The sequence below is a fragment of the Haemaphysalis longicornis genome, unplaced genomic scaffold (assembly GCF_048455015.1).
Source record: "Haemaphysalis longicornis isolate Haplotype H1 unplaced genomic scaffold, Haemaphysalis longicornis Haplotype H1 scaffold_9, whole genome shotgun sequence".
NCBI lineage: Eukaryota > Metazoa > Arthropoda > Arachnida > Ixodida > Ixodidae > Haemaphysalis > Haemaphysalis longicornis.
The window spans coordinates 45516278-45780450 of record NW_027526460.1 but is presented as its reverse complement, the minus strand read 5'-3'; the positions used below and the strand labels follow the sequence as shown (position 1 = coordinate 45780450).

At 50.3% G+C, this 264173-nt stretch overlaps 4 protein-coding genes across 9 annotated transcripts in view; all 4 read right to left on the bottom strand.

The window, feature by feature from the left end:
- The window catches only part of LOC144153646 (monocarboxylate transporter 10-like), a 307668-nt gene extending 301252 nt beyond the window's left edge, over positions 1 to 6416 (bottom strand). Inside the window, exon 1 of the mRNA XM_077685300.1 lies at positions 6280 to 6416. The gene's annotated coding sequence lies outside the window, so the exon portion shown is untranslated. The remainder of the gene's footprint in view (positions 1 to 6279) is intronic.
- Positions 6417 to 35976: 29560 nt separating this feature from the next.
- On the bottom strand, positions 35977 to 213913 carry LOC144153683 (trithorax group protein osa-like). Of its 6 annotated transcripts, none has more exons than XM_077685349.1 (18): positions 212479 to 213913; positions 154510 to 154815; positions 152086 to 152514; positions 77804 to 78014; positions 68568 to 68666; positions 68029 to 68124; positions 63393 to 63854; positions 60910 to 61256; positions 58721 to 58759; positions 58398 to 58586; positions 58066 to 58309; positions 49470 to 49950; positions 48745 to 49156; positions 48016 to 48099; positions 43400 to 43679; positions 41157 to 41225; positions 39982 to 40289; positions 35977 to 39857 (listed from the first exon to the last, which is right to left on the bottom strand). In XM_077685349.1, exons 1-18 carry the CDS (start codon positions 213328 to 213330, stop codon positions 37536 to 37538), a joined length of 7230 nt encoding a protein of 2409 aa, XP_077541475.1. In that variant the 5' UTR covers positions 213331 to 213913; the 3' UTR covers positions 35977 to 37535. The 6 variants fall into 6 exon arrangements, with proteins under 6 accessions (XP_077541475.1, XP_077541474.1, XP_077541476.1 ...); XM_077685348.1 differs by having other exon boundaries at positions 35977 to 39860; positions 212479 to 213909; XM_077685350.1 differs by having other exon boundaries at positions 35977 to 39860; positions 58096 to 58309; positions 212479 to 213905.
- A 1444-nt stretch (positions 213914 to 215357) lies between these two features.
- Hd (humpty dumpty) lies at positions 215358 to 248185 on the bottom strand. The gene is made up of 11 exons (XM_077684696.1): positions 247942 to 248185; positions 247751 to 247844; positions 247258 to 247447; positions 245573 to 245660; positions 242853 to 242951; positions 237874 to 238047; positions 232566 to 232941; positions 228813 to 228909; positions 224748 to 224852; positions 222217 to 222406; positions 215358 to 218019 (listed from the first exon to the last, which is right to left on the bottom strand). The coding sequence occupies exons 2-11, from the start codon at positions 247758 to 247760 to the stop codon at positions 217675 to 217677; spliced, it is 1674 nt and encodes a 557-aa protein (XP_077540822.1). The 5' UTR covers positions 247761 to 247844; positions 247942 to 248185; the 3' UTR covers positions 215358 to 217674.
- A 5603-nt stretch (positions 248186 to 253788) lies between these two features.
- On the bottom strand, positions 253789 to 254872 carry LOC144153163 (TNF receptor-associated factor 1-like). Its single transcript, XM_077684814.1, has one exon. The coding sequence runs from the start codon at positions 254870 to 254872 to the stop codon at positions 254018 to 254020; it is 855 nt and encodes a 284-aa protein (XP_077540940.1). The 3' UTR covers positions 253789 to 254017.
- Positions 254873 to 264173: the final 9301 nt, after the last annotated feature.

Here is a 264173-nt window from a genome sequence, read left to right as displayed (position 1 = left end):
TGTCACACTCCCATACTCAGTCCCTCAGCAACATCAGACCGGCTCACTCCTTTATTCCGCTCAAGCTGGCCGAAGCCACCATCACTCCTCACTCTTTTCTGTCTTACTTCCATATCCGTGATGTTGGTGGTGTCTAGAGTTCCTCTATATGGCTCCCTTAGGGAGCATATATGTAGAGAAACTGTAGAGGTGTAGGCCACGTAGCGCCCTCTCTCGGCACCGACCGCCTGTGTTGTCGCCGCCACCACGCCACCCTCACAACCAAAAAACAGTGCGACACCATCTTGCACCTCAGAAAAGAACGAAAACGTTAATCGGCGAAATCTTGGCAAGAATTTGTCCCGCCGCTTGCTTATGTTCACCCTGTTTTACAATTACCAAATTCGCAACACATTATCTGTAGACGCCTGCAGGCAGAATTCTGCCTTTGTTAAATATTGAAAAAATGTTGGTCTTTTTTACATACAGATCAGTGCCTGGATCAAGGAGCTACCAGTAAGTATAACTCCTTATAAAAAATAGGGTTTGTATTTCAATACACTTCCGCCGATGGAAATACATTGACGATTGTACATACCTATTTTGGCATAAAATAGTATATGCAGTTGAACCTGGATGTGAGGAACCTCTATGTAACGAATTCCTGGATTTAACGAAGCTTTTCAATTCTCTGTTTCCACCCCCATAGAAGCCCTTGCATTTACGACCTCTATTGTAACGAAGTCGTTGCGACGGTTAACCTCAATGTAACGAATTCGCTACGCTGATGAGCCATTGTCTTTTATAACTTTTTCTGAAAAATCGGCTAGAGGAATGCAATAATTTAGCGATCTTCGCCCGCAACGCTAAGCACCGTGCGTTTCACGTGAGAGTGCGGTGTCGGTTAGCTTCTATCTGTCGGCGGGTAGACGCGCGTCTCCAGTGCCATACGAGGTGTCAGTTCGTCGGTGATGAGATCTGGTGCCAGAAAACGAAAAGTCTTGTCTCTTGAAGACAAGCTCGTAGTTTTAAATGCCGTTTCCGCCTGCGAGAAAGAAGAACGTCACCGCATAGTACAGTATCCCAGCTAACACCTTCTAAACAATTTTGAATGCTCGCGAAAAAGGCGCCATTTCAGCATAAGTTTAGTCCTTGAAACGGATTAAGGCACCGGGAAAAGTTTCAAAAGGCAAAAGAGATACTTAAGTTACGTTTGTGAATACGGGGGTAAGCGGCCTTGCTTTATTGGAGTGCCGTGTAGTTCGTGGGAAAGCAGCACGCGCAAATCACGCAGTTTTTTTACTCTGAAATAAATCGTTTAAAGGGTGATTTCACCCTCGCTGATGTCTAGAATTTTGCTTTCGTTTCTGCTTCATTCACGCGAGCCTTAGCCCAAAACCTGCATGTAACGAAAAATGGCGAATTTTTGTTAACTTCGTTAGATCCAGGTTTAACTGTAGCCCAATAGCGGCGTTCCATCCCGAGATAGGTTCAAGCCGGCACTTAGCTGAATAAATAAACTTCATTGAATGAAAGACGAGGGAAAGGGGAGGGGGAGAGAAAGATGAGAGGATCACAGGCCAAATTCCCTTTGTCCAAGGCTTTGGTGACTTCTGTTCCCGTCTTCACCGGGCTGATTATGTCGTTTGTTTTGTATCTGCAAGCCTTCACGAGAATTATGAGAGACCGCCCTCGACAGCCCTGGACTTACAGCCCGGCGCTTCCTGTGCACGCCCAGCGCCACCTACTGGTTCGCTTGGAACAATCCCATCCTTTTGGATCAACTGCCGAAAGAACCATTGTTGTACTTCAGTTGGCAAGGGGTTGAATCGCGGGTTTGGAGCGAACAGCCTGTGTTCCAGCCCCAGTAGATCCAATTTTTTAACACGAAAGTGCTTTATTCCGGGATTCACGAAGATTTCACTTAAGTCACATCCGTCACGGAAATGACGCCAGTACAACGAGGAAAGCGACCTGTAAAGGGTGCACCCCTGCACACAGGGTCTTCTTGCGGAGAAGCAACCTTTAGTACTAAAGAGTACGTTATACTTCGGGTTGTTCGTTTCCGGGTTTTATAGTTTGACACGAGCGTGTTTTATGCCGTGACACCCCAAGATCTCACTGACGTCATATCCGTCACGGAAATGACGCCAGTGCACCTTTGCCGAAGCGACCCGCGAGCAGGACGTCGCTCGCCAAACACACCCAGGAGACAGCCGCCGACCCGCAAATCATGCTCAGCTGCAGATTTCACTGCACATTTCGCTTTCGTGTTTTACCGATTCCTATGACAAAGAAATCGACCATAATTTTTTTTACAAGACCTATGATCTTATTTACTGGGAGATGTTCTCTTAGCTCAATTCTATTCATTCTTTACGTAAATAAGGGTGGCTTAGTATCTTCGAGATCCGTTCATTGGCGGGGTGCATATCAACACGTTTAATTAATGTTCTCTAACGCACCGGAAGTGCCTGGCTTGTTCCTATTTTGGAACGGCACGTAACGGCCCGATACACACACTATCTACCCCCTAACGGCGTTTATAAAAAACTTCGTTAAAACCAGTTTCTACCTAAAAAAAAAAATCAGGGGAAACTTGCACTCATGCGCAAGACTTGAAAGGAGCCATGAAGAGAAAATACAACTTCGTTTAGTTTGAAAGAACTAGGATTCAGTATCTCACTCAGCTCCATTAGAGCCACAAAAGATATTTTTTAACGAAAAAAAAGCAAGAAGTATTTTAAAACTTTCAAATTTTGCGCCAGTGACGTGTTATGAGCAAGAATGACGTCATGCGGGCCAACAATAAAACATAATTTTCAGTGCGTTAACTGCACGTTAGCATTCAAGTGATGCAGTCAAATGGAACTAGAGGCCCCATTACATACGTACATACAAAGAGCCGACTTTCAAGCTTACACTTCCTTGATTGCATTTAACCTCACCCTCCCTTTCGTTATCATAAGTTCCCCCAACACTGACCACCGCTCTCCATTTTCCGCATTAAGAGTATTATTGCTGTTACGACGCCCCCTCACAACCATCCGTTCTTCTTCACTTTATTTGGTAACACCGCGCACTGCTCTGCGCCCAACATCATAGTGTCACAACTGTACCACAAACATCGATTTTCTTCCCCAAACTATATAGGTAGACATATGTGTCGAATGTTATAAGAAGTGTGATAAGTTTAGTTCTACCGATCTAATCTGTGCTTGTACGTGCCTCTTCTGTTTCCAGGAAGAACGTCAGCAAGATGCTTACGACAGCGCGTGGCACTGCTTCAGCAACCTGAAGGAGATCTTCATCAGCTGAAAAGAGAACTGCTTCTCAATCGACCGAATCTTGCGTGTGTTTCATTTTTGAGCTCAGAGTGTCTTTACGCCCGGTTTCGTAGATCTCGCAAAACGTGCAGTGCCGGAAAATATCCATGAAAAAGTCACCAGGAACCTGCGCCGAAGCGCCAGCGTCTTGTGACAAGATCTGTAGGTTAAAAGCAAAAACGTCCCTGTGTACGAGATTTCGGCGCACGTTAAAGATTCCCTGCAGGTGGTCAAAATTAACCCGGAGCCCTCCACTACGGCGCGCCTCATCGCCTGCTTTGCGTCGGCGCGTTAAACCGTTTACAATCAAACACTCTTGTGACAAGATATCTGAATGCGACTATAAAATGCAGAGAAGTGAATGCATTACTGCGCAGCGTTGTTGTTGTCGAGCAGCCGAGTGGCGACACGTACTCAAAAAGAAAGCAACTGAAATGTGATCTCAGCATCTTTACTCCCTTTCCTACCACCTAACGCCGACATCTGTTTTTAAGAGTTAAGAGCGTGATAACAAGACTCAAATGGGCTCAGCTATTGCGTAAATTTACATAACGTTCCTTGCATGATTCAGCCGTACTGTCGTAATGGCAGAGCCGTGATTTGAGCCGCAAGCTTGTGAGGGTGAGAAACGAATCCCGAAAGCTTGCTGGCACAGAGCCCTGAAAAGAAGAAAAAATCGTGCCACCTAAGTCAGCTTTATAAGGAGTTGGCAAGAACGCAGAGTACGATGACAGGCAACGGTGTATTTTATACGCATGCAAATGTGAATCCATTCCCTGCAGAGTAGCATAAAGGCGACAATTTGCCGGCAGAACTTTCTGAGATTACTCCACTGCACGCATTTATAACTGTCCTTCGCGTGCGAATAAAGGTGATCCAGTATAAAAGAGTTTACCCCCCTTACCCCCCACCTACACACACACACCTTTTCAGAACGCGTGTATCAAAATCCGACCCGGATATGCCCCTGGTTCTGGGACGTCTAGAGTTCCTCTGTACGCTTCGCCAGTTGCGCGTCTTTTCCACGAGCCACAGCGCCGCCGGTTCCACCGTGACAGGAAAGCCCGCTTTCAGTGCTGCGCACCGAACTGACCGAACTCCTTTTCCAGTTGTGGGCAGGTGGTCAGCGGCTGCGGCTGTACCGCGCAGCGGCCGACGAAGCCGGCAGCACACGCACGCGCCTGCTTCGCCTCGCCGCTGAAACTGACGCGGCGGCTCCGACATGCGTGACGCGTGGCTTCCCCGCACGACTTCGGAACCCAAGATGGGGGATGGACGCGCACAGGAAACCTGGGGACGTCTGCACTCGCCTGCCACCTGCCGCCAAGAAACTTAACAAGGCAAAAAACATCACCCCCTGCCCTGGATCCGCCACTGTTACACTCGTAATTTTTCTCCTGACCATGACGGTGATCGTGATCCTGATTCTGACCATGCTCCTGACCATGACGGACACCGCAAAGTACGACCGCACGTATAAGCACGTGCGCATCAACGGACGAATTTTCACTTGGAGCCAGCCACCATATCACGGCAAGACTCGATCGACGCCACTCACTCGCATTTACTAAGAATATATGTTTCCTTAAACCCAAAAAATTTTATTCATGGAAATGCACATCATCTGGACCCCCGGACACGAGTCCTTCGAGGGGAACGAGGCGGCACACGCCGCTGCCCGCGTTCATACACACCGGGCCGTTTCTCAAAAAGGCGAAGTCACGCAGCTCCTTCGCTCTCCCAAGCCCGCTACTCTTAATTCATACGCGGACATCCTCGCCCATTACCGCCACGAACGACGACGCTTCCCGCCACCACATCCCCATTTAACCAGAGCAGAGGCGACTGCCTTTCGCCGACTTCAGACAAATGCGTATCCTCACCCCACTATCCTTCATGCCATGTACCCCACCCTCTACTACTCTACGTGTAATTTCTGTCCCCAACCCGGCACCCTGTACCACATGGTATGGGAGTGTCAGAAAACGCCATCCCTTACCCCCAATCCTCACCCAACATACGAGCCGAGGGCGGGCCAGCTGGCCAGCTGGCCAGCTCCGACCTCTCAGTCCAGCGTAGCCTGGTAGAGAGGGCTAAAGCAGCCAGCGCGGACCAAGGCTTCCGGGACGGACGGACGGACGGACGGACGGACAGACAGACAGACAGACAGACAGACAGACAGACAGACAGACAGACAGACAGACAGACAGACAGACAGAGCAAAATTTTCCTGTCTAATACCTGTGCTACGCGGTCGTTTCAAAGGCCTTCCGGAGGCCGTTGAACCAATTGTCTATTGAGTGTCCCATTGCAAATGTAGGGCGCACTTGTAGGCGAGCGTTCAATGTCAAGTGAAACTCGCCGTGTAGCACAGGCATAAATCGTCCAAGAACGACTATCGTATCTAAAAGCCCTCGTGCAGGGGTGCTCGCGTTCGCGAAGCAGCGCTGCGTTGAAGGAAGCGGCCCCCGAACCAAGGCACGCAAGGCCACCGCGGGTGTCTGGAAATCAGTGAGGAAGCGTCCGCGCGCCGCTCACAAAGCAGTTCACCTGGCGCAATGACTTTGCACACACAGCCCAACTTCGCCATGTCCCGGCGTCACCGGCGTTATCGCTAGCAGTTCAAGTATCATTTATGTGCATAAGTTTCGTTGAGAGTTTGCGAGAACCATTTTCTACCGTAGTAACCGGTTTCCGAATAGCAAAGAATACAGGTCGCTTTACTGCCGCTACAAAAAAAAAAAAAAAAAAAAGGACTCGGGAATAGCTGACGCTGCTACTCGCTGATATATGTTAGGGTAACTCACAAACGCAGTCACGTAATACGAAGCGCAACAAGGTGCACATAGTGAAGCAAGAAAAATTTTGGTATCCTAACCGTTTCCCGCTGCTATTACTGCGATTATTAATTTCCCATGAGCGAATTATACACTGTTTTCGTTCAGGGGAAAATGAAGGTTTACAGTAAGCTTACCGGCAATCTTGGTTCCATGCTGATCCGTCCTTCGAAGCCAGCCGGTGGCAAACTCCCGCCGGAAACTTCGTGTATCATATCGTCAGCCACCGCCCAAGAACTTGTCCTGTAAGTTGCCCCTCACCTGCAGTCTCGTCCATCCCCACTGTGACACAAAGAAAGACCTTACGTGCACTGCAGCCCCTGACGAGGAAAATTTTCGTTGTAACCGGCTTGCCCACCAACGTCAGGTTTGGAAATGGTAAGCATAACCAGCTGCAACCTTTGGAAGGCTCCACACAGCAGGAAAGTTCTTTTCACCGCAGTTCAGACTGCGCAACGCCACCGACGAATATCAGTCGTCGTTTAGTTCACAGGGAACGGTCTGAACCACGTCTCTGTCACAGCTACGCATATCTGCATAACTCGCACACCCATCTAGGAATGTGTGTCCAACAATTCGCACAACGTTTGCACGCAGACAACTACGTAAAACGGTCCGAAATCCAAGCACGGAAATGAGCATTCCGAGCGTCCCAGATGCGCTGCGGCTGAAGCATCTTCTGCGAGCGAACAGACCTGGATGTCTAGACAGACGTGACGCAGCGTCTTTGCGCGGCGGGCGGTGCACTATAGCAGTGGCGTCGGGCAGAAAACGCAACGTCACCACGTCACGGTATCGCCGGCGTTGTCGCAGGCAGCTCGCGAGCGCTTGCATCTATAAAACATTGCAAGCATTGCAAGTCATTACGATTGCCGACCACGGCAACCATTTTCTCGTCGGGACGCCTTTTTCTTGCTCCCTCCGTGGTCGAAACGAACTGCAAATAGACGGATTGGCCCGTGTTCGGAAAAACCCTGAATGCTGTGATGAAAGGATACGAATCGAGAGGGAGAGAGAGAGGAGAGAGAGAGGAGAGAGAGAGAGAGAGAGAGAGAGAGAGAGAGAGAGAGAGAGAGAGAGAGAGAGAGAGAGAGAGAGAGAGAGAGAGAGAGAGAGAGAGAGAGAGAGAGAGAGAGAGAGAGAGAGAGAGAGAGACGTTTGTTAAAAAAGAGGTGTCGCGATTGTTCTAGGGGTGATGCCCTCTATCCAGGGCCCCTGTGGCTCCTAGATTCACGCGAGTCCGCCGTGCAGGGTGGACCCGATGGAGACACGTATACGTTGGCCCCGCCATTTTGGATCACTCGCTCACCGCCGCAGCAAGTCACTGTAGCAAGACAGCGCTATAATCATCGCTGGAACGCGGTTTACTCGCGAAGTTTAATCCTCTTATCTATTTCCCGTGGCTGGGTCTTGTGGTAAACTAAAACTGCGCGTTGAGCACCCAACAGCGGCGGCACGGGACCGTTCAAAGGGTGTGTCCACCCTGTACGGCGGCGCTGGCATCGAGGCACCCTAGGGGCTCCAGGCTCTCCTGCTCCTCTCCGGGCTCGGAGAATCAAGTCCTTCTGTATTCCAAAATTGGAGCTGGCAAGCGCTGGCGCCCAAAGTGCGATCGTATTTGTGGTGGTGTTTACTGAGGGCCAGATGATAGGGCAGGCCCAGGTTGCATGAAATATGTTGAAAGTGTTTCCGCCTTTATTGCATACGTTTGTGTGCGTTTGATGGAACATTTTGGATAGGCGGGGTTTGTTTGGGTAAGTGTTTGTCTGTATTTGTGTCAGTGTTTGAGCTTCCGCACCAGAGAGGCTGTTGTCCGGGTTGGGGAAAAGGGCTCGTGCACCTCTTTGGACCGTGAGGCATTCTCCAAAGCCGCTCGGGAGGGGCTGCAGAAGTCTAGGACTGTTTGCCACGCGCGTTGTAAGATCCCGTGCAGCCATGGTCGGCCCTCTCGTTTCCCTCCAGCTCTGTGTGTCCTGGAGTCCAGATAATGCGGTGGAACTGATTTGGTGTTTTTGGCTCTAGCTTTTTGAGACGTTTGTGAATTCTTCCATTTATGATATCCTACATAGCCTTTTCGGAATCAGTGAATATTCGGAGGCATTCGTTTTTGTGCTGCCCATACCTTATTGCCAGGAGCAGAGCACCCGTTTCGGCTTCGTCGGCAGTGGTATGTGCTAGCGTGAGGCAGCCTTAGATGGCTCCTTCGTGATCGAGTATTAGGCTTAGTGGTACTGAGCTAAAAACGGAGAAAGAAAAGGGCATCGCTGCATGTCGATGAAAGCCGTCGTGCAAGATGGTTACCAATTGAGAAACAGCTTCTGTGGCTGACCAATAATTTCAAGTGAATCATGATAATTAGGTTTAGTGGTACTGAGCTACCCGCAGGAGTAGCTCAGTGGTTATGGCATTGTGCTGCTGATGCCAAGAACGCTGATTTGGTTCCGGTCACTGCGGCCGTTTTCTGATGGTGGCAAAAAACGAGAACGCCCGCGAGTCGAGATTCGGCGAAATTTAGCTTTGCCGCAAAGCGTATTCTGCTGAACAATCCTGTTGATGGACAGCGACAGGAAGAAATGCCCACGAACAAGCGATATACAGCTTCGCTATAAAAAAATGACTTCACTTACAACAATTTTTCAAGAAAAAAATGTGATAACGAAGCGTTGAATAAAGCAAACAATCAATTATAACGCAATGCCAAATCCGCGGAACGTAAGGAATAGAATAACACGTTTTTATTGGGTTACTTTTACACGGGCTTTCGGTGCGCGGTCATGTCAATTAAGCACCCGGACTTTTCACCGCAAGGCAATTTGAATACAAAGAGATTCTGGCATGCAGTGATTGACAAAAAAACAATGAAGAGAACAGTGTAAATCAATTACAACTTTGTCGATTTTTCTTCTATTGTTTTGATCGTGCATAATCATAGATGGACTCAATTGTTAGGAAACGATTTCTCCTGTAATTATGTTTTAAGGATGGCTCGTAATTTCCGTTTTATTGGTTTATTTTTCTTCAAGATCTCTAAGAACAATTTTTCTAAAGAGTGTGTCTGTGTTCTTATTGGGGATATTTTACGCATAAATATTATTGCGCATATTTTTAAGCGATTTCTCCAGTAAATAATTGTTATTAAGGATCGTTCCTCGATCTTTCCTAATTTATTTAGTTATCTCCCAGATCTGTACTGACCATTCTTTCAAATATTTTGCTAAGTAGCAACGCTCATTTTCGCAAAATTATAGAATGCGAGCGTGATCCGTATCCGCCGGTACCACTTACGAGTGGCCAGTACCACTCACGAGCGCCACTCGTTCATACTCGCGAGCGGTGAGTGGCGCTCACACTCGTGAGTGAGGCTCACACTTACTCGCACTCGGCAGCCCGAAACGATGGTTTCACCACTCACGAGTGAGTGGCGAAAGGGGGGGGGGGGGGTGTGAGTGAACTCGTGAGCGAGCCTGCGTATACCTAAGCCAGCCACACACGTATTCTATGACCGCCACTCAGTTTATGACCAGTAGTCCCACTTGCGTAGGCGACAACGAGCACGTAGCGACGGTGAACAACGCGCGGCTCGCAGCAAGGGTGAAAGCTTTTAGGGCGCCGCCCTTTGGCGGCCGTCTCTGGGCTGAGCCGCGTCGCCGTCGTCGTTACCGAGAGAACGATGACAAGATCGACGAGTGAAAGAAAAAGCGAACGATGAAAGAGAGCAAAGGAGGAGAGTGTCGCGTAATTGGGAGGGGAGGGCGGTTCGCCGTGGCGGCGCGACGCTCTCCGAAAGTGTGCGGTGGGGGAGGGGAGGGGGAAGTATGCTGCGCCCGCAGGAGGCGCTTGACGGCGCGACGCTTGGCGAAAACGTGAGGGGGCCGTGCGCGTGACTATGATGTGCGTTCGCTTAAGGCGCAGTTCGCGGTCACTTCCTGAGAGCGCACTTCGCGCCGCCGACACAGAGGCTCATCATCGCTGCCGTCGAGAGAACCCACGAGTGAGTGTTGCCTCAGCGCCCCGCTGCTGCGCCCAAATATCGCATTAGCCTAGTATCATAATCGCCAGCCAACCTTTTCCTACGGTTTTATGGTTTTCTTCCTCTGTGTGCGAGAAGAGAAATAAAAGCAAGTTCAATTTCCACTTCACAAGAACGGCTTAAATTAGAATTACAATTAACAATTAACAATTTACAAGTAAGGCCTAAATTAGAATACTCCAGCACAGCATGGGACCCTTACACTAAGCTTAACATTGATAAATTTGAGCGTGTTCAAAGGAAAGCGGTTCGCTTTATCTACTCCAAATGCTTTTACCACCTGATTCACCCGCTGCACTAATTACTGCAACCGAAAATCAGCCCCTTGCGTCACGTAGACTCAAACAACGACTTGATTTCCTTCTCTTGCTACATAACAATAAACTGGCAATTGGTTTACCACTGTATCTTTCTTATAAAATAGGGGCACCCGATATTTCCATCCCAATTTGCTTACCCCATATTTCGCGAGGACCAATGCCTTTATGTACTCTTTGTTTCCACGAACAGTGCATGATTGGAACAAATTACGTGAACCCCATTCATTGTGAATTACATAGAACGATATATATTATGTATAGTGAATGTTATTCCTGTTGCTTTTTATGAGATGTGGGCCACCTATGGCTGCAGTATGTACTAGAATAAATAAATACAAGGATGACGATGATGATGCTGAGGAGGAAAGTGAGGGTGGAGTAGCAGCAATACATCAGGAAAAAAAGGTAAAAAAAAATATCTTCAGTGCCATAAGGGGCAACTAGAATGTGTTCGGCGGCCAGATGTACATATGCGCCGAGCAGAGCGCCGCCGTCAACGTATTCAACGTCATTACACAAATCTCCTTGTAGGGCAGTGCAGGGCAAGCGAAACGAAATATATGGTGAGCATTCGCCCGGTTGTTGCAACAAATAGTATTTCCGGTCTTGTTGTAAACAGCAGGGCCCACACAGTCATGGCTCATCTAAATTGTTCATAAATTCTCTGGCCTTGGTTTCACTTGTTTGTGTGCCTACAAAAGATCACGAACGGAGTTTTATTCCTGATGCGCACATAGATGTGCTTGCAAATTGTGAGTATTTGCTGCGGTGCCTACGCAAACGCGGTAAAAACTTCGGGTCAGAGCGAACTATTAGTGCCTAAATCTCGCTGCTCTCCTTGTGCGTGAAGGGACGCTGTTTAATGTGGGTGGCCGTAAAAACTGTCTCGCGCTTTTCGACAGCTCCCGGTTTTAGTATGCCTCTTTAGGTTATATAAGGCCGAAACAAGTGTAGCGCCTGTTGGATTTACAGAGTTGACTTTTAGTTCAAGCGAAAACTAAAAAGAAATGTTTTCGCTGACCCCGCACTATGCTCAGGCTTCAGCATTCGGTGCAAGCTTCACGGTATATATAGGCGGAGACTACGGGGAAGGGCGGGGGGGTGGGGAGGGCTTGGCGGCTTTAGCCCCCTCCGGTGTTTGCCCTCTGCCCCCCCCCCTCCCCCAAGTGCCATTCCCAATTGGCATTTCTTTAGAGGTTTAGAGGTGCCTCTACCTTTTCACATCAAATTTTATTGGGGCTAGAAGCTTAGTGTATCATTGAATTGACGCAGGCGTGGGTACGTTCCATTTATTCCTTCGAATCTTACCACAGGAGTACAAGCGCACTATAAGCATGTATGTATGTATGTATGTATGTATGTATGTATGTATGTATGTATGTATGTATGTATGTATGTATGTATGTATGTATGTATGTATGTATGTATGTATGTATGTATGTATGTATGTATGTATGTATGTATGTATGTATGTATGTATGTATGTATGTATGTATGTATGTATGTATGTATGTATGTATGTATGTATGATAGGAACATTTATCATCATCATCACTGGCTGCAAGTCAAGGGGGGCCGAGCCCCCCGACCCCCAGGAAAATGGGAACTTTCCGCCTATGCTTCACGGGGTGAAAGCAACACAAAAACAAATAAAGAAACAGATATGACGCCTAATTAGAGGCATTTTCCTGTTCCTTTGTACGTATACTGGTCATTAAGGGTAACAGAGTGGATCCCTAGAGAAGGCAAGCGCTGCAGGGGGCGGCAGAAAGTTAGATGGGCAGATGAGATCAAGAAGTTTGCGGGGATAAATTGGTCACGGTTGGCACAGGACCGAGGTAATTGGAGAAGACTGGGAGAGGCCTTTGCCCTGCAGTGGGCGTAGATAGGCTGGTGATGATGATTATGATGATGATGATGATACTGGTAAAACAGACAAAAATAAGCAAACAAATTGAACACCCAATGCGAGGCACTCTTCGCACTTTTTGTTTCCCGCTGACAACTTGACCCTATATATCTTCGATCTATTGCCACTTAATGGGCTTCTCGCATGTCTGCTTCATTGCATACGCTATAATGAGACGGCCAGGCGCAGCGTGCTGCTGTAGTTCATCCAAGAAAATCAATCCAGCCAACGCTTCTTATCCGAAGCGGTCGTCAGAGAGTTTCGCAAGCCGCAGTCACGTCGAACCCCATCAAGCTTCCGCACACGCAAAGCGGTGACTCGAGTGTCCTCCGGCTGCCAGGGGGGGTCCTTTGTTCCTCGCGCGAAGTGGAAACAGGGTAGGAAAGAAAAAAAAAAAGCGAAGTAGGCGAAGATCCGGGACAAGAATTTGCTCCCGCTTATCCGGACCTGTCACGCCTCTTCTGAGCGTTGAGCGCAAGGAGGTTGTACAACCTCCTTGGTTGAGCGTAACAACTCTGCGGCCCGCCGGCGCGTCGCAATTGAGTCTCTCTCTCTCTCTCTCTCTCTCTCTCTCTCTCTATATATATATATATATATATATATATATATATATATATATATATATATATATATATATATATATATATATATATATATGGGTGTGAAAAAGCGCTGGAGAAGAATGAACCCGTCGACACGAACAGGCGTGTCGCCCTATCTTTCGCCCGGTGAAGTCCCGCCACAAACACGCACGTCAGTTCTGCCATCCCCGACACGCTTTCAAATGTACGAGCACAAATCAAGAACAGTACGCAGGGAACTTTTTCAGTGCGGAAGAAAAAAAATAATAGTCGAAGCTAAGGGGAAAAGCTAAGATTTGGCCTGAGCGCCGTGCGGTAAACGCAGAGTTGGAGTAAGAGATGCGTTTTTCCTTCTTCACATGTCGCCGACCTGTGGATTTTTAGTTTCTGCTCCTGGGAAATAGATGTCCTGTTGTTACCGGAGACACATGACTGGCTTTGGAATAATTTGGATGTACTTTCTTTTAAAGCGTGGAATGGCGGGTTCTGCTCAAACCGCTAGACTGGAACAAATGGCCAACATCAGCTGGCGCAGCAATCGATGAACCCCTTTTTTATGTCAAAAAGGTGACACGAGGGAAAAAGAACTCAGGGTTACTTCTCTTTCGAAGCGATTGGTGGCGACCATCTGGCAAATGTTAATCATGGTTATAGCGATTGTGACTATTATAAGAATGTGCTGACTATGACAAAATACTGATCCTCATAACATGGCTATACTACCGGAAGCCGTGCGATTTATAAGACATTTGCGCCGCAAGCTTTAGCATATCGTTACCGTGTTTACGTTACCGTTTACCGTGCCTTCGGGAGTCGACTGCGCATGCACGAGCACTTCCCGCGAACGGTAACTTACCGGCACAGGCTTTGCGTTGCCAGCGAGCTTCCTGAGCAGACTGTGTACCCTCTCGTATCGATACAGTAAATGCAGTGCGCTCGGCGCTTGATGCTGATGATGTTTATTACGTTTTTCTCGGTATGTGATGCTCAGGAGCACGACAAACGACTAGTTTTCTCAGATGGGCGAGCAAAATGTCCGTCCGTACTCGTGCTAAGCCTCGCCCGCCTCAAATGGTACAGATAAGCTCCTGAGCTCGCAAAGCGCTTTTACGCCTCCAAGATCGTGCTGGGCAAGGTAGTGTAGGCCATTGAGTAAGTACTATATACGACGAATTTTACCCATTGCTTGCCAAAATATTTAGCGCTGGCGTAAATTCCGGTTTCCCTTGATTACAACTGTACTCAGTAAATGTCGCCACTAAAATGTTCTTGTGATCCCGCTGAGTTTGAGAATTAAGCCTGGCTGGGCCACCATCCGGCACCGGCAACAAGTCTTGCATGCAGAAGAACAAGCCTCCACAAGGATAATGGCTCCCCAGTCTCAATGCGCACAGCCCAACAAGGCCGTCGGCGCCCTCCGAGAGAGAGACTAAACTTTCTTTATTGAGAAAAAATAAAATAAAATGAAGTATTCGGGGTGGCTTCCCTAGTCTGCAGTACGTCTTGAGCTCGGGCCGCGTCCACAGCCCTCTCGACTAGCTGACGCTGATCGTCGAGGGTGGAGCTGGCCAAGGCTCTCTCTCTCCCAAAGCTCATGGGTGGGTTGGGATTGGGGAGGGGAAGCGGGGCTTGGTCGCAGCCTCCTACATATGAAGCGCCAGCCACCTGCTTCCCCACTGCCAGCCTCCGACGTCAAAATTATCCTACGCCCACGCGGCGGACAAGCAACGATAGCTGACGTCATCCAGGCTCAAGCTGTATTAGCCCCTAACCGAGACGACCAGATAAGAATTAACCAGGTCGCCAACTACGTCATCATCAGCACCCCATCAGAGGACCAAGCGAAAATGTACGCCACCATACCCAAGCAACCATCAGACGTCCGACGGCCGTCCGCCGTACGTCCATTCCGGCTCTAGCGGACGTCCTAATGACGTCCGTTTCAGGGCCGATGTACGTACCATGTACGTCCATTGGACGTCCGGTTTTAACACTTCCGTACATCCAATCGGACGTCCGAAATTGGCTGTATTTTGGATGTTCAGTAAAAATTTCCAGAATCACATAACGAGAAGCTAATGCTCTTACGACGAATAGTACAGTAAACCGCGCAAGGCTTCACGCTCCGTGGACAGCAGTATGAAATTGCAGCTTACGTCTCGGCACCAGTCAACCCCGTTGTCGGTGTAATCTTCAACATTCTCGAGGACGATACTCCAGAGCAGATCATAAACAGCATTTGCAACTACAACCCGGATCCTAAAACACTGGACGCCAAAAGGTTGAACTCATCCAATATGGTTCAAGTTCTATTCGACGGCATGCAAGTCCCCTATTGGATCCGATACAGGGCCACTACCTTTCGCTGCAAGCCGTTTCGGAGGAAGACAGAGGCCTGCACAACATGTTGGCAGGCCGGACACAGACCAGATGTGTGCCCAAATTCGAACGCGCAAGCTCGTCCCCGCTGCTCCAGCTGCGGCACAGTGAACCCCGCTGAAGCCCACCCCTGTTCTTCCAGGTGCATCGTCTGTGAGGGCCCTCATCTCACTGGGACTGTGGATTGCCCTAAACGATTCCAACCGCGCAGACGGCAACCCACATTTGCCCAGATCGTGGCTGAAGGGCACAACATCAACAGGACCCCTGAAAAGGACGCCGAATTCCCGCGATCACAAGACAAACCTCAGGATCATCCCACCCGCCAGGCCAAGGACGCGGGACCCAAAACAACAACTGGTGGCAACTATCCTCTCACCGCCGCCGGGTCACCTCGCTAGAACCCGAGCTGAACTTCGGAAAACAGGTGAGGTACCCCAGCGCCTCCCACCCTGGCTCGTCGCACCCACTCCCGCCCCTCCCTCCCTCCTTCCCTCCCTCCCATGACATCCTTAAAGAGCTTAACGCCCTTACCGCGGAAATGGCTCTCCTTCGCCAGAAGAACGCAGCACTCAGGCAGGAAAACCAATCTCTGAAACAGAGAATTACTCAAGTGGAAGAAGCAGCCTCTCCCAATCCCCCACCACCCAAGCGCAAGGCAGTTTCAGACGACTCCCAGTGCGCTCCCGCCCTGTCGGACGGAGAGGAACTGGTGGGCAAGCACCTTACCGCTACAGAAGACTCGTGTAAGTAGGCGCTCCTGGAGCAAAAGGCAGAATACTCGAACTTTAATCAAGCTCTGCAAGGCAATCTCTCTGTTGTTCAGGCCAACATTGAGAAACTACGAACGTAACTGCACAATTTCATGAGGGAAATTTTTGTCCACATTAATGCTTCCACGGCCCCTCCCGCCGAAAACCAGCCCCTTATGACACCATGTATGAGCAACAATAAGGAGCTACTCCGAGTCTGGCAGTGGAATTGCAGAGGGTACCGCAGGAAACGCCCCAATCTGCAGATGCTCATTCAGTCTATGGAGTTACCCCTGTAGTTATTGTCTTACAGTAATCAGGTACTGCAGTTAATTTAAAGGAGCCATGAAGACAAAACACAAGTTTGTGCTATTCGAAAGATTTCATGTTTTATAGTGCCCCAACGCTTGTCCCAATACAAATGATGCTTTATTCCCCGAGAAATTAATTAATTTAAGTTAACATTTTGATTTTCCGGCTAAATTGTGCGTTTTCGTGGTCTGCAATGACATCACAGGGGTGTGTTTACCGTTAGTGAACCTAGATGGCGCCCCCACACCGTGGCAAGCCGTTTTTTGCCTTTGCTTTGTTTGTGTATATGTTCCTGGCTTGTTTTGTTCATGGAGACAATCGTTTCATGAAACCAGGTGCTCGATCGACAAATACGGTCACGTACGATATCGTCGCTTGCGTCAATCGGCCAGTGTCGTCTGAAACAACCCCAAAGCCCCGCAGTCCTGTGCAGCTAAACCAAGCATAGTGCGCGCAGTACCAACAGCAGTACGCATCAGTACCTCTGTTTACATGTGCTGCTTTCGTAACTTCCACTGTTTGTCCCACCATTCTTAGGGCTTTAAAAAGAATGTGCCCTAAATTTAAGCGCGAATAGCTCGTTCGGCCAGCTTATAAGCTCTGCCTAAGCTGGTATGACATCATAGGTTCTGTTGTGGGAAATGAGCGAGTGGGGTCGCATGGCCATTCCCTTTTTTCCTAATTATGTAGCTTATTTGAGCGAAGTTTACGTTAAAAGCGGTGTCAGTATGATTCTAACGAGGCAATCTTTTGAATGAACCAAACTTATGTTATCTCTTCATGGCTCCTTTAAGCTCCCGGGTTACACGGCGTTCCGATGTATTAACAATCCAAAAACGGCGGTTTTGGTTCAACGGAATGTGCCAGCTCAAAGATCTCAATTCGATAGCGTTGATATCTCACATCCCCTAAACAAGATGCACTTAGGATACACATACTTAGCGTATATAGCAGCCCCAAAGATACTGGGCCCAAATTTGGTCATTTATTTTCTCTCGCGAAGCAGGCAGCCCAGAATCACATGCCGATTGATCAGTGCAGGGTACTTCAATGCCCCTCATACTGCTTGGGGATACTCTCATTGTACAAAGAAGGGTCACCTGCTATGGGAACAAATACAAGCACACATGCTTGTCACTGAGTCAGATTCGTCGATCCCCACCAGAATTGGCAATAGCATCCAAAAAGACACCTCACTCTCACTCACAAAATCAAGCGCTGCCGTTGGACCTGCACCGATTCATCACAGGGCAGTGATCACTTAATTATTCAAATGGATATCTTCCTCGACGACACCATTCCGCCGCGAGCCAGACAAACCTATTTTACTTATTTGGATGAATTCCGAAACGTCCGTGTAATAAGCCCTCGCAAGAAGTTAGCACCGACAACTTCCAGGTCTGGGTAGAAAGTATCATCTCCGATGCCCGACTTGCATGCACTCGCTTAGACCCGGAAATTCCTTCGGATGTAGTAGATTCCCGGCTACAGCACATGTGGGAAGCACTCTAAAGCGTACAACGCCGCCGGCGCAACAACAAGCACAACCGCAAACTCCACCTGAAGCTAGCTGAGTTAACAGAGTCCATAGAAAACTACGCTGCGGAATTAGCGCGAGACCAATGGGGCCAGATCTGTGATCAGATGAAGGGAAATTTAAGCGTGAAACGCCCATGGTCACTTCTCAGACGTCTTTTAGACACCGAACGATCCAAGACAACTCAGTTGAATCGACTATCTGCCATGGTTCATAATTTCCCGGGCCCAAATCAGCAACTTCTCAATAAGGTACGCTCTCTTTACATCCCGATAGGAGAAGGACAGGCTCTTCCGTCCTATTCAGGGGAAGCTATAGCTAATGCTGAACTAGATTCTGAAATAACGGAAGCGGAGGTACGAGCCGCCCTCCTCCACATTCGCCCAGGGTCGGCCCCAGGACCAGATGTCATCGCAAATAAGATGATCCGTAATCTAGATGACCAAATCTATCTCAAAACTCACAAAATACTGTAACGATTTTTGGAGACTCGGCGTTCCCCAGTCCTGGAAGCACACAAAAATTGCCTTGATACCTAAACCGGGGAAGCCGCTCAATATTGAACATCTTCGGCCCACCTCCCTCACTTCATGCGTTGAAAAAGTACTAGGGCACATCATCCATGTTCGCCTTACGAATTGTCTCAACTCTACTAATTTTCTTCCCCACTCCATGATTGACTTTAGATCAGGATTGACCACTCAGGATATTCTTCTTCAACTATCCAGAGAAGTAACTACCCCTCCGTCAAAATGGACACGGCCGCTGTACTTGCCCCACACCTCCCGAAGGCATTTGACCAGGTATCACACGTGGCAATCTTGCAAGGGCTGGCAACAGCCTCCCCTGGAGAATGTACTTACAACTACGTCAGGGGCTTCCTCACTTCTCGCACTGCAATTATTCAGGTTGGAGATGTCACATCAGACGTTGTTGAACTCCCCTCAGTTGGCACTCCGCAGGGCGCCGTCCTGTCTCTGCTGCTGTTTAATATCACCCTTCTCAACATCCCCAAGAGGCTGGAAAGAATCCCTCACCTTCACTTTCCTCTACGCGGATGACATTACACTCTGGGTACCGAGTGATAGTGATACCCTCATAGAAGAAGCCCTACAAGCTGGTGCACAAAAGGTTGTCGATGATGCGGGTGCGGCAGGAAGGCGTTGCGCTGCTGAGCACGAGGTCGCGGCTTCGATTCCCGGCCGCGGCGGCCGCTTTTCTGATGGAGGCGAAAAGCAAAAACGCCCGTGTGTACGAGATTTCGGCGCACGATAAAGATCCCCAGGTGGTCAAAATTAATCCGGAGCCCTCCACTACGGCGCGCCTCATCGCCTGCGTTGCGTCGACGCGTTAAACCCCACAATCAATCAAATCAAAACTGTTCACCTGAGAAATCTGAGCTCCTTCTTCTACATACCCGCGAAGAGTAGATCAAGCCCCACCGGTCATAAAAATTCAGATTGGGACCAGCAACGTCCCAACAGCTGGAAATATCAAAATTCTTGGTCTTTTCATACAGCATATAACAGGTCAAACACACAATTTATGTCGCAAATTACATCGCATGTAAATCAAACTATCGGCCTAATTCGACGAATAACCACTCGTCATAAAGGACTCAAGGAGAAAGAAAGGCTCCAGCTGGTACAAGCTTTGGTGATGAGCCGCATCACCTACTCCCTCCCTTATCTGCATGTAGCAAAAACCGAACTCAAGAAAATTTATTGTCTCATTAGAAAAGCTTATAAGACCGCATTACAAGTCCCCATGCACGCATCCACTACTTGAATCGAACGTCTGGGGGTCTATAATACCGCGGAGGAACTCGTGGAAGCCCATCATATTAATCAACTGCGGAGGCTTTCGGCCACTCCCACCGGAAGGCACATACTAGATAGTCTGGAGCTGCGCGCCCCTTCAATTACTGATAGGAGACCCCCCATTTCCCGCAATATGCATGCGTGTCATATATACGTCCGCCCCATACTGCGCAATATTCCCCCCATTCATCACAAGGGTCGCAGGGAGCATAGAGCACGGAAGCTGTGCCGGCGCTTCAATAAATTATGTCGACGCGGCGGACTATCGACACTCCGCCGTGTGCGCAGTGGCAGTAGTCAACCGACCAAATGCCCCCCTGTCACCTTGCTCTAGCCTTAATTAACTCAACCAGGGTTCGTACGGGCTTCAAAAGCAAAAATTCAAGGGTTTTCAAGGACTTTCAAGGACCAGAAAACACATTTTCAAGGTCCCCATCTTATGTTTTACCTGGGAATATTTATAACTTTTTCAACAAAATGCAAAATTTTGATATTGCCCAATACCTAAGAATATTAATGCACATTTAGATAGGCGCTATGGGTTCATGAATGCTCCCCCAGCTTTATTTTTTTTATAGTTTATATTTAGAGGTTTTTCTTTTTTCTCGGTGTTTCGCTGAGGCTGCTCGATTTCAAAACTTAGTTAATGTTGCCTGCATCTCCTGCTTTGTCAGCAAGAGTATCAGCTGAAGTTAACTCAGCAAGTGTTGCTGCAAGGCAGGATGAACTATGTACATGTCCACCATTTGCACGTAAAAGCAAACGCAGATGGAGCTTTGAGGCACAGCAAACATGCAATGAAAGGCCGTCCACAGACTAGATGGAACATGCAAGATATAGAACAGAAGCCGGCTTTCATGGGATTGTATCGTGACATGAATTCTATTGAGGAGTGCTGCTCCCAATGTTGCCTCGTAATAATGAGAATCCACAACTCGCAATTTCACGCAATACACTGAAACTTGATTGTTACAATGTTTCTTTACAATTTTAACACCTAAAATTCACGACGAACACTTTAAATTCTTGTGAAAAGATAGGGCCATTGCTTATCTCCAGAAAAATCAAGGGTTTTCAAGGACCCTTTAAAAATTCCATGACTTTCCAGGCCTTGAAAGGCACACTTCTAAATTCAAGGGTTTTCAAGGACCTGTGCGAACCTTGTCAACGGCCAGCCTCCGCAATCGTAATCTCTGATTCGAAGACGGCCGTTCAAAATTTCGCCCTGGGTCTAATAATCCCGCAGGCCCTCCAAATTCTCTCCAAAACTCCACCCACCACCCCCACAGAACTGATCTGGACCCCAGCCCACACCGCGGTGGGGGGTAACGAGGTGGCCCAAGCTACTGCTCGATAACTCCCAATACGAGCGGGCCCCAGCTGTCCCCTCACACGGTCCCAGATCTGCTCGAGATGGCCTCCTCAGCTATCACGACTTGGTCCTACACTACCGTCTCTGCACCATAGTGCTGCACCATATATTTACCCCACACTATTTCCCTCCGCCAACTGCCCTTCGTGCGGTGCTCTAGCCACCGTGTCACACTCCATGTGGACATGTCCTAATGATTTCTTCCCCTCCATATCGTGTGATGAGCAGTGGGAGGGGGCGCTGGGTAGCTCGGATCCGGGGATCCAAATCTCCCTGGTGAACCAAGCCACCGCTGTCGCCGTCAGGCTCATGCCACCGGCACGTGCACCCCGCCCTCTTAACTGCGTCGTACAATAAAGTTTCTCTCGCTCTCTCTCTGCGAGTGTCCCCACAAGCAACCCATTTCCCCTTTTAGATGCAAAGCATCTTAGTCGACCCTCCGTCGTCCGTCGGCGTCCGGCGTCCGCACCTCTCTCCCCGTCCCCCCCTCCACGCCAGCTGTGATAACGCCGCTCTCCTCCTCGCCGCTCGGCTCGTCTCGTGCCGGCTCAGGATGACACTGGCAACACTGTCGCTCCATGCGCCCTAACGAGCTGTGATAACGCCGCTCGTCTCGTCTCGTGCCGGCTCAGGAAGACACCGGCAACCTGTCGCTCCAGGAGCCCTTAAAGGGGAAGTGTGCTCGTCTCGTGCCGGCCCAGGAAGACACCGGCGACACTGTCGCTCCAGGAGCCATCTCATGGTCGGGGCTATGTCCCTCCCTTGTAGTTGGGGCACGTGCTGTTCCAACCAGACCGCATGGCTCTAGATCGGCTGCGTAATAATTGCTTCGGAAAGTGAGTTAACTACTGCGTAACCCCTTGTTTTTGGTGTCAACGGACTCGTAAAGTGTTCGGCTCTCGCCTGGTCAACACAGTCATAGGGCCGCATCTGCCTCGACGAAGCGGGCAGTAGTAGCCCAGCCGGGTGCTAAGACTAAGCAGGGCAACGGCGACGCTGACCCCACCGCTGCTTCGGCCGCCGCTGCTGCACGTGCAGCTGCAGCCATCGGCACCGCCCAGGGAATGCGCTACTACGCCAACACCGCCTCGTTGTGAAGAGCGACCGTCAGCAATGCCTACCGTGTGCGGCACCGCCGCTCCTTCAAGTCGGTCATCTACGCCTCTGTGCAACACGTCGCCTACAAATCCATCGGCGCTTCAATCGCCACAAGACGAAACAGTGTCCCCCATGGAAGAAGACACTTCCACGCAACCATCGGCCTCTCATCCGGAGGTACAGACCCCCCAAATGAACCCTCAACTTGCCTCAATGAACTTCCAGTGGAACCGCCCTGCAGTGCGTGATCAAGAACAAGTGACCCGTTCTGACAGAGTAAGTCGCTCTCGATACCAACTTGTGCTCAGGCCACTCATTAAGTACAACGTGAATGACATTCCTAAGCACACGTTTACGCACATAATTGGTGCAAGTGCCCCACAGTCGTATTTAGCTGAACTAGCCTCACACAAATACGACACGACTGGCAACTGCATATACATTAACGTCTACGACGAAACGCACGCCTCTCGGCTCGTTCAAGTTGGATCAGTTTTCTTTGTCCGCCAAGGGGTCCAGCAAAGCATACCAGTAGAGATCAAGCTTTCTCCGTACAAGCCAAACACGACGAGGGGAGTCATCACAATTGAACCCAATGAATCGAACGAGGAGACCCTTCGCTTATTAAGATGTGAGCAGGCTAAAATACTGGCATGTCATCGCTTGGGACGCACTAACCGTGCAGTGGTCACATTTGACACACCTACCCTTCCCAAGGCTGTTAAATACTACATGGCCATAATCAAAGTTTCGCCTTACCAGCCAAAACGACTTGTTTGCTACAATTGCCATTACGTTGGTCATATGGCCCGCTCCTGTCCGGCGCAAGCTGTGTGCAAAGCTTGCGGCAAACCACACAGCGAGAGTGAAGAATGCGGCCCTCAGATATACTGCGTGGCCTGCAAAGAATACGGACACACTGCGCTGAATCCCACCTGTCCCAGCAGGATCCCAACGCCCCCGGCTAGCCCGCAAAAGGATGCCACCAAAGGTGTGACTTGGGCAGATAGGGCCCGTGGCACTCACACGGATCAGTCGACATCAATGATTCATAAGTCACCCAACAAATTCCAACTTTGAAAAAGAACCGACTGTGGCAGCCATTCTGTCCCAACTTGCTGCCCTCCGGGCGGATGTACAGCAGCTTCGGAAGGAGAACCAACAACTCCGAAATGAAAACCAAGAGCTTAAACGACAGCTGGAAAGCAAAACAGTGCCAACAGCAACGTCCAAAAGACTGCCTAACTCCCAAACTCGACCCAGCCGATCCCAGAGCACAAAATGTACCCCTACATCTCGACCAACTAGCGAATCCCCTCTCCAGTTAGCGCTCCAAACCATCCGCACAGACATTCACCGCGAACGGCTTGCGCGTCAAGCGGAGCGCAAAAAGGACCAAGAAAACTTCGACAGCCAGATGAATGAGATCCGTAGTCTCGTTCAGTCCATTCTGCAAAAGCTCCCTTCGAGAGAAAACGACCCAGACGCAATCACTCGCATCGGCCTTCACGCTGCTCAACGCGACACTTCGCCCGACCTCACTTGGGCGACTGCCGGACTTGTTCAAGCGTGGACTCCATATGCGACTACGTGGGGCAGCGACCACCTACCCATCCTCATAAGGCTAAGGAGCAAGACCGTGAGATCAGCCAAAGCAGTGACCAGGGCCGACTGGAACAAATTTCGACATATGTATTATACTAACCTCCAACCCACCGGCATCGCTGGACGAATTTTGCAACTTGATTGCTACTTTATCTGCGCAAGCGCAAGAGACCATCCAATGCCGTGACGACACTTGGCACATGGACAATCATCTGGTAAACCTTTGGCGGAGAGTGCACGAGCTTACTCACACTTACCGAGTTAGAGGAAAAAGACACAGAGATTTACAACAAATCCGCCGGCAATATCGCCTGATTTCAGACTATCAGCGACAACTAAATCAGGATTCCTGGGCGACAATGTGTAGTGTTCACGAGCGTGGGCTCTCGGGCCTATGGAAACTGCATCGCAAGTTGAGCGGCAAAAGCAAGGGCCGCAAGCCACTGTTCGAGACCCTCACACTGACGGCACCAGCAAGTGATGTGGAGAAACGGCTTATTACCACATTTTTCCCTACGGCTTCTACGCTACCTCCACCGCCGTTGCCCATTATCCCCATCGACAATCCCGATTTCGAATTAGATTCTCCGTTTACTATGGCGGAACTCCGTACGGCTATAAGGTTGGGTCGACAACAATCTGCCCCCGGACACGACAACGTGACCTGGAAGCACCTCTGTAATCTGCCTCCCGAGGCGCTGCCCCACCTACTCACTCAAATTAATTCTTTATGGGAGCAAGGTCTCGTTCCGGACCATTTAAAGCTTACACTCATTTTCCCCATACCAAAGCCAAAGAAGACGGCCGATAACCTCCAAAATCTGCGCCCCATCTCACTAACACCTGTATTGTGCAAACTAATCGAAAGGCTCATCAATATCCGCATCATCCACCACCTTGAATACGTAAGACCCTACTTTCATCCTGCCCAGACTGGTTTTCGACCCAACTTAGGGACGCATGACAGCCTGTGGCTATTACGGCGGGTCATGAACTGGCCCCATTACAACAGAGGAGATCCAGACCTCGTCATGGCCATCGATCTTCGAAAGGCATTTGATAATGTTAGCCAGGCGGTGATACTTGAGGAACTAGCCAAAGCCTATCCTAGCAGCAGAGCCCAAACCTGGATTCGCAATTTCTTGCAAAGCTGCCCCATACGACTGCAGGGGTCTCACCCGGGATGGGATCCTCTCACTTACTACCTGGATAGAGGAGTGCCTCAAGGATCAATCTTGGGACCCCCATTGTTCAACTTGGCAATGTCCCGGGTAGCACGCCGGCTCAACACTGAAACTGCGGCCCGCTTCACCATTTATGCGGACGATATTACTATATGGACAGAGGCAGCTGACTTTCCTTCTCTGGAAGATCAAATAATCGAACTTCAAGCGGCTGCCCACAGTCTAGAGTCATCATTGTGCGAGTTGGGGCTTACGCTCGCTCCAGAGAAGACAGAGCTCTTGGCAGTGTACGGCTGCAAACCACCTCCATCGATCCCCACGATTCCAGTGACAATTTCGAACCAGACGATAATCGCCTCAACAGACCCCATAATGTTGCTAGGACTGCCCATTGGAACGAAGAACAGAGCTAACACGTGGCTACAGCGCCTAAAGAAAAAGTGGAAAGGCATCCTTCAAAACATTCGGCGTCTCTCTAACAAATATGGAGGAGCAACTCAAGCCGCCACACAGGCGTTAGCCAGGGCCGTCACACTGAGCACCCTTACTTACGGGGCACTGGCTTACGACCTCAATAAAACTCACACGAAGACCATACAGGTACTACATAGGGCCACTCTTCGCGTGATCAGCAGACTGCCTCGGCACACCCCCATCCACAGTTTGGAGCAATCGGTCCCCCTTCCACCTGTGTCAGCAATCATCGAAGAGGCAAAAGCACAGGCCTCCTTCAAGCGGCCGCTAACCCACCAAGGGCTGTCACTGATTGCATGGGACAAACGCAAAATCAAAATCCCCGCAACATGCACATTTCCAGTACCTATCGCACCTTGGGCACGACCGGACTGCGTTACAGCGCCGCATTCGCGCCCCATCGGATGCAGAAACCCTCAGTTGCGTAGACAACGCATTCTGCAGATGCATTCGGCGCAGCAGGACGGCGCAATCGATATATACACTGATGCCAGTGTGACCCCTCAATGTGTTGGCCTTGCATGGACGTGCCCCGAACTTCCTGCTCTGTAGGGATATTGCACCATGATGGACCCCACCTTAACAAGTTTTGAAGCAGAACTGCACGCTGTGAACGCCGCTGTATCATCCCTCCTGTATGACACTACGACGGCTCTCCCACCTTCGCTTCGGCTCATCACGGACTCTTACGAGGCCATACAGGCACTTCGATCCCATACCACCACTAACCCCATTGTGCATGAAATTCTATACCAAGTGCAAATTCTTCAACGGAACCACATCACTGTCCGCTTTGACTGGGTACCTGGCCACGAGCCGAACTCGACTGGTACTAACCAGGCGGCTCATGCGGCCGCACAGGAGTGTGCATTAACTCAAACTCCGCTGGTCTCTGCCGAGGAACCGTCTCGTTCATCTACACTATCTCCGTCGTTGCGGATTCATCGCTACAAATTGGATAGACGTCAACGACTAAAAAACCTTACTCCTAGCGGCTACCTAAGTAAACTTCCGCCCTTACCACGTAGTGGCCAGATCTTCATCAACAAGTTTATCACAAACACTGCCTTCACACCGGAAACAGTTCGTAAATGGTACACGCCTCACCTTCCTCCCCGATGTCCTCATTGCCAGTCGAGCCTCCCAGCCGACCTCCGGCACTTGGTCTGGACATGTCCAGCCTTCAGTCGCCACCGTACCTTCACCGCCCCGAACCCTCAACCAGACCCAACTCTACTGGACACGTCCTTACTCGCACAAATAGCAACGTATTCTCTAAAGAGTGGCCTAGCACGACTGGTATAAGAGCGCCATCGGTGACTGTCGTGCTTGGACTACTTAGCAGTGGACACAATTAAGACTCCGGCCTATATATGTATACGACTGCCTCAACTATTGGACTTCATCGAGACATCAATGTGGACAAGTGCTTAAGTTATTGGCTTCCATTTCCCTCCTTTCTTCCCTTACCACGCTCGGACCTCTGGTCTTCCTGTCTTAATAAAGGTTTTTCAATCAATCAACCCTTGTAGTTGCGCCGTCCACACCCCCACTGCGCATGCCCATCTCTCCTCCATTCTCCTCTCCTCCAGCTGTATAAAAGCAGGTGCGCGCGCTGCGCGGCGTTCAGTCTGCTCCGGTGTGGAACCTACACGGAATTCCCATGCTTTGCATCACCACATAGTTCCCTTCGGGGAGATGGTGCAATTTTTTCTTTCCCCCTTACACTGGGGGCAAGCCCGGAAGAGCCCCTACAAAAAAAAAAAAATGCAGCTGGCACTAACCAGCTGGGCCGCCCAGGTCGCGGAGAACATCTCATCTTCTGCCGCCCTCTCCCCTAGACCCAGTTTTTAAATAAAGTGTTTCTCCACCTCCTCTGCCCAGTAGTGCGTTGGTGTTGTTTGGTGTAGCATGTTCGTTGCAGGAACATATGCTTCTCGTTAATACATTTGTGATACTGTAAATTTTTACTGAATGTCCGAAATACATCCAGTTTCGGACGCCAAATGGACGTATGGAAGTGTTGAATCGGGACGTCCCACGGATGTACACGGTATGTCCATCGGCTCTAAAACGAACGTCCAGCAGATGTCCGCTAGAGCTGGAATGGAAGCACGTTGGATGGCCGAGAAATGTCGGGTGGTTGCTTGGGACATGAACAACATTCTGTGTTTAGGCCGACCCTCCTGGGCCAAAAGTCGGATAAAAACCTACTTCGCCCCTTGCGCGGTCGCGACGGTTGCTCCTTGGACGGGCAGAAAGGACACCACTTTGCCAGCTCATTGTAGCACTACAGCTTCACCGATAAAGCCGAATCCAAACTACGGGAAAACAACAATGTAAGCCTGGAGGAGAGAGAAATAGAGAGAGAAAAAACTTGATGGAGTCAAGTGGTCGGCCATCTCAGTTCAGGACGCCGTCGGAGCCCTGTGCGTCAGCCTAGAGCCACCAAACAAGCTATGCTCTACGTCAGTCGAAGCTGTTATTCGACGTTCTCCAGTCAACTGCTCAACCAAGTTCGAGGACTGCACTGCGTCACGCGGCGGCATTTGGTGCACGACTGGAGGCTACGGCCGTGCAAATGTTGGGTTGCGTAGCTATAGCTACAAGCAATTTCAGATAGACAAACCCAAAGCCTGTACCCGAGCACGACATTCCTGTTTAATTAACGCTACCTCGCATTTACCGCTTCGATATGCTTTGACAGTTGTGGAAACACATTGCATGGGCAGGTGTCTCGTTTGCGATCAAAAAGCCAGTGAGTGCGCATCATTGCATATTGGCAGAACGAGGAGTGGACCCTCACCCACAACAAAAAAAGGTAGGTGGGGGAATGAAAGGAGTAGAAACCAGCATCAAATGTAAGGATTCCAAATAAAAATTTGGGGGCTGGGATCACACTTTTCATCACCTGCCGATTGCGCTGTTCACTATTGGGCTTTTTTGGAGGCACTAAAAATTTAGCAGAGTGGCCAGTGCAGGCATCGAAGCTGCACGAGCTTAGTGCATAGCTTGTGATCATAAAATATTTCCATCAGAACTCTTTTATTTGGACCGACCATGGCTTTGGCCATTGTACCCCTTGCGTACATTAAAGTCACGTAAGCCTTGTACGTAGCTTGCAACTGTAACATAATTACTTAGCTCTTAACCAAGTCACTGGCCTTGTCCATCCCCCTCCTTGAATACGCCAGTAGCAAGAGCTCACTGCCACCTATACTGTTTGCCAGCACGTTCTCTCTGGTTTTGGAGTTCCAGTTACCAAAACAGTAGCAGTAGCCAAACACTTGTCACTGGCAGAAACTAACTGCCAAAGAGCGAGTTCAGCTATGTCGAAGAGTACCGGAGAATTGCCAGCCCATCCAGCCCCTGCTTTTCGACTGACACCAATGGTGAAGTGACTTATGCCTTAGGGGTTGTTCCTAGAACCCATGATGGTTGGTTGCAACAATGTTTGATGCAAGGAAAAAAAGTTTATTTGGCTTACTTGCTGCCTTCAACATTTTTTGCCATCGGCTAACTGCCGGCAAAAAAGGTCAACATAGTGCTTTAGCTGCAGGGTGTATTCAGATAAGGACAGCCAAAGTGGTGCCATGACCATTTTTTGTTTGAGATGAAACTTTAATATTGTGTAGAGCGCTGGATCCTCACCACGGAACTGGCATTATTTTAGTGAGAAGCCCCTTAGTTGCTAAATAGTCAAAAAATATTTAGGACTTGATCAAGCAGGGCTACTTCCCACATTACATGGTGCGGCAATTTCGGGGACCTGTAAAAGAAAGTGGAAATTTTTCTAAATTTTCGTAATCTTATGGCTAAATATTTGCAAAATTTGCTGCTGGTTTGCGAAAAATTGAATTCATCATACCTATAGCATTTTAGAAAATATTTCTCGAAGTTAGTAGCCAGGGCAATGTTGTCCAAAAGTGGCACTTTAAAAAAACATTTGTACAGATCGGCCTAAAGGCTATTTACCTTTATCTATTTACCTGTCCTTGGGAGCTTGAAAGGCAGACAGTTCAAAAGAACAAGTTTTTGCAGTTAGAACTTCGCATGTACCAGGTAGAACAGAAATACAGTCTTGACCGCAACAATCGCATATCACACCTCCCCAGTACCGGCAGCGTGGTTACTTGCTTGTCAATGTGGTGAATTGCTAATAATGTGCGATTAAGCAGTGTCAAGAGACATAAAATATGTGTTTCTGACACAGCTAAGTAGAGGCGATAACAAAATATTGTTAAAATGGCAACCTTACTCTGGCGGAATACACAAGCTGAAAAAAAACAGACTATTTCAATGCCTTCGCAAATAACAAGTTGAACAATAGGTAAATTTGACTACTCTGATCAGTTCTCTTTAGATCAGCCGTTTTATTTGTTTTAAACTTGTAAGAACAGCAACAATTATTTCTTTGTTCACTGCGAGCTGCTATTCAACTGTTTAGCAGGCACAGAAATGTTGAATTTGACCTAAGTTTCAGAAGTTAAAACAAAAATAATGCAATACATTTCTGGCTGCCTAGAATACTTATTTATTGAGTGCCGTTTTGTGTAAATATCGCAAAAATTGATAAACAGCTCCTTTTAAATGACGTCAAAAGGTTGCCCTTTTTTACGGATTATCATTTTTTGGCGAATTTCAAGAAGCAGTATCTTGAAAGGTTTGCCTTTTAGAGCAATTATGATGGGTTTGAACTGCTCAGCACTCCCTGGTAAACAAGTAAAAAGACGTAGACAGCCTTGCTTTTAGGCCGATCTGTAAAGAACATTTTTTTGAAAAAGCCACTTTTGAACGACATTGCTCTCTCTACTAACTTCGAGAAATACTTCCTAAAAAAAACATGTATGACGAATTCAATTTTTCACAAAACAGCACCAAAGTTTGCAAACATTCGGCAAAAAAATTACAAAGATTTAGAAAAATTTCCACTTTCTTACGCGTCACCAAAAGTGCCGCACCATGCAATGTAGAAAGTAGCCCTGCTGGAACAAGTCCTAAATATTTTTTTACTAAACCAACTATGGTGTTTCTCACTAAAATAATGCCAGTTCCATGGTGGGGATAGTTTTCTCTACACAATACCAAAGCTTACACACCCTACAACCGTATTTTCGATGTGAACCATTAACAGATGGGAAGTGGCCGTGGGCCACGCTGCCGTTCCATTTTCACGCATGATTGCGATTCGAGTTTCCCACTGCACACATATGCAATACAGTGGAATCTCGTTCACAAGTTTTTCACCGGACCAGGAAAACGCAGCAGTGAGGAAACCTTCAAAAATGAACGAAAACAGTGTAGCTTTGACTTGAAACCATGCATTTCTGAAACTTTGGCTTTTGAACCTTAAAAAACTCAAGAATGCGGGATGGCCACTTTTTGTGATCGCTGGAAAACACCACGCAGGGCAACAGCAAGGCCCCTAGCGATGTTGACTCTCTTCCGCGCTGGCTGCTTGCCTACTGCGTTTAGTGCGTCAAGCTTCTCCTAGTGCCTCCCCTTTTCGCGACGCCATCAAGGCACGACAAACTTCGTGATTGCAAGTTTAACGCTGTTCTCAAAGCTTGAAGCGCCCGATGAGGACGAGAACGCGTGCTATTCTTGCGGTGGTGCTTTTATGGCGAACACGCACTTCCGGCATTTCGAAGCGAAACTTGTAAGCGCAGTGTTGATGGCGATAGCATAGAGTAACAGGGCCATCTAGTGGTTACGAATCGCACCCTCATGCGGCTTCATGCAGTCAGTTCCGTAGCCAAGCCTGGACAAGGCTCGTCAAACATCACAATGGCTGTCTACGCATGTTGCCCGGGTGGGTTGAGTGTGTCAGATTGTGACGAATGATCCGGGAACGTACTCTGAGCCACGACGTAACAGTGCGGATTTTAATACATGGGAATCTATGTGAGCTGCGCCAGGAACTAGACAAAAACGTATCAGCCAGGAAAACGCAGCACTGAGGAATGCAAGACCGGTGGTTCTACTGTATTTGGGTCGGAGTGAAGGCGAACAGGGCGTCAACCCTCTAAAATCGCATCCGTCGGTGTGAAGCCTGCCAATCAAGGTCACGCCATGGGAAAAATGTTTAGAGACTGAAGCTGTTGCCAATGTGCAGAGGGGCTCAACAAGTAGGGTTGCTGGCAGAGTATGCCAAATGCACCACTGCTCATCTTCCCAGCACTGCGACTACCTTGCAACTACCTGAACTGGCTCAACCAGTGACCGTGCTAGGCACAGCTGGTGCTGCATGTGGAAATGGAAAGCTTGGTGGCTGCACAGGGTGCACAAACAGTATGGAGAGGAGGTTACAGCATGCGTAGCTGCTTTCCACTTTATGTGGCCTTACCTTTCTGTGTCTGTGCAGCGTGTCGTATTTTCGCGCATATAACCCGCCCCTGCATGTAATCTGCACCCCCACTTTTGGCCCACCGAAAAAGAAAGAAAAAAAAAAAAACCTCACGTATTGCCCGCACATTTGATACAGGACAGGTTGCACCAATGTTACTGCTCAAGTAGTACATCACATACAATATAGACAGAAAAACCGCATATTTATCAAGTAGAATACACCGACTACAATAAAATTCAGTTGTTGAGTGCTCTCGTCCTTGTATGTTTTGCGCAACCGCTGCTATGGAAGGCTTAGTCAAGTGTTACTGCGTAGCAGCTTCATGGCCCAACGCATTGCCGTGAAGCTGCACTAAAGAAAAAACCCCGCGTATACCTGCACCTCTACTTTGCCACTGCAATTTTCACATTTTTGGTGCGGGTTACACGCGTGAATATGCGGTATCACCAGTGTCGTCTTGCAATTGCTTCAGGAAATAAACGGGCCAAGTACTTTGACCAAAATCCATGCTCAGAATCACACTTAATTGAGCTTAAAGGCCCAACCACATGCCCGCGTAAAATCGACGTACACGCGCAACGACGTACGCCTGCGGCGACATACGCCGCTGCCTTTACGCTGACCGACGACACCGGAGAGGGCGAGTAACCACATATCGCCGCAACGAGCGCGTAAAAATGTGTAAAACAAGCGCCGCGCATTGTGGCTTGACTACCCCGGACTCAGCTTTGTGGCGACCAATTCAACTACATTTTAACTCAAACTAAACAAATAATGCCTATTCTCACAAAAGTACGTATATTTAATACAGAAACAACTAAAACAGTTCTTGGGGCATTAAAAAACGCAAAAGATAACCATGCATACTCGGCAGGCACAAAACCGTCCGCTGCATTTGGTGTAAAATGCCTTGCTCCCATAGTTGCTCGTTGCTTCGTGTGCTTTATCCGGTTGTTTGCTCTCCGCATTTTACAGATTACTTCGTTTTATCGCATAATGAATAGTAAAGTTTGCTTATTTATCTATTTGCTGTCTTGTTATGCGACCTGAACGCCAGACAACATCACCGCCAAAGGTCTACGTCAACACCGTGCGCCTGAAAGTTTGCGTCGATGTCTGGCGGGCTCCAACTTGGGCGTAACAAGCACGTACCAATGCATTCCGCGTACGCGGGTTCCTTACGCACTTACGCCGGTTTACGTCGTTGTGCGAGTACCTCGGTTTTACGCGTGCATGTGGTTGGGCCTTAACTCTGCAAACAATGCCAACCAATGCATGTCCGTTGACCCTGGAGCGATAGCCGAACGAACTAAGCCGAACGAACTAAACAGTTTTACCACTAACACACACCGCACAAGGTATTCACACGATAGTGATGATGATGATTGTGTTTAATGGCGCAAGGTCTTCTAGGCCAGAGAGCGCCAAAACAAGGGTGTGTTAATGCCGCAGGAGAGTTAAATGCTGCATGCTTTCGTCAAAAGATGGTTATGTAAAATTGGTGTATAGGGTCAATGATTGTCAGTAAAAAGTGAACAAAACTAGTTGAGAGAGTAGAAAAAGATTTGGGCTAAAAATCGGGGTGCCTCGGGGAGAGTTTTTGCCCAGCACAAAAAGGATGAGGCCACCAAGTCATAGAAAAGCACTTCAGCAGTGCCCTCATTACTGACGGACAAGCTGGGGTCATGTGCGATAAGAAATTTTCACACGGAGGTGAAAATCTATCCTTTCACTCACTGCGAATCGTCACTGCCTGTTAAGCCTTCCTGCATAAACATAACGGGCAGGTGGTTGGACTGTGGTGGCTGCATTCATGAGCAAAGGTTCCTTGTTGGGGACGTTTCTCGTGTATTTTACGTTTCCCGCTGCCAACGATTGGCCGTGCAATGACTTGGCACTTTGATTGCACCCACCAAATGCCAGCCAGAAAGTCGAGCCCTGCGTGCTTACCACATCCCGTCATCAGTGGCCAGAGAACGAATTGCAAAGTTTCCAATGAGAGAGGAATGTATCGCCAGTAGCGAAGAAATCTGTGCAGAGTGGAGATAGTTTGTGCAGCCGGGCCAAATCATTCCCAACCACTGCGTCAGCACCAGTAGGCAGTTTATGCTTATGCCACCTGCCCCTCATTTAAAAGGGGGTCTTTGAAACTTTTTTTTTTTGCTACCAACTTCTATGAAACTTCATGGGCTTGTGCAGACTTGTTAGCCGATTTCAAATATCCTATTAGTTTTGATGTGAGGTAATTAGTTTTCGAGTTAACCAAAAATCTTCTCTGGCTGTTCCCGAGAACAATAGGGAAAAATCTATTCAACAAAAGATTTGATTACCTGCAAGGAATGAATAGATACCAGAAGTTGGAGAGAATGAAATGTGGGAAGCAGTTTTTTTTTGCTTTGCAGTCCCCTACAAGTTAATATCCATTCTAACTTCCAGGTTTGAAGTACTTCCTGATTAAAATTAAGGCTAATTAAACAACTACTGAAACACAAAATGCAAAATCTGCTTTCCTTATTGGCTGGTTTAAACATTCAGTTTCACAGTGCAAAAGAAATGATGTTCCTAGCTACACTACAAGCTGGGATGTACCCCTCAAGAATTTCCTATCTGCGATACTACTCGTGATGAAGAAGTGGGGAATTTTGAAAAAATTGTCAACTTTTGAAGAAATCTGCCCTCTATGGCTTTAAAAGTACCTGGTACTGTTCCAAGTAGGGAATTTTTGGAGGAAAAGTCGGGCAAATCAACAGAAAAGTGATACCTAAAAAAATGTTTTTTTGGGCAATTTTTCATTTTTCGGTCCCAAAGACCCATGTACCACCTTAAAGTGCAGAGCCGCGACTTCAGGTAGCTTGCTTTGTTGCCAATGGCAAATGCAGCGAGCCCACCGGGCCCAACTTTACTGCTGGCACTCGGTGGCTGCTGCCAAAGCGCCAAGTCATCACACGGCCAATCACTGGCATTAGGAAACGGAACAAAATTCATCAACACCACACCCAAACAGGTCACCTTTGCGTATGAAGGGAACCGCCACACTTCTGTTGCCTGCTGATCATGTTTGCGCATGAATGGGTGATGGACAGTCACGTAATATACAGTCAAACCTGGCTATAACGAACCCGGATAGAGCAAATTATGCTATATATCGAACAAAAATATTTCAGTTTCGGAAATACATGGGAAACATATTCCTTATAACGAAGTTCACATCGGATATATCGAACTCTGTGTGCCTAGAATGGCCGCCGTAACGCATGGTCTTGAAGCGGCGATTGAGATGTGGATTGGCCGCGACCACGGAACAAGAGCCGGGAATGAGACATTGCGCGTCGCACGGATCGACGTGACGCCCGACACTTTCCATAACTGTTTCCGACGCGCGGGACTCACGACGGAACCCACCCTGTCAGCGAGTCCGGGCCAAGACAGCAGCATTGGTGAACTGTGGGAAGAGCTCGCCAATGTTCCCGATGATGTTGCGAGGGACAGCAGTCCGCCGCTTATAATGAAGCGCTTTCGGCAGTCGATGTGCTCTGCCAATGCTTCTTCGATTTTGGAGGACGCGGACTTGAACTGGTGCAAACAATGTTTCGTGTAGAGAATGCTATGCTAGTTGAAGCCGCCAAAACGAAAGAGTGAAAACAAAAATCATCGCTTTTTTTACAAAGTAGGCAATTGGGGCAGAACGTAGCTTTATTACTTGCAATAGATGGATTACTTTGGGTGTGGTAATGGCTACTTTACTGTGTTCGTTTCTGCATGCGGGGATGGTGGAGTTGGGGAGGGGGGAGGGCTCCCGCGGATTGCGTGCGAACTCGTAACAATCAGCTCGTTATAGGCGGGTTCGGCTATATCGAACTAATCGAAGTGCATACTGCAGTTCGCTATAAACGGGTTTGACTGTATTGGTGCGGTGAGATAGGAGATGGATTTTTACCTCCCTTTAGTGTAACAACTTAAGTTTTTACTCAACAACCCGCCGCTGTAGACTGGTGAAATGGGGCACTCTAGAAGAAGGGCAAGGAGGGGAAAAAACAAAAACAAAAAAGTGATGCTTAAGTCATGACTTCTGCCCCCTTCACTCCTCCAAGAAAAAGACTAGGTGTAGCGAGCACATTTTCGAAGTCATTTTTATTTTACAAGTTTTCCATACATTTTGTACAACTTCATCCCCACAATAAAGAAAAACTTGACCAAGCCCTGGAATACTCTGGACACAGAAGTACAAAATTCTGCATGGCAGACAAAGCTGTCCTTTCGGCCGTCCCAGTTCTCGCGTCTCGCAAAAAAAAAAAAAAAAAAAAAAAAAAAAAAAAAGTCCTGTGGCCATCCTCACTTCGGATTTTTGGCGTAAGTACCATTGTGCTTTTGTTCTTGCCACCGTGCGCGGCACTCTAGGAATGAATGGAGACGAGACTGAGCAAACATGAGGGGGGGGGGAATACTACAGAGGGGGCAACGATGGCTGCCTCGCGGCAGGATGAGGAATTAAAAAAAAAAAAAAAAAAAAGAGAGCAATAAATGTCCCCGTCACAATTGGCCATTCCTGCACCCTCCAGATGCAAAAATCTATGGCAGACTCTCCTAGAGAGCATAATTTAAGCACAGGAGGAGCCTCAAACACGTTGACGAGTACCCTCCCTCCCACTTCACTCGAAAAGCAGAAAAAAAAAAAACCTTTACATTACTAGCTTCGTGGCAATGATTGGTTTGACTAGTAAATACAACACGTTCCAAGTGAACAGTAGGAATTTATTTACCGGGGGACAAAAGAGTTACCTAAAATGGAGTTTAAAAAAAAATACACCTAAGGACTTCTCAAATGCCAAGCACCAACCTCTACCGCAAAGAAAAAAAAATCCTTAAAATGAAATCACGCAGCCGCCATTTTCTTTCTCTTCCAGAACACGTGCCATGAACCCCGAGGGATCAGTTTTCTTCAAAGGGGGAAAAGAGAGAATTCTCACCTGTACATTTATTTGCAGCAGCTCACTCTGTTTGTCAGACATGTACATCGTATAAAGCTCGAGCACGCACACACACACAAATGCACTCACCGACACACATCGCACCATTTCAAATGACGAGGGAAAAAAAAAAAAAACCAACAGAAAAAAAAAGGATGATGGTTCGCTTGCTGCACTCGCAAAAGAGAGAGATACCCTACACACACACGCACGCGCACACACAGAATTCATCAGATCGACACGAGCCAGTCCGTTTGTACGTCTGTCCGTCCCGGGCCAAGGGGACCCCACATCCTACCCACCACCACCACCCCCTTTTTTTTTTTCCTCAACTGAGCGGCACCACCCGTTTCCGACCCTCCCCTCCCGGCCCGCCACGGGGAAAGAAGAAAGACGGGTGTGCGCACCCTGGGCGGGCGGGAGGGCAGGCGGGGGGTGGTGGCAGGGCGGGGTGGTGGGAGAGCGCGAGAGAGCAGCAGCACGACTGTACAAGTTTATCACCACGACGGCGGGGGGGGGGGGGGGGGGAGACCAAAGAGGGCGAGTGTCCGCTTCCTCCCCCGCGCACACAGTCCACAGGCGAGGGAGGAAGGGGGAGTCCACCACCCGGTCGACGAGGTTCTGGGGGGAGGGGGCTATCTACAGCGTCCGGGGAGGAACGGTAGTAATAAATAGCGGGGGGTGAGGTGTCCTCCTCCTCTCCCCTAGGAGGGGGCCCGTGGGGGGGGCGTGGGGGGCGGGGGCAGGGAGCACTCGAAGAGCACGTCGGCCAGGATGGCGGCCACGCCCTGGTCCAGGATCTGGGACATGACCAGGGCCAGCAGGCGGGGCTGCAGCTGCAGGAAGAGCGGCCGGTTGTCGGGCACACGGGCCAGGCAGCGCAGGGTGGCGGCCGCCCGGCGCACCATGTCCAGCGTGGTGCCCATGAGCTCGGGGTTGTCGCGCAGGGCGGCCACCCCCTGGGCGTTGGCCACCTGCAGGGCGCTCTGCTCCGCCTGCTCCACGAAGGCTAGCAGGTGGCCCAGGCAGGGCCCCTGCAGGGCCAGGGCCCGGGCTGCCCCGCTGCCCGCGGGCGCCACGTTGGACAGCAGCACAAGCGCCAGCTCGCGCAGCACCTGGTCCTGGCCGCGGCCCAGCCAGCGGGCCAGCTGGCCCAGCAGGGCCTGGGTGCGCGCCCAGGGGGGCGTGGCCAGCAGCAGGTCCACGTTGGACTCCTGCACGGACAGCTTGCACAGGGCCTCCAGGGCCAGCCGCTGGGGGCTCAGCGTGCTCTGGGGCAGCGGGTCGCGGGCGCACGCCGAGCCGCACGTGGCCCAGTGCAGCAGCCCGTCGAGCAGGGGCCGCGAGATCTCCTCGGGGAAGGGCGCCAGGCTCAGCTGGCCCGCCATGTTGGCCAGGCAGACGAGCGTGTTCTCACGCAGCGCCTGCAGCGCCTCCCACCACCACTCGCGCTCGGCCAGCAGCGAGCTGCAGTGGCCCTCGGCCGAGCCCTCCTCCTGGTCGTAGTGGCGGGGGGCCCCCCGGCGCGGGGCGTGCCAGTGCCGCAGCAGCAGCAGCCGCCCCAGCAGCACCAGCAGGCCCGAGTGCTTGGACATCTCGGCGTCGTTGCCCGGCACGAAGGACAGGTTGCGCAGCAGCGTGGAGATGCACACGCACCGCCGGCCCAGGGCCTCGCGGGCCTCCGACACGACGCACAGCGAGGGCTCATCACGGCAGTACGCCTCCTCCTCCAGGGCCTCCGCGGAAGGCCGCTTGCGAGGTCGCTCTTCCCTCAGACGCGGGAACACCTTCTCTTCGGTCCGACACTCACTACTATCACCGGGGGCAACCTCGGCGGGCCCCGCCGCACCGCCGTCCTCCTTGTCCGTCGTCTCACCGTCGTCGGCCTTGTCCCGTTCTTCCAGCTTGACAGCGTCGGCCTCCTGTGTCGTCGTCACCACCGTGTCCGCGCTGCTCTCCTCTTCCCTCTTCGAGGGCTCCTCCTCCTCTGCCTCCTCCCGCTTCCGGTCGTTGGACTGCCGCTCCTCCTTGACTTCCTGCTTGATATGGTCCACCCGTAGCTCTTGGACAGCCTCCAGCTTGATTTTGGACCGGATGTCCTCGATCAGCACCACGGGCTCTCGCTTGCAGTTGGCCGCCTTTTGCTTGGCCAGCACTTCCGACAGCTGCGACGAGGGGCCCTCTCTCCGGCTCGTTATCACCTTTTCCGCTTGCGGTGCCACCTCTTCCTCTGCCTCCCCCATCTCCTCTTCCTCTGTCTTGGGCTCGGTCTTCTCTGCCGGGGACGAGGGTGGAGCTGCGGAAGAGGGCGCCATGAGCCGGACGAAGCGCACGTTGTTGGCCTCGGTCTCAAAGCAGGTCTCGATGTGGGCCGTGATCTCGCCGCCCCCGAGCTGCCAGTGCTCGGGCGAGGCCGTGAAGCCCTCGTGGACGTCCCAGCGCTTCTCGCCGTCGAGCACGTGCAGCGAACCGTCGTCGTCGGGCCGGGCGCGCACCGCCTTGCCGCACCGCGTCCGCCAGGTGAAGCCAGTCCCGGGCAGTACCGCGACGCGGTCGCTGGGGTCTATCTGGGCGGGCACCACCAGCCCCTCCAGGGGGTCCCTGGCGGGGCAGTCCCGCTCCAGCAGGTACCAGGGCCTCTCCGGTGCGGGCGTGGTGTCAGTGGCAGGCGCCCGGGACTCGTAGCCCATCTCGAGGTCGTCTGGGGTGTCGAAGACCAGGGCGAGGCAGCGGCGGAAGTGCTCCATGAGCGTCTCCAGCAGGCCCGGCAGGTGCGAGAGGCCGAAGTAGAGCACGGTAGAGTCGTCGTACAGCAGCACTGACAGGACGTCCAGGGCCCAGGTGCTCTCGGCCAGCAGGCCGGACTTGAGGCACATCATGAGGCGCCACGCCTCCAGGGGGCTCACGTCCTTGGCGTAGAGCCGCCGACGCTTGGTGCCCACGGGCAGCACCGCCTCCACACTGTCCGGGGGGAACACCACCTCCTTGCGCAGGGAGGACGACGCTGACCCGTACGGACCGCTCGGCTGCTGCAAGCACCAACCACATCATGAGCATCTCTGCTCTACAGCATCCCCACCACTTGCAAGTATCCCCCCCATTACTGCAGCAACAAATTTTTCCCCGGCAATGCAAGGGAAGAGCACCCACCGGCATCTTTCCTCCGGCGGCAGGCGGATATGGCCCCCGGTCCCTAGCGTAGGTGGCGACCAGCTTGTGGTGGGCCATGGCATTCACCGGGGGTGCCCCCGCGCCCAGCAGGGGTGGGCCCTGGGGCGGCGGGGGCGGGTAGGGTTCCCCCTGTGCGGGTGGCACTCCCCTTGACGAGCCCCACGTGGGGGGCGCTCCATCTCCGATTCGGGGCCCCTCCCATCGCTCAGGGGGGGCCCCCGAGTGGGGGGGGTAGGCGGTGCTGGGGTAACCGCGGTACTGGCTCTCCGCTCCACCACGGCCCCAGCCTGGGAGGAGAACACACGGCAACACAGTCAGCCCCTTTGCTCTGGCCGGGGGGGGAAGTAATTCAAACCAAAAGGGCTGTGAGTATTCATCATCATTGATCAGCACACAACATACGAGAAAAAAAATGAAGCAACAGATAAGACAGTACTCATTTTGTCGTTGGGTCCTCTAGCACCTCGGTTTACAAAAAACAGACGAATGCCACTTGCTTCTGTGGCTGGTCTGTTGTACACTGAGCATAGATGATGACACTACAAAACGCCAGCACTAGCTCATCTGTGCCACCTAAATTGTGCTGCTAGAAGAGCTGATGATGAAACAAGCGGCATTACACCGTGGAGGCCAGCTCAACATGCCTCATCTGCCACTTTACGAGTGCCTGGTCAAGATGGGCAGCATGGCCAGTAATTTGGCACCTGAATCCCCCCACTCTCACACCGTCACTTGAGTCCATCCCTCCTCATTGGCCCCTCGAAGGACAAGCCTCACAACCCCCAAAACAATTTCAGACTCACATCCCAAGACTTGTCACGGATGTTCCTCCTCACCATGTTAACAACCGTGTCAACAGAACTGCACATACTGTATTTACTCATTCTAAGATGCAGCTTCTTTCTCTGAAAATACACGTTAGAATCGAGTACCATCTAAAACACCACTAGTGGCTGCTTATCATTGTCGACATAGGGAAGGGCAACCATAATTGCACATTTGCGCGATCAAAAAGTCAATACGACTCCCAGCACCGTACGTTGCAGAAGTACAGAGCAGACATCAGCAACCCAACTTGGATTTCTCTGCCCAGACTGTTGCCCAAGCGCACGCGGCACCCCGCACTGCTTGACGCAAAGCGGCGCCCTCCTCACCTTGCTGGGGCATGGAGGAAGGCGGTGGCGTCATCATGTGGGGTGGCCGGTAGGGGTACTGGCTCCGGTCTGTGTGCAAAGTCAAACACAACCACAGTGAGGTCTCTCTACGCTGGAAAAGAAAAGGGGGGGGGGAGGAGGAGGAGGAGGGGGCAGCACCCGCTCAGCACCACCCCTCGCGGTGTCATGTAGTCTGCTGCAGAACTGAACAAAGATCCCGCGCCAGATTACGCAAAGCTGCAAGGCCTGAAGGACGGAGTCTATCGAAAGCAGCTCGGTGCCCACGACTTTGCCATGGTTCGTCCCCGTGCCTGAAACAGTGCCTGCGTCTATAATCGGGGCTCATTTCAACTCGGCCATCTTACAAAATGCCAAGTGCTTGAAAGGACGCTTGCAAGTCTCGGGGACATGATGGGTCCATTGGCAAGAGAAAAGCTGCGGCATGCGTGTAATCACCGCAACAAGTCGGGGAGCCACCCGATATTGGAACCGGTCATGATTGAACGAGAGTAACACCAACTTTGTTCTATCTAAAGTGAAACTTCTCGTTAAAAGTGAATTTACAATCGTGGCAAATCTGGTGCACTTCAGGAATCGAAAGGGGGCTAGTGGGGGCATTCAAGCTGTCACCTTGCTCCACACAACTTCTGCCGCGGCTCTGCAATTGATTGTACAATGCAGTTTAAGATTAAAAAAAGAAATCTACTCTGATTGCAGCGTTTCCAAAGTTCAGTTGCATGCAGCCACGATTCGATTTGGCAATTCCGCAAGAAAAATTGTTTTGCCCAAAGGAATAGAGTAGCATGTGCCGACGTAACTTAGTGCTGGAACTGTGCACACGAAGTTAAATCCCGCTTCCTAGTAGCTCAACTGTTGCTTGCTATGCGATTGTTATAACCTTTTGAGTAAGTTGTTGCTTCAGCACAGCTACAGCACCCAAAACCAGGTGGAAGCCAATTGGCAAGTAAACATCAAAGAAAGCTCTCGCAGTCCTCTTCACTGAGAGGACGACTATGCATTAGGCATTTGTAAAGCAAAATACAGGTAACCCAGAAATTCTGCGGTACACTGGGCACAAAACTGCCATTTCTGCCGCCTCTAAGCCTGCACGAAAGGAACCCTAAGAAGCCACAAGGGCATCCTATCAGAATTAAATCAAAAGCGTAAACAACTGTTGTGCAGGTGCATTTTGAAACCCACAATGTCTCTTCAAAGAGCAGTTTTCTCGAAAGTTCCTAGGGTTTTCCGAGTTAGTCCTTACACTAGCCTGGTAGCTCGCCTGGTAACTCGCCACTCAAATGATCCCCGACATGAAATGGTTTCTCTTGATAAAACACTTCCGTCTACACACAAGTGCCTGGGCCACAAGCCCGTTAGAAAAGGAAGTCTTCTATGGTCATCCCTACTGTGTTAGGCCCACTTTGTTTGCATAGTTTCCAACTACTGTATAATAGAGGGAAATCTGTCGCTATTGGCGTGTTTCAATGAGCGCGCCGCTGTGTTCCGCTGAGATGCGTACCACATCTACTTAGAATGGCTTGGCAAAGGGCCCTAAAGTTCCAAGTGGCTGACAAACCCATAATTATGGTTCTTAAGGAGACAATTTAAAGTTACTAATATTTTCACAGGACACATCTTCACAGTGCCATGACCAGCCTCCAATGACGACGTAGGTGTGGCTGGCGTGCAACCTGTCCAGGCTCTCTCATGCCCATGTTGTAAATATTGCAAATAGATCGCTCGCCATTCTTAACCACGGCTTGTCTGATTTGTTCTGCCACCACTCAACAGCTAAAAAAAAAAATTGTCAGAAATTTTTAAAAGCTTCATGCAATTTTCAATGAAAAATAAATAAATAAATAAATAAATAAATATTGCCCCTATTGCTGTCTCGGTCATCAAGGGCCAAAAGAAGGCATGTAACACACAAGCAATGCCAAGGAACAAGGAACACATCTAGCTGAAACGGCGACACACAACTGCAGCAGAACATTTCCCTCTAGTAAGTGGACGCCCATTTTCAATGACCTCCCAGAAACCGGGAACTGTACTCACAATTATTTTGCAACAGACTTGGTCACGTATTGGGGTAGTGCTTGGTCATGGCTACAGAGCTGGTAGTTTAAGCGGGACGTATTGAAGTAATGCTATTTTTTTTTTTTTTTTCAGACACCTCCCAGAAACCGGGAACCGCACTCACAAACCCTCAGCTACAGAGCCGGTTGTTGTGCAGCGGGACCTACCGGGATACTGCTGCGCGGCGGGTGGTGGCGCCTGCTGCGGCTGGGGCTGCTGCTGCGGCGGCGGGTACGGTGACCCCGCCGCGGCACCCATGTGCGGGGGTGGTGGGTACGGCTCCTGGGGCTTCATGAAGTCCGGGTGGCGCTTGGGGTAGGGCGCTTCCCGCTGGGTGGGCTGTGGCGGGTACGGGCCGGGCTTGCTCGCCGGGGGAGGCTGGCCACCCTGAGGGGGTGTGCCACCCCCACCCGGGTAGCCCACCTGCTGCCCACTCCCAGGGTACACCTGGCGGGGAGGAGAACGGCAGCCCACATCAGCTCACCCCTACACCACTCCCCAATCGGGCTCACTCAGGGAACCCCAACCACGGCCACGATGCAACTGTGTGGCTTTGGCAAATCATGCAGAGCCACAAACTTTGGCAAACTGTGATTCATTTCAAATGTGGATTAATGTTTGCGAGGTTTTACACGCCAAAGCTACACCTGGTTTGTGAGCCTCGCACTGTAGTGGAGGGCCCCCCCCGGAGGGCTTCGACCACCTAGGGCTCTTTACCGTGCACTCCAATCTCAACATGTGGGCGTTCTTGCTTTTCGCCTCTATCTGAAAAGCAGCTACAGTAGCTGGGATCAAAGACACATGCTTCAGCTCAGCAGCACAGCCACCGCGGCAGGTACCCCACACTCCTCCCCGCTGCGGCACATGTAGAGTGGTTTTGATTAACATGGAAGCCTGGGCGAGTTGGCCAAGAAGGATGGAAAATTAAACAGTGCAAAAGATGAGAGAGGAAAACATCAGAGTGCTGACTTCAACTCTGCTGTCAGCAGTGTAGTGTCTCCATCTCATGTCCTCTCCTTATGCACTGCTCTATTTCCCATCATGGGGTTCTGGCCAAACATGTAGGGTCACGTATCAGGAAAGGGGTGGTGGAAGCCACACACTATAGCAAAGTGTGAACTGTTTCCTCCGTCTCATGTCCTCTCCTTATGCACTGCTCTATTTCCCATCATGGGGTTCTGGCCAAACATGTAGGGTCACGTATCAGGAAAGGGGTGGTGGAAGCCACGCACTATAGCAAAGTGTGAACCGTTTCACATCCCTGTCAAACGTGCCTATGTAAGTGCACTTATGCTGAGTCCAATCAGGCTCCACGAATGACACTTTGGCTACACGCTACTAAACGGCGAGATAAAGTTCCTCTGGCTGTGATGTCAGCGGCGAGAGCTGGCGTAAATATTGCGCAAAATTGCTTGAAATTCCCCTTCTATGTCATGTGAGAAACAATGTAAACGCTTCATCGTGTTTACATTGTTAAACACTAATCGGCGCCTCTCACAAGCCCACAAAAAAACCCACCGAACACCGGGGGGGGGGGGTCATAGCTTCAATGTTATTTGCTGCACAGCGAATCGTTATCAGCGACGAAAAATTATCAGACAGTGCGGATTATAACAGAAAAGGCTAAAATAGGAACAAAACCAGAAAGCCCCAACAAACCACATATGCAAACACCGCACAGAATGGCTGCCATGGAGCAACATCCCATCCGGCGGCACTGGCACATAGTTGGGCGAGGTATTTTTTCTTGTTTTTTGTCACTGCTACTCTTGTCGTAAAAATTAATCAATATATTAGTAATGAACGTTTACCTGCTCCCGAATGGCATTTTAGCTGATAGTGCACTTCGTGGAAGTGCACTTAAAAAGGCACGTCTGAGAGGGGTATTATATTAAATATGGCACCATGCACAATCAGGAAATGCAGTTACCATACACATGTAGCAGGCGGCCACATTTTCTCAGAACTGCATCGAAGCTTACTAAAAATTAAAACTTCCAGCCCGGCAAGACGCAAAATGGTTATGTGTGCTGTAAAAATGCCAATGATGACAGAAACTTTGGAGAATCAATTCGTCCTTCAACAAGCATAAGCATGAGTCGCACAATATAATGTAACTGCCACCCACGCACTAATCCCGCTTCTTCTTGGGGTAAAACACTTTTTACAAGCCGCCCTGCTCAATGGCACCTGCTATCCCTTAGAAATCTTGGGCCCATAAAATGCAGGCAAGTGGGCCAAGTCACCTCTCTCTCAGTGCTCGGTGCATGTTCCCTCAAAATGACACTGACGCAATGTGCCACTGTCCAATGGACGAATAGTCGATGTGACATCGTAAAGACCCATCACACAATCTCCAAAGGGTTTTGTGCGTATTTGTTTTTTGGCAGACTTCCCTTTGTAGTACTGCCTTCACCTATACGCCTCGAGCGCTGCCTGTAGGGGCGCCACTGAAATCCCCCTAGCGGCCCGTTTCGAAAGCAGTCGCGGGAATCTCCAGCCCGCTCACCACTGTCGCCGTTGCTTTTGCACGACGTTCGAGACTTATATTTTCTGTTTGTATGCGTTGTGAATCCATGTTTATGTGGCGCAGTCACTGTTCGCAACTGTGGTGTATTTACAAGAGTGTAAATGCTTCTGACGCAATCTTAGTGTGGTACATTCGGTCCGCATGAGCGTCAGGTGTGTGGCACAGGCCGGTGTCGCGAAACCAGCATATGCATGGAGCTGATTGTTATTTCACTGCCCTGAAATTTATTAACAGTCCCTCCGTAAGCAGCGTTCGTTCAGATGCTCATGCTATGGCTATGCACTATAGCTGCAAGTAAATTTCTGTGCTTACATAATCTAGCAGAACACTCATACCTGACAGCACGCCAGTTACGCTTCACATCTTAGATATTGATCATTACCCAGAACAAGCCAATGTGGCATAAATTTCACGGACATTCTACGCAACAAGTACAATGGATAATGCAAAATTATATGTGGTAGTCAGCACACGACAAATAATTTACTGCTGGGTCGTCTTGTCACGAGGTGAGCCCTCGCTAATCTTCATCAATTGCTAATATTCATATCTCCGCCTATATCAGCGTCCGCGACTCTGCTTCCTCAAAACATCATCATATGACACAGGCAGCCTGCAGAATCTAGCATAGAAGTGAAATCAGAAGGCCTTATCAAATACCCCACACTTCCAACGACACCTTTTATCCGTTGTGAACTTACTGTATACTTCAAAAAATCTGTCCGCCGAGTGATCAGCTGTTCGTTAAAGTCGAAAAATAAAATACAAGTGAACGCACAGCTTGTGTGTGTGGTTACTAAAACGGTCATTCCTTGATTTCGCTCCGTATTTGTACGCAGCGATAGTTAGCGCCCCTCCCCCCTCCTCTCCCGTCTTAGAAAATACCAGTGCATTTTGCATCTGGTTGGGCGAGTGAGTCCTACCTTGCTGAAGTTGAAACGAACGTCTCTAGCATTTCTGAAGCTTCACTGCGTTTCTTTCATTCCCGTACGAGCTGTTCCGTCTCTTTCGGACTTAGCAGGCCGTTTATTTTTCCACGGTGTCATCAACTATCCTTGGTCCATGCTATCAGGCGGGAGTGGGCACATATTTAACGACCCGCAGAGTTGGAATATACTTAACATGTTCGCATGGCCTCTATTCCTATAAAAGGCACAAGTTATTGCCAGGTATTGGGGAATCACATCCCCGAATCATATTTTTCTAAGACGTATATATTCGAAATAAAGCCGCATTCGTTGTCCGCACTGCAAAACGAAACCAACCTCTAACTGTGCCGGTATCAGGTCTAAACGAGGGGACAGTAGAATTCCTTTGTGCCCGACGTATTCGCAGGTGACAGTGGTGATATGCTGCTTCCGTCGCCGATGCCCGTAAGAGCGGCGAAGAAGCGCGCAGTACCGCTTCCCCCAGATAGCTTATGTTGGCATTCGAGCACTCTACCAAGCTGCAGCTGTTTTTTTTAGTGCCCTAAACATACTATTTGCTTGAAGACATCACCATAACAAGTTGTTTAGGGCGCGGAAAGGCAAAAGAAGCAAAACAGAACGAAAATAATGCATGAGCCACTATCAGCTACGCAGCGGTCATCCCGTACGCGCCGCGGAGAAGCGGCGGCAGGCGGCACAATGATCGCGAAGCTCGAGGCGTATAGGACAAGGGGGGGGGGGGGGGGCACATAAGACTGAAATGTCGCACCGAATGATTACGATGGCCATACTTCCACACCATGCATGTGCAGCGCAATGACGATGCAGCAGTTATCCACGTCTCCCACACTCACACGCACTCTCCTTTCTTCCCCCTTCCCCAACACGCACAACAAAAGCAGTAAAAAATGAAAACTGTTCAGAGGCTGCATTCAGAGTCGGACTCCCTTTCAAGGACACATTTCATCTGCCCACAACAGATAAAAAAAACTCCTGGTACACCCTCCTAGGTATACTATCAGCCTCCTGCCGAGTACAAGGTAGAGATCAGCAATTTTTCACAACTGAACTCTTGTTCAAAAAATACATTCAGATGGGACGTTTGCCCCTTTTGCTTCAGACATTCCCGATGGAACACACACATGACTGTTTGGTTGCTATGGCTGCCCTCACGCACCCCCTCACATCCCAACAGTGAAGAACTGCCACCAAGACCACAACACAGAAGCTTTACTTATTTCAAAAATTCAGAAGAGCGACTCTGAATGCGGCCAGAGGCACAAATGGCGGGGAATGATGTGCAGAGCAGTCAACGACAACATACTTGTGGTGCAGGATGAGGATGAGGGGGAGCAGGAGGAACCTTGGGAATTGGTCTCGGGGGTAAAGGGGTCGGGCCACGGACCATCTACACACCAGAGACAGCAGAACAATGTTCAGGGGCAGCCGAGGACGACGATGGGCGACACACACACACACACACACACTACGAGGTGCCAGGTTTCGAGATGACAGGCAAGGTGCGCGAAGCTCTTTTACAGAGAGGCAAGCAGGCACGAGGTAAGGACACACGCTGCTTTCCTAAAGATCCATTCAGACCCACAGAGCAATGCAAACAAATAGCAAGCTAGGCTTTTGTTTGTGTTTGAGCATGCATTATGGCCACGCTAAACAGTAGGTAAGGGCGCGCAAAAAGAAACAGAGGCAGCGCAAGATTTCCAAAACTGGGCAGATGCCAAAACTGCCATAATGCAAACAACTGAGAATATTTTTTTCCCCCCTCATCTGATTGGCTTAGCCGAGCGCGCTGTCTTCATGAACACGCCTAGCAACACACAGTTGGCCAGACACAGTGGGGCTCTTCAATCGTCAGTCTCAGACTCACCACAGGTAGACTGCAGGCAGACCAAGAATTCCCCAACCCTTGGGAATTTACGTGAAAAACGAATGCCAGACTGCTTTTTCCGGGAGCCCATGGCGACCTTGAGACAGATAACTGAAGAGCACCAGTTGTTCCGCCTCGGCAAGGCACGAAGGAGAAGGTGTTCCCCACCTGGTAGGCCTGGTCGGGGGGAACCCGGGCAGCCGGTGGGTAGGGCTCGGGGGTGGCCCCCTGGGGCGGAGGTGGTGCGGTGGCCGCCCCCTGTTGCGGGGGCGGAGCCGCTGCGTAGGGCGGTGCCTGGCCCGCGCTGGGCGGCGGGTAGGGCCTGCTCTGGTAGCTGCCTGCTGCTGCTGCCGCCGACTGCGACTGGGGCGGGGGGCCTCCGCCCGTGGCCGCGGGGGACGAGCCGTACGGGTAGAGCGGCTCTGCAGCCGCGTTTGGCGGAGGAGGCCCCGCCCCCATCTGGGAGGACGGGGGAGGCTGGGCCCGCGAGGGGGCCGCTGCCGCCCCGGGCTGGGACGATGGCGGCGCCCCCACGGACGCCCCCTGCTGCTGCTGCGCCTGCTGGGCCTGCTGCTCGTACCTGGTGTGAGGGAGCAAAGGGAGGCCCTTCTCAGGCCTGTGCCCAAGCACCAGTGGTCGCCCATGATCGCTGGCCTCCAATTGTGAAGGCCGGTGACGATGCAATCCGGGCGAAATTAGTGTATTACCCACTCCTCAACTTTACTCTTTTGGTTCTTCAAAATCAGTGGTGCTGATAAGTTCGAAAATACGGCAAGCAGAGTCGAGTTCTCATTGCAGAGTTCATGGCAGCAGCTCGTTACTTTCAGCATCGACTTGATTTGATCCAAAACCATTCGAAGCAAATCAGTGCAGGTGTAAAGAAGGCCCCGCACCTTTCCCGGTCATAGTGGCTCCCCTGGTACTGCGGTGGGTAGGGCGGTGCCCCCGACTGCGGCCGCATGGGGTAGCCGCTGTAGGGGTCCCGGCCGTTGTAGCCACCCTCGTGGTGGTAGCCCTCGGCCGGCCCATACTGCTCCCCGCCGGGTCCCGCGTAGCCGCACGAGCCCCCACTCAGGCTCGACTGGGTGGCCGCTGCGTATGGGGGTGCCTGGTGGTGGGGGTAGCCGCCGTGCGGGGGAGGGGGGTACCCCTCGCCAGGGTAGGGCCCCTCATCCGCCGGGGGGTAGCCGTCTGGCTCGCAGCCCGCACCCACATGATTAGAGGGCGGGTAGCCAGGGGGACACGGGTACTCCGAGGCACCCATCATGCCAGGCGGACCGCCAGGCGGGTAGGGGGCGCCTGGGTGGTGGTAGCCTCCACTGCTCGGGTAGCTTTCCATGGACTGGGCGGGGGGCCCGTAATCCTGACTCGCACCTGCAGCCCCATCATTCTCTTTTAGTGGGCATCTGTATTTGTGTGGCTTGCACAAGGGTGTGCAAAAATAAAACAAAAACAAGGCAAACTTGAAAGGAGTGTGATCACGCATCAGTAATTAGATCACGTCAACCACCTGCGTTAAGAGGGAACGTGGCAAGTAAAACGACATTTTCATTTGTAGACCAAATCTAGTCCGCAGCATTTGTGTAACTAACCATCCTGACAACAAAACTGAAATAGGTTTGAGAATATCTTCTCTGCTTTTTGAACTACAGGAATAATTACTGGAAAGCTGCTTTAACTCTTTCGTTACAGCGGGAAAACAGCCGATTTTGAGTGCGTCCACAAAACGTTTTTTTTTTCTCTTCAGCTACTGGACACACTTAGCCTTGCTATGCATGAAATTGTACTCATAGACTACTCTTCCAAACACAAAGCAGCAGTTTTGTTAAAGATACAATTACTTACAGTTTATCCGGCAAGTAACCAGAAAAAAGCCCCGAAGAAAAGTATACGAAAAACACAAATCTGGAATTTTACTAAGACTAAAAATTATTTCAGGAATTTTAAGATATACAAATTGTTCCTGCGTTCCTTGGCTATGATTTAATATATAAATCAATAGTGTACACCAAGTTTAGGAGTTATGAGGGCCCATCAACCTAGCGGAACTGACGGCTGTGCCACGCCGCGAAGGCACTGAAGGGTGAGTGAGTCTCTGTAAAATGTGCATTGTCCTCGCACAATATCCTTATTAGTTCGGTGGTAAAAAACAAGAAAAAAAAAAGAAGAAGCATCGCGCATCGCCCTGCAGTGCTAATCTGACACGAGCACCAGGTTATCTTGAAGGTGATAGCGCGATACGGCGCCGTGCATTTGGCAAAATATCCTGGCCGTACGTTGTCGAGACCCTAAACACAGAAGTAAAACTGCAGTCAGATAAGAAGCATGTTTTGTTTATAAATACAGCGGGGAGTCACAACGAAATTACCTGCCAGCGCTTGTTGAAGTGCGAGGCACCTGATCCGGAGCTTTGTTGTCCAAACTGAAATCTGAATATCCCACATCGTTGCTTGACCCATCACTGCTGCTGGAATCGCCGAAGTGCTTGCTACAGCAGTCTGACTCTGCGGAGCGCGGCGCATACCCGACGCCATTTTCCTCCTAATCCCCTCTACCTTCGGTTCAAATTTCTCTTGCTACATCGCCACCACATACGCGCGACACATAAACAAACGAAACCAAAACTGAAAGAGAAGTTCCCAATGAACACACCAGATGGCGATAGTTGTCTGTGGAGCGCGGGTTTTAGATTTTGCGGGAGATTTGAAATCATCGGACGCCGGCTCCCAATTACCTATGGAACCGGAGTGAAAGCGTTAAGCATAATTAACTAATTAGGTAAGAACTCAACCGGATTTTTATATTAGTACGATCTGGAAGGTCTATTTTGTGCTGAGAAGCTATTAGATTATTGTGTTATATCCTTTAGGTATTAAAAAATAACAGGAAAAGTTTCACCTTTGTTTCAAAACCAGAGAAAGTATCATCTAAAGGAAACAAAGCAAAAATCTAGTAGCTTCTTGGCACAAAGTAGAACTTTCTGATCCCAGTGGCATAAGAAGCTTGTTGAGTTCTGGCCTAATTAGTTAATCATCAGGTAACCTAGCGAAAGTAATTAGTCTTGTAACTCAAAAAGTATAGAAGATATTTTTAAGCTGATTTCAGTTTTGTTACTAGGATATTTAACTAATAAATGCTCCAAATCTGATTAGATTTGGTTTATAAATAACGAGAATAGTTTTACTTGCCACATCCTCCCTTACGGGGTCATGAAGATGGTCTGGTTCATCCAGAAGATTGCCTCATCAGAGGGCCCGAGACCGACAAAATCGTGTGCAAATTAAGCCGGGATTTATAAGCTTGCACGAAAAGCTATAACCACTTGAAATTTAGTGTGCATTCCTTTATTGGCAGTACGAGTAGCAGGCAAGCGAGAGAAGCTTTAAACAAACATGAAAACATACCGTATTTACACGATTGTAGGTCGACCCTTTTTTTAAAAATTTGACAATCCAATGTTGGGGGGTCGACTAGGAATCAAAATCGAACCGTGTACCGCTAGTAACAGCAAGAGAAACGCGAAATCAGGGGTGCTACGAGGTGGGGAAAGCTTTCATTGCACCCTCGTTTCCATGGTTATGGTCGAAGCGGAGCGTATTAATTTACCATTGCAACATTGTGGCGCCAATAAAGGTGATGCAGACTTTGAAAGTTGGGGTTCCCGGTCTCTGCCCTTTATCCACCGTACTCAGAGCGACTAACCTCCTACCATGGCGTTCGTAAGTGTACTGAACAATGTGATGTGATTGTGGCTACGTTAGCGCCAAGCATTGAATCAAGGGATTCGCTAATACCGTATTTACACGATTGTAAGTCGACTCGAATGTAGGTCGACCCCCAAAAATTGCACCTCAAAAAAAGGCAAGCGCCGCCTAGAAAATTGGATCACAAACAGAAGCTTTTCCGTCGACCCACATGGCAGCTCTCCACAAGAGCGGTGCGCTCGCGGTATTTGTTAAAAAAGAAAAGCTTTTGTATAGGCACCCGGAATAACCTAACCATGCGCCGTGGGTTGAGCGGGAAAAAACATTCGCTGCGAGATGACAACCATTGAAGCAACCGGCAGCGGCCACTGCCGCGCGCGATTTCTTTTGAGCGACTAACCTCCCACCATTGCGTTCAGAAGTGTACTGAACAATCTGATATGATTTGGGCTACGTTAGCGCCGCGCATTGAATCAAGGGATTTGCTAATACAGTTAAACCTCGTTATAACGAAATTGAAGGGGCGCCGCGATTTGCTCGTTATAGCCAATATTTCGTTATAGCCGTAGCCGACATTTACTGCAAATATTGTGCATTGTAGTTACCTAAAACAAAAAGCGGGCGAAATAGCATCTTGCTGCACGGCGATAGTCAGTAAAATAAACACATTCCGGAGGTAAAAAGGAAAAGTCACGAACCTACTTTATTGCAGTTCAAAACTCGTATTTCAAACAGACTTGGCTACGAAGAAGTCCGTAATTCGTAATGCGAGCGATGGCTCCCTCAGCTGCGGCCGCTACGTTCACGCCATCTTCGCCGCCCTCGTGCGCGCCGAAGTAGCGACGCAGCGCCAGCAACGCGTCCACCGCATCTAGTGCCTCCGACGCCGTCCTTAGCGCTTCTTTTCAAGCCATGTGCAACAGCGCTGACGATGGACTCTCGGTTGCTCACGATGGTAGACAGCGTACTCGTCCACACGTCAAAGTCTCTTGCCACCTTACCACGGAGTGCACCTAATTACCTTCCTTCGCGCCCGATGCGACGGCTTTTGCCGTCTTCTGTTCAAGCGTGATAGTCTTTCGCTTTCGCTCCCCGCCTGTCGCACTCGCGTTGTTGGAATCACGCCGGCAGTACGATAAAAGATAAGGCTGAAGACTGCCAAAACCCACGCACACACAACTACGCAGCGACGTCGGCGATACGAACAGGGGAGGAGGAGGGGGGTGGGGGGGAGAGGAAGGAGTCTAGGTGGTGTTGCGCAATCGCGCGCGCCGTGTGCGATGCGATGCGATGAGGCTTTGGGGTTCTCGGGCTCACCGCGGATAGTCCGCGGATTCCCCGAAGCCCTAGGGATACGTGGGAAAATGGAACGTCGGACTGCTTCTCGGGGAGCCCGCGGTGAGCCCGACACTGTAAATCGAAGGGCCCCATTGTCTGCATGCCGTGCGCAGCGAGAGGAGGGTGGGGGCTTCGCGGGCGCAGCGTCCGCATGGCGCGCCAGCCAGCTTCGCGCGCGTGGCGGGAGTTTTGAACTGCTAATACAGTTGCCGCGTCACGCACTGTCTCAAATCCGCGTTGCGCACTGTTGTAAAATTAACTCAAAATTTGATTTCTCAACGAAATTTGTTCGTTATATCCCGTAACGGGGAAATTTTACCTCGTTAAAACGAGGTTTTAAATACATTGGTTTCTATGGGGACTTTCAAGGGGAATTACGATTTGCTCGTTATATCCATTATTTCGTTATAGCCCGTCTCGTTATAACGAGGTTTAACTGTACTCATTTTGTTTATTAGAGACGAATAAAACGCTTCTTGACGCGTTTTTGCACGCGATTCGTGTGGATTGGCGTTGCGCGGGCGACTTTTTGACGCCCGCGTCAACGATTCCGCGCGCGCGGCAGCTTCTACTGCTTCTAAGTTCTACTGGTTTTACCTCGGTACTACGTGTGACGAGCGCGGCAGTGGGTGAAGCCTGACGACTTGCCCAAATGGGGAGGCGCGCTCTTCATGCCGGCAGTTTGAAAGCGCTCGGGAGTCGGGACAGCCGGCTGGCACCGCCGGAGATGTTTAGGCTTACCACGGTGGCGGATATTTGATTGGCGCTTTCCCTAGCGGCGCGGATGATGCTTTATAGTGTTGTTTTTGACCACCTTTCTCCTTTCCTGCTCAAACGCCTTCGCTTGTGCCTTCAGTGATATCTTAAGGGGGGACGCGGGGATCAGATGGCGAAAAGTGACCAAAAAATCGTTTTTTCGGAAGTCACATTTTCGGATTGCACGTTTTATATTCTATGCGTCTGCAAAGTTTCCCCGTCGAAAACGATCGCGAAGTGCCAAAGAAAAATATTTACGTCAGCTGAGGTGACAAATTATTTCCGCAAAATGACGAAAAAACGGCAATTTTCGCAGCGCTGTATCTCCGGAACGACGGCACCGGGCGCCGCCATCTTGGTCGCGTTAGATTGGCAGAGTCTTCAACTTCCGATTTCCTGTCGCTGCTTTCATTGTCGCTCATTCACAAACGCACAAACGGCGGAAAATGAGAGACGGTGAAACGAAGCAACCGATAGAATCTAACACGCGATTGGCTCTCCGGCCGCGTTAGCTAAGACGGCTCTCCGGATTGGGTGCCGCCATGGCCACAACAAGATGGCCGCCGGGCGTTTTGGCTGACGCGCAGTTCGCACGCACTCCGTGTCGCTCGGTTTCGCGGTCGGCTCGGTTCCCGTTCAGTGGTTTCATGCTTTGCGATTCCGTACAGTGACGCTATCGTTATCGCGGCGATAATGCTTGAGATCGTGCGCCAGATAGGGAAGTGCGCGGCTCGAAAGACGCATCGAAAACGTGCCCGCGACATCGCCGTGGTGCGTCCTTGAGTGGGAAACTCGGTGCGTCCGTGTACAATTGGTGTTCGTGAAGTGAACTTTTGGACGCATTGCCGTGTTATAAAACGCTTAGTTATTGCTGTGTTTTACAGCGAGCTCGCGAGCTTCAGGAATGGAATGACCGGCTCGCCAGAAGTTGCGGCGCGCGCTGCATTGGCGCGACGTGTTCGGGCAGCGGCCGATAGCGGGATCGGTTGCTATTGCGCGCGAGTACTAATAATTGATGTACGCAAAGTGTAATTTAATGGCAAAAGTAAAGTTGCTAAACATAGTAAGGTTACCTAAATTACGATCGTGGTGAACGTGCGCGTCGGGGATTGTAGGGAAGGGGGGGGGGGGGGTGCAATGAACCACGTAACCCGGCTTATTTGAGAAACTTTTTCCGTGGCTCTAAACTAGTTCGTACAACCAAGTCTGGGATTACACAATTATATTTTCAGTATTAAATTAATTAGAGAAGATGCCGTAATGTTACTGCGTTTAAAAAAAATTTAGTGTCACTATTTTTTTTCTATTTTTGCAATGTTTGCAATTATAATGTCCATTTTGCAATGCTTTTTTCGCCTGAAGAAGAGCATGGCATTCTTATAATATTAATGTTGTAATTATGTAAAACAAATGTATATTCTGCCTTCAAATAGCTCATCTTATGCGTGTGATGCCCTGATATAATTTTTGACACTGAACAGCCTCATGTACTAAGCTGTAGCTTCATCAAGGTTATGACACCCAGAAATAAGCTGAAAGTCTGCTGGCACATTAATAAAAAAAAACCATGCCTTACTCTTCATTTTGGAGACAGCTATGCATTAGGCATACATGAAGTAAAATATAGGTACCCTAGTAGCCCATAGTAAACTTTTTGGTACACTCTGCGTAAAACTGGTGCTTCTGCCATCTAAAGGCCTACACATAGAAACCTCCAATGAGCCAGGAAGGCATCCCAGATGCACCAAATCAAAGGGCAAAGGTATGCGAGGTTGTCCCCAAGCAACGACAGCAAGGACTATGCTGCTGGTGCAGTTTGAAAATTGTGACATCATCGTAAACTTTAAGAGCCGTTTTCTCAAAAGTGCATTTTACAAGTTCTTCGTTGCTCGTGGAAAGGATAGCGTGGCAATCACTGGGCAGATTTTGACCCTGTCTGTTTTATTTCGATCCTTGAAGAGTTCTGCAGGGCGAGACAGTCTTGGATTTTCATTTTAGGGCCTCGTTATTTTTTAATGTGGAATTTATGGCTAGGTCAATTATGTCCTATAGGTTACAAGTGAAATTATTCTTTTCTGTAAAAAAAATGAAGGGTGTAAAAAAAATTTGAAGACTGTCTTGCCCTGTAGTGTTCTTTTGACTATAATTGAGAAGTATTCAGAACTTCCTAGCATGTGTCAATACCTTGCTAGGCTTTCCACGAGCGGGCAACATGTAAACCTCTGTAACACAAGAACTACTGAAGGTATCATCATGAAATTTTAAATTTCACCATTTGGAGTGCTTTCCAATGTGCTTGCCGAATTTCATCACTCTACGCCAAAAAACAAAAAAGTTCACTCCGATCCCCACGTCCCCCCTTAAAGAGCGGTTAGAAGCGGTCGCTGAAGCTACACGCACCTCTTCGCGGCTGGCGACGCCACCATGTTGCCGCCACCGATCGCGTAATGCGCGCGGGTGGCATTCGCGGCAGTGTCAGAACGGCCGTTTTCGCGAGCAGAAAATGCCCCATGCGGTTCACACTTTAGACCATAACCATGGTAAAGAGGGTGCAAAGCTGTCCCCAACTCGTAGCACCCCGATTTCTTGTTTCTCTTGCAGTTACTAGCGGTAGACGGTTCGATTTCGATTCTAAGTCGACCCCCCAACATTAGATTGTCAAATTTGAAAAAAAGGGTCGACCTACAATCGTGTAAATACGGTACTCATTTTGTTTATTAAAGACATACAAAACACTTCTTGAATGTGAGTAACGTACTCACAAATAAAAGGAAATCGCGTGCGGCCGTTTCCATCAGCCGTCACGTTGTTTGTTTTGGTATCGCACGGCAGTGTCCGCTGCTAGTTGCTTCGATGGTTATCTCGCAGCAAATTTGTTCCCATAACAAAGTTTCCCGCTCAACCCGCAGCGCTTGGTTATTCCGCGTGCTTATACAAAAGCTTTTCTTTTTTAACATCTACTGCATGCACCATGACCGCACGGCTCTTGAGGGAGCATCGATCATTGATGGAAGAGCCACCGTAGAGGGGGTATTGGTAGTTAACGGAAGAGCTTCTCTTTGTGATAATTTTCTAAGCGGCGCACTTTTTTTTTTTTTTTTCTTGAGATGCAATTTTGGGGGGTCGACCTACATTCGAGTCGACTTGCAATCGTGTAAACACGGTATGTACGGCTGAGTTGCACAGCAATGGAACCACCACTGGCTGATGCTGCAAAGCACACCATTGTGCAGACGATTTTTGGGTGGATGGGTCTTCGTGGCCAGCCTGCAACTTTTCAGACACCAAAACGAAGGCACCGCCCAGCAAGGGCGGTGCCTTCAAGTTACGTGCTACTCCGATTTCAAGTTATGTGCTACTCACCCCCCAGCCTGCAGTTCGCCTAAGCAACCATGGCGCCCACAGCAACACTACTTCATCGCTACTTCGGTGCACACAGAAAACATCCTGCTACTGTTACAGTGCAGACAATGTGCTCCCTTGGCAATCCACAATTTGAAAATTGCCAGGGGAGCAAGCTTCTCCTCTGTTTCTCGGTTGGCGAGGAAGGATTAAAAAGCCACGAGCGACCTCGGAGCGTCTTTCCCCCACGGCATGCATGCCCCCCGCACAAGCACCGACCAAGGAGGAGGAGGAGGAGGAGGAAGAGGAGAACCGGGAGGGGACCTGTGCCGCCGCCGCCACCACCCACCCTGCGGAGGAGGAGGAGGGGCCGACCCACCCGAAGGCGACATGGTTCCTCCCTTGGCCTTCTTGCGGGAGGCCGACTCCAGCTGGCTGATGATGGGCTGAGGGTCGATGCCCCCTCGGTCGAACTTGCACTCGAACGGCAGCAGGTGCTTGATGTACTGCTTGCGCAGGGTGTACGCAGCACTAGAGGAGGCCCCGATGCCCAGCACACCAGCCACATCCTTCCAATGCTTTGCCTTCGTTACCTGCACGGGGGAGGGGGAGGAGGACAGGGAGGCCCGCGTTGCTGCCGCTGCTCATCACCACCCGAGCCACAGCGGCACTCATACTCACTTCCACGAAGCCACCTCGATCCTTGACGATGAGGTAGAGGCGAAACAAGTCCAGGGGCTGTTTGCTGATGGTTGGGCACTGGGTGATGGGAGTACCACGCTCGTCATTGTACACGATCAGCTTGTCCAGAAAGGCCCGCCGCTCGGGGTCTTCCGACATGTCGTACAGTTTCAGCAGGCCGTCCGGCCGCTAGACGGGAACAGAGGCAGGAGGGAAAGCCGTTACTCAATGACGCCTCCCAATTCAAAGGCACTTCAAACCTGGCCTACTGCATGCTACACTGTGTTGTTAGAAAGCTTGCGTGGGAAGTAATCGCAACGTACCTTTATCATATGATGTTCGTATACTTGGCTATTCACAACCTGCAACAGAGAGAGAAAAGCTGTGAGCGAGGAAAACTGGAAACAGTAGAAGAACTCAGAAAGGAACACTTCTAGCAGCACCAAATGTTCAGTTTTGCCCGAACTGCAGCATTCCAAAACATTTACTGCGTTCTCCTCGTGAAGAGGGCAAGGAGGCCGCTACCCCACACATATTAACTGCAGTGCTTTTTAAGCTTGAGCTTGGTCCAATGACATTAGCAAAAAACACTTCTTTCGGCGCGAGGCACACGGCACAACCTTCACGCAGCTGCATAGGCAGAGCCTAGCCTCGCCTAGCTATGACGTCACTGCGCTGACACGAACCCAGACGCTGCTCGGCACAGTCGCCAGTCTAGGCTCAAACGTGCAGTGCACTTGGATGCAGTCAGTGGCTTCTTGTATCACTTTCGGATGGCATGCGCCCTTACTCTCCCCCCTATATCCGTCTTCGCACACCTCCGCTTGAAAAGAACAAGCGATCAGCGCCTCGTGATAGCGCCAAGCACATAGTTTACACCCCCACAAAACATGGGTCGGCCGGAAAAGAATGTAACTCCCGAAGAAGAAGAAGCGCAGCGCGAACTCTGTTGTGTCACTGCTCGACAACATACAAGACGGCTACAATCCAACCCAAGTATCGCACTGAAGCTCAGCGAAACGTATCAAAAAACAAGAAGCTAAGTCCACCCCCAGATCTGCTGTTTCTCCAGCCTTGCACCACTAGTGCAAACTGCGCTAATTTTTTTTAATTAAATGCGGAGCACTTAGGGGCCCGGCTTGTTCGATAGTTCATACGGGCTCACCCTAACGGGCTTCATACCCTCGTCGGGATCGAACCAGGGTCCCTCGTGTTACGATGTCTATCCCATTGCGCGCCACAGAGGCACACATTACTCGCATGCAAAGTGTTTCGGGTGACCTTTGCGCTCTGCCACGGCGACAGATGCTGCCATTGATGGACCGCAAATAAGTACACAGTAGTATAAAATAAGGAAAACACCATGAATTATTGCATTAATTACCCAAAACTCATGAAAACTCCATCCAGTGCCTCTTTATGGGCCTTTTCAGGGGCTACACTACCTTCTCTAGCCTACTTAAGGTATCAACGCCAGGCTGATACTGAAACTAGTCAAGGGAGGGCGCCACAGCCCCTCTGACGAATTACTGCTCCACAGTTCGACAGCTTTCAAGTAGGGTGAAACTGCTTTATGTTTTATAAACATCTTTTTAAGCACTCTGCATGAAATATCTCGCCTGGACAAATACGCGTTTCACCCCGCAGCAACACAGGGCAGAAGGGCTACATCCGTACGTAGCAAACGTTTGGTCACAAACAAATAATGCAAATAATGGAAGACTCGTATATCATTTGTAACCTGCAAGCTCCTCTAGCTACAGCGACCCAACACAGCACAGCGTTTCCATCTCACCCTTTGTGACTGGTCAAACTCTACAAAAAAATACCACTGTGTTATCTTGGCCCCCGGATACCACCTACCAAGTGAAAGGAAATAAACCTCATTGGGGTACGGGAGAGATCAATTAACGTCTACTGGCTCCACAGCAAAAACCCCCCACAGCTGTTAAAAAAAAAAAATCAGTAACAGGGGATGACCTAACGCAGCTTTGTTCCAAGGAGTGGAGGTATGCCTCTCATTTGGCTTATTTGTGTCAACGAGAGGCCCAAATGGACCTTGCTTGTCCACTTCAATGTGTACGCATCACTGTTCTCCTTCTGCACTTCGTCACCCTTCCCCGCTCAAGCGTATTTTCCTTCTCTTGCGCCATTGCCGATGGCGGAGATCCTGCACGTACACAGATGAAAACAGCTACGCAACAAACTCCCACATTGCCTCCTTTCTTCTCCACTGCACTTTGTTCAACCCTCTGCCCTCACGACCTGTGCTGGGTATGGTTTGTTCTCCCGCATAACCGGTGCACCTACAAACCGTAAATTACATTTACCAAGAAAATTCCCGTTCCATTCTTGGGCTTTTCGATTAGGTGTTGGAAGAAGGCAAAGCTGAAGAGCTGGACTATTTCGGGCATTGGGGAAGGACGTCCAGCCGCAGTAATTACGCACAGCAGGCGCCTGTGCGGCCGTCGCCCACCGGCAACCGGGCCCGCCCCTCGGTTCCCCCACTCACGGGGCTGGCGGGCGTCCGCGGCCAGCTGGGGCTGGAGACGCTCTCAAACTCGTCGTGGAAGGAGGACATGGAGGCGCCGCCGGGCGAGGGCAGGGTGTTGGGGGTGGGCGGGTGCGACGACATGGGGGGCTGCTTGCTGCCCCCCTTGTCGGGACCCCCCAGGTGCTCCTCGGGCAGCGAGGAGGAGGCCGATGCATTGGACGCCTGGCTCCCTTCGTCCAGCACGGTTGGGGGCACCAGCGACGGCGGCCGGCCACCCCCTTCGGGACCCCCCACGGGCGGGCTGCCCCCGACGCCCGACGCCTGCTGCTGCTGCTGCTGCGAAAGCAGCGCCGCCGAAGGGCCGCCTGCAAAGCAGCGGGGAAAGAAGCACAGCATTTTCGGGATTTGGCCAGAGTAACAAAATAGGATCAAACACCTGCACCATGGTCAGCAGTACAAAACCACTGAGACACCGTGGCACGTGGCCGGCTTTAAAGCACACAACAGTGCACATGGAACCCCTGGAGTGCTTCCCAAGGACTTCTCAAACTATGGTTCTATGCAACACAAGTATGCCCGGTGGGTGGGGGCCTACATATTAAAGGGACACTGATGGCAACTAGCAAGTTTGGTTCAGATGAAAGTTGAACTGCCCCCTAGCCTTCTCAGAGTTTATTCGGCAGCAAAAGACGCTTTAATTGCAGAGAAATTACCAATCGAACAGTGCGTTTCCTCCTCTGCGCCGTTTCTTCATGACATTTCGTGTGATGCAAACAGCGACCGGAAGTGAGTGAGACAGTGGTGTGGTCTAGCAGGAAAACAAAAACCTACCAAGCGAACCATCACGGCTGCAGGAGCCACTGGTGGGGCTCTCAGCGCATACGACAAAACAACTTGATCGCAGTACACATCCATAGCTCCTGCTCTGTGCATGCTAATCTAAATGTGTTGCACGAGATGTGCGATGGTGGTTAAACAATGTGAATGTGCCGCACAGCCTTTTACTTTACCTACAAAACATCTAGCGGGCAGCGGTCGAGGCCTTCACATTGTGGGTTAGCCTGCTGTCTATGCACTCGGCTTGACTACATGGTTCAATCTGTTAGTTCCACTTGCAACAGTGCCCAATGCCTAGAGCAAAACTGCACGTAGGTACTCCGGTGTACAAGCACCTGAAAGGCAGCACACATGCATTTAGCGCTATTACTATACAGGCGTGAGTGTGCACGTTCATCCGAAAGCTTGAAAAAGATTCAAATTTATGGCTTGACAGATGGCCTAGTTCACTAGTGCAGCCTTGGTATAAGTAGTGTCGGAGGTAACTGGCATGCGACTACGTTGAACATGCAACAACCATCGCAACCAGCGGCGCGTCACTTCGCAGCCTGCGAATGCCTGCACGGCTTGAATTATACCTGTACATTTATAATTGCGTATGACTTATGAAAGTTTATGTGTAAAGAAAGCTTTTGTGTGTTTCTTAAAAAGCTTGTGTGCGCGCTCATCATTGTTGGCACATCCGGCCATTGCTGTTTATGTCATCTATACTACGCGACTGACAGGTTCATTTTTTTATTATTTACGAGATTATTTTAAAGGTACTGGGCCAAAGACTGGTACATTCGTTATTTGGGGATGCCAATCTATCTATTTAGACTAACTTCGGTTTTGCCTTCAGTGTCCTTTTAATTTACACTATTTGGTTTAACTGCAGTCAAACACGAATGCGGGTGGTGGGGTTTTTATCGACAACTGCCTTTTGGACACATTCAAACATCTTAACTTTTAGTCATGCCAGTCCTCCAGCCTTCAGGTCTCAGAACGCAACATCACACCACACCACAATCAGGTTTTTTAACGGATGATGATGGTTGCTTACTTAAGACCACCTCAGTGACCTCCTGTCTAGAAACAAATTTCCCTCCCATGTTTTATTGAAATGAAATTTGAACACAGTTTCAAATGAGTCTTAAAATATAGCAGAGCCACCCGTAACGCTAGAAAAGGCCAACGCATACTCTGCCAAGCAAACGAGAGCAAACAACCAAGCTATGGCGATTTGGCCCCACAGTTTCGAACCCACACATACCATAAGGAAATTAGACAGTGGTGTCTCTTTGGGCTGGGTGCGTACTACAGATCTATCCCCTTTGGAGGAGTTGCAGTTAAATGCAGGTAGAAAGGTGTTGGCAAAAATTTTTCTTGCCCTGGCATGCACTAGAGTAAAACTACTTATGGCCAATCCCCCTGGCACCTGCCAGGTCAGCAGGGATGAAGGGTGAGAGGGTGCGCTGCCCCTTGGTGAAGGAAATCTAGCCAAAGCAGCCTCTGCAGGCAGCAAGTGGTACTGCTTGTGACAGAGTAGCAACCATGGAGACTGAGGGTGTGCAGTAGGCCTGCTTACGTACACAGTAGCAGTCTAGTGACGAGACAGACAGCTCCGCATTTTTCCCCCACATGCACAATCTGTGCAGCAGGTGAGAGAAGAACAAGGGGCTCACCCATGGGCGTGGGTGGACACTGCGAGTAGCAGGCGCCCGGTGGCATGGGGCCGCCCCCCGGTGGTGGAGGAGGGGGCCCCTCCGAGGGGGAGGCCCCGTCGGGCGGGGTCATGGGGCTGCTGTAGCCGTACATCTTCTGCTGCAGGTGCTGCCGCAGGTACATGGGGCGCGTGGGGCCCCCCGGGGGACCCCCCTGCGGGGGCATGGCCCCCAGGGCAGCAGAGGCCGCCCCTCCCGCTCCTCCCCCACCTCCGGCCCCCTTGGGGTACTGGGGCCCCGGCGGGGGAGGCATCAGGCTGTTGGCGCCCCCGTAGCCGCCGTACTGGGAGGAAGAGGCCGCGTTGCCATACGGGTAGCCTGCCTGCGCAGCTGCCATGCGGCCGGCCCCCGGGTAGCCGCCGCCCTGGGGGGGCCCGTAGCCCGGCATGGCCCCCAGGCCACCCTGCTGCCGGGGGTAGTTGCCTGCAAGGGAGCACTCGTGGTCAAGAAAGAGCCAGCACTGACGGCACAGCAGAACCCCATCAACGAGCATCAAGCTGGGCCATTACACGGCATAAAGTGCGACCATACTGAGCCCTAAATGAGGCAACGCTGACCCTTGTTTTCACCAGTCAAACCCGTGCCACTTCTAGCACAGTACTCTTTCCCGCAAAGCACATTTAAGCAAGATTCATCTGATGAGGTTACAGCCTGACAGCCCTGACTTCACAGGGTTTCAGTGATACTAGGGGCAGGAGCCTTCAAGGTAGTCTCGAGTGGCGAATCGGTCCATCCACCCGGAACCAAGATGACAGCACTGCCAAGCCCTCTAAAAAGGTTCACAGAACAAAACTTTCGGGGGTACAAGTTGGAATCCGGCACGGCCCAGCCATTATGATGGACAACGGCTACCTGGGCATGGCAGAAGACTGCCAGTGTTTTTAGCGTGTTTTCACCACCAACAAAACTTCCAACACATTTGCACTGAAGAACAAGACACTGAGACAATGCCGTAATCTCGTGGCAACTGATGAAAACCATCCAAAAATGCAATTCCACCATAAATAAGGCTGCAACGCACGAACTTAGCTAGCTCTAGTTAATACTGGAAGCATTATTGGGCCACTAATCAAGGATTAGTGGTCTCCATGTGAGTGTATATCAGACTCAGTATAACTCACTAAGAAAACCGAACTATTAGTGGGAATAAAACATTGCGATTCCACCCCTGACGCCTTTGCGGCATAGAATACATCAATGTATTCGAGAAAAAACTTGTTACGCAAGTCTGTAATCACGAGCCGTATTCGGAATTATTAATGGAATGTGCAAGCTGTATTTGCCACTTCGCTTTAATTTCCTATTGCAAGCTTGTTACGAGTTCATTGACGAATAAAAGGTGCCATGCAGACAAAAAACAAGTGTTTTATTCGGAAGATTTAGTGTTTAAGGGGGGACGCAGCTTTCAACTTCGGAAAAATGACCAAAACATCGTTTTTTTGAAACCCACATATTCGGCTTCTATGTTTCCTATTCTGTGCGTCTGCAAAGTTTTTACGCTGAAAAGCGTCGCAAAGTGGCATAAAAAAATACTTTTGTCAGGCGCGGTGACAAACTATCAGTGCAAAAGGGCGAAAAAACGGCAATTTTCGGAGCGCTCTATCTCCGCAACGGTGCCACCGGGCGCGGCCATTTTGATATGGTTAGATCGGCCGAGCGATCGTCTTTCCGGTTCCGCTCGTCTCTTGTATCTTCGTTCATTCACAAACGCACAAACGGCAGAAAAGAAACGACGCACAAACGAAGCTAGAAATAGATGCTGAAGCGCTATTGGTCCTCCGGTCGGGGCGCAGAACAGCGACTCTCCTGATTGGATGTCGAGGGTGCAACGCAAGATGGCGGCCGCCTGAGCTGCGTAGCGAGCGGATTGAGTTCATTTTCGCCGCTTCGCTCGGCCGAGTTTCTGTTCAATCTGTGGTATTCAACACGCACGCTATCGCGATGGGAATGCCAGAGATAACGAGCCAGATTACGGAAAGTTGTGTGGCTCGAAAGGCGGAGGTCATCGAACGCTTCGTGGTGCGCGTGACACTGCCGTCGCCAGACCTTGGAGGGTGACGCGATGTGCGCGCTTGCGAAAGCGGTTCGTGAAGTGAACTTTTAGCCGGATTTGCGATGTTTACACGCTTAGTTATTGCTGTGTTTTGGCTGTGGGCTCGCTAGCCTTGATAAAGAAACGGTCCACGCGTCAAACGCTGCGGCGCGCACGGCATAGCCGACGCGCATTGGAGCATCACATGACTGGGCAACCGGTTACGATTGAACGCCAGTAGTTGTAATTAATGCCTGCGACGTTAGATTTAATCTTAAAAGCGACCTGACCAGCCATATCAGGTATAATCAAAGTTAGATATGTCGCGGTAAGCGTGCGCTGCGATGCGCGCGAGCCATATCGCCTTTCTTGCGCTACGTTTCCCGTGCACTTGTAATTTTCATGCAAACAGGTTTGAGTTAATAATATAGGAATAAAAATATGCTCTCTGCGTTAAAAATGTACGTTCGCGTGGCAGCATTTAACAGTGATTTTTTTTTAGGGAAATTATTGATACCATTGCATAGGGCATACTGGCTGTGCTGCGAGAAATATTGGATGCCTTGAATGTCAAAAGTAGTAAAAAAATATGCTCTTGCATTGAAGTTGGGAGTTATGCAGAATACTCTACCAAGCTTCAAAGTAGCTCATTTTCATCCTTGTGGTATGCAAACTTTTGGCAATGAACACCTGCACTATGAGTACTAAGTTGCTGTGCCAGGCAAGATAAAACATGAAAAAAAAAGCCAAAAATGTTCAAATTTAAGTTAAAAAAATGCTTAACTTGTTGCCATGGTGACAACACTGCAAAAGGAGGTTGTCCAGTGCGATACAGCCAACCAACTAACCTACTTTGCATTGAAAGCCCATTGAAACCCATCTCCCATCCGTTTGGTTTGCAAAGGGGGTATGTACTCTTCACGGAGGAGCTGAAAATGATGTTTTCTGGAAAGAGAAAGGCTGTAAAAGGCACTCCGATTTCAATGCAAGGCCTTCCAGAAGCCCCATGTTCAAAAGGACATGAAAGGCTGCAACCGTGGCGACTTTTGATAAGTGAAACCTATGTTGCAACTTCGGAAGCCGTTTTCTCAAAACAGTTTTTTTTGCCACCTATGTCGCTTGTACCAGGGATTTCTTCGTGACCACTGGGTCTATTTTGATTCCGTTTCTTGCATTACATTCCTTGGTGAACAGTTCAGGTCGTGACACTTTTGGTTTTCCAGATTTGTTTTTTGTGATTTTTTTATTCAAATAATCGTTCACAGTTGACATGCCTGTTGCACATTAACCTCTAAAAAAATGAAAACTAAAAAACATTGTGTTGTAAAAAAAAATTCTAAAACTGTCACGACCTCGCCCATTCATTTGGGAATGCAAAGCACTTCGAACAAGTTTTCTATCGTGTTTTATAAGTCGCTCAAGCTCGGTACAAGCGGAACAGAAAGAAAATTTAATAAATAAAAAAGTTATCAAAATATTATCTTGAAATTTTGATGGTGTTATCACAGAAGCATTTCCAGTTGCTGTGCCAATTTTCATCAAAATCCACTCAGAAATAAAAAAGTTGATTTTGAAAGCCACGTCCCCCCTTAATAGGGCCCTAAGCACTTGTTTGGCAGCAAACGATGCTTTATTCACTGAGGAATTAAATATTTTAAATCCAAATTTCAATTCTCCCGCTAAATTGTGTGTTTTCGTGACGCCGACAATGACGTATAAAGAGCAGGGCCTTAAAACAAAATATAGCCTGCTAACCAGAGCAGCTACCACCTCACAGGCGCTTGTTTGATTATCTTGTTTATCACCCACTTTCATAGATGGCGCTGCAATACTGCTGAAGCGTCAGTGTTCGCACTTTACTTCTGGCTGGACACCTACACCTGCCGTATTTTTGTCACGGTACATACTAACCGCTTTCTTAAACTTAAGCAATGACTCAACAAACATGGCCACATAAGCGACTGTCCCGCTTGTGTTGGTTGGTCAGTGTTGTTTCCGACAAGTCCAGCGTGTCCGATGGCTGTGTTAGCGCTGCCAGCTGGCAAAGTGCCACACTAACTGCTTCAATGTTTACATGTTCATAACTTTAATTGATCACCCAATTCTTCATGCTATAAAAAGAATTGGCCCTAAATTTATGCGTAAACAGCTCGTTTAGCAAGTTTATAAGCCCTACCTAATTTGCGTTTGCTTTTGTCAGCCTCAGCCAATCCCACAGCAGGGCTTATGACATCATGGGTTTTGTTGCGAGGAATGAGCAAGTGGGTCGCATGGCGATTCCCTTTTTTTCCTAATTATGCAGCTTATTTGACCGAAGTTTACATTAAAAGTGCTGTCAGTGTGATTTTAATGGGGCAATCTTTCAAATGAACCAAACTTGTGCGTTGTCTGCATGGCCCCCAATGCAATTTAACTTTGCTGCATGCATAAACTAACACCCCGCACAAGAGTGTATGCATGTATTATGTACGGCAGCCGACCAATTAAGCCTGGCTTCCTTGGGCTTGATTTTGTTGGGACTGTTTTGTCAGTCAAAGTTTTTGTGAAGTCGATCCCCTTCCTTACTTTGAGGATAGTGGGGTCCGGGGTAGGATGAAGACATGATTCCCGGGTGCATCTTGGCTCCGTACATTGAAGACGCCTGCATTTGTTGGTTGTACCCTGAAATGGGAAAGAGCGCAACAGGCAAGTTGTAATGAGCCACACTGTACAATCTCCGTAAAAGAGAAGCGGTATTTTCATATAAGCAAGGCCAATGTAAAACAATGTGAAAATGGGTTGGGGACTGAACATTTTCAAAAAAAAAAAAATTCTTTATAGCAGGGGCGCACTGCCTGAACATTTACGCGCTTCCTCGTACACACAGTACGCCCTTCGGAAATCTTCCGGAATTTTTTTGGCAGGCCTGTAACAAAGTGTTCAGTCAGCTAGAGAGAAGTTATTGGCAAGCGACTGGTGATGCATTAACTCGAATGATCATAACTCGCCTTCCAGAAAACCAATCACACTCGCCTCACGTACATTCCCAGTTGGACGACAATTTACTTCCAGTTCAAGCAAACTTCAACATTCCGGTTAACCAGAGAGGCTCGGCCAACTCTCACCTTGCGGAGGCAGCTGTGATTGAGAAAGATGATTTGGCGCACTGCTCTCGGACTGACTTGATGAGGGTCGAGGAGGCACAGGAATGTTTGACTGTGAACCTGCACAGGTCAGAGAAGACAACGTTGGGCCAAGGCTCATGAGCACTTCACTCCGGGCAACCTAACAAAAAAGGGGGGAGGACCTTCATGCGAGCCCACACCAAGAAATTACAAATTACCGGACTTCCCTCCAGGTCTTAAGCATAGCATAGCGGCAGGTGAACGCCAACCTAGTACCACTTCGTCTTTAAGGTGAAGGCCATGCAGACAAAATACAAGTTTGTTTTATTCAAAAGATTTTGTCTTATAGTGCCCCCAGTGCTTGTCCAGATGCAAACAATGCTTTATTCACTGAAAAATTAACCAAAAGTTAAAATGTTGATTCTCCTGCCAAACAGTGTTTTCGCGACGTCTGCAATGACATCACAAGCACCGCTCTGCAGCCGATTGTAGAGCCTCGCTTACCGTTAGTCAGCCTAGATGGCGCCACCATACTGCAGTGGGCTGTTTTCTGCTTTTGCTTTGTTTTTGACCATATTTGTACCTGGCTTGTCTTTGTTTAGGCGAAAAGTATTCGTTTCGTGAAACATGGTGTTTGCTCAGAAAGTACGGTCACGTAAGACGCCACGCCAATCGGCCAGTGTCGTCGAGACAACCCAAAGCACCCAGTACCAACAACAGTACGCATTGGTGCTTCTATGTTTATGTGTACTTTCGTAACTTCCACTGTTTACCCAACCATTCTTACTGCTATAAAAATGATGCGCCCTGAATATAAGCGCAGAGAGCTCGTTCGGCTTTGTAAGCCCTGTCTCATTTGCGCTTGCTTTCGGCAGCCTCAGCCAATCGCAGAGCTCCTGCGTATGACATCATAGGTTCTGTTGTGGGAAATGAGCTCGTAAGTCGCATGGCCATTCCCTTTTTTCCTAATTACACAGCTTATTTGAGCAAAGTTTATGTGAAAAGTGGTGTCAGTACGATTTTAACGAGGCAATCTTTCGAATTAATTAAACTTGTGTTTTGTCTGCATGGCCCCTCTAGGTAGAGTACAGACATCACCGCAAAGAATCACACAGTATTGCTGAAACACGCGAAGCTGGTACACGAGCTTAGAAGAACATTAAGGCAGCTTCTGGTCGCTCAGCCCCCAGCCAAAAACCACCCGTTACAGTAAGCGGGTACCTCTCCTCCTTTCTCTGCACTGAGCAGCATTTAAAAGTAATTAATGAATTACTTCGTGCGTGCTCAACGCCAGCCGTCAACTCCAATCTACTACGTGTGCCTCAAATCCACATTTCGAAACAAGCAAGCTTGATTGCCAATTTTGAAAACTGTAACATGTCAGCCTTTCTGACTTCACTACCAGTGAGTTGTTTTCGTAAACCAATACACGGCAATATGTGTAAGTTGACTGGGCTGCCAACTATTCTTTTTTTTTTTTTTCGAGCCTATGTCCGCTAGTGCATATGAAAGCAAGCATTTTGTATAGTAAGGAAACCGGAAAGAATTTTTAATTAAGCCAGAGGAAATAATTTTAATCTGGCACCAAAAGCAGTGAAAACTAAAAGGTGGCAGAAGTCACTGGCTAAATTTGTCATTACACCGCCTGACAAAAACATTTTTGTCAACTCAAATCCTAGTAAAGCATGCCAAAAAGACATGAACACAAATATTTATGCAGATTGGTATAGTTGACTGTGTTACTTTATTGTTCCCCGGTCAAAATTGTAAGTGCTGCTGCTTACCAAACCACATTTTCACTCAAACCCAAACTTATCCCAAAGATCAAAAGCTATAGTGTGTTTATTTTAACACCACTATCAGCGACTAAATATTCCTGGTTGTTTGCCATTCAAATAAACCATACATTTCACTGCTGTTAGACCGGCCTTGTTTTGTGCACGAACCAGTACGACCCCCTACTCAAGTAAAATCGACATGCTTTACCTGGACAGGCTCAAGAGTAAAACGTTGCACACAAAAAGTCATACGTAGGTCACTCGTGAATGTTTTTGCTTGAATCACATTTTAGATGGTAGTTTTTTTATTCTTGTGTGAAAATAAATGTGTCGCACTGTGGGTCAGTGTCATCGGTGTCTGCATCTTTTTCGCACGCTACTTCACTCTAGTGACGCTGGTAGAACAACAAACAACAAATTCCACTTTCAGACGCTTCAAGGCATTATTAGCAAAGCCGTTTCAGTTCAAGGAACTTTCGCTTGGGATAGAGGACATTTACTGCCCTTTTGTAAAACAAATCTATTCAGCAGGTCCACTTCAGTTCTGAAGCTCAAGCTCTGCTGGAGTGGTTTGTGGTCCTTGCTCGCAACACCGCAGAATTGTTGGGCAGCGATATTGTGAAGAAAATGCCTTGGAAAACAAAAGAAGATTGCGCTCGTCAGATATAACGGATGGGCACAGAGTGAAACTGCAGCCAAACATGGTAGGAGGCAGACTGTGGGCAAAAGGCGTGTCCGACTCCATCAGCGCGTGCATGTGTGTGTGTGTGTGTGTGCGAGAGAGAGAGAGAGAGAGAGAGAGAGAGAGAGAGAGAGAGAGAGAGAGAGAGAGAGAGAGAGACCGATCCTCCAGGTGTGTGCCTGAGACGAAAGTCCTTCCTCAAGGTGTGCCGCTCTATACCAAGTGCCACCAGGCAACAAGCAGCGATATTAGGGTACACGGCAAAACTTTAGGAACATGGCTAGCGCTATTCACTCCTACTCCAGAAGGTTTGACTTCACAATATGGAACATATCGAGTACTTCGAGATAACTAGTGCAAGCACTCTGTTTGCCCGACATACGTGACTACTAAAGGAAAAAGAATTCCTGTAGCAAACTGTGCAATTTGAACAACTATGAAGCTTGGGGGGGGGGGGGGGGGGGGGGGGGGGGAATGAAAAATGCCACACAAAAACGAAGAGAGAAGAGACCACTTACACACTTTTCCCCCTCGTGTTTGCACTTCGCTGTTGCTGGTTATCTCTCCCCCCCCCCCCAGGCTTTATAATAAACCAACTCCAACTAGCCCAGCAAGCAGTTGCTCTCCCAGAGATGGATTAGTTAAGTGGTAGTATTTCACGGGACCCGCCTCATTACGAACAAATAGGAAAAAAAAAAGAACAAAAACAAATGGCATGCATTTAAACGCCACCCTTTCAAACTCCACCAATTGGCTCTCTCGCTGCTCGAGAACTATTTCTTAGTCACTCGTGCACCTTTCCACCCCCTCTCACGCGCCGCAGGCATTCCGCGATCGGCGTCCCATCTGTTCCGTGGGAACGGAGCGCCGCAGCAATCGTCTGCATCCGGATGGCCGATAAGGAGAGGGAGGGAAGACGACAGCCGCCGGCAGGCAGAAGGCGGCTCGAAGACAACTTCTCCCGTGGAAACGGGCCACAAGACGACGACGTCGACGAACGGGGAGAAGGAAAAACTACCCCAGGCAACCTGCCGGGCCGACTCGACGGCAGCAGCAGGCTCCGTTCGCCGAACGGCAGCTGCACGTTCAACCGAGCGGAAAGGCAGGCTCTCGCGTGGCGAAGAACAAACGGGAGGACGGAAAAGAAAGATTAAAAAAAAAAATGAGGCGAGGGGAGTTGCGTGTACCATCTCCCTCACCTTCGCGCAGACCCAGCCGTACGCGCCCGTCGCACGCAATTCGAAAAGAAGGCACGCTTCCCACCACCGGCAACCATCGACAAATCAATTGCAGCCACCATTGATGACCCTGCATCCCCTTCCCCCCTTTCTGTCAAAGCACGAGCCCAATGCTTACGATATGGGTGGCGCGCCGCGCAGTAGCTCTGAGACCGAGGCCTGCCGCTGGCGGACCGTACGGCCACAGCGTACTTTTAGCGCTTAACTGTCGTAAACGATTTGATTGATTTGATTGATTGTGGGGTTTAACGCGCCGACGCAACGCAGGCGATGAGGCGCGCCGTAGTGGAGGGCTCCGGATTAATTTTGACCACCTGGGGATCTTTATCGTGCGCCGAAATCTCGTACACACGGGCGTTTTTGCTTTTCGCCTCCATCAGAAAAGCGGCCGCCGCGGCCGGGAATCGAACCCGCGACCTCGTGCTCAGTAGCGCAACGCCTAACTGTCGTAAACGAGCGCTGCCATTGGAAATGCACACGGGCACCTAGAGATAACGCCGATTAGTCTTCGACGGCGATCGAAAAAATCGAATACGTAGGGAGACGGAAACCCCGCGATAAAGGGTGCCGTGAAAAACTCAAGGACATGACTCAAAAAAGCAGAGAAGGAAAAAAAAAAAAAGCTGGTTTTCTTTTTGGTGGACCGGCGCGGCGGTCTGCGAGTACAGCGAGCAAGGTAGTTTCCATAGCAAAAAGCTATTAGGGAGTTATAGCAGATCGGAAAAACGGTTCCGGTACGGTAACGTCTACCGTCTGGACGCCACCGCGCATGCGCAGAACCCTACCGTATACCGGAGCGACTTGGCCGCGCGGTACCGAGACATACCGTGTCCGTAGTTCGGAAGCGGGCGGCCGCTTTGGAAGAGTTTAGGATACGTACGATTGGCTCACGCCTAGTCGAACGGATTGTAAATATGAGATCGTTTAAGAAAAATGAGGTTGCAGCAAGTGAAATCCACGCGATTCTGACAGCTCAAGCAGCAAGCGAAACACGGTCCCGGCCCAACTGCCGTGGCTTGTGTCGTCGAACGACGCATGTCCGATAGCTTCTTTTAGGTTAAATAAAGGCGATACGGCTACTTCACTAGTATTAACAGCAACATGGGGCCCGTCTACAAATCGGCGAGTGAGGAACAGGCGGTATCAGTGCGAGGGACTCTCAAATACAACGAAAAACTAGAAACAGCCAGCCGTATGTACTGAGCTTGACCTACTGGCGCCATCTATTGAAATGGCGTAGAGTTAAAATGCCGCTCCATGTTCACGCAGTCGCAGTTCGAATCTCCGTAGGGGACTGTAGTAGGGGCGTTGGATGTTTTTTTTTTTTTTTTTTTTCTAATACTGTCTATAGCGATTTTGAGAACTGAAAACTAATATTTCAGCACAGGAAGCGCCACAGACTCACGAAAAATTGCCAAACGACGTACAACACAAGTCGCTCCCATTCACGGTAGCATGGCCGGTAGTTACGATCTGCTATAACTGGCTATAACTCTAAAAACGAGCCTTCCCGGTACGGTCCCGTAGCGGCTACCGTGTACCGTACCGGAACCGTTTTTCCGATCTGCTATAACTCTCTATTAGAGAGTTTTAGCATAGCGTTACCGTGTTTACGTTGCCGTTTACCGTGTTTACGGGGGTCGACTGCGTGAGTTACCGTGAACGGTAACTTATCGGCACAGGCTTTAACGTCGCCAGCGAGCTTCCTGAGCAGACGAAGTGTACCGTCGCGTATTGATATGCAGTGCGCTCGGCGCTTAATGCTTGGTACAGCCGATAAAAGTAATCTCACTTGATGCTGTTTATTACGTCTTTCTTGTTAAATAGTGCTCAGGAAAGCGACAAACGACCATTTTTCACAGATGAGCGAGCAATATGGCCGTCCCTACTCGTGCTAAGCCTCACCCGCCTAAATTAGTTCAGAGAAGTTTCTGAGCGCGCAAAGCGCTTTTACGTCTCTAAAATTGTGCCGAGCAAGGTAGTGTAGGTTACTGAGTAATTATTTCAACATATTTTACCCATTTCATGCCGAAATATTTAGCACAGGCGTAAATTCTAGTTTAACTTGATTCTCACTGTACTCAGCAGATGGCGCCACCGATACCACTTTTCTTTTCTAAAGCTATGCAGGTATGGCTACAGTATTCTCAAAACTAATGTTATTGTGAACACTGCACCCTAAAAGTGAAACATTCAAGCTACTTTAAACAAAATCAGATAGCTGTGAACAACAAAATTATGCGTGATTTGTTTCGATAGAAATGCATCAAATGTCGCTGTGTGTCCCACGGCAGCCGGTAAGCCAGAATACGCAAACCGCAAACCGTGTGCTAAAACGCGTTTTACCGTTTTCACCGGCAAACGGAAACTCCGGCTTCCGGTAACGCAGACCCGGTAACGATATGCTAAAACCGTCCTAGTATAGTTTTAGTTTAGTATAGTATTTTAGTCTTAGTTTTAGTATAGCAGAAAGCACCACTTTAGCGTGTCCATTAGAGAGTTTTACCATATCGTTACCGTGTTTACATTAGGGAGTTTCAGCATATCGTTACCGCGTTTGCGTTACCGTTTAGCGGGTTTGCGGGGGTCGACTGAGCATGCGTGAGAGTTACCGTGAACGGCAACTTACCGGCACAGGCTCTACCGTCGCCAGCGAGCTTCCTGAGCAGACGAAGTTTACCTTCGCGTATTGATTACAGCAAATGCAGTGCGGTCGGCGCTTTATGCTTGGTACGGCCGAATAAAGTAATCTTACTTGATGTTGTTTATCACATGTTTCTTGCTAAATAATGCTCAGGAAAGCGACAATCAACCATTTTTCTCGGATGGGTGAGCAAAATGGCCGTCCCTACTGGTTCTAAGCCTTGCCCGCCTCAAATAGTTCAGATAGGTTTTTCAGCTCGCAAAGTGCTTTTAAGCCTCCAAACTTGTGCTAGGCAAGGTAGTGTAGGTTACTGAGTAATTGCTACGACATATTTCACTCATTTCTTGCCTAAATAATTAGCGCGGGGGCAAATTCTATTTCACCTTCATTCTAACTCTCCTCAGTAGATGGCGCCACCAACTCGTTTTCTTTTTAAAGCTCTACAGGTGATGGCTACACTATTCTCATAACAACTGCAGTTAGTGTGAATGCTTTACCTCAAAAGTGAAATATTCAAGTTACTTTAAACGAATGGAAATAGATACGTGCAAGAAAATTATGAGTAATCTGATTTGAGACTAATTCATCAGATGGCGCTACCTGCGCCTCGACGGCCGGAATACGCAAACCGCAAACGGTGCGCTAAAACGTACCCTACCGTTTTCAGCCGTTAACGGAAACTCAGGCTTCCGGTAACACGGTAAACGGTAACGCAAACACGGTAACGATATGCTAAAACTGCCTATTACCGTTTACCGTGTTTGCGGGAGTCGACTGCGCAGCGCGAGAGTTACCGCGAACGGTAACTTACCGGCACAGGCTTCACCGTCGCCAGTGGCTTCCGGTAACACGGTAACCGGTAACGATATGCTAAAACTGCCCATTGATTTAGCGGGCACGCTAACCGTCGCGTAACGAGGCGCTATCCGTTCGCGATTGCGGCGCGCAAACGTTAACGTCACAGCTACAACGTATACTGAACTATTTACAGAGTTTTACCATAGCGGCTAGCGTACGCTACGCTGGGGTCGGCGGGTAGCGGGACCCGACTGCGCATGGAGGCGGTCACGGCCAAGACTGTGGCCACTCCTCAAAGGACGAATGCACACTTGCCCAGTTTTGTCCTGGTAGCCGCTAGCGTAGCTTATTTAGTGGCTCTAGTACCCGCCGACCGTAGCGTAAGCAGGTAGCCCCCTAACTCTATTTACAGAAGAGAAAAATCTCGCTGTCAAAAAACCCACGCAAGAAGCGTCCTCGTCGCGCACACCCTCCCCCACCCATCCATCACCCCTTCCTCTCGCACGAAGGTCACAAAACCAGGTGCACATTTCCGACGCTAATTTAATTTCACAACAGCGGCGCTTTCTTCTTCACCTTTTTTTTTTTTTCAGCCTTCCTTACTCCCTGACTGGCAGCCATGTGATTGCAGCGTGATCAGCCTCAAACATGTTTGACCCTTTCTTTTGTGAGCATTTTGTGTGTGCATGTGTGCGTGCACATGCCTACTCACCCCGAACTGTGGGAAAGGGGGATAAAAAAAATAGACGCAGCACTAAGTAGTAGTAGCTGCGATTTAAGCAGCAAGCTGAGAATGCGCCTGTTTGTTTGCATTGCTCAGTAGGCTTGCCCAGCAGAGGTGGGACTGCTTCAAGTCATTCCGGAGCAACTTTTGGAGAAGGTAAAATTGTTTTTGGAGCAGCTAGGAGCAGACTAAGTTTCATTTTGGAGAAGCCCAGTCTGAATTTCTGAGGAATAAACAATGAAACGTGGCAGCGCAAAGCGAACCCACCACAAAACACAGACGGCTTGGACAACCGAAACAAGATTTGGGGCAGTCCTAAGTCACACTAATGTCGACTGTAATGGCACTAAATACAAAATCTAGGGAAGTGGGAAAAAAATCGAATTTGGAGCAACTCAGGGTCAAAAATAATTTTTTTAGGCAGTTGGGAGGTATATCAGCAGTAAAAAGCATAGGAGAAAGTTTTCACAGGGGTTTTAAATGAATGGAAGTACCTTCAAATGATACCTGTAGGTACCTGCATATAATATAATTGGACAAGAACTTAAAGCGATATTCATACATGCCATGATAAAGGCATTGCACTGAGTCTGCAAAACAGCAAAGCAAGCCCAAAAGACCAGCACAAAAAAGAAAAAAATTCGGAATTTCAACTCAAACTGCCAGCCAATGGGCAACGCATTTAAAATGCAATCTCAACTGCAGGGGTGGAAGTGGGCTTGAGAACTTTGGAGCAGCTCAGGGAGCAGGAATAAAGCTACTTTTCTGCTTTTCGCATCGCATTGGTGCGTCCACCCCCGCACCTCCCATCGGCGATTTTGGCATTACACGAAAATACCGACACAATCAAACACAACGTTAGAAAAACTATGGTTGATTCCTCTTTCATATGAATCAGTAAAACACGAAAGTGAAATGTGCAGCTCAGCATGATTTGCGGGTCGGCGGCTATCTTGTGGGTGTGCTTGGCCAGCGACGTCCTGCAGGCGGGTCGCTTCCGCCAAGGTATACTGGCGTAATTCCAGTGATGGATATGACATCAGTGAAGTCAAGGTGTATCCCGGCATAAAACGCTTTCGTGTTAAAATATAAAGCCCGAAAACGAACAACCATAATTATAACGTACTCTTTAGTACTAAAGCTTGCTTCCCCACAAGAAGACCCCGTGTGCAGGGGTGCACCCTTTACAGGTCGCTTGCTTCGTTGTACTGACGTCATTTCCGTGACGGATGTGACGTCAGCGAAATCTCCGTGTATCCGGGAGTAAAACACTTTTGTGTTAAAAGGGCACTGAGATGGCAGAGGCCAAGAGCTAATGAGGCACGCGTCGTCAGCACACTCTCACGGCGGATGCAACGTGCTCAAAGCTCACCGATGGCGGGCGACATGGAGCGTGCCGAGGATCCCGGGGGTCCTCCACCCGAGGAGGGTGGCGGGCCACCCCCGGGTGCCGAGGGCGAGGGTGCCGGCCGCAGTGGTGACTGCTGCGGGGCCGGCGGTGTGCCCGAGGCGCCCCGCACGGCCCCGGCGGGGCTGCGGGCACCGCCGCTGCCGCCAGAGTCGTCGTCCGCACCACTCAGCTCCTGCGACAAGCACAACACGACCACGGTCAGCCCACAGGAGGAGAGAGAGCACACAGCAACATCACACTTCCCAACGAACACGAATCGAAAGAAGGGAGGGTGCTCGTCACGAGACTTGAGGTGCTTAATCATGGCGTGCCAAGGCAGTGTTTCTAGAGGACAACTGCGTCGAGCCTGTGCTACTTTCCCAACAACATCGACAACACCCCACTTATGGCAGGACGGAATATACATCCAGGTGGGATATCCAAGCGGTCAAGTGATTAGGGAGAAGGAACATTCAATCAGATGAAAAACTCAATTGAACCTGAATATCCAACAAGATGAAACATCTAAACGAGACTGAATCTTTAATGCGACGAAAGATCAATTCAAGTCTAAACGTACAATAAGATGAGATCCTGTTCAGCTTTATGGTAAAAGATGGAAGGTCCAATGGGAAGGAAGGTCCACAATACGGAAGTACTGCTGTTATATTTGAGACACTTTTTGCCGTTTTTTTATTATATTAAGCCCATAGCAATGGGTTCAACTGAGCTCTGTCAAACTTAATGGCACAAAATGAAATAATCTCTGCAATAATTTAGTCGACGGCATGCAGGCTCAGTTTTTATCAATGTAACCGCGCTGCAAAAGAACATTTTGTACAAGGAGGTCCTGGTAAAATCAGCAATACAGTTTTGCAATAAAACAAGCAGGTTTAGTTTTGTGCATTGAAATTCGACAGTCTAATCTGTTGCTTTCAACACACTGTGCTGTCACATCATTAATTTGTGTGGAGAAGCGTCATCAAAATGATCACGCTTTTTGTAATAACCTATAGGCTAGAAAAAATGTAAAACTGCAAAGCAATGCATGGACTATCGTATCGAATGGGTCGAGGCACACTAAAGTTTGCTTCTAATGATGTTGGTTTCGAACTAATGCGCAGACAAGACCAGCTCAATTGCTAATATTTGAGGACAGCATTCCTGATCACTTTAAACTCTTATGATGGATATCAAGGGTGCGAAGTGGTTGTACAAGCCGCAAGTCTGCCATTGCAGGAAAAAATGCGAAGAAAATGTAAAGCACCCGTGACCACGCGACTTGCGGTGAACGCCGAGTGCCTGGTTCGCACAGTGGCTTTAGCAAAAAACACCCCCCGCTGTCGTCAAGTGCTAACGCGCATGCAATGCTTGGCATGAAGAGCACAACAATATCAATGCATGTGAAGGTGACTACGACTAGCCCAAAGCAAAGAACGACGGAACATGTAAATAACTAATTTCAAACTTGTACAAATGCGTGGTGATGTGTTTTTCAGTGCTCACGTATAAATAAATCCTGCAGCCTCGCTGTGTAGTTCAGGCCTTGCGCGACGTAGAGCAAGCTTCACCAGTTGAGCTGGTGGAAGTCTACAATACTGAGGATGACTGAATCAACCACTCGCTGCGAAGATGATGATCTCTTCGATGCATATGGCAATTACTAGCACCGCAACTATGCAAATAAATAATAATAATACTGAAACTTAATTATGTGTCCGGGAATGCTCTCCTACAACAAGCTTTGCCATTAAAGTCTTGCACGTGAGTGCAAGCTTCCCCGATTTCTTTTTTTAATCGGCATTTCAGAAGGGATAAATAATTGCACGTGAAAATGCAGATGTTCTGGCTACTCTTTTCCCTGATAACACACTGATGACGATTGAGCAAGGCTTCTGATGCTCAGATAAAGAGGCTAAATATCTAGTGATACGAAAAATTTGGGACAGAAAATCCAGTCGAGCAAAAATACCCTCTGCGATGGAAGATCCAACTGAGCACAAATATCCCTCGCGAGATGGATCCATTGAGCCTGAATAATTTAATCGTAAATTCGTAATGCATTTTCGTATGCCTTTGCATTCACTAGCAATTTTGCAGTAAGTGACAAAAGAATCAAATAACCATATTATGTAAATCAGCGCACCGTAGGTTGATTTCCCCGCAGTCTAGCATTGCCACAACATCGAACAGCCCACTGTTGAGGACACGTTTTCGTTCCCGTCTGCGTGCTTTCAATCGCCGGAACTCGATCAGCGTCTCAAGAAAGACGGCTGTTTGTCCCTGGCCGCAAGGCCGCAGCAAAGCACGCGCGCTAGGGTGGATCTTGCGGCTGCCGACAAGCGCGGCCTCCTCTGTCTCGATCACAACTTGCGGCTGACAACCCCTCACGCTACCGGGCGCCGACGATGACAAGCCGCTAAGCGCAGGACTAAGCCCCGGGCTCGGAGAAAATCTGCTTCCACCCCGCCGAGGCACGTTTCCGCAAGGGGAAAGATCGTCCCGAGTCCAATCGTTGCAAGAAGGGATCGTGGGCCAGCAAGGCTTATATTCATAAGGGGGGGGGGTCGTATCTTTTTGTTCTGTTGCAAATGTTGTCGAAAGACGATAATCTGCGGCCATCCCTGCCATGCAAGTCTCTCCTCTTTCCGGCCCTCTCCCTCGTCCAGTGAAAGAGCATTGAAGTTTTCCCAACTGAATTCAATTTTCCTGCAATTGATTTTGACTGATCGGTCCTCTGGAGCAGAGTAATGACGCATGTGATGTGATGTCATGGCGGGGTGATGACGTGCTTCGATGGTGCGTCCGCACTGTTCGCGCGCCGTCTGCCGGGACCTTTTTGTTATCATTGTTCACAGAACTCCACGAGACGTCTTTTTGCTGTGCTCCCTTCTATCTCGCCTTTCATCGACATTGAGTTTATATATATATATATATATATATATATATATATATATATATATATATATATATATATATATATATATATATATATATATATATATATATATATATATATATATATATTGCAAAAACTAATACCACGTCTACTTTTTAGTTAAAGGAACGCTGCGCTGCTACTGTCAGTTTTCTGCTGAATATCGATATGAGCGACACTTGCCACCAGTTAATAGTTTTGGATTGTTTTGCCCATATATACTTGTTGATCGCTCTTTCAACATTCGGCGAGCCGGCTGAATCGAACGGCACAGACAGACAGGGACCGGAATTCTCGCGTTCAGGTAACCTACTAAAATAAACTAAACTAGAAGTATTTAAACTATTTACCCTGAACAAGAGCAGTTCCCGTGTAAGTCTTCAAAATATGGCGTCAGCTTGTCAACGTTCTTCGCAAACCTCTTCGACCTACAGAACAGTACTGCGAGGCAGCGGCCGAACCAAGAATTTCCACCATTATCAATCCCCGCACAACCCGACCAGGTTCCGTTTTCAAGTAGGCAAGGGCACCTCCCTCTCCGCAGTTTCCCTTTATCGCCGCGTTTGCTCCGCCGGAGGCCAGAATCAAGCAACAAAGAAAGGAGAAAAGCGCCGAAGAGCCAAGCCATTTCACGCCTGGGCGCGCATTTCCCATCGCTCAAACACCTGTCCGGGCGGCCAGCGAACCGTCCCGATCAAAACACAGACGGCGGTGCGTAGAGACTGCGCCGAAGGAGAAATAACAACCAAAGGTAAAAGAGAGAAGAAAAAAAAGAACGCGCGCATAAACACGGCGGCGGGGAAAGCCCCATAAGGCCGCATTCACAATCAGGAAACGACTTCCCAATTACGTCATCGGCTGCTGTCGTGCTGAATTCTTCAAACGCGCGCGAGAGCTCGCTCGCACGCACGCACGCCCTCTGCTTTCGGAATTCACCCGACCACGCGGCAACCTTCTCTTCGTTGCTCACGCGGCCGCCGCGTACAATAAGACGCAGACAGCTGCCGCTGCTGCGCGAGTATCTGGGGGGCGACTCGGGAACCGACGCCGCACAAAGGAAGAAATAAGATCGCACCCGCCGAGGGGGGAAAAAAGAAAAAAAAACGCAACGAAGTGGTCCCCCCTTTTCACGACATCCACCACGTAAGTGCAGATAGGAGGCGACCGGGGCACCATAAAAGACGCATACAAAAAAAGACGGAAGAATCAAAACGGGGTCTTGCGAAGCTTCCGATCTGTCTGTGGTCAGTGTCGGAGTTCTGCTCTCTGCACGCTTTCTGAACGGATTCACGATGGGATGCGTAACCGAGCAATTCGGTACAGAATGAATCAAATGCCGTCGACTGTTTTTATTATTATTATTATTATTATTATTATTATTATTATTCGATTTTGAGCGTGATTTAACAGCGCTCGGCTTGTTCGTGCACGGAAATTCGCACCTGAAAAATGAATGTGTCGGAAACCGTCAACCGTGCAACGGCGATGACTGAATAGACAGCATGACTACGTGAATTTGTATGTACGCGCGCACACAAGTCATTCAAAGTAATGAAGACAAAGCGGCTTAAAGAGATAATCTTATTGCGATACCAGTTCTGCTAGGCAACATTTTCAATGCGAGTTAGAGAGAACGGCCAAAAAATTAGCAGTGGCTTAGCTCGGCTATTCCCGGATATACGTAGCGTGAGCCAAGGTTCAGCTGGTTATTCTTGGGTTTCCTGGTTGTCTAGGATTAGCTTATTATCATGCTTACTGCTGATAAAACGATTCCCAATCCAATCCAGTCGAGTCGAGTCCAGTCTAGTCACTGCTCCTCGAGCATGCGCAGCACGGCTCTCCAGGAGCGACGCGAAACGGCTATCAAGCGGTTCCGGCGCAGCGTCAGACTTGGCTGCTGCGCAACGGCGGCGCGGAGCTAGGCACGCGCCGGCGCGAGTGCGTCTGCCGCGGCTATGACGTCACTCCTCTGGAATGCGCAGACCGGCGAATGTGCATACCCAATTCTCTACACACCCGTGCTCCAATTGGACTGGATTGGATTTCAATTCAACACAATCCAATTTAATCCAATCCAATCCAAACCAATCCAATGCTCCTCGCGCTTGCGCAAAAGGGCCCTTCACGGCACAGGCGAAACCGCTCAACCTCGGCCAGTGTAGCTTACGCTACATAACGTAGACAAGTACCGCACGTCTTTCCGCGCAACGTTCACCGGTAAAAATAGCACGACAAATAACAAAAGTAGGGCTCCGCAAGGTAGGCTCGCTAAGTGGCCGCTTTTACGTAGCGCTATGTTCGGGAATTGTCAAACAAAAGATTTATAAGCAATGTGAAGCGAGCCTAGTCACGCTGTGACACCAAAGGTCAACACGGTGGGTTCGATTTCAGTGCGAAACACGATTTCCCAGCCACATCATCGTATGACCTGGAGCGGCACCGGATATACGACCACTCTTATTAGGCACCAACAAAGGGCTTTTTAGAGCGAAGCTGTACTAGGGTTCCGCGTATTTTTCCCGAGCGCGACCAAACCTTGCAGGCAAAGCCAACTTTATCGCGAATACTCCGCAGCAAACTGCTTAACTCTCGTTTCCACAAAACTCTCTCCGATAAATTGTTTGACAATTGGCGTCCCGAGTTCAATTCACTTGTCACAATTAGTTGTAAACAATAGAGAATTCCCGTCTGCTGGCCATAAAGGCGCTCGCTACGGGAGAGAAATGGACAGCTAGGATATTCCAAGATGCATCAAGTGACCACACAGGCATAGTCACTACCGTTAGAAAACACTGTCATCAGCCTGGTTGTGTTCACTGCTGGACGAAGGCCTCTCCCAAAGATCTTCAACCACGTCTATTGAATTGAGGGCCAAATAGCGTGGTTGTAAATTCATTTAGGAGGTTTGTGGCAAGGGAACTCAACCTGGGCTACCAAATCCTTGCTGGCGAGGAAATGCTGTGTGTGTTCCAGGGAGACTCACCTGGTGTGGCTGCCCGTCTCTAGTAAATCATTTAGTAAGTAATTACTACTAAATAATGAAATACAGAGTGCGTGTACAGCCGGTAAAAGGCTTGTCTATAACACAGCGTTCGTACTCTCAGCCCTATCCTGCCCCGCCGGAGCGGGATTTGAATAAAACTACTGCGGAATTCTGAAGTCTTAGCCCTTCGCTTTTGCCTCCGACATGTTTGGAACGAGTATGTTTCGGCAGTTTTCGGATGTAGCTGGTTGAAGTTGAAATCGCTGTTATAGACAAGCGTTTTACCGGCTGTACATTTTCTAACCACGCGTGTGATGCGTATTAATTTTACAGCTTCGCCGGTCACCCATATCACCCATGAAAAATTTTTAATGAATGTCATTTTTTTTTAAACCTGTCGCTCACACCGAAGCCGTACGCTCACCAGTAATCTGTTTGCTTGCTGCTACTTGGGCTATCGTTTTCTCTCTTTCCACACAAACGCACACACCGCCCGGAAACGATCACGCTCCAAGGCGTTCTCTCCGCACTGTTTCGTCCCCCTTCATGCCACGTGGGAAAAGACAAACGCCCCGTCACGCTTTTGTTCCCAGCCGGTCGTCACACGTTCACGCAAACCGACACTGCGCACGCCGGCCGGCACGCGGCCTTCACGAGCCGCGCAGACGGCCTTGCGCGCGTATCAGTCAGCGAATGAAAACCGAGCCGCCCAGCCGCCAGAGACCGTAAGGCACACGAGAAGGGGGAAAGAAGAATGCCAGCACAGCGGCACGATATGGGGAGAGGCGATGGCGAGAAGATGCCGCGGTGTCGGACTGCCTGCGACGACGCGTCCGTCTTTGTTTCTCTGGGTGCAAAGTGATCCCCCCGACATCTCGCTCTCCGCACGAGCGGGAGCTCCATTAGCGCGCGCCGGCATGTCAACAATACAGGCCGCTGGCGCAATCAATGAGCGCCTCCGAAAACTATTCCAAGAGAAAACCGCTCATCCGTTCGCGCTCAAACTTTACACGAAGGTCGAGCTTCGTTCGTTGTCTTATTTGTTTAACACTAGAAACACCACCGGCAATTGCGTACTCGTTTGAATGAAAACGACCTTCCACCTATCTTGGCGAGCCAGATCCGGCGGGAATTTCGGACAAGACTGCCACTTTAAAACTGCGGCGCCACCCGGGGTATCCGGAAAAAAAAAAAAAAAAAGCGATGTCCGAGGAGGTGCTCCCATAATAATATTATTACGTAATATTAATAATATTCTTACGTAACAGCTTTAAATATGAAATGATTTCGCCAAAGAGTGCCAAATTTGTCAACGCCGTTAGGATAAGCCGTGCTACACATAGACTATAGTATACAAATATACGCGCACCGCTAACCATGTGCATAGCGTCCCTGGCGGCCCGCGTACGAGGGCAACCGGGCTGGAAAGACGCGCGTACGTGGCAACCCTCCTGCCGCCGAAGGAAGAAGTCCTGCTGCCGGCACGCGGCCGCAAACGTGCTCGGCGGGGAAGCCGACTCAGCGCTCTTGCGAAAGCCGCCATCACCTGCCACCGCCGGTGGTAGAGAGGCGTTCTATCGCGGCCGAACACGTCTGTACCGGGGCTGCTGCTGCGGTGGCAGCCTCTGCTCCCGGAAGGAGGAGGCGACTGCCGCCCCACCTGGAGGCCGACTCGCAGGTGAGAAAACATGCCGATTTGACGATGCTTGCAAGCTGGACACAGCCTCAACGGAAAAGAACAGCCGGGCACAGCACTCCTCCTGCTGTTTTTTTTTTTTTTTTTCGCGTATTATTGGACGTGTGTAATTTTGAGGTAAATAGAAGCTAGGCGAGATTGCGACGCGAGAAATAAGCGGCGAGACCCCCCCCCCCCCAAAAAAAAAAAAAATCCAAGAAAAAAAATCAACCGGCAACGCCACATCACGAAGCACAGTGACATAAATGGTGCATTCAAACCGAAAGAAACGCCAGTTCGGAGTGGCAGTCAGACGGCGAAGCGACCGCGGAGCGAGGCGAAGCAGACCATTTCCCCATACGCTATGACAATTGTCACGATAATCTAGCTACGCGCACTACCGACAGAATAGTTAAGACGAGCGCGTTCGACAATGCGGGAGTTTTACTTGGTGAGGGTTAGGTGAAACCACGTGACACTCATGTCGGGCTTATTTCACAAGCCGAGCGCGTCTGGGCCAAAGCTACGCAACCAGACGGTTGAATTCACCTGCCCAGCGGGGGGACGCGTTGTACTTCCCGGACCCCCAACGCCTATTGTTGCTTTGCCTCAGCCGGCCTGTCCCCGTAGAATGTCACGGAAGCTAGACGCGCTCATTCTGTGCTTTGTTGAGCTGCATCGCGCTGCACCTCAGCTCGTGAAATGAACTGCAGACTGTTGACGACGGGAAGGCCAACGACTGGGACAAGAGTCAAACACGCGCCGGGAACGGTGGTGGTGTCTCGAAAGGGGTAGCACGTGTCCGCACCACAGCCAAGCGTCACACCCCACGTGCTGCTGCTTCAAAGGCGGCGTCCGAACGGCCTCGCCACGCGGCAGGCCACGAGGAAAAGCGGCTCGCCGGGGGGAGAGCACTGATCCCGGCCAGCGATGGCCGAGACGAGAAGTTTCGACCGCTTCAAGGCCGGCACCCTTGGTTTACCCTTGCGCAAAGGGCGCCGTTTTCATTACGGCACAGGCTGTCTTTTAGGTTAAGTAATGAAAACTAGCGTCGACCTTTCAGCTGGAAGGTCTTTTAGTGCGTGGAACGCGATAACCAGGAATAATTTCATCGAAAGGGAGCGAAACACTGAAATGGCGCCTGATAGTAGACGCTCGGGCCAAGGGGACGAAAAAGCTCTGATTAAGAACGGCAATCAGGTAAGGGGGGGATGACGATGTAACTGCACAGAGAACACGAATATCTGCTATATATAGTTCCGCCTTCGCGCACGGCAAGCAGAGCAGCGAGCAAGTAAGTCGGCGTTCATAGCAGCAGCACGCATACCCTCCTCTCCGCGGTCGATTTTGGCATTCGTAAATTAAAAAAAAAAAATTCAAACTAACCAGCGACTACGAGAGCCACACGAACACAGCCTTGTCCGTAGGAGATGACAAAGCTTGCTACGGTAGACTCATTCGGAAGGCATTAGAGGCAGGCAGTCAGCATTTTCGTGGATATCAAATGTCCACACGGGAGGGAGAGAGAGGGGGGGGGGGGGGGGGGGGGGCGTTGCAGCAGCTGCCGCGAGAAATTCTCGACGCCGAGACGGAAGAACGCGGGGAGCACGGGGCCGATGCGCGAAGGTGCCCGACGAAGAGGACAACGTCGTCTCGTCCCCGGAGCAATTAAACAGGCGGTTTGCGCGCGCCCAATTAGCGGAAGCAAGAAGCCCCGGTCGTCGGAGCTAGCAATTAGGGAAAGCGACCCGATGCCTGGCGTCCCGATTAATTAGCACCGCCTTCCGCGCGAACGCTGCTTTATGTAGCCGCCCTGGAAGACCTCCGGGCATATCACTATGTCACCCCGCTGACGCTGCGTAGCGCGGGCTGACCGACTTTTTTTTTTTTTTTTGCATTCGCCCACTACTTTCCCACCAGCATAAAAAAAAAGAGGTTAATGGGGAAGGGGAAGCGCAACGTTTACGGGCGTAATCTCATGCTGAAGCCCGGAATTGCATTATGCCCTCCAGCGACACGGACTAGGAAAACTTGTTCCACCTGTTGCACCTAACGGATTTTGTCACCCGATTTACACGACAGGAGACCATCCTCTCCGAGTGCGTTGTCTAGAGCGGTGTTCGTGTCCGGGCACATCCACAGCTGACGTCCACAGCCACAGCTCAGAGACCGGAGTGGAACGCCTGAAACAGCGTTATGTGCCGTCTGGTGCAAGCACCCAAGACCAAGTGACTGACGGTGCGAGAGCCACCCCAGCCCGAAGCCCCCAGAGAGAAATTCCCCCAATTCGGGGAAGAAAAAAAAAAGGTTAGGGGGAAAAGAGCGAACACGGGGGAATGAGGGCGCGCTAGTCCCGTCACCGGGGAGATTTTTGGGCTTCAACACGGTATGGCGATCACAAGGAGAGTTTCACGTCAAGAAAGGGGGGCTGGAAATACGCGCAGCTAACTGGTTCAGGAGGCTCGGACCATGCCACTGCACCCAATGTGCGCGAACCATCAGTCTTGCGGAGGGGGCTGCGTATGTGCTGGCAGGCTCGAGGGGTTTGCGTCAGTCGCTTGAGGTGCCCCAGAGTTAACGACTGTGCGTGCCCTAAAATCTTAAAGCACGGCGTACGCAATATATCTGAGCATGCGCAGTAACACCACTCATGGGCGTGGGAAGGATTTTGTCTTTTTGGGGGAGGGGATGGGGCGTGCGTAAAAATATAGCAAGCCAATTTCCGCGGCATCCAAGGGATAAAATAATGAAAGCTCGTTTCTGTTCTAAAGAGGCAACAATTAAGTGACGCTCATAAGTCACAACGAGAGACCACTGCGTAACATAACGGCATTATTTTATAAACAGAACGGATGAAGGCACCGGTTTCTGAAACAATTGTCTGGCACCGATCATATACCCGTGTAAAATTAAATGACGTGAGGCAGAAATCCGAGAAATTGTACATCCATGTAAAATTATACGACGTCAAGCAAAATTGCGAGAAATTGGTATTTGCTTTGTGCAAGGCCATTCTTACAACGACTCATCCTTAAATACAAGCGACAGGCGCGCGAATCGCAAAGTGAATATAATATATCTGTGAACACTATTTGCCTCTCCTATTCAACTTTTTTCGCGGTGTAGCTGAGGCATGATGAGTGCAGACAGACGGTTCTCGGACACCCTCGAACGAAGCAACGTTTTCACCCGCCGAATTTGCTCAACGAACGCTCGATCGGGACAACATGTCGCGGGGATTATGACAGGCGTTTGCAGATCGCTACTGCAACGGGGATGTACCCCTCGGCCAATGCTAGGAAGTCCACCGGGTAATTATTAAGGTCCTTCCTCTTCTACGATCGACGCATTTGTTCTGTAAAACAGTATTTGTTCAACACAGTTAACCAAATATATAAAAATCAGGCAGGTCTACTCGGAACCTTACGAGGTGAGATTGTGGGCGGGTCATGGATGAAGTCTTACGCTACAGCTGAATGCCGGGCATAACGTACTAATGCTACAGCACCTAAACAATACGAAAATTGCGCTTCGCATTCGTAGTTTTTATTTCTTCGTCAGTCCGTAAGCGGTTTGTACGGGTTTCGTGTCGGCGTGGCCGAAAACCCGAAAGCGTGCTTCGCTGTACTACACACGTTACACCGGGAAGCTAGTATGCCACTGTACTCGCATCTTCACTATGATCATCACCGACGTTCGAAACAGCGATCACCCCAAGAAAAACTCCTCCCGAGAATGGCACTGGAGGCGCAGTGCCATACGCTCCTTGCGTGTAACAGACATTCAACTCATCCAAACTATGAGGTCAGTTGATAACCAAGTCAGTGTCGTGGTCGTATATACACTGTTCGGCGTCACAGTGAAGAAAACGATTTTTTTTTTTCCTGTTGTTCATGGACGCGTTCAAAGACCCCAACCATACAAATCACGAGACCGAAACCGAGGCCACGGTGACGCCGCCTGGCAACGAGGCAACCACCTTCGTTGGTTCGGCACACTTCGAAAAGAATTTTTTTAGCAACACTCAGTGGGGCCGGCGCAAATGTTTTCTAGGTTTCCAAAACTTTCTTTTAACAAATTAATTTTTAATCGATGCCTGTACACTTAAACAACCTGACCCACATTTCACGATGACTTAAACTCACTTTACCCTTCCCACACGGACCGCGGTGCGAAAGGTAACTCCAGCCGAGAGCGACTCAAAATATCCCAGTTAAAACTACAGCAACAAAAGTGTCCTCGGTAGCAAAACGGTCGTTGCCGGGCGACTTATCAAAACGAAATCTAACATCTCTGCAATACTGTACACTATATTTGTTAACAGGCATCAAGTTCATGCCCCTCACCGATTCGCCAAGCTCGTAAGAGTTTTTGAAAATATTTACTACCCACATAGATGACCCAAAAGACCTCGAAAACGCCCTCGTAAAAAAGGTCAGCGTGTCGACCGCAGGTTCAGACAACGCAGACGTGGAACATTTTCAAGCGACCAGGCAAACAAAGAATCGAGAGGAAAATACAAACTACGCAGCAGGAATCGCAGAACACGAAAATGAGCCCCACAACTCACCAGTAGTGTCCTGCGAATGAGTCCATCTCCGAAGGGGCGACTTCGGAGCGGTGACGACGGCGGAGCTCCGAACGCGGAAAACGGAAAGACCCGGCGGAACTCGAGGCAGGACATCAAACGGAAGCGGCACAAGGCCCACGCACACACACACACACGAAAGCGCTAAATAAAAAAAAAATACGGCACTAGAAAATTTGACGAACGTAGAAAAAAAAAGAGTTAGGGAGGAAATCCACTCGTGCGGGCTCCGGTTACGATCGCAAGGGCCGCCCTTCGAGCCGCGCCGAGAAGACGACGGCTAGAGGAGCAACGCGGCCGAACGACGGAAGGACGCCGCCATCATGCATCCTGCGACGGCAGCCGGCGAGCGGGGGCGCCGCCATCGCCTCGCCCTTTCCCAAATCGCTTCTCTCTCCTCTTCCTCCACGCCCAGATGGCGGTCGGGAAGCGCCGATTCAGCGCGCTGCAACGCCCGCTTCGTACGTGCGTTAGGGCGCCCGGCGAAACAAATGGACCACCGCCAGGCTCGGGAGACGAAGGAAAAAAAAAAATGTTGAAGCAAAATAAACAGCGCGCGGACTAAACGGGGAAAAAAAGAAAGTGCGTGAATTAAAGGCACGAGGGTCTGCGCTGGTTCATTCGTTTATCTGGCGCGCGCCGTGCGTCACACATTCGGAGCAAAGGCGCGCACAGACGTACGGTCTGACGCCAGCGACGCCGACCGCCTCGGCACGCAGGAGGCGGCAAAAGAAGGGCTCCCCCCTCCCCCCGCTCAATAATGCTGGAGCCGGGAATATCAAACTCCCCGGCGGACGACCACGCGGTCGCTGCGCGTACACGGGCCCATCGACGACGAGCGCAAAGGCCACGGGTGAAAAGGAGACCACACAAGGGCGGGATAAAAGGAAAAGAGACAAAAGAAGAAGGGGGAGCAAAGAAAAGGCTCGCGCAGGCGGCGGCGGCGCACGTACGTTGGCGATGCGACGGCGCCACACGGAGCTGCCGCCGAAGTCCAGTTCGACCCGACGTCGCGCCGTCTCATACATGACGCGTCGGCCCGGGTCGTTTCACGGCGGTCGCCTTCCCCGGCAGCAGGCACGTTCGGCGGCCATGTTGGGAGCCCCTCGGTGGTCGCCGGCTGCTGCAAGCAGCGTCGTCGTCGCGCCGGCGGCGAGGCCGGCCAGGCTAGACTCCCTCTTCGCGCTGCTTGTCGTCGCTAGCGCTCGCTCGCCCGGCCCCGCTCGCCGCTCGGGCGAAATGTGTGCGCGTTGCCGGGGCCGCGCGCGGCGCCGCGCCAGGCTCTGCCGCAGCGACGCGCTTCTCTCCCGCCGCCGCCGCTCGCTCGTTCGTTCTTCGCGCCATTCTCCGCCCAAGGAAAAAGGCAGCATCCGCGCTGTACGCTCGGTTCGACGGACAGCGACAGAACGGGCCGCGAATTTTTGAAATGGGTAAACAACATTTTACGCGAACAATTCCGCCAAGTTTTACAGCGACGGGAGGAAAAGAGACGTCACGGAGCCACAATGCAAACCACGAAGATCTCAGGCACGACCGTAGGCAGCATTGGAGAGTATGCGTGCCAGTAGGAGGGCGTCCGTTCACCTCGCAGGCTGGGGACACCCGTCAAACGTCGCCGTCTAACAGCCACGAAGGAAAGAGAGCCCGGCGCAATAAAGAGACAATGAAAACGAAACTTGATCGTCTGCCAGCGCGTCGAGCACCGAGGCAAACACGCACAAAAAAAGACTCAATGAATGGGCGGGGGAGGGTCAGGGACACTCCATTCGTCGAGCGGCGAGTACTACGGCAGAAGACGGGAAATAAAGACAAACACAGCCATAACGAAAGCATTAACGGCGTGGAGACGGAACGAATGGAAGGAGGTTCGTCGCCCCAATTGCAAAAAAAAAAAAAAACCAAGCGCCGTTTACCAACCGCAACGAGCGGTGAAAAAAGCGAAACGTCAACAAGAGGAAATATAAGCAGCGAAAAAAGAAGCGGGCGGAGGTGAGAACGAAACACATGAAAAATGATCTCGCGCCAGCCGGAAAAAGAAAGGCCGAAAAGTGAGGGGGCCGACCGCGACGGTGTTTGAAAGGGAGGGGAGCCAGCGAAAGCAAATGCATAAGACGGAACAACAAGGCCACCGCGATTAAATGAGAGAAGGGCGAGGCGCAATCAACCAAAGAACGAAAAGGGAATATATAAAGAGCCTCGCGAATAAGAAGCCAATAAAACACGCCGCCCGCGAAAGCACTGCTCGTTCTTAAGTAAACCGGCACAAAAGAAGAAGAGCGCGAAGGAAGATTTCGCAAAAGCGAAGAGAGTACATAATAAAAGTGAAGCGAAACCAACCGTTAAAGTAGGACGCCACCGTGAAAGAAAGACACCGAGAAAGATCAACCTACAAAAAAAGGGCCGACGACGGCGGAAGTGTATCGACGGCGGCAGTGAAACGCAAAACAGACGCAACTCAAATAATGGGCCAGGAGGCAAAACAAGCAGGGAGGAGATGAGAAGGGGGAGAAAAAAAAGATACAGAAAAGACAGGGCGAGTACGAAACATCGAACGACGCAGACGGCGCGCCGAATGCGTGCGTATTTATTTCTCTTCCCTCCGTCGCCGAACGGGCGCAAGCTGCCAAAAAAGAAGCGCGCAGAAATGAAATGCATATAGAGCAGCGGTGGTAGTACTAGTAGTAGTAGTAGCGGCGATGGCGCAAACGTCATTCATTCATTCCTTCCTTCCTGGCAAGGCTTCACGACGGCGCGCGGAAGAGGGCAGCCGAGGTTGGCTCGTTTGGAAGGAGGCTCCCGCAAACGAACGAACGCACGCACACGCGCGCGGGCGCGTTCAACACCGCGGGCGATCGTTATCGCCGCCGTTGTAAGGCTATTTCGTTTTGTCCAGAATGCAGGCTTTTCTTCCCCGCGCCCTTGCGGCCTCCGTTTTCCTCGCTGAAGGCTTTGCACCGCCTCTCGGAAGAGGGTGATGCCGTTAGACGTGATGAACCCACTGGGCCGGCAGCGAAGGACAAACGAATAAGAACGCGCTCACCACTTTCACGCTCGCCAAGTAATCCCCCTTCTACACAAAAGGGTGCGACTCAGCAGTCGCAACACACAGCCTGGACTCGGAAATAAAGGCGCCACAGGAGGTGCGGTTAGAAAGTAATACACACATTACGCGGGGCTGCTTGCTGACAAAACAAGCGACCTGTGCACAACTCACAGCTGGCACGACTGTCAGCAGAAAACGTGGTCAGTACGATGGGAGCACGTGGACGACACGGTCACCAAGAAACGGTGGGCGCCGCATCGGCAGCGACTGGAGAATGACGTCGTGCAATAACAGGGGACGCGTTGAGCTGCGCGCTTCGTCCGCAACCGAAGGCAGTCCATGTGTACAGGCAACGTCACAAGCGCCTCGTGACTAAGCATACTGCGTCTCAAGTAACACAGCCGCCGATACTACAACCGATTCTGCAACGAAGACCGCTAGCATATTTTCCCTCAGACTTCATCGTAACAAACGGCTCCCTTCCGTGTTCTCTAGATGTCCCCTTTACAGAATGGTGCCTGTACTTACGACTATCGTTTTGCCAGGTTCCCCGCGATTAGACTCACGCGAAGTTTAAAAAAAAAAAGACAAAACGGAAGAAGTCCGTACGCTGACACTGATACAAGACTGATAAGCACACCACGCGTGAACCTCCGAAGCAAGCCAGATCCCGGAGTCCATTCAGTTCACCCTGCCCCTCCTGAACCAGTGCACAGCAGTGCAAAGCCGGTCCCGCCATCTTGCATAATAGGCGAAACCAGACCTGCACTTTTTTTCGTCTGCTTCTGCCCCTCCCCGACAGAGTGTGCAGGCAGAGCCACGAACTCGTTTTGAACCCGTCGGCACCACCGGTGAATCGAACGGCGCGGTTCAGGTGCCGCGAGCTGCCCCACTGAAACGAACGGCGAAAAGCTGCACCGTGGCCTGAACGAGTTCACGTAGTACACGTGAATCGAACGTACCAGCGGTTCCCTTCACCACGGCCCCTCGATCGAGCGCCTTCACAAACTGTGTGCAACAGGAGGGTGGATACTCCACAGCTCAACAAAGCTGCGCGACGAATTCACCGTGACACTCTACATGGGACAACTGAAGAAGAGCGAAGAAAGGCAATGGGGCCGCGGCGGGGCATAGCCGTCCCCAGCGCTGAAGAGCTGGACCCGCGTCTGCAAGTCGCGCAGCTTCAAACCTGCTGCACGCATCTTGCGAAGTCTTCCAAGCATGATGCGCTCCAGGAGCTCCGAAAAACAAAGAACCCCTCCACAAGATGAACGACAACCGGAGAAACGAGCGTAAGCCGAAGCCGAGCCGCTCTTTTAGGCTGAACTGTGCGCGCGGCAGTGCGTGTTGCAGGAGTATGCGCGTCGGTATTCCTGCGGGATGTCGCCAAACAAAATTAACGCTATAAACTTTCCCGCGAACTATTCGTTGCCTCCCTACCTCATAAAAGTGTCATTATAAAATAAAAATTTGACCGCCATTCCACTCGTGAAGGTGCGTGACCAGGGAAGCCGTATAAAATACACATCACTTAACACATGGTTAGAGATGCACACGCGTTTACTTTCACCGCCGTTTGGCAATGCTAATGAGTGTGGCTGTGTGATTACTTAACAATACTTGGCTGGGCTTCTTGCCAATGGCTGTTACCGGACTTCGGCCTGTGGCATTTGCTAGCACTGTCACCGTTCTGCTGGGCGCCGTCTATTTGGGACTTCACTGCGATGGTAACACGGGGTCCGCTTCTCCGTAACAGGTTCGTTATAGTACAGTGGCGCTAAACTGGGAAAGCAATTTCGCGCCGCGCATGGCACGCTCACACAATTACACATCCTGCAGATAGAACAAATAATCGATATCCTCGTAAAACGGTTTAAGTGACACCTTTTATGATGCGACGATGAGCCCTTTCCGCGATGAACTTACACTCTGGCTCTGTTTTCGACAGATTTCGGATGGCTCGCTCCTTGATGACACCTCTGCGCCTCACGATTCGCCCAGTATTACGGTCACTCGTGCACACACAACATATAGCAAAGGGGCAAAATTGGCTCGCCTTGTCTCCCACAATTCGTCGTCCAAACGGGACTCGGGAGAGGTCCGCCGTCGAGATCGAAGCCATGGTGGCTGAAATTAACCCGCTCACATCGTTCTCTCCCCGCGTCCATACCTTCGGTAGTACAGTTAATCGTACGAGTCCAAAGTGTTGAGCAGTCGCCACCAACCTGCCAGTGCATGTAAGTGCACGCCATTCCCAAGGTTGTACACACAGTTCTTGCAAAACGGCCACGTTGCAGGCCAATAGGCACCGAGCTGCGGCACGTCACACGTTACGTTTTATTACTGCTAGTCCTCTTGCGATTCCCTTCGGCGAAGTTGATCTCGTTCTAAGCGTCTGCAAGCACCTTATTCAAATGGAACTTGGGAACGTCTTACCTCGTTCTTTTTTATTGTATTTCTTAAAGGTTCTTGAAATTATTGTCACGGGCGCGTTGCGATCCACACCAAACAACAGCAAATCTTTACAGGATGCACCCGAATACAACACATTGTAAATTCTCGCGGCTGTTAACCACCTTTTGTAGTCGCCGCAAAGTCTATTAAACGCGCACACTTGCACGTAGAAGCCGAACCCTACTCCCTAATCCTATTTTTGACGTGCGCGTAAGACCAACGACACGGTTAACATTACGGCAAAATGCTGAGCCAATGTGTGGCATACAGGGCGCGCTCGCAAACCCGGGGTTTCACGTCAGCCGTACAACCCCTTAATTGACTTGGAACAGGCTCCCGCAAAAAAGTAAGAGCGACTGACAATAGTCCGATTACCTCAGGTCATCCACTTCCCTCGCGAACCGCAAGAGAATTGATTCTCTCGTACTGTAACTGCATCCTTGCTTGTCCGTCAAGAAACTTCACTTATTATTATTATTATTACACGGAATGGTATACCATTATTACACGGAATGGTATACCATGCTACATGAATGCAAAACGATGCGCGCTTTACGGGTGTTTTTCTTGCGTGTCGTTTTCCCAACGCCCCTTCCGTGAAAGCCTCGAAAAGGGATCGGCAGTATTTAGAAATAAAAAGAAATACTCTCAGGGCACCTACGCCTGCTTACGCGCTTCGAAGGTTTGGCGCATCATTGTGACGGGTACTTGCTATAAACTCGTCCACCTATTGATACAGTAGCCACGCCAATTTACCGTCCATTATTCTTCTTGACCTACCTTAGTCCATATTAAGCCATCTTAATCCCACATTACCAATCATCTCTGTCAACAATTATGTCGACTTATCCAACTCATCTTAATCCGCAATGTCAATTACTAATCAATCATTTTTCCATCTTAATTCTTCCGAATCTGACCTTACAAATTACTGGTGACTTCCTTTACACACACGGCGTGCTTCGCTTCGCTTCTGGCCTTCCTCGAGTGTTTGTGCAATTCGTGTCGACGCTGGAGCCATTCAAGCTCACCTTGCAATGAGAGATACAAACTAAGGCGGCCTTAACAAACTAAGGCGACAACTTAGCCGCCCCTTTATCTCTGCATCCTCTTGAATATTGAAACACAATACGTGAAAAGCCCTCGGGCCATTAATTAACTGTGAACAGATAAACAATCGCAAACGAATTGCATCACGCGCGAAAGTAACAGGATGTCACAAAAAGAAAAGCGGCGAATACGAAGAACAAAAGAAACAAAAACACCGAAACAGTTAGACGACCTGGAAAACCCCTTTAACCGGCACAGGTCGCGACCATCGCACAAACCGAGACGAAACAACAAAAAAAAAAAAGACCAACTCGACGGGGGGGGGAAACGGATAAACAATGAATGGGCGAGACAAAAAAAGCAAAAAGAAAAGAAAGGCCGCGTGCGCGAACAGAGAGGGCAAAAACACGCACACGAACGGGGATGCCCTTTCAATCACGCCCCATCGTTCATGTATCACCGCAAGGGAGGGGAAAGAAACCGCTCGGTGAATGGACGCGTAGGTCGACGGGGAAAAAGAAACGAGAGAAGAAAAAACTCCCGCGCGCCCACGTGGAAAGCAATGCCGTAGAAGAGAAGAAGCCAACGTAAATACAACCGCCGACAACGACGACGACTCAAGGGGGCACACGGCGGCTCCCTCCGAGTCTGTGCGAGCAGGCGAAACACAAACCAACACACAAGAGCAGAGCAGACGGACGCGCGCATAGATAAACTAGCGAGCGCTTTCGAAAAAAGAAAACGAGACAACAACTGAAGGACCGAGCGACCATAAACACCGTTGGAGAAAAATGCTCACCGCTGTGAAGAAATGAACGCCGCGAAAAGAGGGGAAAAAAAAAAAAAAGAGGAACGAACAGGAAACGGACGTGGAGAAGACGGCGGCGAGGAGGTGGCCCGCCGACTTTGAAAGGCGTTACGGCATGGGGTGACGAGACGACGGCCCGGGCAGCGCAGCGGTAGTAAGTCCCCTCACGCAATTTGGGACGAATTCGTCGCGACACGCAGGCGTGACACATGCGTGTGCGAGTTAGCGCCGCTGGCTGCAAAACCAGGCGGGGAGTTTTAAGTGTTACCGGGCGATTGGGAACAAGTACTCGAGATGACATTTTCAAACGTTTTGCTACATCCTACGACAGGCCAAAGAACTGCGAGAGAACACAAAAACATTCCAGAAAACCAATTAACCACGAAGACCTTATAAGAACTACCCTTCCTGGTTCAAAACCCAAAAACGCCAGACAACCGCAATGGCACCTCGAAAAAAAAAAAAAAACGCACGGCTTTTGGTTTCCACTTAACTTCCTGGTGCACCACGGCTAGAGGCCCGGTCACACTTGCGGCGAAAGCGACGAGAATTCCGTCGTTTTGTCGCGCGACGATCGTTTTTGTCGAATGGTCGGGACCAATTTTCGTCGCGCGACAGAATTTCCGTCGCAAGTGTGAACGGGCCTTTAGGGTACTCATGTGAGCTTGACAAGAGCTTTTCTCCAGCAGAAATCCGAGTTCTTCTGGGCAACGGGTGTGCGGCCACTTCACGTCAAGATTGCCCGTTCGTACGATGACTGTGCGCGAGCAAGCAGCTTGCCCTCGCAGTGTCCCCAATCTGGCGCCCAACGTGAAGGCGATCGTGCGGAAAAGTAGCGACCCGACTCCGACCAAAATCCCGCACGCTGGACAACCACCAGCGAGCACGTCAAGACGGCCTGAAAGCGGGGGGTGCGCAGCATAATTGCAACGCCTCATCGAACCCCCAATGCGAGGCGGAACGTCGCGGGTCACCCCCCGACCGACTGCTCGTAACTGGGCGACACGAATAGCAGACGGGGCAGCGCATCAGCCATGGCCTGAAACCCGTGCCTGACGCCGTATCGGATCCGTCCCGAAGGGAACAAGAGACGGGATCGGTAGGAAGCGATAACGACGGGCGAGAGGGGGTGCCGTGCGACGCCAACGCGCGCAGGCTTGGGTCCACGGCATGCATCACAATCCGCCCGATAAAGGCTTCCCGATGGTCGCCGATTACACACAGCACGGGATACAGACGCCGTATGCACAGCTCGACAGGAAAAGCTCGCTACGGACAAGTCGCGCACTGTGCGAGGAGGGCGAGGGGGGCTACAACCTTGAAAGAGAGTAAACGCCTGTCATATGACCAGGGACACAAAATTACAAACCTTGTCAACGCTCTACTGTGTTTCTAAAGCAGTAACCACATGGAGTGATTTTTGCGAGCGACGCGACGAGGATCCGCAATCGCTCATCCCAACCGCTCGCTGAGGCAACCGCATGAGAGCGATCGCGCGAGCGAGAGCGAAGCGCGATCCCAGTAATTGCTGCACAGAACGCAATACGATTATCGAAGTACACACGGCCACGAGACTTTTTTAATGTGTGTATTTGTCAGAAAAACGGGAAATAAACATATTTCAGTAAACATGGAAAGCGCTTTTCTAGGCTGCACTGTGCCGCCGCTCACATCTTCCCTTCGTTCTCTCCCCGAGCCGGAAGTCGCACCCCTTGCAGCTTTCCCATTGGCTAGTCGCTGAGGCCACTTCCGGGAGGTGAGCGACTTTTTCTGGCGACCCAGAACCGAGCGATTCGATGAGCGATTTGGTCCGCGGCGAAAACTAGTTCGTCGCTAGTCGCGTCGCTACCCAAGTCGCTTGCTCCATGTGGTTAGTGCTTGTTCCATTCATACCTACGCGCGCCCAAGTAGATGTACAAGAAATAGCTGCAGAGAAGATTGTCCCTAGATAGCGAAATCGAAACCTATTTTGCACCAGCCATTGCCGCGTTCATACTGGCCCGCAAATAAAGTTAAAAAATGATTCCCTCAGCGCACGGGCTAAAAAAAAAAAGAAAAGACCGGTAGCCACAACCCAACGAAGGCAGGCTTACGAATCAAGAGAGGCACGGGAGAGCAGGGGGGCGGGGCGAATACAAAAATTATGTGGATTACTCTGTAACAGGAATCGGTAAAACAAGAAAGCGAAATCTGCAGCTGAGCATGATTTTCGGGTCGGCGGCTGTCTTGTGGGTGCGCTTGGCGAGCGACGTCCTGCTAGAGGGTCGCTTCGGCAAAGGTGTACTGGCGTCATTTCCGTAACAGATATGACGTCAGTGCAATCTTGGTGTATTCCGGCATAAAAATATTCCAGTGTATTCCGGCTTTTTAAAATATAAAAACCGAAAACAAACAACGCTATATATAACGTACTCTTTAGAACTAATGTTGCTTCCCCCCAAGAAGACTGTATACAGGGGTGCACACTTTACAGGCCACTTGCTTTGTTGTACTGGCGTCACTTCCGTGACGGATATGACGTCACCGAAATCTTGGTGTATCCGGGGATAAAACACTTTCGTGTTTAAAAAAATACCGGTAGCCACAACACAACCAAGGCAGGGCTTGGGAATCAAGAGAGGCACGGGAGAGCAGGGGGGCGGGGCGAATACAAAAATCAGGGCAGCCAAGAGACGGCCAGTACCTCCCCTCTGCCCTGGCACAGGACCCTCCTCCTCACAGACGAACGCCGATTTCGGCACCGCATCCCCTCCCTTCCTTCCTTCGACGCAACACAATGCCGGACAGCGTCGTTACCATAACCGGCGACAGGCCCGGCGGAGGACAGGAGGAATGCAGCGACATGAAAAAGAGGCGGCGTCATTAACAGCCCATTAGCGCGCGGAGGAGGCTTATTTATTAAAACAACCTCCTTCTCCTACCCCCTTCCGCACCACCACACGTGCCACTGCATCCGGCGACGGCGCCGATTTCCCACGACCCCCATCACTGCACTGCATGCGGAGGAAACGGGCCGAGAAAGAAAGTATCGTTGCTCGTCGTAGCACGCCGGCGACGAGTAATTATGCGGCGAGGCTTTATCGCACCTGCGTGCGTGGCACGGCCGGGCGCGTTTTTCCCGCACCCGGGCTGTGGTGCGTTCGAAACCGCCGCTCGCCACCAGGGCAGGCGCACCGATTCTGGCGCCGCCCCAAAGCCCCGTTTTTGGTGACACCTGCAACGCGTTTACGTTAAAGGACAACTCTTGGCGTCCCTCCCGGTGGCTGGAAAAAAGTGCAGCCGCGGCGAACCGGAGGACCCAGGTGTGAAACGTGGCTTCGAGGCGGTGCGCACAGGCAGCTCAAAGCTAGCAACAGCACTGCTATCCGAAGAAGCACTGTTGTATTATTGTAAGGAGCTGCAGACAACGCGGGGGACGAGACCGAGGAGGCGTCGGCGCCACACGCAGACGAAGATCACACAGGCTTGCCTGCCTCCAGCGGGTCACGTAAAGCGCCTGGGCCCCGTCACTCGACACCTCGTGCGATCGCCGCAGACGCTCTTCGGGGCGGCCACCGGAATTCGGGGAGACCCCTTCGAGGGACGTCTGTTTCCCCGAGGACGCCGGCGCACGAGAGTTATGTCTGGGTTTGTGTGTGTGTGTGTGTGGTGCGCGCCGTAAGTGAACGCTGTGAAATGGAGACGACTCTCCCACGCCGCCCGCTCCGAAAAGAACTCTTGCGTGGCGGTGGATGCCTGCAGCCACCCTCCCCATTCTTTTCTATATGTACACTTCTTTTCCTTCTCTCTCGATTCTGCCAATAAAGTCAGTCTGGAAACGGAACTCAAAGTGGAAGCACCTTCTGTTTTAGGCTCCTGCACGCGTGGCTTCGCCACCCCGCAACGATACGTGCAGAAGAGCGGTAACTTGTTTTCGTATAGATTATGCTGCTAAGCAAGTTATCTACAAGATCGTAAGAGAGAAGAAGAACTACAACAATATTTTCTGGTGCCGAAACCCGGGAGGAGGGACTTCAAAAAAGATGGACGTCAGCCGCCTCAAACGCAAGCGGACCGTGGTGCGATCGTCGACTACAAAGCTGATCAACGACATCACCGACAAGAGGGACTCCGCATCAATCGGTGAGCTGGAATCCAATTTGGACCTTCTCTCTCTTAAAGAAAGATCTCTTAAAGAACTGGATGAAGAAATCCATACAGTCATTGAAGTGGAAGAGCTAGAAGAGGATGTAACAAGCTCTGAATCCTACGCTGAGAAAATCATCGTAGCCAAAAGCGAAGTCAGAAGATGGATCAAAGATATGAAGGCCGCCAATGAAAAGGCAGCAGCTACTGCAGCAACGCGGCAGACAGATCCCAGGCAGCAGGCAGAAACGAGCATGACTCCGGTTCCCCCCGTGCAAGTTGTGAGGCTTCCAAAGTTGGAAATTTCTAAATTTGGAGGAGAACTGAGAAAGTGGCAAGGATTTTGGAGCCAATTCAACTCTACTATCCACAGCAACCCCACTTTGTCAAAAGTTGACAAGTTTAAATATCTGAACAGCTACATGACAGCAAAGGCAGCGGCGGCCATCGCAGGGCTTGACCTATCAGAGGCAAATTATGACGTAGCCCTTACCATCCTTCAAGAAAGATTCGGCCGAAAGGAAATGATAATCGAGGAGCACATGTCGCGCTTGCTTCATGTGAAGCCGGTTCAGGATGTACGAAACCTCGACAAACTGCGTGGGCTCGTCGACGAAGTGCAGACGGAAGTCAGAAGTTTAGCCGCATTGGGAGTGAGTGCTAGCACATACGGCGTGCTGTTGCTGACCGTACTCAAGAAGGCTGTGCCAGCAGATCTCTGCCTCGAATATTACAGAAGGCACGATGAAACAAAAGAGGGCAGCGAGGTAGAAACATTTTTGCTTTTCCTAAGAAAAGAGGTAGAAACGCGCGAAAAGATACAAGCAGCTGACTCCAGACACCGCGAGCCTACCGCTGCTCCCAACCGACACAAGAGTGGCTTCAAAGGATTGCATGCGCCTTCTGCTGCTTTGCTGAACGCCGTAACGGATAAAGACAGCACAGGATGCGTGTTCTGCCGCTCTTCCAACCACGACGCTGGGAGCTGTGATTCTCGGATGTCGGTTTCGGAAAAGCGGGAACTTCTAAAGCGCGACAACCGTTGCTTTCGCTGCACAAGAAAAGGACACAGGTCTAAGGAATGCCGAACAGCCAGATGGTTGAAGTGCGCAAGTTGCGGAGGGAAACATCTCACCACGTTGTGTGATCCCAACATGTCGGGCGCTGACAACACGGCCAAAGAGAATGCAACCGTAACAACAGTGACAGAGCCAAAGACAGTGTTGCAGTCGTCACTGGATGCTCGTAATCACGGGTCACAGGTGTTTCTTCAGACAGCAAAGGCTTGGGCTGAGGGCCAACAAAAGCGTACACTGGTGAGACTTCTCCTTGATGGAGGTAGCCAACGTACATTCATACGAAGCGACCTGTCCAAGAATCTGCAGTTGAAGGTCCTAGGCGAAGAGGAGCTGAACATTTTTACGTTCGGAGGCGCGGAAGCTGCGAGGCATACCAAGTCACGTCGAGTCGAGCTCTGGCTCCGAAGCCAGCATGACAGAACAGAGGTGCGGGTTGAAGCTCTCGAGGTGCCCTGCATATGTGCAGATCTTATGCCTGTTCCATCGGACGCAGACGTTTTGCGAATGCTAGAGGAAGGAATGAAAGTCGCAGACGTTTCACACGGTGATCACAGTGACGAGGGGATCGGTCTCTTGATTGGGGCTGATTTCTACTGGGCAGTGGTCACGGGATCGGTCAGGCGACTGGCTCCTAAGCTCATGGCAGTGGACACTGCTTTTGGGTGGACTCTGCAAGGCGAGGTTGGCACGACCCGATCTACGGCAATTTGTTCCACTGCGACAAGTGTGATGAGAGCGAGCGTGAGTGAAGAAACAGACAAAGATATAGCTTCACAACTCCGCTCTTTCTGGGAGCTTGAGCACCTTGGTATCAACGAAACCGAACGAGTTTGTCCCGAAGATGCCGTTCTTCAGCATCATAAAGAAACGGTCCGGTTTGAAGACGGTCGCTACAAGGTATCGTTCCCGTGGAAGCCAACAGCAACGGAATTGAGCGACAACCAAGAATGTGCTGTCAGGCGTCTAAAGTCTCTAACAACACGCCTAAGCAAGAGCGCGCACCTAATGCAAGAATATGACACTTCCATCCGTGACTACATTAAGAAGGGCTTCGCGGAGGAGGTGAAAGAAAACAAAGGCAGTACAAGTCCGGTGTACTATATGCCACACCAAGCTGTTGTACGTCATGACAGCCAAACAACTAAGCTAAGGGTTGTTTTCGATGCCTCGTCAAGCACCAACAATCGCCCCTCTCTGAACGACGTTTTGGAGAGTGGGCCAAATTTGAATCCTGAGCTCATTGACGTACTGACCAGATTCCGCACCCATAACATCGCTATTGTTGCGGACATCGAGAAGGCTTTCTTGCAGATATCTTTGGCCAAGACGGATAGGAGCGCGGTGCGTTTCCTGTGGTACGAAAGAACGCCAAAGATCGGGGAAGAACTTCCTCCAGTCGTGACCTACCAAATGACAAGAGTGCCCTTTGGCGTAACTTCAAGCCCATTTCTTTTGGCAGCGACGTTGCACCATCACCTAAGAAACCTGCCTGAGCAGTACGACGGAACGGCGGATATCCTACGCAGTCACCTTTACGTTGATGACCTCGTGACTGGAGTGGACAGCCGAGAACAAGCGACGAAGCTGTGCCAGGAGGCAACTACTATCATGGGACAAGCAGGAATGAAACTGCACAAGTGGATGTCCAACGATACCGAGCTGCTAAACTCATTGGAACAGGGTGCTGTTCAGCAGCAATACAATGACTTCGGGCATGCTGCGGCCGCAAAGGTGTTGGGAGTGGGCTGGGACCCCCAAAGCGACGTGTTCGAATACAGGTTGACCGCCCTCATCGATTTTCTCTCCGCCAGAGTGGACAATAAGAGATTTGTGCTCCAAGTGTCAGCGAGAATTTTCGATCCATTTGGATTTCTGTCCCCCACCACAGTGAATGTTAAGATGATGTTTCAAAGACTGTGGGAGCTAGGAGTAAAATGGGATGAACCTTTGCCAAGTAGTTTGCAAACCGAGTGGGATCAGTGGTGCAGCGAGCTTCCGCTCATTCAACAGATTACAGTGCCACGCATGATCGCCGCGGATTTCGGGGACGATCAAACAAAGAAAGTGCTGCACGTTTTCTGTGATGCAAGCCCCAAGGCCTACGGCGCCGTTGCATACATCGTAACTACATCAGCGTCGGGAGAGGTAGGCGTCAGCTTGATATTGGCTAGAACCCGAGTGGCACCTCTGAAACGACTCTCTTTGCCCCGACTCGAGTTAATGGGAGCCCTAATAGGCGCGCGGCTGTGCCAGTGCCTCGTAAAGACGCTGCGAATGGAGCACGCTCGGGTACGACTCTGGACGGACTCTACAGTGGCCATGTACTGGATCAAGGGTTCCGCCAGCCGATGGAAACCATTCGTGGCTAACCGAGTTACAGAGTTGCATACACTGACCAACCCTGAAGATTGGGGGCATTGCCCTGGAGCGGACAACCCTGCGGATCTCTTAACACGCGGCATACTGCCCTCGGCATTGGTGCAGAGCGCACTATGGTGGAGAGGGCCCCAGTGGCTACTGAATGATGAGTCAGGCTGGCCGATGCTGGGTAATCCGGCGTCACAACAAGCGGATTCCTACAAAGAGGAAATGAGAGTGGCTGCAATGCCAGTGATGTCTCCATCGCAAGACCCGATCCTGAATCTCAAGGATCATAGTTCGTTCAACAGGATACTTAGAGTGACTGCTTGGGTCCTCCGTTTTGTGGACAACTGCCGGAAGAAAGATGAAAAAAGGAAGGGGTCACTCACAGCTGAAGAAATAATCACCTCTGAAAGGTACTGGTTGGCGACCATCCAAAAAGAAGCCTTTGGCGACGACATCTCGAACCTGCTCACTCAAAGACCGCTTTCGAAGAAATCTCCTGTGTACCTATTTAACCCGTACATCGATGAAGACGGGCTCATGAGGGTAGGGGGGAGATTACACTTCAGCCAGAACAGCGAAAGTACGAAGCATCCAATAGTGCTCCCCGGCGACCACCCGTTCACTTCCCTGCTCATACAGAGAGAACACCTACGGCTGTTGCACTCCGGCGTGCGGGACACCCTCGCTCAATTGAGAGAGTCATACTGGATCCTCAGGGGGCGGCAGGTCGTGAAGAAAGTTGTAAATCAGTGCCTGAAATGTCGGAAACAAAGTTGTCCCCCGGCGTCCGAGCAAGTGGCACCGCTTCCTGCCGATAGAGTAACACAGGGGAACCCGTTTGACGTCGTTGGAGTGGACTTCGCTGGCCCGCTGATGTGTCGGGAGAGCGGTGGGACGAAGAAATGTTACATCGCCCTCTTCACATGTGCCGTAACGCGTGCAGTGCACCTCGAGCTTGTCAGTGATCTTTCGGCTGCCGCCTTTCTATTGGCCTTTAAGCGCTTCGTGGCACGTCGAGGAATGTGCACTACGGTCTACTCTGACAATGCGCTCACATTTAAAAGATCATCAAGAGACCTCAAGTTGATGTTCGACTCACTGCAGTCGGAAGAAACTCTATCTTACTTCGCTGACCACAGAATTAGGTGGAAATACATAGTTGAAAGGGCCGCTTGGTGGGGTGGATTTTGGGAGCGCCTGGTGAGATCGGTAAAGGTGTCGCTGCGCAAGGTGCTGGGTCGGAGCAGCCTAAACTTCGAAGAGTTGACAACAATTCTCAACGAGGTGGAGGCAGTCATCAACTCGCGTCCATTGACGTTCGTTTATTCCGAAGCTGATGAGCCTGAACCGCTGTCGCCGGGTCACTTCCTCGTGGGGCGAAAACTCACTGCTCTGCCACCGCATCGTCTTCCGGCCGCAACATCTCCAGGTGGCCAGCAACTTGTTCGGCGCTGGAGATACCGCAGCACCATCGCGGACAACTTCTGGCGAAGGTGGCGCAAAGAGTACCTGTTGGAGCTGAGATCGGCACACCTGAGCAAGCCTACCGTGTCAAGTGGCCTACAAGCTGGTGACTTGGTGCTCTTAAAGGAAGATCACCTAAAAAGGCATCTATGGAAAACCGGTCGAATCACGGAAACCTTCAAGGGAAGAGATGGCCTCGTGCGATCTTGCAAGCTCAGGCTACCCGGGGGAGCAGAGGTCAGACGGCCCATACAGTTGCTGTATCCCTTGGAACCTTAAAAAAAAAAGAAAAACCATGAGCGCAAGAAAACGCTCATCCGGGGGAGATTGTTGTATTATTGTAAGGAGCTGCAGACAACGCGGGGGACGAGACCGAGGAGGCGTCGGCGCCACACGCAGACGAAGATCACACAGGCTTGCCTGCCTCCAGCGGGTCACGTAAAGCGCCTGGGCCCCGTCACTCGACACCTCGTGCGATCGCCGCAGACGCTCTTCGGGGCGGCCACCGGAATTCGGGGAGACCCCTTCGAGCGACGTCTGTTTCCTCGACGACGCCGGCGCACGAGAGTTATGTCTGGGTTTGTGTGTGTGTGTGTGTGGTGCGCGCCGTAAGTGAACGCTGTGAAATGGAGACGACTCTCCCACGCCGCCCGCTCCGAAAAGAACTCTTGCGTGGCGGTGGATGCCTGCAGCCACCCTCCCCATTCTTTTCTATATGTACACTTCTTTTCCTTCTCTCTCGATTCTGCCAATAAAGTCAGTCTGGAAACGGAACTCAAAGTGGAAGCACCTTCTGTTTTAGGCTCCTGCACGCGTGGCTTCGCCACCCCGCAACGATACGTGCAGAAGAGCGGTAACTTGTTTTCGTATAGATTATGCTGCTAAGCAAGTTATCTACAAGATCGTAAGAGAGAAGAAGAACTACAACAATAAGCACGACCATTGCAATCTGAAAAGAACGATGACAGGCGGCTTCACTGCGTGTGAACGGGTGTACCGCTATATATATATATATATATATATATATATATATATATATATATATATATATATATTAATATATATAGTAAGTAAGTAAGTTGTGGTTTTTTGGCACAGCAACCTGCCGGTTATAATGCGCCAGACGCAGGGTAGAATATATATATATATATATACATATACATATATATGAGAGAGAGAATGCGATGTTTCGCAGTTGCTGCCGGTATTACGCCACATTTAGTATTCCCGCAGCGACGAAAAAGAACAAGAAAAGATAACGAGGACACACAAGCACACTTTGCGATGTAGTGATTGCGAAATCGCTGTGGCGATTGCGGAAGGTATACCACGCTTTCACAGTAACATCACATATTTATTTTCCACAATGAATCAGTTACTACGTCTTTCCCCACAGAGGCGTTCGCATCGCCAGCAAAGACAAAGCGAGCACGTACCTCGATGCTCGCCTAATTGCTACTGGCGTAATTAGCGTGCCAAAATTACTACAGTGCATCTTTCAGCGCATGAATGTAACACACGCCTGTAAATCGACCGTCATGACGCACTCGCTAGTCCCACCTTCAGTAAGCGAGAGTAATCGAGCTCTAGTGGCAGTAGTGGGGTTGCGTGCCATTCCCGCATTCCGGAGTTTGAAGGCCTCGAGTTCGCATCCAACCCAGCCGTAATTATTCACCCAGCTTTGCTCTCAGCTAAAGTTCCAACTAGCTTCCCGGAGAAGTCTGGCGTCAAACCCGAGCACTGTTTGGGCCAGGTGAAACCTTTGAAAGAAAGATCTCAGCTATAAAACTGGCTGGGATGAGCCGTCCGCTTCGAGCTGATGCGTTTGTTAACGTTCGCGCAGCGCCAGAGCCACGCTCCCCCAAAATCGACCGCGCACCTTGGCAGGAGGTTGACACGCTTAGCTGCCGTAAGGTGGCATGGAACTGGCCAAGATGATGGGGAAGGCCACGCGGGAGACCGGTCGAGCAAACGATGCTTATGAAGCGAGAGAAACTGGAGACGGTGAACTCGTGATCAATTCCTGTGGTCGTCTTTGAGTTGCCTCGTCTACAGGCGCAAAAGTCGCAAATACCAGAAACAAAGCACCATCTGAGTCGTGTCCTTGTCAGCTCCAGAGCTTGCATGTAAGTATAAAAGGACGGATTCGGTTACCGAGATGTTAAAACTAAGCGGTTTGGAATCTCTAGAAAGCAGGCGACAAAAGCAGCGCTTAAAAGTATTTTTTTAGGTAATGCAAGGTCAAATAAAAATAGATAGAAGAATTCACGTACACCGCCCGAATAAGCTCAGCAGCCGGATCAACCATGACGCGGCAGTTCGCCCCTTCGGTGCTCGCACGGACGTCTTTCGCAATTCTTTTTTGTTTTCCTGATGTCATAGAAGCATGGAACAAATTGCCGCGACATATTGTTGAAAGTTCTGACGTTAAGAAATTTGCATGGGCTCTTGGTGTTTACTTCGCCGAGCAATGAATATGCTATGGTGTTATTGTTCAAAGTTGCTGAAAGTATCAATGTCTGTATTTGCTTTCCATATCTTATGCTTTCCTCTCTGTAATGACCCTCAAGTGAGGGTTGACAGTATAAATAAATAAATACAAAAATAAATCTCCCCCCCCCCCTTCCCACACACACCCTTTCCTAATGAAATAAAGTTGAGGAGGCCGGTACAGCAGTAATCTCATTCAGTTGCAACTCCGGAAGAGTTCGCGGACCCCGACTGCTCAAACATTAGTCCTACGCAAACCATTCCGCCACTTGTCGCGAGTAATACGCCAGGGTGAATATTAGCGCACAAGTTTCCGCCAACTCAAAATAAGGCTAAGGCGAAGTACTATTTTCAAGTCAGGTTCCCCCCGGCTGTTTGTGCGTAACTTTCGACGAAATTAGCTTGGCTACTTCATGTAAGCATGTGTAGGGACTTCGATGGGCCCGCAGCGCGAGGATACGAGTAACAGAATAGAGAGCGTCAAAAACCGAAACAGTGCAACTTGACGTGGTCGTGATCTCTTTGGCGGCGCACTTTCTCCACGTTCCGCGACGAACATCTGGACGCCACGCCCCCCATCATTCAAAACGAAAGCCGTGTGTGACTCTTGTACAGAGGGCAACACCCTTGTCTATAGCACAGGTTTAGTACTTATAGCCTCATCTTGCATCGGCCTAAAAACATTTGAAGAAAAGTATTGTGTCATTTTGAAGTCTTGACCATATATTTTGACCTCAACATCTTTTGTGACAAGTTTGAGCCCGCAGTTTTGAGAGGTAACCAGTCTGAGTTGAACTCAGTGTTATAGACAAGGGCGTTGCGCACTGTACAATCAGTCATGTAAGCCATATCGAAACAAAACCGAATAGCACGTTCGTTCCATTCGTGGAAGGATGGCTTCGAAATTGTCGTCTTGGGCGACCGTCAGCTGTGCAAGTGTGCAAGCTGGTGTTGGGTCACTCCCCCCACCCCGAGAGAGAGAGAGAGGGGGAGAGATGGGGGAAGTACATATGACGCACGCCGAACCCCCTAACCTCTTCTGAACGTAGAGCAATTCCCCCCCCCCCCCCCCCCCCCCGAGATTCAGACCGGAAATGCGCCCAATGATACGGCACTGAAAGATCTCTGCTCCCAATATCCTACCTAGCCTGATGCTTTCACCCTGCGGTCAGAACGCAAATGCGATGCGACAAAAGAGTAAAGGTTTTGTCCAGAAGACCAGTAACACGTATAAAGAAACCCATTTCAAAACTTCTTTTCGTTCTTTTCCGTCGTAGCTGTCGGTCAGTGCTGTGGAACGCACTCATAAAGAAAAAAAAAATGTAGGAAGAGCGTAGCCGGGTCAGCAAGGTGCAATCGGCCTGGAACGCGGCACGCATGACCACTTGTAGGAGGAGAGCGTCGTGTCAGGGGCGGAAGCGATGGGCGCGCCGAAATGCGAAAAACAAAAGCGACCGCGTCCTGTATCCCATGCGCGACCACACGAAACTACCACCGAGCGGACATTTGCTCGAACCACGTTTTATCGACCGCCACTAGATAAAACGCCTTACGCACATTCACCGGCCGGTGTTTAGAGGAAAAAAAAAAAAAAAAAAACGAAAGCCCCATCTTGCAATTACTTACTGGTCGATCTTCAGAAAATACACATTAGTGCCAACAAAACTTTTAACCCCCCCCCCCCTCATTCCCCCCCCGCCATTTTTTTTTTTATTTTAATGTTAGAAACAGTGCACGGAGGGGTGAAGACGAGAAAACGGACGAACTGCTTGGTCTGTACCCTCCCGCTCGTTCTTGCAACAGTTCCTCCCGAAGTGAGCTCACTGTTGAGCTCGATACTATTCGCAGCGCGATCGCTCCCTCTCTCTTCCTTTCACTCGAACCACATTACTACTTCCTAATAAAAAAACATTATCTTTTATTCTCTACACGAATAATGAGAACCACAGGAAAAGAAGCGTAAGCAGTAAATTTTCTTTTTTAACCAGGCCATTATTCCACAGGGCACTGAAGAAACTAAATCCTTGGGCAATATCGAAATGCAGCGGGAAGAATATGTGCGTGAATACATCAAGTGGCACAAAAAAGTCGCACACCGCCTTGAAAACAAAAACAAATGAAGAACCTTGCGAGCAGCAGTCGAGCTTGCGTCTATCTTTTTTTTACAGCTCATCTGCAGACTTTCACGCGTTCACTCCCGAAGTGACGTTTTGTTCCTTTTTTTTAGTAAATTTTCATTCGTCTTTTCACTTAATATGCAAGATTTCGACATTTGCATATAATGTACGTTTTACGCCAGATAATATGCACCCTTTCATCGTTTTTTGCAACAGTCTATATTTCTTTGCCAACCACGTCCTCCCATCGACATTAGCCCAGAAACGCACTGATTGTGTTCCACATTAAATGCCTCCTACCCCGGTATGTCAAAAGATACAATGTATGAATTAGCGTCGCAAAGCAGCAACATTGCCAACCGCGCTCAGGCGTACGGTTTCGAAATAACCTGACCCCATCCCAATTTTTTTTTTCAGGGTTAATAGGGTTTCACTGCCCAATAATACGATATGTGGAGTAAAATTCCACCCACACGTTTCCACTTTACGACATAAAAACTAAAAACATTGATCAAATACACATTTGATGATATGAACGTCCGAGAACCGCCCCACGAGCGCGGAACGCACGAGCATATGTTAATTCCATTGCAAAATTCTCCAGGGGAATCTTTAAAGGAACTCAGTGGAGAAAGTAGCGAAGAGACAAGACAGTCTTAGTGGCACGTTTCCAGAGAAAGAATGCAGAGGAGCAGGAGAGAGAGAGAGAGAGAGAGACAGAGAGAGAGAGAGAGAGAGAGAGAGAGAGAGAGAGAGAGAGAGAGAGAGAGAGAGAGAGAGAGAGAGAGAGAGAGTCCTAGGCATGCAGCATTCTTACAGTGACAAGTCAAGTCCTCATTCCCCGTGAACGAAAATTTGCGGCGGTGATGTTAAGCAAACGCGTCTGGTTAAGCTGCGCATTCCCGAAAGAAGTGAATTGAAACACTTTGAGCCTATATACGAAGGAATGCTCGGGTCGAAACTAACGGTATGTCTGACGAACCATTGAGCGGCGATTAAGCCAGCACTCCTGGCGCCACAACTTCGTTATAAAGAACACCAAAGAGTTAAATAATTGTAAAGTTCCCTGACGCTCAATCCCCCGCAGTTATGAATACCAGACTGCCAGAAATTTGGGCGGCGAGAGACAAAAGAAAACGCAAAAACTACGCCGCGCGCGGCCCTAAATCGAACAGTGAACCGTACTTTCCGAACATGACACGCACAGCGGTGCTCGATCGTCAAGAAAAGCGGTGCCGGCCGCGTGCGGCGTATTTACATAACCAAAGCGGAAAGAAGAGCACACAACGCAACGACTTCAAGAAGCGCTAGAGGAAATGAAACAAAACGACCGCTCCTCGCGTCGACAGAAAGCGAACGCCCAGTGGAGCCACGCAAAGTAAAAAAAAAAAAAAAAAAAAACTGCGAGGAAAACCTACCGGCGATCGCAACCTGATTTCTACTTTTTTTTTTTTTTGGAAACAAAGCCCCGCTCTCTTTCTCTTCGGCGGGGGAGGCCTTTTCACTTCCTTTTTCGGCCGCCGATTTTCAAATGCTGCATTCCCTGCGACAAACAGTGACGCGTCGTGGCTCAGCACTCCAAGCCGATCACCGCACAAAAGATTCCGTTTCCCGCATCCCTCCGCGTTCCATTCAGCCCCTTTTCTCGTTTTTTAGCCCCATTCACATCCGATAAGTAGGGCACGCAAAGAAATCCGAGTCCTATCTACCCCTCCCCCTTTCCTCAAGCCCTTACGAAATGGGCCTTCGGTGAGCCGTCGCGTAGCAAAGCACTATTAATCACGATAATCCACAGCGCCGGTGTCCTCTTGCTACGGCACGAAGAACGGGCGCATCTGCAAGCAGGAGTGGTTGTGTGCCGAACGGGGGACCGGCAAGAAGCGATAGGAAACGCCGAAGAGTAAACGAAAATTCCCACTCACTCCGTCTCCCGACGCCGAAGGTTGGAACGGGGAGCTTTTTCGCAAGCGAAAATCGAATGGCGAAGTGTCAAAGCGTCAACGATTAAAGTGCAAACCCCCGCGAGTCAAAGTCCAAGCGTCAACGATTGAAATGCAAACAGCCTGCGAGGCAAATTCGAAATAAGACCAAAGCTCAGCCCCCCCCCCCCCCCCTTTCGAATCGTCGTCGGTCAAAGTGAAGCGTTCAAATTCATTTTAAAATCTAAACTGCTTCGAATATGTAAGATTGGCGCAATCGGATAGACGCCGGCTTTTAACGAAAGGGGACGGAGGTTAGATTCCGATCACGACTGGCGTTTTTGTTTCCTTGGCATCATTCATATGTGCCCTGATGATGATGATGATGATTGCTATTGGTTTCCCCTTTGAAGCGGGGTGATGACATGTCATCTTACCAAAAAGGACTAATATAACCACGTTTTACACTCTTGGTTTAATACTAGCGCTGCTTGATGGAGGTGTGCATGATTTTTTATGCGATTTCCAAAATGGCAAAAAGGTGAAGTAAAACATAAACTCTGTATCCGTAGTAACATTGTTCAGCCATGCATGTGCATTAGACTAGACCGCTATGGCTGTCTGCGGCAAGATGGAACTTCGATGGCTGCGATTCCAGCCTTTCAACGACCGTACAGAATCGCTTCATTCTTTTCGGTTCCTTAAACAAACTTTGTAAAAATTTAAGATAGCTTTGAAACGAGCCAGAACAGGAATTCAAATATAAAAAGGGCTTTCTTCAAGCCACGATGGATGAACATTTTAAGGAACATTTTCATTGTTATAATTTCTTACTTCTTGATTTAGCTCCGGATGATGATGATGATGATTCCTATTGGTTTCCCCTTTGAAGCGGGGTGATGACATGTCATCTTACCAAAAAGGACTAATATAACCATGTTTTACACTCTTGGTTTAATACTAGCGCTAGTTAGGGCAGGCACTAAAGCTTATTAGGCCCGAAATACTTTATTTTCCCTGTTACGGGTGGTAACTGTCCTAGGCAATATTCCCCTCTCTGCTTCTCGTCCACCAGCATTCTAATCTTCTTTTCGTCCCCTCGACAGCCTTAAAGTTAACTTCCTCTCTGATACCCTGAAACCCTCCCATTGTGTAAAGTTGGCTTCCCTGCTGTGTGTTTTAGGTAACGACACTGCCGTCAGTGAGAGACCAAGGAAGCTTCGATTCGAAACAGCGGAGGACTGGTGAAAAAAATAACAAAGCAGGAAGTTGGGAAACGTGCGGCGGTGCCAAAGACTTACATACGGCTGCGTAAGGGCGAAGATGCAACGAAGGGGAACGCATCGATACAAGCACCTGGGAGGGCGAGAAAACTTTATTCTAGGCGAAGGGGAGAGAGGACCGGTGCGCAAGGAAGAAGGCAATAACAACAACAACAAAAAAAACATTGAGAAAAGTAGACGATTTTGCCGACTAACCTGCCCGAACAGACACGCTCGAAGTTCCAGAGGAGCATTTCCTCAAAGCGCGCTAACTAATGAGAGGAGGAGGAAGCACTCGCGGTTGCCAATAGAAAATGGGGAACGATTTGCGGAGAAAGCGCTCCCGCTCCTGGGCCGCACTTCCGAGACCGCTTGCGGCAAGCACAGAACTGCCTACGCCGGGAGAAAATCTAAAAACAAGCACCGCGCGCACGGGGTGGAAAAGACGGGGGGATGTCAAAACTGTTCCGGCAATCGAACTCAGCCCACGGAAACACAGCGACCTTCTCACACCGCGCCAACAGCAGCCGCGCAGCAGCACTCTTACAACTCTCCCGGACAGCTTTCCTTTATTTGCGCCGCACGACGGCGGCAATCGGCCCCAAGACAAAAGCCGCCGCCACCACCACAGCTAGACCGGTGGCATTAACAACCGACCAAAGAGAGGTCTGTATGTGTGAGCAGCGCGGGTGCAATAGTCAGAAAAACAAACGAAGTTAAAAAGACAAAGGGGGGAAAGAGTCCGCCCAAAAGGAACGGCGAGAAATTATGACGCAGCGCCGGAGAATAAGCAAGAGTGCCCAGCGCTCCGGCAACGGAGGGCCTACAGCCGCGCTCACGGATCCTGGCTGCCTGCGGCGGCACAGGCTACGTTGCATGCCTTGCGTACTGCCATTACCGCCCGCGTGTTTCCCCTGCAGCCTGCTAGCAGAGAAGAACGCTTCGTTCAGCCCGCGCAGCAGAATTCCCCCTTTGTGCTTTCGACGAGCTTCTTCCAGTGCCCTTATTTTGCCAGCCTCATCCGCGGCGAATGTGCGCCGTCGAGCGAGTGCACCATTCTTTCCCCGGGAGATAAAATATATACACGCACGTGGGAGGAGAGCGAAAGAAACATCGCACGCTGCGTCGCTCGTTCCTGCTGCTGCTTCTCGCTGCAGGGCGGCAGATAACAACACGCCCGCTCTCGCATAACTCCCTCACTCCCCCGCCCACCCACTGAAGAGGACTGTTGGCGTGAGCCACCAAGTAAAAACAAAACAAAAAACGGCCAAAATGAACGAAGCGGCACAGCGCGCCGCGCTGAGGGACGGTCGTCGGAGAAGCGCGGCGGATAAAACCGGGCTCCCCGAGAGAAAAACACTGTCGTCGGGAGAACGGCCGAGGGGGGAAGATAGAAATTCGAGGGACAGTAAAAACAAGATCCCAAGGCGGCAGGGGTATCGAAAGAGAAGAAAAAAAAATATAGGGGGAGACGGACCCGCCGTGCTCTAGTGGCATCAGCCGCAGCAGCGCACGGCCGATACTTCTGAAGCCTGCCCGCCGCGTAGAGAGACTCGGCAAAAGAAAAGAAATAACGAAACACTCCGCTCTCAGTTGGGCAAGCTCACTCGCTGAAACAGCGGCGGCTGAGATCGGGGCGAAGGAGCGACACGCCGGTCCCGAAAGAACGCGCTTAGGCGGTCTTTTTTTTTTTTTCTTCCTTCGCCTGCCATCAGCCGTCCCCCTCCTCCTCTCCCGTTCTCATCCCATTTTCCCTCCCGGAGCTCCGGGCGTGCGCGCGCCAGCGGAACTCTTCTATTTTTCCCCGACACACACGCAGGCAGACAGGCCCCGGCGTAACCACCGCGCACCACTGCCATCATAATAATCATCTCCAATGCAAGGACCCCCCTCTTTCCCGGCAACATTTGTGCGCAGCCCGAGCGAAAGAGAAGCGCCATCGCAACGCTGGCAGCAGCAGCCCCGGAGGGTCGACAGCCAGCACTCCCCTCGCTGCTGCAGCAGCAGCGGCAGCAAGAAAGGCTGGCTGGCAGGCAGCCAGCGTGCGGGCGGCGCAAGAGAAGCCGCCCTCCATTTCCAACGAAACAGGAAACGAAGTCACGGACAGGCACAAACTTTTTTAGATGGAGCGCGCGCCCGTCGGCCCCGACGGCGCAGGCGCAAATTTGCTGCGTTGCTGGAGAGGCCTCGCCTGCCAGCGACCGCCGAGCCGCCTCGTGTACCGCCCTCCTCGCCCCGCGGCCCGCTGTCAACTATAAAGTTTCCACCTCTCCCCCCTCCATCAGCCCGGCGAGCGCACACGAGGGAGCGGCTCGGCGTCAGGCGCACGCAGTCCGCCGCCCGGGACGACCGGGAGAAAAGAGAAAAGAACTAAGGAGGCCGCGCATGCGCGCCCCGCGGCACGGGAGAGGGGCGGCACAGTCATGCGTGGCCGCCGCCAGCCGCCTATCTCTCCTCCGGCGTAGGGCCGCCGCTGCGGGGCCTCCTCGCCTTCCTTCCATTTATCAGCGGCCCTGTCAATAGACGCACGCGGTGCCTGCCGGCACGGAGGAGGGAGAGCGCGAAAGCAGCGCGCGTCAGCAAAGAGCGGAGGGCACGCGCTAGCCTCCCTCCCGGCCTAGCCTCGCAGCAGGGCCCGACTCTGCTCGGGCGCAGCTTCCAGCAGCGTCGAGAGCTAGCCTCGCAGCGGGGCTCGACTGCGCGGGGGGAACGCGCGGCATAAAAGAAGGTCGACTGGCGCAAGAAGAGAGAGAGATAGCGGGGCTCAGCCGGCGGGCGGCCGTGCGCTCAAAAAGAGGCCCTGTGTACACGAGCAGAGAACCGGCGCGGCAGGCAGGCTCTCTTCGCGTAGACCGGCACTCGCTGGCTGCTGCTGCTGCTGCCGTGCCTGCCAGCCAGCCCGCCCTCCCCGCGAAAGAGAAAAAAAGAAAGAGGAAAGAAGAGAGAGACGGATCTTCGTGTGGGAAACGCAGAGGCAAGCGAAGCCAACCCGCCCGGCCGGCATCGCCTGCTCGCTCTTGCATCCCACAGTAATTACTCTCCTGGCTCTTGCGCGCACCAGCGCGGCTCGCAGAAAAACAAGAACAAAGTAACCCAGAGGAAAAAAAAAAGAAGCGGAAACCAAACGAATGAAACGGAAAAGTGAAAGAAAGCCGAAATGAGGAAAACTCCCCCTCCTCCTTGTTTTGCTTTTTTTTTTCTTCACTTTGGCCAGACTCGCGCACCTCTTTCTCAATCCGCGCGAGTTGCACCGCGCTCTCGAGCTCTCCCCGGCGCTTCGAAAGAATTAAGTCTCCCCTCTCCAGAGCCGGCCCGTGAGACTGTCGCTGCTCCAAGAGTGCTCTTTAGAGGGACAGCGCACGAAAAAACTACGGACTGGCCCGCTTCCCCTTCTCCTCCCCCTGAATAAAAGTATACTTCCCCCAACGACGGCTAGCTCCTTCACTGCTCTTTCATATCTCCGGCCGGCCCGCGCTCATAAGACGAGCGCTGCGCCCGGGGTTGCTTCGGGCGACGACGACCAGGCAGGCGCGTCGGGAGAGGAAAAAAAAAAAAACTACGTAAATAAAAGAACACAATCCCCGCGTTGCGCCTACGGAGAACAATACATGTTTCACGCAACGCGGAAAGAACGGTGAAAGGCAAATATGGAACGCTCAAGATTGTCGTGCAGCGCAGGAAGCACAGCTCTCTCCGACGCACCCGTCTATCTTCACTGGAGCAGCCGGGACAGGATATTACCGCAGCCTCGGCAGCGAGGAACCAACCGGCAGCAAGCGTCTGCTGGCTGGGCATCCGCAACGACTTGCAAAATAAGTGCCCCGGCGCATGCGACAACTCCGCCCCAGCCCCATCCCATTTTTCACTGTATTTGTTATATGCCTTAAGAAGGAGAAAATAACCGCAGAAGCGCTACTTTTCGCCCTGTTCTCAACGAAAAAAAAAAAAAAAAAAGACCATCCGGTACCGCCACGCGATGAATGAGAAACGGCTCTCTTAACTCTCTCCCCCCCCCCCCCCCCTTTTTTTCTTTTGAAGTTCGTCGAATGAATGAATGATACGCACAGCAGTCATTAGAAGGGTTTTTCTTTCCCATTCAAGCACGCGTGATAAGTGTAGAAAATTGTTACACACGCGAGCTTACTCTAAAAAAAATATTCAGGCAGAACCCTCCTCCTCCGGCGACAGTAATTGTGATGCGTCTGGCTTATGTTATGTGAGAAAGTGCACGTGAAATTCTAACACAAATACTACTACTTTTTTTTTTCGAAGTGCTTGTATTTTCCGACGTTTGTCCGAGCAAAATTATTTTGGCGCAACGTCGAACTGTTCTACGAAAGCGTTTCGAGAACTAGTACGGCTCTTGATATTCACACTACGCATTTAAACGTCTGGAATGGAACTGAAGATTCACAGCTTATTTAACAATTGGCTGCCAATTGGCTTTACTGAATAACGCCACAGTACACAACGTAAAATATGCTTCCTCGCTAACCTAGGACCGAGGGTACGCCACTAGGGCACTAGACCGGCACTTTCGAACAAACGAGAAGGAAACGATTCGCTACACTGTTCCAACCTCGTTACAAAACACTAGTTCAAATCAAACCTATTATAATTACTGTCTGGAACTTGTGGTAAAACTGCAGGATTTCTATTCGCATACAAATTCAGCATCTGCATAGTCACGTAAGTGGTCGTCGATAGGAACCATTGCTGTCCCATGCAACGATAATGTCGTCGTGCCTGACGTTGTTTCCTTGTTTTTAAGTCATAACCCACTGTACAAGCGATACCGGGAGTGTTTTCCTACATGCATATTGGGTCGTCACTGTTGGATGAAGACCCCGCGTGTGTGTTTTTTTTTTTGTTTTTCCTAATTACCCATAACTTTCACGCGTACTTTCTAAATTATTAATAATATTTTACGAATAATATTTACTATCTTTTACACGAATACTATTTTTTTTTGTTACTGCTTTCTGTCCCACTTTATACGGGTTGTGTCGAGGCTTTCGTTTTGCAGTCATTAAAAAAATGATGTGTGCTTCCGGTGATGACATATGGGACGGAAGCACGGAAAGGAAACTGCTGGGAAACACTTCTATATAATAGAAGAGCAGGGGGATTACGCCACAAGCTCGGGCAAAAGATATTCTGGCTCAAGTTAGGCGAAGGAAAACAGCAGGTCGAGCATACGTTTAACGGAATGGTTGCCGAGAGACGGAAAACGAAATAAGGGAAGATCGAGGACTCGACGGGTGGATGAACACGGAAAATTCGAGGGCAAAGAACCGACTCGACAAGCTCACGCTATAAGGCGCTGGAAACCTTCGACCTGCAGGTGGACGCAAACAGGATGACGAACATGGTGATGATGGCGATAGGGCTGGTCAAGTTGTTGCCACAGTGAAACGTTGTATTTTTTGTCATGCCCCCATGAGCCTATGAAGTTTATAGAAATTAACGTTCATTCATTCACCTTGAACAACAGCTCGCTCCTTCCACCCGCTCTCCCCTCTTCAGTAAAAAAAAAAAAAAAAAAAAAAAAAAGTACACTTTGGCCAAGATTCTGACACCTTGCAAGTGGTTTTTCACTCCTCACAACGGCAGTTATCCGTACCGGACATCTCCTCCGCCTTTTCGCACCACATAGCCTTCTATTGTCCACAGCGGGAGTAGGAAAAAAAAAAAAAAAAAACGAAAGTGGGACTTCGCCGCGGCAGTCGGAAGCCCGCACCACTTCCATCCAATGCCCGTCTTCGTCCCAGCGCAGCACGCGCATTGCCGCGCGGGATTTCTCGAACACGACACGGGCCCGTTATTTATACGCGGCCGTGTCGATGCCTCCCGATCGTCCCATCGTTTATCTCGAGCGGCCCGCAACCCCCCCCCCCCCCCCCCCCCCCCCCCCCTCCTCCCCGCCCTCTCATTTCGTGCGACTGCCGCAGCAGACAACGTACCGCCGGAAAAAGACGAAAGAAAAAAGATGAACGGTAGTCGGCGAGCTCCGCACAGGGGCAACGGTGGCAAAAAGAAAAAAGAAAAGCCCAGCCACAAACGAAGAAAAGACGGCTGTAGAAACGACAAGGCCACCAGCACCACCACAGCGTCGGATGCCGCCGCAACGACACACGTCGAAGGCCGCTCTTCTCCCTCCACGGCGGCCGAGACGAGCGCGCGCGCACGTGTTTAGGAGGGCGATTCAAAACAATTGCTGCCCCCCCCCCCCCCCCCCCCCCCCGCCATCCAATAAAGGGCCCGATCAAACGTGAGGCCCATTTTGGAAAGACGCGCCGCCGATCGAAGCAGCAGAAGCAACAGCAGCAGCGCCGAGCGCTCGCGGCTGGGCTCGGTGTTCTCGGGAGTGGTTTATTGCTTCCTCGACAGCGCGCTCACCGTCGAGAAAAAAAAAAAAAAAAAAACGAGCGCACGCGGCGGAAAACGCCCGTCGCGGCCGTAGGCGCCGCGCGCAATTATTTTAACCGGACGAAATCCCCTAATGGCGGTGTCAGCTAAATAGTTCGCAGATTCTTGGCTCGAGCACTGAACTATTTTTTTTTTTACTGGTGGCCACAGCGGGTCGCCTGTTACGAGGTTAAAAAAGAAGAAAAAGAACAGAAGAGAAGGTCCCTGTCTTGCAAAAATCGCATAACTATATTTCTACGCCAGCTGTCAACCCGCTGAGAAAGGCGAAGGGCGCTCATTGTTAAAAACAAGGCTTTAACAAAATTTCACTGTGGGCGAAGCCCAGAGCAGAACAAAAACAACGTGGTTCAGAGGGCGAGTGTGAAAAATATAAGAGGGAATAAGGGAGTCTCTGCACAAGACAAAACAAAAAACAAGCGACGTCTCTTATGCTTAAACTCGCAATTTTTTTTTTTGACAGTAGGGTCGTTTGTCTGCCGAAGTCCCTGGTCTCTCTCTCTCTCTCTCTCTCTCTCTCTCTCTCTCTCTCTCTCTCTCTCTCTCTCTCTCTCTCTCTCTCTCTCTCTCTCTCTTTTTTTTACTTCGAATTCCTTGTCCCGTCGACCAGCGCCATCGCGCAGTACTGTTTTGGAGACGAATTCCTCGGCTCTGCGGAACCCGCAACGACAAACTCTGGGCGGTGAAATTCAATTTGAGCAAAGTGAAACAACAGGCCCGCCGCAAAGAACACTCGCCTCAATTTCCGACGGCCAGCCAAGTCCCGAGGGATGTCAAGCGAACACCCGGACACGGCGATAAAACACCGCCGCTGCTTAGAGGATGCGAACACACACTCTTCGTCCTCCATCCGCCAGTGAACCAAAAAAGGCGAAACTCGAATTCTTTATACTCCAGATAAAAACGCCTCAAACACGAACTATACAACAAAGTGCGCAGTCAGTGCAACCTATTAAGTGACAAAAATTGCATGGCTTAATGCATGGCTTAAAGCCACGCACAAAAACAACCGTGTCTGCGAGATTGCAGAGCACATTATAGATTCCCAGGTGGTCAAAATTAATCCGGAGCCCTCTGCTACGGCGCGCCTCATCGCCTGTGCAGCGCCGGCGCGTTAAACCATGCAATCAATCAAAGCCATTCAGACAAAACGTGTTTGGTTCATTTGAAAGATTGCCTCATTAGAATCATGGTGACACCACTTTAACGTAAACTTCGTTCAAATAAGCCACATAATTAAGGGAAAAAAAAGGAATGGCCTTGCGACTCACTAGCTCATTTCTCGCGCTAGGATATATGACGTCATATGCACAGCCCTGCGATTGGTTGAGGCCAGCAAACGCAAGCGCAATTTACGCAGCACTTATAAGACTGCAGAACGCTTAAGTGTAATGCATATTCACTTCACAGCAGTGAGAATGCTGGGGTGAAGCAGCGGAAGTCACAAAAGTGCACGTAAACAGAAGTACCAGTGCGTACTGCTGTTGGTACTGGGCGCACTATGCTTGTTTTAGCTGCACAACAGTGCGGCGCTCTGGTGTTGTCTCAGAGGACACTGGCCGATGGGCGTGAGCGACATTGTCTTACGTGACCCCATCTATCTATATGTTCTACGAAACGATTACTACCTACCGTAACAGAAACAATACAGATGGGGCAAATGCGGTCGAAAACAACGCAAATACGAATAGCGGTGCGGAGCAGTATGGTGGCGCCATCTAGCAGGACTGACGATAAACGAGGCTCCGCAGTCTGCTGCAGTCTGAACATGAAGTTCGCTAGAAGACCCTTCCTTGTGACGTCACGGCAGGCGTCTCGAAACACGATTTGGCGAGAGATTTAGAATTTCAACTTAATCCATTTCTCAGTGAATACAGCATCACTTGCTGCCGGAAAAAAGCTGGGGGCACTACAAAACACCAAATCTTTCGAATAAAGCAAACGTGTACTTGGTTGTACAGGTTGTGTACTTGGTTATCCCGACTCCTTGGTAAACAAGGAGTTGGGATGCTAAAGAAAACACTTTCCGGAGATTTCTCTAGGGCGTGACAGACTTGTTCGTGTGACTGGCGGCCGCCCATCAACGCCATCGCAAAGAAACATGATTGGGCGATTGTAGCGTGGCCTCTGCTTCCGTTTGATCGGATCGCCTGAATGCTAACGTGCAGTTCACACAGATAGCTATCTTTTACCGCTGGCCCATATTACGTCACTGCAGCGAGAAGTTTGGAAGTTTTACAATATTTCTGGCGTTCTTTTTTTTTTTTTTTTCGATATAAACAACGTCTTTCGCGGGTGAAATGGAGCTGAATGAGTTACACAAGGCTAGTTCTTTCAAATAGAACAAAGAATGTATTTTGCGTAGATGGCCTGATCATGAGTATACATATCATGATGAAAATGCCTGATGCAGTTTCATGATTTGAATAACGTCAGCAAAAAAAAAAGCGCAGGCACAGTCACGAGAGCTTTGGCGAATGCATGAGGCGCACTTGGGTTTCCTCGTACTAAAAAGCAGCCTTACAACGCTTGCAACGCCGCTACACGTGTCCAACGTCTACTCTTAATTAACAGAACGCTGGTACTGTCCGTTATGCACTCGCATTTTGCCTCGGACGAGCAAGTGTATAACTTAGAGTACCAGCGCTCTCTTAAGAGTAGACGTAGGAATTCTGGTAGGCTTCAAAGACCGTATAAGGGTCCAAATCGCATGGACTCTTAACTGGCACACTCTTCTCTTCCCAGTAACGACGCGGTTCGAGGTTTGGTTAACCGAGCCGATCACGTCGGGGAAACATGTGGGCACTTCTCGCGCGCTGGAATGGGAAGGGACCGCATGGTCTCGCACAGGGACTTAATTAACCATTACAGATTAGAACGGGCTTAATATCACCCGTTCACTAGAGACTCTCAACGAGTGGCAGTCTGCGGCCCACGCGCCTCTTAGACAAATAAATTCCCCAATCCGGTCCTGTACAGTCACTGTGACCCCGAGATCTATACTAGCAAATGTAAGCTATGTACGGGCAGGGCAGACCTGCGCCATATTGTTTGGGAAGGTCTCCAGAAGAAGAATGCGTTAGGTGGTTCTCAATTAATGAAGACCAAGGCGAGGTGGGAGACCGTTCTGCGCAGCTCCGACCAGGACGTGCAGATCCGAGTTGTCCAAATGGCTGAAGACGTCTGAAGGGGGTGAAGATGCCCCGCGTCTCCTTTCCTTTAACTCCATGTTGGACAAATAAATGTTTATCTCTCTATCTCTCTTGTATTTTGCCTCACATATGCCCGAGCTTTTCTTTGCGCTCAATGGCGTAGATATACATGTACGAGCCACGCCAGCATTTCTAGTAGTTTCGAACGGTCCTACCAATATATAAATACTTCGCGTTCTAGCTCCCTTTCACTTCGGCCAAGCGGCGAAATCGAGCGACCGACAGACAGGCCAACTTTTTTCGCCTTCAGGTATCCCGAGAAGGACACACGGGGAGCTACCGGGTAACACCGCTCACGCATCATTACGTCCCCCGAACATTTGCATAAAGATTGCAAGGACGCCGGCCCGCTGCGCACGTTAACGGCAATGGCGAAGAAAAAGAAGGAAGGAAGGAAGGAAGGAAGGAAGGAAGGATAGAAGCTGCGCTTAGTTGACCTAGACAAACTAAACGCAGTCAATCCAGTAAAAAGATGCCGTGAATAAAAAAGTTACAGCGACATTCGCTACCGAGAATGATGGATAGACCTTTCAATCTACGCTAAACTTCACTCTAGCCTTACAGGAACATTTTTTTTCTAATCCGCTCTTTGCTTGTGTATCAAGTTCCATCTGAGTTTTTTTTTTTTTTTTCCTCTCTCTTTCTTCGACAACTTCTACAAGACTGCTTTCGTAATCTCCTTTCCTCAGCACCGCTCGTGGGCTGCTACTACCGTAACCAGGGGGAATGAAAGCATGCCCCACTTTTTTGCCCCCCCCCCCCCCTTCAGATTCCTTTTTCTTTATTTGTGCGACCGCCTACGACGGGCGATTACAGAGAAATGAGAGGTTGAGGAGGATGCAGAAAGAAGTCGGGGGTGTTTCCCCGGCTCTCGAAGGAGAGCGTCGAGCAATTTGTGCCCGTCACGCTCGTCAGAAAGAGGGGAAGCGTAAAACGGGGAGTGACGTCACTAATGCACCGTCACGCCTTTCATCTTTCCGCGGCATTCTACCGGTCTTTTTTCTTTCCCCCACTGATGAGGACGACGGCACATCACAGGGAAGATAGCGCGCACTCCGCTCCGCGAAGTCGAAGTTAAACAAGGAAAAAAAAAACGAAGGAGCCAATCATTTGTGACGACGAGACATAGGCGACGTTGGTTTTCTGGATTTTTTTATCCCCGAAGTAGACTCCGGCTGTTATAAACTTGGTTAATAATAAGAACTTCAGTTGCGTCGAACGGACATCTTAACTTTCTTGTAATCAGGACACTCTTTTCATACCAAAGAGAACGAGGAAAAGATGTTAGCTAAAGAAAGCGGGAACGTCCAAATAATTTTTTTTAGTAAAGCTGTGTGAGGGCGGCCCAAAAATTTAAAGAAACTATTAGTACCGCGTCGATCTAGACGTCCACGAAAACTTCATGCGCACAAGGAGCTCCAGCGGTAAGTACGACCAAAACTATAAATCTATACAAAGCAAATTCGAAAAATAGCTACTCTAGTGGTGAAAGATGCCGGTTGTCTCAGAGCCCCCGGTTTCCGTACGCTGAAGGCCAAAGCTTTTTTTTTTTTTTTTTTCTCCGCCCGTCCCGAAAAATTGGTACGGCCGTCCCGCTGTTTACGCTGCCTTTCTCCTCGGCAGGGCCGCCGGGAACGCGCGCTCGCGTCATACTCGGGGCATTAACGGCCTCAAGTTCCGTTCCCTTTAATCTTCCCGTCAAACCATCCGCGAGGCAGCGTCAGAAACGATACCGCCGCCGGCCGCTAGAAAAGACAAAGCCCCCTCTCGGTGGAGAAAAACGAAAGAGAAGGCTTAACAACAACAAAAAAAACTTTTAAATGGAGAGGCTGAGTGCAAAGAAACAAGTTTACCAATGGGAAAGGAAGGGGTGCATGGCAAAACTTTCCTTCGGGCAAAGAAAACTTCAGAAACAAGGGCTAAGCGACATCACGGTACTATTTCATTCTTTTTTTTTTTTTTGCGTGTGCCCTTCCCCGGCTGAACGACGTCTCCCCAGAGACCCCACGGCACCCGCTTCCCTAATTGCATTCATCGATTTTATACGCATATCTCGCGGGCACCACCGAGCTCGTCCGCCGCCGCACCAACGAGCGAGGGAGGCGGCGGGCGAAAAAAAAAAAAAAAGCGCGCTTCCCCCCGCCGCTCGATGCAGACCGGTCGGCCGCATCGCGATACGCATCACGCCGACGCACGGGTCACGACGGCGCATGCGCCGTCCCCGTTGCCATGGGGACCAGCGCGACCATGCAGTTTCCCCATCTGGCCCCTCCCGCTCGCTCGCTCGCCTGGCAAACAGCGCCCGTCTCCCGTTTTCCCCCCGCCTGGCGCTCCCTTTTCCGACACGAAAAAGTGGTGCCGCTATTGCCTTCTGCTCTTTCCCCGTTTCTGGGAGGAGAAAAAAATTTCCCGGGATGTTCCCGCGCGTAATGCCATCAAGCGAAAGCGGCACTTCGTAAAGAATAAAGTCAAAGATAAAAATAACATAACATAACAAAACTTCACTGCAAGATAAAAATAAACAAGAGAACATCCCCATTGAAAGCACCGCCGTAAAGCCCGAAGGTAACAATTAACACAGCAAATAAAACTGGGGTGCGCGCGTGTTCGCGCGCCTTTTTTTTTTTTTTCGTTCCTCCACAAAACTCTTTCCTTACGCCCCCTCATAACACAAGCGGGCAAAAAAGTTCCCCACGGATGAACACGACGCTGTGCTCTTTCTCCACCCCCCCCCCCTTCATCCCTCCTCACCCTCCCCCGCGAAACTAATCCAACCTGCTTCCGTTCCCGTAGCGGGTACCGCTTTTGCCAAGCTCCTGGGTCCCACTCTCCGGAAAACTTGTAGCAAGACGTAGGGAAAAAAAGGAAAAAAAGGGCGAGTATAACGAGAAAGTAATTAAATGAAACAAAAGCGCTGGGCAGAAAGGGTGGCAGGATCGAAAACACTAGCCAGCCAGCCAGAAGCACGCGAGAGAATGTCACAGCAAGTTTTAATTGAATTAACGGAGCTGCGACACTGGGAGCCCCCTTCCCTTGGTGCGTGAGAGAGGGGGGGGGAGGAAAAAGGGGTGATTAAAACGAATACCAGCAACGGCGAGAGACGGGATGAAAAACACCGCAACCGGACGCGGCGGGCCGGAAGACAAACCGGGGCCCAAAACATACACGAGCCGATTGAAAAGGAGAGAGAGTATTAATCATTAAAAGGGAGGCAAATATTGAGCGGGCCGCACTCGGCCGAAAATGAAATGACACGAGAAACTGCGCGCTATTCCGGCGACTGTTCTCTTTGCTTTCTTATTTCCCGGCTCCGGTCTCTCTACATTACGCCTTATCGAACAATGCCCTCAGTTCGCGTGACACGCGGCGGAATGGCAATTACAGGTGGCAGGTTGCGGAAGCGCAAGGATGACATAACGGCGGTCTACGGCACTGAAGCAGACGCACAAATAGAAAAGCTAGCATGACAAAACGGCGGTTCGCGGCACTGAAGCAGACGCACAAATGTAAAAGAGCCCCACTTTTGAGTTGTGTTTCAAGAAACAAACAACCGATTTTGGTCGAGTATATTTTCTTTATCCCAAATCAAAAGGGCATTACTTAAGGCACCTTAGCCCGAAACCGGTTTCGCCGACAGCGCACTCGAACTTTTGGAAGCGGAATTTTTAGATCAACCAGCCATACGTGGCCCGCCAAAAGGAATGCGGGTAACCACGACAGTGTGCCGCGCGGCAACGTATACATTTAACGGCACGTGACATTAAAGGGGACTCGCCCGATCACATTCCTCGGGGACTAACTCATGACCCACGGGCGTAAAAAGCATCGTGTACCGCTACCAAAGTTTTTGAAAAATTCGTAGGAATGCTCCAACGCCCCAGTTTGCTTATTTTAGAAATATATCACTTCTTTACTGACATACAAAATAAGCAAGAAACCCATTTGGGGTTTATCCAGATTTCACTAGACGGCGCTAGCTGCCTGGCAAGCAAAAGCTTCCTATTTATTTAAGAACAGACAGAAGTGATACATCCCTAAAAATGAGCAAACTAGGCCATTGTGAGCTTTGACGTGTATTTGTAAATCTTTTCGTAATCGTGCACGATGATTTTTAAGTCTGTGGGCCATGAAGTTGATTGATTTGATTGTAGGGTTTAACGCGCCGACGCAACGCAGGCGATGAGGCGCGCCGTAGTGGAGGGCTCCGGATTAATTTTGACCACCTGGTGATATTTAACGTGAGCCGAAATCTCGTACACACGGGCGTTTTCGCTTTTCGCCTCCATCAGAAAAGCGGCCGCCGCGGCCGGAAATCAAACCCGCGTAATCGTGCTCAGCAGCGCGACGCCTTAGCCACTGAGCCACCGCGGCGGGTGGGTCGGGAAGTTGTACGTCCTATAGGAATGTTAACGTTAAGGGGTATTTAAAAACTTGTCCCGGGCTAAAACAACAATAATGTGGAACCGTTCCCATTTATGCGGTTTTTGGATCACGTGTTGAAACCAATGGAGTTGTTTGGACACGTCTGGTCGTGTCACATTTACACACCACAAGGCGTCACCTTTCAGACTTCTGACATTTCAGCGCAAAATTAAAATTCATTTCCGCCTGTTTAATCAGAAATTCCTTGCGGTTACTCCGATATATAAAATGCCGGATTTCATATGAGCTACAGGAAATGTTACTCTGTGGATGAAGGAGCGGTAGGATCCTACTATGACCTACTTGACCAATACAGGTACCACGCACGTTATAATGAGTTATATAGCAGAGTGCAGAACAGGTCCGGGTACCGCACACGGAGAAATCGGTGCGCATGCGCAAGTGCCCAGACCGTGTGCCGGGCGCCGTACCGGGACCGGTTCTGCTCTGCTATAAATCTATTATCAGACTTATTACATACACCACATTTTGGGGATCAGCAAAATGGCTTCGTGGTGAGATATATTGGTAGGTTTATAAATTCTGCTGTCCATTTTAACAGGTATGCGTTAAGGGCCCCGTGTCGTAGAAAATCTGGCACGGTCGGAGACTTTGACCGTGAGCTGAAAATCGACATGAGCGAAACATGCTTAGCGCCGTCTTGCGGCGTTCCCTGAAACTATTTCGGTGTCATAAGGCGCTGCCCCAAGAGATGGCGTGAGAGGAGGAGCGGGAAATTTTTTCCCCTTGGAAAGTTTTCACCCGATGATGACGGGGCCCGATAATGTTATCGCGTTGTATTTGCTGATAAATTAATTAGTTTATGTTAAAATTTTGATTCTCCCGCCAAATCATGTGTTTTCGTGACGTCTGCCATGGAGTCACAAGGGCGGGTATTCAAACGAAATTCCAGTGCGTCATTATGCTCTGCAGCCTTGCTGACCGTTAGTCTCCCCCAGATGGCGCTACCATACTGAGCCGCGTGCCGTATTTCGCCGTTGCTTTATTTTTGACCGTATTTACACCTGGCTTCTTGTTACGGTAGAAAGTAATCGTTTCGTGATGCACGTGGTATGCTCGACAAACAGGACCACACAAGACAACGTGGCTTACGACAATCGGCCAGTGTCAGACAACTCCAAAGCGGCGGACAGCTGTGCAGCTAAAACAGGCATAGTGCGCCCAGTACCGACAGCAGTGCGCATTGGTATTTCACCGCTTGCGTGTATTTTCGTAACCTTCATTGTTTACCCCACCATTCTTACTGCTGTAAAATGAATATGCATTACGTATTCATTTCGAGGTACAAGATCCTTCTACTCTTCCGAGTAGAAGAGAGACTGAACATATTTCATATTCTGGAAATTAATACGGCTAGGAAACATATTGTGAATGTGCCGATTCAATACAAAACACGTTTCGACTACAGGAGGCAAAGCTGCAGGTCCGTAGATTTGATAAAATAAAGGTTGTCATGAGCGGCACGGCCCAAGCGAAGCTAACCGCTTTGGAGGCAGGTAGGCGCTGTTACGAACAGTAGACCTGTTAACCACGTCAAATCTAGTTGCTGCAAGTCAGCTCCTGCTTGGTGGCCCCAATTTGAGCTTTACATGCAAAATAATGGCTTTCCGCTCGGGTCTCAGGCATTGTGTCTCGCGGCAAATTGAACTGAATCGAACCGAGGCGTCTTTTTGACATTATCGTGTCCTCAGCATAGACCTGCGAGAAATGCCGTCAGCAGACAAGGCAGACAACATACCTTCACTATGTGTTTCCCTAACCAGATGCCTGCATAATCACATACACCCCGATTTGTGTAGGTCAAAAAGACGGGCTTAAAAGTATACCGCGAGAATCATCGTACGCCGTTGTGGTCTATCAACTCCGAACTTCAGAAGTTACAACAGGGGCCCTGTTGTAGCCACAGGAGCCACATCGGACGACGACACGGACTGCACGTACCAAGCACAGGCAGAGCCGCCTTTGCAATGTGCCTTCTCAGCGTCACTGCAAACAAGTTACGCGACACGCTCGGCCTTGCACGCGACTACGTCACACGTTCGCCTCGAACCGAACAGGGGGCGGCGACGGAGGTCAACGCGCCGAGACCCCAGACTGCGAAGGACGCACGGCACGCGACAGGGAGAACCAACCAGCCCATTAAACGAGACAACCAATCGCGAAAGAAAAAAGAAAGGCGACCACCGCCCGTGGCAACACAGAACGCGGGAGGGGCGAAGAAAGGAAGCGACGACAACACAACAGACGAACGGCTCGTATAAATCATCCGGGTAAACACCTCAAAAAGAGAAAGAAAGAAAGAAGCGGGCAGCCGGCATAGAGGAGATAATCACGCACAAGAAGGCAAAGAAAAGGGGAGCAAGGTCGGCGAGGGAGGAAATGCCCGACCTTTCAAGGTCGCCGAGGCGCTTTTATGACTCATCGGAGAAGCGTCAGCTGACAGTAGTAGAACACGCATCGGCGGCCGCCGCGTCGCCGACTCTCCCTTTCGCCATCGCGCCGTTTCGAGAGGGGCTCGGCACTCTCCAAGGCATACACACTGCCCTCCCCTTTCTGGCGCCCCGAGACGGGGAAAAAAGAAAGAATACGCGAAAAAAAAATAAACACAAAAATCTCCCGGAATGCGGATGTGCCTTACTTCCTTCTCGAGCGAGGCGCGGTAATGGCTTCGCGAAGGGGGAGCAAGGCGATATGCACGGCGCAAAAGGGCACCGAGAAGACGAGAGAACCCTTCCTAATTGTGTTCGACTGCTCAACCGAAACTATTCCCGCGCGGGTGGGAAGAACAGTCGGTTTGGGAAGAATGGGTAAGCCTCAACTGGGCGCTGAAGGCGCTTCCTCTAGCTGCGTCGCGGCGACTACACGCAGGCACTAAAACAGCCCTGAACCACAGTGAAACGAGAGAGGACGCGCGCGCGACTAATAAATAGACGGAACCCCTCTTACTGAGCCCTTGTTCGAGCGAATCAGGCGAGCAGCAGACCACGTGCCAGCGGGCAGAGTTCTGGTAATCTTTCTCACACAATTTCCGCCGAGTTAGAGCTCGACGGCAGAGGAAACGTGTTCTCCGAACACTCCATCCTCCCAGTGACAAAAGCTGTGCACAAATTTTCCAACAACGATAACAACAGCATATTGTCAAACGTTATGAAAACCCCCGATAATGCTGCAAACTTTGAAGCGCATTTAAAAAGGACCCTGCAACCCTTCCGATAAACGCTTCCACACCTTCCTTCGCGTCTGGAAGCATTGCGAAAGCTATAGTTACCAACAGCACGGAGCGGCACTGTGTGATTTCTCGTCGCAGCAAAACTATCCGCCTTACGTTTCTCCTTTGCTTCGTGGCTTTTCTTTCTAAAGTGGCTATCGAATGCGTTTACTGCTGCAACGGAGAGGAAAGAAATATCGCCGCTACTTTGGTGTACCCACGTGATTCGAGCGCTCGAACAACGCCAAGACTCGGGAAAGAAGAAAAATCTTTTCGAGCGGGTTTCAAAGTGCTCTGATGGGTATAGAATAGTACTTTTGGCTGAGGTGCTTTGTAGCCCCCTATCCCAGGTACTGGATGTGCACTTGTTGACTACGTAATGAAAGCATTTAATATTTAGAAGGGGAAAAAGTTGAAATAACTGTTGCAGGGTTCCTCAAAAGGAAGAGTGCGCGCGTCGCATCCAGCGTTTCGGATAGGCGTTGGCGATGCGCGGCAAAACGTTCTGCGACGATACCGAGATTCCGTCACAGCAATAAACGGAGGTTCGCGTTAAGCTCGCGTCTCCAAAAACAAACAAACACACACTTTACCGTACATTTTTTCATGACAACATCTTTTGTGGCCTGATGCCTTCTGTCCGAATGGGATTTGGCGCCCGTCCCAGTGGGCGAGAAGCTGGCACAAAGAGTACATAGCACAGCACCTGGTGGACATAACCTTCGACAGACGGTCTGATTTACCAGTTGCTGTCGTACAAACTACCGGTATCCGACACTGAGAAAAGCATACAGGGAGGTCAGTACCCGGGGGTCGGTGAGGATAATCTAGAAGGATAATCTCGACGAATCGGGAGATCTGGTTGGTGCTCGCTGAAAGTGCGGGCAGCGATACCAAGCGAGTGGGGGCAAGTGTTGCCACCCCCTGCGCCTGTTTTCTACGTCTCCGACGGTAGGAGCCCAGCAGGTTAGGAACTTGTTGCAGGGCCGAAAAAAAATTCTAATTAGCCCCATCTGATGCCCATCCCGATGGAAATCGGGCCTTTTTGGTGTCAAGAAATCGATGGATCAGATCAAAAACTTGCTGTCCCCAATCCAAGCCACATTCCCAAAATAAAATCCTGCTTACCACTATCCCTCCCCTTTTAACCCAACCTCTCCAGCTACTTCTCAGGGGAGATCTTGGGAGTATCTTCGGGCCCGCTCTCCTGGCTGTGGTTCCGCGAAACTAGCATCCCTCTCTACTCTACTTTCCTACCCATGAAAATTATTTTGACGTCGGTCCCTTCGCCCGTGATACGTATGTGGCACGGGTTGGCTTTTTTTTTGACAGACAGACAGACAGACAGACAGACAGACGCCATTGCCTGTCTGAGTGTGCGAAGAGCCTGTTTCTTTTAAGCAAAAAAGAAGTCAATAAAAATAAAAGAACCACACTTTCTCCCGGCAGCTACGGGTACGCATGCAGGTAACCAGCACTAAGCACAGCCTACTACGCCTACTCGACAGTTCACGCACTCCGGAGCACCCACCTAAATCCAAGCCAGAGGAATAATTTGTCCCGCTCTTTCCACGCATATTCCTGTCCGCCCGAGCCCGCGGAACCCAGTTTCCTCTTACTTACTTCGTCGGGGAGAGAGAGAGAGTTAGAGACAGAGAGAGAGCACTCGAATAAATCCCGCGACGCAGGGAACGAATTCGCTAATCGGATTAATTGCGGATTAGGAGCGCGCGTGCTCACCTCGCCCGAACCACGATTATGATGCCCAGGCTGGCGCCAGAAAAGGCGCGGCGGGCCCGCAAAAACACGCCAAAAGCAGTCCTGAAGAAAAACAAACTAATCGCGAAAAAGGAGGAGGGGAGGGAGGGGGGGAGTGCTGCAAAAACAACTTGGCAAAGCAAACAAAAAACAAAGGATAATGCGCGCAGCTGCGCGTAAGGACAGTCGTTCTCTCGGGATAAACACGGCTTAGCGTGGGGAAAAAAAAGGGGGGGGGGGGGACGCACCAAACACGGCCGCTACGAGAACGGCGTCGGAGGGTGCAATGGATCGAGTAGGTAGGTGCTGTTAGCTGACCCGCAGGAGTGAAGCCGACACCTCGGCGACGACGTGCTATAAGTGCCGAGCTGCGGAGCTCATTAGCTACGTTGGCAGCGCCTCGGAACAGAAGCGCTGACGAACGCGCTGCGCCTCGGGGCGCGGTATACGATTGGAAATGCGCTGCTCGGACGGAGCTACGGTGAAGACTGGACGTGGTGGTTCGTCGTGTGAGGACGAAATTAAAACCAACTAAAAGACGCGGACACGAGAACGGGGAGGAAGGACGATGCTGGGTATAATTTAGGCGATAGAAAAGGCTTCAAAAATGATGTAACTGCCTGCGAAGAAGCTTTCTTTAGCCGAACGAGAAATGCTACCATAAATGGGACGTTTGACGTCGCTACGCCTAAATAACGAGGAAATTGAATTAGCAGACAGAGTGGAAGTTTGAGCGGAACCTTAACCTGGGCTCCGGACAGCGCAGCTCGTTAATCAAAGCAAATGGAGGAACACCACGACCTGAAGCCGCAAGACGGAAACGAGGAAAAGGAGGCGCAGCACGAGGCCAGCCTTCAGAGCAAGTTTGGCCCAATTAGAGGGCGTTTGATCGCGACACGGTGACAAGCGCGGCCGGCTCGCGAAATAGTAAGAAAAAAAAAAGGAAACCAAAGCTCGGGCAAACACGGCGGCGCACACGATGACGACCGGCGCACTTCATTTGCATGGCCGATAATGCGTAGGCGCGCAGCGCGAACATGTTTCCCCGGGCGGGCGGGGGAATCGAACCCAATCCGACAGGAATAAAAGCGCCACAACGCCACGAAAATCGATGCGGCTATGGATTGGTGGACCAGCAGTCGCCCTCGATCGAAATGTACAACGGCAGTGGTACGAGGAGCAGGGCGGGATATTTTTCATCGTGCGGTTTTACCCGAACCGCGGGCATGGAAACCCTTCACTCGACCCGTGAATGGCTACCGGCACTGCGTGGCAAGGGATCTCTTTGTGAGAACGTCGAGGTAGGGGTGCGCTCTAACGTTTGAATGGGAACGACGGCCACGAAATGTCGATACTGCTTGGCAACAAAGGGAGCGAAAGGCACACAGCGCCACAAGTAAAGCGAGCAAACATGACTACGGAAAAGGCTAGATAGAACGCAAAGCACAGTCGGCCCGGTGCGCGAGCGACGTGCGAGAAACGCCCCGTTGCGGGCTTCTAAAGCCGGAGTAAGGCGCGCACGCATCGGGCCGAGCCGCAAGTTCGCGACAGAGAGAAACCATACGCCATCGCATTCTTAAAGATTCGCGAACTAATCTTCCAGCCATTTTTTTTTTTTTCGTACAGCAAGCTAGTAGCGGAAATACTGCCTTAGCGAGTTAGCTGACCTTACAGAAATGGCTAGACTTTTTTTACTTTTTTCCGCGACTGTTCACAGGAGTTGCTGCGTACGGGGCTACCCCCAATGAGTTCTACCTCCCAGAAACGTAAAAGAACTACCTCTTTCAACTACACAACACAAAAAAGCAACTTTGCACACTTAACACTTCTCCCTTTCCCTGAGAAGTCTGCCGGACGATAGCACCTTTGGCTAGATTAGTCACGAAACTAGGGCCACCTGCAGGGTTGGAAGCGCGCTTCAGCCTACTGGAGCAGCTCAGGGATCAGGAACAATGCTGCTTAGGAGCAGCTTCGGAGCAGTAAAGAGTGGTTCAGGGGCAGTGCAAGTCTATTTTGGAGCAGATTTCTAGAGTCGAACTTCATTTATTCGCAATTACTTATTTCTCACTTACTCCCCCCCCCCCCCCCCCACACACACACACACAAATTCAAATCGTTCTTACTTAGCATTGGGTCAATACTGAGCCGACCACTTCTCCAATAAGTTAGAAAATATAAATTCCCATAATTAAAGCCTAACCACTGTGAGAGAAACCAAAAACTGAAAATAGAGAAGCGATGCTTTGAAGAGCTACATTCAACAAGGCTTCCGACAAAAAAAAAATGAAAAGTAAATGTTTGTGATATTACAACACCATCACGGTCATGAGAAACAACTCCGAGAAGGCCAGAGAAACGCAAACATTGTCACTTCCGCACCTAAGCTGTTGAAAGTTTAACTTCATTCTACACAGAACGACGAGACTCTAGACAAGTGAAAAAAAAAGATAAAGGAAAAAAAATTGCACAAAAAGAAACAACGAAGAAACGAGATAATTCGATGCATCGCCGAACTAAACACGGCTAGAATCTAGAGAAATTAAAAATAGATGATGTTCACAAAACACAACAGAAAAATACCTCGGCGTATTGCAGACTTTTATTTACAAAAAATAACGCGTAACTGCATTGTGCTTATCAAAATAACGATTGCACCAGTGCTTATCAACGTTTTTTTCGAGGGCAAACAGCTGGTTTACGGGATGAAGGGTGGAGGAGAATATGTACCCCCCCCCCCCCAGCGCCCCCCCCCCCACCCCCCCAAAAAAAAAAGGCAGTGCTGTATACGCAAGGTAGACCTACCGAACATATTACTTTATGATAGCTGCTAGCTTAACAAAATCTACCCTCCTGCTTGTGCCAGGGGCACGCCGTTATGTCAGCCTGTTCCAACGGCACGGCGACGTCAACCTTTGGACTAGCACGCACACTCGCGATACGATAAAATGGCGAGGGGTCCGACAGGGAATTAAAACTTATTTTGTTTGCTTCTGGCAATAAGCGGGAAGGTTGCAACGACTGCTGCTGACGACGCATGCTTCACGACACAGCGCGCTGTCCGATGAAGCTGCATTTAGGGGCAAAAGTTTTCGCACTGCCGCATCCCAAGTTGGCTTCGAAGTCCCCTAAGTTCAGGGAGTCCGCCGGAGCGCGCCACGTCGTGAATGACAGCTCAACAAACGAGACTGTGCCTGCTCCCTGCGCAATGCGACTGGCACTGAACATCATCTCGCAGTTGCCTCGCATTTTACGCCATCGCTTGGGAATAGTTTCGGCGCAATACCTCTTTTGGAGCAAGATGGGGCAGGAAAGTCCGATTGGCGCAGCACTTCCACCCCTGCATCTGCCGAAAACCTGCGCACGTGCGCCGTTTGTGTCTCAAAGACAACTCCCGGCCGAAAAACAAAAAAACCAAAATCCGGGCAAACTCCACTAACGAGAAACCTGGTATCTCTTGCGACACGGCGCGTGCTGATTGGGTACCGGAGAAGCACCGGTGGGAGCAGCAATCGCGCGCTTGCTGAGGCGGTGGCGCCCTCTCCTGCGTTGAACCGGATTGAGCAAATAAATGGCCGTAAGTCGCCTTCGTATCACACGCCGCAGCATGCTAAGAAGTGTGCTTTACAGGAGAAAACCTGGCGTTTGAAACCAACTTCGGGACGGAATTTCACAAATTTCCGTTATTAATGCAATTGAATCCTGATTATTCCTGTATTTTAAAATAGTTTAGATCATGTTGATTTGTTTTGAACCGGTTTTATCAGTTTTTTACCATCGTTCGACAACTTGATTTACCGTGACGACAACGACGACAGGAGCCGCCGACAGCCCGAACTTAAAAAAAAAAAAAAGCAACAGCGCTCCGCGGCATTTTCTGGAACAGCGTCTCGTCAACCGCCTAATCGTTGCCCTCGTTCATCATTCTAAAAACGGTGATATGAAATGCAAAAATCAAACGCTAAACGCAGAAAGATAGCGTAAGAAAGAAAAGAATGGAAAGGGGCGTTACCAGAGAGATAGCAAGACCAAAATTTAGTCGTCCGATCAAGCAAATGGCGAGATACGACGCGCGTGTCGTCGGTAGACTTCAAAGAGAAAGCGAAGGAATGCTTCCTTCTCTTGCTGGTTTCTTGCGTACTATACGCTGATCGCGAATCGCATTTCGAGTGCGCGCGCGCAGCAGCGTCGCGATCGCTTCTCGGGCAATCCCGAAAGAACAGCACGAGGAACCGCCGCGATGACGCATGCAGCCACTACGACGACGAAGACTGCGCGGGTGAATAATAACCCTTCGAAACAAACAAAAAAAAATTCAGCCACCAGGAAAGAGGACGGAAACACCTCCAAGCCAACTCCGTCCGCGAAGGCTTTGCGCAGCTAGGACGGAGTCCTCCTGTTCGTCGCCACCCGACTGGAGTGAAAGGAGATGCGCCCGGAAAGAGTAGTGGAAGACAGCTCTAGGCGAAGGTGATCGCGGAGAAAGGACGGGGAGAGGGAATGGATATACGGCATGCAGCGACTCACAGGGGGGCATAGACGAGAAGCGGGGGAAAAAAAAGGAAAGCACGCGCGCACGATTAAGAGAAGGTTCGTTCCTTCCTCCCCGACGGGCCCATTAAAAACGCATCTGAAACGCATCTCGAGACGAGGAAGGAATTAAGCCCGGCGATCAAGGTACGCAGCGGGAATGTACTAGATGAGCGGGGAGGGGGGCAGAGGAGCCGCCGACAGGGGCCCCCCACGCAAGACACTGGGCCAGAATTCAATAGAAAGGGGGAAAATTGGTGGCCGGATGGAGGAAGGAAGATACTGCGAGGAAAGTGTTACGGAATTATGGAAGAAGAGGAAGACGACCGCGTACTATCATCGGGATCAGGGGCTAGAGGAGAAAGAAGCAAATAAACCTCGGTCCGGCTCAGCCATGGCCTCGCGTCTGCGTCCCGTTCCATAACATTTCTGGTGCCGTGAAACTCGGGAACGACGGACCAGCGGACTTCACGGCGCAGCGCCTTCGAGGTAGTGCGTGGCCTCAGGTTCCTCGGATTTCTCATTTCGGAGGCCTCACCCTTGAACCTTGCCTGCCATGGCTGCGTGCTGGACACCGACCTCCCACCTAGAACCCGGAGATGATCCCCACCCATCGGACAGTCCCGACCCTTGCTTCGCTACGCTCTCTGGTTTGGATGACAGGCAGGTCGTGGACCAACTTATCAGTTCGCGGGTCATCCTCCGGGCGGACATAACGGAACTAGCCAACACCACTTTTCGGGTCTTGGAATCGTCACCATCGAATATAAGTATGCTCATCGATTTGCACCGTATGGCAGAACAAAAACAAGACGAACTTCGAAAGCTGGACGATCATATCCAGAGCCTTCTCGACTTTGACAGTTTTGTGGCAGACTTAGAAGAAGGCGAAGAGTTTTCATACGCGATAAGTCGCACGAAGGTTTCATTAAAGGAACGAATCTCTCAGGCAACGTTGAGGACGTCGTTCACCGCGACGAAGACTTTGTCGCCACCTCAACCGACGCAAGATCCTCTAAGAGGAGGCACCTCCCAGAAAAAAGACGCGGCCAGCGCAGTCCTCCCCTTCGCAACAAGGGCTGCCTTCGAAACCGTGGCTTCGTCGTCGTCTGTGGAAGAGAGGATGGACCAGCACAGCGACCCTACATTTCCAACATCGCCGGTAAACCAGGCCGCGGGATGTACCAGCAAGACCAAGTTCGACCGAGCAGCCGGGGCCATGACATTCCGCCGAAACGATGAAAATACCATCTCGGACTCGGATGCGCCCGCGGCCAAGCACACGAAGCCATCGCACATAGACAACAGGAAGATTAAGTCAACGAATGGAAGTGGTTCTTCGTGTCACGACAGGAAGAGATTCACTCGTGCACTGCCGTCACGGAACGAGTGGCTTACTAGCAGACCCCGGAACAAGCGAATTCAAGAACGTGAAATTGAAGCCTCCGTTCTACCACTAGAAGAAAGGAAAACCTGGTTAATGGCTATGATGCAGACGAAAGTGGGAAATACTCAGACACTGCGCAAAAGGAACATCGAAAGCGAACAGAAAAGGGAAAAGGGACCGCTGGCCAGAAGATTGAGGCTGCATCCAGAATACGATTTATCCATGTTCGTTAGGCACTCCGGTTCGAGCAAAACAGCGTGCCCCGTCTTAGCCAAGAAAGTGTCAAGAAGAAGGCATCGTGCCTCAAAGCATCGATGGAGGATAAAGCAGAAAGGCATCTACCACCTCCAGACTCCGCAGGATTGACATTGGACTAATCTACGGCAAGCCTAGACTAATCTGCTCTGCACTTCCTCACCACTAGCGCCACCGTCGGGGGTGGGAGTATGTTACGGAATTATGGAAGAAGAGGAAGACGACCGCGTACTATCATCGGGATCAGGGGCTAGAGGAGAAAGAAGCAAATAAACCTCGGTCCGGCTCAGCCATGGCCTCGCGTCTGCGTCCCGTTCCATAACAGAAAGCTCGGCCGTACGGGCGACGTCTTACTGCGTGTGTACCAGTTTCGCCGTCAAAGCAGCTCCGATGGCCCTCATGTGAGGCTGCGTTTCCACCGACAGTAGTTGTGGGGGGCGGGGGCAGAAAAGTAAACGCCTCCGAACAGTTTTCCTCCAGCTCTACTTTCGATCAGACAAAAACCAGCGAAGCCGGTAGCGCACCCCCGGAGGCGTATCTACGTATCTACGGAGACCAACGCTGAGTGTAACCGACCCCCGAAGGTACACGAAGCGTCGAGGGCGCGGTGTCGCTGAATAACACTCACGCGGCATCGGTAACTATCTGCGCGATCACGTATAGAAGAATAGTGTTCTTATAATAGCGAATACACTGATCAGAATAAGTAAAAAAAAAAAAAAAACACTCCCACGTAATAAAACCGTGCTAATTGAAATATTTGCTGGGCTGCTTGAAATATCGCAACGCGCGATACGCATCGCAATACAAACCAGCATTTTCCAGAAGTCATGGAAATACTGAAGTGTTTTTAGCACTTCGGGGTTATATGCAAAAAAAAAAAAAAAAAAGACCCTTTGTGACGGCTCACCTCGAACCCTACTTCGGTCACCCAACCTCATACGGACGCTACAAGCGGTAGCCGAGGCAGGAGTGGCCGGCTTCGGCAGCTGCACGGCGATTTGGATCAGAGTTTTAAAAGAATGCTCGGAACGGGAATGTCACGAAAACACAAGGAAACCACATTACGCACGCCACACCCGTTCGTTGGTTGGTTCAGTCAGATCGGGCGTGACAAGAATAAACCAGTCCGCGTGCATGCCACCTCTGAAGTGGGACGCTTCCCGCGCGCAAGGCCAGCTAGAAAGTAGAAAAAAAAAATAAAATAACGAGTCTGTCCGCTCCATGAAAGTGCATGAACAGCGAAGGCCATCCTTGCTAGCCAGCCTGTAAGCATGCAAGCAAGCAAGCAAGCAAACGCCCAGACGAATGCCTCGCGCTTCGAAGTCATGGGAAGCCTCGGGATTAAAGGGACACAGAAAGAAAGCAACTAGCAAGCTGGGCTCAGACGAAAACTCAGCTGCCCCGTAGCCCTCTCAGCGTTCATTCGGCAGCGAAAGGGGCTTTAATTGCCGAGAAATTCCCAATTGAAAAACTCGTTCTATTCCTGGCGCCATTTCATGACGTTTCGCGTGACGCAAACAGAGGCCGGAACGGCCGGAAGCGAGTAGGATAGCGGTGTGGTACAACAGGAAAAGTTAAACCTACCGAGCGAACCATCGCGCCAGCGGCACGGAGCCACTGGTCGCGCTCTCGGCGCACACGACGAAACTTGCCCGCCCTAAACGCTACCGCTGTGTATGCGCCAATCTCGGCACCGTTCGGGACGTGCATGGCGGTTAGACAATGTGAATGTGCCGCGCGGCCTGTATTTTACCTACAAAACGTCTAGCGGACAGCGCAACCGCAGCGAGAACGTCAGGAACGCTCTTTTGATTTGCAGTCTCGTTATGGATAGTCGAGTCGGGCTTTGGTCGCTTCAATGCACTCGGCTTGACAAATGGCGCCATCTGTTAGTCCCACATGTAACAGCGCCCAATGCCTACAGGTATACTCTGGTGCACGAGCAGTACGTGTGCTTCTGCGTGTGCACTTTCATTTGAAAACTCGAATAAGACATTCAAATTTACGGCTCGGCAGATAGACTTACGTAGCGCAGCCTTGGTCTACGTAGTTAAAGGTAACAGGCACGTGACTACGCCGAATCTGCAGCTTGCGAATGTCGGCACGGCTTGAATTATACCCGTACATTTATAATTATTTATGGCGTATGACAAAAAAAAAAAGGGTTCTACGTGTTTCTTTCAGAGCTTGAGTGCGCGCTTCTCGTTCTGCTGTTCGTCACGTGACTCTTGGAACAGTCACTAAAGTTTACTCATCTCTGCTGGGCGACCGGTAGCTTCATTTTTTTTGTTTTATTTACGAGAAAATTTTAAAGGTACTGCCTCAGAGACCAGTATATTCGTTTTCTGAGCACTTCAACACATCTATTTAGACGAACTAAGGTCTTCGGTGTCCCTTTAAGCTGCGGCGTGGACGACTACCGCCACCTTGGGGGAGCCGCAGGAAAATAGCCACGGACGTGATTGGAAAGCGGACCCGTGAGGGGGCGCACCGCGTCTCTGTTGATGCAGAACAAAAGGATTGATTGTGGGGTTTAACGCGCCGACGCAACGCAGGCGATGAGGCGCGCCGTAGTGGAGGGCTCCGGATTAATTTTGGCCACCTGGGGATCTTTATCGTGCGCCGAAATCTCGTAGTACACACGGGCGTTTTTGCTTTTCGCCTCCATCAGAAAAGCGGCCGCCGCGGCCGGGAATCGAACCCGCGACCTTGTGCGCAGAACAAAAGAAGAAAATGCGTGAAACCATGGCCACAAACACCTTCGCTGCAAAATAAGTTACCTACGCGCGGCTTTATCATTCGGGCAGGCGGCCTCGCTGCACACGGCGCGCGTGCGTGTGTGGGCATTCTGCGACAAAACAATCCGCCGTTTGGTTCAGTCGCACGACAATATCAACACCCATTAAGAAAACGTTATAAAAAAAGGCGCTTTGCGTTAAAACAGCCGGCGGTTCCCCCGTGTTGAGGGTGTAACTGCACCACGCGCCAAGACTGAGTCAACTGATGAGAGCAAAACTAAAAGCCCGTTGAGCGGACGATAAGGGCCATTCCAGTGCGCACACAAGAGGCCCATATCTTATCCGGGTTCGCCCGCAATCCCGCAGATACTACAGACACAGAAAACAAACGCGGTGGTGGTGGGGAGGGTGGGGGGGAAGGGCAGTAATGCCAAAAAGTTACTTTCAACAGAGGCCATAAAAAAGCTGGACGACGAACCAGACGGAAGCAATCCCGACAATAAAACGTCTGCCTTGCCCCACTTATCAAACGAAGTAAACAGAGCGTGCGCGGTTTCGAGATGTAAAAATCCAAACAAGACCACCCACTTTGCTGCTGCTGACGCTAAACCACATCAACAAAATACTTTGACCGTAGGTGTATAACAAACAAGCTCCAAAAGCAATATTCACATTTTCACCAGCTCAATTCGGGAGCCATACAGGTACTGACCTATTCAGGAACGAGTTGAAGACTGCCAGAAACCTTAGGCCCATCATTATCGCTTCACGCCACGTGACCGCGCAGCACGGCGGCAACATAAAAGAAAACCCTGTTACGTAGCAGTCACTTTCTGTCTCCAAATGAAGCGAATCAGGATCGACATAACGAGAGCGCTCGACGCGCCACTGCGTCTACACGGCCCGTTTCTATCCCGTCCGAGATGGCGCAAACAAAAAGAGGGAGCCATTCTACTCTGTAAAGAAGGCGGACGAACGTGGTTGAGGCAGTGCAAACCAAATTTTTTCACAGTACAAACCCAGTAAACAATTTGTTGCCTGGATTTAAAATGTCTACGTTGAACTTGCGCACTATGACCCCAGGGATAAGGTCACGACGGCTAACTTACGCAAAGTGACCGGTCATACACTTCTGCGCATGGTCTCATCGGGGGTGTTCACTATCACTGGCATTCCCCAGGACGGCCAATTTCACCGAAGAGCCGCCACATATTCCATGAGAATTTCCTATTTCCGTGATAGCTCATTGCATTCACATCCAACCAGCGCATGCGGAAAAACACAAGTGCAGTCGTTTTCCGGTATGCACCGACTAGCCACGCGGCGCGGCGCGTTAATGCACGAGTCACCAGTGAAGGCAAAGAAGGATCTAAGAGCACCGCCGTTCCAGTGACACTCATTTAGAGCTCACAGCTACGATGTGTCCCGGTTCGTCGCTTTTATTTCCGGGGTTGCGTTTTTCACTCGGCTTCGTTTCCACTGCTCGCCGCACTTTGTACCTACGCTCCCGTTTTAGCTCGCGGAGGGCGGCCCTTTCGGCCACGGAAGGCACTTCATTCAAAACCTTTCTCTGCGCGCCCACAGTCGAGGCCCCGACCCGTACATTTTTATTTCTTCTGGTGTCCGTCTTTGTACGAACTCCTGGGCTCGTTTCTTTCCGTCCTCTCTCCCCCTTCAGTGTCACGGTCGACGAAACGACGGCGGCGGCAGTCACAACGTGGCTCGCAATAATCACCCCCCCCTCCCCCCTTCCTCGCTTTCTTCACTCATCCATCCATCCGTTCATTCACTCGCGCGGTAGCCATTCATCCAGCCGCATTACGGCACGCCCGCCGCGCCGTGCGCCGGCGGCTTCTTTGGGCGGTCATTAGAGGACGCGAACGTGGAGGGAGAGGAGAGCCTCAAAGCCGGGGCACTGCGGTTGGCACGGAGGGAGGTCTAGCCCTACTGTCGGCGGGGACATCGGCGATCTTCGCACGACTGCTGGGTAATGAAAAAGTGATCGTGAAGAGTGAGGCTTGGGAACCGTACCCGTACTACACGTACTTAATAAACCCTGCTCAAGCCCCATTACCGCCGTAACAGTGTACCCGAGAGACACCTCGGAAGCAAACAATGGCCTCAATAAAAGAAGGCGGCACCTTTGTTCCTTGACAAAGCAAGCAGGAAGGGCTCTTAAATGCACACTGCCAATGTAGGACTGCAGCTGCCTGCCGTAAAAAAAATGGGGTTGCAGTCAAGAGGCGGGCTTCAAATTCCCTGTGGCTGAGGCACATTTTACAAGGATTGCAACCTATGGTTCTAAACAAGATGACACGCCGTTGCTCATCGGTAGTAAAATGCTACAAAAAATAGTGTAATTCAGGATATACAGAAATACAAGATATAAAGAATATGTTGCCGACTTTCTTCTAGGGGATGGCGCACGAGCAGCGGGCTCATAGGGAGGGGGTGGAGAGACAATGACAAAATGCCCATGGTCCGGTTTCAACCCTGCGCACAAGGTTTGCTTGTGGCCACTGAAATTACTAGCGTCCCATGTGGGTGGCAGAGAAACTGAACCAATCCCGAATGCTATCTGAGACCTATTGCCCATGCAGGAATACCCATCCTGCTATACATTGTTTTGAAAAGACCACTTCACCGCAGACCTACTCGAGCCAGCGCCAAAGTGATGCTTGCCCATGGGCTCCCAGACCAAGCTGTACTACTAGCCATTGCCTCTTCTTGCCACTTTTTCAGCAACTGGTGGCTGCGTCTCATTCCGGTCCAAGAAGCTTTTTCCCTTCGTGTGCCATGTAATCCCTCACCTCCCCCTCGTCCTCCCCAGGAGAGGAATGCCACGAAGTCTCCAGCTGCCCTTGCCATGTACAATACAAGAGGTCATGGGAGCATTTCCCCTCATCGCCACACTGTACAGCTAGCTCATCTACCAATATCAACAGACAGAATTAGAGCCACCCCTTCCCCTCCTCGATGCTATAGCAGAAGCCCATGCTGGCAAGGCAAGCCCAAGTAAGCAAAGCTGGCAGCCACCAGACTCGAGCGCAGGACGACACGGGAATTTCACAGAGGGGGAGGAACAAACAATTAAGGTTGTCGCTGGAGTGGGAGAGGCCTCCTCAATATCCTGCTCACTCGGAAGGAACTGGCGTTATTTCGCTGACAATCAGGGCAAGCACGATGTGCTAATTACAGTCTTCGATGCGCAGCACAACCACCACCAGTGACCACTGTTCAAGTACCTCCCCGCCGTGCACAAAATGGGGGGCCAAACAAAATGGGAGGACAGCTAAGCTCCGTTTCTAAGCATGAACACGATAGCATCATCCTACTCGGCGATGAGTAAGACACTGCGGCACGCCTGGCACAGACAAACAGCAGCGCATCTATCGCACGTGCATCAAGGATCAGCGTGCACTACCTTGTATTACACCATAGTGCTGACATTGTCGGCGTACGCCTAGTGGAATTTGCGAACAACGAAACCTTCCGCTCCTCCTTGTAAACCATCTGTAAAAACAGCGGCCCCCAATTACAAGGGTTCCAGTAGGCACCGCAGGACGGAGCTATGGTATTTTTCGTTCACGGTCTACACGACCACCAACACCGGCTTTTCTGCGTCACGGGGGCCCTCAACGATACACATTCAAATGGATCCAAACAAAAGCCTCTAAGCATGGCAGGGTGCACTGGCACAAATGTGGCATGAAAAAGTTTGGTGACACCATGCATTTATAACATTAAAGGGGCCATGAAGACAAAATACAAGTTTGTTTTATTTGGAAGATTTCGTGTTCTATAGCCCCCAGTGCTTGCCCAGAAGCAAACGATGTTTTATTCACTGCGAAATTAACCAATTTAAGCTAAAATTTTGATTCCCGCCCCAAAAAGTGTTTGAACGATGTTTGCAATGACATCATAAGAACAGGTCTTTCAGCTAAACTTGGTGTGGAGCAGACACTTGCTTACTGTTAGTTGACCTAGATGGCGCCACCATACCACGGCAAGCCATCTTCTGCCTTTGGTTTGTTTGTGACTGTATTTAAACCTGGCTTGTTTTCTTTTTTTTTTCATGGAGAAAATAATCATTCCGTGAAACCTGGTGCTCGCTCGACAAATATGGTCCCGTAAGACGCTTGTGTCAATCGGCCATAGTTGTCTGAGACAACCCCAAAGCCCCGCATTGCTGTGTATCTAAACGAAGCGTAGTGCGCGCAGTACCAACAGCAGTATGCATCGGTACTTCTGTTTACGTGCGCTTTCGTAACTTCCATTGTTTGCCCCACCATTCTTATTGATAAAAGAATGTGCACTAAATTTAAGCGCAAATAGCTTGTTCGGCAAGCTTATAAGCTCTGCTTAATTTGCGTTTGCTTTTTCCAGCCTCCGCCAATCACAGAGCTGGCTCGTATGACAACACAGGTTCTGTTGCGGGAAATGAGCTAGTGGGTCGCATGGCCATTCCCTTTTTTCCTAATTATACAGCTTATTTTTTGAGCAAGTTTACATTAACGGTGCTGTCCACATGACTCTAACGAGGCAATCTTTTGAACGAACCGATGCTCAAAATGTAGCTCAGTAACTGGGCAGAAGCAAAGCATTATATAATCACGGGCATATTAATTAGAAATCAAGGCTGCCTCGGTACACCCTCCCCTTCCCAATCAACTCGTTTTCTTTTGCCATTGTTGCACGTTGCGTTACCTCAACTGACACCAGAATTTTCGCCTTTTCTTATTGCACGAAACTCCAAGATGTGGTCCTCCCATAAGCAGCAGAAAAAATGACAGCGGTGATGGACACCTGCCGCTTGTTTGCAGTGGTGGTGTACCTCTGCAGCGCCGTATAGTCCTCGCACTGCACGTTCCCTTCCCTTTTATCCCTAGGTTTAAAGTACGAACACAAATTGCAAAAGACTCCGTGAAGGTGGGACACCAGCGAAACTAGAGTTCAGACTATACACGACCTCCTCGTTACGACAGCAGAAAATATGCAAAGCTCACAATTTTAATGGCAGGGTGTTGTGACAGCGGGACCGGTGCCTTCAGGAGCCAGAGGAAACTGGACATGCAAGCGCTTGGAGTGCCGACGAAGGGAATGCAATGCAAACCCAGATGGCAGACACAGATTGCACAGCAGCAACCTTGAGGAACCTCTATTACTTATCTTGAAAATGGTGTCTAATCTTGATAGTGGTAACTAATCTACTCGAAATGCATATCCATCCAAGTGATGAGGCGCTTCAGCTTTTGCCCAGAATCAAACAATTTTGCATCAAATTATTGTCAGTTCTCATACTGACAGAACAAAAAAAAATGCATGAGAACCTATTCATAAACAGCTTTGTTCTGAACACTTGGTAGAAGACTTTTTTCTTCATGTTTGGTTGTTACCGTGGCTGTGGCGATGCGACCTCTCACCACATTTTAGTCAGAAATGAGCGTTTATGCAATTGGTGCATATGCAAAACATTAAATTACAACTATCTAAGTAAGTTGACGCTCTGTTCTTGGGGGCTTTCGATTAGGTAAAGAAAACCAAGCCCGAATGCCAGACAATTTCCAATGTTGTTTCCGGTGGTACTTAATACACGCAGGAGGCACTTCTGTTGCAGATCTCAACATGCAACCACGTGTACCATAGGGCGGGTCATCAAAGGAGCAGCCACTCACAACAGGGGGCTCTGAAACACGGATAATATACAGTGGTGCCCAGTACATTTGCCTCGAGACGTAATGTAAGAAAGAACTTGCAGCTGTGCATCAATGTATACATAAAATGGGGAGGGGGGGGGGGGTACAAAATGGTTGGCAATATATATGTCCACATTTAAATGCCAAGTAAAAAAAAGCCAGCTATTCACGCGATCTCTTCACCAGCCACTCGTGGGTATGACCACAGACCACGTTATATGTTGTCAGCGTCCATATAACGTTGAGACATCTCCATAAAAGGCAATCTTGAATGCATTTTTAAAACTGCTCCTTTGTTAATCGAAGTCTAACACAGCAATAATGTGGGTTAAAGTGGTGCTATGGTAGACTCAAGTGCCTCTACAAATGCCTCCCACTTGCACTGACACACAGTAACGCAACTGACATGCAAGTTAGTCGACACTGCCACTGGAAATTTACACAGCGGCCACCGTGGTAGGTAACGTGGCACCAAGGGTTTTGACCCTTGGTCCGTATGTGCGAGACCAGCCAACGAAATGCGACACTAAGAAGGGAAACGTGTGGCACCCTCGAGGGTGTACAGGGAAGAACACATTGCAGCACTTCGATCGGTGAGCAGACAACTTTTTCTTGCACAATACCTTGTTTTCGAGAAAACCTTCTCGCGCTACTTGCCCTCCCCCCCCCTGGGGCATTTTCATGGCCCCTTCTGTGGCAGTGGCTCGTCCCAGCAGGGTACTGAACAGGTGGTTGAGTGTAGAATGAAACATGGACAGTGTGCTGATGTTGCAGTAGACGTCGCTATTGCTAGGGCGCACTGCAGGCCAAGGGTGAGTGCAAATTGCTTACGTCAAACTGGCCTAGAAAAGCAGGTGGTACGACATCGTGGCATGGTGTAAAGCACAGTTTTAGGTGAGGATACACATAGAGAAACAACGTTTCTTTGTTGTTTCAACAAAGTCACAAAACAGGTGTTGCCAAGAGCGTTTCCGAGAGCGCCCTCCAGTCCAGGAGAAAAGAGGCTGCCCAAGCACCAGCCGCTCGGAGGTGTTGGGAACCTTGTGGCTTGGCAGACTCTGACAACAGAGCAGACGATAATTTGGAGGAAGCCAAGTGGAAACATTTGTGCTTGCTACAGTTCCTGTGTCTGCAGCTTTGGTGTACTCTTAGCAGGCCCTTCGCACTGCTAACAACGTGAACAAATTCTGCAACACCAGCCCGTGTGCTGTGACAGCCACTGAGCACTCGTGCAAGTGACAACACACAGTTGTGCAACGAAAAACGCGTGACAGATGATTCGTAACAGGCTGCAACGCAACTAAGTAATTTCCGAGAAACGGTGACCCTGTCTGACATTCTGGCCGATCCCAAACAAAGATGCACGGGCAGCAGCAATCCACCGCAAAGCCAGCCTTCTGACCAACATGGATGCTATTTGCAGTCGGCGTTACTATGAGAGCATGACCGTGCGGAAACGGTCCTTTTTGGAGCTGGGAGGTGAAACGCAATGATTGATTGTAAGGATTTAACACCCCGACACTGCACAGGCGATGAGGCACGCCGTAGTGGAGAGCTCCGGCTTAATTTTGACCACCTGGTGCTGTTTCCTCATCATCTACCACACTCCTACAATCAGCACCACCAGCAAAAGGAAAGTGCCCACTGACAGGTGTTACGTATCGGCCAGCGCCGCAGTACTTCCCCGCATCACTCCTCGGCTGTGCGGCGAAGCCACGGTGCGCCTTTGAAAACAGGCGCCACCATGTCGGTGACAAGTTGCGACAAGCCGCGTCAGACGCTTCACTTTCGGCGCATTTCAAAACTTCGGCGGCTGCCTGCGAGGCTCGTCTCCACGCTCTTCAAGGACACAGAGGCCCCGCGAACTCAGTGAAGTCCTCCTCTCTCCCCTCTCCCGGACTCAACGTGCGCCGAGGCTATGAACGGCTTACGAACTTTGGAAAGAGCGTTGTGTGTGTCTGTGACGTTCGTGGCGTGTGGCCGCTTGTTCGCGTTTTGACCGTTACCGCTTTTGGGTATAAATAGAGCTGCCCAAGCGTTGTAAACCATTCCTGTTAGAGCAGTGAATCGATGTTGTCGCTCTGCTCGAGTCCTGTATTGTAACATCGCCCGTCGGGGCATTGTTCTTTGGCTTCGGCTCACCTCTCGCTATGAAGTAAACAGTTACGTTAGCCTACGGCTTCTGGACTTCTTCACGGCTGCAACAGCGGCTGGCCGCTCGCATCATACACGCTACCACTCGTATGTCGGAGGCCACGGAGCTCGGATTGGGTGCCCCCGCCCGGTCGCAACACAGGGTATGATTGATGCTCTAACTACAGTATATAGTAGAACATCTGATGCGCCTTCAGATTAAACCGATGCAGCACAGCTTTGATGAGCCAATATAAGCAACTGTAGAGACGAAGCAACATTGTTGAAGCCCTCGGCGTTGCCAAATGTTCACAGGAACTTTTGCACGGGCATAGACTTACTTTGCACGAGAGCATGTACTCTCCCGCAGATGCTATAAAAACATGAGCGATGCTCAGATGTGCATGAAATACGTACGTATGAAATCAAGCCACAGCCAGAATAACACTGCTTCACGTGCATGCCAACATGCTTCAGAGAGTCGTTAGTACCTTCAAGTGGAGCCCAGGATGCAGTTATGAGTGCTGCCACCAGATAACCTTTCGACCAACGGGCACTTGCCCGGCGGCGCGACTATCTGACAGCAGCCTGAGCCGCTCCAACCCCACCTGAATAGTATCTTACACAGTGCTTTACGGATAAACGGGGAGTTACCAATGGTTTAGGCAACATGCTCTATCACATGCACCACAATTGGCAAACAGTGATGGAAAATCCAACTGGTATCTGTCTTGCGAGCACTCGGGGGAGAAGATTTCATGGACTGCAGCAACACATGAGGGGCTGAATTCACTAGCACCACCGCCAAAGAAGAAAGATACGATGCCGACTCAACCTTGAGCTGACGCTGAAACTGGTAGGATCACGAGAATACTTCGCTTTTTTAAACTCCCACCCCTGCAAGAGAGTTGCTTGCACTGTTTACTAGCAATGGTGACCTAGCATATCGGGGCGTTTTTAAAAAAGTACATTTACGAAGAGGCATGTGAGTGCGATTCTTTCATGTTGACTTGGGACAAAAGAATTACTGACTGATATTGTATAGTTGAGATGCTTTCCTGAAGGACACCTCTGCTTCTTTTTCCTACTGCTTTGAGCGACAACCATGCATGCCCATGGATCATTTGTGAAAGATAAAAAGTTGTCCATTGGCTAATTCACTGAACGGAATGAAGATCCAACTCTAAATATATTCAGTGCAGACATACGGTGTCCAATAGCCATTGAAGGGGCCGGAAAATGCTACAATACTATCACTTTACGGTGGGGCGAAGAAGAGTAGTAACTGGGTGTAGACCTGAATCTGCAGAGGGACTCTGTTCTCAAAATTTCGACCTCTTGAAAACACTATTTCCGTAATGAGAGCAAGACGCAAAATACAACAGCTGAAGTATGCACGTGGATTACTTAAGTGATCAGCAAGAATCTGTGATTTTGCAACCAAAATTGAGGAAAGTGCGGCCATTGAAGTGATGTTGCAGCCGGCCAGCGAGCGGCCGGATGGACGTCAGCTTGGGAGCAAGCCTGCGTGCAAGCTCTACACGTGCATGGGGCCGCAAATGGTTGAAGCATTCACTGCAGGGCTCAACCGGTTCTCCAGCTGCACGGCTGGCCAGAGGACGAAGCTCCGGCCGGCCAGAGTGTCTGAGGTGCATCATGGCTGTTTACGCATCCCACCGGCAGGTGCACCGTCGTCTGCTACGGAGCTGTTTTAAACGCTTCTAACGGATTAACGAGGCATTTCACGGGGCTACCACTCGTGTCCCAGCTGATTTGGAGGTACATACTGCACATTCAAAATAAATTTGGTCCAGATGAAAATTGAGTGCAGCTGGCCCCTAAAATTTCAGGACAGAGCAGAGTGTTGTAAAATTGCCAACAAAGCTGTGACTCCAGAGGTGTTAATTTCCCCTCCTGCAGTCTCCTCTGGCCTAAAAAACCAGAAGGGTAGACAGCAACGTGGCCTTACTTAAGTTGTTTTTTTTTTCTTCCATAAATTGCAGCGGGAGCGCAAGCCAAGGTGCTGTTCCACGTTTGTTCCTGCACGCATCAAGATACGAACTGCCATATGGCCTGTTTGAGGGCCAACGGGGCTTGAAAAGAGTAAGGTGCTCACCGACTGCTGCTGCTGCTGCTGCTGTTGCTGTTGTTGCTGCTGCTGTTGTTGCTGCTGTTGTTGCTGCTGCTGCGCCATTGAAAGTCCCTGCGCACTTGATGAAGACATGGAGGAAGAAGACGATGATGAAGACGTGGCGACCACCGACGGGGCGGAAGAAGACAGCGATGAAGAGGAAGAGGAGGAGGTGGGCGGCCCCGCTGAAGAGGATGGCGGGTAGCCCCCGTAGGCCGGCGGGTGGGAGTTGGGCGTGCCCTGCCGCGAGGGGGGACCGTCACCACAGCGGGACGGGGACGCCGAGCCTTGCATCTGCTGCGGGGGCGGCGGGGTGGGCCTCTCCTGCTGCTGCGGAGACGGGGCGGGGGAAGGTGGTGGGCCGCCCACCTGGCCACCCGGGGGAGGCTGGGGACCCGTAGAGTACGGCGACATCTGCACAAGAGCAAGGAAGAAGGTAGGACCATTACTGGCGCTCTTAAATGCATGCCCGGATGACCTGGTCAGTGCAGCCACAGGGGGGCCACTGCTGTGGAAAGAGGACAAAGTGCACAGAGGGGAGAACAGTCAATTCAACCCAATACGACACGTGTCTAGTGGGCCTTCAGTCATTCGGGCTTGAAAAGACAACCACACCATAGGTGACCGGTAAGAAGTGCAGAAGCTCATGGGTACGTCGTCTGCTTCCGTCACTTCTGGTTCGAGAGCTCTCCTGGCCTCCCGTACGCTAGCGGCTTTCATGTGCATGTTCGCGTGTTGTTTATCTGTTTCCACCGGGGAAGGGAAAAAAAAAAAAAAAAAAACACTCGTGCATCACGCATTCAATGAATAACAACCATTAATCCTACTTGGGGATCCTCTGAAAGGCAAGCACTCTGTAACAAATAACGCACACACACGCGCGTAAAAGCCGCCAAGTACTGGAGGTCAGGAGAGACCTCGAACCGGAAGTTGCGGGAACAGACGACGTGCCCATGAACCTTGGCGCTTTTTACCAGTCACCTATTTCACCACACCAGAGTGGGACTACAAATGCACTTGTACTGGTGCACCCCTCCACATAGGTCAACGCCCAAGCTGGAGCAGAAACGTGCACTAATTCTCATGCGCTGTGTGAGCAGATCCAACGGCGAAGGGGACAATCTCTCTCTCTCTCTCTCAAAAGGAGAGCAGTAAGAGAGAGAGTACGAAATTTTATTTCAAGCAAGCACTGAAGGCCCCAACTGGCCTACATCTAGTTTCAAGCAAAGCCCAGCCTCTGTCCATACACGTGTATGCATGTGTGTGCACAAGTTTGTACTAAAAGACACCCCCGTCATCACTGTTCCTTAGGCGAGGAGCGAAATCCGTCACTCGCACACACATGTAAACACAATATATAGGGTGTTTCAATGAACACTCAAAAATTTGAATGAACACTCAAAAAATGAACACTCAACACTTTGAGACGAAAACCTCAAAGACAAAGTGTTCGCTCTGGCAGACAACAGTCAGTGCGAGATAATACTTGCTCATTACTTACGCATAAAAGAAAAATTTACTCATCAACTTTCTAATGAGTGACATTCAGCCATTGTTGCCAATGGCGAGTTTGTAGCCACAAAGATGATGGCGCCATAAGGCTCTCAAAATAATGCCCTGTAGCACAATCAAATTCGGCATACAGTTCGACCCGGATACAACTAAATCGACAAAAATTCGCAATTTTTCGTTACAAGCAGGCTTCGAGTTAAGGCTCGCGTGAATGAGCAGAAACAAAACTAAACAGCAAGATGAAAGATTTATTTCGCCGTGATAAACGGCGTGATTTCCGCGAGCTGCTTTCCCACGAGATTAGTCACTACACAGCGCTCCGAAGAAGCAAGGTCACTTACCCCTTGTATTCACAAACATAACTTCAGTATCACTTTTGTCTTTTGACACTTTTTAGTGCTTTGACACATTTCAAGGACCAAACTTATGCTGAAAGGACGCCTTTTCGCGAATTTGAAGCCCTTTTCACACCTTCGTTAAATCCAGGTTTAACTGTATACACGATTTCTTTTTTTCCACATCCCTGTTTCTACATGTACAGTCATAGACATGAAAAGTGAACACGAAAATATAATCCAGAACACAAAACAAAAATAAAATGGTTAGTGAAGATCACATAATGACGCGTTTGTGATATATTTGGAAAGTCACATTTCCAAACTTCATCACTTCGTCGATGGAAAGAGATGGTGCTATTTGTGGGTTCAGGTTCATATTTCCACATTTGCATTTGATCTGTCCATGGCTGTACACCAGCTACCTTTCGTACATCACTGGAATAGCGCACTTCTAAAAGAGCTGCCTGAGCGTACCAAATTGCATGTCTACACCTGCAGAAGAGTCTGTTGTGCAGCAACCAAGTGCTCTTCCATTTTGTGCACACGAACAAACACCCACCTGCTGCTGCGGGTACCCCTGGCTGGGCGGCCTGGGCTGTCCGGGGTAGGGTTGCCGCTGCTGCTGCTGTTGCTGCTGTTGTTGCTGCTGCTGTTGCTGTTGAGGGTACTGGGGGTACTGGCCGCCGGGACCCAGGTAGGGCCGCTTGGCAGCCGGACCACTACCACCGACACTCGCCGCCGCCGCCACACTCCCTCCGCCACTGCCGGCACCGACACCACTCACCGCAGACGCTGCACCACTACCACCGCCGCCGCCCCCACCACCGCCACCCCCACCACCGGGATCGTGCATGCTGCCCCCAACCTGCAACAGACAGAAAAAGGGGGAGCCGACATCAAACTCACGCTCGCACAACAGCCTACATGACACAGCGGGCACCAGAGGCATGAAACACCCACAGCACAGCAAGGGCCGCTCGGCACCCCACAGGGTCCCCACTTAACTCTTTCCGATTTCATTTAAAATTTAGATGGGGTTTTAAGGGCTGAAGCAGCACTTGGGCTATGGGGCACACCATAGTGGAAAGCTTTGAATAAAGTTCGACCGCCTGGCGATCATTAAAAAACAGGTGCCAAAATCTCAGCACGCGGGCATTTTTGCTTGTTTCCTCTATCAGGAAAATGGTCGCAGCAGCCAGGAACAAACTTATGTCTTTGGGATCAGCAGCCAAAGGCCATGGCCAGTGACAGTGAGCTACCGTGGTGGGTAGAAGTGAAGGGACCACAATGCAGCAAGGGCCACCCTGGTGGGCCTGTTGTGCCACTTTGCGCTCTCAAAGTTCATTCGCCTCCGACGACAAATCCAACAGTGAAAGCAAGCCCCTTCGCGAGCAGTGCTTCAATTGACACATGTGCATGTGTTGGAATAATGAATACAAAGCCAGACGGGGTTTACAAAACAAGAAATGGAATACAAAGAGCTACTAACCGGGAATAAACAGCTGTTAGTGGCATTTAATATTGTAAACCGTGCCTTGCTTCATATTCAGTGCCACTTCATTTTCAGCAAACGTCTTACCCATTTTTTGACTCCGTTTATACAAGGTTGACACGTCAAAGTTCCTTCTATTCTAGCCAACTCAAATAGAGGAAATTCCTCGAGAATCTCGCACCAAAGACCACGGTGTCACACTGGGCTGATCTCTGTGCATGTCGGCAAAGTTGTGGCGAATGTTTGTGCTCTAAACGCCAATTTCGTTCGGAATTTCGAACCAATTTCAGAAGCCAATTTCGAGTGGGAACAAAGAAAAATTTGTAACATTTTGAACTGGTGCGACTTTAGCAACACAGCGAATGGAACACACACTCCAGCACCGCCATCAGGGCTGCCAGAAACGATGGCGCTTGCCTCCAGGCAGTGCGGATAAAAGCAGCGCTTCCTTCATTTATAGCAGTTCTGTGTAAGCCGGCTTGCTTTGATGCCAACATGCTTTTCCAGACAAAAGACCAACGTCAGATTCATCACCGCAAAGCAGGCCAGTAAAATGGGAAACAAAAAAGTCAATCAGGCAATGGGGTACGACTTTCATTCGACATGAGCCATCACAACTGTGCAAAATCGTATCCCACAATGCTGCACATCCTTGCAAGGCCAGATCTCCTTGAGGTACTGGCGGTAGCGCTGTCGCATCCATTCCACCACTCAGGTTTAAATCGATTTAATTAAAAAAAGTATCATCGCCCGAGTTCGTACCTATAATTTTTTGTTTTAATAGTGTCACCTAAGCTTGTAAACGTGTAAGCCCGGGCCTGCTGATTCATAATTGCTTAATAAACAACAGTGAAAGAACGCTTTTTTTTTTCACTGGTTTATTAATGTAAGCTTTCCTCACCACGCACATCCACAGAATGAAACGTCTCCCGATTCTTTTTCTTGTTTGCGACTGACGACACCCAAGCTGTTAACAACAGTACGCTGTATATTTCTCGACGTCACCGCGTCAGATTACACGAGTCATTTATTACAAAGCATCCAGTTTAAATTTCGAAACGGCGAGCTATCAATGACCTCACGCTCGCGAAGCCCAAGGCCACACACTAGGAAGCGGCGACGTAAGGACGCGCACAAAGTAGGGGAAGGAAGAGGGCAAGAAGGCGCGACGGCAACACAGCATTGCGCAATCCTCGACGGCGATAGCGAAAGGTGCTATACAGCGCTTCCGAAAACGAAAAACAAACACGCAGAAAGCGCACCCACGACGGGTGACTAATGACGGGTAGAAAGAGACGACGATGAACAAAAGCCGGCCAAAAAGAAAAACAGCAACGGAGGAAGAGGCGGCACAAATAAAAAGGGAATGCGGCCACTCATCACAAAAACGCGGAAGAGCTTCGCCAGCGGCGGGAGGTGAGAGGGGGCGACGAAAGAGGCAACAATAAAGCGCGATGAATGAATGAACTGAAAGAGAGCTGGGGGGGAACTAGAAAAAGGCCACGAGTGCTGCGATTGCGCGCGCCGCCAAACGAAACAGGAAGAAGAAAAAAAGGAGAATAATCATCCTCCTCCTACGAAGGACGGAGAGGCAACATAATAATAAAGCCAAGCGAAGCGCTAAAGAGCAGATAAAGAGGCAAGGCTGAAAGGCGAACGGACGACCTTGAGGAGGGAACGAACGCGGCAGAAGGAGAACGAAATAACAACAAACGCGGCCCGCGCAGCGGCAGCAGTAGTACGGAAGCTGCAAGTCGGCGCGAGACGAACAGAACAGGAGGGGAAAAAAAAAACCGAAAACGTCGTCGCTACGCACAGACAGACTGGCGCGCATAACGGACTCCCTTTCGAAACCAACCCCACCCTCCCTTCTCACTTTCTTCCCACCTTTGCCACGGACGGCCACACATTTCGCAACCTCCCCCCCCCCCTTCCTTCCTCCCCCCTTTATTTCTCCCCGGCGAAACCAGCAAAGATTAAAAAAGCAAGGTGCCCAGAGGCATCAATAATAAAAAGGGGGTGTTGGCAGGATGCGCAAAACACACAATTGAGATGCGGGTGAAATAAAAGCGGGGAAAAAGGAAAGAAAAACGAGACCTCGAGACTGCGGACAAACATAGCCCGCCACTTCACTTTCTATGCACAGCGGCTCGAAACAACGATGAAGACGGGAAAAAAAGAAAAAGAAAAAAGAAAAACGACATCGCGTAGTAGACGTCCTTCTACCGGCCTGGGTCTTTTCTTTCGCAGAGACGACAAAACGAAACAAGGAGGTCCCCTTAGATGCCCAGATAATCGCACGACGAAGGAAAAAGAGAAAAGCACCCGGGCACGTGAAGATAGCGTAGAGTAAGGTCAACCCCCCCCCCCCCCCCCTCCCCTTCCCCAAATCTTCGCTCGGCTCTGAAGAGAGTGGGAAACGCACGACTTTATAAAAAAAAAAAAAAAAGAGGACTCCAACAAATATGACAACAGGCCCGGTTTTTAAAAGCGAAAGCGGCCACACGGAGGAGGTAAATAGAGACAGGGGCAGACGAAGGTCGACAACTAAAGCAGAAACGAAAAAGAACGAAGCAAACACACGGCAGTATAAAATGCAGTGCAGACCAGAAAGCTGGCAGCTCGCTAAATATAGAAGGCAGATGGGATAGAGCGGGCGGCGAAAATTGGGAGTAGCAAAAGTAGAACCGTAGAGTTCGGCACAAAAACGAACAGAGATTCATTCGATCGTAAAAAATGCGCTCAAGATCGCTGGCATGGACTGTAGCAGTAGTAGTAGTAACAGTAGTAATGTACGTGTGTGTTTGTGTTTGACGCACGGGCACTGTCAGGCGAGGAACGCCAAAACTATGTTCGGCGGTCATGTGTCGTGTTAGTGGCTAAAATAAATATGGTATGGTATTAATTACCAAAGGTGCTTAAGGGTGCATAGAGGGCCCTTAATCGAAAAAGTAGAGATGGTCATAAGGCAGATGGTGCGGGTGTGCTTAAAGACGCGTTGAAGAAGCTCCACGGCTCGGGACCCGCAGTGACAACCCTCAATACAGATGGGATCTCGTGTTTCACGACTGGAAACCGTGTTCTTTCGGCGCATTTCTCGAAAATGGACGTCGCAAGCGTCTGGTAACAAATCCGAAAGCGCAACAAGGTAGGCTATAGCGATTTTATGAAAGCCTCCCTCGCAGAGAAAGGAAGGGCGGTATAACTGTACCTTCTTAGACACGCCACTGATTGTTACGATAGAGCAGATTTGTGACACGTGCCCAAGAGTTCTAGAGCAAACAGGATGGGACGATTTCTGCGTTAAATGACGTTTCTTTTTTCTTCTTCTTTTTTTAGAAGCAAGCTTGTTGTACGTAAAAGCAGGGGTAAGACAGTTGAGGCGAATTTGGGAGCAGTTAACATTTTAAAACGTCATCTTAGGAGGTTAAAACAAATCTGTAGCAACTCGTGGGGGGAGGGGGGGGGAGGGCGTGCAAGTCATTTTTGTTACGGCTTGGAATACACAACACTGAAACAGCAATTGGAAGTTTTAACGTAGTACCACAAGGTACGAACTGCACTGCCTCCTTACAAATTTCTCAAATTGTAATGAGACTGCATTCTTCAACAACGTCAAGAGTCGCTAAAATATCAAACTGACAAGCGCTGCAATCCTAAGGCATTTTTTTTATCCCCTGAGCGTAGAAAATATGAAAATGTTTTGTACGAACGAGGTGAGGTGAGCTGAGGTGACTGAGAGGGAAAGAGGTTCCCAGCCTGCACCACATATGTATCGCAGGGAGAGAAAAGGAAGGGGAGGGAGTAGAAATATGGGTTGAGGTAGTGGTACAAAGGTGGTTGGGGCAGGAAAAGGAAGGGGTAATGGGGAAGAGAAGATAGATCAGCGACCACCGCCCGGGAACGGGATAACTATACGAGGGTAGCGCCACGCCTTAACTTGAGGGAAGTCGCTATGTTTCGCCACCTCCCCCTTGACATTAAATTTCACTCGACATAATTATAGTTACCAGTCTGCTATCACGTGCTGCCTGAACACGTGGCGCCGATTTTTTTTTTGGGGGGGGGGGGGGGAGGGAGCTGGATGGGGGGGGGGCTGAACTCTTGGCGTTTTGATCGTTCTGGGGCGCTGAAGCTCTAAACCCCATTGAACACACTCGAGAAACTAATTCTGAATGGACTCTAGTAGAAACGATCCGATGCAAGGCGGAGTCCTACGTGTAGTATTTTCAGAGCTGTTTGTGGAGCGGACTCGTACAACACATTCACAGTACCAGGTTCGTGCTGGTTTATATGACGAATTCAAGGGTTTTCATGGACTTTTAAGGCTCTATGTATGAATTTTAAAGGACCACATTGTTGTTAATCTAGAAAGGCCGATGGTGAGGTGTACCGAGAGAGGCTTGAAATAATGAAAAGTCGTCGAAAAATTAGAACATTTCCGGGGCCCACGTTTCAATATCGGAAATCGTCTTCAGACAAGCTCCTGCGTAAAAATGATGGCCCCACCGACATTCCCTTGTTTAGCGATTTCTGGCGATTGTTAGAGTTGAACGAATAAGCACCTTCCGTGTTACAAAATCCAAACTTTCATTCGCTACAGGAGATCAACTAAAAAATTAAAGCCGTTCCACTCAATGTGAAAGCTGTCGGAGGTGCAGAACAGTGATTCGCCATAATGGGCTGTACCGCCGTTATCCGCTCACTGCTTTCCCGCCTTCGCAGTGCTCGCGCGCCCCCTGTCTGAAACTGCGCCAGCGAGAGTTCAGTTCTGTTTGTGCTTTTCTCCCCGCACGTGCCGGCGTTGCACTGCCACATTTTGCGTTTACTATCGTAAAGACCAACCCAACGGGCGTCCTTAACTAAAAGGAACGCGGGCGCTGCCGGTTAATTACGTATATTTTTCCTCAACTGTACCTATAGTTTTCTTTGCGCCAAACAACGGGAAGATTTATGAGAAGCGTCACCGTTTCACGAGTTTCGAACGCTTACGACTATGTAAACCGCTTGGCTTTCGAAGCCTCTGGGGTACGCCGCGAACAGCAGCGTTACCCCGGGACGCCGCCTTGGTGCTAGGACGACAAGGCGAGCACCTCAAGTGCTCTGCACTTAAAACCAAAAGCGAGACCACGCGAACGCACTCAGACCCGCACGCGAAGCAACCGAGCGGTTCATGGCGCATCACGGGGGTGCTCGCGTCGCCTGGAAAACTGCGCAATCATGAAGAGATACAAGTTTGCCAGCGCGCGGGAAATCTGCGAAGCATTGGAGATTGCCGTGAGGGACGATAAGTGCGCTAGTATGCCACCGGTGGCCTTTAACAGAGCAGGAGACAATTCACCTGAAGGGGTGAAGAAGGGCACAACATGCGTGTAAAGCACACGGTGTGACTGCGTTCGTTTCTTGAGTTATGTTCGTGTTCCTGTGTTCTTTTTTTGTTCGGTTTTGTTTGTGAAAACCGCATATTTATTTGCCTGCAGCAAAAATTATGCTCGGCTGATTGTCAGTGTTCGTCCCTGTATCCTCCACCGTTAGTCCTGGTCTTTTTGTGTGTGTTGTTTTCCTGTACAGGCTGAACCAACTGGCCCCACTTAAGCGTTAATTAGGAAGCAAACACTCGTTCAGCTTTTACGTAGCCTCAAGTTGCGTTTACGACTATTAAGAAAAAAAAAAAAAAAACTCGGGAACAACAAGGTCATTTTCAAGGGTAAGGAAAAAATTCCAGAACTTTGAAGGCACTGAAAACAAGCTTTCCAGATTCAAGGTTATTTAAGTACTCGCATGATTCATGAATTGACCACACGCGACCTTTCCCTGACTTGCCTGTTGTGAGAGTAACACTTTTCTAACGATAAAGCCTAATCCTATCTAGCTGTATTTGCCTCCCGCAGATGGAGAGATTACGTGACTCCAAGCTAATCTAGACATCCGTCTTACGTACGTGAAATAATAAATTGATCGTGGTAATGATTTTCCAGTGTGTTCATTTCAACTCAAGAACGGCACCACCTCATGTAGTGTATCACTCCGCCAAAGCGCCGGAGCCATGACGTCAGTGCGCGCGCGTTTTGAAAGGGGTTTGCTATGAATGCGTGATATCGTCTGCCTTGTCTCACGCAGTTTGTTTGTCGTCACTGGAGTCGTTTATAAGCGTATTAAGTCCAAAAAATCACGGGAACGGCTCACGCCATGTTCAAAATATTCCCAGTAACGCCCTACTTGCGCCGCGCGGAGAAACATCCGGCTACGGTGATAAGGCACAGCGCCAACTTCCGGTGCCGTTCTTAAGTTGTCACCGAGTGTAGTAGAACTCAACAGTGCACCCTGGAGTACACCGAAACTCCAGACTGGATGCTATCCACCAAGTTCCTAGGACCATAAGCGACTCGGGGGCATCGCCCCCACCACGGGGGGCCGGTGACGAGGTCAGCAGTAAAGGGCCATTATCCGCTCAAAACGAAATGGCCAGCCAGTCGGTAACCGAGTGAAAGCGCGTGGACGGGTGAGCAGGCGAAACGCGCGTCGTCGCACCATCCGGGCACTACTCTTTTAACCCGCGCCAGTCAATCGGCCAAGGTCGCACTCAAGGTTGGGCGCCGCGCAGTGTCGACGCCCCCTCTCTTCCTTTCGGTATCGCTGGCGGCTCAGCTTTCGGGCTGCCCTCTCTTTGTTGTTCGCCGTCACGCTTTTCGTCGGGGCCTCTCCTCCGGCCAGTGACGCGGAAGTCGCATTCGTCATCAGCCGGCGACGCGACACAATAGGAGACCCCCGGCAAGCCAGCGTGACGGCGACGACAATAGGTCAACGGCACCCCCCCCCCCCCCCCTTCCCCGTCGTCGCTCTTTTTTCCAACCCTTGCACTCCTTTCGATAAACGCACGTGGCGGCCACGCGCGCTTGCATGTCAGAACAAAGGTACAACAAAAGTGCAACGAACGGCGAGCCCTTTGCTCATGCGCAGTTCGATCATCCTGTCGAGTGTGCCAATTAAACCGCCTAATGATTGACATCAGGGTTTAACGCACCGACGCTACACAGGCAATGAGGCTCACCGTAGTGGAGGGCTAAGGATTAATTTTGACCACCCGGGGATCTTTAACGTGCGCCGAAATCTCGTACAGACGGGAGTTTTTGCTTTTCGCCTCCCCGCGTCCTCGTACTCATCAGCGCGACGCCTTAGCCACTGAGCACAGCGGCGAGTGAAATCGCCGAATTGCAAAACGCCTGCTCACAAGACGAATAGGCTCAAAAAAGTATATACTGCGACACCATTGTTCTGTCCTTAATAAGGACACCCCAGCGAGCTGAGGGGCCAAAGATCAATCAGAGGAGCTTTAATACCCAGGAGTCAAACGTAAGAACAATCAGAGGAACTTTAATACCCAGGAGTCAAACGTTCAGTGATTTTCACGAGCAAGGCTTGGACTGTGCCTCCGCCGTTTATCTGGAGTGCGAACGAATGCAGGGCTTGTAATCGACCTTCCACGATCAAGATTGGCTTTCGTCCAATTCCCAACTCGGCATGCATTGTGAATTGAGAGAGACTGTATTTTAATCCGTGGCCACTTGTTTTAGTAAGTAAAACCGCCCCGAATATGAAAATTCCGCCCTTCCAGACGCATGCGCCCTGTTCGGGAAACATTTATCATAATTTCCCACTAACCATACCTCCTTTTGTAATATCAGAGTAGTCTTTAACCAACAAATCTTTTCCCCGCACATCTAACTCGCTCCTTGCACGCTACACACAATGCCGATTCCCGGACACACACGCTAAGGTTATGGTAAGGCCCAACCACATGCACGCGTAAAATCGACGTACTCGCGCAACGATGTACGCCACATAGGTGCCGCAACGCGCGCGTAAACGCAGCATCTTCCAATGCGCCGCGCAGTGTGGCTCGACTACCCCGGACTCAGCTTTGTGGCGACCAGTTCAACTACATTTTAACTCAAATAAAAAAAATAATGCATATTCTCTCAAGTACGTATATTTAACGCAGAAACAACTAAAACAGTTCTTGGGAGATAAAAAACGTTAAGGATTAGTATGCACACTTGGTAGGCACAAAACCATCCGCTACATTTGGCGTAAACTGCCTTGCTCCCACAGTTGCTCGTTGCTTCGCGCGTTTTTTTCGGGTTGTTCGCTCTCTGTATTTTACAAATTACTTCGTTTTATCACATCATTAACAGTAAAGTTAGCTTATTTATCAATTTGCTGTCTTGTTGTGCGACCTGAACGCCAGATAACATTACCGCCAGAGGTCTACGTCAACACCGTGCGCCCGAAAGTTTGCGTCGATGTCTGGCGGGCTCTTGACTTGGGCGTAACAAGCGCGTAGCAATGCATTTGGCGTACGCCGGACGGAGTACGCCAGTTCCTTACGCGCTTAGGACGGTTCTCGTCATTGCGCAAGTACGTCGGTTTCACGCGTGCATGTGGTTCGCTCTTAATGCAAGTTGTACGATGCGCTCCACAAACGATTACGCCTTGAACGCCGCTGCCCCTCTAGTCAGACGGCACCAGACACCACCAAAAACGCCAAGAGGTGCAGGCGCTCTTGGTGCAATCGTCAGAACAGCCATTGGTTTCTTGTTCGTGCGGCTGCGGGCTTGACAGGTGCATCGAAAAGCCCTCGTCCTCGAAAGCACACTTCTGTCTCTCGCTTCTCCGTTCGGCCCACGACACAGACGCACGCTGTGCAAACGTCGAGTGCACCTGAGAAGCACTGCCGCGAACGGACCCGTCACGCCGCGTGGTTGACGAGATGCGAAAGTAAACACCAGAGATAAGCGGCCAGGGCGGACGCCACGGGCGCAGCCAAGAAATTCCGACATTATCTCCCCTCGGGGAGGCACAAGGAAGGCGCACGCGCGGACATAGGGGACCCTGTGAGGACCCTTTCACAAGCGGGCACTCGAACATCCTGCGCACACCTGTAACAAACGAGGACTAGCTTGCCTGGCTGTGAGGGAAGGTATACAGGAAAACTCCAACACGTCTGTAAACGTGACAGAACCGAAAGAGAATTTCCTTTCGCGCCAAGAAAACCGAATTCAGACGGAAGACTGGGCGGAGACGTTACGCGACTCACTAAGGAGACGACACAGGTGGACGGGACGGATGTACTTTCGACTGATTGATTGTACGCTTTAGCGAGCCGACGCAACGCAGGCGATGAGGCGCGCCGTAGCGGAGGGCTCCGGATTAATTTTGAACACCTGGGGATCTTTAGCATGCGCCGAAACCTCGTACACACGGGCGTTTTAGCGTTTCTCCTCCATCAGAAAAGCGGCCGCCGCGGCCGGGAATCAAAGCCGCGTCCTCGTTCTCAGCAGCGCAACGCCTTACCCACTGAGCCACCGTGGCGGGACGGATATACTTTCAAGAAACTAGTTGAGACGCAGTGATGAAACAACCGCCACTGATGAAGATGACCTCCAGAGCGAACCCCGGTGCTGGCCTTCACTATAGAGACGCTGTGCATTCCGCGTTTCTTTGAAAACCATACCTGCCTGTTGACGTGTGCTCTGCTCTGAAGGGCTCAGCGATATAGTTAGACAAATGTGCCTCTTTAAAACATTTAAAAAGAAAACGGCAGACTTCAGTGGCTAACCTAAACAGAAAAAAAAAATAACTTTGCCCCTCAATTCACCCAACAGTGATACTGGTGAGCTTGCTCACCAGTGGGTGAATGATGCTTAGTTATGGGTTGGTCTTCACTGGCGCCCGGAGACAAGACAGAAAGTATCCCCCTCACATACACACATATACTACAACACTACAGACTCTCCCGTAGGACACTTCCTCCGCCACACGCGCAACTCACCCGTGAGGAAGCCGCTGCATGGCGCCAGCTACAAACTAACACGTTTCCTAGCCTCTCGCTCCGGCACAAATTCTACCCTACCATGTACCCAGACAGATGCCCATCCTGTGGAGGACACCCGAACCTGTACCATTCCACATGGGAATGCCCCAAACCCCCGACCCAATTGCCTATACCCAGCCCCTCACCCTCCGGATGGGAAGCCGTTCTTTCCAGCTCAGCCTTGGACGACCAGCGCGGACTGATCGACCGGTCAAGACGGATCGCAGCAGCAAATGGGGCCCTGGACTAAGGGCACCACCCTCTGAGAGCTAGATAGCCTGACTTTATAATAAAGTTTTCTACTACTACTAGTTATGGGGAGCGTGATGAGAGGAAGCCGGATAGAGGAAGTGGGGAGAACAGAGGGGGAGGAAGAGAGAGCCAATGCGATGCGAAAAGAAACGAAGACACCACAGCACTCCTAAAATGTCATTATTGCGAAAGCAGGAACGTTCAACTGCGGAAACGCGCGCATGCCCCCTCATTATCATCACCATCCTGAGTCTTTCGTGTTTCCCTTTTCTCGGCCACTGTGACTCGGCATTCGCATTGCCAAGCGAAGGGGACGTCTAGTGGGAACGTTCTTTATTCCCCGGAGTGCCCCCACCTGCCATTCGGGCCCGCACAAATTACTCACGTAAGCTTCGACACGTGTCTCAGTCGAAGGCCACAACAATGCGGGCAGTGGGCCCACTTTAAAGTAAATCAGATACGCCGGGTTGTAAGGCGGTCGTGGGGCGGTGCAGGTCTCGCATTCAGCTTGTGGAAACGGCGCTAAAATCGTACACAGAGAGAAAGAGAGACAAACAAACGCGCTATTTATTCGCAGCTATTCATCTGAAGGAAACGAATGCGCCTTAAATCTCACAAGCTTCGTTGCAGAAGTGAATGCTACATAGTTGTCAACAAATCGTGCCCTCAGCACGCCAAACTCGCCGTCACATTCCGCGGTGAACCGCAAAAAAAAAAAAAAAAAAAAAGAAGAAAAGAAAAAGAAGAAGAAAGAAAAGAGAGAGAGAGAGATAGATCCCTCGGCCTTTAGCTGAGCTGGTAGAACCGCGAGGCCCCAACACCTATTGCTTTTCTTATTGACAAAAACCCTGAAACAAAGGCGCGTGGGCTGTCCGAAGCAAGGGCGCATCAGTGAACAGCGGTCATCACTATTTAGCAACGCATTCCGTTTTTACTTGAACGGAGGTGCCTATTTAGGGCGCTGTCCTGTCTTTTCAAATAAATAATCAGGCGCGCATTTGTTCGTCTCCCTTCCTCGGTGTGTCCTACATTAGCACCCTTTCCGTACGCCGAAATGCACCAACTAGCCCAACTGCACATTTTACTACATTCTCGCATTACGGAGGTCCTGGTTCGGGTCCCACGCAGGCCTAAATTAACCCAACTTTTTTTTTTCTGGGTTGAATTTCCCCGTTTTTTTTTTTTTTAAGCGAAGCTTTCGGCATGCCACTGACGTCGTATAGAGTTTACCCAGTACGCCCTGCAGGAAAGCCAACTTTCTCAGACGATGATGACGGTCGTGGGTGAAGTGAGAAAAAAAATTAAAACGCTTCCAGTGGTCAGAACCGAACCCGGGTTCTTCGCGTGATTACGAAGCTGACGTCTATCCTATTGAGCCATTCCGGCACGGCAGAAGCAGTTTGGATTTGGAGAGGTGTGCAAGGACGTGCAAAACAGGGGGGGGGGGGGGGGGAAATGCCCCCCCCCCCCCCACGCTCCCCCGACGACGTTGTTGAATGCTATGAAATGTGATAGAATGCCCGTATCAGTGAAGCACTAGAGAGCACAATCGCAGTGCAGTAAACCATCCCGACAAGAAATGGGTTGGTTCCTTTCGTGCTAGACTTGATTTTGCAAGGTTTCGCGTTCCCCCATCGTCGTTTCGATGGAGGAGTTGATTTTTTTTTTGTTATTCTTTGAGCCGTCAGCCGTTTTGTGTGCCGTCCGCCTGTCAGGGATGTGGATGGCGATGCTTTCGCAGTAAGCGTGCAGTAGGAAAGTGAAGGGATGAGTGAGATGTGAACGACGTGTGCCTGCGGCGGGGAATAACAGAAAGAGAGGGGGAGCGGAGAAGGGAAAGGAAAACTGGCGCATTCGCCTCAAACCTTTTGGCATACATCCTTGATGCCCACTCACAGCCGAAACACTCCGGCAAGAAAACAGCAACATTCCAGAATGCAGAAACAACACGGGAAACTAGGGCCAGCCACAAAAGAGGAATTGAGAAAGGCAGAAAGAGGGGAAGCAAAAGGCCGGTACAGAAATACCGAAGTCCATTTAAACAAAAATAAACAAAGTGGCCCATCGCGAGATGAAGGAAAAGGCGCGGAAAAATAGAAAACACTAAGGTACAGGCACCCCGACGTAGAAATTCCGGAATGCCGCATACGTCGATGCAAGCGTCAGAGAAGGCGCCGCTTGAAAGAAGCTCTTCGCGGGCAGCGACAGGGAAAAAGCAAGAGTAACCTTGCCCCTTCTCTATACATTACGCGAACAACAAAAGCCGCGCGTTTTCAAAAAAGCCTCACTACGGATGGAATGTAAACAGGCCGGAAGGGAATGAAAAAAGCGCCAAAAGTGAAAGGCGAAAGCGAGCAACGCCAGACGCGCACGGCGGTACTCACTCCAGACGAGGGCATAAACACACGCTCGCCTTTTGATCTGCTTTAACCCCCCCCCCCCCTTTTTTTTTTTTTTGAATGCGGTGAGTGTGTGACTGTTTGGTGCGCCCCGAACACTTTATAAAGAAAGATTCGCGACGAGATAGGCGCGTCTTTCCTGGCGATACAGACGAATGACCTACTGACCTACAGAATGAGCCCGGGGTTCACAAAAGAGAAGCGCACCCACTTCGCGATAGGGCAACAAAAATGAAACTCTCGTCCGTCCCAGCACCAACCAAACAAGAACGAATACACAAGAGCGCGAAAATCGAAAAAAAACAAAAAAACACCGCCCCCTCAAAAAGAAAATGATTACGCAAGAGAGCGAACATCGAAAATAGACGGCGCTCTCTTTTTTAACCGGCTCATCACGCACAACAGGGCCGACAAACGTCAACAAACGGCGTTTTGTTGTTGGAGCACGCCCAAAACACTTGCCGCGCCCAATGACGCGAAGCGAAAACGAGATGTACAAACACGCGTCCCCTTCTCCTACTCAGCGCCGCTTTTCTTTTTTTCTTGTAAACCCACCCCCCATCCGCTTCTTCTGCGCCATCGAAAGGCAGGAGTACACGCGGCCAATTATCATATTTCATCCAGCCCCTCTCAGTGGCCGGCACAAATAACCACGGAGCATCGCACGCCGCGTAACAAGCAGCAGCCCTCGCTCTCTCTCTCTCTTCTCCGTGCACCGATCACGAACACCCTCCGCAACCCCCCCCCCCCCCCCCCCCCCCCCCCACACCACACACACACCCATTCATCTATCTGCACGCCATTAATGTTTGTTTTCAGCCGGCCGCGAGTCTATATTACTGCGCCCACCTATTTCGACGCGCGCGCCGCGAGATTTACGCTCGGGAGAAAACAAAAAAAAAAAAAAGCGTTCGAGACGATGCGAGAGCGGCGGTAGCGGGCGCCGCATAACTCACGGGGTAGAGAGATCGTAATGTAAACTCTGAATCAAAATTAAAAGTAAACGGTGCAAAAAAAAAAGAAGAAAGGAAGAACACTAACTCAAGAAAAAGAAACACACCAGAATACGAGAGAGTGTGCATATCTTGAGACACCTGCACCGCCTATGATCTAAACGAGACAAGCACACACGAAGGGAGGCCGCCGGTTAAAGGGGCCATGAAGACAGCATACAGTTTGATTGATTGACTGATTGTAGGGTTTAACGCGTCGACGCAACGCAGGCGATGAGACGCGCCGTATTGGGGGGATCCGGATTAATTTCGTTAATCTAGTACACACGGGCGTTTTTTGGTTTTCGCCTCCATCAGAAACGCGGCCGCCGCGGCCGGGAATCGAACCCGCGACCTCGTGCTCAGCAGCGCAACGCCTTAGCCACTGAGCCACCGCGGCGGGTACAGCATACAGGTTTAGTTCGTCCGCTTAAAAATATCGCTTTGTCATAATAACAGTGACAGCAATTTTAGTGCGAACTTCAAACAAATTACGAACATGTTAACGAAAACAGGCGAGGCAGTGGCGACTCCACAGCCGCTTTCCGGCAACTTCTCGACTATGACGTCACGGAATCTGGTTTGTGCGATTGGGGGCCGCCGATTTTAGGCAGTTTTAGCATATCGTTACGGTGTTTGCGTTACTGTTTACCGTGTTACCGGAAGCCGCTGGCGACGGTGAAGCCTGTGCCGGTAAGTTACCGTCAGCGGTAACTCTCGCGCTGTGCACTCACACGGTAAACGGTAACGCAAACACGGTACCGATATGCTAAAACTGCCTTTTAATGGGCCTCTCGTTCCGTTTGATCGTATCACTGGAACGCTAACGTGGAGCTAGCCCCCTGAAAGCTTTTAGTGCTGGCCCATGTCACGTCACTCCCGCCCATATGGCGTCACTGTAGCGCGAAATATGAGTAAAGATATTTTTTTTTTGCATGTCTTTCGCTTAAAAGACATCGTCCGTGGCTGGAATATGGGGCTCATTGAGTTACCAAAGGCTGGCTACCTCTTTCAAACTAAACAAAGTTGTACCTTCTCTTCGTGGCTCCTTCGCGGTCGCAGGAACGAAGCAACCCGGAAGCGAAACATAAGACGTGCACGATAAATGCACAGCGGACAAGGAGAGGGGCCGGAAACGCCGGAAGAATTCACAACGCACCAGACAAACGGGAAGGAGACGTGCCAGGTCCTTGAGGGGTAACCAAACCACAACAGACCGATAACACAGATAACAAGGGGATTCCCCCACAGAGGGGTCGCGGCGGTGTGGAGAGCCTTTGCGTGTGAATTTCGCTGATTGTGCTAGTTTGGGAGCGCTGTAAATGGAAACGCGTTCATGCTTGCACCCCTGCAAAGGAAGACTAATACCCGTGCCACGTACAAGAAAAATGATATCAATTGTTTAAGGCCTTAAGATAACGAATGTCATTAATTGGGCGGGATGTGCTACACGCGAAAACGCAAAGGCATTAAATGTGTTAGGCATAATGGTGATAAAAAGAGAATTCACTCATATTTTAGAAGTCTTTAGCGTAGAGAAAAACGTCTTACAAGGGTTAAAACTGTATTTTTTTGTGAAAGAAAACGTTATGAGAAATAGTGTTTGCTTAAAAATGGTGTGAGCCGTTTATAAAAGTGGCTTCAGCAGCTGCCGTCGCCGGCCAGCGGTAGCCAAATCCGAAAAAGAGTAACGAGATGTTTTTCCTTTTGTCGCTGTTCTAGTGAACTTCATCTTCAAAACTTCGCCACCAAGATGGTAGAAAAAGTCATCTTAATTCAAAGTTTAGCTACGTTTCCGCGTCAACCCTCTGGTGCTGAGAGTTTCATTGGCTTTATTTGGTGCTCATCGCGTTCGAGAGTAGGCAGATGTAAGGCGTTCGCGAAGGTGAATGAGTTGTGCGGAACTCCTTAAACCAAAAATGACATTAGAGCAAATGGCATTAGATTTTTGCGTGTAGCAGCGAATTAATGGCATTAAAAGTTTAGGCATTAAGCACTTAGTGTCATTTTTCGTGTACCGTGTGGCACGGGTATAAGAAGAGAAAACAATAACACGACGCTGATGCTTGTGTTTTTTTCTTTGAAATCTTCGTCTTTGCGCTGTTGTTAACCGTGAACGCACACCAGCTCGCCCAGTTTGCCGCACTACAAATCGTTCAGAGTTCACTCGCGGTAAAAACGCGGCGAAAATTTCGCCTCACGGCGGAGGAGGGCGCTGGCCTCACCGGGAAGGGCAAGAGGTATAATTAGTATATAACGCTTTAAACAAGTTGGCTCGATTCGACAAACTCGCGTTGTTTTGCACGGCGTCCAGCCTATGGGTAAGAGCGGGAGAAAGCGGAAGTAGCAACTCGCTCGTGGCCCCAACTTCAGCGCACAACACCGACGAGCCCAATTAACTAAACAAGTAACCGAGTGCAGACGAAACCATTTTCTCTTGCGTCCACCGCTACACAACAAACCCGCCACGGCGGCTCAGTGGCTAAAGCGTTGCGCTGCTGAGCCCAAGGACACGCGTTCGATTCCCTGCCGCGGCGGCCTCTTTTCGGACGGAGGCGAAAAGCGAAAGCGCCCGTGTGTTCGAGATTTGGGCGGACGTTAAAGATACCCAGATGGTCAAAATTAATCCGGAGCCCTCTACTACGGCGCGCCTCATCGCCTGTGTAGCGTCGGCGCGTTAAATCTCGCAATCAGTCAATCAATCAAATTAAGGCTGGGGTTCGGGCTAGTTGGCTATACATCATTTGAACAAACAGCCACGGACGCGGACGAGAGAACGAAAAAAAGCAGTACAAGCGCTGACTAGCAATTGGGCGTACTGTATCGCATTCTGTAATATATATGAAAACGAAGCGTCCGAGTCCTTGCGCTGTTTGTTCAAATGAAATCAGTCAATCAATCACCCCTACACAAACTCTCTTCAGCTACTCCACTGAAAAGCGAGACAGAAACGGGGGAAAACGTAAACTGCGGAAGGCAGCCCAGAAAGGGAAAGAAAAGTCTACACAAGTTCACAAACCGGGAAGGCGACCGACCACTGCCTAACCAAGAGGCGGTTTCGTTTCCAAGCGGTGCGGAAGACTGGAGGGAGGGTGGAGAGGATGGGAATAGACAGCCGCCGCCCCGATCCGTCTAAGCACAACGCACGCACAAACACGCCGCAACAAGATTATAAAGAGACGGGAGACGAAGAAAGCGGCGGAACGCCCGTCGACCGAACAGAGGCGCGTGCCAACGAACCGGGTCAAGCGCACGGGGGAATCCCCCCCTTGTCTTCGCCACGTGCGCGAAAGACGAATGAATGGGACACACACCCTGGCACGAGGAAGCGGCGACCACAAAGAGACGGACGAGCAAGCGAACACGACGAGGCAAACAAACAAAGAACAGCACAGCGACGACGAAGGAGAGAACCCGACACGTAGCGATCGCGAAGGACGAGGGGTGGGCGACGACGTAACGCCACGCACGCACGGGTGCCGTAATACCCAGCGGAAGCGGCGGAGAGGACGCTGCCCGCTCATAAAGCGCGCGCCGCAACATTTATGCCAGTACTAGCGAGCCAATTTCACAAGCTTCGTGCAGCACAGTTGATGCTACACTGTTCTCAACAATCCGCCCACTGAGTGCGTCGAACTTCTCACTGTGGCATTCTATTGTCGCTTTTCTAAAGTCGCCCACCGTAGAACGCGGTGAGTTCGGCGGTTTAATGAGGGGGTTGTTGATAACAGTGCAGCATCCACTGTGCCGCACGCAGCTTGTGAAGCGCACGCACTATAGTTCCCGAGCAACGAGAAAAGTATTAAATGCTCTCGTTAACGAAATCAATCCAGGGAAGAAACGAGGCCAAAAAGAGAACACACCCATAAAGCTTCGGAGAACAAGGCCGAATCAGCCAAAGCGCGGCGGTACAAGACTCAGAAGGACTCAAGTAAAGGCAGTCGACGCAGGAACTGCGGAGGAGAGACACCAGCACGCCAAGACAACACGACGACGGCCGAATCAGGGCTCGTAAAGGCACGGTCGGCCGACAAATAGGAGGAGGTCTCGCTAACATCCTTCCTCATCGCCACAATACGGCGCGAGGAGAGGCTACAACGCATCCCGTCCAAACGCCAGAGGGATGGCGGTACGCAGACGACGATGATGATGATGATGTTAGCGGGGTGGTGCCGCACAGCGAACTTAGTAGTAACGCCGCTGTACATTCACCTCGACTGCGTACTTCAAAACAAAATAAAGCCTTGCACCTTCTCTTCTCTTCTACGCCGTGCTAGTCCGATCTGTTTTGTTTGGATTCATGTTTCATTTCTTTCCTGCCCTTTTGCCACCAACATTGTAACCTTTTTGCTAGCCTCTACAGCTTTGCAAATTCACTTACACTCGAAGCCCAGGGATTCTGGAAGTAGGAAGCTGCCCTTACTGAGGACTGCGCGGATGGATTCCTCCTCCCTTCCTCGCACTTGCACGAAGCAGGTTCAACCAAAGCGCCCCCCGTGTGTCTCTCGCCATCCTCGGCACCATGCTTACCTACACCAATAAAGATCTCTCTCTCTCTCTCTCTCTCTCTCTCTCTCTCTCTCTCTCTCTCTCTCTCTCTCTCTCTCTCTCTCTCTCTCTCCTGCGTACTCGCAGAGGTCGTTCACACTGCGACTGTCCAAACACGAGGGCGCCACTCAACATTCAGGCCACGTGACAGCTGCAAAAGCGCTGGAACGAGCTTGCGAACTTCCGAGGACTTGATCAAGCCCTCGCGCCGCGCGCGATTTTTTTTTTTCCAGCTACCGTGTTTAGCTTACGGCGACGGTCGCTCCACTCGCACCTTTCCGCCAGGAGCGTCAACAGGAAGGCAGACAAGCGACACGCCATTACTGGGGCTGGATCTACGCTAACCAGGTGCAAACTACTCCCACACTAGTAAAGCTGCCCTTCAAACGTCCTCTAGGCTCACGGTCATCAGTCGGTTTCAAATTCCATTTCCCAAGCTGCGTCCAGCACAGCGGATGCTCGACAGTTGGCAGCAATCCTCCCAATGAGCGCTTCTAATTCACCGTGACGTCCCATTGCGGCCGGATGAAGAAAAGCGGCACCAGGCGTCCCCACACTAGGCAGGTGGATCCGCAAGGCCCTAACGCCTATCGTCACCGCTCGGCAGCCGGTCGCCATGAAACGAGTTAGACGCCCTCAGTAGTAGGAGGATTGTTACCAACTGTCTAGCCGCACATGACCCCATCTTAAAGGAAAACCCCAACCCACCCACACCCACACATCACACAAAGAATCCTTCTCATCACATAAAGATCGCAAACAGACATTCAGTTCCGCTGGCGTGTGTTTGTCACGCTACAATTCTCGCCTACTTTAAACTCAGCCGCTCACCACCCCATGCGGCTACCAAGAAAGATTGTGCGTTTTGATTGAATTAAATTGGAATTCTGGCGTGAGACAATCATTAAATAAAATCTGAATAAGATATATAAATAAAGAACACACACTGTATAAGGCTTCCACAAGCCTAAAGGTGTCCTTTATGATGCAAACCGAAATCTGTACTGTATCTTTTCTTAAATTTTGTACTTATTTTTACAGGGACAGGAATTCTGAAAACTGTGTGCTTAAAACGTGTTCATGGGGCTAAGTTGCAGCGACCAATGGAATTTCGTAACGGTACGCTAAAACTTGGTACGGACTCCGCGCCACAAAAAAAGGTGCGGCCCCAGTATAACACGTTTCAAAAAGGCACCCGCCCACGCCACTTGCGCGCGCCAATCCTAAACTGCGCCCGGCCGTTACCAGATGGCGCCAGCACCGCAACGACCGCGAGACCGCGCGTCCTCGGGTCGCGCCACGGCGGCGCAGCGGCAGGCGAGCGAACTAAAAGACGACGATCGCCTGCTCTCGCACTCGAGCAGCGCCGGCGGCAGGCAAGCACGGCAGGGCGGCTGTTTTTCTGCTTTCCTTTTCCGCGAGCACACTGGCTGGCAGCGGAGCAAGAAGCGGCGGCAAAGGGCGCCGCAACCTCGACGACCAAGTCAGCGCGCGCGCACTCAGCACTCGCCCGACCAGTTTGGCGGGCTCACGTCGCGACCTCACTACTACTTGCGCGCCTCGATTCTCGGACGGCCGCCGTCGCGTAACAGCAGAAGAAACTCGTTCCCGCGCCGTCGCCGCCGCCGCCGAAGCAGCGCCGCGCTGCCCACGTTATCCCAACGGCTCGAGGCCCCGACAAACCACGCGGCGGCTTCCGCGAGCGAACCAATGCGGGTCCGAGAAAACCGACGCCACAAACTGACCCGCTGCGCTACCAACGGTTCTAAGAACCCGGCAAGGAACCAGAAAAGTCGACCACGGGAAGAAAAAAGGAAAAAAAAAAAAACACGGTGGGACGTAAAAGGTGAAGCTACGAGATGGAGCAAGGAGCTAAACCGCTCTTAATGAGCCGATCCCGCCACATGAATTGGCCGGGGGAACAAAAGACGACGACCCGGCTCGCTAAGTTAACCCCCCTCGCGGAGGTCGAGAAAGCAGCCGAGCTGTTTTGTAACGGAGACCTAGATAAGTGCCCGCGTACCAGGCTCCTCTTTTTTTTTCTTCCAATGCCAGATAAGGAGGGTCGCTCTGGACACGCCCAGATTTTTATTTTCGTTCGGGCCCGCGTGGAAGGCGCGTTGTATCGCGGCTAGCAAAGAACAAAAACTTCCCTCCCGCAGCAGCACGGCGAAAGAGGAAATAGCAACGGGCGAGAAAAATCGCATTACGTAGAGGAAAGCGAACTTCCCGAAAGACAGGAAGGAAGGCACCACGACGCGAGCAACGTCGCGAGGAAGAAAAATTTTGAGCGGGGAATGTATCGGCGGATGCCCAGCCGAAAATATTGCCCAAAAAGCGGTCACAGAAGGCTGGAAACTAAGCTCGCTGAGCATAAAGCTGATAAAGGCTCCCAGTTTGCACAGAGCAGCACATTCTCATCGATCACCAGCCATTCTACACATTAGTGTTTATTTGGGGCCGCATGTGCGCCTGAAACGTGCAGACAAGGGTGGTATGATGTAGTTCCGTTTAATAGCGTTCTTTCTATTACATGAAAGCGGGAATAACTAGGTCGGGTTGCAGAATAAGCGAACTTATACCAAGGTTTCTTTTTTTTTTTTTTCTTGCCTGCTTGAAAACCAGCCGCAAAACGACTTTTTCTGAGACATACATTCAATAACTATCAGCACGTGAGAAAGCGCCGAGGGCATGCGCTGTGAATAGGCAAGGTGATATGCGAATTTGTGGGCCATCTACGCACGGAGAAGCACCGCAGAAGGCGTGTGAAAACACGCCTTCTGCGGTGCTTCTGCGGTACCGTTCTTAACAAGACTGCTTCGTCCAGATAAGAGTGATGCCAATTTTATCGCGAACTCCAAACAAATAACGGAGATGCAGATGAGGTAGTGGCGACTCCCCAATCACAGTCCGGCAATTTCTCTATGACGTACCCGAAACTTGTGTGTGCGATTGACGGCCGCTGACTTATGCCACGCCCGAGAAGCGTGACTGGGCGATCGTATCACTTGCATGCTAACGTGCAGCTAAAATACTCGTAACTGTTATTAGCGCTGGCACAAATTCCATCACTGTAGCGCGAAATTCGAAAGTTTTTCAACATTTATTGCGTTTTCTTTCCGGTAAAGAAAACAAAACCCTCCCCTAAAGAGAACACGTGTGTGCGAAGTCAGTATAAACCAAACCAAAACTCAAAACCCCCAATGAACTCTTCACCAGACCCAAACCCATCCGTGATCAATCCCTGACCCAAACCAAACCCACCCAAGCCACAGCCTGAGTTCGAAACGATCTTGTAAGACCATACCACCAGATGAATCACCCTTAATCACGTAAAGAATCACGCTATAGTTCTCGGCAACCTTCAAATCAGCCGCTCATCTCCCGGCATGCAGCGCGGCTAATCGGCGGCAGCGTTCATCCCAACGGCGCTGCAGTATACAGTGACATGTCTGCAGCGTGCCCATTAAAAAAAAAATTCCGTTCGTCTCCCGGCATGCAGTGCGGCCTAGCAACAGCGGCGTCCGTGGCAACGATGCAGCGCAAAGATCACCTCCAACAATTTGCATATGAATGGCGCGTCCGAATGGCGTAATCCGATAGACGTCAGCTTCATAACGCGAGAGACCCTGGTTTGCTTCCGACAACGGGAAGTGTTTATTCCTTGAGCCTATTGAACGGCAGCGTAGAATACGCACACACGAGGGAAAGGAGGCGACACGACGACACTGTCGTCTTGAGGCTGGCGACGCTGGCACCTTGTTGTGGCGCTTGGTTTTCTGGAACACCATCACGAGCTTGCACGACACATGCGAGTCGATACAAGCTTCGCTTGAAAACTTATTTCGTGGCTGGAGCAGCCTTCCCATGGTAGTTACATTCACCCACCTCTTCCAAGTATTTTACAACCTTCGCCTAAGATGTGGTTTCCCAGGTGCCTCTTCAACATTACTTCCGATTCCGCTTATTAATGCTAACATTATTAGGTTTCTGAGTGCAACTCCTTGAGCATCTTTTGCAGTTCCCCGAACTCACTAAACAAAATGTCCGTAAATTTCAAGCGGCTCAAGTATTATTTCACTCGCGTGCGTACGCCAGTGTGATCCGTATATATGCATATGGTAACAATTTATTCCGTTGATCCATTTCTGGTTCCGTTTGATCGCATCACTCGAGTGCTAACCCGCAAACACTGAGAATTGTTTTTCATTATTATTTAATGTTTATTGTCCATTGCGTCGCTGCTGACGTAGCGTAGCGCGAAATTTGAAAGTGTTTCATTATGTCGCGTTTCTTTTTAGGTTTAAAAAAGCGACTTTCGTTACTGGACTAAAAGCAAAGTGGATTATCAAGTTCTTTCAAATTCTGAGCACGAGGTCGCGGGTTCGATTCCCGGCCGCGGCGGCCGCTTTTCCGATGGAGGTGAAAAGTGAAAACGCCCGTGTGCGCGAGATTTCGGCGCACGTGAAAGATCCCCAGGTGGTCAGAATTAATCCGGAGCCCTCCACTACGGCACGCCTCATCGCCTGCGTTGCGTTGGCGCATTAAACCTTACAATCCATCAATCAATCAAAGTCCTTTCACATTCAACAATGTTGTAACACGTCTTCGTGACCCCTTTAACGCGTAATGCCCTCCCCACGTCCCGTACGGCCAACACGCTCGGCGCAGCCGCCCGAGAGCCCGAGGGGAGCGATAAGGCGTTGGCGACAACCCGGCAAGGGCAAACAACACAAACAATGGCTAGGCCACTTATCCCACAGTACGGGGGGGATGCGCCAGGCACGACGGCCGCTATCTAATCTGCGAACACCGACGGGCCTCGACGGCAACGAAGCAGCGCTAAGGGACGACGTCGAAGCGAAACTGAGAGCTGCTGCCGTAGGTCGACGCTGAGGGCGACGCACAGGCCCTGAGAGGCCACGCCTAACTTGCCTGGTGCGCTTCCTCGAGGCAGCCCGGACAGAGGGTCGCTTATAAAGTGCGAATGCACTTTATAAGCGACCCCAAACCATCCACCGCCGGCGTCGGCGGCGTCGGCGTCCGCAGTGCTCCTCTATAAAGAAACAGCACCCGGCGCCAGGTTTCGATCCGCGGACTTTGCGGCCGCAGCGCGACGCTCTACCGACCAAGCCACGGAAGCGACGTGATATCAGCGTTAGTGACGCGCCTTATATCTTTAACGCATTCAAACTACGTCGTCAGCGGCGTGCGTTGGCGACTCAGCGGCGTTATAGCGGCTTGATAACTGCGTGGTGTACACGTGATACTACAAACCCGATGGAAGAGATGGAAGAGAAGGCGGCGAGGCGGTGGGCTGCGGGGGCCGAGCGCAAGCGCCGCAAGCGGGCCGACAACCGTGCATTCGCACTTTCACATTCTCCCCCTCGGGGAAATGCGGGGGAATTTTTTGTCGTAACCCTACCGTTTAGCGCCAAAATTAGGCGAGGTTTAATCGAGCACAGTAATGCTTGGTGTAGGGCTTACTGGTATGCCATCTTTTGAATATTGGTACCGACGACGGACACAGCATTGCAGCAAAACGAGCGTTGTAGCAAAAATGAAGGTTGGGCTCGTTGGTACAGCATCATAGGGAAGAAAGAGCACGCAAAAGAGCGGGACGAAATCGAAGGGACACCGCAAGCGCTCGTGCTGCGCCTCTTCCATTTTGTACCGGCCGTTTGCGCGCTGTCTTTTTTCCTAACAGGAATCGCCTTCGAAATCCGTACCACCTTCCCTAAGGGAGCCCAAATCAATGCTCATTCAAATGACCAGACAACGACGGCGATAACCTAAATGCAACCATAACCTAACGGCGATACACCAGGCGACGTCACACGTGCGATTAGCGGGCCCTGACCAAAGCAACTGCCAAGAAATATGATTGTAGTGATGCCTCCAGCTCTGTTTACCGTACCACTTGAATGCTAATCTGGAGTGAACAAACACAATTCCGCTTATTACGTCCTTTGATAGTTTGCGAATGTTTCTTTTCTACCTTCGATGAAAACAGTGGCCTTCGTGTCCGTACTAAGCTGACCGAGTCACTAAATGCCACCTCGTTCAAATAGAACTAGGTACTTACAGACATGGTAAGTTCAATACCAGAATTTCGGCCTTACTGCGCTTGCTTAGCGCCCACTCGTTTATATCGGCCCGGCTATCGATTGATCAACAGCAGATTACGAAATGGTTTGATCAAACCCAGGTACTTTTTTTTTGCGCGCGTTTCGTTATTGATGGAGAAGATTAGAAGGTCATTATTGCAGCGTACGTAGCACGCGGTTGTATGACGCGCTCAGCGATTGTTTGCATCGTCGTCACAGCGACCGCTATTTCCGGGAGTCGGTAAAAGCCAGAGCCACCAGGTTATCTTATCTACGCTTGTATACGTAATAGTAAAAAAAAAAAAGAATACTGAGCGGCGAAACCAGGCGATGTGCAGCATGCCCTATGATGACAGCATGGCGAAAGTACATCTACGCACAAGGACTTCCGCTTCTCCGTAATTACATACGTATACCAGTGTAAATACGCTTTCACGCGCATACATAATTCAAAAGCGTTCGTTAACGTAGCGGGTCGGAAATACAGCACACAAAGTATCGGAGGGCTCGAACACTAAGCAGGACAATCAAGTTGAAAATAAAGCTCGGTAAATTTGGGTCTTCGCGGGATTCGAACCACACACCGCCGAGACTTGCACGCATACCGAACAGCGCCTAAGCTTAGGTGACCTTAGGGAGACCTGCCGAACGCGTTGTTCAGGTCTTCGACTCAACGGCAATTTGAGCGTGCTAACAACAGAAGCAGCAATTAAGCCAGTAGCAATATACGTGCCCGCGATGAGGAAGCGGGTCACAGCAAACGCGAAGAAAATGACGCAGAGGAAAATGGATGGTTCAGAAGGAACGTCCAACGCTTTCGCAATCGGTGCATCGAAAGGAGTGCCCCTGTCCTCGTAATTTATTCAATCGCCAGCGCAATCAATCTCGCATTGGAAAAAAAAACCTTGGGCCATCTCCACTAACGTGAAACCTGGGGAGGGGCGAAGCATGCAGTATATAAGTATCCTCCGTGCCTTGGCGTTTTTGCCAACGGATATGAAATCGCTGGGGGGTAGAGGTATACAGCTTTGCTGTAAAAGTCTCGTCTTTGAAGCACCAAGCTCTCTAGCGCGAGGCGTAAACGGGTGTCCCGGTGTTTTAGTACCCTGACTACATGAGACGACGATTACGATTACGACGACGACGACGACAGGAGATGCCAACAGCCCAGTTCGTAAGGGGCTTCGCCCCCTAATAAAAGCTACGAACCCCTCGAATCTAATTATCGCCCAATTAGGTCCAGCTCAGCGAGTACACTGACGCCAGCATTTTTTTTATTACCTACAAAGCAACAGGCAGGCACGCTAGACCCCTTCAAAGCGTAAAAAAAAAAATAATAAAAGCACCTGCAGAAAAACTCGACACCTTTGCCAAGATATTTTTTTTTTGTACTCCCTCCAACACCTGTACCAAGACTTTTTTTTTCTGTACTCCCCTCCAACATGTCTTATATTGCCGGAAGGTTGTTCTGTATGCGCCTGCCCCCGCATTGCCAAACTCGCAGCGCGACCTTTAACTGCGCCGAGACGGAATTCCTACGGAGCGTGTGCTCGAAAGATAACGGAGAGCACAGCCGGAATCTCAAACACACAAAAAACTTGATAACCACCCAAAAGGTGAAAAGTGGGGTTGGGGCACGTTTAGGTATGAGTTGCCACTGGGCGGGAATGTTCGCAGCGTTTGCGCGAGTAGTCCGGCAATCCGAAAGGGCATCATTACGGTGCCGACTGGGCGCTGCATGCCGATAGATGGCGGTGCGCGACGGAGCACTGTGCCGTGCATCAGACGGAAAGCCGCTCCTTCGACGACACCTCGCAAAGCTGCCGGGGGCATTTGGAGAACACTGCTGCCGAGTAACAAAATAACGGCACTCGAGCGGCAGAAGGGCGGCGGCATTCGGCCTGCTGCACGCCGTCGACGACAAAAGGCGACAGGGAGCCTTCACGCAGCGGGAAGATGGAGCGACACGGCGCGAGGAACAAGAGTCGGCAGCAAGATCGCTGCGCATGAAACAGCAGCGCGGCGGAGGCTCAGCTGCGAGGGTTGATCTGGAGAAAACGGCAATCGATCAAGCGTCGCTTTGTGTTTCCCACCCAAGAGAGAAGATACTCGACTTCGCCGCCGGCACAAATACTCCTCCGCTCGCTAGCTGTCTCCAGACGCTCTGGATACATCGCCAAGGTCTGCACTTGCACCTTCAAATGTCGTCTTTTTCCAGCAGGCCCACTCTTGTTCGGATGAAGCCACAATAGGACACAACTGTAGCCGAGGAAAAAATAGAAACCACAAAACCAGAGCAAAGATAAGCGAGCGCATCATCACCAACGTGCGAGCTGAGTCGCTCTCCCTGCTATGTCTACACGACGGCTCGGATTTCTCGCCGGCTGCGCGCCCCGGTGCGAAGTGGTCCTCCTCAGAGTCCTGCCCACTTTCCACGACAATGTTTCTTCTTGCCCGCAGCGTCTGCCACAATGCGTTGCTTTTTGAGCGACAACGCGAGATGACGATTTTACGGCAAAACTTTTTTTTTTCCTTCTAACCTGTAGCCGCCGTTCACTCAATACGGGCAATCCTTCACGAAAATATCTAATGCGAGGCGCGGCATGCCGCGAGGGGGAGAAAAGGTAAACGCATATGGGATGCTTTCGCTGGAATGCATTTTCGTGCACCCAAAACCCACTTAGTTGTCTTTCCGCGCGGACATCCCATGCACCGCTTAGGCAGTAACGGACTGCAGTGCACTTATAGGATTGAATAAAGCGTGACTCCCATATCCAATACGAAGCCGTGCTTCGTCGCCCGCCGCGCACTAGAAGCCACTCCACTGTGTGAAGGTGGGTGACCTACGAAACTGAGGCGACACGCTATTTCGAACAAGGTACGTACGAGCTCGGGGCGACGATATTTTTTTCCCCTGCTACTGGAGTTGCAGGCGTAGCCGTACCTTACCGTAGCACCACGGCAACCGCGCTGCTGGGAAAATTAGTGCTGAGGACACCACTAACGGTGGGCGCCGTTGTCGTGTGCTCGACCGGAAGAGTTAGTTTCGGACCCGGCGGACGCCCCCTTTGGCAGTTGCCGTCAAACAAACAGCCAAGTACTAGGCCCTATAAACCAAGCACGCAAACAAACGAACAAGCAAAAGCGCGCACATGAGCGCCTCGCGATATGGAACGCCTTGGGTCTGAAAGGCACGCATAGCCTCGGGACTGTGCTCAAACGTGGACGATTCCCGCCACCCTGGGGGAGCCGGAGGAAACTGCAAATGGGGCGCGGACAAGGCGAGGACTCACTGCGTTTCTGCTGACGCAGAAAAAAAATGCACCGAACCCTACCCATAAACAGCTCCGCTACAAAAAAAAAAAAAAAAAAAAAGTTAGACCGACAAGGTCTCAGGACCCCCCTCCCGTTCTGCCCCCAAGTCGGATTGGGATTCCATAGAAGTTTATTCACCGACAGGGCCTCTTCCGTTGGAGAACACGGTGCCGACACAGATTCCGCACAAGCGCAACGTCGGCGCTGTTAACCACGAGCCCGTTGCGAAAGGAGATCGCCCCTCCGTCCATCCCCGCTGCCCGCGCGCTTATGTAAACACTGAGAGGAGTGGCCGCCGAGACTCGAGCCAGGTGTGTCGTTGACTCGCCGGGGAGCAACGCCTCCTTCTCCCCCTCCTCCCCGGACCACAACAGCTGCGGCCGGTGACGAAACACACAGGACAAACAAAAGGCGCGCCTTCGAAGAAGAGACCACTAACGAATTAAGCCGCCTTCAATTTTGTTCTTTCTTTCTTTCTTTCCTTCGCGGTAACCACTCCAGTCAGCGTGCGCTTCCCAGGAATTTGGGAACGTCGACTCGCGAGACCCAACGAGGAGGCGTGCACTTTGCAGCGGGCATCAAGTGAAACAGCAGTCTGACCTTATCGACTGTTCTTGCTGAAGATGTAGGGACAGATACTGTGAGATGCGCGTGAAGAAAAAAAAAAGCGGGATAGTAGACCGCATTTTCGGTGCGCAACGATTTGGCGGCATCTATACCGAAGAACACGAGGAAAACACTAATCACCGGCGTTTTCACTTTCCCTGCGCCGCTAATTCAACCAGCGATGAGCCCCACTGAAACGTGCTTCCATGTTTCGAAAAAACAAGTCTCGCGTCAGAGCGTCGATGCGGGCTAGTTCGCTACGGTTGTGAAACATCACTAAGCGCACAAGAGAGCAGGACGAAGAACGAACACAGGACAAGCGCTAGCCTGTGTTCGCCTTACGTCCTGTTCTCTCGTGCGCTTAAATAATGTTTCACAACATAGTATTTCACGTCCGCACAACAGTGTTACCACTCTTGGAGATAGGGCGAGTGGTTAACAAAAATTTCTACGAAACCGATTTACGCCAGAATCGCGATCAGTTTTTCTCGTGCGGTCAATTGAATTCAATTTTCCCGCGTTCACACTGCCCGTGCGCGATCTGTTCGACGTTTCGTGGCCACTGTTCTTCGAACAGCTCGGGGAGGTATTTTTTGTGTCAACTTCTGTCCCGCCTCTCTCTGACATGTCTCCCAGTCGAAAAACACAACAGGAATTTCTGTCGCACAACAGAAATTTCTGTCGCACGACAGGGATTTCTGTCGCACGACAGGGATTTCTGTTGGGACTACAGGATGGTCTGTCGTGCGACAGAAATTTCTGTAGTACAACTACAGAAAATCTGTCGTACGACAGGCATTTCTGTCGCACGACAGGGATTTCTGTTGGGACTACAGGATGGTCAGTCGTGCGACAGGAATTTCTGTAGTACAACTACAGAAAATCTGTCGTACCACAGGCATTTCTGTCGCACAACAGGAATTTCTGTTCGGAATGCAGGATGGTCTGTTGTGAGGCAGGAATCTCTGTAGTAGGACGACAGAATGTCTGTCGTACGACAGAAATTTATGTAGTACAACACACATATCTATCATGTGACAGACATTGTGTAGCCCCACTACAAAAACCTTTGTAGTAGAACTACAAAATGTCTGTCGCATGAGACATTTCTGTTGTACTACAGAAACTTCTGTTGTGCAACACCCTGTAGGCACTACACAAATTTCTGTTGCACCACAGACTGTCCTTCAGCCACTACGACTGGATTCCGTAATTACTATTATTATATACCATGCGACCGAACATTTTGTAGTCCCTGCAGATTTTCACACCCTGAAAGAGAATTTTAGATTCATTGCAAAAGTGTCACACGACAGACCGTTCAGTATTGCTACAAAATCTCTTGCTTACCCTGTCGGCAACCCCGCGTTTTCCAGCATTAGGAGAGCGGTGGAATACGCCGGAAAGAACGGATTACACTGGAAAACGCAGAGCTGGACAACATCAATGCGGGGACCACATTTTCCATCGAGAGAGCGATGTAATACGCTGGAGACAACAGAAAACAGAAAACGCCGCGCTGAACGAGCGGAGTGGTTGCTGGAGAGCATCGAATAACACGGGGCCATTGCCTTTGAGGACAGAGCTTCAGACAGGCCAAACGGGATAGCACGAACAGGATAGGTAGTGTGGTACCGCTGCTTGGCTGGACACGGGAATGCCGCGCGCCGCTTAAGGGGTGAACTGGTTGTATTCCAGCGCCGCGATCGACGCAGATGCTCTGAAACTTGGTGTTTTCGGCCTGTGCGGTGCAGCGAATTCCCACTTTTATAGCGTGCGCTGCACGAAAACAATGGTGCGTGCGAGTGACGGTCATCTCGTTCGCATTTAACATCGCAAGCGTCTGTTGTAATGGACGTTTGTTGCATTACTGCCATTAGCATTCCGGTCGTGTTTGAAAAAACCTCGCTACAAATCACTGTAATGTTGCAACATCTAAGCGTAGCCCCATAACCAAAGAAATGGATACATAAAGAACTTGCAAATTCTTTTAATTCTTTGAGGGAATTGCAATTGCATATATTGTACTGTGGACAATCTTTGATAAAAGAATGAGGCAATAAGGGTAGCCCGTCGGCAAAGCGGACGCATAAAGGACAAGCAAGACATGCTTTTTGAAGACGTGGTGTAATTGCAGCGCACATTCTGACACGTATTTCTGGGTGTCGAGAGCCCCATTGTTTCAATCTGCGTGCTGTTTTATTTTTTTAGCACGCAATATGTTTATTTCAACGCGAAACATGTGTCCAATCAAGCCTAAATAGTTAAAATAAGATTTTAAAAACAGCGAACCAGTTGCCGCTACCTGTGTGAAAAAAAAAAAAAGAAACGGCGCCAGTGAACTCGTTGCATTACTGAGATGTGTTAAAAAAATAAATGCAGAAAGAAAGAAAACGCGCGCCTTCCCTCTAGCCCGGCCCTTCGGAAGATGTTCGGGGAAGCATCGTCACCACTGAAGGCATGTCGCGGCGCGACAGCACTCGCGGGACGGGGAGACCCCAATACGAAGAATCGAGAGGGGTGAGGAGGGGTCGCGAAACAACTTCTCGGGATCGGCCGTTTCCCTCCTTACCCTTCCTTTGTTCCCTCCTGCTTTTCGTCTTTCAGTCAAAATTTGGCGGTGGCAGCGTGGCCGAGTGGTTCGTTCACATTTAACATCGGCGCTTTGCTTAGCTGAAGTTACGCCTAACTTTTTGTAAAAACGTGCATCTTATGTCTCCGCGAAGTATCAGCCGCAACATTTGAAGCTTCGGAAGCTGTGCTAAAAGCAAGATCAGTGGTCCGGTTTTCAAGCATCTCGAAGTGAGGACTCCTCTAGCCACGACTAACCGTGGTGCTTGGGACTATCGGCACACTGATGCGAGTGAATACGACGAATTTCGCAGGCAGTGTGATCTCGAATGCGTGCGATGTGCTTCGACAATCGACTGAACTTGCAATGACCCCTGCGTGACTTCGGCAGGTATCGGGCGTGCATACTCTTCGAGATAGTGCAGCACCACAGCGACGTGCGCTTTTCGCCACAGGATACCCCTCCACGTTTTGCTGTGCGAATGCATTGTCAACGGATCAAGGTTCACCAAGGCAAGCATTCCAGCTAAATATTGACTTTCCATTTTAATTATCTCAGGTTCTCTCGAGTTTTGCTGTTTAAATAAATCAGGTTCAAGAAATATTTGTTTGCTTGTGTTTTAATGGTCCTAACTAGTATAAGGAACGAATTTTCGAACGGTTATTGTCCATGCTCGTTTAATAGTTTTTTTTTCTATCCGGGAGAATAAATTTGCTTTCATGAACAGATTGAGCGTCATTGACGGAACGCGATGATGGGGCGCGATTAGGCCCTGCTTCAGAAGCACGGCCAAATCAGCTGAAAAGTGCCCAAATGAGTCAAGCTAAATTTTGTAGCGCTACTTAGGTGTTCCTGAAGGAAATACTTCTGTATTTCTTCTTAACAGCTACGCGGGTTTGTAATTACACGGCTATTAAAGAAAAAAGGCCTAGCGCGAGCATCGGCCTCGCTATTCGCTGGAGACCGCGTTGTCTCCGGCGTGTTCCAGCGTTACGTTCTGCGGCTGCCGGATCCACGAGTTTCCGCGTGTGCAGTGTGCGTGTGCACGAGTTTCCGCGACTGCACATGCATCAGGCATGTGCAATCTGCGTAACATGAAACTTTTGTATTGCATGCATGAATGTACCACTTGCTGCATTGCTTACAGTGCCTTTTGGAACAGCTTTCTGAAATCAGTTATTCACTGAAAACAATTTTAAGCTTGTTCCAGAAAGGCAAGAATTCCCCCAAATGCTTATGTTTGTTGGTCATATTTTTATTGAAATTGTTATGCATATCCTGCATACTTCAGGTACTTAATAGAAAAAAACATCACGGGAAGTAAATTTATTATGCAAAACAAGTTGAAATTCGAGACATGACAGAATTTACTACGAAAACAGACATGACAGGATTTACTACAGACTACAGAACAGGATTTACTACAGACTACATGACAGGATTTACTACAGACTACATGACAGGATTTACGACAAACTACAGGACAGGATTTACTACAGACTACAGGACAGGATTTACTACAGACTACAGGACAGGGTTTACTACAGGCTACAGGACAGGATTTACTACAGACTACAGAATGTCCCATTCCCTCACAGGATCATTCTGTCGTATTTTTCTGTTGTGTTTTTCGACTGGGCTCATCCTCTATCCACGTCCTTTCTTCCCCTTCCCACGCGCAGAATAGCCTGCCAGAGCTGATATCATCAAGCTGACCTTTCTGTGTCTTTCTTCTCAATTAAGTTTTTGACACCTTTTTGAGCGCGCTCTTTTTTTTTTTAATTTGCAACCGCAAAAAAAAAAACTTTCACCTTTATTCTCAATTAAAGGAATACTGCGCCTGCGAACCAGTGCGTTTGTTCTGCCTCAAACTGGCCTAATGTTTTCTTTCTGCTGAACAATTTTGACATGTACGACGCACGCCACCAGTGTTTAATAGCTCGCAAAGGTCTTGCCTACATATACTTTGTGTTCAAATCAATCATTCAAATGTTTCTTGGCCGGGCGACTGAATAGAGCGACAGGATTGTACGATAATGAATTTGTCTGGCCACACAAACAGACAGGCCAAAATTATAGCGTTTTAAGTAGCTCAAGGAAGACTATCACCGTTACAAAAACTGCCCGCGTATCCGCTCACTTGGCTGCACAAGTCGTCGAAAGACGACAGTCCTCTGCCTCGCCTGCCACGTACATGCCCCTTTTTTTCGTTCTCGTCCACATCTCACGCTCTTCCCCTCACTTCTCGCTCCTCCAACGATAACGTCGGGTGGAGGTTTGCTCAAGCCGATTCAATTTCACCGCGTTCCACTGCTCGCGCGCCATGTGCTGGTGGAACCTTTTGGTACTGCTGGACTTTTTTGGAATGCCGCCACGACGGGCCGCCGCAAGCGTCTTTTTTTTTTTTTGTATTTTCGGGTCAAAACATTTGTTTTGAACGCGTATTTTTTCTATTTGCTATCGCTAAAATCACGCAAACGTGTATTTTTAATTAAAAGAACACTGCAAATATCACGTATTGAGCTTTCGCCTCAAATATGCATAATTTTTTTCCCCTTTTTGCCCAACAATGTTGACCAGTATGAACATTTCTCCCAGATTTAGTAGTTTGTAAGTACTTCGTCTATATAAAAACGTCTCGCCGTTCATTGTAACTTTTGGCTGGGTGGCTGAATCGAGGGAAAGACAGAGAAATACATAAAAACAGGCCAAGTTTTTCTCTTAAGTAGCATAAGCTAGACTATCAGCTTTAAAAAAAAAAAGAAAAAAAAACGACGCACAGACAACCTATCTCCCCGCGGCCGTATACGCCCCAACCTTTCCCAGCTTGCGTTACTTTTATCGGGCGACTTCCAAGCTTCGCCGAAAAACGCCCGTCGGCTAGTTTTTAAGCGGTATGCGCGCTCATTATCATTCGACGTGCCGGAACGCAGGCGCGACATCTTCGCGCGCAGGGGCGGCCTTGTCAACACAATCGCGCGCTCTGACGACCGACGCCAATGCGCGCGTGTAATCTCCGTCGGCGAAAAAGACAGCGCGCCGCTTATGCGACAGGATACATAAACAGCGCAAAGGGCGCAGCAGCCCACCGAGAACGAGAAAGGCAAACACAATGACAGAGAGGAACGGGGGGAGGCGGCGGACGCACGCACACGCCTTGTGCGTCGGCGCTGGGAAATGCCAGACAGCGCTTCGCGCGAACAATGCTGCTGCTCGAAATTGGCGCGCAAAACGCAGCTTTGTCCGGAGGCTGCGCAGTGCTGCTAAAATTACAGCGCAGTGCTCTCGACAAATGCCACTTTCACTCCGTGACATCTTTACGGATCGCTGTACACGAGCGAAATGAAACGCAAAGAAAAGAAGCGCGCAGTAGAAAAGAAAAATTCCGAGGATATCTAAGCGCTTCATAACGCGAAAGCGCGAGTGACTCCGAACGTGTCCGCTAATTATCACACCATCATATATTTTTTTCCTTTGCGCATTTTTTTTTTTTCTCCTTTACTAAAAGACTCGCGCCATACCCGCCGCCTTAGGATCACCAAGTTAAGAAAGAGGACATCCAGCGGGCGCGAACCTTGCGCTTAATAGCATGTTCAAACTACTCATGTATGCCTCCGTGCCTCAAACACGTGCTTATACATCGAAGATGACAACGCAATCACCACGTTTACCTTTAGTGAGCTACAGTCGTCCAGCTGTGGTGTTGTTGGGAACGCGCGCGCGTCTCGAATTGCGGAGGCCGTGGGCTCGATTCCCATCCAGACTCAAACGTACGCAATCTTCGCTTCAACTCACTTTAAATTTACCTGTCTTTGCACTGTTGGCCACTTTCTGTGCCACTTCTTGCTTACGCAGGACGCCTCCTGCTCTTCGACCTACCAAGCACCTAAGCACTTTTTACGGGTTCCGAATGCGAAAGCATCCACGTCCACTTGAACGCCTGAGACACTTCGGTTCCTACTCGCGTTCTCGAAGGGCTTCGTCCACTGCCGCTTGAGACGCTTTGCTTCCCCATCCGCTTCCAATGGCGTACGAATGGCTTCGATCTGTCTCCCACACGTTGCGCCGCCGCTCCTTCCTTGCGAAGTGTATTGGGAAAGTGAACGCCGGCGGATCTCGCTGCCTGTCCGTTCGCTAATTTGGCTGCGCTCTGCTTTCCCCCCTTAGACTCGTCTGCGGTTACTGGCGCGGCCGTACAAGGGTTATCAACTATCCCTGATTTTGCTTGACTGTCCCGACTTTTCATACGACGTCTCTAGTCCCGCGCCGTTCTTATCGGGACAGCTATACGTCCTGGATTTGTTTCGGACCGTCCAGTAAGAAATTTTGTTGCGATCCAACGCACGCTCAATAATGAGTCACGCTACGGAACATAAAGTTCGCACGAACTCTTCCAGGCAGAGCTGCTGGTAAAGCTGCACTTCCACATGAGGTGCGACACCTTGTACGAGTACATTCTCCAGCAGGAGCAATTGTTGCGAGCAGCATGCAGCCATCTGAAGTACCACTTCAAGAGGCCGCAACAATAAGGAAACAATGGATTGTCTGCAAGATACCGCAATAAAGAAAACTGATTTCGTTGCCTCCCTATGTTAGGGTACGCTACCCCTCTTCCCTCCCCGTCCCTAATTACTTCATTGAAGAGTTGGCAACCCTAGGCCGGACAACTCTCGCTACTGCCAGGTTTAAAGTGGTCATGCAGACAGTTTACCCAGCTTCATAGAGCCACGAAGTACGCTTTTTGACCGAAAAGAACGCGAGAAATAGCGAAAAACTTTCCAATTTCGCGCCACAGTGACGTAATACTGACAGGAGTGAAATAATATGGGCCGACACTAAAAGGATTTTTCTAGGGGTGTTAATTGCGCGTTAGGATTCAATTGATGCGATAAAACGAAACTGCAGGCTCCGCTACAATCTCCCGGTCATGTTTTTTTTTTGGGGGGGGGGGGAGGGGGGAGGGGGGGCGCCAAACAAGATTATACGACGCCAGAGAAATCGGCGGAAAGTGGCTGAGCAGTATCCACTGTTAAACATGTTTCCTTTAATGTCTGGGTTATTTGTTCGAAATTCGCGGTAAAATGGTACTATTGTTACCGGGATAAAACCGCCTTTTTGATGAACGAAAGTTGCATTTTGTCGTCATGGCCCCTTTAAGTTTGCGCTACAGAACGCTCCGAATACACGTGATCTGGAAGCCGTTGGCTGCTTCCGACGCCGGGTGTTTCGTTGAAAGGTTAACACAGGAGGGAAGGAGAGCACGCTGCTAGGCAACGATTGCGCATGCGCAGAGAGCCGCGTGCAGAAAGGGAGGGGAGAGGAAGTGCGAGACCATCGGAACGCCTTGAAAGACCACGAGCCGAACTCGACTGGTAACCAGGCGGCACATGCGGCTGCACAAGAGTGCACATTAGAGAGTTTTAGCAGTCTGTCTGTTCCGCCGTGTACGTAAGGGTTTTAGCAGTCTGTCTGTTCCGCCGTGTACGTATTTACCGTGTTGACCGGGACCCGTCTGGGCACATGTGCATTCCTGGCGGTAGGGGGATTAGTTCCGCGGGCCTGCCTTCGCCACGTCCGCGCCTCCTCTCCCTTCCGCGCACGCAGGTGCAGACGGGTCCCGGTCAGCCCGGTAACAACGTACACGGCGGAACGGACGGACTGCTAAAACTCTCTATTAACTCAAACTCCGCTGGTCTCTGCCGAGGAACAGTCTCGTTTGTCTACACCATCTCCGTCGTTGCAGATTCATCGCTACGAAGCGCCAGCGACTAAAAAAACCTTACTCCTACAGGCTACCTAAGTAAACATCCGCCCTTACCACATAGTGGCCAGATCATCAACAAATTTATCACAATCTCTGCCTTCACACCGGAAGCAGTTCGGAAATGGTACACGCCTCAGTTTCCTTCCCAATGCCCTCATTGTCACTCAAGCCTCCCAGCCGACCTCCGCCACTTGGTCCGGACATGTCCAACTTACATTCGCCACCTTACTTTCACCGCCCCGAACCTTCAAACAGACCCAACTCTACTAGACACGTCCTTGCTCGCGCAAATTGCGACATATTCTCTAAAAGAGTGGCCTAGCACGACGGGTGTGAGAACGCCATCGGTGACTCTCGTGCTGGGATTATTTAGCAATGGACACAGTTCAGACCCCGGCCTACGACTGCCTCTACTAACGGACGTCTTAGAGACATCAACGTGAACAAGTGCTGAAGTGATTGGTTTTCATTTCCCTCCCCTCTTTCATTACAAACGCTCGGACCTGTGGTCTTCATGTCTGAATGTTTTTCATGTCTTCATGCCTGAATCAATCAACTCCGCCGCGACACTGAACTGAGCGAAAAGTAATGCCATTTGCACATACGAATTGCTCAGCTGCCCTGTTGGTCCTTTTTAACTCGCTATATCTGCGCCAGCCCACGCATATATTCTTTTTTTCATTTTAAACCACTCACAGCGCGCCGAAAAGAAAAAAAAAAAAAGGCCGCAGCAGAAATAAGTCGTAATCCTTACGCCATAACTGAGCCTTCACCATAAGCCTTCTCCCGGCAGTGCGCACAACGGAGGAGCAGGAAGTGGTACGCAGACCGCCGAAAGACAACCCAGCCACTCGTTGTTGTTGCAAAAGCTTCATTTACGCTGGCACCACCAACGCAGTCGATGACCGTAGGTCCACCGCTCCCGGCAGCGGCCAAACTCGACCTCGAAAACAAAACCGCTCTGCGGACGCGAGTAATATAGTCATCTGCCCAGGCCAGGCGGCGGTCTATAAACGCGGGCGCGTTAAATGCTCCGCCGGATGAAGCGGAGTAGTAGACACACTCCAGCGACCAACAGAACCCCCCCCCCCCCCCCCCCTTCTTTTCCGCGGCGGCAAACGAGGCGTCCCGCTGACAAGACGAATGCCTCCGGCGCGGATCGCGCCTCTATCGCTCCCCGGCTCTAACGATCGCGGCTCTCAAACGAGGCGTGACACACAGACGCGCACGCGAGGAGGAGGCGGAACACAGAGGGAAGCAGAAGAAGAACAAACAAACAAAAGAGCAGACGACGGGCACGGAGAAAGTAACAAACGATAGCGACTTCTTGCCTCGAGAAACAGTGGCCGCTGGCTGCGGCCGAGATCCCGTCTACCGCAGAGGTCATAAAGCGGCACCCCCGCGTTCCTCGACGACCTTCGATCAGCGGGCTTCTACAAGAGTAACGGTAGCGAAATGAGGCGGCGCATTTTGCAGTGCACTTTCTCGCGGCTCTCTAAACTACCAGCGCGCAGATAACTCGTTCGGTTGGATTACTTTATAAACAGACAGGCTAGCACTTAAGTCACACTGATCCCAACACTGAGACGTTTGAATTCCTTTTCAAAATTGCTTTATCTGGATTGGTAGAAAGGAAAAAGAAGTGCCAGAAAAAGCAACGGGTAGATGGTGCAGGCAGCCAGCCCATCACGTGCCGGAGCGTCCACTCCCAGCGGCTGACGAGAGCGCGTCTCGCCAACATTAACATCGCCGTGGGACGCGGAAGCACTGACAGTTGGTAGTATTCTCAACCTTGTGGCACCGGGATAAAATAATGGCCAGCAAAAAAAAAAAAAAGAAAAAAAAACGGACTACACGCAGAGGAAAACAATTACCTCGATAGAGGAATGGAATAAAAAATTTCGGGAGCAAAGATTGGATTCGGGTATTGAAGACAGGAGCGGCCTCGTCCTGCAGTGGTCATAAATAGGATGATAATGGTAATAACAGCCATGGCGACAAAACAAAACAAACAAGAGGCCGCTCAGATGTCAGGTAGAAACCGCTTGCCACTTATTCAAGCACTTGCCTTGGCAAGGGAAAGACGCGAACAGACCAAACCGATCAATAGCAGCCGATATGGTGCCCAGAACAAGTAAATGGGTAAAATGGATGAAGTATGAAAACAGGAGGACAGCAAACTTAGCAAACTTTTAGGGCCTGTCTTCCCTGACTAGCATGCGGACTAAATGGCACCAACCAGTACCTGCACCACAAGCCTTTGGAACAATCCCACTGCACAGTGCTACCCTTTTGAGCAAGTATCGTATCGCTTCTACTGGTTTGTGCACACGTGGGAAATGCGTCTCTAGGAATTGTTTAACTGACAGCCATATCGCTCGCATGTGTAATGTATTCCTTAAATAACACGGTTCATATTGCTATACGTTGCTTGTTTAATGGTTTAAATTTACTGTTTGCTACTTATTATTCACCGCAAGTCCTGCTGTGATTTTGACCTATGCGACTGCACTTGCCTGCAAAAGATCATTACTGCACTACTTCTCTGTAAAATAAATAAACTGAGACCTGTCTGCGAATGAATGAACGATTAAGAAATGCTTCCACAGTTCATGTTCCCCAACAAACAACGCTTTGACTGATGACAATGTCAACAAAAGCTGACCCTGAGAGCACTCAAAAGGAAATGTGTACCGTCAGTATACTGCACAAGTGTCGTCACCAGGTTAAAAGCAAACGAAAATGGCAATGCTATGTGCGTGAAAACAAAGTAAAAGCAAAAACAAAGCCCATCTATTATGTTTTGAAACTACAATTTGTCCAGTCAAACTGCTCAACAACGAACAATCAGTGAATGAAATGAATACAAACAAAATAAAACAAATTGCATAGCGTATTGCGTCCTAAGCTTTCCAGCTGTCGACAGCATAAAGGAAAAAAAATGACAGTTTCACCACGCAACCTCAATCTCGTGCGAAATTGCTTTTTCTTCAACCAAATAGGGCACTTCCTTGCATTATTCTAAAAAGCCATTGTTCATCTGGTTGTTACTTGAATGCTTTGAGTAGCTATGTCCTTTAGGCATGGGCATGGGCGTGAGCCCTATGTGCATATTTGTGTACGCATCTTAGCACAGCTTCTCTTTGAGATGTCCGGCACGCCATCTTGGGTCAATCTCCCCTGTAATTACGTGTCGTGTGCGAGGAGGTCATAGGTCTTGCGTGACGAGGCTCTTTTTTTGACATATACTTTGCACGAATGCACATGGGAGTTGTTGCACACAATGTAGAGCGGCAGCATCTATAGCAAGACGCGCTTCGCAGACACAACGTAAAACACCACTCGTAGAGAGCCACCAGCGAGCATGACATTGTCCACAAGGCATTGGCTTCTGTCCACAAGGCATTGGCTTCGCATCCACTCTTCATTCTAACAGAGGCGAAATCCAGTCTGCTAGGCTAGTAGCGCATTCGCAACGAAGCAATTAATGAAAAACTGGTAACTTTCATTGGTCACAATTTGCCAACATATGAGCACCTAAGGACAATTAATAATGGCCTCCCTTTAAAACTTTCTGCAACTACCACAAAAGCCACTCGACATATTCAAACTGGGTAACAGTGGCCACTGCATACAGGAGCCAAAAATGACTTCCAAACAGGCAAAACAGGTACGCATTTTGCATTTACGGAGAAGACACACCAGCTCGCCGAATATTTCCTTGTTGTGCATGTTTGTGAGAGTCAGTAAGGGTTTGGTAAACAGCGCTGCTCCTGACGTTGGAATGATATAAAAAACTAAACCGCAGTCCCTCGACTAGGACAACCCTTTCCTAAAACACTCCATTTGTGATAGTAAAGTGCTTCGTTCCGTGCGCGCCTGCTCCACAGTTTAACCTTGTGGAACAACACAAAATGCTCAGTCCACGATTTCAGAAACACACCGACACCCATCCGAATGCCTTCTACCCCGAGACAGCTACGAGTGGTAGCTGCGCATAACGGCACAACACCACGAATAGTTACAGAACATGCCAAGCAAGACTTCCACCATTAAAAGCATTTAGCCCCAGAGGCAAATTGGCTTCCTGGGAGAGTGTAGACTATTAGGAAGGATTGCTCAACACGTTGGAATTAAAACAGAAGCAGCACAATCTCCAGGGTCCATTTTGTGTAACCACACTCTTTGAGCTTCTGTGAGCAATGTTAGTAAATTACAGGTGCACATTACCCACCACTGTACTGATCTGTTGCCACAAGACAGGCAGCTCGGCTTAATGTTTTTTTTGCTCACGAACCTCACAGGTGTCGCACTTTGGAAAAAAAAGGCCGCAAACAATTCCTCCAGAGCACGTGTTGGACTGCTAAGAGTTGCATGCGACAGTTCGTTAGAGCCAATCCAAATGTATGCCTTTTGTGGGAGCCACCCACACGCGTGCAACGATACCTTTACTGCAGGTTTTGCATGCTGTACTCATCAAGCAATGCTACGGCTTCCATTTTACATCACATTTAAATTACTCCAGTGCCATTATGCAATGTTTTCAGTATCGCGAACAGCACACACAAGTTCACCCCTTAAAACTGCTTATACAGAGTTCGACCACCTCACCAAACATACTACAGCTGGCAGTGAGGCATTTATTCCTCCCAAAGTGAATGTGAACAAGTTGCCGCAGTTGAACCCAGTGTCAGACCACTACGACGTACATCAAATTTTACTTGCTTTGAAAACCATAGCCGCACTGTTTGGCCTAGGTGAGCTTTTTTTTTTGCCCCTTGGCCCAGTGTGGTTGTTGGTGCCAACAGCTCCAAGCAGAAAAAGTACCCTAGCCCCCAATAAAGCTATGCAAAGGGTGCGAAAAGTGACTCATTTCATCTTGAAACACTACCACAGTACATTTCTTATTCCATCTTCACAAGGTGTATACCACAAACGAGGACAGCTTCTGCATCCAAACATCACGCTCAGTACAGAGGCCCATGGAGGCTACAATAAAAAGCTGCAAGTATGCACCGCCTGTTGATTAATCATACAGGATAAAAATGCGGCCCACGCAGTGTAACAAACCAACAGGTGCCTAGTTGAAATGCACAACATGTATGGACCTGGCATATAGTACGTCACTGGTGCCAAGGAAGACCATACATGCAACGAGGGAAAGGAAGCCGCAAATGTTGACAACGATGGACGTAAATAACACCGTGGACTTCTTCAGGCCTGTTTTTATGTTCAGATTGATTCAAACTGCTGGCCTGTTTTTATGTTGAGGTTGTTTCAAACTGCTGAAAGCATTAATACACAGAACAAAGTGTGCTGAACTTTTGTTTGGAGTGAGACAATGTCTCGATGCGTTAATTATAAAACAAGATCCCCTCTAGTAAATGAAAATCTGTCCCTCACCGAGAAAAACTGTGTGAGAAACTTGGCAGCTAACGCAACTGTACACCAGTTAACACAGGATGCACGTTTCGTTAGTCGAGAAAAGTTTTGCTCTCTCGCACCTTCCCCTTAAACAAACATGAAGGTTTCTTGTAACTGGGGTTTTTCTTTCCGCTGACACCACAAATGTTTTTTTTACTGATGACTGGTTACCCTTATATACCACCCACTCACTCATTACGAGCAGTTAGAGCGCGAGCATTTGTCAACCCACAATTTGCACAGCTTCCCTTATCCTATGGAGCACACGCTTCGGAGACATTAGCTTAAGGCAAAACAGACTGCATGCAGACTGGGCCCAACACCAACAAGGTAAGTAATGCGCCTGCAATAGATGGTCGGCGGAACGGCTAATTATTGTCTGTTTGCCCACTTTCCCAAGTAGAATTCAAAGACTGAGCCCAAAAAACTGTGTTGTTCATCCAACCCTGCCCCATGTTGCAGCCATGCAAGCTGGGGAATGCAACAAGCGAGCCTAATGTGGCATTTATTTGACAGCAGAGCAGTATACCTGCCAATACAGAAAGAAAAGCGGCAAGAGGGGGTCATTTAATCATTTTCTGGCAACAGGATGCTATTGACATGAACAAAAAAGTATGGCCAGTGAGCAGATTCATCCGCACCTCTAAGTGTCATGAGTTGTGCTGCGGCAAGTGTCACTAAGAGCACTGTAAACCTGTCTAGGGTGTGTCACTACTACTGTGTTCATTCCGTCAGTTGAACGTCCGTCCCCAATAATTGCTTCGAATGACACCACAACGCGCAGAACATCATATTGCTACACATTCCATATTTACTTCCCTGCTGTGGCCAGTTTTTTTTTCAAGGCTTCGTAGACTAACACCAGCCAATACACTGGTCAGCCAATACACAGCAGCATGTAAGGCTCACTCAAACTCGACCCCCTCAAAAATGTTGAGCCCACTCAGCTCATTTGGAGCAGCAAAAGTAAGCAAGCAGCCTGGCAGCAGCCAGACTGCATCAAAGAATTCACGTAGTCCTCTCAGATGGATAGTGAAGCATGAAAGCTAGTGGGGTGTGAAGCAAAAACCACAGGCTAAGCTGGGGGTCGGGATGAATTCGGCTCTCATGCTTTTGCATGGCCCACTCCTCCTACTTCTCTGGTTGTTCTGGTGGCTCCTCTCTAACTGCACTCTTCTGGAAGCCCGTTCCGGCACAAATGGGGACACGACTGGGCCGACGCTAACTGCACACCCGGAAAAGCTGTCGCAAAGACCATTGAAAGCCCGCCAAACCCCTTTTCAGCAAATTAGCAGCTGGAAGTGGAATACAAAGCAAAGACTGCTTCCAGCTGGCCCAGAAAGTGCAGTTTTCTTTCTGCAATTGCACACGAAAAAAGGTCTGTGTGCATACACAGCACGTACTTTGTAGGGTGCACATGCAGCTGACATGAAAGAGAAAACCAGCTGCGCTGCAGGTCACAACTGCCAATTGCTTGCTGTGACTAGGCACACAAACACCGTGCCAACGTGCAAAGTAGAGCAAAATGTACCCAGCTCTCGTTCAGCATACAACGGGGCACTTTTGTTCTGGGATTACGCAAGCCACAGAACGCCACAGCGAACTTTAAACAACGAGGGCAGCTTTCTTTTGTACTCTGTGTTCAGCCAGCGGAGCAACAATGCGTCTCTCTCAGAAGGACAACTTTTCAGACCGACTATACTAACCACAAAAGCCCTTCCACATTACACCTCTGCAAAGACGCACAATCAACTGTAATAATGCACAGTGGGGTTCTTCCAATTATCAGCAACAGACAAACTGTCGGGAAAGCAATCCGGCACATATATTACCATGGCGGAGAAAGTCATCGGGCTACGTGTGGACTATCCATGGCGAATCCAAGATTGAGAATCGAAGAACCCCCCAGTCTCTCACCCAAAACCACACCGCTTTGATTCAACCATACCCGGTTATCCCCATCGCAACAAACCACTTGAAACAACACAGGACTTGCTCTTTTTAATGTTTTCAGTTGCTACCTGCTCGTCCAGTTTTTTTAACGCTCTTCCGTTCTTAATTTATTCGATTTTCTGTTTCCCCTTTTTGTACGCCCCTCGACCCACGAATATATTACGCGGCCATGTTAGCAAAACCATAGCATCATGAGTCTACCCGATAGAGCACAGCAGTGGCGTTGCTTTTACGGGACCTATATCTGCAGGCATCTTTCCAGTTTGTATTCTAATGACACCCCTGGCCTTCTTGAGACTACCACTCATATCACGGTTGCTGTACACAGCAATTCCACCATATCACACAATTGCCCTCGCCACAATAGCTCCTTCCCGCTTAGCTGCAGCCCCAACTGCACCAACAGCTGCCACAACCACAGGAAGAGGAGGCTTCATGGTAGGTGAATAATACACTGCAACAGCTAGTGTGTGAGCAAAGATATCTGACACTAGCTTAAAAACAACCAGTTTTACTTGCTGTTGCTGCTGAAAAACTTTATTTTGCCCTGGTGATGTGGGAGCAGTGCCCCATTCCAGGAGACTACGGGACGACTGTGCTGTCTCAGCCCTGGACACCAGGAGTTGCTGGGCTTCCAAGCCAGCGCTGGTCGTCAGGTTCCCCCACAGCCCAGGGAGGGAAAGGGTGGTGGGTAAAGGTGGGGAGGGCGGAGTTATGTGCGCAACCCAAGATCACATGTATGACAGTACATGGGTGAGGGCAGAATTTACATGTGGCAGGATACTGGGTGGGGTACATCCGATGTAGCGAAGTTGGGTGAGGAAAGGTGCTTGTGTAGAGTCTTCGGAGCATTACTTCCCTTTTAGTAAGCTGTGGGTGGGAGGTGGGAAATGTTTTGGAGTGCGGTAAAGTTGGATGATATCTTGAAATGTGACCAGTGAACAAGACTTGGTGTTTCCCAAGAGGCCTGGGAGGAAAGTTCACAGGCTTGTCTATGGGCAAAGTTATTGCCTGTTAGTAAGGAGTGTCCCAGGGTCCCCACAATGTCGATCTTCCAGTTGGGCGTGTTGAGGGGGAAGCTTCCCCATAGTAGAGGCCACGTTACCCGCTAAAAAGCTAAGGCAGACTGCTTCACAGTCCGTAATTATAATTTTTGCAGGAGTCTGTGTGACTGGAGGCGTTTTGTCTCTCAGAATGCGAAGTACCCGCCGGGACACCCAGCCTGACTGGAAGTTCCTGTACGCCTGCTGTGAGTCGGTGACAACCTTGGAAATTCCTGGAAGGGTGAGGGCTAGGGCAATTGCCAACTCTTCCATGTTGAATTAGTAAGGGTTCCAGCCCACTCCTTGGCGGAGGGCAATGAGATTGCCCACCGACAAGCCCGCGCGTTGTACCGGGCAACGGCTGCGGTGAACATATGGTCACCTAGAGAGATAGTGCGGCACTATCGAGAGGATAGAGAGAAACTTCCTGCCCCGCACCCAGAACTCACGCGGGAGCAGCAAGTACTGTATCGACAGATTCAGTCAGGATCTTTCCCTCACCCTCGCTTACTGAATAGCATGTTCCCAAATCAGTACAAGACCTGCCCATTATGCAAGCAGCTCGGTACTCTTCGCCATATGATGGGAGAGTGCGACGTCAGCCCAAAACACCCACCCCCCATCCGCACTCCTTCACTAAGAACCCCACCCATACCCCTAGCGAGCAATGGGAGATCTTGATGTCCAGCCCCGCCTTGGAGGATCAGCTACGGCTGATTAGCAGCGGCCAGGTGGCGAAGGCAGAATATGGAATCCCGTGAAGAGGGAGCCACTCTCATCCAGCGCGTTTCACGCTGACATGCTCTGGATTAAAGTTTTCTCTGTGTGACGGCAAGGGCCGCGGCAAATTCTTCCGCAGCCCAGACAGAAGTGGTCTTGAGTGAAATGCAGGTGAGGATCTTGTCCTTGTGGTTATCATGGCCAAGCGATGGAGGGGACTAGAGCAAAGGCTGGCACCTTTGTATGAAACATTAGGATTGCTTACGTAAATCCATTCTTGGGTGTGGTTACAAGCGTGGCGACAACAGGAGTGCAAAGTGGGATGCATGTTTTTGGGCAGATGGCAAATACACATGGATTGGCGCAAATTATGGGCCAGAGGTTTCCTGTCTGTTGTCTGAGGGGTAGACATGTTGAGGCCCTGTAAAAGTGCCAGACCTATTGGTGTTTTGAGTGGGGCAGAGACATTGGCAGGAGAATGAATGAATGAATGAGCTGGAGAATGAATGAATGAATGAATGAGTGAGTGAGTGAGTGAGTGAGTGAGTGAGTGAGTGAGTGAGTGAGTGAGTGAATGAATGAATGAATGAACAACTTTAGTTTGCCCGAGAAGGGGGAAGAAGGGAGGTGGAGTCCTCTTCAGGAGTCCCCCGCCCCTCAGACGATGGCCAGGCGTACTCGGGCCCTGGCACCGTCTTCAGCCATCTGGACAGCCTGGAGTTGAATGTCCGGGTCTGAACTGAGCACCATGGTCTCCCACTGCTCCGAGGAAGTGGCTGCTAGTGCTTGAGGTGTGCTGTTGTCTTTCAGAGGGCAGGCCCATAGGATGCGTTCAAGGTCAATCCTTGCTGAACGTACTTTACACTTGGTCTCATAGAGCCCGGGGTAACAATGACTGTATGCCGCTGGGTTCGTGTAGGTGTAGGACTGTAACACTCCCACTTTTCTAAAGTGCGATGAGCTGCTGGATACCTGGCTCTCCTTAGTCAGTAATGATCAATTAAGTCCCTACAGGCCACCATGCGGACCCTTGTCCCCATGCGGAATGATGGCTGAAGTGTTTCTGGGCAGTCTCGAAAGCGAAGACCTAAAGCTGCCTTACGAGCGTTTTTGTTTCCTGGCAGATCAGTGTGCGCTGGTGCTCATATAATTTGAACCCCTCGGAGTTTTGACTCTTTGTATCTGCTAAGGATTCGCTGGGCCCCGGATGAAATATTTTCCCTTGCAAAGTTCCGGATTGCAGATTTGGAATCACTTATTGTGATCTTCGCTGTAGTAGAGGCAAGCGCTAGGGCAATTGCCGTTTCTTCCAGATGGTTCCGGAGGCTATCAAATGGTCCTGTCCATCAACCACTGCTATTGCCACGGTGTTGTGGCCACGGTACTTGGCCGTGTCCACCTAAACCACGTTATCGGAGCATTCTAATCGCCTTTGAAGTGCTTTGGCTCTATATTTTCAGCATTCTCTGTGATGAACCAGGTGCATGTATATATGCGCCCTTTGCTTGGAAAAGATATCAGCCTTTCTTCCCTGTTAAGTCTCATATGTAATGCGAAGAGCTTGGAGGGTGTGTCTGCTTGTGGGAAGAAAATCTCTCTAGCTGCACCATTTTCTGGGCTTCTAGGAGCTGTCTAGGGTGTTGTGCAGCCCCATGGCTGCCCTCCAACAAGTTCCTAGACAGAGTCGTGAATGCCCAATTGGGGCAGTTTAGCTTGAGGGGATATTAATTGGGACTGCTCCCAATTACGCGAGAACGCTAGCCTACAATCCCTTCTCCCAGAGGGGCGAGGATAGCCCCTCGCACCCTCTCCCAGTAAGATGGTACCGGTTGACCAATGCACGCTGGTCCGTGGGCCACGTGGGGCGTGACGTAGTGGTCCCACCCAAGGGCTCAAGGCGGCGGGTGCGCGCTTCGGTTTGACCTGGGAGAGACTGGCCGGGTGCTGGCTTCTTGAGGTACTGCGTTCACACGCAGCTCGGCTTGAGCGGCTGCCGTTTTCTCATTTGTGTGAGGTCGGCGAACATATCGGGAGTCTGATTTACATACACCCTCTGGCTTCGCGATCTCTGCGTGCGCAGGTGGTTTGAGTTGTTATTGGTTGCTCGGTAAGTCTGGTGGTCGGTCCCGGTCCTATGTGGGGCCCATCACCCACAGCGCTTCGGTGGCTTATGCCACTGGGCCTACAGCTGCTGATTACCTGCCCTGCGCATCGGGCTCTGTAGCTTGATGCATACGATCGGCGGGTACACCCCTCTCTGCCCCAGGGCTAGGGGTGTCATACCAGGGCTGGTTGCTGTACCGCAGAATACCCGGAATTAAATCCAGTTCTGAGGCACTACTTCGTCCTCTCGGATGACTACACATGCGTAGCGAGGGCCACCGCTGCCGTTTATGGCTTGGCTTGCTCAAACCCATGGTGGGCACCTTGGCAGGCTGCGCTGCATTACACAGGTGAGGCCCACAAGCTGTTCTGTGGACATAAGGAGGTCACGAGCTTTTTGAAAGCTTTGTGGATGAGGCAATCGATGGCTTCAGTGTAATTTTTGGTGTGCACTTTTCAAAGGAACCCAATGATGTCCAACCCGCCACAGTGGCTCAGTGGCTATGGCGTTGTGCTGCTCAGCCCAAGGACGCGGGGTTTGATTCCTGGCTGCGGCGGCCACTTTTCTGATGGAATCAAAACACAGAAATGATCGTGTGTTGCTAAGGTTTTGAAAGCTAGGCGTCTCATCAAACGCGAAAAGTGGCCGTAGTACCAGTCGTCAGCGTCAACACAAACCGTACCAAAATGGTGGCCACCATGAAGAGAAAGTAAATTGTGTCCATGAGGGATTTCAAACCAAACCGACAGTGAAGCAGCCAAGGGCTCTAACCACAGAGCTAACCCAACACCCTGGCAGGACGGAACAAGAATTAGCCTGATGCGTGCGCTTTGCGACCGGTGCCCGTGCATAGAATGAGCGCACGGCGAAGAGAGCTCCGACAGTGGGGAAGCAGCAGTGTGAATTGCAGTCTGGCTGTCTGAGGAATTCGCAATAAAAAAAAGAAAAAAAGAGCCACACACTTAAAGGGAAGAAAACCAATTTCTGCCAAGTATGTTGTCTCTATCCCAAATGAAAGGGCATCACTTAAAACAACTTAACCCGAAACAGTTTTGCTGATAGCACCCTAGAACTTTTTAAATAGGAATCTTTAGATCCACCCGCCATACATGTCCCGCCAAAAGGAATGCTGACAACCATGACAGTGAGCTGTGCAAAAACCTACTTTTAACTAAACGCAATATGAAAAGAGGTACTTAAAAACTTGTTCCGCCTTAAGCAACAATAATGCGCAACCTGTGCTATTCCGTCAGGCGGTTTTTGAATCACGTGTTGAAACCAGCGGAGTTCTTTGGACACATGGTAGTGTTACATGTAGACAACGCCTTTCAGACTTCAATAATTTTAGTGCAAAATTAACTATTTCCACCTGTGTATTAAGAAATTTCTTGCAGTTACCCCAGTATATAGAACGCTGGCTTTAACATGAGCCAGATGACATGCACTCCACAAAAATCGGCTGTCAGTCCCTTTAAGTGCCGGAGGAATTTTTTGTACATGCTGTATGCAGGGGCGGGTCATCTGCATGAAAACGCAGTGCATACTGCTAGTGTAGAGCAGGTTTTCAAGGAGCCGTCTTCAGTTGCGATCCACTGTGTGTGGTGGGCTCCTCATCTCCTCTTCATTATCCAGCAATTCAGGTGCCCACTTTTATAATTAATGTTGGGTATAACGAATTCATGTTTGACGTGCAATGTCATCACAACGAAGTCCAACTGTATTTGCCCCCCTGCCAATTTTCAAATGAGGAAAAACTAGCTTTTAAAGCTCTGAGGCGAATGGTAAACGAACTTTTCATCCTCTTCCTTGTTGGGTGGTGGCAGCACGCTTGACAATTCAAACTGCTTCGCATTGCATCTCCACACTTCGCGAGCATCGCAATGGTAATGATGAGCCACACCGCAATCAAAACAATGTGTCCATAAAGAATCTGTATAAAGTAGGTGCAAAAGAAACCGGTTACGAAACTGACAAGGTTACAGAGGTGGCAGCAAGGAATGAATGACAACAACACCAGACATTGCCCCCACTGCCCCTGAGGGACCCTACGTAATGTGCCTAACACGATCGACAGTATATGCCTCTGCCCTGAAAGCATGGAAATCCATCCCTCTTTCTGCCCAAGACTCCAGGACAAGGCTGACGGGAACGAGCGGACAGTTCTAATCTGCAGGTGGATGAATTAGGATTCTTCTTCAAGCACTTGCATCCGTTCCTTACAAGTTTCTTTTGCACCCCATGTCATTGACGATGGTGCATGCAGGGCGGGAACAAGTGTAGGAACGTGGGCGAAGCCTTCTTCCTACTGGGGGAGCACAAACACGCTCATGACGATGACTTCTGTACATATCAGTCAGCCTCGCGACCCTTCCGCTCAAACTTCACCACTGATGGGGTAATGACTTCCCATCATGGCTCGCTGCAATCTTGCCCCCGTATTCACAAACCTAAGTATAACGTTTGCCTTCTGACACTTTTTGGTGCCTTAACGTGTTTCAAAAACCAAACTTGAGCTGAAATGACTTCTTTTTGCAAACTTATTGGCCCTAAGAGTAGCTATACTTAAAGGGGCCACACAACAAAACACAAGTTTGTTTTATTCGAAGGATTTTGTGTTTTATAGAAATCAATTTAAGTTAAAAATTTTTATTCTCCCGCCAAATCGTGTGTTTTCGTGATGTCGACAATGACATCACAAGAACTGCTTTGCAGCCGATTGCGGAACCTTGTTTACCGTTAGTCAGCCTAGATGACGCCACCATACCGCGTAAGGCCGTTTTCTGTCTGCTATATTTTTTACCTTATTTGTACCTGGCTTGTTTTTGTTAAGGTAGAAAATAACCACTTCGTGAAACAGTGTTCGCTCAACAAATATGGTCACTTATAACACGACGGCCAGTGTCGTCTGAGACAACCCCCAAACCACCGCACTGCTGTGCAGATAAAACAAGCATAGTGCGTGTAGTACCAACATCTGTACGCATCAGCACTTCTATGTTTACGTCTATGTTCATACCTTCCACTGATTACCCCACCATTCTTGCTGCTACAAAACGAATGTTACCTTAATTTAAGCGCAAATAGCTCATTCGGCAAGCTTACGAGCCCTGCCTAATTTGTGTTTGCTTTTGGCGGCCTCAGCCTATTGCAGAGCTGCCACATATGACATCATAGGTTCTGTTGCAGGAAATGAGCTGGTGGGTCGTATGGCCATTCCCTTTTTTTCCTAATTATATATCTTTTTTTTTAGCAAAGTTTATGTTAAAAGTGCTGTCAGCATGATCCTAACGATGCAATCTTTTGAATGAACCAAACTTGTGTTTTGTCTGCATGGCATCTTTAAGGTAGCTCTCAACCTACCATGAGTGCGCCTTACCCCAACCAACATTGCACACGGCAATTGCTTAGCTGAGGTTTCAGATTTTGTGCGTCATTCGCAAGAAATTGGTACAACTAAAATAATGAAGCACTTTCTGCCCACAGAAACGATCCGCACACACACCGGCCGTCCCGACCTGGCCGTGCACACACCCGCACATGAAGGCACGGCCGGTTCTGCCTCCATGCACGGAACAACGCGGGAAGGTGCGGCTACAGTTTGCCACCACTTGCCAGAATGCCGTCAATGGCGATTGCCAAGTACACATACATATAAGAAATGGGGTGATAGTGGAGGGAAAATTTACACAAGAGATTGTCCTTCTCACTACTAGTGCAAGCGGTGGTCAAATATCTGCCTCGATGTTCTCTACACTGACCGGTCACTAATAGGGCGGCTGATCTGAGTGCTTCGAAGCCAGCACCATGGGAGCATCCTTCCCTACTGGTGCAAAAGTGGGAGCCATGAAGAGAAAATACAAGTTTGGTTCATTCGAAAGGTTGTCTCGTTAGAATCATACTGACAACACTTTTAATGTACTCTTTGCTCAAATAAACTATATAATTAGGGAAAAGGGGAATGGCCATGCGACCCCCTAGCTCATTTCTTACAACAGACCTATGATGTCACATGAGCCCAGCTGTGCGATTGGTTGAAGCCGGCAAAAGCAAATGCAATTTAGGCAGAGCTTATAAGCTTGCCGAACAAGCTATTTGCACCTAAATGCAATGCCTATACATTGTACAGCAGTAAGAATGGTGCGGTAAACAACAAGTTACGAAAATACAAGTAAACATAGAAGTACCGATGCGCACTGGTGTTGGTACTGGGCACACTATGCTTGTTTTAGCTGCACAGCAGTCCGACGCTTTGCAGTTGTCTTATACGACGCTGGCCGATTGGCGTAAATAACGTTGCCTTACGTGACCCTGTTTGTCAAGCATACCCATGTTTAACAAAGCGATTACTTTCTACCGCAACAAAAATAAGCCAGGTGTATATACGGTCAAAAACAAAGCAACAGCGGAGTGCTGAGTATGCTAGCGCCACCTGGGAGGTTTGACGGCAGCAAGGCTGCAGAGCCGAATGGCGCAGTGTAAGTTTGTATACACGCCGTTATAACTTCATTGTAGACGTCACCAACACACACGATTTGGCGGGAGAATAAAAATTTTAACCTAAATTAATTTCTCAATGGATACGGCATCATTTGCTGCCGCGCAAGCGCTGGGGACGCTATAAAAATTGAAATCTTTCAATTAAAACAAGCTTGTATTTTGTCTTCATGGCTCCTTTAAGCAGTATGCATTTCGGCACGTTGCATGCTAGCCTCGTCTCCAGGAGCCCAACTTCTCCAAAAAAAAAAGACCTTTGATTAGAGCGCCTTAAGGAAGGTTCCTGAAATGTACAACGGCCTTTTCTTATTCTGGTTCTTTCCCGACACTAAGGAAAGGCTGCTTCTCTCTGAAAATGGGGGTTAGTTCTGAACTTTACCTTGAACCCAAGTACCGTATACGCAGTGGTTCTGAACCTGCTCTCTACCGAGTCTTTCCCAACACACTGAAATCCTGTATCACCACCGCCAACTCCGACTTGATGATTTGATTTGATTGATTGTAGGGTTTAACGCGCCGACGCAACGCAGGCGATGAGGCGCGCCGTAGTGGAGGGCTCTGGATTAATTTTGACCACCTGGGGATCTTTTAACGTGCGCCGAAATCTCGTGCACACGGGCGTTTTTGCTTTTCGCCTCCATCAGAAAAGCGGCCGCCGCGGCCGGGAATCGAACCCGAGACCTCGTGCTGAGCAGCACAACGCCTTAGCCACTGAGCCACCGCGGCGGGTAACTTCAAAACGTCTCTCCCCGCCCGTCCTTCAACACACAGGCTTCACACATTTGGCTTCGGCTACAGACCAGCACTTATCACAACCCCTTAATACACAACATCTCCCCATCCACTCACCCCTACTACCGCCCCTCCTGCTGCATCCCAAATACCACCACCACCTAGTTTGGGAATGCCCCTACATGACAAAGCCCCTCCCCTTCCCGTTCCCGTGAGCAGTGGGAGCGCGAGCTGGCCAGTTCACAATGGGAGGACCAGGGAACACCTCATCGCTTGCGCCCAGGCTGCCGCACTGCGCTGGCTTTCTGGACCAAGAAAGGCATCCACCTTTACATTCAATAAATGTTTTTAGATAAATCAATACGGCGCAACCTTGCAATAAGCTTGGTCGGCACACGCAGCTCAAATATACAACAAAGACAGCAAACTCACCAACTCGGCCTTAAAACTGCGGAAAGAGCTTGTGAGCAGAGTTTTATTAAAACGGGGGTTTAAATGCGGCAAAGCTACAGCACACACTAGCGTTTGCATCGCCACCAAAGAGGAACGTACTTTCCTGCTCGCCAAATCCTACTTCCGTAATTACCATTGCTCATGTAGGCCTCAGTACGCGTCCTTAGCACCCGTTTCTAAGTCAAGAGCCATGATGCACTCCCTGTGTTGGCATAGGGGATGCGTGCTCATCGCACATTATAGAGGCACTGGGTTTGATTTTCATTCAGAACCAAATGCACCCAATTTCCTATTGGCCATTGGCCATTTTGTGCGCCATTTCCCTGCTTACATAGGATGCTGGATTTTCAACATGCCACGTCAACGAATGTTTCCGCATAATAAAATGCGGCAAATGACTCGACAAAGCTAGGGGCTCACTCAACGTCACAACGGTTGTGCCTGCGAGTGGAACACTGTTCTGCCCCTCCAAATTTCAGTTGATTTCTCAACACAACTTCAGTTGAAGCTTGCAGCAGCATTGCGAGCTCCAAAAACCCAAGCAAGAGGCAACCAATGGACAGAGGCATTCAATTTATGCTTTCAAAACTTTCAGACGTCCCATCATAACGCGAACAATACTCTTGGATATTGTGCAATTTCTTGTGTCCACTTAATTTCGATGTTTTGCTTGAAGCCCCGTTGTACCGGAAATTAAGTTTTTGCCATCAATTTCGAACCCGCCTTCAACTTAATCCGGCCTCTTGTACATTCAGTTTGTAAGCCCTAATTCAAGAATGACGAACGCAGATCCGCAACGTACTTAAGCTGTCCTCCCAAGGGTGACTCTCACGACTGCACTTATTTCCGAAACCTACACTCCATTCCAAGACCAACGAGTGGTGTACCCATTACACTCCACTTCTACAGTTCATTGTGCAGCAATGACAGGTTCAAAGTTAGCCCTAATTAATGGCCATCGGATGTATGAAGACAGACTGCAACGATCACCTTGCCGTCACCTAAAGTCGCTCTTGCACAATGCAGTTCCATTTGTAAACTCTTATCTAGTACGGCAGAAGTAAAGACTCGCTATTTTGTCATGCGCTGCCCACAGATTTGAAACTCGGCCACCGAATGCCTGCTAGAGCACAACGAACAACATCACAAACGCACAGCCAACGGGGTGCGTTCACTGCACATTGCTCCCGGCCTGGCCCAGAAGTGACTACCGGAACCTCCCCGAGGCATGGTCCTCGAATGCGCACGGCCAGCCCACTCAGTGACAGCACGCATCTGGCAAATGGAGCAGCAGCAAAGAGTGCACTGTGAAGGATGCTTGGGATGGCCTACAAACCGTTGCATGGTTGGGTGTCGCACCACGTCATAAACCCCACACACGAAACACTGCTTGACATTCCTTGAAAATACACCTTTCAGCACAAAAATGCCTTACTAGAGCCACACTGCTGCCGAACAACGCGCGACCGTATGGACCAGCAGCCTTTACGAGGTGCCTTGGGAGAACTGCTTCGACTGCAAAAGCACTGCCACTTGCGAGCCCAAATGCATGTAGACTGTGTTAAAAGTTGTTCCAGCCCATTTAGGCACACTTTTTCAATCCGTGAGTGCTAACGAGTGCTTCAGGTAGACGAAAAGATTGCCAAAAACCGCGCAAGCAATATTTTCAGCACTTAAAACAAAGCGAACGCTAAAACTCCTACTAAGTGCCCCGCACAGCCTGCCGAGGCAACCTGGACATTAAAAAAGATGCCACTTCCATTGCTCACTATTCCCTATAATAGAAACGATAATTCTGCACACTGTTTCATTAAACGGCTTGTAGATATGTTAACTTACAATTACAGTGGAATCTCATTAAACCATACCCGCACAAGCCGTAGTTGCTTTTTATACATAGCTTGCACTGACGTCACTGTAGCGGCCATCTTGGAGCACCGCTTGCACGGTGGAAGGCCGTGAACTTATCTCCCCCTCCGATCTCGAGTAGCACTGGGAAAGCGGAGAGCGGTACTCCAGAGAGGGCTGTGGGGACGTCACATGCAAGCTATGTATACATAGTTAAGCCGAAGCCCCGACCCGGTTTTCCTTTAACTTAATGCATTCGGATAAACCGTAGTGCCGGTTAGAAGCTACTTTCTCGGCGTCCCTGTCAGGTACAGTTTAACGAGGTTTCACTGTACTTAGTGCTACCGTGGCAGCTTCGCTAGCCACCATGGTGGCAGGTTGGTTTATTCTCCAATAAAAGTGGAATACAAGACCAGCCGTGGCAAGATTCTGGCACATGCTTAGGACGACCGGGAGGCCCAAAATAGCCTGTAGCTCTCCCTACAATACACCTCACAGCCCCAGTGTAGCCTCTGCATGTATAGCCCCAATTTGGTGTGTCCACAGTTATTAAATCAAGCAGATACGTCGAAACCGCTGAGGGGCATTTTTATTTCTGTACCCTGTTCTCCGTCACGCTGCCACCCTGAAGCGCCAAAGCTGGCAAAGCTCTGCGCAATTTATTATGGTCTCTAGGTGGATTGCAAGTCATAAGCTAGCGATAAGTCAAAGGTTACAGTCATTTCTTGCCCCACTGCCAGGTAACGAAGTCTAAGCGGAGTTTTAAAAGTACTTCAAAATTTCGTCTGCCCAAAATGTCACCCGCATGTTCACCAAGAAGTGTGCGCTTTGCAGCGGTCCTCTCGGAATCCCTTAGTTCAGGCACACATCTAGATGCCCAAGCGTACCTTTTATAGGCATAGAATGAACGTGTTGTAGCCCATTCATACCGTGTACGATGTGTGTGTTAAAGGTAATTAGCATACACGCACCATGCTGTGTATGGTACAACACAGGCAACACAAACATTGCTTCGCAGCCCGCTTCACCACTGCTCCACGGGACATTACGCACTCGTCTAAATTTGTGGTGTTAGGTCAGTTGCATGTTACCTGACTGTTAGAGCACGTGCACACAGTTGATTCGAACCAAATTCGTGAGAAGGCAATTTCTCGCACACTGAAAATGTGCACCCTGGTGTTAGCAATACATTTTAGGTGCCTGCTTTTCAGGCCCCGCTTCAGAAACCATCTTTGTAATGCAAAAGCAGTTTAGGCTAGTGGAAAGTACAAAACGGACACTTGCCGTAAAAAGACTTGAGTGAGTGTGCTTTTAGGAATTAGCCGGTGTTACAGCTGCACCCCCCGTCTACACCAATCTAAATCGCTCAAATACGTGCCATGTTACCGTGGCAAGCACTGTAGGCGACACTCGTGATACTGCTGCTAAGCCCCGAGTTTCCTCAGTGACTGCTTGCCAGCTGAAACGATCGCTACTCGCGTGTTGTTTACATACGTTGCGCAATGCGTACCAGCAGTTTTCACCTCCACACCCAACCAACACAGAGTTGCAAATAAACACCGACAGCAACGCATGCCGAGCGAATTCGAGCCGTGCCTTGGAGTGACGCGCGAGCTACGCTGTCATATGCAGCCGTAAGTAGGTGGTCGCGTCCGCGACACGTGCGCGATGCCACTACGCGTGATCGCGTTCGCTACCTGCGCGAGCAGCAGCGTTGCTTCTAAAGAAGCACGTGGCGGCGACGCGCATTCACGCCACTCTTTTCCGGCGCATTCGGGAAGGCAGCAGCACGTTCCTGTAGCCGCTGGCGAGGGCCGAAGAGGAGACGCTACTCACCGGCGGTCTGTACATGGGCGCGGAGATCTGCTGCGGGTAGGATCCCCGCGCGCCGGCCCAGGGCGAGTACTGCTGCTGGTCCTTGTGCATGGAGTTGTACTCGGGGTAGCTGTTCTGGTAGCGGTGCAGCGGGTTGGGCGACTGCAGCAGCTGATTGAGCGTGGGCGTGGGACCGCCCTGCTGGCTCAGACTGGGCCCCGAAAGGAAGCGCTGCGGAGGCGCGCCGCCGTTAGCGCTGGGCGGGTAGCACGGCATCATGGAGGCGGCCGGCCGCTGCGCCATGGGGCTCATGGCCGGCCGCGGGCCCTGCGGGTAGCCCGGCCGCATGTGCTGCTGGTTGTAGTGCTGGTAAAGCTTGCTCTGAGGGGCCGGCTCGCTGCTCCCAGGTAGACTGGTGCCGCCATGTTGGCTCGCCAAGTAGCCTCCCCGGTCCGCATACCCCGCACCGTAACCGGGCACCGGAACGTGGTTCATGCTGTCCGGAGAGTTCCGAAACTCCTCACCGCCCATCACCGAATCCCGCAGGTTCGGGTTGTAGGCGCGGAAGTCGGAACCGAGCCGCTGTCGGTCGGCAAAAGCGGCCGGATCGCCGGCGACAGCGCTAGGCCTAGCGTTCAGCTGGTGGGTACCTCCATCTTGGAAGTTATCCATTGTCAGTTCCCGGCCGATGTGGCCGCTCGCGCTGCTCGGCGACTTCACCCGGTTGTTCACCATCACACCGGCCGAAATTTCGTCCGCGCCGAGCTCTTCGCCCGAAGCACCATTCTTGAGTCCCCCGCCGGGAGGAGGCAGCTCCGCGCTGTCTGCCGTTTTTTGTTCACAATTCAGCAGGCTCTGCGCTGGCGCTGCCATACTGCCACTAAGCCCACACCCTGGACGCTCGCATCCTCACGCGGCGCACGTAATCCGGCTGCCCGGAGGTCCGCCGCGCATCGTGGACCCCGCCGAGGTTCACAGTCACCACGTGTGTTGGCCTGGAAAGCCGCAAACCGATGCTTACACGGGCATGGCCTTATCAACCGCACGCACACTATTATTCTGGCCACTTCGAAAGCGCCAACATCTGTGAGAAGGAAAGTAAGGATAACGGAATCCCTCCGCACACTCGTCTTGCCCTCACGGGGCCACCGATGACCGTCGGGGCCCACTTGATCCAATAATCCACTCGAAATACTTGGTCCGACGAGCACACACCACCGCGCATCGACCCGCAACCGACATAAATTTTCGACGCGAGGGACTACTTTTTTGCAATTAACCGCGGCCGCGGAAGGCGCGCATCACGGGGGGCGCTGCGGTCTGGTATTTTTACTCGTTACAGCGTTACAAAACGGACTTTCGGCTGGAAAAAGAGCTCCAAACGCCCCGAAAAATTTCCCCCGATCCACGGGTTTCGGTTCGGCGCCTGTGAAAACTCGTCAAAGTGACGAACAGCAGAAGATAACCGCGACAACACCGCGCAGTGACTCATGTGCGAATACTGCCGACGGTGGCCCTTTTTGTGAAGTTTTTTTTGCATTTCGCAGCTTCTGGGCAAATTTTCGTGCGCTGTCAGTCACCGGGCGCGTCAAAACTGACCACTTTCCGCCTCGATCGCGAGCGGCACAGCTTTGCCGCAGTGTGCCGGACAGATCGGCAGTGGTGCAATGCCAGGAAACGCGTCACTCAGGCGGCGGTGTGACCCGCAGCCACCGGGCCAGGGCGCAGGCGGCGCCACCGTCCACGCAACGATCGCCTGCTTTCGGTCAATACGTTGTCTGAGAGCCTTGTGCCGGCGAAATCCACGCACACATGAATCGCACTGGCCGATCTGCATCTCAAGTTGTTTTTCCCGCTAAATCGTTTATCGCCAGGGGAGGCGTGGTATTCGCCGACGGCTCCGCTGGTGTCCTCGTGATTGCGCGCCGAGGCCCCGAGCTGTAGCGCGCTTCAATTATGCCGCTGTATTTATGGATCTTTGATTTCGTGTTCAGGGGGGAGAAGAAGTGGGCGCTTTTCGTTTCGTTTACTCTCCGGCGCTGCGCTGTTTTAACTGTCATCGCTCGGCTGGAGGAAAATAAAAATAGGCTTCAATCTGCTCCGTTAGCTCAGGTTTCTTTTTCCTCCGTTTAGCGCGCGCACGTAAGCCCTTCTCAAGGACTTATTGGATGCGCGAGTGTTTTTCGTTTTTTTCCTGTTCCACTCGTACATTTTTTTGTTTGTAGCTGTCGATGCGGTTTTTCTAATAACTACGACGAATCAAACGATGGCTCGTTTTACTGCCTACCGTATCAGAAATTGCGCTGAGGTTGCAATAGAATTGACAAAGGTCGCAAATTGCGTCATAACTGCAGCAGTCCCCCTCCTTGACTTCAGGGAAAAGCCAAACACTTACAAAATTTTGGGAATAGCCGCAAAATTTACGAACATAAGCAAGTAAAGTCTATATTGAATTCCAGACACGTTGTGGTTCCCTCTTTTTGTCACAGGGCGATTAAAAGTTTTGGTACCAAAAACGCATTCAATTATGTATATACTGCTACTTATTTTGCAAGAGGCCCTAAACTGGCATATCCTTCACAAATTTCCACAAAATTACGGCTTTGACAATCCAGATAACTTAGGAGTGACATTGTCTGCTCACTTTTATTTCCTTGTTCACCTCTGGCCAACAAAACCACATGGACACACATTCTTCATTAATACGCAAGTTAAATTCGTCCTTCTACAAACATGGCGTATTTAGGTTGGATTGAAACTAAATTTAAAATGCTTTTCATTGGCTTGTTGGCGAGTACTTCTCAGAACAAACCACTGCATCCTGTCTTTAGGTTCGTACCCAGCACAGAGCACAGCAGACACATCCTATGAAAGAGAAGAAGTACGAAGTCACAGGCATCTTTCGGAGCAAATAAATACTTTATTTCGATGAGTAATGCATGAAAATAAAGCAGCGTGAAATTCCCAACCCTCTTGAGCAATGTGAATATCTTGAGGTTAAAAAGACATTCTGCAGTTCCTTTACAAGAACAATCCAACCATGTTATGCATGCAAATGTAGGTGAGAAAATCTGAAAAACAACGCGAACCAACAACATATTACACGTGCACATACAGATGAGATGTCGATGAGAAAATATGAAACACTCCAAACGCCAGCCTCTGAACACCCAACATCACCAATTTGTCCATACCGTATCAGTTTTCTTTGTGTAACCAACATATCGGGCAATTTTTATTCCGCAAGCCAATCACTGATCCGTGGCCCGATATTTTGCAGTCCCTGTTCTACAAGTCCTTCGAAATAATTCTGCAACAATTGCATTGCTGCAAATGGGCAAGCAATGCCAATTACACAGCAGCAGCAACCAGGAAAACACTCATTCTGGCAGTTTGCAAATACGACCTGTGCTGACGACATTCGAAGGCGGCTGGTTAAAAAATGATGATAGAAGTCCGTCAAGCACACGTCAAGATCATTCACTCACCATTCACCGACACACATTCTTGGTACAAGAAATTGACGACAAACTTCCGTCCCACCAACGCCGAGGCCAAATACAGAACCTGGATATTATTTATTGCTAAAAATAGAGACAGACAGTCTCCTTGTCTGATCATTCCATTGGCAAACATAATGTTGTCATTTTCAGTCAAGCTACCCATACTATTGGAACAGGAATCACATACATTGACAGTGAATGGTCAGGTTTTGCACCTATACCATCACAAGGCATTTGAAAGATCATTCCCACAAACAAGAAAAAAGCCCATTTTTACAGGCTGGCAAACTAGAAAGCAACCACAACAGAGCGCCTTGCTGGATAAAGAAATATAAAAGCTTTAAAAGCCTGTCACCCATGACAATGGTATCGTCTGTCAGCCTCATGACTGTTTGTACTTTCAAGACATGCACCTATTACAGGTGCATCTTTTTGGTACAACTTTAAATGCCAAATGCTTAGGCACCAAGCTTCACAGCTACTCCATTGAAATAATGCTCTAAGAGATTACCGATGTGCTAAACAACGTGGTTAGCGCAATAAAAACAAAAACGGTAATGTAGCTGGAATACGACTAGGGCCATTTCCAACAGACAAGATAAAAAGTGGCTTCTTGCTACTTAAAACTAAAGAGTGGTCATACCCAAATAGCAGCTTCAGACTGCTGCTTGTTGTTCAGTTACGTGCAGATTTGTGTGTGTGTGTGTGTGTGTGTGTGTGTGGGGGGGGGGGGGGGGGGGGTGGACCTTGGCAGTACTCTGCTAAAAATCGTAGAATAGAAGAGTTTACAAGGGGGCCTTTCAATACTCGCATGCCTTCACAAGAGCCAACAAGCTTACAATAAAATTGAACAACCAGCTACAACAAACCAGCCTTGCTGGTGAAAATTTGCAAAGTGGTTCGGTTGCAACCCTACGAGTCCGCACGAGTGTGAGGATGAAACGATGGCATGTCAGGCCACTGGAGTGAACCATTACTACTACAAAATACCACAAAACAAATGAATTGTCATGAACGTCGCAAATACTAAAACCCTTGGTTGCAGTCCCGACTGAAAGACCACCGCATTTTCCCAAGTAGCTTCCCTCCCAGCACGGCACAAAGCTTCAGCAAACACCAACGTGTCATAGCCACATTCTAAAACTGGCACACTGCCCCAAGCTGATGAACACACAAGCCAAAATGCTCACGTCACATTTTCCAGAGAACACGGCACAAAATGTTCACCAACAAACAACACACATCCCCTCTCACATTTGTTCAGTCACAGGGCATTTCACTCTAACAACCAACCTGGCTGGAAAAGTTCGGTTCCACAACTCGCCACACGGGGTTCACAATCCAACCTGTTCACACACTTCTTTCTGTTTGTGGCAAAAGTGCAGACACAGACCGAGACAATCAAACAGCCTCCCTCTCCACATCCCCCACACTAGATGGAGACGAGAGAACAACTTCACGAGCTGCAACAACTCCAGCGCAACCGAGTGGCCGGCAACATACGGCCAAAGTGGCAATGCACAAACTGCGGACAGTCCCGTGTGTGCAATAAACTCCTTGGGGGATCAGCCTCTCCAGATCCTACGCACAAGAGGAAGGCAACAGAACAGCCCACTCGGTTGTGCCAGCAACATTTGGCCACCAGTGGTGCCGCACCCACGGCCAACAGTCCTATGCGTCCGACAAACTCCCTCACAGCTGTTCAGAAGAGAGTTCAGCCGGCGACGTCATAGCCACCTTCCTCGGCGCGCACTGAGCAGAGCACGGGGGTGGGGCCCCGAGGACGGCTGCACATCTGCTGGACAAAGAGCGGGGACAGGCCGCAGTCCTTGAGGGCCTCCGTGGCAAAAGCGGCCGGCGCAGAGGCCACCGCCTCGGGCTGGAAAGCGCTGAACGCCGCCGTCGGGGGGTCTGAAGCGGCCGCAAATGAGAAGGCCCCCTTGTCCTGGCTGCTGCCGAACAGGGCACACAGGCCGTGCAGGGCGCTGGGCAGGATCGGGCCACTCAGCTCCACCACGTGCAGCTTGGACTCGTTCTGCTTCACCCACCCCTGGCGCACCTGCCAAGAAGGGGGAAAGAACGGGGTCGGCGAGTGCAAACCAACAGAAATTGTCTGTAGTAACCGGAACTACGTTGTTGCCAGATCTGATGTAACGAGCATCGACCGTACTTCTTTACGCCTTTATACATACATAAACAAGTTAACGCAGTAACATCGCGAGGCTGAACTCACCACCCCACCCAACCACACACACCAAAGCAGAGGAGCCAGGTGGAAGCCAACGGACAGAGCAAATTGGGCAGTGCATTCTGTTCATTCATCTATGCATGTACTGGGAATGTAGGCCCACCTACAGCATATGAGCGCGACATATTCTGAGAGGTACATTTTGATCGCACTCGATTATGAAGCACCACTGAGTTTCGGCCACGAATGCTTACTTAGAGGTTAACAAACAGTTGAGGCGGTACTTTATGTTATCTTTTAAGCAATATAAATGCTCTCTGCTGGTTGCCCTGTTTAGACGACTTCTAACGAAACTCGTCAGTCAATGCCACTGATCATCAGAGCTTTGCAATCCTTACTAGAGTAAACAAGTTGAAGGTGCAAGATACCTGAACTGACACGTCGGTAAGTTAGAGCATGAAATTGCGATCACATAGGTTGCAAGCTAAACCATGGCAAATGGCAAGCGTCGCAACCTATCAAGCATTGGCAATGCTCCTGACAGCAAGTGTGGCCAGCAAGCGCCCTCCGGTTGAATCAAGGGCCTGGTTAATCAGAGGGGTCCAGAGGAAGGGTGTGCCTCATTCGGTGGAGAGCACGCATTTTTCACGAAAAGAATAACACTGTTTGCATTCAGTTATGATAAATTAAGACATGATATTTGAAACCAGTAAGCAAAAAACTATGTAAGCCAGCTTTTAACTCGATTTTCTTGGAGGGCACTTTACCCTGTCTACCTAGACCCCGAGATGTCACAGAGGAAAGCCGGTGAGTTGCCTCTCTCATCTCCTTTTATCTAGCTTGAAGTTTGCCTTAGTCAACATTTGGCTCCCTGCTACTCTCACGTGGCAATCTTTCAAATAAACTAAACTTGCACTCTTGGCATTACTACCATCTACGACTGATTATCTACGTCCACCTCATCAGTTAAGGTGGATTCACACGACAGACATGTCCGCAGCCGGACTAGTGACGTTGCGCGACGTCAGCAGACAGCCCGGCGGAAGGAAGCATTCACAAGAAGGATAAAGCGAGCAGATGACAGCGCGGAAGGACAGAGCATACTCGCGATGCGTGGACCGTCTGCGCACGGCAAAAAGCGCAACAGGTTCGAGTGGTTAAGGGTAGTGGCAAAGATGGACGCCGACCGAAAGCGTCGTTGCGTGACGATGGCCGTAGCGTTGGCCACAGAATGGGCCGTGTAAGATCACGTATGTGCTGAGTGAGAACACATGTATGCAGGAAAGATGTAGCGCCCACATTATCTGGTCCTGCATGTCCTGAGCTCCTGCATCCTTTGCTGTCACTTCAACCACCCTACCTTTCTCGGCTCTCCGATGTAGCTCACGACGTTGTTGCGGTCACTTGACGAATGCTGCGATCAGTGTGTCGCCCACTTGTGCTTGTGGCTGATAAGTCAAATGCCCCTGGCGCGAAAGCCCTGTCCTGCCATGCAACCACCCCGAAACAAGCACGCGATCTCGTTCAAGTGGCAACCTCAACACGCCCCCCGCTTCTTCGAGCAAAGAGGCATGGTTGCTAGACTATCCAGCCTTGTTCTCGCCAAAGCGCGGTATTTCGCTGTATTCCCCAGCCAGAATCGCGAACGGAAAAGAAGCCTTGCATTGCAAAGCCCGCGTTGTCCACGGTGCGTTCGCTAGGGGCACGAATCGGTGACATATCGTGTGGTACGCATTCCACGATTTGAATCAGTGATTTCGTCCACCGTGTGAACCGGCCTTTACCAGCTCTTGGATAGTCCGTGGGAAGTTCGAGGGCTGTCCTCATCCACAAGATTACAAGTGCAGAAACAAACACCAAATTGGGTCTCGGATAGTCTATGTCGAGTCCGAGATGGACAGTTAAAGAGCTCAAGCCAACAAAAGCCTGAGCATTTTTTTTAGCTCTTACAGTCGCAGCCGTCATCAGTACATGTCTGACACTCGAGACACATTCACACACTCTGCTGATACAGTCTACGCCCGTTACAACAAACCGTCATGACACGGATAAAAATGTGTGCTGTATCCAAAATATGCAGTATCCGAACGAGGGTGGGGAGAGAGTATATGAGTGCAAAGTGGGCAATGCGACCAGCAGTGCATATAAATGCTACAGACTCATTTTTCTACATGCCTGCAGCATCTCTGCACAGTGTGCATGCGGGAAAAAGAATTGCAGAACGCAGTTTTCAAAGCATAACACCAACACCCTCGCTTAGAAAAGGCCTAGCATATGCGGTCCAGTGCGTACAGATGCACGCTAAGCTGAGCAAATAAATCAAGAATGTAATTAGGAGCAATTACTAACTTGCTACGAAAATCAGAAGTGGCCAGCAGAATTGGCCTAAGGCCCTCCAAGCACTTCACGTTGAGGCAGGTTTACCCTAACCAATCATCAAACAATAGGGATCACTGCCCGACGTGCCACCAAGATTGCTTGCGCATTTTTAATGATCCCTTTTTGGTCAGTAAAACAGCTGATACGAAATACTCTGACGAAAGACGGCTGTGAAATTCAGTTACACCAGTTGGACTCCATACGGCCGGCAGCAGACTGCACACAATGGACAGGAACTGTCTCCCTGACTGAGGCAATTCTAACCTTTTTCAACGAACAGAATGGGAACAATGCATACGTAAGGGTAATAAATGCCAAACTTCACTGAACCTGACCTCTTTTTACATAAAAAACTGTGTCATGAGGGCAGAATCAACCTCCGGGTGAGCCACTTAAAGTACTCAAAAGCACTGTTCTTCTATCTCATTAGAGTCATGTTTTTCAGTGCATCCTTGTTTTTGGCGGTTGAGTTGACCGTCTGCTCAGACAGGCCCGTTCATCTAGCGATGTCGGCTTGTTTTTCGCCATGTTCAACAGCAATAATTCAGCAGTGAAATCAATCAACAGTGAAATCAGCCCTGTTGCTGGTAGCATAAGAAAAAGAAAAAGGCACCAGCACTGGCTTGGCTTAGCCACGCCAGCGACCCATTCTATACTGGTAATGTAGCCAGACAGTCATTTCTTCGACAAAATAAACAAAGAAAATGCACATGGTAGCCAGCACTGCGGAAATTTGCTATTGAGATTCAGTAGAAACAATTTTCGTCAAATGTTTAGTCTGTTGTAGTCAATAGTCAGCTATAGCTAGGTCTGTTATGAGCAGAGTGGATTCCATATAGAATGCATGGGGACCAAACAAACCAACAGAAATGGACTGTAGTAACCGGAAGTCCGTTGTTGCTAGATCTATTGAAACAAACGTAGACTGTACTTCAGAAGGACTTGTTGGTGGGCAAGTTGGTGCATCCTTAATGTAAAGTGAAAAACTGCGCGAAATTTGAGACGGCCACAAAAAGAGAGAACACAGGACTGCGCCTGTCCTGTGTTCTCTCTTTTGTGGCCGCCTCAAATTTTGCAGTTTTTCACTAGACGATACTTCTTTCCATCTTTATATATAAATAAACAAGCTAATGCACTGGACATCTTCTTATACCCCTGTCATATGGGCACTTTCAATGGCGATTGAGTCGATCTGGATCGAGCTCAATCTGGATCGGGCGCTGCTACTCGGCAGTTTCAATTGCGATCCAGCCCAATCGCGCTTGAACTCAATCCTGGTTTCTCAAGCGTGGTTGAGGTGTTTTCAAGCACTATAGGACGAAAGCATTTCCGCTAACTCAAGCAGCAGTTTTATTTCCACGACACAAGAGGGCAGGCACTCTAGACTGGACCAGCCACCATCTAGCAATAGTGTATATTTCTGCTGCTCTCAGTTTCAGTTGGGAGCAAACCACGCCAAATTATTGCTCCCCCATAGCAGCTTGTGAAACCCGTGTACAAAGACCCCTTACTTGAATTTCTTCCATTACAGTGGGGCGCCTGCAACCAAGCAGTAGCGATTCCTGGTGCACCACCACTGAGTTTTTAACTCCCACTTCTGACCTGCAACTCCTTCCGCACATGGCCTACATCTAGAAGACTGGACAGGTCCATTTGGCCCACCAGTGGGATCGCAGAGTCGCTTCTTACCTTGAGTGAGCGCAGGCTAGCGCCGTGAAAGGCGACGGGAGCGAGAAGTGTAGGCGGCACACCGGCCAGAGGTCCTGTGGGGCACACGCAGGCCCGGCTGTTCAGCAGGAAGTTGAACAACGCCTGCGTCTCGCCCCGCTCAACAAACACCAGGGACCGAGGGCGTCGGTCTTCTCGGCTCTCGTCCATCCTGGCCATCGGTCACGGTCAAGGAAAAAGGCCGGGCCATTGCAGTGCCTTGCAACAACAACAACCCCCTCCTCAAAGCCGGCAGTGCATGATGCCAACGGTGGCAGTTCAAATTCAAATTTTGGGGGTGTAACGTGCCGAAGCTACACGCGGGCTATGTGCCATAGCGGAGAGCCCTGGCTTCATTTTTTGAAAACATGAGCATCTTTCATTTTCACCGAAACCTTGAAAGACGGGTGTTTTCGCTTTTTGCCTCCATCTACCAGCAGCAGTGTACTTATGCACACTCTACTGGCCCACCCTTTCCATTGAGTTGCATTTGTCACCTCACTTACCAAGATTACTCCAAGTGGTTTGGTTTCGCGGAGCGCCGTAGGCAAAGCGGACGTCAAGTTCAAAAGGTGCATATCCTCGCCTCTCATCCTGCTGAGCTGACGTCGTCGACAGAAACGGGAGATGTGTCCGCGGATTCGTTATCCCTTCAATGCGGAGTATTCTTCAACTACTGCCATTGCTATACAGCCTAATCCCGCTACAACGAAGTCCGCTTCAACGGAATTTCCACTTCATGATATATTTCCAATTCCCCATCAGCTAGCCATAGAAGTCAATGCAACAAAGTCGTCGCCACAACGAACCATTTGTCTGGCTTGCTTTCGCTTACACGAAATTTTCTATGATTTGGGCTGGGTTTGAACAATTGTTACAATAAAATAAGCATAGCGCCAGCTATCTGTAACTTTTTGTACATTCAGGACGCTTAGTTTCACCGAAAACATGCGCGGTACGTCCACACTGCCACCCAAAACAAAAACAAACTCATGGGTGGATGCTATTGTTTGCTGGTGAAAACGATGTGGCTGGCTATCTCTGCGCGAGGCACAGCACCGGTTCGCCAAGCCGGAGCTATGGCCAATCCGTATCCAGTTTAAATCATGTGAATGTGCTCTGCTGCTGGCGCAGCACCGTCATGTATGTGTTGTGAGCAGCTGTCCTTGCAGTTTTCCCTTCTACAATTCTTCAAAGTCAAAAGCAAAAATAATGTCTTCGTGCTTAGTCTTGATCCCACGTTATCCTATCTTAGTTGCGAAAGCGCGGTGGCTTTAAATGCTAGCGCGTGTGGCTTGCCCGCCAAGGTCAGTTGCTGCCCTGCCTAGTCAGAGGATAAGATAGCGGTGCCGTTCCTGCCATAAGGGAGAGGGGGGCTTCCAACTGCCTAGCAGCTATCTGCAAGTCATCAGCTCGGTGGAAACACCTTGTTGTACAGCAATACGCTTTGCGCCTGCATTTCTTCACCTCTCCCCTCCTCCTCAGTATCGCGTGCTGGTAAAAAAAAAATAATAATAACCACTGGTATGTTTGTTACCTGAGTAAACACGACGTTACTGCACGTCACTCCTTTTCCTAATCATTGTATTATGCTGCCAATGATGCCAGAAATATCGGGGTCTGTTTTTTTTTGCCCTTCCGTGCTGTGTTGGGGCAGATTTTGCCTCAACGAATTTTCACTTGAATGAAATTTTTTGCACATCCCGTCAATTTCGTTGTAGCAGGATTCGACTGTATACATGCTGGAAAATATTACTTTACAACAAAAAGAGGAGCCCTAATCCTGTGCGGCACCTGCGCTAGGAAATGGCAGTGCACCCTCTTTCACATTCTCATCCAACACCTGACTGGCTGCGACGCAAAAAGTGAAGTGCTTAAGTATATGCACCAGCAGAAAGCACTGCTTTATGTCACCCTCAGGCTATAAAGCAATGCATCAAAACTGATTTCAAAGTGGCACCCTACACTGGCTATAAACTATTGCACCATACATAGTTTATGAAGACCACCAGTTTTCATACTAGCAGTCAACCATAACGACTGCAGCGACAGCATGGATGAATAAAGGGCTTATGCAAAATTTACATAGGGTTGCAACTTAAAAGATAACCTTGTAAATACATCGCTTCATGATAAAATATGGTTTGTGTCACCTGTTCTGCCGTCGCGCACCAATATCTAGCGCTATCAATTACCTCCATACTTTGCACAGCAAAATTACTGCACAACAAGCACTAACATGGGAATCAAGAGCAATGGCTCACAGGACACTGCTACCACACACCACACATTCTGCCTAACACACAGCCAGCACCACATGAAGTTTCTTTCAGCTTTAGACCCGAGCAAAACCAATTCTGAAGTAACGTTTAGGCTTCAAAAATTAATCTGTTTTCTTCCCACAGCCACAGCAATGGAAAAAGTCGAAAAACGTCACACTGGTTGCTAAACATTTCTCCGCCATACACAGCTCAACAGGGTGCAACCAAGCCACAAATGCAGCCAGAGGATACATTTTGTTCTTTGTCGGGTTGAGAGACGGGAAGTCGGCTTGGCTGAGGCCCAGGCTCTCCAGCCAGGACGTCACGGGTTCATCCTCCAAAACGTTGTCGTCCGAACTGCAAGACATGTGAGTGGGCTCGTGTGACTCGTGGTACACAGCAGGCTTTTCAGTGTGAAAAAGCATTGCGCCAGATAGACACCCAATGTTCTCACAGGAGTACTATACAAGATTAACAACATTCATTGGTGGTCATCCCCCCCTGCCCCTTCTTGTACCCCGCCCTGCACACTACACAATGGACGGTTACTGACTTGCCCTACATGCTGCCTTACCCAGCTTCGTTTCTTGTTCGTCTGTGCCACCTCCTCCCCCTCCCCCCTTCCCCCTCCCCCATGTAACCCTTGTTTTCCCCAGCACTATTTGCGACATGAAGAAGCATGTTGATAAGGGCTTGTTGGTGCATACTGAAACTTTAAGCCCAGTGCTGGGATAAAGAAAAGCTTGCACAAAAAGCTATTACCGTCTCTTACTAAAACAACATAGGTCAGTCAAAACTACTTTGCCAAAATAAAAAAAAAATCCTTTCGCACGCCTGTTTCCTCCTGAACACAGTGTAGACCACTTACCGTATTTACTCGCGTAATCCTCGCACTCGCATAATCCTCGCACCCCTAATGTGAGCCACCAAAACTTGGATTTTTTGGTTCCTCGCATAATCCTCGCACCCCCAACTTTGCAGTGGCGAAAGTTGCCTGCTCGCGAAACCCGCATGGTGCACGCGCTCTCCAACGCGCGCCCTCCCCCGCCGCGTCTCCGTTCGGCGGAGAGCGCTGTTATCCAAGGCCATCCAGGCGCCCTAACAACCCGCATGGCTACTCCCTAACAGGCGCCCTAACACGCTATTCGCACTGTACTTGAGCCGGTTTCGCGCATGTTTCGCGTGCGCGCAACTAGACGGTGTTCGCGCAGCCCGCTGTCGTGTCGTCGTGTCGCCGCCGTGGTCCCGCCGTTGAGCGGCAGCAGTCAGTGAGACTCGCGTCAGTGGTGGATGGCTCGCGGCCGTTTTGAGAACTTTGTTATCTAATTGTTTTGCTTCGCCATGGGGAGGAACGCCAGCTACACTGCCGTTTTCAAATTGATAGCGAAAGAGTACGCGATCGAACACGGCAACCGTGCCGCAGGCAGGCACTTCGGCGTCACCGACTTCAACGTGCGTTACTGGAGTAGGGCACGCACATACGACTACGAGATAGGGCGCGCGCCAGAAAGCAAAGGCGGCAATTTCATGATCGCTGATCGACGGGAGACTGTTTACGTTGTAACTAATAAAATAAAAAGAAATAGCTGCTGTTGGCAACACTGAGCTTACTTATACAAAAAACGACCGCTACATTTAGCGGTATTGGCATAAGGCAAATTGGCAACACTGTGCAGCGGATTTTTTTTTTCCACGCATAATTCTCGCACCCCTAACTTTGCATTGACTTTTCCGAAAAAAAGGTGCGAGGATTATGCGAGTAAATACGGTATAACGTATGTCGTGGGAGCCGCAAAAATCCGCATTATAAGCGGTACCGCACTATAAACCAAAAAATGCGTGGATCCAACCACATCGCAACCTACCTCTCAAGTCATCCTTTATTTATCATCACTCAAATGCACGGCACTTAAAAGCAAAGGCCTGGTCTTTATATTTTTTTTTCCCATCAGGCGCTGTTTCAGGGTCTTGCACATTGCAAGTGCGGTCTTACAAACAGCAAGCACAGCTTTAACTTCCGTTGTGCCTGTGTTTTGGAGGATTGTGTCTATGAACAGATGCTGCGGAATGTGATAAGAACGCCAGTAGGATTTTTTTTTTTTTTTACCCCATCTTGTGTTCACAATGCTGAAGGCAGCTGCTTATCAGCACAGCGTACTGGTGGTGGAAATCTTTGGCTTCGCGTGGCTCGCTTGTTCGGAAAGCGAAAAGAGCGATGGCTTGACTGCACAACGCTCCAAAACGTGAACCACATGGAGCGATTTCTTCTTGCGAAAACATGCACTGCACGCCGCAAGTACGGCAACGCCGGCCCGGTTACAACTGGTGTGGTGTGCGGCGCGGTAAGAGACTGCAACATGGCGGCGGCCCTGGCCGTGAAGTGGTGCAGGCAGCTCCAGCAACCGCTTCTTACTGCTCGCTGAAATGCCGCAGGAGGCACAAGCGAGGATGCTCACGCAAGAAGAGAGCTGATAAAATGGGCGAAAAGAGGAATATAAACTGCCATCCACGTTGCTTGTGAAAGCCCCATCAAAAACACCGCGATGGTAGGCCTAAACATTCTGGCGCGGCCAGTCGACTGGTCAGAGCGTTTCGGATCTCCCGCCATTAAGTGCATGTCTCCCCATTGGTGAAAGTCATCAGGGTCCTCCCACTGCCACGCGAAGAAGCCACCGCGAGTGCAAAATCGTCAACATGGGCGTGAAAAAAAAAAAAAAAAAAAAAAAAAACGCACGCCCAACGCCGAAGTGCACGAACCGTGTGCGAAAACGGGCCATGCGGTTAACACTTAATAGAAACAACTTGCCACGTGCGAACGAGGACGGGGGTCGCTATCTTACAAGGTGCGTCAAGCAAGGCCAGTTGTGATTATCACGTATGCGTGAACTAAAGGGTGCGTATTTTTTTCTTGTGTGTCAAAGTTAGAGAAGAGCAAGGGGTGTGCGCTGCGTCAGATGACCGATTTCATCTTTTTTCTTTTGCTACCCTAAAACAATGCCCCAGCAGTGCTGGTCGATCAGCAGTCCCACCAGAGAACCGCACTATAAAAGGTCTTGTGCTTCAGCCAACTGCATTCTAAGCAGTATTGAGTTCTATGGGAGGTGAACCGGTGGTAACAAAAACCCACATTATATCCGGTCCCGCACTATAAGCGGTTACGTTATAAATGGTCTACACTGTAATACAATGAAACAACATCGAAAGTACTCTATGCAATGCTCAAAGCATTATACCAAGTTTTGGTAGTGAAGGAACGGGGTCCTTAGGTGCGAGAACTATTTCCATGTAACAAAGAACAACTCAATTAAGTGAACAAGGTTCACTGAAGTGACCTTGTGCTCCGCAATAAGCAAGAAGAAAACACAAACATCAAAGAAGCAGTAAACACAGTGACATGTACACTCAATGTTGGCAAATCGAATGGGCATTTGCTCTCCATGCATCTACCTCGGAACACTTTTTTTGTCCAGAACCATGCAATTACACCAATAACATTGTCAATAAAACAAAAACCGTATGTTAGCGACAGCAAGGTCACCAAACAAGACTGCCCGGTGTGGCAAAAACAAAAATCCCGGGCCATCTCCACTAACGTGAAACCTGGGCAGGGGCGAAGCATGCAACGTATAAGTGTATTCTTGGCGCCTTGGCGTTTTGCCAACGGAAATGAAACCATTTGGGGTAGAGGTATACCGATTTTCTGTAGAAGTCCCTTGTCTTTGAAGCACGAAGCGCTCTAGCGCAAGGCGTAAACAAGTGTCCCAGTGTTTTGTAAGTACGCGTTACGAAGCGCTCCAACGTGAGGCGTAAACGACTTTCCCAGTGTTTTAGTGCCGTGACTACATGAGACGCGATTATGATGACGACAACGACGACGACAGAAGACACCAACAGCCCCAGACTTTAAAAGGCTTCGCCCCTAGAAAGAGCAAATGGGCAGCCGACTTGAAACACAGAGTGATGCCTGTGCTACAACTTTTAATTAACAATTTAACGCTCACTCACAAGTGCACCATATGTATTTACAATGGGGAATTTGATAGATAATTGGTTCACTGGCCTTTGGAAGTCCTTCGAAACGGCCTTGTAGCACAGGTATAGGACAGATTGAGGTGACACGTTAAAAAAAACAGAGTAAATCCCAAAGTACAATCCACAGCAACACTGTTTCACCTCAACTCTTCCCCTGCATTGGTCAGAAGTGACAAAGACCAAGGCAATATCCCCCCGTACCACAGAGATGCACTTATGGACCACAAACATTGTACTGCCAGCCCAGTGAGGCTCCTAGAGCCCTCAAGGAAAAACAGTGCTCACCCTTCACTCTTGACCTCAGAAGGAGTCTGCGAGGCACCGTCCATGGTTTCGTCCATCTGCTCCTGGCTTGTACACAGGGGCATGGTGAACGTGATCCCTGCAGGGGCACAGTGAACGGCAAACTGAATGAAACGAGCAATCTCAAGCAAGGGCTTCAGCCCAAGCCTGTGTTTCCATTTCTAGAAGAGCGCTGCGTCACAATAAACACGTCTCCTTCAAATTCCCGTTCGTTTGAATTTTCACAAAAATGGGGCAGGAACTGCCACTCTCCAGAAACTACAAAACACTGTCACCCAGTTAACCCACCTAATAAAGCGAGTAACAAGTGAAAAAACTCCCACTTCCCCTCGCGGGAACCCCTGTGTAGATGCGACGCATAGGGGGTTCCGTTGTTGTTTCCGTTAGGTTGATTCTCCCATCGCGTGAAACGTGCCGTGAACCCGCTGCCGCGGCTAGGACGCAACGTGGCGCAGCTATGACGCAACACAATCCAACACAATTTAATCCAAGCCAATCGAATCCAATCCAATGCCCCTCACGAGAGAGTGTTCGCTATCGGAGAGGAGAGGGGAGGGGTGGGGGTGAGCGGCGGAAAGCGCAGCTCGCGCGGCGAGGAGAATGGGGGAGGGGTGTGGACGGACAACAACAACAACGCCGTATGGAGGGACAAGGCGAGTGAATGAAATGCAGTCGCATCTAAACCGGGTTGAAAGAAGAAGACACTATCAGAATGCTGCAGGCCCTGGTAATTTGCAGAATCACCTGCGGCACCCCTTACTTGGGGATGAAAATTGCTGAAATAAAGAAACTGAACCTTTTAATTCGTCAAATTTACAAATTAGCACAGGGACTACCATCCAAGACCTTCAGAGGAAAACTTTTGCAGTTAGGAATCCACAACACGTGGCAGGAACTCACCGAGGCGCATAAAGCCAGCCAAATGGAGTGATTAAAGCTTACCCCGACCAGCCGAGCTAGCTTGTACCGCCTCGGTTACGAGCCAAGTGTGGGACCCCAAAACCAAAAACGACACATCCCCCATGGCTTGAGGGAATACATCATGGTTGCAAACATCCCACGCACCGTGCACCCGGTCTATTACAAGGGGCGAAGGGACGCCAAGGTCAAGGCCTTGCGAAGAGCCTACAGCAAGGATAGCTCAACAAGATACGTCGATGCTGCAGGGTATCCGGCAAGAATTAAGTGGGCGCACGCGGTTAGTGTGACAAGCAGTAAAGGCGATGACTTGTGCTCAGCAACGGTCAATACAGATGACACTGACTCTGCGGAGGAGACATTGATTGATTGTAGGGTTTAACGCGCCGACGCAACGCAGGCGATGAGGCGCGCCGTAGTGGAGGGCTCCGGATTAATTTTGACCACCTGGGGATCTTTAACGTGCGCCGAAATCTCGTACACACGGGCGTTTTTGCTTTTCGCCTCCATCAGAAAAGCGGCCGCCGCGGCCGGGAATCGAACCCGCGACCTCGTGCTCAGCAGCGCAACGCCTCAGCCACTGAGCCACCGCGGCGGGTTGCGGAGGAGACAGCTGTCGTGCTTGACACCACCACAGTACCAGATACCCAAGGCCGGGTGACCGTCATCACCGACTCACAGGCGGCCTGCTGTAATTTTCAAAGGGGCCACATCTCAGCGATGGCACTTGCTCTACTATATAAGGCTTCAGAAGCACGAAAAACTCCATTGGACATATATATTGTTTGGAGAACAGGTCACGCGTCCTTAGAGCTCGAGACCACTCACACCGGGCTTCAACCCTTATAGGCACCCACCACTCTGCCGACAACCACCCGTCCATGCCCAAGTGAAGCAGAGACATACTAGAGCACTACCCGTTATCAAGAAGAAGATACCCGCCGCCCCACCCGAAGCTAACCAACGAAGAAGCCACACAATTCCTGAGACTGCAGACAAACTCACTTCCGCACACCTCACAGTTGTCCAATATACACCCCACACTCTTCAGCTACGACTGCAACTTCTGCTCTGGGACACCCAACACCCTGTACTACAAGGTGTGGGAGTCATCGCACCAGAAGTCATTGCACCGACACCGGAGCAGTGGGAGACCCTCCTAACAAGCAATGTCCTGGAAAACCAGCATGGCCTGGTCACCAGGGCCATTCGAGCTGTAGCTGGACATGGCATCCCAATCTAAAAACGCCACCCACCATGGATGACCGACAACCATTCCGCACTCCTTTCTTCCCATTCAATGGGAGCAAAAACGTTTTTTTTTTTTTTCCTTTCCACAGCCTGGAAGAGAGCCTAAGAAACTGGCAATACGCTTTGGCAACAATGAAAACCAGGCAAGTTGGGGGAATTCACGATGACAGTGTGAAATAAGAGAGGGGTTGAATTACAGCAAAGGAAAAGTTACAGGACAAACACTGAAATCTGCATCGGTGCTGAAAGCACAGAGCTCTAAGCACTCAGCAACAATGCTGGACCCTTTCAGTTAAACAGTCCCTGCAGCACTTACCACCGACTATTCAGAATGTATTTTGGTGTAAAGTCTATTGTCCAAGCAAACTCCTCCCGCAAGAATTATAAAAATTCGTTCACTATCAACGAAGCTACGCGAGATGAAAAATCGTGCATAATCGTTCCCCCTCAACTCGACCGCGAGAGTTAAACGCTCTATCCGGAAGTGGGGGGCAGCTCGGTGCAATCTCTTCAGCGGCCTTCAATATCTCACAGGCTGAGGAGTTTTCTCTTTTTCTCTGCAATGTGGAGAGGTGTATTACCGGCCTGGTGCAACAAAAAAAAAAGGTGCCTGCTCGCAAGTGTGTTCTCAGGCTGGTAGGGAGTTTTTGAAGCAATAAACGTTTGTTGTTGAGTGGTCTGATTGAATGGGAAGTATTTAGTTTGTCAGTGCAATTTCGCGTTCAGGCATTGAAGAGGTTGGTACGTGGCACCAATGATGGCGGATCGTCATAGGAAATGAGAGAAATAAACTGTGAAGTTGAGCAGCAACAGCTAATAGGACAGCCACCGCTGTAATGACGTAATTACGGAGGTTCATAATGAGGGAAATTGAAGAGAAAGTGGTTGGTTTTCCGTGTCTTTCACAGCGATTTGTAAGCTTACCACTTCACGTGCACATGTAATATTTGGCTCAGGTATTCCTGGAAGTGTAATCTAAATATACCACCAGCTTATCTGCACTGCTCAAAACGCGCTGCATCAATATGAACACCCACTCCCCCTCCCTTTCCCACACCCCACTTCTTTTTTCCAGAGCAACAGCTGTATAGGGCAGGGTACGAAAATTTTATGTTACATGTGTGCACACCAAAAAAGTTTCACTAAGCAGAACAGAAAAAATAAAAGAAAAAACTGAGCAAAGCAGAAGTTGCAGTCGTAGCTGAAGTGTGTGGGGTGTATATTGGACAGCTGTGAGGTGTGCGGAAATGAGTTTGTGTGTACACCACTTTGTAGAATGCCCAGGACCCACCAGTTACAATTCCACTGTTGATTCTTCAGTAAAAATGGTGGAAAATGGGCACTAAAATTTAAAAAATACCAGTGATTCACAAGCGCAGGCCATTCCCCCTCCCTGGTCACTAGAACCCGGGCCTGTCCTTCTCTTTCAAAAAGACTGCACGTGCTCCGACATCGAACCTCCCCGATTATCAGTCCCGGACTGACCACAGACTGCCCATGACACACTCCTAGTTTCAATTTTCCAATGCACCCCGATGGGACCACTACGAGAGGAGAGAGACGCACCCTCGTCACGCAGCGCCTGGCGCAGCCCGCGGGTGGTGGGCGTGAGCAGGGCGTGCAGGTCGGCCATGCCGGCGACCCCCGCGGCCCGGAAGAGCACCGTAAAGGAGGGGGCGCACACGTAGAAGAAGGGGCACTGGCGGGCACGCAGCAGCTGGTACAGCGACCGGAAGCCCAGCGCCCAGTCCTGGTGCAGGGCCGCCCGCATGGGGCTGGCCGGGTCCCCAAAGGAGGGGCACCCGCTCGGGGGGGCCAGCGAGGAGGCGTTGGCCTGCGTGCCGTGCCGGGGGAACAGCCGCAGCCAGGGCAGGTGCGGGTGCATCCACACCAGGCAGTGCTGGTGGAAGCGCGCCTGCGGACTGCTGTCCAGGCTGCCGCGCTGCATCACAGACGGGGGAAGGAGGGGGAGGGGGTGTCATTAACAAGTAAAGCCTGAGTTTACACCAGCTGCGAAACTCCTCATAGGCCCCATGTATCAAAAACTTGTGCACGGCTGGTTGATTGATTGTGGGGTTTAATGCGCCGACGCTTCACGGGCGATGAGGAACGCTGTAATGGAGGGCTCCGGATTAATTTTGACCACCTGGGAATCTTTAACGCGCACCGAAATCTCGTACACACGGGCGTTTTTGCTTTTCGCCTCCATCAGGAAAGCGGCCGCAGCGGCCGGGAATCGAACCCGCATCCTTGTGCATGGTTGTTCCCTCTGTGCTGGGGGAAAACAAGGGCCACCATGGGGAAGTTCACTAGCCTGCTGCCATCTGTCGGCAGAAAGTTGAAGTAGTACGAAAGTGCTTGCGGCTGCTGCCGTAAGTCATAAAGGAAAAACTGTGGAAACATAAGTAAACATTATCTGATTTAATGACTCCTTGTTTGAAAAGCGAGCTGTATTTTATTAGGTTATGTTATGAGGTAAATGTTTAGCAAGGTTCAGTTTTGTCTCCTAGGTGCCATGTAAACACACTTGCCCATCAGCTTCCGCAAAGCAGCTGCGCTCGGTTTCATACTAATATACACTAGAGGGAAATCTTGTGCCACTGTCTACAGGAGCCGCGCTTCAGCCAGCGTTTCATCATGTACCGGGCAGGCACGTTCCACTTGTCCTTGGCATGGCTCATGAACATGCTGAAAACTTGGCTCTTGCTGCTAAAGCAACAATATTAATGTGGAAGGGTTACCAAATTTGTTTTGTTGTTATAAAATTGAACCTCCAGAAAGATTACTTCGTCAGTGATTATGTAGAAGCTTCATGCCCGATGAACAAGAAAAAAATGTTACCCTTTTTTGTTGATTTTGGCTTTGAGACGAAAAAGAAGCCGTATGGCTAGCTAAGCCAAGTAGGCAAGGAACGTCGCTAGCGGAAATGGCGCCACACGCGGCGGCCCGCGACTGCAGCGACAGATTTCTCTCTAGTATATATTTGTATGAAACTCTATGGCTTGCACCACCTGGATTCTGAAGCACAGTTTTGCAACTTGTGTATATCAGAGAACCCCGAAGTAACACTTGGTGTCAGGCTAGTTGGTGGTACATCGTTTGAAGGATTGTGCTTAGGGCTAAACACATAGGCAGACTATAAGGAAGAACAAATACACTTGTAAAGACCGCACTTTAGAGGGCGGCACTGGCGGACTGAGGGAAGCTGAAGCAACATTTGGTCTCTCTTATTTGCCTGCTCAGAGGAGTTTTGAGCAGTTCCTGGGTAGTAATGAATGAATGAATGAATGAATGAATGAATGAATGAATTTATGAATGAATGAATGAATGAATGAATGAATGAATGAATGAATGAATGAATGAATGAATGAATGGACACGGTGCCACACTGCACGGTCAGAACACAATGAAGCCACCTCTGGACTCGTTATTGGGAAGTAGGCACAACAACACGTTTGTAGTGGCGCCCAAACTGGCTACCCGCTGTGGCACAAACAAAAGCAGGACTACAACGACCAACACAAGCCGTGCAGGCTACAGCTGAGCTTTTTGTGCACGCCACATGACCGCAAGCCCAGACCAGTGACCGCAGCACAAAGAAAACATGCAACAGCATGCGCCGCCGACGAGGCACCCATTGCGGAAGCGAAATAAGCTATCACAGCAGCATAGTGCATGTGCTATGCTGTTGATTTTCTGTTCAACAGCATAGTGCATGTGCTACGCTGTTGGTTTTCTGTTTCGTTGTTTCGCGCCGGCGACCAGGCACCCACTGCAGAAGCAAAATAAGCTATTGCAGCAGTGTAGCACAAGTGCTGCGCTGCTGCTTTTCTGTTTCTTTGTTTTGCATCTCTAGTAAATTTGGTTTGGTTTGGATTTGCAACACATTGTAAGCACGCCGGGCAGACTACTTCTGCAAGAAGTGACGGAAACGAGGCGATTCCAGTTTGAATTAGTCGCTCAGGATACCGACACGTTCGAATGATCAGCGAGTTTTCCCCCATTGAAATATACAGGACTGTGCCGGGTCCAGGGCGTCAGTTCGAATTAAAGGGACACCGAAAGATGAATGAATTTCTCTTTTAACTGAAAGATCATACGTTTCGTAGCTCTCTCGGTTTTTGTTCAAGGAACAACAATGCGTTACCGTATTTACTCGAATCTAACGCGCCCTCGATTGTAATGCGCACCCGCTTTCCGTGGTCCGAAGAAGAAAAAAACACTATGTCCTCAATTATAACGCACACTACACTTTCATTATTTAATAAAAAAATGCAACTTTTTCTCACTTGGACCAAGCAAGGTTTATTCCAAAGGTGGCACAAAATGTGCCAGTTATTGCCAGCAAGAAAGTCACCACGACGAGGGTCCGGGGAAGCGCCGTCACTGCCCCGGCACCTCTGTCGTTACGGGTCTCTGAGCTGCTCGCTGCTGCTGCACGTACTCTGCCAGCTGGTCTTCTATTTGGGGATATCGCCTCCTCTTTGGCCAGCTGAACCCTTTCCGTGTCGCCTTGTTTGTGAAAATTTTCTCTTTCTGTTTGTGCCAGTCCCGCACACAAGTGTGCGGAACACTGAACGCACGTGACGCGGCCCGATTTCCATCGCTTCCCGTGCACAAGATTACTTTCTTCTTATTAAACGCAGCATTGTGGTGAACCCGCTATGTCTTCGCAGTGGTAAATTCCATGGCGGAAAGAACAGAGAAACACAAAAAAAAAAAGACTACACAGACAACAAATGCAAACATGCGCCAACTACGAAGCACTGGCTACACATTCAGTAGTCAAGCAGCCATCTTGAAACGTCGATGGTGATACGGCGCCACAGTTTTGAGTCGTACTCGATTTTAACGTGCATGTGGTTTTGGGACCTATTTTTCTGGAAAAAAGGTGCCCATTAGATTTGAGTAAATACGGTACTTCCTGCTAAACAAGCAAACAAAGCTGGCATTTCTCTCACTCGCTTCCCTTTCATTTTTCCGTGACATAGCCATTGCGTCCCAAACTAGGAGCGCCTAGACTGCACCCGTGCAGTCTAGGCGCTCTCACGTTGGCCCGGTAGCTTTTACGTCTGCAAGCCATGGCCACCGCTGGTGTTGTTCCAGAACGCCCGGCCAAAATTCGTTGCACAGGGCGACGCACCAACAGCAGGGCTGATTCACGCCTCGTCCAAACCAGACCAAACCGCCCGCGGCCGACAGGCTCAAACATGCACCGCCGCAGAGTCGCCTCATCTTTATGCGTCACGGCGGCTCAGCCAAATCATGCATCTGGTGAACGACCAGCAACTGACATGCAGCCACACACCTGGAGGCGGCTTCACGGAGGCGGCATGGGCGTCACCCTCCCTTTCCCCATCAGGGCGGCTCGGCTGCTCCATCTCCATTCATTGGGTTTCAAACTCCGGCCAGCGAGAGTCCTCATTGGAGCAATTCAAACTTCTCCGGACCGCAACGGACTTCCGGGGGTATAAAAACCCACCCGGAGGCACTTATCGGCATTCTTTGGTGGCACTTTTCAGAGGCACCGAGTGGAGAAGTGCTGTCGCCTCTGTGCGAGCCATGTAATGCTGTTGTTACTCTTGTACATACTGTATATAAATGTTGCTTCAACTTTCCATCAGCTCGAGAACTTCATCGCTCTGCTCTGCGCCGCATCGATAGCAAACAGAGGCAAGGAAACGCCGCTACACCGGTGACTGCGCTCAGATGGCCAGTCGCAACAGTGGTGATGGCATCAGGATGGCTGATTCCCAACATCGGTGACAAGCTGGGATGCAAGTCGCAACATTGGTGACTGTGCGGGATGCCCAGTCCCAACACCAGCAACGCTTCATCTGGCCGAGGGTGCTCGCTTGGTCTTTTTCGATTTGTCCCAGGCGAAATGAGAAATGCTTTTTTGGCATTCCAGTGATGCTTATGCCACCAACATCACCTTAACCGCTGCCCCAGGCAGCGCTTCACGTATCACCTGAGAGGCGACACGTGAAACATTGTACCTTCTACGCCGTTTTAGTGAGCTCCAGCGCTGGCGCCTTCTCAGAGCGGCAAAAAGTGTGCAGTGAAATGTGATTAGTTTCGACGGTACGCTACTATGGCAGGTGAGACTGAAGTCATGCCCATGCATGAGAGCAGCATACTGCTAAAAAAAAAAAAAATTCAGTGCCCTTCCACTCTGTGAAGACGGATGACCAGTGGAGCTGGGCAGTTAAAGCATGCCTCCTAGTTAATTAGCTGAATGAAACTTGGACAGACTAGAGTTTCATTCAAGTGGGCAAGCATGGGGCTGTCCGTTTCCCTCCTGTACAGACAGCATATGGGAATTCCACAGTATTTACAACTACACTATGACCTACGTAATTTCAAAAAGTAGATACAACTCGGTGTAATGTTGGAGTCGTCTTGGCGGCTAATCACCATATTATTTGTTTCGGGATAGTTTCAATAAAACAACAGTTGAAGGCGTTTTCTGCGACCTTGTGTGGAGGGCCTTGTAACGACAGCAGCCAGGAATTCTGTAACGTTTCTAATTTCACTGTGGAGTAATTATGACAAGTAAATTAAACTTGGCATACTATTAAGGACCTCCTCAGCAGCAAATTTAAGTATGATTTTTTCCAAGGTACCACCTACATTAGATTAAGAGCTACCGAGCATTCACCAGAAAGGCAGCCTTGCTGCAAGATTACATCGCCTATAACAGTGCCACCGGGCCAAAAACAAAGGAAGGGTGGGAGGGGTGGGGACTGGTGACAGGAAATTGCGGTGTGCAGCAATGGGTGCCCAACTCTCTCTCCGAGTCTGTTCGTAACTGCCCACACTCGAGTTACGGCAGAGGGAAGGTGGAAGGGCCCGCAGCAAGCAGTGCGCTCACCTCAGAGGCCTGGCAGCCGCCACCAGTGGAGTCGATGCCCCGAACGAAGCCCGTGGTGCCGCTGGCCTCCTCGCAGGTCTTGAGGCTGCCATTCCACGGAAAGTGACTCACCGAGCAGAAGCGCACGCGCGTCTTCAGGCTCCAGTCCAGGGGCAGCAGGGCCTGCCTTGCCGGCTGCGTGAAGGACAGGAAGGCCAACAGGTCACTTACAGCCACAAGCAGCAGCCAAAAATGACAGGCCAACACACTGAAACACAGCATCTTGCCCATGAGGCCCTCCACAACTATTGCGGTTTTTTTCAAACTTGCGCAATGCATGCTTCAATAAAGGGGGATTTACACGGTGGACATGTCTGCAGCCGGATCGCTGATGTCGCGTGACGTAAGCGAACTGTCCAGATCAAGAACACATTCACATGGAGGATAAAGCGAGCAATCGACAGCGCGGATGGATGGAGCATACTCTTCGTGTGTGGACTATTTGTGCCCGGCAAAAGCATAACATGTTTGTGGGAGTCACAAAGATGGAGGCCGACCAAAAGCATCGCTGCACAGATGTTGCGTGGTGATGGTTGTAGCGTTGGCCGAGCTTGACAAGAATAAGCCACGTAAGATCACATACAGTAATGATCAATCTGAAGGTGATCGCTCGAGTAACGAAAAAACAAGAGCAGAAGCATGTTACGGGTGGTATCGTAGTTGTATCATGCAAGAGACTACAAGGGGAAGGCAGGGCTCTCTTTATCTTCAAAGTTCTGAAATAGGCCGCTATATAGGTTCAAAGGCCCACCTTTTGATGCTCTCGTGATCACCTTCAAATTGATTGTTACTGTAGGTGCTGAGCGAGAATGTATATATGCAGAAAAGATGTGAAGCCCAAGTTTTCTGGTTCTGCATTTCTTGAGCTTCTGCCTCCTTCACTGTCGCTTCATTCCATCAACTCTGCGTTTCTCGGCTTTTCGACGTAGCTCCCACATTGTTGCAGGATTGCGTCACTTCACCATCATGCAACCGTACCAAAAAATGTCTCGATACACCTGCCGCCATGAGCAGAGTGTCATGGTTGCTAGCCTATCCAGCCATGTGCGAGCCAAAAGCGCAGTGTTTTGCTCTATCCCCCCCCCCACCTTCCCCAGAATCACGAATGGAAAAGAAGCCTAGCACTGTCAGCCCGCGCCGTCCGCAGTTCTGCAGTCAAAAATCAGCGACGTCGTATCACATGATTTGCATGCCGCCGTCCAAACCAGTGATTTCGTCCACCGTGTGAATCCCCCTTGAGCGAGCGCTCATATTTTTCTTCTGTCTGAGTAACAGAAATGCACGCCACCTAAAGGCACTTCTACGCCGTTTTAACAGCGAAGCCGTTTAGCAAATAAATCGTTAAGGCACATTCCCACTGGCGATTTGCCTCGTCGCGCAACGGCACGCGTCGCGCGATGAGGCCATGAGGCGGTGTTCGCACTTGCGATGAGCTATGATGTGACTGCGTTCAGCGCAGCTGCTTCCCGACTTGAACGACCTCCTTGGTGCGTCAACCATTCGCAGTCAAAGAAAATTATGGTACACGAGCGTGACAAAAACAGGTAGAAATCAAACTAAAGTACATGCTACTAACCTGGAACAATGCCGAAAGCATTGCGGGTTGCGGGAGGAGCAGAAAATAACAAACTCAAGAAAGCTCTTTCCAACATATTATTGCACGAAGAAATGCACACGCTTGCTTTCACGCCACAACACCCGCATCACGACCCACAAATTTCGCTTCTTTTCACAAGCGCAAAGTTCTGACGCATCCGAACTCTACGCGTGTTTACCAGTCGCCGATAGAAGTACGAAGAGGCTGCAGGTCAACCTATCGTCTCGCTATCCACCTATATACGATGATTACTTGCTTTTACAATCCGTACACGTTTCTCCACACTGATGAGTTTCACACTATTCATTGATTAGTGCACGCGTACGCTGAAGCCACTGACCAAAGAACCGAAGCGCATGGGAAGTTGCTTGCCGGCCCGACCCGGCGGGTACAGCGATAGCGGGCCAAGCGCTGGCCGAGCGAGCCCACTCAGCTCGCCCGCCGCCGTTTGCATTGACGGATGTAAACAAACGTTTCGTTTCCGGCTACATCAGCCTACTCCGCGGCCATGATTGGCTATCCGGTTTTGCGGGGCCGTTGATTGATTGATTGTAGGGTTTAACGCGCCGACGCAACGCAGGCGGTGAGGCGCGCCGTAGTGGAGGGCTCCGGATTAATTTTGACCACCTGGGGATCTTTAACGTGCGTCGAAATCTCGTACACACGGGCGTTTTTGCTTTTCGCCTCCATCAGAAAAGCGGCCGCCGCGGCCGGGAATCGAACCCGCGACCTCGTGCTCAGCAGCGCAACGCCTTAGCCACTGAGCCACCGCGGCGGGTTTGCGGGGCCGTCGCGCGACGAGGGAATTCAGACCGCGAGTGATCTGCTCCGCCGTGGCAAAGCGACGGCCGGCTCGTCGCTTTGCGACGTTGCGTTTCGTCGCGCGACAAGGCAAATCGCCAGTGGGAATGTGCCTTTAGAGTTTCTTGTCTGCAGTTAAAAATACCAGGAAAATGCAGAGCGCACATGAGCGCGCACACGTGAATGTGTGCCTTGCGGCGACCGCCTAACAGTTAAAAAGAATACAAGAAAATGCCAAGCACTCCTCTGTGTGTGCCTCACGGCGCGGCGCCTCGCAGTGTGCCCAGTGTCCCCAGAGCACGCTTGTCAAGCCAAGCATACTCACTTAGGTAGATTGACCAAGGCTAGCCAAAATAATAATAATAATAATAATAATAATAAATAAATAAACCCCAAGGTTCGCCCTAATCGTAGTACCACTTGCCCGGAACAAGAAAGACGCGTCATAGTGTGCACCCCTCCAAGGTGATGACCGATGATTATCACTTCAACAAAAATGAAGAAAGCTCACACTTATACCAACAATGATGGAATAAAGGTGATTGCGGCAGCGAAGAAGAAGCAAGTTGGTTGCAATCGTGGACTTAAACTGTCATGATGGCCATGAAGGTTGCGTACAGCTTCGCTACCTACAAGTCTTACGCGTTGGTGTGAGCTTCCTTGATTTTTTTTTGCTTGGCATCCAGGTTGCAACTTCCTTCCCAGCAACAATGAAGTGCATTCTTTTAAAATTCTGGGATTTAATGCGCCGAAGCCCCGCCTGGGCTGTGAGGAGTGCCGTAGTGGAGGGCTCCAGATTATTACTGACCATGTGATAATCTTTAATATGTGCCTAAATCGAGACACACACGTGTTCTTGCTTTTTATCTCCATCTGAAAAGCAGCCACCACGGCCAGTGCACTCACAAGAGGCGAATGGGAATGGTGATGGGCGCTGGCAACCACTCTGTGGCCACAATGCCGATTGCCGGATGTGAATAGGGTGAATAAACTAAACATCATGCTCATTTCGACACGGCTGGGCCTTGACTAGAGCCTACACATTACCTGATGTGCAAGTGAAGAGCTCTTTTGATCTTGTTGACTGGTGTATCCAAATAGCCATTTAGTTGGGTGCATTGTATTGCCCTTAGTGTGTATAGCCTCTTTTTGTTCACTTTATCTTTTACCTTCTAAGTGCGGAGCACTTTAGAGGCCCAGCTTGTCGTCATAGCTTGTTCGCGGTGGTCGCAGTGTTACGCAGTCACGGTGTTACCAAAACAGAGGCTTCCAAACGATACCAGCTAGTCCCTCAATTCAGGCTGACCTACCAGTCAAAAGTCAAGAGGATACCCGAACAAGAGGTTTATATAGACAGAGCCATTCGAAACTTCTGGAACTGCTGGCACTGGTCATACATGTTATTTGGTGCAAAGGAAACTGCAGGTACATTTGAGGCAAAATATATGTACTTATCTAGCAGTCCCCACGTTCATTTAGTTCGGAATGCTCGTTGGGTAGGTTTTTATGATATTAAGTGGAAAAAATATGGCCGCGGAAGAAAAAAAAAAACAGTGTGTTCAAATTGACGCAGAAGGGCTCCAGCATGTGCGAGATGAATGCAAGCACGAAAAGAACCGAGCTCCCGCTCATGCTGTTCTAGGCAGAACAAGAAACAGAAGATAAAGAAAAGAATGCGAGCTGTCCCAGGAGAAGGCACAGGAGCACTGTGAAGGCAGAAATTGCATTGACCAAACCTCTTTTTCAATTCATCAACAAAGGAGCGAGACAGGGAGGGGAAGAGCATGAGGGGTGGCAGTAAAGAGCAGAGAACAGCGCCACAGCCCCTCTGGCAAATCACTGCTCCGCACTCGACAGCTTTCACACTGAGTGGAACTGCTTTAACTTTTTTCCCTTTTCTTTTTTGCCTGCCATTCTGAAGTAGCGAGCTGTGCTGTTAGCCTCATCCAACCCTCCCTCCCTCTACTGTCGTCTACCTCCTTCACTCTCATTGCATCAGTTAAAAAGCACTTAGCACAATTGGAATGTTGATCCTTCGACAGGAAATGAGCTGTGCGCCTACATTTTCCCCAAAACTGTTACAAAAAACATGAAGCAATGTCCCCCACACACAGTAATGCCCTGCAAATGGAAGTTGACCAAAAGCCCACCGCCAGGGGGCATTAAGAAATGAAGGACCAGTTGAATTTGCAAGTGCTCTCAACAACCAGAGCAAATGAGAATCTACGCCAAGTTTTGCCGCTTGGTGCTCTACGAGCACACGGATCTTCCCCCACACATGGGCAGTCCGGACAGTCTGCATAGTTTGCTCGCCATCAAAGCTCAGAATGTAAACAACTCGTGCAGCAGCTTCACTGCTCAGCCCTGACAAGCTGTCTCCCCACCAGAGTGGGTTGTACAGCACAGGCTCGTGGCACACTCTAGGGGCATACCAAATGGCCCCAAACTGCACTTTGCAAGCCCAATAAACATATTTCAAACAATTAACACACAGGCGCAAACAATGCATGGTTTATGCACATAAGGAAAGCGACGAACGCACCGGTTTTGACTCCTCGTCCCGCTTGCTGTCTGCAAGTGAATGCCGGGTTTCATCATCATAGGAGTCGACAGAGACGCCCGAGACTGTCAACCTCTGGTGCTGCAAGAGGTGGGGGGAAAATAAAGCAGGTTATACCATGTCAGAAGCCCAAAGAAAGGGCTTGTGAGTGCCTTCACCCCGGTACGTAGAGCTTGGCATGCACACACACACATTCTACTGAGAAACATAGCTGAAGGCAGCTGGCAGAGTTTTTTTTACCTTTCTACTACATCTGCATTCTTGTTACAAGCACAAACATAGAATAATAGCAGGGATTTTGCAAAATCCCAGTCAAGCAGGATGACAATGGACATCAGGTGCAGATGCATAAGTGAGGAGCAAGTAACGAGTAGACCACCAAGACTCGGATAACAATGCTAACGTACTCAATGTCGGTAACCTTGTTTATAAACACCTCGGACAGCATGCAAAAAAGTAAACTCCAAGCAATAAATTTTACTTTGCTTGAAGCTCCAAGCAGTAAATTTTACTTTGCTTGAAGTTCAGTTTTTTGCCCTTTTTGTTTTTACTTACACCCCACATAGAAACTGGCCAACAGTGAAGGCAGCTTAACTGAGTGCTAGTTCACCTACAACTAACTATGTTTTTGCGATTCTAAGCCTCCCTAATTCTAAGCTACCTGCCCCACTTTAGGAAAAATTTTGAAAAAGTAAGTTTACATGCCAATCTAAGCGTTCCCCATTCTGCGAGGAACCGCGCGTTGCTCAGGCTATCAAAGGTGTCTGCTCCCTCTGTTGTTACGTCGGAGCTGTTGAAGCGGTGCAATCTCCAGCTTCTCGTGCATGGCCAGGCTGGAAGTGGGTCCAAGTGGACATTGCAGCCGAGTAACTTAAGCGTTCGATTACAAACCACTGCAACAGAATCAAAAATGGCCTGCTGTGGGATACTGAGAGTGGCAGCTCAAGCTGTGTGACAGATTCAAGTGGTGGTGGGAGTGACAGAGTTTCCTATGTAAGCAGTGGGTTAACCCTCGCGCCCACCTTATAGAGATACTACCGCTAAAAAAGGTGAAGGGGGGGGGGGTGCTAAGAATGTGGTAAATATGGTAGATAGAGCACCCAGATAACACAAACTTTGTCTCAATCGTTTAGTCTTAGCAGAGAAACTGACGGCACAAACGTTATGAGAAATGTGATGGCCGAAAACGGGTGTTTACGCTGCACAATTAACACTTCCAGTGTTACCATGTCATCATCTCCCAATGTAGGCAAGTGTTCCATGCAGAAATCGCCGCAAGTCCACCACCCTTCTTCAGTGTTACACCGTCTGTAATCTACAACTGTAACAACAACACTCAAGTTGGTCGGAACGCGACAGCTCATTTCCAACTCAGAGTTTGCGCACGCAGTCGGGTGCGATGGCTTTCCTCACCATCACGCACAACTAGCCACGGCTGCTTCTCATTCCCAACAGCGAAGTTACGATGCCCCCACACAAGAACTTGGAGATGAGGGCTTTGTTGCGCCCCCTTTATGTGGGTCATTCAGGTACAAAGACACGAGCACAGTTCCCGCGAGTTAGAGACGACGAGTCGTGGAGAGCGTCATGAATAAACTTAAGAAAAAAAAAAAAAAAAAAAGACCACCCAGATGACCTTAGCCGCTATCACCTGAGAGACACAAAGGTGAAGGCCTCAACATGTATACACACACTGCCAGGGCTCTCTAGGGAGGCCGAGGTCAAAACGGGGATGTGTGCGTGATGTAACAGGAAGACAAGGGCAGAACTGTGGTTCCAGCAGTTCTTCTAGAGGAAGATACATCAGCAGGGAGCGGGCGTTTAGGTCCCACTGCTGATTAACGACTCTCCAAAGTACATGGTTGGTACACTTCCTTCAAACTGCCAGGCCTTTCATGACATTTCATGGTGACAAGTCACTGTAAATTCTAGGCAAAAGTTCGGTTGAATAAGGCAGAATGACAGTCTTGGAAGAACATGCCTAAACAAAGGCTTCGTGGCAGGTCGGCTTGTCCTGAGGCAAGCAAATGAAAATTCCCTGTGTGAAGCTGAGCTTTTTGGAAACATTGACAGATGACACCTCTCGTTACAGTTTGAGCCTACCAAGCGCGAGATGTTTTTTGACGTGTCCTAAAACAGACACAGATGTTTTACAATTCAAACGTTGTTTCTGCACACTGATGAGTTCCTCAATGTTCGTTGATTCAAGCACGTGTCCGCTGAACCCGCTGACCAAAGAACCGAAGTGTACAGCAAAGTCGCTTGTCGGCGGTAGCTCGTCTCCATTAACAATGGTTTCCGGCTACATCAGTGGACTCTGCAGCCATGACTGGCTAACTAGTTAGTGTAACATCACGCAACGAGAGAATTCAGTCCAACAGCGATTGGCTAGTCCTTCGCAAAGCGATGATGAATGACCGCCAGCTCATTTCTTTGCGATGTCTGTGATTCGCAATTGGGAAGGCACCTTTAATCTAGACGCCCAGGGATTTTTTAGGTTCTGTCAAGGTATCGCACCCGGAGAAACTTTCTCTTTCAACCTACTTCCAAAAAACAGTTAGGGTAGCCTGGATAAAAGTTGCGATGTTATTCTAACAAGTGCAGGTGTTGTCTCAAGTCAGTCTTTCTGGATCCACGCAAAAACCCACCAGCTTCGCAGCACCCTCACCTACACAACCACAGAAGTGGACAGCGGCTCTCACCTGATGGGAGGCAGCTGTTGAAGGCACCGTCGTCCTGTTGAGCAGTGGGTAGAATTCTTCTATCCGGGGCTTCTTCTGCACCGAACACCTGCAAGACAAGAAAGAAAAAAAGCTAAAACCCACTGGGACCAGAGCACGTGTCAAAATTCGATGTGACTCGGTACAGGGTGACCAACAAGGTGCAAGATAGAAGCTAAATTTCTAAATTAGGAAAGATTGTCCTGTTTCTGGCTAGAATTTGCACCACGAGAACTGTCCCACGAGAAAAGACAGCACCACACTTTGCTCCTTTGCCAGTGACACACTCCACGGAAGCGTATCTGACCAAAGCCTTCGTCCCCTCCTGTTAAAGTAGGCACACTTGCACATTGGAAGTCCACCTGGAGCCCTCCTTTCTACTGCAGAGGTCACAGGTATGACGATCTGAAGTTTCCCCCACTGCCATGCCTGTCGCACTGGGTACCCATGTTCCCATACTGTGCAAACTTGCTGGGTACCTTCAACGAATGCCGGAAGCAGCATGCACCAATGCAGGCACTACCTCCTTACAATAGAAACTTGGTTGACTTTAATTCTTTGTTACCCAGATAAGCGTCAGTAACACTTCTTTCCCACATAACTGACCTTGCATTTTCTATAAACGTTCCAGTCACGCACGCACATGCAGCCTGCAGGTCCACTAAAGCAAAGTCTATGAAGCATCGTCGTCCAAAATACGGATTGCATATCTGCTAGTGCAGAGTTATTTTCGCTTCATGCACTTCAGTAAGCTTCATATACACTACAAACTAACAAAATTCATCGTGGCACAAGTCTTGTCGACACAAACTTTTCGCTCCGCGACTGACTTTTTACGATGCATCAGCAGAGCGGTTGCCCCAATAACTCTTGTCCCTGGTTTCCATCGGCAAAGCTGTCCCACTGCTCCAACTTTTGGTCGACGAAGGTGCCTGTGTCATCATGGGACGAACATGAGAAGGCAGTCCGGCAACTCTGGAGTCTTCATGTACAAGCCGGTGATTTCTCAATGTTGCCAACCCGTCGGCTTAGTGCGACCGTGCCCTTTAGTAACAACGATGCCCACAGCGGTGCCCTTTCCATTTAATTTCAAATTACCCACTCATTCCCCATCAAGCAGTGCATCGGTAGCAACTGCAGCATCCACAGCCCGACCGTCCAGAATGTTCCAGATGTCTACGGTGGTGGCGCCATACCAGCTGCTCGTCTCTCACCTCCACACGACAGTGCTGGATGAGTAGACCACAAACTCCTCACATTAAAATATGAACTGTGTTAGGTTGCTTTTTTAGGTCTGCAGGGCACACAAGTTTCCACTGGTATTCTTTCTTCCTTGGCTTCCCTTTTTCCTTGTTTTAATGCATTCATGCTAATCGACACACTGGCACAAACACTGGTTCTAGAACAGGGTGACTCTAGAACAGAGTGACTGGTTCTAGAACAGAGTGACTGCAGGGGTGCTCCCAATCTGCCCACGTCGTGCAGGCGGCAACAAACTGGAATGAGCTGAGCAATGTCGAACCCATAATCCAGTCCGGCGACAAAATTTCGTGTGCAGCTAGTAAAACCAACTTCCAGGCTGACGTACCGCGGCAATTACATCTAGCAGTGTGCAGGAAACGTTAACAATGGGTAAACGATATTATCGCGCAAGACTGTGGCCTCACCTGAAAGGGTTGATGCTGCAGTCGCGCTTCTGCGCAACGACTTCAGTGTTGATGGCATTGACACTGACTGGCTGCAAAGCCCTGGGCTGCAGACGGCGTTTACCAGCCTTGCGGAGCCGGAGAACGTCGTTCGGCTTGACCCAGAGCGGCGACGATTTTGTACCGGCATTTTCAGCACCGTCCAGCTTGACTGAAAGCAGTAATTCATTCAACCAGTATTCAATCTACATTCAATATATCTATTCGATCAATAAACTGCATCCGACAACCGCAGCAAGAAGACTTCATATTCAATCTACGCCCTACATGCTACAATCGTAACAGGGCGATTTCACATCCAGTGCTGTTTTGCGAGACGAGAACAGTCCGGGTTAGATTGATAACCAGAAATACATAAAAACGCACCAACGGAAAGTTTGGCAAGACAAGAGCAACACTACATTCCGGATAATTTGTTACGCTTGTTCCATTCAAAACTTCAAACTGCACTCACCGGGATCCATTCCGTTGGGCCTAAAACTTTCCGGAGGAACTCAAACCGCCAGCACGCAAGATTTAGTCGATGCCCAAGTTTCAGGACGCTGCTTCTGCAGTTTAAAAAGTGAACAACCACAGTGAATGAGGCATTAGAACCCCTACAAAGGCGACGACGTCCCGGAAACTCAAATCACGCCCAAACTGTACCTGTTGTTCCGGGCAAAATCATTAGCTAGCGTACAGCAAAGCTCCCGTAGCGCCTGAACAGCGAACTTTACGAACACAGTGCCCAAGCTGGCATTGTGGCACAGTTAGTTGCTTAAAGTTACCAACGTCATCAGGTTCTACAACAATGCAACGACCGTTGCCACACAAACTGCCGCCTCTCCAAGCGTCAGCATCCGTGCGTACTGCCAGCGCCTCCGCTATACTTTCAGTGCCCGTCAGTTCGCCCTCCGACGGCGACGGCCGTTGGTTCCGCGCGCCGCCACCGCACTTTTCAACCGCGTGGGGTCGCCACGTAAACTGGCGTCTAGAGAGTACAGGCACAGGCAGGACAAGAGGGCAGGGAGACATCAGGGGGAGGTGGACCTAAAATTGGAGGAAACGAAGTGGAAAATACAAGGGGCAGAGAGCGATGGGTAGAGCAAATACGAGTGAGGAGTGAATACGCGCCGAAAAAGTTTTGTAATCATGTGCGGACATCAGGGAAACGCACGAGTCCCGTAGAAGGTGTTACAGGCAAGGTACAGAGGCAATGATCAAGGGAGAGCAAGCCTTGGCTATCTTCATGAATAATATTAATAATCTTTATTTGCGGAAATATTGCCCTGGATGGCACGCACGGATAGACAGAAAGGTTATCGCCCTTACGCTGGCACGCCTGTCAGCCTGCCACCCACGGTGAAAGGATGATAACGACTGTAGGACAGATACAGGTATTGAACAGTAAGGTGTAATGAAGGTGCATTCAGAAATATAGTGGCTAGCGGAGGCTCACGCTACGGTGGCGGGTTACCGGGACCCGACCGCGCATGCGCGCGCGGGGAGGGTGAGGAGGTTGCCCCTCAGTGGAGAGAATGCGAAGGCCGGCCCGCGGAACTAATCCCCCCACCGGAACTAATTTTCACCTTTCCAGTCGGGCCCCGCTACCCGCCGCCGTAGCGTTAGCGGACGGCACCCGCTATTCTGTAAAGTGGATGAAGAGGCCCCGCAGCGACACAGATGTCACGCGGGTAGGCCGGGATGTTTGGAGATAGATGGGGACAAGTTTAAATGGAAAAAAAGCAGAAGAAAATGTCCCCAAATATACCGCGGTAGGCACGGATGGGATATACCGATGGAGTCGTTTAATAGAAAGTACAAGCCATCAGCACAGGGATTGAAAAGAAGGCAATGCCGGTCACGTGGCAAACGAGCAGGATAGGGGCCCTGAAAGGCGTTTTGAGCACGCGAAATGAACTAGCGCAATCGCTAGGTTGGGTGGTCAACGTCGTCTGTACCAAGTATAACATTTTTACGTGCGACGGAACGCTCATACTTTCGTTGCAAAAGTTGTTGTCGCGTTCCCACCATTTTTTGCGTGTTTTGGGGTTCCGCCATCTTCTGTGCACGTCATTGATACTCCCACGCGCGTCACGGAGCAGAAATCTTGTAACTAGGCGGATTTTTCTCGCTCTTCAGGCGAAAAGAAGCATCGTCTTCTCAGCGTCGACGGGTCGCGGCGACGCCTTTTGGTTTAATTCGCGCTTCCAGCACGTGTTCGTCCATATTCATCTTTTTTTACTCTATTACCGCGCTTCCGACTTCCGACGCCGACTTACGAGTTAGCAACCGCCTTGTCAGACGACGTCGACGCGAACACGTCGGCCGATCGAAAGTTCTCGTTGTGTGACTGGCTCGCTGACCAAAGACGCCGACGACGACCGATCGGCGGAACGGTCGTCGGGAATCGACCGAGAACCGAAAACTGCACCACGACAACAATAGTGCTGTAGCGAATGGGGCTCTGTTTTAGAGTGCAATAAACATAGTAAGGTCCATGAAGTTCATACAGCCCAACACACGCGATCCGTATCTCGGCTTACGACGCTCCGTCCGTTCGCTTTGGCGACAATTCGTTTCACGGAGTTGCAAACTGCATAGTCGTGTGCGACCAGCAACGCTTGTAGAAAATACAGTACAATTTCGATCGTTGATATGATGCGGCATAATAGGTTTTTCGGCCTAATACGTTTTTCTTTTCATTCCCGGCCAAAGTCCCTTAGAAATAATGCATTTATGTGCGTTTAGTATCGGATCACATTTTTGCCGAAAATTGGATAATACGACCGGGAAGGTGGATCCCGACCGACATTTCAGGAAACCTTATGTTCCGCATTCCATCAAGCCACGATCTGCACGTTTCCGAGTCGCTGGCTGCCTTGTTGCTGTGCGCGGCGGTGCTGCCAGGCTTGTTGCAATGTTGAGGAAATGCGAGAAACGCAAGGCATGCGCTGCTGAGTGGCTGTCAAGGATAGACCTAGGGAAGTTTAGAGAGCTTTCGCATCAAGTCGATGCTTTTTGAAAGGGAGAGATAGTGCCACAGACACTATGAACGGTAATTATCCCCGCAAGGGTATGCGCCGACTACTCGAAAACCGCCATGACCACTAGGCGGAGCCAGTGACTTGGCGAGAGGAAGACGCTTTGCCTGCTTGCTCGCTACCTTCTGTGGGCTCGATTCTCATTAAAACTAGTCTCCTGTTTGGCGACCGGTTTGGTGGCTTTGTTGCTTGAGTTGCTCATGTAAATAATTTTGTGTTGTGTTTCTGTATTGTGTCGAAGAACGGCATTAAAGAAAAAAACTGTGGTTGGTTCCATCTGGCGGGTCGCTTCGGCAAAGGTGTACTGGCGTCATTTCCGTGGCGAATATGACGTCAGTGAAATCTTGGTGTATCCCGGCATAAAACACTTACGCGTTAAAATATAAAACCCGAACGCGAACAACCGTAAATATAACGTACTGTTTAGTACTAAAGGCTACTTCCCCGCAAGAAGACCCTGTGTGCAGGGGTGCACCCTTTACAGGCCACTTGCTTCGTTGTACTGGCGTCATTTCCGCGACGGATATGACGTCAGCGAAATCTTTGTATATCCGGAAATAAAACACTTTAGTTTTAAAAAAAGATTTTGTGGCGCAATGGACTAATGCCTCGCGCCCGCTAAATCAAAGCCGCTGGTTCAAATCCCGGCAGGGTGTTGCTATGTTTTTTTTCTGCCTTCTAACGCCACGGTTTGGTAATCGTATTCGCCAATCCACAACAAAACCTTTAGGTTGAACTGTGGAACTACCGTATGAAACGTCCATGCATCGTTTCAGACGTACGATTCGTTGAGTTTTAAACTCGTACTTTGTATATATAAAAAGGCAATTGCATTTTCAGAGGACGTGTATTTTGTAAAATCGGTATGTCTTTATACAGCGTCAAGCTAGTTTCCTCCCATCCGCTTAAGACAAGGTAGGCTTGGTGGGGGGAGGGGGATAATAGGGCCGCGACCGGCAACCAAACCTGCCATGTATCGCAGCTGTCAGTCCTGAGCGCGTAAAAGAACGAACAGCCTTTATAGAGATAAGAGGGGCTCCAGGCCATCGGGAGAAAAAGCGAGAGTGGAATAATTGTTTTGTGCAATTATATGCACAGTCGAGCAATTATATGAACAGGAGTGCAGGCGCGCACGGCCCCTCAACTCAAGCTACTCTTTCAAGACCGCTCGTAATGACGTTGAGCGCGACCACGGGCGGCGCTGCGAAGCGCGCCTCCGTGACGTCGGCTGTCGTCTGCTTCACTAGGGCTCGCTCTCCCTGCTGTTTCTTTGCGCTCGGTTGACGTCTGATGCTTGTCCGCGCCAGTTTTTAATGCACTTTATAAGCGACCCCAAACCATCCACCGCCGGCGGCGGCGGCGGCGTCGGCGGCGTTGGCGTCCGCAGTGCTCCTCTATATTTAAAAAAGAAACAGCATCCGGCGCCAGGTTTCGATCCGAGAACTTTGCGGCCGCAGCGCGACGCTCTACCGACCAAGCCACGGACACGACGCTGATATCAGTGTTAGTGACGCGCCTTATATCTTTAACGCATTCAAACTACGTCGTCAGCGGCGTGCGTTGGCGACTCAGCGGCGTTATAGCGGCTTGATAACTGCGTGGTGTACACGTGATACTACAAACCCGATGGAAGAGATGGAAGAGAAGGCGGCGAGGCGGTGGGCTGCGGGGGCCGAGCGCAAGCGCCGCAAGCGGGCCGACAACCGTGCATTTGCACTTTCACATTCTCCCCCTCGGGGAAATGCGGGGGAATTTTTTGCGTATGCGTAACTTTTTATCGTAATAATATACTTAAAATCGCAAGCACTAGCTCAAGGCGTGAGTTAAAGTATAGTTCTGGATACCACTACGGAAGAAACATTGCCGGCGTCGCCCCATTCCTTGCGAAGCCGGTCCTGTGCGGAGCGCGAAGAGCCGGAGCTAGGCGTCAACTTGTAATCGTAATTGAATTGAATTGTAATTGCATTGAAATTGTAATTTCACTGGCAGGGTTGTACACAGGACGCCCGGGAACGCTTGTGGTGTTTTGGTAAAAATACGGGCCGGTTCGAGAACAGATTCTAATTAAAAGTATAACATGCTTGCAGGTTTGGCACAGAAATGAAAACCTACATTCTTTCTAAAAAAAGTAATTTATTAAAGCGAGACACAAGTTAAAAACGGTATACTGTAATAGAGAACGGCACGCTAGATATCTTGGATCATGACCTCCCTGCTGTTTCGCTTCTGCAACTCTCCACATTATTTAGCCTATATGAAGCATTGCTTACTCAAATTACCAATAAAAGAACTAAACGAAACGATAACAAACGCATAAAAACGCACTCCATTCAGATGGTTAACCAGCAAAGCAGTAACGTGCAGCTGGCGTTTCTCAGTCGCCTGCTAATGTCGGAGTAACGCGCGGCCTCTGTTTACCGTTGCTTGTTCCGCCCGCAGCGCCACTGCCCGACACTGTCGCTAGAAGAGTACGTCACAAAGTGGCTCGCTTCACGCGCTCTGCTGCGGGAGAGTCTTTTTCGCTCCTTCCGATCTGCAGCTCCCATTCACCAGTGTCGGTAGATGCGAGAGCAGTGGCTTCCCTACACACCCCCTAGGGGGTGTGTAGACCTCCCCTAGTTTTTCTGGACACTCCCCCTTGAGGCCCTCAATTTTACTCATGTCAATTCTTGAATGAAACGCCTGGCCAGTTTGGTCAAGCCCCAATAAAAGGAGGAGTGAAATACTACGTTACCATCTAAAGCGCGAGACAGAAAGAGAAAATATGCACCTGTCTACTTTAATAATGGACCAAATTTCTCTGAAAATATGAAGCCTCGGAGAAAGCTTTATTTCCAGTGGACGGCATGTGGAAAGAAAAAGGAAGGGATGTGGTTCGAGGCAGAATGTTTTTAAATACAAACAATGATAATCAATATTGGAAACAAGTGGTACAACCTAAAGCAAATTTTACATGGAAATTAAAAAAAACATACGTCACGGGAATGAGTATTTGGTTAATAGACGCCTAGTATTTAACTAATGGACTAAAAAAAACGGTTTGAATAGATTATATAGCCTCCAGGGCCCCCCCCCCCCCCCCCCCCCAGCCATTGAGACACCCACCCTCCTTGTTTCGATCCTTGGGGCAACCCCTGTGCGAGAGTGTAGCTACGTAATCTATAAATACAGCTAATCTCTCTCCCCTTTTAACTCCTCGCCAACTTGTATCTCTCGTGCATGCGCATGGCTTTGCGCCCAAGTAATTTTCTGCATACATGGGACCACCGGATTTTTCTTTCGCCTAGCCACATAAAGTTTCACCTTAAAAAACGAAGTGAAGCACGTGACGTCGTGTGTATTTTCTGGCTCCGACCTTCACCCTTCACTTCCTCCCAAAGAAATACTTAGCCAATCTGTCATCCGAAGTAAGGAACCTTGCACGAGGATAAATCAAAGCAGCTTTAATAATGGCATTTCTGAAAAAAAAAAGTTTCGCCAAAGGAATGCACAACGAAAAAAAGGAGACCTAGCTTCAGTCCTCACGATATCCACAAGCGCTCCCGCAACTTTGCCAACAAATCTCAGTGTTCCTCACCCCGTCTCAGTTCGCTCGCTACAAACTTGGCAGGAACTACAGAGTTCGTGTCACTTCTACGTGGCAGCTTCGGGCCTCTTGTCTGCACCGCTGTACGTCTGCCTGGCAACGGAGGTCTGTCTCACACGTCGGAGGTGATGAAGTGGACGAGAAAGGAGTCCTTCACGAGATATCCTTTCTCCGGGTCTTCCAGGTCTTCCAGGGATAGCAGGGCCGTGAACCCAATGCCCTCATTGGGGCCGCTCTTGGGCCTCTGGAAGCAGTGCTCCTGCTTGCGGCCCAGCTCCTGGGGAACCATCTCGGCCACCTTGTGATGGCGGTTGGTCTTTTGGTCGACGACGACGAAGGTGCTGCGCCTCCTGTACGGCCACTGCAGCGTCCGGTCGTAGGGGCCCCTGGTGATGTGCGTGTAGACGCTCAGGCAGACCTTGCCCTTGCAGTTCTTCTCGGCGAGAGTAGCCCCGAGGTGCATCTTGTAGCCGTGGCTGCCCACGTAGAAATTGTCGCTGTAGAAATACTTGGCCTTGCCACCGAGCATCTGCTCCTTGAGCTTGGAGAAGTTCGGCACACGCCACTCGAACTTGCTCGAACGGGGCTGGTCCTTGGCGGGCTCGCTTTCGCCCGTCAGGTAATGGTGTATCTTGTCGACCTTCAGCAGGATGCGTTTGCTGATTGTTGCGGACTCCTCCCGCATTTTCTTCATCTCGGTCCTGACCGTCTCCTGGAGCGCACTTATCGTGTTTCGGATATCTTCGAGGTCAGCCAAGGCGTCCTTGATCGCCTTCACCTCCCGACACACGTCATCGAGCTTCCACCGAAGCTCGCTGATAGTTCTGGCATCGGCGCCTGAGGACTGGGGGTTGGTGGGACCTTGCACGACCGCACCATCTCTGGCCTTTGGTACTGCAATAAAAGTTCTCTGTTCACGTTTCAGTGCTGGGTGAATATTCTGTGGCAGGTTGCCCCGAGACGCCATAGGTAGTTCGTCGCTACGTTGCCGGTGCGGCAGCTTGTTCTACGAAGAGACCACGTTCCACGAGGAGCATGCCACGCTCCTAGCTCACGAGCCCCGTGCACGACAAACGGAGAAAATCGGAACTACTTACTAGCAAAAATCTCCAGCAGGTATGCTTCGTGAGGACGCAAGTGGCTACAGCTGTAGGTTCTTGAACAGCGCGAAATGCGGCACATCAAAGGTTTAGCGATAAACGACAGCAGCGGGAAAAAAAGCTGCACACACACGATGATATTGCAGCGTTCACTTCTTCGTCAGCCGCACGCGCCCACCGCCATCATCATGAGCCGCTGTTTTTATCAGCAGCAGCCCGTGTATAATCCCTGGACTATTCTAGCCACTGTACCTGGACTATAGCCCGTGGCTTCGGCAGGAAATTTGGCTAGTCTGCCGTACGAAGCCTTCACAGGGCCCTTTTGAGTGGCGCTGCGGTCGTCGGAGCGAGCGGACGTGCTTCACATCGGCTCCGCGGGTGATGACTATTTTCGCAGAGCAAATTAATTTCTCCGACGAATTATCATTACTATTCGACTCCGCTTGACCAGGAGCATCGACTGATACCATTTTTGGCGAGGTGCGTCGATTTTTCACCGATTTATCGAACTTCAACGGATTCCGGCGTGGCCGCATCTCTAAGCCTAGGCGAGGCCTAGTTCGAGTACGGCCCCGGGCGTGCCGGCGGCGGCCGCCGAGCCCGCAGTACGATACGACCACTACCCCCGGCGAGATGTCAGCGATGGACATCGGCAGTGCCCCGACCAGCGGGGAAGATCTTCAGGCAACGAATATGCAGGTGAACTACGACGCCGGGCGTGCGACCGTGGAAGTCCAGGGCACCGATCTTCAACCAACGGACACGGAGGGATGGCAGGCGGCCGGCAAGCGACTTCGGCAACGAGCGTCGCCCGCGGCAAGTGGTGAGTCGGCTCCCCCTCTTGCAACCCCCAGAGCTAGTAGCGCGCAGTACGCGAAGAGAGTATCAGCACGAATTAGCCGGGCAGCCCGCGTGCCGCGGACGCTGCCGAGAGAGGAGATTAAGGTTGTGCTTAGACCACGTGGAGGACTTAACGTCGCTCGCACCGATGCGTCTAAGCTAATGGCCGCAATTTTCGCGGTGGCGGGGACTACGCTTCAGGAGTCTAAGGAGGATACCATGTGTACAAACGCAGCCCAGAACATTATTGTAGTCAGTACCGCGCACGAGAGCAGGGCTAGCAGGTATGCGGGGATCCGGCGCCCGTGCGTTGGAGACAGAGAGCACGAGGTCAATGCCTACCTATCGGCGCCCAATGGCACGGCTAAGGACGTTATCCGGGGCATCGCGCTCACGGAAACGTATCAGGACTTGCCGGATAACATAGTGTACGACGCCAATCCCCTGGCGCTAGATGTGCATAGGATCGGTAACACGACTACGGTCATAGTGGTGTTTGGGGGGACCAAAGTCCCCAACTATGTAAAGTATGGAGCGATGCTAGTGAAGTGTAGCCTATACAGTCAATATTTCGAGGTATGCCGCTGCTGCGGCAAAGCAGGTCATCGAACTGATGTGTGCCCCTTTCCGGACACGAGGGTGTGCTTTGCATGCGGTGCGCCGAACCCCGTCCCCGAGCATGAGAAAGATTGTAAACCGCGCTGCAAACTGTGTAACGGGCCGCACACCACCGGGGCGGCGGGATGCAAAAATCGCTACAAGATCCCGTACGTGGTCACGCGCCGCCGGTGGGAGCGCAAACACGTGGTGAAGCAGCATCCTCGATTAGGCTTAGCGCACTTTCCGCAGCTGCAGCCGCGCAACCACGTGGTAGCGCAGGAGCAGACGCCAGCTGCGGGCGAGCGCGGTCGCTTACGTCAGCGCAGCAGCAGCCGCCGGCGCTCCGCTAGCCAACGCCGCAACGCCAGCCGCAGTGCGAGCCGGAAAGGCAGGGAAGCCAGATCGAAGGAACGTGTGGCGTGGGCCGACGTAGCCAGGCCACAGGCACCAGAACCAAAGGCCATACCGAAGCAAACGGCAAGTCAACCGCAACCCGATCCCGAGATGCTTAAGCTCAGGAACGAGAACGAGCGCCTGAAGAAGCGAATTGCCGAACAGGACGCGCGGATGTTGGATATGAATAGGAAGCTGGACATGCTCCTCGCTAACCAGCGGCAGGCACAAGCAACGGTGGAGGCAACACAAAATGAGACGCCGTCCGTGGAGATGGCCGCGGAGGAGACCCCGGCGGAGGAGCCCGAACCCCGAGCCAAGCGACGGGCGACGGACGTACGATCGCTAGAGAGAAGAATCCAAAGGGTGGAGGAGCGCCTCGACAGGCTCGAGGAGCGATTCGACAGATTCGAGGACTCTACGAACCGAAGGCTGGCGGCGCTGGAGGCCACGACGGCCGACATCGTCCTCCGCCTCACGAAACTAGAGCAGATGTTCCAGGCTATGCAAGAGACGCTGGTGCAGATGCAGGCGGCCATTGCAAGACTAAGCGCGGGTGCACAACTTCAACAACCTAACCAACGACCAGTATGGCCAGAACAACAATAGGCCCCAAGCAAGAGCTGGTGCTATGGCAGTGGAACGCGAACGGACTACATGGCAAGAAGGGTATATATAGTACGTCGGGCAACTCGCCCGGTGGCCGGATGTGATATTACTGCAGGAAACTCACAGCGAAGCACCCCCGACGCTGCCGGGATACCGCTCGTATGCCAGCCCTCCCAGCGCGAGAGCAGTTGGGAAAGGTGCAGGGCAGGGAGTGTGTACCCTGGTGAAAAAGGGGGTCACCTACATCGAGCACGGGCTGCTGGGCAACAGCGCCATCGAGCACCGGGCGGTCGAGATCGTCACGGGCAGAAGACGCAAAGAGAGCACGTTTGTGATTAACGTCTACAGCAACCCGAAGCACTATCAGCAAAAGTTCAGGACACTCGTACACAAGGTGGATCAATTGGCAAGGGACAATGTCGTGTTGGTGTGTGGGGACTTTAAAGGGACCCAGAAAAGCCTTTTGTAAAAGTTACAAAAGACCTGTATTGTCGCGTAGCACCAATATAGCAATGCAATGCCGTTGGAATTATTTATCTACCTTCAGTATTAGCTGCGCCAGAAGCAATTAAATGCACCTCTCCCCCCTTGCCGATCGATTCCTCCTCCCTCTCTGCTGCTTTCAAAGCAGCTGGAAACACTGGAAATAGTCATGTGATCTCGCGACACCCGACTTCCGTTCTCCGCTAGCTACATTCCTGCGCCTAGGCACGCCTGGATCGCTGAGCGGCTGAGGACCCGCTTGCGTCGGGACCGCGTAGGAAGGAGGAAGATAAGCCGGAAGCCAAGTTACGTTGCCGGCGGCCGACGATCGGGCGAATCAGGGGGGCGCCTCGCCGTTGCGTCAGCCGCGATCGCCGTTGCATCGGCCGCGGTCGGCTCGCTGCGGCGTCGCGCTCATCGGCTGAGAAAGGCGATCTTCAAAAATTGTTTACAAATTATCCGTACAACGTATGGGGCTCATACTTGGCTCAAAAATCCCCCGTTGTGTTCTACCACCTGAATGCATTTGATTGCCACCTTCACAAAGCTTTTCTGGGTCCCTTTAACGCCCCGCATACGGCGAGGGGATACCCGAAGACGACGGCGAAGGGGCGAAACCTGTTCGAGGAGACCACGGACGCGGGGTACCAGTTGCTTAACGACCCGGCGGTGCACACAAGGTACGGCACGTCGGTGCAGCGGGACACCAACCCCGACCTGGCGTTTTGCAAGACGACCGACGGAGGAGCGAATGTGCGGTGGCGGAATACGGGCGAAACGCTCGGAAGCGACCACTGTATATTGGAGATTGTAGTACCGCTGAGATCCAAGGCGCCGACGCCTAGGGCGCAGTGTATCACGGACTGGAGGCCCTGAGTGGCGTCCCGGAGCGTATCGACGACATCGACGAGTGGACACGGGCCCTCAATGAGGCGGCGCGAACGGCAACCACGGAAGTCGAGCTGGAAGACACGACTCCCCAGGCCGATAGCCGGCTTGCACACCTCCTCGAGGCGAGGAACTCCGTGCGCGAATGATGGAAGAGGCAACGACACATCCGCAAGCTCCGCAAGCGGGTCGCCCAGCTCAACAGGGAGATCGAGAAGTATTGCGCCGTACTCTGCAGACAGCAGTGGCACGCGGTTTGCCAGGAGGCCGACGGTCAGATACACAAGAGTCGCACCTGGCAGCTGCTATGCCACTTGCTCGACGAGTCCAAGACCAAGGGAACGCAACACCACGCTCTCGCCCGCGCGCTATACAAGGCGAAGCAAGAGCTCGGCGAGCCGGAAGTCCGCCGGCGCCTAAACAACAAGTACCTTCCGTCCACACCGCCGGACCCCCTCCGTGGCTACGCGGGGGCGGACAACACCCGACTCGACGAAGACATTGAGGAGTGGGAAGTCCGCGCGGTGCTCCAGTCGATCTAGGTCGGCGGCCGGTCCCGACAAGGCGACGAACAAGGCCTTCCGGAACCTCAACGACGCGGGCAGCATCACGGCGCTGACGCGGTATTACAACGAGTGCTGGCGTGCCGGCAAGTTACCTAAGAAATGGAAAGACGCGAGGACGGTTCTCATACCGAAACCGGGCAAGCCTCCGCAGATCGAAAACATGCGGCCGATCTCGCTCACGTCGTGCGTCGGGAAGGTGCTGGGGCACGTACTGGTGAATCGCTGGCAATCGTACCTCGAGGACGAAGGGCTGTATCCCGACATGATGCTGGGCTTCCGGGCCAAGTTGAGTACGCAAGACGCCATGTTGCTCATCAAGCACGAGGTGATCGACCAACCGACGCGCTCCATGGACAACCGTGCGGTGCTGGGTCTGGACTTACAAAGTGCGTTTGACCGGGTCCGTCACTGGGCGATACTCGAGCAAGTGTCCCTCCTGAACATGGGACGACGAACGTTCGCCTACATCAAGGACTTTCTCGCGGACCGCACGAAAACGATCGTGGCCGGTGACATGGAGCAAGACGCTGGGTAGCGTCGGCACGCCGCAGGAGTCGGTGATCTCGCCCATACTCTTCAACATGGTGATGATCGGTGTGGCCGACCGGCTAGCCGGCCTCCCGGACGTCAAGCACACCATTTACGCGGACGACATAACGCTCTGGACAACGGGTGGCAGCGACGGCCACATCGAGGCGGTGTTGCAGCAAGCGATTGACGAAATCGAGAGTCAGCTACAGGGGACGGGGCTGGTGTGCTCGCCGGCGAAGTCGGAGCTCCTGATCATCCCGCCGCGCGGGCGGAGTAGGAGCGACGCGACCGAACCGAACATCAACCTGAGGACGAGGGACGGGACCGCCATCCCGCACGTCAAGACGTTGCGAGTGCTCGGCTGGCACATCGATGCGCTCAGGCACAACGGATTTACGATCAAGAAACTCAACGCGAAGGTGGCGACGGCCATCCGGCTCATCAGGAAGGTGTCCACCAGACACGCGGGGATGAAGGAGGCGAGCCTCCTCCGGCTCGTACAGTCGTTTGCAGTCAGCCACGTGGCGTACGTTGCGGCGTTCCACGAGTGGAAGGCGGCGGAGCGTCAAAAGCTGGACGCCATCATACGCAAAGCGTACAAGGCGGCGCTAGGGCTCTATACGCACACCAGTACGGAGAAGCTTTTGGAGCTAGGGGTGCACAACACGACCGAAGAGATAGCCGAGGCACAGCATACGGTGCAGATGGCGAGGCTAGCGCAAACGAGGACAGGGCGCTCGATTTTGCAGAGGTTAGGATACCGCGAAAGGGGGTTGCACGGTGACGGGGGCCGGGCGTCGCTGCCGCGTAGGCTGCTCTGCCAGTTGCAGGTGCCGCCGATCCCGAAGCACATGCATCCCGAAGTCAACCAAGAGCGGAGGATCGCGAGGGCGAAGGCTCTCACGGCAACACACGCATCGGACAACGGTGCTTACTACGTCGATGTGGCCAAGTACCTGGACAGGCCGGGCACGTATGCGGCGGCCGTGGTTGCGGCTACCTCCGGGGAGCTGTACACGGCCGGCAGCGTCCGGGCGCGGAGTTCGGAACAGGCCGAGGAGCTAGCCATAGCGTTGGCGCTCACGAATCCGAGGTGTTCAACGGTGATCAGCAACTCGCGGTCGGCGATCATGAACTACGCTACGGACAGAGTGTCCCCGTGCGCAGTGAGGGTGTGCGGGGCCCTACAACCACGACAGACGCCGGCGACGCTGAAATGGTTCCCGGCACACGTCGACCCGGTCAGCACGGGCAAGAACCGCAACGAATGGGGCAGACCGAGCTGCGCACGCGCTCACCAGTCGCGGCGCGAGCCCGGACCCCCCGCCGATGGAAACGGAAGACGACGAGGCGACGCCACTCACCTCGTATAAGGACACTCTGGAGTGGTACAGGGGCAACAGGCAGGTGTTCCCGCCGCCCCACCACAAGCTTACGAGGAGGGAAGCGGTGACGCTGCGACAACTACAAACGTGCGCGATGTGGACTCCGGTGATAGCCAAGCACGTGTGCCCGGACGTGTATCCGAGCGATGTGTGCGCGGTGTGTAGGAAGGACAGGGCCACGATGGCTCATATCCTGTGGAACTGCAAAGTGAACGACGGTGCTACAGAGACGTTACCGCCGCACCTAGCGGATGCGGTGGCAAGCAAGGACTACGACGTGCAATACACTGCAGGGCCGTCCAGCAAGTGTCGTAGGCTCTCGAGCGTCAGCGGCCGAAAGCACTGTCCCCTCGGGGGCTGGGTGCGTGTGGGTAGCCGATGCCGAGGGACCGACTGACACGACGTTAGGCAGCGTCAATTTTGCCGGACAATAAAGATGTTTTATCTCTCTCTCTTCTTCTTCCATGGTCGGGTGGGCCGGCGGCGGCGGCGGTCTCCGACTCCGGGGCATCTCTCGTGTTTGACGGTTGGCGGTAACTTTTCCCCGTCTTCCTGCATTTGTCTGCTCGGCGATTCCATGCCCGCGTGCGGGCAGGAGTGCCGCGTACGTGCAAAAGACAAAAGCCGTGGAGAAAAAAAACCAACATATAGCAGCCTTCGCGACAACGGGCCGCAGAGCAGTTTCGAGCATACGAAATTGAAGAGTGCGTGGCGGCCCATACGGCGGCGGCGCGGTGGGGTCACGTGGTGCAATGACGCCTGGGCCGACTTCGATTTTACTTTTTATGTATTGGCGGTGAGATCTTTGAGTGGCGCCCCCTGGCTGTGATGTCGGCATAGGGATTCGCGCCGCTGTCGTCTGCTACACTCCGCTTGTGAGGGGCAACAGTGCCTGGGCTAGAAATCGCCCGCTTCGTTGCTGTAGTGCGTTAAAAAGCGTATTTCTAGCGACTCAGTTATTTTGCCAGCTTCTGACGCATCTGAATAATTTGAAGCTGTATCCCCCACAATTTTGCAACACACGAAGAGATAGAGAACAACTTTCTTCAGAGTATCGGTCAGAAGATCGTGTGTAACTCGTCCTTTCTTGCTTATTCGCGAGGATCAGCGATCAGAGCTTCTCGATAAGTATTCAAAATGCGTAGGCTTCCCTGCAGTATTTTTGAGATGCTCCTATGAAGACTCAACAGTCTAATACTACGTATCAAGCAGCGGCCTCTTCACGCTCATCACACAGCAGGAAATAAAGCGGCTTTCTTCTGTTTCTTTCGTTGTTGTCTTGTATCGGATTAATGTTTCTTGCTTTATTTCCCCCCCCCCCCAACGCATTAATTTTTCTGCGCCGTCACCAACTTCTTATTAGAGGTTTCGGGATGTTTGGGAGCCTCACAAAGGTCGTGTGGATATTTCCTTCATTTTGTATGGCATACATTCCCTTCTTCACAAATTGGCTTTCATTACGGCTGCGTGCAAGAAGGTGCATATCCGCAGCGTGCTTTGTTTATTCACATGCAAATACAATGAGAAGGTTTGTGCTATGCCACCGCGATCGCGCCCTAAACAACGTGGTTCACAGTACTCGAAGGCGGCTTTTGTGCTCCGAATTTCTATCGTAATTATATCTTTATCATAACGAACTGACTCAACTCGAACAATGATGACATGATTACGGTGTTGAAGGCATGATATACTCGCTAACTAACGCAATAAATAGTATACCTGCATGTATTACAAGACTCGAAACCGAAGAAGAATTCCAAGTAGCTATTTATAGCTTTTCAACTCTTCCAGGCACGAAGAACAAATCCTGTTCTACTCGGAATGGCGTTCTATGATTTGGAGAAAATTACCTTTACTCTCTTGTCCATGGACTTAGGACCCGGCCCACTCACCAGATCGATTTAATTGTTAAACAAAGTTTTCCCCTCCTCTCCTTCCTCCTCCTCCTCCTCTTGAGTCCAGTTTTCTTATAACGCATATCCGAATATCGGGAAGATATGGCTGTGCAAAATGTTCCGAAATATCCCTCCAGGTCTTAACAAACATATGTGTTACTATAAATTTAACGAAGACGTGACTCGTTTTGCTCAATAAACCTCCATGGTATAGAATGCTGGTATAGAATCAGCACGCGCGTATATACACACTGGGTTATTTGGAACTCAACCTACAGTTTTTGCAGTCATAGTGCATGTCGGCAAACTTTCATGCCTTGAAAACGTAAAGTGATGTGACAAAATGAATTCGAGCGTTCGGCAAGGTTGCAAAAACTGTTTTACCTTACATATGATTACCGGGAATCGTGATGCCTTCTGCCAAAGCCGACAGCCCTGAAGGCCTAGAATTTGTTTTGGTCTTCCATTTTCGCTGTTGTCAGTTATTAGCAGCTGACTGTTCCTTTTGTTCGAATGCTTACATGAGAAGCTGACGCCTAGCTCCGACTCTTCGCGCTCCGCACAGGACCGGCTTCGCAAGGAATGGGGTGGCGCCGGCAATGTTTCTCCGGTAGCGGTATCCTAAACTATACTTTAATTGACACCATGAGGTAGTGTATGCGATTTTAAGCCTATTATTATGATAAAAAGTTACCCACACGCCAATTCTGGTGCGGACAAGCATCAGACGTTGACCGAGCGCAAAGAAACAGCAGGGAGAGCGATCCTGAGTGAAGCAGATGACAAATGCGATTATGCGAGAATCCCTAAGCTGACGTCACGGAGGCGCGCTTCGCAGCGCCGCCTGTGTTCGCGCTCACCGCCAATAGGCTTCACGTTTCTCCGGTGGCGCCGTCTCCTAACTTTTTTCTTCCTCCATGCGAGTGGCGTTGCCGAAGGGGCGTAAGAGATTTTTCGCCAGCGTTGCGCTCCCACCCT

Bases quoted from the DNA above. Each gene is read 5' to 3' on its own strand.
- LOC144153163 (XM_077684814.1), bottom strand. From the start codon at position 254,872: ATGGCGTCTCGGGGCAACCTGCCACAGAATATTCACCCAGCACTGAAA.
- Hd (XM_077684696.1), bottom strand. The intron at 228,910-232,565 runs GTGCGTCTCTCT...GTGCCCCTGCAG, and splicing joins CCAGGCGCTGCGTGACGAGG to GGATCACGTTCACCATGCCC. The intron at 218,020-222,216 runs GTAAGAAGCGAC...CCTTCTTGGCAG, and splicing joins CTAGCCTGCGCTCACTCAAG to GTGCGCCAGGGGTGGGTGAA.
- LOC144153683 (XM_077685348.1), bottom strand. From the start codon at position 213,330: ATGGCAGCGCCAGCGCAGAGCCTGCTGAATTGTGAACAAAAAACGGCA. The intron at 78,015-152,085 runs GTGAGCACCTTA...TGCTTGTCGCAG, and splicing joins AGCAGCAGCAGCAGCAGTCG to GAGCTGAGTGGTGCGGACGA. The intron at 49,157-49,469 runs GTGCGGGGCCTT...CCCTCACACCAG, and splicing joins AGCCACTATGACCGGGAAAG to GTACGAGCAGCAGGCCCAGC.